Genomic DNA, 216377 nt, shown 5'->3' with positions numbered 1-216377 from the left:
GTCTGTGGAATGTAAGGTGCCCCTTCCCCTGCCCAGGGCTAAGCCCACCTCCTCCACTTCCTTGGAGACCCCATCAATCATCCCCCAGTAACTTTAGCATCTCTCTTTCAACCAGCTGTCTCCCACACATTAACATGGTTCAATCTTTCCTGTCTTCAGGGAGAAGACCTCCTGGAACCAGTGTTCTTGTTCCCTCCAGCTGCTGTGGCCATCACTCTTCTCTTCACAGTCTGGCCACTGGAAAGAGTAGCTCCCATCTCCAGGGTCTTGTTCTTCAATCTTCTGCTGTCTGGTTTCTGCCTCCCATTAAAACTGTTCTCTCAGAGGTCAGTTGTCAAATCCAATGGGCAGCTTTCAGTCTTTATCCTTCAAGGCCTTTCTTGAGCCATTTAGTACTGTAGACTGATCCTTCCTCCTGAAACATCTTCTTTCTGTGGCTCCCAGGGCACCCCTCTTTCCAGACTTTTCTCCATCATCTGAAGCTCATCCTGCTCAGCCTCCCTCACTGGACTCTCTTCCTTCACCTGCTTAAAAATAAATAAATAAATAAATAACAGACTATGATTGAAGTATACATACAGAGAAGTGAACAAATCATAAGTTCACAGGTTGATCATTTTCACAAACAGAACACTCCACGTAACTAGCACTCAGATCAAAAGATGATGTGTTTCCAGCACATTTAGCAATGCCCTTGTGCCTGTTCCAGCCCCCAGGCCCCCCGAAGAGTAACTACCATCTTGACTTCAAGCATTAGAGATGAGTTTTACCTGTGCTTGAACTTTGTAAATGTAGGCTATGAATGCTCTGTCAGGCTTCTTTTGCTCAGCATTATGTATGGGAGAATTATACTTTTGTAGATGTAGTTTATTCATGCTCACTGCGGTGAGAGATTTGCCTGAGAGAATATACCATAATTCATTTATCCATTCTTCTGTGACAGATATTTCCAAGTTTTGCTATTAGAAGGGATGTTGTGATGAACACTTGTGAACTTGCCTTTTAAACAGTCAGTTCCCTAGATTTCCATCTTAGACCTTTCTGCCTACATAGCCCCTGGAATATTTGGAATATTTGGAGGAACTCTGGAATATTTGGAGGAGCTGATGGACAAAGATTGTTTAGACGTAAAAGCAGTAAGTCTCTTCTCATTCCCAAGAAAAACTCATGAAAATGTTTAAGTGAGTATTGTTTTTGTAAATAGTACTATTTTCATAAGCTAAACTTCAATATCTACATGTTAATCCAATAGTGACAACAACCTGAAATCCAAAATTATTACAGGCAAAGTAAAATTAGTACCAGCTGGAGTGCAAGATTTTTATAGGGGAAATTCAATTAGTAAAATAAAATTGATTTCTCAGCTGATGAGCCCAGTGATTCCACAATATCACTAAGTCCTTTAGTTCTATTAGTTTGGTCATTAATATCTGCTCCACAATAATTAGTGATGAGGGGACCTCTTTTATTGTGTAAATTTTCCTAGCAATGAAAGGTAGAAAATTGGGCATGCCATTCTTGCTACAGTGACCAGCCAAATCAAAGCAATATGCAGTAGAGCCACACAGCTTACTAATAAGACCATGTCAAGTAAGAGAGCAGTCAAGATTGATTAATAAGTAAAATTGAGCTGTAGGCATTTTAGGTAAAAGAGGTAAAAATAAAGTTCTGGAATTACATTTGCATCAAGTTTGTAAAGTTTTTTTAATTATTCAATAATTCAGAAATTATTTTCATTTTGGTATAATTATCAGAAAAAAGTATGAATTTAAATTTACTGATATAGTTAGTAAGCTACAGTAATAGATATTAATTGTATTCTGTCTTGAGGAGGCAGTGGGAAATGCCTTACCCCAAATCTTATGATTTTAAGTTTTTTCTCCTCTAAAGATATTTTAAAATATGGGACTTTTGGAGACTTTTTTTCTGGAAAAACTCCTCTTCTCTGTGCCAAATGGTTTTGAAATAGCCATCACTTCTCTCTGATGGTAAACTATGTAATATTGCTTCTATTTTTGAAAACAAAGGAAAAATATTTTTACAGTTTCACTTTGAGGCACTTTAGAAAGAATTCTGGTAATGCTGAGTGAACAATAAATAAATTTTAAACAAAAGGCCGATTCAAAATTGGAAACAAATATTTCACTTGATTCATTGGCCATAAAAGGATTTGCAGAATCAGTTGATACCATTTTAATGTTTTTATAACCTATGAAAGCACTTCTGTTCCAGCTAGTAATGTGCAATGGTTGATGTATTTTGAACTTACCACACATCTTCCTACTTGGCTTGACACTGCTTAGCAAGTTTTGAAAACTTGTGAGCCTTGTTTTGGCCGGGCGCGGTGGCTCAAGCCTGTAATCCCAGCACTTTGGGAGGCCGAGGTGGGCGGATCACGAGTTCAGGAAATCGAGACCATCCTGCCTAACACGATGAAACCCCATCTCTACTAAAAATACAAAAAATAAGCCGGGCGTGGTGGCAGGCACCTGTAGTCCCAGCTACTCGGGAGGCTGAGGCAGGACAATGGCGTGAACCCGGGAGGCTGCAGTGAGCTGAGATCGCGCCACTGCACTCCAGCCTGTGGGACAGAGCAAGACTCCATCTCAAAAAAAAAAAGAAAAAGAAAAAGAAAACTTGTGAGCCTTTTTTTAATAGATGCAGGAATTGCTAATATTGGGTATTTTGGATTTCTTTTACTTTCTTAGAAGATACTCACCACAGTAATCTCTTCTCCTTTAAATTTTGCAGCAACTCCATTGGATTATGTTAGTATTTATAATATAGTATTATTGCAATCATGGACCTACCCAGGAATTTTATTCAGATACTATGGAAGCCAAATTTGAACTAATTTAGGCAAAAGGAGGTTTTATTGAAAGGATTGGAGTATCTTACTGCTAACCTGCCTGAAGAGGAGGGGAGCAGCTGTGTCCCAAGGACAGCTGGAACCAGGCACTCAGTTACAACTGGGACCCATGCTCTCTGCCTCGGCCTCTCTGTGCATTCCCTTCGCTCTCTGTTACTGCAGATCAGATTTCTCCTGGTGGTGGGGAACACAGCCTCAGGGCCTCTGCTAGCCTATGTGGCACTTTTATGCAAAATAGAAAAAGTGCTCCTCTGGGTGGATGCAGCCTCCTGGTTGTATAGTTTGGTGAGCAGAAGATGCCTTTGTGAAAGGAAAAAGGTATCTCCTTTGCTAGGATGCAGCCCTATACCTGGGTCCCAGGCTTGTTTAGCAAAACAAGTGAGATCCAGTCCCCAGTCTTTGCTTAGGCCCCTGCATACACAAACTGAACCTAGTCACCCAGCATGGCCTCTAATTTCTCATCACTTCTGTACTTCTATAATGATTAACCCACGCTTCTCACAGATCCATGCCCCAAATTTCTGTGAATAGGCCCTGATTGGCCCAGCAAAGATCATGTGACTACACATGACCAATCCCTTTGGCATTAACAAGCCTACTGTAGACTCTTCCCTTGGCATTGGAGTCACTCCTAGAAAAAAGCAAATCTTGTGAGCCAGGCGGCCAACCTGCTGGCAGCTTCCACTCAGCCTTGGAGTTTTTTCTATGTGTAACTTTCATAAACTGAGGCTGATTTATTTATTGCACTATCATCTCACGAAATATTATTGCATAAGCTGAGGAAACATATTATTCATGATGATTGGAGTTTCAAGTTTTAATTGCACAATGATTTAGTTTTGAGATTGGTAGGAATAAATTCAAATTCAAAAACTTAGATATTTTTCATCTTACATTATGATGTCCCAAAACTGCCTTTATGCTTGTGACATAGATTCAGAATGTCTTCTCATTCCACCTAAAATCACTGTTTCAAATAAATATGTGTCTAATGATATATTTTGGGACATTCTATTTTCTTCAGCTTGTTGCAAGTGAATTAATGGAGATCTTTTGGTACTGGTTTCACTATCAAATTTATTTCCACTCCAAAATTACAGTAATTTCAAAGTAATTTTGTCTATATAATTTTTCCATAGCTTTTTTTCCAAACAGAAACTTTTAAAAGTTATAAATTACTTCTCTCCACTACTGAATTTGTGTTTGCAGAATAACTGATATAAGTAGCAGAATGCCTCTTCCTAGTTCAACCCTCAGGAATAGAAGTGAGAAGATCTTTAAAACTTCGCCATTTTCCTTGACTTCTTTATACTTCTGAATGTAAATGTGAATTGATATGGTCTATCGCTTAACATCACAACTCTCAATCCATGTGCAGGGTCCTAGCTCAAAACTACTGCCAGGACCACATCAATTTCATAGCTACCTTGATCAATTTGTGTTAATGGTGGTAACTATGAGAATGAAATGTGCAGTTATCAGTGTCATTCTTGACTCACTAGGTATATTCTCAGAAACATATGAGAAAACTGAACACAGCTTTTAGTTTGACATAATTTTTAAACAACTGGAGTTACCTTGGGAGAAAAATCCTACCAAATATCTATAATATTGAAAGAGTAAAAAAGAGTTAAATGTCCTTAACCTCATTAAACATTAGGGACATGCAAATCAAAACTACAGTGAAATACCATCTCACACCCATTAGGATGGCGATGATAAGAAGAAAAACAGAGCACAGCAAGTGTTGGCCAGAATGTGGAGAAGTTGGAACCATTGTGCACTGCTGATGAGAATGTACAATGGTGCAGCTGTTAAGGGAAATAGTATGGTAGGTCTTCAAAAAATAAAGTTATACCATTTGATTCAGCAATTTCGCTCCTAGGTTTATACCCCAAAGAATTGAAAGCAGAGACTCAGATACCTATACACCTATGTTCATAGCAGCATTACTCACAATAGCCGAAAGGTGGAAACAACCCGAATGACCCTGGATGGACGAATGGATAAACAAAATGTGGTCTATACTGACAATAGGGTATTAATTGGCCTTAAAAAGGAAAGAAATTGTGGCCGAGCACGGTAGCTCACACCAGTAATCCCAGCACTTTGGGAGGCCAAGGCAGGCAGATCACCTGAAGTCGGGAGTTTGAGATCAGCCTGGCCAACATGGAGAAACCTCATATCTACTAAAAATACAAAAAAAATTATCTGGGCTTGGTGGCACGTGCCTGTAATCCCAGCTACTTGGGAGGCTGAGGCAGGAGAGTCGCTTGAACCCAGGAAGCGGAAATTGTGGTGAGCTGAGACTGTGCCATCGCACTCCAGCCTGGGCAATAAGAGCGAAACTGCATCTCAAAAAAAAAGAAAGAAAGAAAAGAAATTCTGAAACTCTGACACATCTGCTATGGTCTAAATTATGTATTCCTCTAAAATTCATAAACTGAAATCCTAACTCCAAAGGTGATGCTATTAGGAGGTGAGGCTTTGGGGAGGTGATTAGGTCATGAGGGCACAACTCTGTGAATGGGATTAGTGCCCTTATAAAAAGAAGCCCAAGAGAGACCCCTTTTCCCTTCCACTGGATGAGGTCACCCCAAGAAGGTACCATCTACATGTCAGGAAACAGGCCCTCACCAGACATCAAATCTCTTGGCACCTTGATCTTGGACTTCCCAGCCTCCAAAGCCATGAGGAATAAGTTTCTGTTGTTTATAAACCACCCAGTTTATGGCATTTTGTTATAGCAGCTCAAACAGATTAAGATGGCTTGCGACAACATAGATGAACTTTAAAGATTATGTTTTTCTATGATTCCACTTACATGAGGTACTTAGAGTAGTGAAATTCATTGAGACAGAAAATAGAATGGTTGGCAGGGGCTAGGGGAGGGAACACTGGGGAGTTAGTGTTTAATGGGTAGAGAGTTTCAGTTTTGCAAAATGAAAAAGTTCTGAAGATGGATGGTGCTGATGGCTACATAACAATATGAATATATTAACACTACTCAATTGTAAAATAAGGTTCAAATGATACATTTTATTTCATGTATGTGTCAGTCTCAACAAACAGATTTGTTCAGGTAAGAACATTGATTAGATGGGAATAATACTATTAGAGCATCATCAATTGAATATCAACAAAGTGCTCATAGTTTAACTTTCTCCTTTCTAGCTCAATGAAGAATGAACCATTTTAAAACTATGACAGAACGTTATTTATATAGCTGATGTCTTTGGGAATTGGAAGGAGACATATTCCTTCACCAGCTGTAGCTCCCCTTCAGCAACCTCATATACTCTCCAAGTTTCTCTTTCCTGGGTCACCTGTTTAATCACTCCCAGGACTTAATCTTCCACCTATATGTTGACCACTCACAAATCTGTGTCTCCATCTCACAAGCTTATTCTTGACTCCAGACCCAAGTATTCAACTGCCTGCTGAATATGTATAGTCAGATGTCATAGGAATTTCAGCTTCAGCGTATCAAATGCAAACCCCTGTTCTCCCCCACTGCGTCCTACTCCCGACGGGCTTTTCTCTGGCATTCCCTCCTCAGTTATGAGCACCACCATCTCACTAGCCAGCCAGTCAAGCCCCAAACTCCATCTAGCTAACTTCTGCCTCTTCCTCACCACCTTCTTCCAGTAACTCATCCAGCACTGCTGTGTCTCCTTCCTTCCTATCTCTCCAGTCCCTCCCCTTCTCTCCATCATGGCTGTCACTGCATGGTTCAGGCTCTCTGCCTCCCCCAAAACCACTCCCGCATTGCTGCCAAGGTGAACTGACTACCCTTGGCAGCCACTGGATTAAAATCTTTCATCACCTTCTGCATGATAAAACCCATACCCTTTAGCATGTAACAAGGTCTTAATGATTCTGCCAGACTTTGCTTGGGGGTGGCCTGCACTTGTGGGCCACTCCAGTCACTTCACAGGCGCTCAGTAAATCTCAGTTGAATCAGTCATGATCATCATCAATTTTTCAGTCTGGTTCCTGTCTCCTTTTCCAGCATCCTCCATTCATAGCCTTCACTCCAGCCATGCTTCACTTGTGGTTTTCCTGGGCAAGATAAGCTATTCCTCCCTGTCTTTGCAGAGTGTAAATGACTCACTTGTTCAAGGACCCACCGTTGTCATGTGGGACCCTGAGCAAAGTACTTAATCTCACTAAGCTTCACATTCCTCATCTGTAAAACGGCAAATATGGACCTCACAAAACTGTAGTGAGGCTAAAATGAAATAACATATGCAAAAGCAGTTTATAAATCATAAACTTACTCTAAAATGTTATTTTGTAATTCTGCAAGCTTGTCTTAAATGCCATCACCTCCAAGGAGCCTTTTTGCCTTCCTAAGCGGAAACCATCTCTCTCCTCTTGGAAGCCCCACCATGCATAGCCTGTGGGCCCTCATCACACTCCTTGAGTTATTTGAGTTCAAGTCCTGTGTTTACAACCAGACCACAAACTCCATGAAGTCAGCATCCATTCCTGTCTGTGGTTCTCTCTCCACCCCTATCCAGGTCTCAAGGGTCTAGAGTCTTTCAAAGAGAACACATTCTGAGATTTGAGGAGGCAGAGACAAAAAGTTCCATAGCAAGGTGCCAGGGACGCTTCCGTTTGGGGTGTCCCTTCGGATCACAGATCCCTCACCTGGTGATGAGTCAACCCAGCACCACCCCACTGCAGGGCTGGAATGACAGTAACGGGCCCACCTGCTGCCTCTCCTCATGCTGGCACCCCAGTCAGACATTGCAAGTCGATCACAGCTCTGTCCTGCTGAGCCTGGAGTGTTCCAGTGCCTTTTCCATCAGAGCCCCAGGCAACCACTACTAGTTGATCAATTTTAGCACAAGAGATAAACATCATTACCCTCCAGTAAGCTCAGAGACAACCCAACTAGCTATCCTGAAGTCTTTACAGAGCAAGATAAAAGACTAAAAGAGGGAGGAATCATTTCAGATCTGCCAAGTGAGTTGATTGGACTTAAAGGGCCAGTCAAACCCTGGCTGCTGGCTCATGGCAGGTTCTTGCTGAGGACAAATGCCCAGCCTATATTTATGCAAAGAGATTTTGTTCCAAACTTAAGGTCAAAGATATCTAAAGACATCCCCCTCAGGAACCCCTCTCATGGAGGAGAGTGCCTGAGGGTCTTGGTTCCCCACTGCATCCCCCACCTCAGTTTCCCTGGTGCCCTGCCACTTGTGTCTTTAGCGTTCTCTTTCTCTCACTAAAAAGGAGCCAACGCAGTGTCCAGGCTCCTCTCCCCAACAAAGGGCTTATGCGTAATTAAAAAGGATTATGCTTTGAAGGGGAAAAGTAGCCTTTAATCACCAGAAGGACACAGTGGCCGGAGCTGGAGGCGCTCTTAGTGGCATTTATGTCCTTTGCTGTCTGCGGGACCTCAACTCTGACCAATCTGGTCTTCGTGTGGTCATTAGCATGGGCTTCGTGAGACAGATACAGCTTTTGCTCTGGAAGAACTGGACCCTGCGGAAAAGGCAAAAGGTAACAGTTACTGTCCGTGGTTTAAAAATGAGGTGTGGAGCAAATAAACAGGTTGGAAGTGTGGAGTGGGGTGGTGGGGCAGGGCAGGGGTTTGTGAGCAGTCAGTGGTCTTGTTGCCGATTAGCACTGAAGCAGTGTTTAGCTGGATGGCCGCTCTGTGGGCCCCTCTGACGGTGCCCTTCCCAGGAAGATGTGTTCTCTGTCCTCAGCCATATGAAAATCTTTTGCCCACTCTGCCTGTCAATCTATTGCCTGCCCACCCCTCCCCCACCCCCGGTTTTACACCTGCCCGTCCACTCTACCTCCCTCTAGGGCATCCACACTGAGCAGTGGGAAGAACCTTAAGCCCTGAAGAGCAAGCCAAAGGCAAACAAGAACCCCCTCAAATAGCTTCCCAGCTTAGTGAGGCCTTATTTCATTGATTCTCTGAGGCACATTGTTTTTTCACATGTTAACATTTTGAAATCGGGATGCAGCTCACGATCAAGTCACAGTTTAACTGGACACATTTTTTTTTTCTTTCTTAGTAGTGCAGAAAAATAACAGTGCATCTTACAATTGACTGTGTCCTAGATTCTGTGAGACGCAATACATTATTAACCATCACGCGCATTTCCTGAACTCTTTCAATGAGCAGACACCAGGCTGGGTTAGACTGGAGCCCTAAAAGCACAACACAGATTCCACCGTGCACTGGCTTCTGTGCTGGCTGGGAAAACCCAAAGTATGTTTTGAGACCAAGAGCAACATAAAGTAGCACAGGTGGAATATTCCATGAGAAGTGCGGGCAAAGGTGCCAGAGATCAGAGAAGACCAAGACTGTACATGTAAATGACAACTGGCTTTGTGCATGTTTTCTGGGAAGGGGTAAGGCGTGACTATAGAACTATAAGGAAAGAATGCACTTTGCTACAGCCTTGCAGAGTCCTGCAAATGCCAATGACTAAAGGAGCTGAAATAGGAAGGAGGAGATAAGGGGTGGGGGCTGGGTAGGGGTGAGATTAGGACCATGGGAGCTGCAAGCCACTGGAGAGCTCAGGAGGAAAGGGAGGGAGACCTGCTTTAGATGAGAAGAGAACAGTATTTGTTCCAAATCTCGGTTCAGAATAAGTTCATGTAGGTGATGGGGCCAACTGGAACAGGTGAAGGCCTATGAATGAGTGTTTCAGTGAGGGTCTCCTTAGAGTTTAATATGAAAAGGTGTTAGCTAAGGATAGAGCTGGTACCTGAGAGAGTAAAAGAAAACTCTAAGGTATCATGGAGGTAGCAATTGCAGGACACAGCTCCCACCCCTAGGGCTGAGAGAACCAAGGGAAGAGAGAGGAATTATTAAGACTTGGAAACATAGATGAGAGGTCTGTGGAGCTGACATTAGGACTTGGGAGCAAGGCGTGCATCGAGGCTGCTGCTGGGTCTCAGGTCCGGACCCCTGAGGAGAAAGCCCTGGCAGGTTGGTGCATGTAGAGCCAAGGGACAATAGCTTAACAACCAGCACAAAAGAGAGCAGCACGGGACACGCTTCAACCATGCACGTGGATGGCTCCAAAGCCTGTGGGTGGCTAGCCCAGGATGCAGGGAGGCTGCAGGGGGAAGAGGCAAGTTAGACCTGGCTTGTCTGGGAAGCGCCATTGTCCTCAGGCCACTTTCCTCTGTCAAGACTGGTGCTGAAGTTATCTGTTGTCCCCAGGCACCAAGTGTTAAGAGTAATCAGAAAGTCAGTCCTTTCTCCTAGGAGTTTCCCTTCTTGCATGAAAATCCTGACAAAACTGGAAAAAACTCATGATTAAATTTATTCATGTATTCATTCTTTCCTTCTATCAACAAATAATCTATAGGCACTGTGCTAGGTTCATGGGTATACAATGGCAACAAGGCCTCCCAGTCCCTGCCTATGTGAGGCGTCTGTGGATTGTGGAGGAAAATCCAATATGCCATTGTTTTCTCTTTCCCATAAGAAATTACAGCTCTCAGTTCATGTTATACTCACTGTGCTCTCTGGGACCCTCAAAGGGGGTCACATGATAACTGAGGACTGTAGCTGCTGGCCTAAAATGAGCCCATTCCTGTGGCACTCCTGTCACTGTGACAGAGAATAACCCTGTTTTCAGAATGGTCTGGTGCCCTCCCTCTCAATCTGGCCTTTCCCTGGTGTGGGCGGCTCCTGCTCAGGGACTCTGCCTTCTCCGCAGTGTGCTCCCAGGGAGATACAGCCACTCAGGCTGAGGGTCTTGGCCGGGCCACCTCCCAGGGCTGGGCCTGGTCTGGGCTGGCGTTCACTGGATGCCGTCCCAATGGCCTGGAAATTGAGATTTCTGTCTGGCGTGCCTCCCAATGGCTCCCTACCTGCTACCACATTCCAGGAGCTTCCAGGATGTCTGGGTAAGACAGAGGCACCCCCCACAGTTTCAGTAACTCTGAGAGGGATCTGTGGCTCCTTCCTAAGCTTTCGGTTCTTCTGGAAACTTCTGCCTCTAGAATATGGTCCCTCTAAGAAAAGTACAACCACCCAGCCCATAATTCAGCTCCCAGGTTTTCCCTCAAACCTCCATGCCTCCTGTAGGCAGAGCAAGAGTAAAAACAGATACCAAATTTCCTCATTCCTCAGCTCCCAATCCCTAAGGGCATAAGATGAAAATCTTCAGATCTCTGCTTTCCTCCCTCCTTTTTTTTCTTCCTCTGCTAACGGTTGTCAAGTGTTACTAAGTGTCTGGCACTGTACTAAGTGCATCACCTCCCTGAACCCTCCCAACAGCTCCACGAGAGAGGCCTCTCTGTTATCCCCACGGTACTGATGAGGTCACTGAGGCTCCAGAGAAGGATTAGTAATTGGTGGTGTTGGACCTGGGATTCACACCCATGCTGCGTGACCCAGGACAGGCAGGCATGGCCGTTACACCACACTGACCCCCATAGATCAAGATCCATCCAATAGTCTGGTCACTGATATCACTAAGACACAGTGGCCACATAATTTATCATCCAATCAGGGCAGTTTTGAAAGTGAAAGGGAGTACTATTAATAATTGCACTGGGACAATAAATGTAAACTAACACTGGACCTGGCAAACTGGGATGCGTGTTTGCCCTATACCAACATGAGCTAGACACAGCCACCGCCTTCATGGAGTTCAGGGCCAGGCAGGAGCGGCTCCCGTGTATAATTACTATGCAGCACAACGTGGGAACCGTGGAGCAGAAGGAAACACAGGTGGGAGTGAGGAGTAGGTCTGGGAGCTCAGAGGAGGCACCGGGGCTGGAGAGGATGAGAGAAGCCTTCCCAAGGAGTTCATCCTGATAACGTGCATTCCCAATGACGAGAGCTCTTTCCACTGCACAAGACAAATACACATGTGCCTGTGTTGGCTATGGACCGGGCGCTGCATCAGGGAGGATTTATGAAGATCACTAGGTGGGTCTCTTGGTGTCATCCCTTCATCCCAGCTTCTGGTTGAGGACGGATATCTGGGGGAGGCCTGAGGACTCATGAATGTGGGGCGCTAGTCATTTTTTGGACACCACACCCCTGAGCACCTGGGGACAGCTGTGGCATTTGTCCGGGGCCCAACATCAGGCCCAGAATGTGGCAAGTACGGAGAGGCTGGGCACCAACTCCAGTGTACCCAGGCTCTGGGTCATGTTTGTCCAGGCTAGGAATCCTGTCCTGGTTCTTGGTGCAGAAAGAAAAATCATGGGGCTCATTTTAGGCCTCGGCTGCCTTCTGTTAAATTGAAAACAGAGCAGGAAGGAGGAAAATGTAACAGGCTCAGTTTTAAAACAACAAGCACAACTTGCCCTTGCCAGAAACCCTCCTCCCCATGTCGACTGAATGGTAAAGAGAGGAGGGGAAGTAAGAGGGAGAGAGAGAGAGAGAAGGGAAAGAAAGGAAAGAGAAAGACAGAGAGAGAAAGAAAGAAAGAAAAAAGAAAGAAAGAAAGAAAGAAAGAAAAGAAAGAAAGAAAGAAAGAAAGAAAGAAAGAAAGAAAGAAAGAAAGAAAGAAAGAAAGAAAGAAAGAAAGAAAGAAAGAAAGAAAGAAGGAAGGAAAGAAAGAAAGAAAGAAAGAAAGAAGGAAGGAAATACCAGCTTGGGAAAAAGGAATTTTCCACCAGCCCTTCTGAGCCTTGGCTGGGCTTAATTAAAGTTACAGACATGTGTAAAGGGCAGGGTGGGGGGAGTCTGAGCTGCTGAGAAAACATGTTTTTAATTATACTGTGGAATTTCTCCCTGGGGTATGCCTGTGCGCAGTTGAGCGTCAAGGACAAGGATGCCGCTCTGGGGTGGGGGTGCTGAGCATGATTTTGGAAGCGGGCAGAAGAGGCTGTTGCAAAGACCAGACCTGTCAGGCTAGGAAAAGAATGGTTGGTGGTCTTTGAGCAGGGAGTGGCATGTGAAATGCAGCACCTGCCCCCACCCCCTGCCAAAAAAAAACCAAACACACTCTCACAGAGTTAGAACAACAGTGACCTCTCAACAAATATTTTTTAAAGATTACCAACCAACCATTACCTAGACCAGTGGTTCTCAGCCTTGGCTGCACATTGGAACTACCTGAGAAGTGTTAAAAAGAAGAACCCTGATGTCCCATGCCCCAAGATTCTGATGTAGTTGATCTGGGGCATGACCTGAGATCCTGGCATGTTTTCAGCGTGCAGCCACATGAGAAGTGATGACCTAATCAACAGGGGTGATTATTTGAAGGATGGGGACTATAGGCAGAAAACAAGAGCCTAATCCAAGGATGGGACGAGGGCACAGGTGAGGTAGGATCAGTCCCAGGGCCAGACAAAGAAGGAAGGAAGAAAGGAGGTGCTGATCCTGCGCCTACTCCTTAGAGGAGGCCTTTAAGTCACCATGACTTGTGGAGACCACATTCTTCAAAAATACAAGAATGAGTGAGTGAGGGAGTGGGTGAATGCCAGGAGTGTGCGTGACAATCCTTGCAAGGGAGGATGACAATGCACTAGCTTGGTTTGGAAATTTTACCCATGGGACAGGCAGGCCAAGCTGGCTGGTCCCCTCCCTGGTGCATAGCCCTCCCTCTTTATATATGGAGCAGAGGATGGTGTGTGGCTGGTTTCTTAGGAAACCCCGTGGTTCCAAGGCAGCAACTGGGCAGTTCTGAATCCAAAAAGGAGGGAGACGAACTAAGTGGAGGGCAGGCCTACAAAGTTGCAGATAATCTTAATTCTGTCTGCTTACTCTTCTGCCGTTGCAACATCCCTGTGATCTTGTGACAACCCTGTGAGGCAATAACAAATGGCTCACGTTTATTGAGTCTTACCTCATGCCATATTGTACTTTCGTGTTTAGCGCAGGTGTCTCATTTCATCCTCATGACTGCTCTGGGAGATAGGTCCTGGTATCACATCCATTTCACAGATGAGACCGTGTGACACGGAGGAGTTGAGTGGGTTGCCCAAGGTCACATAGCTGAGATGGAACAGGCTGGATAGTAACCCCAGTCACCTGACCTCAGAGTAGCCTTCTCTTAACCCTGAGTGTACACTGTAGGAAAAATGAGTAGTCCCATATCAGAGAGGAGAAAACTGAGGCTCAGAGGTTAAGCAAGCCCCAAAGTGGTTGTTAACCCAGATCTTCCCACTAACTCCCAAATCAGCATCAGTGTTTAACAAACCAGACCACTCCCAGATAGATATTGCCGCATGGAAGACAGCCGGTCTACTTGGTAGAAAGCCAATATTGCAAGCAGTTGTCTAAAGGAGTCAAATGTGTTGGATTTGAACTGGATGTCTCATTTCTTTGGTGAAGACACCGGGAACAACTTCCAGGTTTCATCATTTGCTCCTATCACTCAATGTTGCTATCTTGCCGAACTTGTTTCCCAGCCCTACCCACTGATGGAATGATCCAGAATGGAAGGCAAGATACCAAGGTGTATGCCCCTGGGGGAGGCTGTTTCTTAAATCTACAGACTGTTGGTGATCGGAGCCCTGTGTCACCAAAGGCTTTGGTGGAGAAGCCTCCTTGACCAGTCTTGACAAAGGCTCACTCATTCCATGGATATTTATTGGGCACCTACTATGAGTCCTGCCCCATGTGGGGTCCTGGAATCACAGTAGTGAAAATGACAGATGAGGTTCCTGCCCTCAGGAAGCTTACTGCCCTTGAGGGCTTCACTTACTTGGAGGAGTGATCACCCTGAAGTGTGGTGTGTGTTAAGAAGGGGAAGTCCAGGGCCAGGCGCAGTGGCTCACGCCTGTAATCCCAGCACTTTGGAGGCCGAACCAGGCAGATCATGAGGTCAGGAGATTGAGACCATCCTGGCTAACACGGTGAAAACCCATCTCTACTTAAAACACAAAAAAATTAGCTGGACATGGTGGTGGGCGCCTGTAGTCCAAGCTACTCAGGAGGCTGAGGCAGGAGAATGGCATGAACCCAGGAGGCAGAGGTTGCAGTGAGCCAAGATCTCATCACTTCACTCCAGCCTGGGCAACAGAGCCAGACTCCGTCTCAAAAAAAAAAAAAAAAAAAAAAAGGCCAGGCCTGGTGACTCATGCCTGTAATCCCAGCACTTTGGGAGGCCGAGGCGGGTAGATCAGGAGGTCAGGAGATCGAGACTATCCTGGCTAACAAGGTGAAACCCGGTCTTTACTAAAAATACCAAAAAAAAAAAAAAAAAAAAAAAAAATCAGCCGGGCGTGGTGGCGGGCACCTGTAGTCCCAGCTACTCAGGAGGCTGAGGCTGGAGAATGGCATGAATCCGGGAGGCAGAGCTTGCAGTGAGCCAAGATCACACCACTGTACTCCAGCCTGGGTGACAGAGTGAGACTCCGTCTCAAAAAGAAAAAAGAAAAAAAAAGTGCCTCATGGATCTATACTTTTCTTCCCATATTGTGTGCGTGAGCACGCGCTTCCTCCAACACATCCTCCCTATACATATTTTGAGCAAAACATCTTGTAAAAAGTTACAGCTACATAATCACCACCTGCCCCCAAATAGTTTTTACTTTTTCTTTCTTCAATGCACGATCATTTTACCCCATCAATTTGTTTTTCAGTTTCTTATAATCTGGTTGCCAGCAGGCTGTTTTTTAAAAAGCAGAACATGGTTTCTTCTTACTAGCAGGAAAGGAGCATGTATTGAGCCTCTGCTATGGTGCCTTTTATTTTGCTGAGAGCCTATTTACATTTCTTTAAGAGGAAAACAACAAAGGGTTACATGAAAGACCATGTGAATAGCCCCTAGCTGATCTATTAAACTTGCTATTCCCGGCCAGCTGCTTCAGATCTCCTTCAGATCTTCTGTGTTTCCTTCCTAAGGTCCCTGGAGTAAGGGTTGCATAGAACTATTCTACTCTCCAATTCACCTGTCCCTCTCCCTCTTCCTCTCCTAATTCCACATCTCCAACCCCCACCCTTATGTGCAATGCCACAGGGTGTGGACTGCCACAGCCACTGGATCTGCTTTTGGAGTCAAGAGTCTTTAAGCTCCAAATGGAACCAAAATTTAAATACCAACTTTCAACCATATGTTGACATTAGCAAACCTCTTCCAACGTAAAAACCCATGGCCATGTGCCCTGCTTTGTTTCTTTAAGCAATAGAAACTGTTGAAGGAAACATGTTGGTAGGCCTGATTTTTGTTGGCTTTGCTATGGATCACAGTCATTTATTCACTCATTCATTCATTCATTCATTAAATGACCACATTTGCAAGGGCAAGGTCATGGGGAGGGCAGAAAAGGACATTGGCCCCAGAAACAGGAGGCTGGATTTTGGTTCTGATGCTGCCACTGCTGATGTGACACTGCACAGGTCACCTGCCTCCTCTGAGCCTCTTCCTTTATCTGCAGAGTGAGTGGTGACAGAGAAATCTTTACTACCTGTTAGATAAGCATTACCTGGGAGCATATTAGAAATGCAAGCTCTGGTGGGGCCATACTGAACCCAAATCTGCATTCATGTGCATAGTGACAGCGACAGCTAAAATGCACTGAAGCGGAGGATCTTGATGATCCTTTATGAAAGTCTCATGCTAATGCAGTTTTCTAAAACAGAGGCAGAGTAGAACCCAGATGGACACAAAATCTGGGTGATATAATAAAACAAGGTAGAGGTTGTATGGTGGGGAGGGGGTAAAAGGAGGAAACTGTTTGGGTAAATACACCACAACCAAAGTCCTACTTCTCACATGGGCTCTGAGGATGGGTGTGTTTGCTCTGGTCATGTTTTCTATAATCTCTTAGCACCGCTGAACTTTCTCTCTTTTTGTTTTGTTTTTCCAGATTCGCTTTGTGGTCGAACTCGTGTGGCCTTTATCTTTATTTCTGGTCTTGATCTGGTTAAGGAACGCCAACCCGCTCTATAGCCAACATGAATGTAAGCATAGCAGGGTAGCTTGGGCAAGCCCTGGACAGATATTGGTCTGGGCCTTTTGTCTAGAAAGGTCTTGGGGTGGGGGTGTGGGAATCTGATCCGCTTATCATCATTTCATGTCTATGATGCATATGACAGATGTATCAATGTTACACAAATTATAATTTTAAAAAAAATGTTGAGAGACAGGGTCTCATTCTGTTGCCTAGGCTGGAGTACAGTGTTGGGACCATGGCACACTGAAACTTCTATCTCTTGGGCTCAAGTGATCCTCCTGCCTCGGCTTCCAAAGTGCTGGGATTATAGGCATGAGCCACCGCTCCCAGCTAATCTTTTTGTTTTTTGTAGAGACAGAGTCACTACATTGCCTGGGCTGGTCTTGAACTCCTGGCCTCAAGTGATCCTCCCACCTCAGCATCCTAAAGCACTGGGATTACAGGCATGAGCCACCTTGTCCAGCCCAAATTTTCATGTTTTAATCCTACACATTCTAAGCCAATACTTGTGTGTAGTTACTAAGAGACTGTGCCCTTATTTCTGTTTGTTTCGTTTTTTTATTTTTTATACCTAAACTCTCTCGTTTTAAAGAGAAGAGATTTGTAGATGAGTTCTCTAAAGTATTTCAGAAGTCAGTATAGAGGATATGTTATACACGGTGCCAGAGAAAAATGAGGAAAAGGGATGCTATACAATTGTACTGAAGAAAAATTTTATTTCTTGGACCCCTGAGGTGTCTGCAGACCTGAAAGGAAGTTAGTGAGAGCCTCTGTTACACTCTGCACCTTTGGGAAATTCTTCACCTGGTTTCTGGCCCCCTATGCGGCTAATGTGGAAGCCTAAAGCATTATGCAAAGCTGCCCACTCCTCTATTCTTGATCTTCACCCTCTCGTTCATGAGTTTCAGGCCCCAGTTCTGAATCAGCCTCCTATCCATCAGACTCTTCCTTCTTTACCTCTCCCCAAGGAGCCCATATCCTGTAGCCCTACTGCATGCTTGGGGGTAGGTGCTCAGTTCACCGTGGCTGAAGGAATAGATGAGCCTATACTCAAGCAGCAGCAGCAGCTGCATGGAGGCTTCTTGAACTAACACTCCTATGTCCCTCTCAGCACAACATGATGTGTCCCCCCCTTGCTTCCCCTTCACATTTCCACCCATGCCTATTACAACAACTGTCTGTCTCCCCACTACACCGGGAGCTTGAGAGAAGAAGCCATGTCTCTAGCACCCAGCACAGGGCCTGGCACACATGAGATGCTCCTGCTTCTTAAATGCTGAGAATGAAGGAGGACATCAGAGGGGCCCGGGGTCCTTCCCAAAAAAGCCAACTCCTAGGTCTGCATCCTGCTTGGGCTCCATGACTAATCCCATCTTGTCCTCATTTTCTGTTTTAAAGGCCATTTTCCTAACAAGGCGATGCCCTCAGCAGGAATGCTGCCATGGCTCCAGGGGATCTTCTGCAATGTGAACAATCCCTGCTTTCAAAACCCCACCCCAGGAGAATCTCCTGGAATTGTGTCAAACTATAACAACTCCATGTAAGTCTTGAGATCTCTACCATGTGGGGGAGGAAGCTGCACACTCCTTCATGTGCTGAAATGCACACATGCGTGCACAGAGCATGAAGCACTGGAAGAGTGTTCTTGTGGCTTGCCGAGCCCCTAACCTCTTAGGAGCAGAGCAGGTTTCCTCTCTGGAACATTCTGTTAACTGTCAGGGCACTTGGGGAGAAATCTCCAAGCTAAGGCCACGTGCACACAATTTCTTGATCCTTATATCCTCAAAATGTGACCTGGAGTCTGACGGCAGCCCACTGCAGAGATATGTCCGCTGCCTTCTGGACACTGACCTGCTTGGGTGGAGTGAATCATTGTAGGAGAAAAACTCAGTTCCCTCACGCTGATCAACCTGGACAGATCTCTCTTCCTTTAGAAGCTTTCTTGGACATCTAAAGGCTAGGAAAAATGTCAAGGAGCATTAAGAAGATAAATGAAGTCAGGTTTACAAAGTGAAGTTTACTTCCTGGGAGAAAAAGACAGTTTCCAAATCTTCTGTCGTAATTGCCTTCGGCCCCCTGGAGTGGTGAGCTCTTGGAATATGGCTCCGGTGCAGTGGCTCTTCACTGTGGGCCTGCAGCCCATTCTGAAAAACTAAGGAAAACCAATGACCCCTCTCCCAAGAAAAATCGCCAGATACCAAACATTACACTGTACATCTGATTTCAGGGAATTGTGGATGCCAGGTTAATAGCCTCTGGTCTAGGGTCAAAACTGAAGTCGAATCCCACAGGAAGAAGGTCTGTCTTCAGAATTCCCTTTCAGAGCATTGGCAGACCATCATGGGAACATATCCTAGAGACAGAGGCCTAGGGTGGGGACAGGGCCATTCCTCACCCGCTGTGCTGACCTTAAGCAGCATCTTGGGCAGCCCACACCTGAAGGCCACCAGCAAGGGCCTGTTGGGGAGCAGGCTTTACCCTACCTGTATAAACACCAGGCTAGGTGAAAACTGAGATACCTGGTTACTTTAGTTTTTTCCTTGGAGGAGCTCAGTATGATTCTTCCAGGAGAAGCCCGCTTTTAGACTAAAAAGGAAAAAGAGTTTGATAGATCAACCTAATGATTGGAGGTAGCCTTTCCTACTGTGAACAAACTATGGCTGCATGTGCCCTACAATGGCAGAGTTGAGTAGTTGTGACAGAGACTGTATGATCTGTAAGTCTGTAATTTTTATGTTTGCTGACCCCCAGATTACAGGATGATGGAAAAGGAAACATCTGTCTTCCTAGCAAAGTCAAGGAAATGGCATTTAGTAGGACTCATATTGCTGCAAGCACTGCCTTGCGGTTTTAGTTTACAACTGCACTTTCAGCTTAAGAAACACCTGCCTATCCAGAGAGATCGTATGGGGTCACATGTGGGATCAGGGAGGCCTGGAGCCAGCTCAGTGGAGGCTGCATGGAGCTTTGGTGGGAATGGCCCTAGCAGTGTCTATAGATGTTATTGGTGAAAACTGAGGGATGGGAGTTGGAGAAGGGGGCTCCAGACTCTAGTTATATTTGGCATTTGAACCCAGAAAGTTGGGTTTCATGTTTCACACACACATTATGGTTGAAATATTGGCTTATTCAAGGTTCTTTTGCTTGCAAGGTACGGAAACCCATTCAAGCAATCTTAAACCCCCAAAGGAAGTGTATGATTTGGATATAGACCTTCTCACAGAGCCAATGGCAGCAAGGCAGGGCTCAGGAGGGGCAGGCCAAGACCTGGAGAGCTGTCAGGAGCTGCTTCTTCAACTCTCTTCCATCTGGGCCTGCAAGGCCAGGCCTCTGTATCTATTCCATTCACCTCTCTCCATGGACCAGTCTCCCCTGTTCCTCAATGCACTGGGCTGCCACTGTTCATGTAGTTCACAGCACCTCAGCCTGGGCAATCAGAAGGCCATCTCTGAACACCATCCAAATCCCTGGGAACAAATCGGGTTGATACAGGTTTATTCTCCCTGTACCATCAGCCTTGGCAGAGGCGTGCATGTGTATGTGTGCCTGTGTGTGTGTGCAGGGAGGTCCTTGTGGATGAAGCATGGCTGTCAGAGCCTACCCATGTCAATGGGTGGAAGGACAGGTCTCAGAGATCTGGGTAAAAACTGGAAAAAACCTCCAGTGATATCTACCAATGTCACCCTGTTTAAGGCTTCTCTGGGCAAGAGACACACAGAGCATGGGACTGAGAGGTGACCAGGCCCTGACAAAACTGGGAGACTGAACAGATAGTGAGATATCACTGTCAGTTAGCCTATATGTACAAGGAAGTAAAATTACCTCTTTCTCCTACCTTGGCAGTATTATAAGGATACTCAATGTAGTAGCTAGGTCAGGTACATGGTATCTTTAAAAATAGCATGAGATATTATTCCTATTATAAGAATAACAGCTATTTCCTTATTAATGAGGCTTTGTCCTTACAGCTTGGCAAGGGTATATCGAGATTTTCAAGAACTCCTCATGAATGCACCTGAGAGCCAGCACCTTGGCCGTATTTGGACAGAGCTCCACATCTTGTCCCAATTCATGGACACCCTCCGGACTCACCCGGAGAGAATTGCAGGTAAGCGGGACTCCAGTGCTCTCCGGCATCACTTGCCTCACCCATGGAGAGACTGAAGATATGGGAAAGAACAGGGAGATTTGGTGAAAAAGATACTAGTGGAGGCAGGAAGGGATGGGGTCTGGAGGCGGCTTGAGCATCACCTTGATGAAGATGCCTCTTCCTCCACAGAAGCCTGGACGGTAGGAAGTTGGGAAGGAAGGCAGGAAAGGTCTCATCCAGTTAAGTCTAGAAATAGAAAGAATGCTAAGACAGATGGTGCTATGGGAAGTATGAGGCTAGGTCAAGGACTAGAAGCAGGGGAAGAGGAGTTTGCAGAGTTTGGTAAAGGTATGGAGCAACTCTCACAGAGTTCTAGAGAAAGAGCTAACCGGGAACATGAGAAAGCAAGGCCAACTATCATTAAGGAGCCAGGGAGGTTGGAGATCATTTGTCATCATGATATAAATATGCATAATTGTACTATTTCTCCCAGTAATATTTACCATCCAGGCACTGAGGCAGTGCAAGTGGAGACTGGGTGATACAGGGCTGGAGGTGTGTAGGGAGGCACTATGGAAGGTCAACAGGCAGGGGGCAGAAGGCAGGCACTGGACTACATGCATCATGTCCAGGCTGCACGAGGAAGGATGAGAAGGCAGAGGTACTGAAATGGACTGGGAGAAATGAAGAGGCAAGGGAATAGAAGTTTCAATGGGTGTGATGACCCTGTTTAAGTGATTGAGAAAATGAACAAGATAAAAGAGTTGATGGCTGTGGTCAGAAAGTGAAATATGTGAATTCAGGATTTCAAAGGCAGGGTGGGTGATGACTGGCCCCCAGATGTGGCCAGGGTGAAGTGGAGCAGAGGTGCAGGTGCCTGGTGAGGGCAAGGAGGAAATGGGAGGTGAGGGTGTTGGCCCCACATGGACACCATGGTTGTGCAGGAAGATGGCAGGAGCTGGGCACCAGGGTGGGAGCCACCGGGAGTCAGGAAGAGCAAAGAGGAAGGATGAATGGGCTTCCTCTCCTGTGTCTCCCCTCCCCAGGGAAAGAACAAGAAACAGCCTGAGAGTAACAACTCCAGTGTGCCTTTACAAAGTGTGAGTGGGTGTTGTGTGCTGTCACGTGTGTAGTACGCTCCTCTGCGGATGGCTAGAGGGACTGGAAATGGCCACTGGAGCCCACTAGCGAGAGCGGAGAAAATGAGAGGTCGTGAGGAAGTAAAGCCCCCCGGAAATCCAGAGGTTACTGCAGCCTTGTGGGAGGAGCGTGCCCTCTGAGAAAAGGCTGCTAGTTGGGGGGAGATTGCTGAGGGAACGGGGCTCAGAGGCTGCGAAGGTGGCCTTTGGGGGCTTCTGGGAGATGTATGCTGCTGGGATGAGGGGGTTGACTCTAAGGATGATCTTAGAGGTTGACAGAGATGAGAAAGGGGTCACCAAGTGGTCTACCAGGGGAGTGGGAGAGGCTGTATCGATACAACAGTTTCTGCTGCAGGTTCCAAACAAGAAATGTGGGAGAATGGTTGAACTCAGCCCCGGAGGCACCTTCCTCTGCCTGCGTGCAGCTCCTTCAACACTCAGCCGACTTTTGGTGCCTCCTGTGAGTCAGGCACTGGGCTGGTCTCTGGGGGTGGAGAGATGAGTCAGGCGAATGCCAGCCCTCAGAGGGCTCACAGGGCAGAAGGTGAGAGATAAGTGAGCAGAAAATGACCACAGCGCGTGCGCGGCCCGGTGGAGGGAAGTAGGAGATTCAGGAGCACAGGAGCGTCAACAGGAGAAACTTCTCCAAGGAGAATCTGATCCTCCTCCCATCCAGCCACCTTCTGAAGCCTTCTCTCCCTATCCGAGTGAGAAAGGACAGGCGTATTACCAGATTGGTGCATCAAGATGCTCAATTACGTTCTCATTGTTTCAAACTAGTAAAGCATAGACTTTATGTAGTCACTTCTACAAACTGCATTATAAACACTCCATTCTTTGCTGCCCTGGATAGAAAAGTTTATTTTAGTGAGCCCAAGTTTGAAGAACCTTATATGGTATGAGTACAATTACCATTTTAATAGTAAGAAACCCCCCTTCCCCCATGCACCAACCAGGTGTTCTTTTTTCCTAATTTAAACAAACAGATGCAGTCATGGGCCGTCCAGCTTCTGGCGGGACGACATACCTCATGCACCCAGTGGGTTCGATGATGAGGCAGACATTTCACTTAAGTGTCTGATCATCAGATTGAGTCCTGCTGGGAGGAAGTGTGAAGGAAGTAATTTCAAACCACAGTTTCTCTGTGACTTTTACAATGTGGATATGAGAACCAAAATCACTATTTCTTAACCCCAGAGCAGGACTGATTTTGAGTTGGTATGCAGGCAGTTCCTTCTGCAGGCTTCAGGTTTGAGAAGTCCCTAACGGAGCAAATCTGGGGACAAGGGCTCAGGAAAGGCTGGCCACTGCCCCGTGGGAATGGAGGCTCTGCAACATCCCTGGCCTTAGAGGCTGTGAGAGGGGACAGGGGTCCATCCCCAAGTAAGGGACACGGTCTCTGAGGAAATCCCAGGCCAGGGCCTGAAGGGCACTGTCAGAAACAAAGACTGTTTCAGTCTGTCGAGATTCACCCGGGCGCTGCTCACTGTGAGCACGGACTCATCAGGCCAGTGCTGTGGAAGAGCCCACCTTGGAAAGCAAGCGGGTGGGGGTGGCAGGGCTGGTGCTGGGCGTGCTTCTGCACAGCCACCTGGGAAGGCATGCCACTGGTTGACCCAGGCAGAGGTTTTCTTTCATGGCAAACCTGTAGTACTGCATTCTAAGCAGGGAGGATTAATGATAAAAGACCAGGCATGGAGCCCCCTTCCCTCTCCCTCGAAGCAAGCTCTGCGGTCTCTCAATCATCTTTAAAACACCTTCTTCCCGGGAGCCTCCTACATTCTCCTGGCTTCCCTCCCACCCCCACCCTCAGCTCCTGGGGCCTCAGCAGTCCCCACCCCCCAGCCTCTAATCTTCCCAGGGAAGGGAACAAGAAGAACCACATTTTAAACGAAATTTATTTTTCTTTCCTCAGGCTCCCAGTTCACATTTCTCCCTCAGGAGTGTAGGGAAGCTTCTGTCTGGTGTCGACCTCCTCTTTGCCTGGGCCCCCACCCTCCTCAGGTGTACCAGGAGCCAGCGCGCTCCCCTTCCCCCCAGAGCCACAGCAGCCCTGTCACCTGGGTGGTCTGGCGTGCCAAGCCTGGGCAACATCGCTCCCAGCTTTTCTTGTTTTGCCCCTTCTCCCCAGCAAGATATTTGTATGTAAGGTCAGGTGAGTGAGTTAAAGAATAACAAAGAGATAAACAGTCAAATGGAGTCCTGACTCTCGGGTCAAGACAACAGTTATTTACTGAATGCCTTATGTCATTCAACAGACATTTATTGAGACTCTGATTTGATGTCAGTCTTTAATGCTGGGTGTCAGAGAGAGGTGACTTCAAGGGCCTGCATCTGTGCACTCAGCATTGCTAGGTACAGTGAGGAGTATAATAAAAGCAGGAGCCATAGCCCCCAACTCTCAAGAGATCTCCCATGTGTGTGTGTCTGCATGTGCATGCATGTGTGTGCATGCGTGTGTGTGCGTGTGTGTGCGCGTGCATGTGTGTGCGTGCGTGTGCATGCATGTGTGTGTGCATGTTGTGCGTGCATGTGTGCATGCATGTGTGTGCGTGTGTGTGTTGGGGATGGTGTTGGTGGAGTGAGAGTGTACAAGGCTGTATATGAAGGGGTAATTGGGAAAAGAAGAGTGGAGCTGGCACCCAGGGACAGGAGGAAAAGCAGGAGGGCTGGGTTTGGAAGACAGCCGGATTTATGTTTTTGAAAAGGAGGGAAGACTAGAATAAAAGGGAGCAGCTCCCCTCAGAGCCCTCCTCCTCCCTTGGGGCCGTGTGTCCAGCTTTCCCCAAAGTCCTCAAATCTTTCCTATGCAAAGGGGAGTGACAGTGGGCACAACTCTCAGGGCGCCCATTACTGTGAGAGAGGCCACTGTGCCACTGTGTGGTCAAACTTCAGGACTGGCTTCCCCTGCCCTAGCTGCATGGACAGGCCTGTGGGGTTGGCCCAAGACCCTTCCAGAGGAAAGTAGCTGCAACATGAATCCAGATATGGTGCTGTTCAGGAAAAGGCACAACCTGGGGATGAGAAGGGTGGCTGTCCAGCACACAGGGGCAGGCCTCTTGGCCACTTGGGGAGGGGAGAATTTGAAGAGGGAGAGGATGGGACGCTGTGGGGCCAGGAAAGAATGAGGACACATGATGGTTAAAGTTAGTTAGAGAAGAACTGGGAGATAAACAGTCACCCATGCCCCTGAAGAGCTCGGGGTGGAGAGATGGGCATTTTCACGCACTCTGGTGCCTTCCCTTCATGTTGAAGTCCCTTCATAGACATCCAGGCCCATAAGGCTCTTCTCTGGCCAGAGCCTCATGAGCTACAGCACTAGTGGGGTTGAGGCAGGATGTTTAGCAGCATCCCTGGCCTCTATCCACCAGCACCTCCCCAGTTGTGACACCCAGAAATGTCTTTAGATCTTGCCATATATTCCTAGGAGGATGAAATTCCCCTGTTCCAGCTACCCAGACCCACCTCAATGAGAAGCACTGTCCTAGACCAACCCCACAAAGCATCTGACACCCCCACCCAGCTCTGGCTAACTTTTTCCACCTTCTTACTAAATTGGCCCTGGAAGCCAGCCGAGGAGGAGGGTGCTTGTGTGAATCTCCCAGGAAGGGTAAGAATATTAATTCGATCATAACAAGCATTTATTGAGTGCTCTCTGTTTTGAGGCCTGGGAGCTAAGCACTTCACATTCCTTACCCCGAGTCAACAATCCTATGAGGGAGATGTGGAAAGTGCAGACACAGGGACAGGCTCAGTCACTTGCCCCAAGGTCACCTTAACTGTTAGGTGTTCTTTATGCCTCCTTATAAAGAAACCCTGCTTCCCACAGGTGTTGAGAGGAGCTGGAGGGAGCCCAGGCATGTGCCTGGCTCTCCTCTTTCCACATGGAGCTTTTCCTGCCCTTAATGGCCCCAGCTCATTTCTCTTAGTCCATGTCAGTGCCCTGAGCATCTCAGCCCCAGCTGAGATGATAGAAACACCCAGAAGCGTCCTCTACCCTGTGACAGCTGCAGTGTGGGAAAAGCACATGTCTCCTCCAATCCTAGACCAGGGCTTCTCAACCTCAGCATTACTGACACTTGGGGCCAGATAACCCTTTGTGTGGGGGAGGGAGGAGTGTCCTGGGCCTTGCAGGATGTTTAGCAGTACCCCTGGCCTCTACCCACCAGCATCTCCCCAGTTGTGACACCCAGAAATGTCTTTAGATCTTGCCAAATATTCCCAGGAGGATGAAATTCCCCTGTTCCAGCTCCCCAGACCCACCTCAATGAGAAGCACTGTCCTAGACCAACCCCACAAAGCATCTGACACCCTCACCCAGCCCTGGCTAACTTTTTCCACCTTCTTACTAAATTGGGCCCAGCTGCTTCAGCAGTCAGTGTTATGACTGTGTTGGGGGCAGCCCACTGGCAAGAGCCTCACCTCTAGGGGCTCCCAGAGATCCCAAGAACAGAGTCAGAGTCCTCTGAGAGTCGAGTTAGAAGTGTTCCCAATCAATTCTAGCTGTTTTCCCTTTTTTGACCCATTTCCCCTTCAATACCCTGTTCTTTCTCTTATTCATATGTAGGAAGAGGAATACGAATAAGGGATATCTTGAAAGACGAAGAAACACTGACACTGTTTCTCATTAAAAACATTGGCCTGTCTGACTCAGTGGTCCACCTTCTGATCAACTCTCAAGTCCGTCCAGAGCAGGTAGGTGGATGTCACTGGCTGGTGCTCCCTGGAGGGGAGGGGGGAAGCACCCAGCCTGAGAAAGGCAAGAAACATGTTGACTTTATTCTTTTTTCTTCCTTGTGTTCACATTCAGAATCCATCACTTAATGCCTTGTATTTAGAAAAAACTGGGGGATCACTTGAGATCGTGATCATTTTCATCATAGGACTCAAAGCTGCACACATCCTAGCAACTTTAAAACATCTCAAGTTTTTATAACTGGAAGGAAACTTAGAGATCATGGGGTACAACTCCTCTTTATAGATGAGGAAACAGGAGTCTATTCATTTATTACTCAAATATTTAGGGACAGTTGTAGGTATTAGAGCACAGTGTGAACCAGACAGGCAAAACCCCAGGCCGAGGAACTTCCATTCCAATGGGACCACAGGCAACGCTCAGGTAAGCAGAGACTCTGCTGTGTGACTCCTGGCTATGATGTCTGCTGCAAGGAAAATCCAGTAGAGTCGGGGGTTAGAGAGGGCCACAAGGGCAGGTTTAAGGGGGATGCTCAGGAAGGCCTTCCTAATGAGGTGGTATTTGAGCAGAGTTGTCTGTCACCCACACAGTGAGAGGAGCGTTCCGGGCTGGGAAGCTGCCAGCACAGTGCTGGCAAGTGCTGCGGTGGCGTCCCGGGGCTACAGAACCTGAGACGCTGCAGAAGAGCCCACCTCTGCTTTCCTGGACCACTTCCTTCTCAGCACCAGGCAAACTCCTTCTTCTATCCCCTGGCACATTTCTGACCTGTGTATACACCCCCAATTTATCTTACCCCTTTAAATAATCTCCTCTATTTATGTAGAGCGTTCTTACCACTAATTCATGACTTGCACATCCCTTAGTTCCTTTACTCCTCACAACAATCCTGAGATGGGTCAACAGAGAAGGAGGCTTGGGTGTCTAGGGCTGGGGTGATTTGTGCACAGTTACAGGGCAGAAATTGTCAGAGCCAGATGGAATCCAGGTCCTCTCAGTCCTAATCCAATGTTTCTTACTCCAGTCCAGGGGCTCTCAAAGCCCAGAGACCAGCAGCATCAGCAATGCCTAGGAGCTTGTTAGGAATGCAAATTCTCAGGCCCCACTCCAGGCGAACTGGGTCCAAAGCCCTGGGATAAGGCCCAGCAATCTGTGCTTCACAAGTCCTCCAGGTGATTCTGCAGGCTCAGGTGTGAGAGCTGCAGCTGTCCTCTGGGCCTTCTGGGCTCCCCGCCCAGCTTCTTCGGTGTGATGAACATAGCAAGAATGCAAGATCTGCAGCAGCTGATATACCAGACACCCTCCTGACTCCCTCCTGGCTGGGTCTGGTCTTCCTCCAGACTCCAGGAGAGAACGAGACGTAAACACAACTTCAGAGCCTGTGTCAACCCTGAGATCAAGGTCTGCACAGGGTGCTGTCTGAGTCCAGAGGAGTGAGGGACCCCACCCCACCTGGTCAGCACCGGCTCCTGGAAGCAGGTTCTTACACTGGTTCCCTGCACAGTGAAGGAGCCCATACCTGCTTTTCTGGCTTCTCAGACCCTGAGGTTTTCACCGAAACTAGACAAGGGGAACCCAGGGTCAGCCTGGAGGCAGGGTGAGCTTGGCGCCTGCAGTGCCCAGGCCCTGGGGTGGTGCGGCTCCTGCCAGGCCCTGTTTAGCTTCCTCTCCCACCCCCACAGAGGGGGTGCTGTCGGCACCGATTGCTCATTTTCCCCTTTGCTTTCTCTTCAGCTCGTAAAACTCAAGTCCTGACAATGCCTGTGATGACTTCCAGTTGGTAATAAAAGGGAGATGAAGATAAGGACAGGAATTTCGGGGAAATGGGGAAATTTCTTTCCAGTTCCTTACTAACATGACATTTGGATCTCTAGCGCTGTGCTTCTGGCATCAGTGCCGAGGCCTTTCATGTGGGAGAACAGGGGCCGGGGTCACCAGGTTGTGCCTTTATTTCGTGTTGCTGGCTCTGATGAGCTGATGCTCTGCTGATTAGCAAACCCTGAGCCATCTGCACTTCGCAGAGGCACGTTCCAGCCGACCGGGCCCTCTCTGCCCACTTCCCAGGATGCTTTGCCTCGTGGGCTCACCTGTCTTCTAGCTCCTGATCTGTATCTCCACCTCCATCCAGCTCCGGGGCTCCTTATCAGCACTGTTCCCAGAACTGTCCATCACCATGGCAACGTTCTCTCTGGGCGCTGTCCAACATGGGAGCTCACCTCTGTATTGTTGCTCATGCTCATTGAACGTCGATTTGTGTCCTTTACCACCAGGACTGGATACCCCTCCTGGTCCTTTCTACCTGGGGTCTGAGCACAGCTCACCATTCCCTCTCTCCATCTAGGGAATTAGAAGATGACAGGGGCTCAGTTCTCTGGCTCACCCCAACCCAGTAAACTGGACATGCTTCAAGGCCCAGCTCAGATGTTGCCTCCTCAGTGAAATAATTTATAAACCTACCCTTCTTTGTCCTGCCTTCTCCCTCTTCCCTACTCACTGGCGAGCTAACAGGTGATGGTTAAGCTCTGGGTTCAAATCTCACAAGGCCACACACTTAGCTATGTGACTTCAGGCAAGTTAATTAACCACTCTGTACCTCTCATTTCCTCATTTGTAAAATGGAAATAGCAAAAGTGCCTACCACCTATGGCAGTTGAAGTTAAAAGAAATAATATATGTGAACACTTGGAAGGGTGCCTGACACACAGTAAACACTCAGTAAATACTAGCTGCTTTTAGTAGCTATTCTTCACACGCCCTCTTCAGTGCTCTAGTTTCACTGTTTTATGGGTCCCTGAGATTGAAAGGGTCCACACTGACTCCTGGTCAGCTGTGACCTGTGCCTCGTGTGGGAACCAGGCTGCCATGTATAGTCTGGACAGTGTAGGAGGTAGCAGAGCTCAGGCCTGTTCTGCCCTCCAGCCCAGAGAGCCGTGTTGTTAGAAGTCATGGGAGACTGTGGTGCCCCGGGAATCTCATGAATTTGCCCATGGTACTCAGGGTCTTCCACTGCTACGGGAGTCCAGGACTCCAGGAGCCAGTTAAGGTGCTGGGTGGCCACGGGTCCCTGGCCAAGGTCCGGGCCTCTCCCCTGCCACCTGATCCTTGAGAGGCCATCATGAGGGTTGTACTTCAAGAACCACTATCCTTGAGTTCCCCAGGAGTTGCAGAATGTACGCTATGCAGGGCTTAGGGTCTTCAGACAAAATAGATGCAGAGTGTCTAGTTAAATTCGAATTTCACATAAACAAGTAATTTTTTTGAATAATTATGTTCTATTTGGACCCTATTTGGGACATATTTGTACTAAAGGTTATTCATTTTTCTGCAATTCAAATTCGACTGGGCATCTGGTACTTTTGTTTGCTAAATCCAAGAGCAAATTTGTTCTAGCTACTCCTCAACCCCACCTTCAGGGAGGAAGCCTTGATGGTACTGTCACGTCATGCTGTAAGAAGGGGATCCCTTGAATTGTAAAGGGCACTCTGATAAGGTGAGGTATCAGGATCGTATTGGTTTCCTGTTGCTGCTGTAACAAATGACCACAAACTTAGTGACTTCAAACAACACAGATGCATTATCTTACGGTTCTGGAGGTCACAAGTCTGAAAGGGGGTCAGCAGGACTGCATTCCTTACTAGGGAGTTCTAGAGAAAAATCCACTTTCCTGCCTCCTTCAGCCTCCAGAGACACTCTACAATCTTTGGCTAGTGGTCTCCTTCCATCCCAAGGCCAGTGGTGGCTCATCAAGTCTTTCTCACATCACATGACTCTGTTTCTTCTGCCTCCCTCTTCCACATTTAAGGGACCCTTGTGATTACACAGGGGCCACCTAGAAAAGCCAAAATATTCTCCTTATTTTAAAATCAGCTAATTAGTGGCTTTAATCTCATCTGCGATCTTAATTGCCATTGCCATGTAACATAAGGTATTCCCAGGTTCTGTGGGTTAGGACCTGGGTGTCTTTCCTACCACAGGGCAGTTTCTAGTGTTGCCTCTTCTCCCTGCAGTTTGCTCATGGAGTACCGGACCTGACGCTGAAGGACATCGCCTGCAGCGAGGCCCTCCTGGAGCGCTTCATCATCTTTAGCCAGCGACGCGGGGCACAGACTGTGCGCTATGCCCTGTGCTCCCTTTCCCAGGGCACCCTACAGTGGATAGAAGACACTCTGTATGCCAACGTGGACTTCTTCAAGCTCTTCCGTGTGGTAAGGGAGGGGTCTGGCTGCTCACCAATTGCAAGGTGATTCCTGGGGCAGCAGAGCCTGATGAATTGACCTTGGGGAGGGCGTGAGCCTGGTGTTCCGGACAATCCTTGCAAAAGCTCCAGGCTCCCAGGACTCAAAAAATCACAACTGATAGTATTTCTAAAACAGTGGCCCAGGGACCCAGAAGTCACTATGAGATTCACCATTAGGTATGTGGCTGTGGCATGTTTCTGTCCACTCTGTGTGGGGAGAGTCCCCTTCACCTCCTCTAGCAGAGTGGTAAAGGAAGGAGGAGGCCTGGTTTGACTCCCTGACCTGCTATTTCCTAGCCAGGTGATGGTGGTAAGATATTGAACTTTTTCTGGTCCCAGTACTCATCTATAAAACAAATAGAACACTTTATAGAGTGGTAGGAATCATATAAGAAAAAGTATATGCAAGACATTTCATAAATTTTAATAAATGAAGGCCCCATGCTTCTTCCTCTGGAACTGGTCTCAACCTCAATGGTTGGTATTTCTAGAGAGAAAAAATGACAGAGAAAGTTTCATAGTCTCAAAAATTTGGAAAGCCCTGATCTAGCTCAACCCTTTGCTCTAGAACTGCATCCCAGACAGACTGCTTGGGACCTGAAAATACCTCCTCCTTTGCTAGTAGGATAAGATGAGAAGGGATGAGATAAAGGAGGTGTAGAGCAGAGGTTTTCATACTGCAAAGTGCATAAAAACCATCAGAGAAGTTGGTAAAAGATGCAAGTTCTAAATCCCCACCCCCAATCACTCTGATTCAGAAGAACCAGGCCGGGCCCAGAATCTATCCTATTACCTTAGGCGATTCTGATGAAGACCACTGCAGAACACACTTTCAGAAACACTCAAAATTAGAATCCTTCAGAGAAGGTGGCATGTGTAATATTTCTAGCATGGAATTATGTTTTTGTTTTTGGTGTTTTTTTTTTGCCTACCTTTTAATTTCTAGAACTGTGTTTTAGGGAATGTCAGTCACTAAGAACTTGGTTGAGGAACTGTGTTTTGTCTGTTTTATGACTGCTCTCTCAAGTCCCAGGAAACCCACACTCAGCTCGTCTTAAAAAGTAAGCTGAAGGCTTTTAAAAATGAAGCAACATAAAATAAGACCCCTCAGTTTCTGGCAGAGTCCACTCTTAATCCCTTTCAATGTGTGACTTTCCGTGGAAAGTTACTCTACAATTTTCCCAGCTCGTCAGGGTGGGGCCCCAGAGTGAGTATGAAGGGTCAGAACCTAGGGATGCCACCATCAGTGAGAGCCCAGGACCCCAGAAGAGGTTTCTTGGCTCACCACACTATAGGAAGAATAAAAAGCCATGTAGTTCAAATGTCTCTATTCAAAGTTTCAAAAAGAACCTGATTTTAGACACACTCCTTGACTTGTTTTCAGAATCAGACAGAAGAGTGAGGCAACAAAGGTCCCTTATTCCAGGCAGCTGAATACCAGCACAGCCAGGAGTCCAGTGCTGGTGTTTGCAGAGCCGCCAGAGGCTCCCTCTCAGGCGTCCAGGGCCCTCATGCTCTGCAGAACGGGCAGAATGAGCAATGTCTGTGCACCTGGGCTTTGCAGGCAGGGCCCGGGCACCCAGGTTCATGCAATCCTCTTGTCACCGTGAAGGGAACAGGGTCATTCTTCTCTTCTTGAAGTACCTTGGCCATCAGTATAGGTAAATTTACCTCCCTGGACATGACCACTAACTCTGGGATGTCAATGCCAGAGATAGCAGGGTAAATGGGCACCTGGGTAAACTTTCCATCGGAGACTAGAACCAAAACTCAGGACACTGGCTTCTAAATGTTTCTTTATCAGACAAGAAAGACCAGAAAGTCTTTCCTTATGCCTTCACACACTGCCTTGGCAAATGCTAGCATTGAGAAACCCTGGGCTACCTTGACCTGTCGCCCTTGCAGACCTCAGATGGGTCCTGGGGGCTTGCTTTCTCTGTTTCTGTGTGCAGGCACTCAAACCTGCGTCGGGCACCTGTGAGGGGCTGGGCATTGTGCTGAGGCCAAGGCTCCAGAGGTGAACCTTCCATCCTCACTGAACTCACAGCCAGACCAGAGACAAGCAAACAGGACATTTCACAGCAGTGCAGCCTAGAAAGGGCCAACACCAGCAGCATTTGCTGTCCCCCCACCCCACCACCAGCAGCAGTTTCAAAAAGCTTCCCCAGTGATTCAATGTGTCCTACAAATGCCTGGACCCCACTCCCAGAGATTCTGAGTCAGCTGGCCTAGGGTGCAGCCTGACTTCACTGTGCTAAAAACCTTCCCAGATAAGTCCAATGTCCAGCCAAGACTGAGAATCACTGACTCTACTTAGGAGTTTGATTTACAACCTCAATCTCTATAGACCACGCATAATAATAGTACCCCACACACCTCTGAGGGTCCAAAGAACTTTCATTTGATCACTCATGAGACCACCGTGGTGTGGAGATGCTTTCTCTCTCCTGTTCTGTTAACAAAGCTGGTGAGCGACAGAGCCTGCAGTGGACCGGGAGACTGCCCAGAGGAGAAAGCCCTGTGGGGAGCTGGCCTCAGTTAACCTCGGAGCACCGCCTCTACCTGCTCTCCTCTCACTCCTACTTCAGTCTCCGTGGGGAAAGATCCAACCGATGCAGGACATATGTAGTCTTCTGGTGCCTTTAAAATGTGCTTTTCCATTTGACAAATGGATTACACCAAAAACAAAAATTTACAAAAAAAAAAAAAAAAAAAGGAACCTGAAAGAAATTGCAGGCATTAAAATGGGACTTTGCCTTTGTTGCTCCTGGGCCCATTCTAATTGGGTTTTTAGAAAAACAAGCCTGAGGCAGGCCCAGAAAGGCTCAGGGCAGACCCTCCAACCCTCTGGGAGGAGCATCAGGCAGGCAGGGGCTGCTCCGGGGCCGGGGAAGGGGCTCTGCCGGGACGCGGCTGTTATTGCAGCTGTTTGGCACGCAGCCATGCTTAGCTGCAGTGCAGGAATGCTGGGCCTTCTGTTCTGGGCTGTTTCTCATACGCACGTAGGCCAGTGTATAAATAAGGTTTTATTAAATGCCAAATGAGTTCTCATTAACAAAGAAGGAGAGAAAATCTCACTAAACCACTGTAACGGCACCTGCCCACTTTAAGTAAGGAGCTGGGGGTGTGGGTGCAACCTCCGAGACGTGGGAACCTGTGGAGCCCAAAGAATCGGAGGAGGGGCGCTGGGGTTAGCACCAACTGAGACCAGCTGTGTTTTCTCTGGGTTCCTTGGAGATCAGAAGTGAGTGTTATCATCTTCAAACAATCCAAAGGTAGTACCCATGGGCCTTACTACATCCCTCCCACACCATCCCACCCATCCCCACGCGGACACTCACGCACTCATTTGCACACTATCGCACACGCTCACTTGCAAGTGCGCACACGCAGATTAACCTAGGTGGTCTGGGAGAGAAATAAGAGCCAAATAACTGAATTTTCTCCAAGGAAATTTATTAATAGCCACTCTTGGTTTCACCTGAAGGAGTTTGTCTTCACCTGCGGCCTTTGCAGGCTTAACGCCCCCGGCTTGAAACCCAGAAGCTCAGACCTGGGCCCAAGGTATTATTAGTGCCAACACTACCTGAAATGTTTCGCACCTCATAAAAAATGGTGTGTCAGTTTCGGGTGAGAGGTTGGGACGCTTCCCATCTGATTTGGCCCAAGGCATGCATGCCCCTCCTCCTCCTCCTCCCCTCCTCCTCCCCCTCTTCCCCCTACCATCCTTCCTGTTTTCTCTCCAACTCTGGTGCACAGCTTTGAAATCTTGCTGAGAAGCAAATCTGTCCCTTCTGCTTTGAATGTTTATTTGTGGAAGTTCGGCAGGGGAACCGAGGCGGGTGCCAAGACCTGCCATGCTGCTGGGAAGTCTGAGTCTCCCTCTCTTCCCCCCTCCTAAATGCCTGTTGATAGAGAAAAGTCAGCCTCCTCGGCATTTGGGTTCACGGTTTTCCTTTGAAAATGCTTCCAGTGTGGCATGATTCAGCTTTCTTGTCTGTCCCCCAAGCACTGCTCTGTTGCCGTTTTTACTTTCTGATTGCATTTTATCCATGTCTCTTTGACTAAGGAGTGGCTGGACATTGAGTTCCAGGAAGAAAAGGGCCCAATCTTGGGGTCCCGACTACATGCGCCTATCAATGTCCTGTTTAGTTCTCGGCTCTGCTCCCTGAATTCCTGAGTCACTGGGCAGAGGCATGGGTGGACCGCCCCCTGCCCAGTGAGAGCCTCCAGTTGCTGCTCTCCTGGGTCATTCGTTGCAGTTTGTTAAATTTCAACTATACATTTCAATTTTCGGATGGATATGGCTGCATCAAGTGTCTGGGAAAGCCCCCACATCTACAGGATTTCACAGTGAGGTCCCACTAATGATGTGACTTCATGACTTCCACTTTCTTTCCAATTTCTGCCACTTCTCCGTGAGGGTTTTGGGAGGGGAGAAGAGAAAGGAGTGATGCCCGAGTGCCAGTACCGGGGAACAGCAGGGCTGTTGGGAGGAAACAAAACTAAGTCAGGAAGGTTTTTTTTGTTGTTGTTGTTTTGGGGTTTTATGAAAATATTCAAGTCACAGGAAGTATATTTGATTCATAGCATTAGTCTTTTTTCTGCCTGCATCTACAAAAATCTGTACCTATTATAATCAAAATATCCTCTGGGTGAACAGATTTCAACAAAGAAGAAATAAAAATGAAATAAAAGAGAGGCCCCTTCGTGCACATTGAAGCTACTGGCTCGATTGTCACTTGCTTGCCTTGATGTCTTTCAGCTCTAGGCAGGCAGTAGGCCAGGGCTTGTTTTCATGACACATCAGATGTTGCTTTTATGGATTTACAAAGAAAGAAATACTGAGAGGTCAAAACTGAAGTCACTTAGGACAACAGCAGGCCCCTGGGAAGGCTGCCATTAAGGATAATGAGTCCTGGCGTCCTGGCCTTTGTTCAGTAAATACGCACTGGGCGCCTCCAACGTGTGCCCCAATGTGTGAGGCGTCAGGTTCTCTCCAGGGTCAGTTGGTTTTAAGAAGGGTTTTGGCTTCCGATATGTTTTATCTCTACAGAACAGTAGCTCTTAACATTTCTTACGGATTAGGATTACCTTGGAGAATCTGACTACAGCTCTAGACCTGTTCCCTCAAGAAACCCCAGTTCATGCAGACACACAGGATGGGGCTCGTGGAGCAGCTGAAGCCAGACCCCAGGTTAATAGCCTTTACATAAAATGTTTTTCTACCTACCTCTAGTATGCATCCTTTACTAAGAGGTCTCAGTATACACAGATTCTTCCTTAATTTTGTTTATGATGTAATCAGCATCCTCCCTGCCCCCTTCAGCATCCTCCCTGCCCCTGAGCACAGGATCCAATGGCATGAGGACCGCAGGCCTGGGCAGCTGCTGGGGCATACAGGCATCTCTTAGTGTCTGAGAGACTGGGCCCTGACTCTATGTTGGCTCCTAACTTGCTGCCATTTAAAGGAAATCTTAGCCTCACATGTGTAAAATCGAGAAAATAAGACTTGTCCTACATAGCTCATGGAATAGTAATGAAATTCACGTTAGAGAAGAGATGGAAAAACACTTTGAACAAAAAGCATTTTGCTCTTATGAAAGCAAGAACATAGCCTCTTTTGAGAGGCCCTTTGCTCCCCATTTCTCCTTCTTCAGACCCCCCCAGACCAGGAGAAGTTCTGTCTCATGGAGTGACCTTTTGGCTGCCCCTAGATTCCAAGCTCAGTTTTGCTTTCATTAACCACAGATACTGGGACAGACAGAAAAAGACCTAGTTTCTGTTGAGCCAAAGAGAGTCCCATAACTTGTCTGTTCACATACCCGAGAGCCCACCCTCTAGTTGAGACTCTCAGTTCCTTCTCGTTCTGGGAGACTGTGTGTCTCTGTGACTCCTGGTAGAGACAGTTTGGCATGTCCCCCAACCCCCCAGTGATTGAGTCTGAATTCTCCACTGATGACGCATTTCCTAGCGCTCAGGGTGTCCCCTCCTGGTTGCCCTCTCTCCACTGAAGCCGGCTTCCTCCCTTTTCATTTGATGCTTAACAACTGTCAGGTTGCGAGAAACATGCTTCAAATCCACATTCTCCCAGTTGCCTAGCAACAACTTCCCTCCCGGATAAATGTGGGTTTCCTGTAGCTCAGCCCAGGACTGAACACAGCAGCACACACTTCTGTCCACTGCTTCAACTGCTTTTCACCTCTGGTCTGCGTGCCTTCAAGACTGCAGCTCATCCCTCCCGTCAGAACCTTCCATGGCTCCCAGAGGCCATATCTGCCCCAGAAAGACACATTTAACCTGAGGCTACTTATTTACCCTTGTGTTAGGTATATCCTCAACTTAGAAATTAATACTGTTTCCAGATTGTCTTCTTTGAATCACAGAAAGTAAAACAACAAAACAGTCAATGCCTAAGACATTTCACATGCTGGTAGAGTGACGTCTGTTTGATGAACACATTTGATCCGAAGCATCAGAAATACTATGCAAACAAGACTTTTTAGGAGATGATAAACGTGTCTGTTCTACCTTAAGGAAAAACTATTACACAGTCCCAAAGGAGAGACATGGTTTTGATCCCAGACAACCCAAGCAGAGGCCTCTTAGGGCCAGAATCTTCTTGGCTGCTGCCTAGGACCTTGTATCAATTTCTTAAGCACAGGATCAAGGCCTAAGGGCCCCTTAGACTGACCTCAGTTAATAGAGGCAGATCCCTTCACAGCCTTATCTTCCTTAAGAGGTCTAGTCTGACCTTGAACTTGGATTGGCAGTGCTTGGTCAGTTGTGATGTGTGACATGGAAGAGTTATTTTTTACTTGGAAAATTAAGAGAACTTGTTTGGCATAGGAAATGTGTGTGTGTGTGTGTCTGTGTGTGTGTGTGTGTGTGTGGTGTTTGTCATTTTGATCTGTGACCTTTTTTTCCAGAAATAGTTTCACAGTTCCATTCCAACTAAACTTACAGTCTCTTCCTGTTCTTTGACAGAAACAATTCATGTGAATTTGAATAGATAATCGGGGAGGGGGAACCCAAAGAAGAGGAGAGCCCTGGGAAAGTTATTTTATGATTTATGGCAACCTCAGTCAGGTAACTGTGAACAGGTACATATGGAGGGCTCCCTCGGGACCAGGCAATATTCAGAGATGGAAGGTGTGAGGACTGGACCCTCATCATTTACCATTCCCACTAAAAAGAGCTGGGAAGGAAATTGTAGCTGTAGCACTAGGCACATAGCTGGAGCTTAGTAACTATTTGGTGAATGAATGTTATTAAATTATTAACAAGATGGAAAAAAGAGTATTAGCCACACAAAAATGCATCTCAAGCTATTGTTTCTCTGTTCCCTTTCCCCCAAATTCCTGTCTTGCTCTTCTCTGGCTGTCTCTCTAAGCACTCTCTTGCGGACTCTCCTCACATTCCTTTCTCCACCTGGAATTCCTGGGCCCTCCCCTTTTACTCACAGACACTGTCCTCACTCAACAGCCATCAGTTTGTCTCTTTACAAACCTCAACTCAAGTGTCACTTTCCCATCCCCAGGTGAAACTGACGGCTCCCTCCCTGTAAGTCACCAGGATGCCTGCTAAATACATCCTCATGGAACCTGAAACCTCAGTAGACACGGTCTCTTTCCCACTCTGTTATAGTTTATTTACTCCTTAATTACCACAACACGTATTATTGAGCACCTACTGTGTACCATGCCTGAAGATAAAAGACACACAAAATAAAACCTATTCCTATGCTTAATGAGTTGATAGTCTAGTGGAGAGATAGATACATTAAAAAATAACAGCAAATCAAAATAAAAGTGATAAATAAATGCACTGAGAAAGACCAGAATAGCTAGGAGGGGCACCTAACCCATGGGGAAGGAAAGCTGGAAGAGCATGGTGATGGGGTAAGAAGGCTTTCTGGAGAAGGTGAGGTAGTTTGAAATGAGTTGACTCTGGCCAGTAGGGGTAGAGTGAGAATGGGGTGAGATGGGGTGGGTTGGTCATTTTGATCCATTAGTCCCCAAAGTGATAGGACTAGTGGCTAAGGACCGCAGGCTTTACAGAAGCCTACAAAACTGTTTGAGATTTGAAGTTTTTTTTTTGTTTGTTTTTGTTTATTTTTTAAATTGGCTCCAAAAGAAAATGAAGGCACTTTAGAATTATAATGAATGAATATTAAATGAATGTTTAAGGAAGGTAATGTTATTCAACTTCATTGTTAAATTCAGTTATAAAAGGCCCTTGAGTTTCATTCAGTACTGTTTTATTATACCATTGATGAGAGAAAACAAAACTGATTCCTGGCCGGGGCCACTGTCAGCGTGGGGTCTGCATATCTTTCCCATGTCTGCTTGGGTTAGCTCCAGGCACTCCTGTCCCCCCACATCCCCAAGATGTGCCCATTAGCGGAAATGGTGTTTCTGCATGATCTCAACATGAGCGAGTGTGGGTGTGGGAGTGAGTGCCCCTGCCATGGGAGGGCATCCTCTCCAGGTTAGATTCCTACCTTGTGCCCTGAGCTGCTGGGATGGAATCCAGCCACCCATGACTCTGAACTGAAATAATTGGGTAGATAATTATCTTACTTTTTAATTAATCTTTAAAAATGTATGTATAGTTCACATTTATTTAAATATTTAATATTAGAAGTATTTTAGTCTTTTTTTTGAAGTTTGGTGATTTGTTGTAACCAGAAACAAGCTATAGAAACTTAATTTTGGGCCAAGTGCAGTGGCTCACGCCTGTAATCCCAGCATTTTGGGAGTCCAAGGCAGGCGCATCACTTGAGGTCAGTGATTTGTTTTTCTAAGACCACCAGAGCGGGCACAAAAGAACCAGCGAGTAGGCAAGTGTAGGAGCAAAACTGCAAGTTTATTTTGGTCACCTAGCTTCAAGGGAAGAAGGTGGGTAGGGAGAGGTCTGTTGGCCTCCGACAAATGAGGCCAACAGTCACCCGTGGAGCCCTCGGACGGAGTTCCAACAGTCCCAACCGCAGTGGGGAAGCTGGGAAGTCCGTGCGTGGCGTTAGTCCGGAGCTGCTTTTCTAGGAGTGGGAGGGCAATAGGCGGGGCACGGGCGTGTCGGGGGGGGGGGGGGGCGTTCCGCAGGTGCGACCAGGTAAATCTTGGTCTCTTCGGATTGACATCACCTGGCGCATGCCTAGTTGGTCTGCACCTTCCCGGGTCGCCGGCTGCATTTTCGCGCGCGGGAGAAGTTGGGGGGGGGGGATGAAGAACCCGGAAGTGCACCATCTTGCCTCCGTTCATCCAAACAGTCCAACCTTTTATTGATAATAGTGATAAAGGGGCACCGTGGTCTGTCTGGCTACTTCCTGCTGTTAAGGGGCGCTGTTAAGGTCGGGGTCCATGGTTGGCATTTGGACGTACGGATGAAGAATAAAATAAGGCACAGTATTAGTATAGGAACGAGGTATGGAAGCATTTGTTGGAATATGGGCAAAACCCAGAAGGAAGGTCCCAGCAAGGTTGGGGTATTAAGGTTCTGTATCTCAGTTTTTTATTTTATTGAGGGTTTGAATGTTAGTGTCTACTAGGCCTGACTTGCTAACATAATAGCAGCACTCTTCTCCAAGGAAGAGACAAGTGCCTCCTTTTTCAGCTGTAAACAATCCTAGGGCTCGCCTGTTTTGGGCAGCTACTTGGGCTATTGAGGTAGTTCGGCGCTGCAGGGAGGCCAGGCTTTCAGCTGATTCCAATAACTAGAGGGAGAAAAAACAGCCCGTTTTTGACGGAAGTGGCGTAGTGGCATGGAAAGTTGCTGGAAAAGCTCTGCTACTTCTGCCTGGCTGTATAAAGTTAGACTGGGGACCAAGGACACGGGGACATAGAGGGATCAGTTAATGGCTGTATGGTTAAGAGTTTTAGAGAGAGAGAGACCAGTTGTACCAGAAATAGCCTCCAATGGGGGCTGTTTAGCCTCCACTGGGTGCCTGAGTATGATTACCTCAGGATGAATTTGGAGTTGAATAATGGAAAGGAAGGATTGGGCTCTTTGGATTTTGGTATAGTGGCGCCTGGAGTGTGAGTGAATTGTGGGATGTTTGACCAGTTGTGTTGAAGGCCCTGGGCAGGGGGCTGCCACTAGGCGGGGGCCTTCTAAAGCCTCACAGAGGAAGCAGTGGGAGAGATTGGTTATATTCACAGTGTAGGTTAAGTTTAGCCTTTGGCGGATAAGTGTGAGCCATGAGAAAGGGGTCTCTATTGTGCGGAGAGAAGTTTGATAGCCTTAAGGAAGACAACTGGCAGAACTATGTACTACTGAGTGTGTTCAGCTGTCTTGTGGCCAAGTTTCAGTGATGAGAAAAAATTGCCATACAGTAGGCGGACTAGCAAAGGTCTGAGTGTATGAGTGAAACAGCAATATAAGTATAAAATGAGACTTCATTTTCAGTGTAGTCACGGAGTGTCCCTTGCCACTGGACATGTTTGATGAAGGTTAGGAGACGGGAGAACCACTGCTCTGGACTATTGTCTGGAGGTAGATATGGGTCTGGGGTTATGTATTGAAAGTCTGATAGGTTTATGTAGAGGATGGTGAGAAAGCGAGCTAAGCGCCAGGGATCAGGGAGCATGAACTAGTTAAGAAAGTTTTGTAAGTTTGAGGCGAGTGGGGGAAAGTTGAACTGATGTCCACTGATTGTTCCCAGTGGGGGCCCTTTTTAGCTGGGAAATATGAATCCAATGCGTGTGTCCTAGGAGTTTTGCTGCTGTATGTGTAGATAGGAGGACAATGTATGGGCCTTTCCACCTGGGCTGTAAGTCTTTGGCTTGGATATCTTTTATGTATACTTGGTCTCCGGGACTGAGGGAGAGATGTGGGTTGTAGGCGTCTGTTGGAGGAGGGTGTGCTAACTCAGCGTGTTGTCTTAGGAGTTGTCTGAGAAGAGTGAGATATGGGAGGTAGTTCGCCAAAGGGGCTGGCAGGGAAGGTATTTGTTGGAGGGTTAGGGGCCGTCCGTAGACTAATTCGAACGGACTGAGGCCTGTTGGGCTTCGAGGTGCTGCCCGCAGCAGGGTCAGGGCTAAGGGAAGGAGAGTTACCCACGCCTGCCGGGTTTCGATTGAGAGTTTGGTGAGCTGCTGTTTGATGAGTCCGTTAGCCTTTTCTACCTTTCCAGAAGACTGAGGCCTATAAGGGATGTGGAGTTTCCAGGTGATGTGTAGGAGGGCTGCCACCTGTTGGACTACCTTAGCGATGAATGCTGGACCATTGTCGGATTGAAGAGTGACCGGGAGGCCAAACCTAGGAATAATATGTTCAGTGAGTATAGAGGCAACAATGTTAGCGGTTTCTCCTGTGGTAGGATAGGCCTTGATCCACCCTGAAAAGGTGTCCACCAGGGTTAAGAGGTATTTGAATTTTTTATGTCTTGGCATATGTGTGAAATCAATTTGCCAATCTTCACCTGGTTGGTGTCCTCTGAGTTGATGGCTGGGATGGGGATTACGCAATGCGCCTTGAGGATTTGCCTTTAGGCAGGTAGAGCACTGCTGGTTGATTGTAAGTAAGTGTTTTTTGTAGTGTTGGACAGTGGAGGAGGGGATTTAGGAAATTGTATAAGGCTTTGGGTCCTATATGTAAAGAATTATGTATGTCTGTTAGAATGGTATGGAGTTGTGTTTCAGGAATAACTAGTTTGTTATCAATATATATCCAGTCACCTGTAGTTAGTTTGGCTGTTGGATTTTGTAATAGCTTAGCCTTTTCTTCCTGAGTGTAATTAGGGGCATACTGGGGGGAGAGAAAACAGGCAGGAGGCGGCTTAGGGGTGGAAAATCCGGCGGCTGACTTGGCAGTGACGTCAGCGAAATTGTTGCCAGCTGCTACCGGGTTAGATGAAGTTTGGTGCCCTTTACAATGTATAATGGCTGCCTTGGAAGGTGCCGACAGTGCATCTAGTAGTTTGAGTATTTGGTTTTTGTTAATAATAGGGGTACCGCTGGTGGTTAAAAACCCTCTCTCTTTCCAGATGACTGAATGGGTGTGTGCGATTAGAAAAGCATATTTAGAATCTGTGTATATGTTTACTGTTTTTCCTTTTGATAGTCGGAGTGCCTTGGTTAGTGCAGTGAGTTCTGCCTGCTGTGATGTGGTCCCTTGTGGTAGGGGTTTTGCCTCTAAAACTGTGGAAGAGGTAACTACTGCATATCCTGCCTGTCTGTTTCCTTGAGGGTTGATAAAGGAGCTGCCATCCACAAATGGGGTTAGTTGTGCATTCTGAAGGGGCTGGTCATGCAAGTGTAGGTGGCTGGGGGGTTGAGCCTCCAGAACCTCAGGACAAGAATGTTTAGTATGGGGTGGTTTAAGAGAGTCTGGCAGTAAAGTGGCTGGATTTAGAGAGGAGCAAACTTCTAAAGTAACAGTGGGGTCTTCTATGAATAAGAGATGGAAAAGTTGGAGCCGGGATGGAGTTAAGTGGCTAATACTTTTATGAGAGATGAGATCCTGGCCGGGCGCAGTGGCTCAAGCCTGTAATCCCAGCACTTTGGGAGGCCGAGACGGGCGGATCATGAGGTCAGGAGATCGAGACCATCCTGGCTAATACGGTGAAACCCCGTCTCTACTAAAAAATACAAAAAACTAGCGGGGCGACGAGGCGGGTGCCTGTAGTCCCAGCTACTCGGGAGGCTGAGACAGGAGAATGGCGTGAACCCGGGAGGCGGAGCTTGCAGTGAGCTGAGAGCCGGCCACTGCACTCCAGCCTGGGCAGCAGAGCAAGACTCCGTCTCAAAAAAAAAAAAAAAAAAAAGAGAGAGATGAGATCCTGAAGACGGTGTGTGGAGAGGACTGTTAGATTACTGCCTCTAATGGGCTTTTTTGCTTCCTGGGTCAGGCAGGCTGCCGCTGCTAGCGCACGCAGACAGGGTTGCCAGCCTTGTACAGTTGGGTCTAGCTGTTTGGATAAATAGGCCACAGGACGGTGGGTGTTACCGACAGGCTGGGCTAAGAGACCAACTGCCACTTTCTGCCTTTTTAACTGGAAGTATTGGAGTCTTACAGGGGGAATGTCTGCGGACAAGAATATGTTGGCTAAGTAGTCGCGTGATAATTGGCTTTAAACCTTGTAGATGTGTCGGAGAGAGAGAGAATTGGGGGCGGTTTGGGAAATGAGTGGGATCTTCGAGCTTGACGAGAACTGGTGGGTGGTGGGCAGCTATGACCGGGGTGGAAGTGTCCCACACTTGAGGGTGTACAGAAATAGGGAAGATGGGGGGTGGGGGCGACATAGGAGGAGCGTGTGCACTTGCACAAAGCATGAGCAACAGGTCATGAGGGGGTTGAAGGGGAGTGGATGGGTTGGTGGGAATGTATATGGAGGCCTTTAAGGTGCTCAGGATGTCCCGGCCTAGTAAGGGGGTAGGGCATGAGGGTATAATGAGGAACGAGTGCGCAAAGTAGTTGTTGGCCAGGCAGCAACTGAGGAGTGGAGTTTTTCGTGGGGTGGATGGCTTTCCGTCTACTCCTACTACAGAGATATTGGATGGAAGGCTAGGTCCAGAGAAGGATGGCAAAACAGAATAGGTAGCCCCGCTATTAAAAAATTAATTGTCTTACCCGCTACCAGGAGAGTTACCTGCGGCTCGGCGAGGGTGATGGGGGTCCCCGAGCCTCGGCACCTTCAGTTGTAGTTGTCGTCCAGATGTAGGAGCTGGAAGGAGCTCCCAGGATCCTGGGAAAGGGGGTCACGTGGAGACGCAGCACCTGTTCTCAGGGTGGGGCAATCAGACTTCCAGTGTCCTCCCTGCTGGCAAGCAGGGCAGGGGGCTGCTGGTGGATGAGGGTTAGGACATTCATTGGCCCAATGTCCTGATGCCTTGCACTTATAGCAAGGCTGCGTTGGGGCTCGGGGAACTTGCGGACACCTGTTGGCATAGTGTCCTGCCTTGCCACACTTATAGCAGGCTCCTTTCATGGCCTTGGAGTCTGTGGGGTGTGTGCGCTCTGGTCTGGGGTTACAACTGGGCTGTAAAGCCGCTGCTAGGAGCTGGGCCTTCTGTTTGAGGCGTGCCTATCGCACTGCCTCAGCCGTCTCCTCTCTGGAGTTATAGACCTTAAAGGCTAATTTAACCAGGTCTTGTATTGGTGCCTGAGGACCATCCTCTACCTTTTGAAGTTTCTTACGCATGTCAGGAGCTGATTGAGAAATAAGACGCCAAAATGGTGGCCCCTGTGGGGGAGGCCGGATCTAGCCGGGTATATTGGGTTAGAACCTCAGTCAGCCTATTTAAGAATGCGGCTGGATTTTCTTCTGGATTTTGAATAATTTCTTTTAATTTGTTAAAATTTACAGTTTTGTTTGAGGCTGCTTGCATACCAGCCAACAAACACTGAACCATTATGTCTCGCCTACGGCGCCCAGGCTGGTTTGCTTGGTAGTTCCAGTCTGGGTCTGCCGAGGGGACTGCTTGCTCCCCTAGTGGGATGGCGGCATCAGTTAAATGTAGTTGGTTGGCGTGCTGCCTGGCGGCCGCTAGGATGCGCTCTTGCTCCTCAGGGTTTAGGGTGGAGGTTAGGATAACCTGGAGGTCATGCCAAGTTAAGTCATAGGCCTGACAAAGGTATCTAAATTCCTTTATGTAGATGGTGGGATTAGCTGAGAAATCCCCTAAACGCTTCTCAATTTTGGAAAGATCGGCCAATGAAAAACGGACATGTACTCTGACTATCCCCTCCGCCCCAGCCACCTCTCGCAAAGGCGCTAACACTGTAGGAGGGTGTGGGGCAGGAGTGGAGGCATCAGCAGGGCACTTAGAGCGGGTGTGTGCAGAGACAGGAGACTCAAGACAGCCAGTTGGGGGCCCCGAAGGAAGCACGGGACTGAGTGGATTACTAGTAGGTAAGGAGGAGGAAGGAGGAGTCTGGATGGGGGGAGGAGGAGGAGTATAGGGACGAGAGCTTAAGGCCCAAAAGCCTTGTACGTAATTAATTTCGGACCACTTGCCTAGCCGCTGGCAGAAATTGCTGAGGTCGATCACGCCACAGTGGAAAGGAAAATTAACCGCTTCCTCCTAAGGTCTTGTTCAAGCTGTAAGGTTTTTAATTGGCTAGGAGGCACCCCAAGGGGGTGCTCTTTGGAAATTTGGACTGGGGGTTTCCCATTTGTTTCCTCTTTACCGACACAATGGACACAATGGAAATGGAAATGGATCCCTGCCTGGCTTCAAAGCGTCCTTTGGAACCAGCAGAGACAGACTGGAGGCTCATGGAGCCAAAGTGGAGATTACCTTCAGGCGGACGTCTCCGTCCTGAACGGGTCTCCCGAGCCACTTGGTGGCTCCAAATGGACCTCGGACCTGCGCAGGATTTTGGCTGAGGGAGGTAAGGAGGAGACAAGGGCACTTACCCCAGAGAGGCCGTGAGAGTGAGGGAAGCGGGTCTCAGGTCCTGGTCCAGTCTGCGGCGTGGAACGAGGAGGAGGAGGAGGCTCCCCAGACCCTGGGGGCCCTGAGGAGGGGTCTCCTCCTGGGTTTCGGCACCAACTGATTGGTTTTTCTAAGACCACCAGAGCGGGCACAAAAGAACCAGCGAGTAGGCAAGTGTAGGAGCAAAACTGCAAGTTTATTTTGGTCACCTAGCTTCAAGGGAAGAAGGTGGGTAGGGAGAGGTCTGTTGGCCTCCGACAAATGAGGCCAACAGTCACCCGTGGAGCCCTCGGACGGAGTTCCAACAGTCCCAACCGCAGTGGGGAAGCTGGGAAGTCCGTGCGTGGCGTTAGTCCGGAGCTGCTTTTCTAGGAGTGGGAGGGCAATAGGCGGGGCACAGGCGTGTCGGGGGGCGTTCCGCAGGTGCAACCAGGTAAATCTTGGTCTCTTCAGATTGACATCACCTGGCGCATGCCTAGTTGGTCTGCACCTTCCCAGGGTCGCCGGCTGCATTTTCGCACGCACGGGAGAAGTTGGGGGATGAAGAACCCAGAAGTACACCATCTTGCCTTCGTTCATCCAAACAGTCAGGAGTTCAAGATCAACCTGGCCAACATGGTAAAACCCTGTCTGTACTAAAAAATACAAAAATTAGCCAGGTGTGGTGGGCACCTGTAGTCCCAGCTACTTGGGTGGCTGAAGCAGGAGAATCATTTGAACCCGGGAGGCGGAGCAGTGAGCAGAGATCGCGCCACTGCACTCCAGCCTAGGCAACAGAGTGAGACTCCATCTCAAAAAAAAAAAGGAAAGAAAGAAAAGAAAGAAACTTAATTCTGGTTTAGATTAACCTGTGGTAAAATTGGTTTCATTACAGCCATTTCACTTAGTTGCAGTTTCCAATAATCTATGGATGAATTAAGTGAGGATTTACTATGTTCACAAAATGTTAAATTTCAAAGCCAGTTTATGGTTCAGGTTTTTCCACTTTACAAACATTTTTAAGTATTCACAATGATTGCTTAAAACTTATACCAGATAAATCATTAAGTAAGTTATTCAAAGTCAAATAATTTCAAAAGTGAAAATTAAGAGCTTTTAGAAAAGTATACCTACATAGACATAGACCTACAGAAAGAGAGAGATATGAGTAGCTGTGGACACAGATGCTTTCCAAAGTGTTCATGCGATATGGGGTGGAGTTCCAAGATCACAGTGTGCCTGGGGCCTGCGGAAGTAAAGGAGAGGGGATGGAGAGAAGATTGTCCACATGGCCATGGGCAATCTCCTGCCCACACTCAAGTGAGAAAGACAGACAACAAATTCAGAAAGAAGAGGAAATAATCACAACTGATGGGTGCTTGTGACTGATTACTTATGCCCAGCCTCCCTGGAAACATGAGTGTGGCTGTTCCTTAGTTTGTGCCTCTGGGCTTCTAGCCCCTCTTAGATGCCTTTCTATTATCTAGGACCTGGTTGCTTTTTCTCTGCACAACCTCTTTGGATTCCAGTCTTTGATACCAGCTTCCTCCTAAAGTAGCCTTTCAGATGTCTCTGGGTTACCCTCTGCAATCTAAGGGCTCATCCTACCCCACACTCATTCCCAGCACCAATTTCTGGATTTCCAGGCTGGAGATTTAGACAATGAGATGGGAAGAACCAATGATGACTCCCAGACAGAAAATGGTGCCAGCAACAGAAAGGGCACACAGGTGCAGAAGTTGGTTTGGGGGAAGATGATATGGTCAGTTCAGGACATGTTGGATCTAGGTAGATGCCCAGCAGACAGTTGGATATGTAAGTCTGAAGCTCTTGGGAGAGGTCTGGGTTGGAGATACAGATTAGAAGTCATCAATAAAAAGGAAGGAGATTAAATGATAAAGGAAATGAGACTATCCAGAGAGTGTGCAGAGTGAGAGGAAGAAGGGAGGCCCTTGGGAACCTCAGCACTTTAGGGGAAGGTAGAGGCACAGTTGCTGGTGGGAAAGGCAGAGAAGCAGCAAAGCAAACCAGGCAAAAGCAGTGCCACAGACAACCAGGGAGGAAAAGGACATGATCAGAAATGTTGAGAAAAGCAGAGAGGTCTGAAAAGACAAGAACCAAAAATGTCCACTAGACTTAAAAACCAGGAGAAAACTGGGGAATTCTTAGTAGCATCTTAGTAGGATGGTGAGGGTAGAAGCCAGGGAAGTGTTGGTGAGGAAATGAAGTCACTGAATGTGGACTATGCTTAAAAGAATGCGGGAATGAAGGGTGGAGGAGAGAGGTTAGACCGTAGTTAGGGAGACGTAAGGGGTCAGAGGTAGATTCTTTCTCTCCTGTGGGAGAATCTTGGGTGTATACACAGCATGACAACAGTGATGGGAGGGCTGGTGAAACCTCAGGGAGACTCTTGAAGGTAAACCCCATGAAGGGAGAACTTTGTTTCATTCATTGCTGTGCCCCCAGCACCTGGCACAATAGTAGACACTCAATACGTATTTGTCAAATGTGGGATTTTATCATTCAGAAACTGCACCTGGCTGTGAGTAACAAAAGTCAGAGAAGCAGTGACTTTCATTTTTCTCCCCATGCACAGTCTGGTGCTGGGTCCTCCAAGAGGGGTTTGGAACACCACAGGTTTCCTCAAGACCCCAGGCTGCCCTGTGTTTCCCTCCTTCATCCCCAGCATCTGCTCGTCATCTGGTGACCTCAAAATGCCTGAGCTACCTCCTCCAGTCCATCCATGTTGCAGGCAGGGGCCAGGCAAAGGGCAGAGGGGCCGACTTCAAAAGACCGTCTCCAGAAACCCCAGCCTGTGACTTCTCCTGGTGTCTTTTTGGTTACCATTGTGCCATAGACTCACCCTGTATACATGGGAGACTGGGCCAGGCATGATCACTTTTAGCAAAATTGCATAGATAAGCATCAATCTGTCACTGTGACAGAGCCTAGTCACTCAGTGCCAGGCAAGGTTAATGGAATGGGTTTATGTGTGCATTATTCTTGTGGTCTTTCTTATGCTTCATGTTATTCATTTATTAGGACTCTTAGGCAACAGGGTGGTAAAAATGCAGAGGAGATGCATGCTATGATCTGAATGTTTACATCCTCCCCAAAATTCGTATGTTGAAATCCTCATCCCCAAGATGATGGCATTATGAGGTGGGGCCTTTGGGAGGTGATTATGTCATGACTGGCATTAGTGCCCTTGTAAAACCCCAGAAAGCCAGCTTGCTTCTTCCACCATATGAAGACATAGAGAGAGGGTACCATCTACGAATCAGGAAATGAGACCGCACCATGCAATAAACCTGCTGGAGCCTTGATCTTAGACGTCCCAGCTGCCAGAACTGTAGGAAATAGATACCTGTTGTTTACACAGCTTGTGGTATTTTGTTATAGCAGCCAGAGTGAACTAAGACAGTGCTGATCTTATATTCTTGGAGGGAACCCTTAGTCTTCAGGGAAAGCAAAACCACCATTTGGGACAGGGTGTTCTCCAGGCACTGCCATATATGCTGATGTGGTTAAACTGCAAACTATGGTAAAAATGTGGAGGTCTGAGGAATTATCAATCAGGAAAAATATGTAAAAAGGAGTTAAAGTCTTGGTGTTTCTGGAAGGATATGCACCAAATTGTTAACATTGATTACCCTTGGGTAGAGATGTGGGGAAGTTTGCAGAGAGAGCTTTGCCTTGTACTTTATATAAGTAAGCAGCTATTACTTTTTCTGTTTTGTTTTTGTTTTTGGTTGTTTTTTTTTTGAGACAGAGTCTTGCTCTGTCGCCCAGGCTGGTGTGCTGTGGCATGATCTCGGCTCACCACAAGCTCTGCTTCCCAGGTTCATGCCATTCTTCTGCCTCAGCCTCCCAAGTAGCTGGGACTACACACGCCCACCACCACGCCCGGCTAATTTTTTGTATTTTTAGTAGAAACGGGATTTCACCGTGTTAGCCAGGATGGTCTCGATCTCCTGACCTCATGATCCGCCCGCCTCAGCCTCCCAAAGTGCTGGGATTATAGGCATGAGCCACCGTGCCCTGCCATAAGCAGCTATTACTTTGTTGTCTTTAAAAAAAAAAAAAAAAAAAAAAACCCTATGTGCTCTTCATGTGACTTAGAACTACCTAGGCAATAAAATTAATTGAATTAGTAAAATTGAGTGATTATGAATTTTCAGGAAGTCATTAATTTACCACTTCTTTATTACATCCACATCTAACAGGACCTCAATATAGGGAAATTTGACTTCAAGATAAAAAGACCAAATTTATTAACCCTTTTTTAAAAAGATGACTTAAAAGCAGACTTGTCTTGCAGAACCTTCCTTAGTTGGACACTGATGAGTGTACAGAAAAGGCAATGGATAAAAAGCTTGGTGATACAAAGATAAAAAGGTGGGGTCCTGTCCTTAAGAAACATACCATTTCATGGAGTATCAGGTGTATAAACAATTATAATCAATCTGCTTGTTATTCTGATAAGGTGATTTACTCACACACCCACCACATGCCCAGCATACCTAGAAGTCATCCAGGTATGATTTCTATCTACAGGGGGCACAGAGTCTTACAAGGAAGACAGATGACAAGTAAACACCAGAATAATTACCAATGGTGAACAGCGCAAGGAAGGAAACAGAACTCTTAAAGAGAGCATGGCCGGGCAGGGATGAGCAAGAGGCATAGAAAAAGGGGCATCTAAATCTACCTGGGGGGCAGTTGTCTTTCACATAGGTCATCATGTTAGGAATGAGACTTGAGGGATGAGTAGAAGTTTGCCAGGCAAAGAAGGAGTGGGGGCGGGGGAAATAGAGAGCAGAGCTTGGGGGCAGGAGACAGCTGACATATGAGTGGAGATAAAAAGAAGTCCATTTGGCGGCAGAGAAGCAGGAGAGCAGGCAAGTGAGGGAGCCAGGCAGCAGCTCACAGAGGCCATGTGTGGCATAACGTAGTAATGACTTTCTCTTCTGGAGACTGTAGGGAGCCATGGAAGATGTTTGTGCAAGGCAAGTGACATGACTGGATTGGCCTGTTGGGTAGCTCAGACCACAGCGCATTGGAAGGGAGGGGGCTAGAGGCAAGGGGACTGGCAAGAAGGCCAGTCCTTTTCCTATGCCTATTTTGATAAAATATTCTAGAAGGGAAGTGAACAAAGGCAGTCCTAGAGGGGAAGAACAAAAAAGATAGGATATTTCCTTAGTATTTGCTCATTCAACAATTTGTTTTTGCATACACATTAAAATCTTTTTTTATTATTAAAACTTTGTATTATAGGGGAAAAGTATCAAAGTAGAGTGAATAATATAATGAGCGCCCATGGACCTATCACCCAGCTTCAACTATTATCAATATTTGGCTGTTCTTGTTTTAACTGTTCTCCACATTTTTTTTCCTAAAGTTTTTTTGAAGCAAATCACAGACAATATATCAATTCACCATGTATACTTCCCTATATATTTCTAACTCATAAGAACTTATTTATTTTAACAAAATCACAATGCTATGATCATACCCAACAAAATTTACCATAATGTCTTAATAATACCCAGTCCATGTCCACTTTCCCCCAATTGTTACAGCTGGTTTGCTCAGATTGGAATCAAAACCCACATGTGGCCATTTTACTGCTACGTCTCTCAGGTCTCTTTTCATCTCTAATAATCTCAGGGGAGACAGGAGGGAGGATGGGCAGGACTTAGTGATAACTTGCTTATTGACACACAGTTTTGCTGGCTTGCTTCCTCCCTTCCCACCCACTCTTCTCAGCCCCACCCTTGTATGGAAAAAACAGAAATTAAAGTGCTTTGCCCAGCACCCACTGAAGCTATTTCCAAGGAGTTTGAAGAGTACTCCCGGCAAGACCAATGCCTCGGTCCAGTGCTCCGGTCAAGGAAGGGAGACGCTTCTCAGTGGTGTAGTGTCAATAGCAGCTTAGCTGTTCTTTCCTCTGGAAAATTTTACCCATCTGCTTTGTAGCTCTCATACCTAACAAAGCCTTTCATTTCACAATTAGAAAATAAGCCTGAAATATGAATGCTGCCTGAGTGTACCTACATTTATTCTAGAGTTTCAAGGTCAAAAAGAACACAAGGACTTCTGCGTCTACAGCAGAGAGGAGAGGGGCAAAGACACACAGCTAGATATGAGAACCTGGCTGGTCAAAGCCTAACTCCACCTGTTTGTCAGCTTTGCTGCAAGTTAGATCAGCCCAATGATCATTTAGGAGAACCATGCTGGCAAATAAAAAGCTGAGGCTTTTGGTCCCCAGAAACTTGGATGAGAATTACAAGTCCAGCTCGTTAAAAGGCTCATGCCCAGTGCTCACTTCACACATACTCAGGAAGCATGCTTGAGTTTGAAAACCACTGTCTTTACACTTAGAACTCAGTCCTACACGACTCCTCTAGGATCAGTGATTCCATCAATTTTGAAACATGAAGAATGAAGTCAAACAGGACATGATCTTGGTTTCCAGAAAACCAGATGTTCACATCAGGCTCTGGGGCTTGGAGGCAGCACACTTGGGGGTTTCCACATCCCCTGCCGAGGTGGCAAATGCAGGAGCAGTGCTGAGTTCGCATGGGCTGGGGTTTCCTGAACACTGCTGGCAGTTGGAGAATCTGCAAGGGAACTTCTCTGACTCCTGCCAGCCGCTGCTTTAAAATAAAGGTGATGTAGCTGGTCAAATCCTCCATGAGAGAGCAGTGTTGAATGAAGGAAGAGACACAACCTGTCTGAAAATGGCACAAAGGAAGACAGATGTAAACACTGACGAGAAGACTGCAGTGTCTACAAAGCTCTGAGGTGAACAGATGGGCACCCCAGGCCCGCAGCACTTCCTTCACACTCTGTCAGCTGCTCTCTGTTTTCCTTCCTCTAGGAATCTTGTTTGGTGTCGCTAAAACAGCAATCAGAATCACTTTGAAATAGTGATAGTATTTAATATAACTATGAAACTATCTGTGATTGACAAGCGCAGCAGGGAGACTTGGAATGAGAACCTTTAATCTGTCAATTAAATAAAAGAGTTTTGTTTCTAAAAGTAATCTTGCAGAAAAGGTTCTGTGATCAGAAAGAAGGAGAGGGGAAGTTTTCAAGCATATAGGAGATCAGATAGTACTTATGTGTGTATATACCTAAAACGTATATGTATTTAAAAAATTGTTTTACTGTCAATTACAGCTTCCCACACTCCTAGACAGCCGTTCTCAAGGTATCAATCTGAGATCTTGGGGAGGAATATTATCTGATATGTCACCAAGAATTCAAGAGGTGAGTAGCCTGATGGTAATAATTATAATTTCATTATGTCTTTCTACCATTTACCCCTCTTATGCCAAATAATTTAATTGTTTTCAAACCTGTTCAAGGAAAAGCACATTTGATCTTTCCATCTAGCGATTTCAAAGCACCTGTTCACATTCCAAATTATCTGTGCTCTTAGGTAAGAGGCAGAAAGAAAGGAACCACCCTTCTGATTTCACATCAAAAAAGAAATGCCACTGGCAATAAGCAACTTGCCTGGTATGGCACAAATCATCAGAGGACTTACAGTTGAATCTAAGTCTTTTCAGTACTGAGGTGATTCATTATTCTGTTACAGTCTTAAAATTCAAATAATATATACTGCCAATAATAATAGCATACACCTTTATAGCTTACAGCCACTCTTCTTCTAAGTGTTTTACCTATGTTGGCTTATTTCATCATAAAGAAAACAATTGACTTTTGTGTCGTTTTGTAAAAAGATGTGCACATTTTAATTAACAATCAGGTTGCACAAGTCCCCTCCCATATGGAAATGGATTCTTCCACGCAACAAATGAGAGGTGCTGGGGATATGATGATGAACAAGCAGATTTGGTTATGGCCCTATGGGAAAGAGAGATGGGAAACAAGCAATTCTCTTCTAGGGTGATGAGTGTTACGAAAGGGAGGGAAAAGTTAAAACAGTCTTTTTTCCAAACTTTTCTCCCTTCATTATTCGCAGCTGACTTGGGCTCCACCAACCTGGAAAATTGCATGGTTGGAATCTGTCTTTATAAAACTCATCTCAACCTGGGCCGAGTATGCACACTGATGTGTGGGAAAGTTAGAGAAGAGCCCATTGTACTAATGCTTACCTGCTACAGTGAGAGTCTCTGTTAAACAGTCTTTTCTTCACAGCATTAAAAAAATTCATATCAGTACAATAAAGTTGAAATTGATAGAGAATGTAAAAACATCCCCAAGGTATATCAACACTCTTAGTTCTGAGTAGGGGTTCCAGAAGGCTTCTTGACTGTCTAGATAGCAAGTCTAATCATTTGTGAACTGGGTTGAGCAGAAGGCCAAGTTTATATTAATTGATATTACACCATTTGACCTGAGAACAGCCCCTTCATCTCTGAGTGCTTTGACTAAATGAGCAACATAATAATAGTAATAACCCCTTACAAGATTGTCATAAGACTCACTGTTGTTGAAGCAATTTGAGATTTTGACTTTATTGAAGCATAGATGGTGATTATAGGCATGACTCACTGTGTGGATTCTCCCTGGGCTCATCAGTTTCGGAGGGCAAGTGTTGGCATGTGGACAAAGAGAGGGATGACAGGTAAACATGGCTTATTGCAATGGGGAACTATTTTCAGTCTCACCTGATTGAATCCTAATGGTTTTATAAATTCCCCAGTACCACTGAAAGCAAAGCAAGTAATAAGGTATGTTTTAGGAATAAAAGCAGCATTATTTTAATTTTGTATTTTCCCCTAAAGCAAAGCCAAATGGCATTATAGAAGCCAAGCTACTGGCAACTCCACCAGCCTTCTCCTGAGTTCTCGACAATACAGATCTGCCCTCAAAGGATGAGGCCAGCAAGCCCCACGGGTGCCCACATGGGGAAGAGAAGGCCATCAGCCTCCTCTTAGCTGGCACAGAATTGAAAAAGTGTTTTTCTAGGAATGAAGACTTCGTCTGTTCTATATTTGCAGAATTTTAAAACACACACACATGCACACACACAGAGGCACACATACGAGAAAACCACAAACCACACATTTCAAGGAAATGGAGGAATTCATTGGTAAAATTAAGCTAATAAGGTTATTTTCCAAATATAAGAAACTAAAGTTTAGACTATTTAGCCAAAGAAATTTGCTCTGATATTGCCTTTCTACAACAGAGCCATTCCCCAATCATTTTATTTCCCCCCTTTTCTCCCCAGTATCCCCATCTTGGTGGGACAACAGAACCCAAGAAATGGCTTAACAGTAAAATATTTTCTGCATTTGCCCAAGGACACATTCCCAAGGAATTCAAATAAAGGAGACTGGAAGAGGAGAGGCTGTACTACAGGGCGCTAGGGGTCACTCTGTGATTGTTGTTGTTGTTGTTGTTGTTGTTGTTGTTGTTGTTGTTGCTGTTGTTGTTGTTTTGAGACGGAGTCTTGCTTTGTCGCCCAGGCTGGAGTGCAGTAGCGTGATGTCTGCTCACTACAAGCTCCACCCTCTGGGTTCACGCCATTCTTCTGCCTCAGCCTCCTGAGTAGCTGGGACTGCAGAAGTCTGCCACCACGCCCGGCTAATTTTTTTGTGTTTTTAGTAGAGATGGGGTTTCACCACATTCGCCAGGATGGTCTCCATCTCCTGACCTCGTGATCCGCCCGCTTCAGCCTCCCAAAGTGCTTTGATTACAGGCGTGAGCCACGGCGCCCGGCCACTCTGTGATTTTCTTTAAGGCTCATCCTAGTATTCTCCTAGTCCCTAAGTAGATGGCTGTAGTTTTTGTTTTTTGCTTTTCGCAGCTGGATTAAGGATTGCTGAGAGTATGGATGTTTTCTTTTAAAGGTGGAAGTCAAGGCCAGGCGCGGTGGCTCAAGCCTGTAATCTCAGCACTTTGGGAGGCCGAGACGGGCGGATCACGAGGTCGCGAGATCGAGACCATCCTGGCTAACCCGGTGAAATCCCGTCTCTACTAAAAAATACAAAAAAACTAGCCAGGCGAGGTGGCGGGCGCCTGTAGTCCCAGCTACTCGGGAGGCTGAGGCAGGAGAATGGCGTGAACCCGGGAGGCGGAGCTTGCAATGAGCTGAGATCCAGTCACTGCACTCCAGCCTGGGCGACAGAGCAAGACTCCATCTCAAAAAAAAAAAAAAAAAAAAAAAAAATGTGGAAGTCAAACCCAAACTTTGGAGCGTTGGCCTCACAGTAGATTATGACTCTGGCTGCCTTAAAATAACCTGAAGCCTTTGCCTTGCCCCAGTTTATCCGTCGGCCTAGTATGCAGGACTTGCTGTGGGTGACCAGGCCCCTCATGCAGAATGGTGGTCCAGAGACCTTTACAAAGCTGATGGGCATCCTGTCTGACCTCCTGTGTGGCTACCCCGAGGGAGGCGGCTCTCGGGTGCTCTCCTTCAACTGGTATGAAGACAATAACTATAAGGCCTTTCTAGGGATTGACTCCACAAGGAAGGATCCTATCTATTCTTATGACAGAAGAACAAGTAAGTTTTCTGAGTTCTGCTTGTAAATTGGCCCCTCTTGTTGGTTAAGTTGATGGTTTAACACTTCCAGGTGAAACCAAACCTGGGGTTGCATCTATCTTGTCTTGTTGAGTGGCCTTAGGCAAAAGAGACTTCTCCCAGAAAGTCCACTTCCCCTTGCAGAAAGGGGGCGTTGCTTATAAGCAATTCTGGACATGAACCACAGAAAGAACTGAGGCCCACTTGGAAAGGGAACAGAGGGGCCCTTTCTCACTGATATAGTTGAACTAGGGCTAAGTTCAAGAGGAAGAGAATGATCCGCAAGGAAGCAACCCAGAGTTGCAGGCAAAGCTCAGGTCAGAAGGGCCCTGGCAAGTAAACACGGCTGTGGGATGCTTTTACAAACGCATTGCAGTGAAACTCTGTGTGTAGTACTAAATTACATTCCGAATGGCAAATTCCTGGCAAATCATCTTCCCCACCTTTCACTTTTTTTTTTTTTTTTTTGTCTTCTATGGGGTAAAGGAAGGTGGGGTGGGGAAGAAATGTAACTGGGTGCCCCTGTAGTTAAAAATTGAGAAGAGGCAGCAAAGGACTTGCCAAAATAGTAGGACTCTAAGATAGCTACACACAACAAAGCAGCTAAGCAGCTAATTGAAGGGAAATTACTGAGGCTCAAGCTGAGATTCCAAGTAGGGGGCTTTGTTTGGCTTCTCAGTCCCTTTCATCTGAGAAAGACCTCAGTTCCTAGCAGTAATCAGAGGCAGGCTTCTCAGCCTCCTTCTTCTAAAGCAGAATAAACCACAGGGCAAGCCCCATCCTTTGTTTCTCTGATGAGGCCATTACTGAGAGGCACTGTGGCATTTTGCTACTAATGATGAGCTTGTTATTGGTGGGGTACAGCCTATTAATTTAGGTTATTCGTCAAATCCTCCAGCATGGGGTTGAATGAGACATGTGATGTGGATACACTAATGACTATGTTGAGTTATAAGCAATGGGGAGTTTCTGTAAAATCTGTCCCTTCTCTCCTGGCAGCATCCTTTTGTAATGCATTGATCCAGAGCCTGGAGTCAAATCCTTTAACCAAAATCGCTTGGAGGGCAGCAAAGCCTTTGCTGATGGGAAAAATCCTGTACACTCCTGATTCACCTGCAGCACGAAGGATACTGATGAATGTAAGATCCCAGCTGGGCTTGCCCTGTGTACCCTGGACCTCCCAGAAGTTTTTGTGTGTGTGTGTGTGTGTGTGTGTGTGTGTGTGTGTGTGTGTGTGTGTCTGTGATGTGCCTTCCTGCTAACACATCTCATGTTTGTTTTTTGCTAAGTGGACTCTTGCGTTTCCTCCCCCATCCACAGTCATCACTGGAATGCTTTGCTTCATTGCCCCTGCCTCCCCTCTCTACTGCAGCCTACAATGAGATTTTCTTTCCCACTGCTTGAATTATATCCCTAATGGAAGGGTTCACAATTCTCTGAATCCTGGCTACTCAGAACAGATAAAGACAGGGAGGAAGGGAGGAAGAGTATTTTCTCCCAGGGGGTCCAAATCTAGCTTTAACGAGGGAGGTTCCGAGAAAATAATATCATCAATATTACAGGGACTTCTGAGATACTAAGAAATTAGATTCTGTCAGCCCAGGAGGTTGGGAGATGGTGAATTGTTCTGGGAAATGGCAATAGACTGAGAAAATAAAAACACTTCCTTAAAAAGCCTTTCCCTAACACTAAGTGACAGGGGCAGAAAAGACACAACCAAAAGTTCTCTCTCACTTTTCTCTCTGTTCGTGTTTCTGTCTCGATCTCTGTCTGGTTTTAGGCCAACTCAACTTTTGAAGAACTGGAGCGTGTTAGGAAGTTGGTCAAAGCGTGGGAAGAAGTAGGGCCCCAGATCTGGTACTTCTTTGACAATAGCACACAGATGAACATGATCAGAGTAAGAAGGGGTTGGAGGGTGGGGAGGGGAGGGGAGAAGGAAAGGGTGGGGGCAGGAAAGTTCCACTTGTTTCCTTTTCCCAGCAAAGAGTTAATCGCTATTGGAGTTAGATCAAAATACAACAAGCAGGCCCCAAAGGCCCTCATTCCAAGCAGTCACCAAGTGGGGTCACTGACTTTGGATGAGAAAGATGTTTCTTGAATTCTGGGAGAAGTCTAAAAGCTGCCACAAGACCAGTGGTTTCCTGGAGTTTCCTGCTTTTATGAATTCACTCAAGGGCCTCAAATTCAAAGAGGCATCTCCCCAAGAGGCTGGCTCTGTAACTCCAAAGATCGTTGAGTGTTTTTGTCTGGTCTCATTTTCAACTTTGCAAAACCAAGACAAGAGTTCTATATAGCAGGGACACTCAAAAGAAAGCAAAAATATCCATAAGCAAAAGACAGCTTTTTATATACCATTTTCAATGCCCCCCATCTGGCCCCTCCTTTGCCCCTACACATCTTCCCTCTATTCCAGAGACCCACGGACTGGGGGAAATGCAATAAAGCTAGGTATGCCTCGTAGTGGAACAAGCTCACTAGCTCTTTAGGAAGCCTTAGAGTCTCCCTAGTCTCTACCCTCAATCACTAAAAATTAGAAATGGCTGAAGAACAAGACCAAAGATCCTGTGGAATTTCTAAGCAGTGACTGTATTTCTTCTTCCCAAGGATATCCTGGGGAATCCAACAGTGAAAGACTTTTTGAATAGGCAGCTTGGTGAAGAAGGTATTACGGCTGAAGCCATCCTAAACTTCCTCTACAAGGGCCCTCGGGAGAGCCAGGCTGATGACATGGCCAACTTGAACTGGAGAGACATATTTAACATCACTGATCGCACCCTCCGCCTGGTCAATAAATACCTGGAGGTAAGGGGCTGCAAGCCCCACAGTGGGCCCCTTGAAGATAGCCCCGTGAGTGGGACCAGAGCTCCCTTAGCAAGTCAAGTGGTCTTGGACTTAAGCTTTCATTTTCCCCACTGAAGAAACAAGAATCCCTACATCCCCTGTGCAGTTCTCATTCTCTAACAGCTTATCCATACTTAAAACTTATCTATGCTGAAAACTGTTTCTTCTTCACATCTCCTACCTTCTCATGCTGGGCTCCTCCTCCTGTAGCCCCCTTTAAGCATCTGCGTCTGTCCTCAACCCTCTCCTGTCTGCCATTGCTTGAGTGGCCATCTATGGCCAGTGTCCCCTTAACCCCACGGTCCCACTGTTTGCGGGATGCTCCTGCCCCCAAGTTCTACAAGCACATCAGCCTAAACACGTCCCCTCCAAAAACTGTATGTTCTCTTTGCCCATAAAACATATCCTCCTCCTGTATTTCCTATCCTAATTAACATCGTCGGTGTTTGCCCAAATTCTCAAGCGAGGGATTTCAGGGTCATCCCTAATTTTCCTTCTTCACCCTCCACACAGTAGCTGTCACTTAGTGAGTGTAACTTTATGCCAAGCACTGTGCCAAGTGCTTTTACACACATTTGCTTCATTTAATTCTCACAGCTCCATGAGGCTTGCACCATTATCATTGCCAATTTGCAGATGAGAAGCCAGTGCTTAAAGAGGTTAAATAAGATCCCATGCACGACCATTAGGAGAAGCAAACAGGATCCAGCTCTGGGGATGCCTGAGTTCAGAGCCTGCCCTTCTGATTTCTCTTACCAAGCTTTGTCTCCTCTCCCTCTTAAATATCTCTCAGCTCTGCCTCTTGCATTCCAGGCTCTCTGAGGACTAGAGGCTTTGTCATCTCCGCACCAGCCCATTCCAAGGGCTTCCTCCCTGGACTCCAGGGTCCAGCCTCTGTTGGCCCAGGCGTTTCTCTACAATGGCACCAGAGTTATGTTCCGCAATCCTGCTTACATTGCTCTCTGATTTAAAATCTTAATGATTTGACCCCCAAATAACATAGGTCCCTTCCAAATCTGTCCTTCCCCACCTTCCCAGCCCTTGCTCACTGCACACCCTCAAGTCTACTACCTGGCCCTTTCACACCCACAGGCATTCCCATTCCATGATCTCTTGGGATTCTACCCTTTGCAAATGCTGTTTTCATTGCTCGTTTATTAGAGCGCTTTTGGTCACAAGCTTTTTGCTTAAACAAAAAGAAAGCATTTGTTGGTGGACATAAATAATGAAGTTCAGGGGGATCCAAGAGTTGGAAGCCACCATGAGCACCCTGTGTCCTTCCACCTCACTTTTCTACTCGTCTCTGCTCAGCGTCAGCCCTAGCCAGGCCCTCTCCTCTGCTGGTGCCCTAGCTGCTTACAGCCCTTAGCAGTCATCTGTACACCAAAAATCCCCTTCCCGTAGCAGAAGCAATGCTCCTAGAGAGTTTCCCTGTCAGTCTGGCTCCTGTACCCACCCCTCTGTACTCTGACTGGGAGGCCTGGGTCAGCTACCCACCACAGGGCCATTACTATGAGCAGGATTACTGTGAAGTGGAGGAAGATATTTCCCCAAAAGAAGAAACGCAAGGTAGAAAAGTGTATGTCTACCAACGCCTGAAATGACTGTCCCTTTCCTCATCTGCTGAGCTTCTACTCATTCATTCTCTGAAACTCAGCATTCAGCTCTCAAATGTCACTTCTGCTTTGACGGAGGTTTAGTCATTCACTCCTCCGTGCTTCCTGGCCCTCTCTTCACGCCTCTCTCGGACCCCTCTCCCAGCTAGATTAGAGTTGGCTGTTGACATATCCAACTCTGGCTGGGCAGCTATTTAGAATCTGGGAGTTATTTAGAATCAGGGAGCATATCTCAGTCATTTTCAAATTCTTGCCCTCATACTTCCAGTGAATGACTCCATCTAAGGGCAGATCACTCTTGCCCATGGGCCAGGTCTGGATCTGTGTCATCTAGAACTGTTGGAAGGTAGGGGCTTCTGAGAGCAATAGGAGACAGAATAAACTCGAGGGCCCTCGGGAGCATGCCGTCTTGTCTCAGACTTGTCAGTCCTGAGGATAATGAACTAGTGAGGAAAAGCCTTGCTCTATCTGTCACCTGGTGCTCTTGAGGACTTGCTGTTGGCCCTGGTGCCACCACAATTTTCCAGAGTGTATGACCCTCTCTCTCCAAACTCTGGAAGTGGCAGCACAGGTTCCCGAGTGGCCTTTCAGAAGGTACCAGTCATAGCAGCAGCACCAAACTGCAGGCAACTACTAAGTGATCACCAACTTGTCTGAAGACAAGAATGACCTTGAATGCTTTTTATAAAACAGGATTTGTTTTTAATTTTTAAATTTTCTTTCTTTATTTTACCTTAAGTTCTGGGATACAAGTACAGAATGTGTAGGTTTGTTAAATAGGTATATGTGTGCCATAGTGGTTTGCTACACCTGTCAACCCATCATCTAGGTTTTAAGACCCACATGCATTAGCTATTTGTCCTAATGCTCTCCCTCCCCTAGCCCCCCAGACCATCCTAATAGGCCCTGGTGTGTGATGTTCCCCTCCCTGTGTCCATGTGTTCTCATTGTTCAGTTCCCACTTACAAGCAAGAACATGTGGTGTTTGGTTTTCTGCTCCTTTGTTAGTTTGCTGAGCATGATGGCTTCCACCTTCATCCATGTCCCTGCAAAGGACACAGTCTCATTCCTTTTTATGGCTGCATAGTATTCTATGGTGTATATGTACCACATTTTCCTTATCCAGCCTATCATTGATGGGCATTTGGGTTGGTTCCATGTCTTTGCTATTGTAAACATACATGTGCATGTATTTTTATAGTAGAACGATTTATAGTCCTTTGGTTATATACCCAGTTATGGGATTGCCGGGTCAAATGGTACTTCTGGTTCTAGATCCTTGAGGAATCACCACACTATCTTCCACAATAGTTGAACTAATTTACACTCCCACCAACAGTGTAAAAGCTTTCCTATTTCTCCACAGCTTCACCAGCATCTATTGTTTCTTGACTTTTTAATAAATCACCATTCTGACTGGCATGAGATGATATCTCAATGTGGTTTTGATTTGCATTTCTCTAATGATCAGTGATGATGAGCTTTTTTCATATGTTTGTTGGCCACATAAATGTCTTCTTTTGAGAAGTGTCTGTTCATATGCTTCACCCACTTTTTGATAGGGTTGTTTGTTTTTTTCTTGTAAATTTGTTTAAGTTCCTTATAGATTCTGAATATTAGACTTTTGTCAGATGGGTAGATTACAAAAATTTTTTCTCTCATTCTGCAGGTTGCCTTTTCATGCTAATGATAGTTTCTTTTGCTGTGCAGAAGCTCTTTAGTTTAATTAGATCCCATTTGTCAATTTTGGCTTTTGTTGCAATTGCTTTTGGTGTTTTAGTCATGAAGTCTTTGCCCATGTCTATGTCCTGAGTGGTATTGCCTAGGTTTTCTTCTAGTTTCATGATTTTGGATTTTACATTTAAATCTTTAATCCATCTTGAGTTAATTTTTATATGAGGTGTAAGGAAGGGGTCCAGTTTCAGTTTTTTGCATATGGCTAGCCAGTTTTCTCAACACCATTTATTAAATAGCGAATCCTTTCCCCATTGCTTGTGTGTGTCACGTTTGTCAAAGATCAGGTGGTTGTAGATGTGTGGTGTTATTTCTGAGGCCTCTGTTCTGTTCCATTGGTCTATTGGTCTGTTTACAAAACAGACTCTTAAGCATCAACCCAGATCAACTGGCTTGGAATTTCCAGGGAAGAGGCCTGGTTATCTGCATGTTTACAGACCTATTAGATTTGTGGGACCTTGGAGTTCCCTTGTACAGTTACTCAATTAACATCTCCCTCCTCTCATGTTGCCTCTACCTGCTAAGCCCTTATTCCCAGCCAGGCCCACCACCATCCACCCACTGCTATTATAACATAAGCAGGACCTGTGCTGGGGGTGTGGATGGAGGAGAGAGACTCTATTGCTTTATTTGTGCAGCATGGAGTTCAGTGGTTCTCACAATGTTTTTGTGAAGTACTGTGAAGAATACACCTTGTCTACTTGACATTTGTATCATGACATAAATGGCTGTTTTCCAGAAGGATTATTTTTCCCATGCAGCTTGTACCTAATGCAGCCCCAGGCACCCAATAGATACTTAAAATACATTAGTTGCTTAAATGGTTAAGAATTCAGTCTCTATGGCGTAAACCCAGGAGGCGGAGCTTGCAGTGAGCTGAGATCCGGCCACTGTACTCCAGCCTGGGTGACAGAGGGAGACTCCGTCTCAAAAAAAAAAAAAAAAAAAGAATTCAGTCTCTGGACCCACACTGCCTGGGTTCAAATTCCTATCATCTGTGCCCAGTTTCCAAATCTATAAAATAGGGATATTAATAGTACTTACCTAATAGGATTGTTAATGAGAATTAAATAAGCTAATTCATGCAAAGCACTGACATATAGTAAGCACTTAATAAATATTAGCTTTTTAACAAAATACAAGCCAAAAACCATTGCTTAGGAGAGAAAATGATGTTAGTGCCTCCTGTAAATAGGCCTCTAAGCTGGTGCTCCTCTAGGAATCACAAAGCTGCAAATCACATCCTCCCTGGCCACCAGGGCTTCACGAGGGTCTCTGAGCAGAGAGGTATGATGGGGGCAGAAGCCCAGCAGCTGTGATAAGGTTGTTTCTGATCTTCCTACCCTTGGGGTGGGGGAGGAGGAAAACAAGGGAACAATGAACAGAAAGCAAAAGACAGCAGGGAGGAAATGTGTGAGGAAGAAACACGTCACTGTGACTTGTCCTGGAATTTTCTGCTTCTGTTCTTGTGTTTTGGGAAGTCTGGAGGAGACTTGAAAATCATTCACCTCCCCACCCTGAGGATGGCTTAGTAGCAGACAGGCCATGAAAGCTCTTCGCTGATGGCTCTGAAGGTCTCTCCAGGGCAGGAAAGCAAGGATGTTGCTTCACTGGGCTGCTGAAGGCCTGCCTGGGGGCTCTGAGTAGAGAGTATAGGCCCCTCCCAGGAGGGCGGCCCAAGCACCATGCTGGCATTTCTGTGGACCATGGTCTGGTGTCTCAGACCCTCTCCACAATGACGACTGCAATCTCATTCACCCCATACATACATTCTGTCTTTCCTCTGATCCCCTCCCCTTAGCAGGAGGAAATAAATGGAAGTCAGACGGCCCGGTTAGAAGGGAGGCGGTGGAGTAGGAAAATAGATGATGGTGGTTTGGAGAGCCTCACGTCACGCATGGGGAGACATTCATTCCCATGGGCCTTGCAATCACCCTCTTCTCCAAATCTGAGGACACAGGACAAATGGGTCCCATACAGGCAAATATCTTTTTTTGTTGTTGTTTTTGTTTTGTTTTGTTTTGAGACAGCGTCTCGCTCTGTCACTCAGGCTGGAGTGCAGTGGCCTGGATCTCAGCTCACTGCAAGCCCCGCCTCCCAGGTTTAGGCCATTCTCCTGCCTCAGCCTCCCGAGTAACTAGGACTACAGGCGCCCGCCACCTCGCCCGGCTAGTTTTTTGTATTTTTTAGTAGAAACGGAGTTTCACCGTGTTAGCCAGGATGGTCTCAATCTCCTGACCTCGTGCTCCGCCCGTCTCGGCCTCCCAAAGTGCTGGGATTACAGGCTTGAGCCACCACGCCCGGCCTCAGGCAAATATCTTAAACTGGTATGTGTATTCATTTGTAGTTCTAATTTATATGTGTCTTTATTCACATATATTTTGCTTCTGGAGAAAAGCACAATTAGAAAAATTAATACATTATTCTTCTTATTGCCCTTCAGTTAAAACAAACATACACATCCCTCCCCTTTGTATTTTTTGTTTAGTAAAAGATTAGGCCTGGCACAGATGAAGTACTATTCAGAGTTCACAGTGTATTTTCATTTCATAATATATTTGATTTTCAGGTCTTGAATTTCACATCAGGAAGCTGAATTCAGCCAAATTTTAATACAAAAATACCTCTGATCAAGGCATAAAATTGTACTTTAATCAGTAACCACTGTATTTCTCTAAGCTGTGAAAAAACATGTGTTCATTAACTGCTTTTTCCTCTGCTGTCAGCACAGTCAATACACGTGCATAACTCCTTATTATCTACGTGGTGATTATCTTGCTGATGAATTCTCAAAGGCCAGAGTTTTGGACTATTTTTTCTCTGCACCTTGCATGTTCCTGGCCATGTGTCACCACCACCCAAACAGAATGGACTCAGGGAACGTATTTTTCAAGATAACCTAAGAAAAAATAGGATTAAGAAGATAAAACTGCTGATCATGTAATGTGCTTTAGAGTCAGATGTATAAATATTTGCGAATTATCTGTCCTGTTGCTTTCTTCTATTAATTTATTGACTCTAGATGTGCATTGGAAGGCTAGGTAGATATCAGGGGATTGTGAGAAAGAGCACAGAAGTCTACATCACACAAACAATCATATTTCAAGGGCCATGAACTAGATCCTAAGTAACTCATAGGCAATGACCTCATTTCATGCCTCTAGTCTCTAAGAAACATATAACTGGCCTGAAGAAGGAAAATGTGGGCAAGGGGTAGGCTGGGGTCATAGGTGGAGATCCAAATAGTAATCAGTGGAGCTCATAGGATGGACTGATATTGAACCTGCTATGAGCCAGCCACCTGCTGAGCACTTTTACATTTCATCTCATGCAATACTCCCAATTACCTGCCTAGTAAGCATAGTTGTCATTTTACAGAATTAAAAACAGAGACTCAAAGAGGTTGACAGTCTAACATAATACAACAGCTAAATGGGGGATCTGGAATTCTAATCCAGAGCTGGCTGACTCTGATGAGAAAGCTCTTTCTGCTATCATATGCAGCCCACCTTAATAGGGGCTCAGTAAGTATTGTCTGGATAAATTATATAATGAATCCAATGAAGGCAGACATTATTTTGTAATATGCAGCATAATGGGCACTATTATGATTAGATTTTTCTGCTTGAAAGTAGGAAACCAAAAAGATGTGAATTCATTCAGTCATTCATGTATTTGCATGGATTGAACTACCCACATTTGAATAAATGCTGTTAATCCTTGATTCCTTGAAAGCTCACATGGGAGAGATAAGTGTGTCGTTAAATAACGCCATAATAGCGGTATCTCAGAGGACTGGCAGAACATAATTCAATCTGATAGAGTAGAAACAGATTGTACAAATCCAATTCAAAACATTATAAATCCTCTAAGCACTGTCAATTCTTCCTCCAAATTATCTCTGAAATTCCTCCTTCTTCCCCATTTATGGCCTCTGTTTACAGAAGCCTGTACTGTCTCTCTTAGCTGGTTGCCAGGCCTCCAGTCTCTTGCTGTTCAGCTCCCAACTGCTTCCAGCAAGATCTTTCTAAAGCCCCAGGCTTGCCATGACTTAGCGCCCACAGCTCCACAGTGACTCCTCATTGCTGTTAAGGTAAAGGCCTTCCCAGTCTAGCCCTTCATACTTCTTCCATGTTCTATGGGACTGCCCCAGGCTTCCCACCTGGTACCACAGAACCTTTCCATCCTTCCCCCATTTGACTGACTGGTCAACACCCACACCCACGCTTCGGGACTCAGGTTCTATGTTTCGGGCCTTCTTCTATGCACCATTCCCTTCCCTGTAGCCCTTGATCATGATTTGTTTATACATTTCTGCACCTTCATGGCCCTGAACCCCTCAAGGGCCGAAACTGCCTTACTTTTCTTTTTGACTTCCCAACTTACCTTAGTGGAGCTGTAGTCACATAGAGTAGACACTCATAACTGATGCTCTTAGCTTCCAGCTAAGCAAGGAAGAAAGTTTCAGGCAGGAGGAAGAGCATAAGCAAAGCGCAGAGGTGTGAAGCTCAAGAGAAGTGGACGGGCTGGGCAGAGGTGTGGCTGCAGCATCAGGGGAGAAGCAGTGGTGCCTGGAGTCAGCCGGTATGGCTTGCAAAACCTTCATCCTATGGGTGAAAGGACACCATCTCTTGCACCAGTGGGCCCTGTGATTGGAGGCAACATTGCTGTTTCACTGCCTGAAAACTGAGGATGATAACCCGAACTGCAGTTCAAGTGGCACTCACTGGTGTGGCTAAAATGGGTGTTTGTGGCCAGAATGTGGTCTGATTGGTCAGTGCCCAGCTCTGTTGATGATCAAATGTTTTGAATATAGTAGCACCCATGTGCCTAAGTTGTTGGGATGGTTCAACAAGAAACTTTGAGAGCTCAAGTGCCCTGCAGTTGTCAGCCAGGTGATTCTCTTCCTTTGGACCCAGTTAGACACAGGCATTACCTAGTGGCTTTGCCCCAGTGTGAATCTTTGTGCTCCAACTCAATCTTTTTATTTGTTTCATTATTGTATTTAATTTGTTTATTTTAGAGACAGACATTTTTTAACAGCTGTGCATTTCCTGTCCCTTTGTTTTCCAGTCGTCATGTGTTTCCTTTCTCTCTGTGGGTGAATGTTTCAGATGTCTATTTGCGGTGCCCCGCATGCAAGATAAAATTTATAACAGTGCCTTCGGCCTCTAACTCGCCATTCCAACCAACACAGCCCAAGGCTATTTTATCCAGTGGCTTTTTCCATGTCGTGGGAAATAAATCTTGAATGTTACTGTTTAGATTTGCCAGGAAACTCTTTCTGGGATGTTTGCCCACATCCACTGGCATTTCTCAAAAGGAACCCCAGGTGTCTACCTTGACACCAGCAGGGCCACTTGAGCCCTCCACTGGCATTCATCGTCCACTTTGTTCTCAGCCTGAGTTTAGGAGTTACAGATGTGAGAGGAGGGATTATACAGCCAACATCTCTAAGGGGGAAGTGGCTCCCTTACCCTCGAAGACCTCACTCCTAGCACATCCTGGATGTATTAGTCAAAACATGTCCTCTTATGCCATGTCAGCACAGGGTTGCTCCCCACTTTGATCATCAAGTTTAAACAAAAAGAAAGATTTTCTTTCTTTCTGTGCCTCCACTGGACATCGTTTTCCACCTAACAGATAATTTAATGTATCTATGACCGAATGTGTTTGAATTAGAGACAGAGAGGTCGCAGTGAAAGAAGGAAGCCTGCTGCTACTGCAGCTTGTCCTCCCAAGGAGGTGTTTGATTTAGCTGTGTAAACAAATGACTGCATTCTCCAGAGGTCCTGAACACAGCTGCCTGTGCTGGAGAGGGCTCAAACCTCTTCCACCAGGGTGGACTCTGCTTCCTGGTGAGTGCCAGCAAAACAACCAACAAAGAGCTGTAGGACTTGAGTGGACTTCAAATGGTAGTGGTCCTGCCACTTGGGCTCAGCCACAGCAGTTAGGAAACTAAGGGGCAGAAGGAAAGCCCTTTTCTTGCTTTATTGCCATTGGCTGTCATAGAGCATTATCAAAGAGGTTCTCTTTGAGATTCTGAGCTCTGGCTATAACATCTGCCCAGAATCTGCCTCTGAGGCCTTAACACACTGTGTTTTTATTCAACAAAGATGCCCTTTGATTTCTTTTCCCACTAGTGGTGCTAGGTTTGAGCACCTTACACTGGCCAGTTCTTGTCTACCTACATTCTTCCCTAACATTCATGATTGCATAGTTACTCTTAGTGTAGAAGCAGATAGCTTTTACACGTAGACTCCATGGCCTTAGCCTCATAGAACCTACTATGTTCTAACTTACGAGCTAATCAGATCAAATATATCAAAATCAGAAACCTCTGCTGAGAGTTTATTCATTCATCTCTGTCTCCCAAACATACTTATGCACACATGTGCACTAATATACATGTCCATTAGCCGAGATTTTGACTTCAGGGATCAAAGCAAGTACCAACAGGGAATGAGGTCACTTGCTGCAAGGCAGGTGGCTTCCCCATGAGAATACAAGGCTACCTCATGACTCATACTTCAGAGGGTGACCCAGGAACATCTGATTCATGTCCAAAGCAGCTTCTACAATTGCTCTACCTTGACCTTGGGAAGATGTGGGGAGGATGACATTCAGGATTAGCTTTATAAGGCCTTCCTGTGGGCAGAGTTGTCTGACTTTCACCTAATGACCGACAAGCAGCTAGCGAGCATCAGTGGGTGAGGACCTACCCCCTCTCACCTCCCCTACTGCCCAGCTGGGACATGGGCTTTGGCATCTGTCCATAGCATTGTTCTAACCAGATGAGGTGTTATGGATCAGCTCAGGATGGGATATGTTCCCAGACATATTATTTAAAGAAAATAGCTCCCTTCCTCCCCTGATAAACAGCTGTCATGGCTAAAAGGTAACCTGGCTGGGGCTTAAAAGTCTGTTGACTTTCAAGATATTTTGCAAAAACAGTCATAAAAATGGTATTTATCAGGTCCTCACTATTTGTGAGACGGTTTGGTATACTATAGTGGTTAAAAACACAGAATCTCTCCAGAGGAGGTTTACTTTGCTTAGTCGTGCCTCCTAAGTGAACTTGGACCTCATAAGGTTGTTGTGAGAATGAAATGAGTGAATATGAGTAAAGTCCTTGGGCCAGTTTTGGCCACGTAGTAAGCCTTCAGTAAGCATCTGCTTTTATTCCTACAGGGAGGCACTTGTAAGCCTTCACAAACACCACCTCATGTGATGCTTAGAAGACACCTATGAGATAGGGCATAGCTCAATGTTGTAGGTAAGGAAACAGAAGCCACACAATTAGGAAATGGCAACAGGTCTGTTAGACTCTTAAACACTATGCTACACCAATTTGCAAGACAAGGAAGACAAAGCACCTTTGAAAATGGGTCAGATGTTTTAGGGTAAATGAGCATTTGAGAATCTTTTAAGTTTTTTTCCCTCTAGAGATTATCAAGGAATCAATCTAGGGGGATGCATCAGGAAACATGACTATGAATCAGCTGCCTGATAAACCAGCCAGGATGGAGCCCACGTCATCACAGGAGTCAGCAATGCCACTGAAAACATCAGCTGCTTATTCCTGTATAGATTTCCCCTTAAGACATGAAAGGGGAGTTCAAAGAGAATGGGCCAGATAGCTCTGAGAGTCATCTTACTAAAATGTATTTATTTTTACTAGTTTTTTTGTTTTAAGAGTTATACTGTCATTAGCACCGTAGCAAAAATTCACGTTTTATTAATTTCTGCTAGTTTATCATGTGATTCTAAGGTAGGATGCAGAGTTATATTCAAAACACACAAACCAGCTCAACTCAGTAAACATATATCAAGGTCCTATCGTGACAAAATGCCATTCCAGAGACCACGGTGAACAAGTCGTGGCCCCAGCCTCAAGGAATTTACTGTCTCTGGAATTGTGCTGGCCAATACAGTAACCAGCAGCCACACAGGGCTATTTAAATTTAAATTAATTAAAAGTAAAAACACAATGCCTCAGATGCATTAACCACATTTTAAGTGTTCAGTAGATATTTGTGGCTTCTGCCTGCCATATTGGACAGGGCAGATATAGAACAATTCCATCACTGCAGGAAGTTCTACTGAACAGGGCTGCTCTGGGCAGAAGATCTTCTTGTTCAGGGATGTTACACTCCACCTTGTGGCTAGGGTGTGGCTTATCCTCAGAGTAACGATAGGGAACAGTGGCACTCTGCAGGCTCAGCACTGAAGATATGGATGCAGGCTCTGCTTCTGACCTAGATTGACCCTGGGCAAGGCCCTTTGCTCCTCTGATCCCAATTCTTCACCAGCCAAGTAAGAACATCAGACCACAAGCCCTCTAGGGCTCTGTCCAAATGCCCCATGGCTGAGTGAACTGGTAGAACATTCTATGTGTGTGTCACAACATGAAGAGCAAAGACTTTCATCTCCCCAAATAATTTTGTTTTTCATTTTAGGAATTAAATTTCAGATTCACTCTAATTGCCAACACTAAACTTCTCTATATGCAGTTCTAAACTTGACAAACCAATAAAATGAGATTATTTTACTACTTATCTTTGTAGAACATTGAGGTCTCCCTAAAGCTAATTTAAATGCATATTTTTAAAACGTGTTCTAGCAGTTCAGTTCAGGAGCCCCCTGGCCCAAGCATCACACTGTCAATCCTTTGTCCTCGAGCAGTATGGTCGGGTGGGTTAAGTATTGACAAACACTGTGTGCCAGGCCCATAGTCGGGGACTGTGCTAACAGTCTACATATTAGATCCCACCTACCCTCGCCCTCAACAGACCTAAGCTATTAATCAAATAGCAAATCTTACATTATTTCTGTCCAGAAGAAACGAACACTTATTGAGAACTTTTGGGGTATGACCTGTTTAAGTCCTACATCTCATTTAAGGACTGGTCAATGTTAGGCTGGGCAATGCCTGTTTGTGAGAGAATCACTGCCTAAAGAAAATTCGCCATTTCCCTTAGCTCTATGGTGGGTGACTACACATACTGGTATTTTTTAAAGAAACACCAATTCCATTTCCTTTTAACATAATTATTAATATCTCATTAGCATGGTGTCACTTAAGCCTGGGCCCAAAGAAATACCAGTTCCATTTCCTTTTAAGATAATTATTAATATCTCATCAGCGTGGTGTCACTTAAGCCTGGGCCCTTTAGAATTTTTCATGTACCTGTGTTCCTCTGCCCATATCTGCTGGAACACTAATAGTTTTCTTTGTTTTCTTCCTTTTTATCTAGAAGACTAAGAACATTACATGGGACCCATCCCCAGGGCATGGAGGCTGAGGTGGGACAGTTTAGTTCAGGAGGCCCAAGAAGTGTGGGTGTGCAGCCCCTTGTTCAAACACAGCCTCTGAATTGCCAGAGGCTTCCAGTGCATGCTCTGAGGCGCAGGTGGGACTCGGGAGTCAGGGGTTTTGGTGAATGAGTTGGGTTTGCCTGCTTCTTCCCAGTGCAATGGAGCTTGGTTCTGTGGTCAGGTCCTTATATTCTGTCCATCTTTCTCATTTCTTTCTTTCTTGGGTAATAGTTGTGGACTCAAGTGAACTGGGGTTTGATACCTACTCTACCACCCTGGGGGACTCACTCAGCCTCCTTGAACCTAAGTTCCTGGGCTGCCAAGTGAGGATAAGTAGTAATTGCTGATCCGCCTACTTGACAAGACAGTAGTGAGGGCGCTGAGTGCCAGGCTGTGGATCCAGCCTGTCCCACAGTTCCTGGTGTAGCAGTAAGAACTCTGGGCCTGCAGGTGAAATTGGAGAGGGAGTCCCAGCTCTGCCACTGTCTCTCTGTGTGACCTCAAGGAGGTCTTCTCAACAAAATAAGATATTTTATAAAGCTCAATTTCCTCTTCAGTAAAATGAGGATTCCAGGTAACTGACAGATAGTTTGTGGCGACGAATCTGTTCCTTAAAGCCTGCAGTACGTCAATAGCCCAGTCTTCCTGCTTGCTTTCCCCCTTCTCCACTACTGGTGATCACAGTCTGATCCCATAGGTGATATCCCTGCTTAAAACCCTGCATTAGCTCCTATGGCTCTTTAAGGCTTGCCCAGAACTCCCCTGGTCTTAGCACTGAAAGCACGTGTCTGGGGAAGCCCTGCGTTCACACTACTGAGTCCCACAGAGCAAACCGTCTGGTCCCACCCTCCTTTCTAGTGCTGCTGTCACACTCACCTCCCTTGACCCTACACTCCCTTCGTGCCTTGCAATTACCTGGGGAGCTTTTTACAAGATATGGATGCCCTGGCCCTGCCCCTAGAGATTCTGATTTAATTGTTTGGGGTAGGGCCTGGCATAGGTATCTTTTAAAGCTCCCCAGTGGTTCTAAAGCACAGCCACAGATGGGAACCACTGCTCTATTCCTGTAGGTCCCCAGATACCTCATGTGCTGTTCCCTGTGCCTGAGCTGACCTTTCCCCCACTTTCCTCTCTTCAGCTAATTCCTGCTTATCCTCCTACTCAGGAGTCTCTTCCTCCAGGCAGCCTTCCCTGATACCTCCAGGAAGACTTAGCTGCGTCCCTCCACTGGGCTTCCCCAGTACACTGGGCTTGCTTTCATTAGAACCTGATCCTTCACATTATGGTTGTTGGTTTACTCCAATCCTCTCCGTCATTAGCTCTCAACTTTCTTTTAGGAAGAGATGTTTATCTTTCCTTCTTGTATTCCTAGAGTTGACCAGGCTCTGGCACATTGCAGACTCTCAGTGTGCATTCAGGGAACAACTTAATCAAGACACCACCATCTGACCTCTTGTGAGTTACACGCTAAGAAAGAAATGTCGACACCAATAGCCCTCGCAATGATAGGAAGAAGAGGTTAAAGGAAAGGAAATAGATGCAAGTAACAATATAAGTGCTTTAACAAATCTATACAAGAGGACAACCCTCATATTCAAATTTTTAAACATTCTTAGTTCTGCTCTTTTGTGGGTAACGGTTTTTTTTTCCTCTTCCAGGAGAAGAAAAGGGGCATATTGTAGAAATTCCTCCTCCCCCGGCATTACTTATCACACAATTGTAATTGGAAGTGATTTCCCTGACTAAGTCATTTTGGCTGTCTGTTATTTTCTCTCTTCCTCCTTGCTCTTCCCTCAGCTGGCCATCCTGTGTGTTTGGAGAGAGCCAGAAAGGTTCAGTGCTAGGAATGTTTCTCTCTCTTTAAAGCTCTTTAATCGTCAGTCTTTCTGATCTTCAAAGCAAGCTGTAGCCAGTGTGACCCCACTCCCTCGCCTCCCCATGCTGGGGAGTAAAAGCCTGGAGTATTTTTGTCATTTTGAGGACTTGCATATTTGGACAGCCTTGGACATCTGGAAAGTGTGGTCCTCACTAGCTCTGCAGGGATAAGAGCACGTCAGCGTTTCCAAGCTCTCTTGCACCCCTACATCTGGACACACTGAAAACTGAACACCAGACTCTGGAGTTAAGCAAACATTAAGTTAGGCCTCCTTGCATTTGACTATTTCCTGGGGCAGCAGCCCTTATCCTCTGCCTTTTTGTGTGTGCAGTTGAGTCTTTGCAGTTGGCCTCCTCAAACTCTCTCAACTTTGTGACTCTCTGCAGTGCTTGGTCCTGGATAAGTTTGAAAGCTACAATGATGAAACTCAGCTCACCCAACGTGCCCTGTCTCTACTGGAGGAAAACAGGTTCTGGGCCGGAGTGGTGTTCCCTGACATGTATCCCTGGACCAACTCTCTACCACCCCACGTGAAGTATAAGATCCGAATGGACATAGACGTGGTGGAGAAAACCAATAAGATTAAAGACAGGTGATGTTTCAGGAAGGGCTCGCTGTGTTTCTCCAAAGTCAGTGGGAAATTACATTTGGTAGCGAGAAAGGGACTGAGACTGGACTTGGCCTATAAATTAATAAAATTAAGTTAAATTAAAAAAAGGATATTTTATAAAGCTCAACAAAGAGTCCTTGAATGAAAGCAATTACAGAGTTACGTTGTGGCTAATATTCAAAACTGAGATTTAAACTGAGGACTAGGCGACTAGGCAGTAGAATTAGATCCTTTGGAAACATTTAAGAGAAAGGTTTGGCCGGGCGCGGTGGCTCAAGCCTGTAATCCCAGCACTTTGGGAGGCCGAGACAGGCGGATCACGAGGTCAGGAGATCGAGACCATCCTGGCTAACACGGTGAAACCCCGTCTCTACTAAAAAATACAAAAAACTAGCCGGGCGAGGTGGCGGGCGCCTGTAGTCCCAGCTACTCAGGAGGCTGAGGCAGGAGAATGGCATAAACCCGGGAGGCGGAGCTTGCAGTGAGCTGAGATCCAGCCACTGCACTCCAGTCCGGGCAACAGAGCGAGACTCCGTCTCAAAAAAAAAAAAAAAAAAAAAAAAAGGAGAAAGGTTTTAAGAGAATGAGTTCCAAGTCACCCTGTGGTCGGGAGGTGTGAGTGAGCTGTCCAAGCCCATTCCCATCCTTTGTCCCTCTGTGTCTTCTCAGGTACTGGGATTCTGGTCCCAGAGCTGATCCTGTGGAAGATTTCCGGTACATCTGGGGTGGGTTTGCCTATCTGCAGGACATGGTTGAACAGGGGATCACAAGGAGCCAGGTGCAGGCAGAGGCTCCAGTTGGAATCTACCTCCAGCAGATGCCCTACCCCTGCTTCGTGGACGATTCGTGAGTCAGATGTTCGCGACCCTCCTCCATGACATGCTAATAGGGGTGCTGGGGTGGGCTGGGGTGGGCTGGTGTGCTCTCAAGCATTCAGTGTCTTTGGAGAGAGCCCCAGGGACCAGAGCCAAATTGGAGAGCATGGAGCACTGACTGAGGAACCTGCTTCTCCCAAGCTCCAGGCAGGCACAGATGAGTCAGTGCAGTGGTGGGAAAGGGAAAAGAGTTGGTGTTGTGGCTGGAAAAGGGAAGGGGAAAATTAAAGCAAGGGAAGTGAGGCTCGGGGAGGGGACAAATTCCCCCCTATGTAGTATGTTTGGTATGTGGAAGGGTTCTGGTCAGAATGTTTGCCCAATGATTGCCACATCAGCGTTCATTTTGGACTCTGCATGGCCAGTAGGTCTGGTTCCTGGGAGCCCTGGAATAATGCAGCCCCTTCCCTAACTAACTTTTCCATGATGTATGCTCAATGACAAGGCAGAGGAATGTGTTGGATGAGCTCAGGCCCCGCCTCCCTGGACACCCCCATCCCAGGCCTGTGTATCTGTTGACCAGCAGCAAGCCAAGCAAGCAGCCTACTGTTTCGCTGAACATGGATCTGGGGGGTGGTAGAGAAAGGGCCGGGGTGGAGGGTTGGGAGGGCTCATTTGTCATTACAGATGGGGTCAGACACACTACCAAAACAGCAGTAGAGACCTACAATTGAGTTCACCTAAAACTCAGTGTGGACACAGGAAACCCTCTTTTAATAACTGTCCAATGCGTTTGCTAGCCTCAGCTCTACAGAAAACTTGAGATAACAGTGGCCAGTCTGCAGTTAGTTTAGGTTTGGATAATAGGCAGAGCTAGGAAATGGAGCCAGGGGCAAAAGCCCAGGTCCACTTTAGGATCAGAATGGGAGTGGCTCGTGGGGAAGTGAGGTGGGTGTGGGGAGGCAATAGAGAGCTAGGTCATTTGGTGTGGGAGAGTCCTCTGGTGGCCAGTCCCAGAAATGCAGGCTTTACGAATGTATGCTTCCCTTCCTGAAACCCTCCCATGCTGGAACTGGGCCCTTCCAGTGACAATACACAACAGTTTTCAATAGATAATAATCCCAAGGGCTTTACTAGCACATGAAACACAGGGAAAACATGTGTAAAGCTCACAACAAAGTCATTCCAGTATATCAAATCTACCCTGTTTGTCGGGTGGATATACCAGGGTCTAGTCCACCTGTGCATGGCTGCTGATGGAGCCAGTGTCTGTTGGATAACTAATTTATTGATGGATCATTTGCCTTCTGAAAGTGCCAAACTGATTAGTTATTTTGAGTGTCTTTTTGTGTAATTAGAGTTTGACCTACCCGGGCAGACTGTGCTGGGGTGGCTGACCCCTTGGAGAGCCAAGTTATTGATCTTACCACCACCACTTGCCCTTGTCAGTGCTCCACACTCTTGGGTTTCGGTGTCAGCATGTAGCTATCTACTCAGATCCCATCCTCAGCATCAGTCTGCAGTCTTGTCCTTGCAAGGCCTTAAACAGGGAAGATCTTTCACATAGAGGATATAATTTTGTTGACACATTTCACTTGTAGAGCATTCACCTGGGCTAACCAGAAAGCCAGCTCTCTGCTATAAACAAAAAATAATGCTTCAGGGCTAACGTGGAATGTATTAAAAGATTCCAGTGCATTGAATGTCCAGGGGAGGTTTTCCTGTTTTCATTTCCCTCCATCTGGGCTTTGTTCTCAACACATTCATTCAACAAACATTTATTCTGCATCTACCAGGTACACAACACTCTACTATTCTGCTTCTCTCCTCTTGCTTTAGTTTCATGATCATCCTGAACCGCTGTTTCCCTATCTTCATGGTGCTGGCATGGATCTATTCTGTCTCCATGACTGTGAAGAGCATCGTCTTGGAGAAGGAGTTGAGACTGAAGGAGACCTTGAAAAATCAGGGTGTCTCCAATGCAGTGATTTGGTGTACCTGGTTCCTGGACAGCTTCTCCATCATGTCAATGAGCATCTTCCTCCTGACGATATTCATCATGGTAAGCCAAATGGAGAAGGCCCAGAAAATCTTGAATACTTTGGTTCCTCTCCCCTTTCATCCTGTTCATGTGCCTGTATTAGACATCTGGCCACCAAAGAGAGTGTGACATCTAGCTTCCCAGCCCTTCCTTTTAGCCAAGGTGGGAGACACTCAGAGAGACAAAATCTTCTCAAGGAGCCACTGTATCACAGCATCCTCCCATCTCCCACTTCCTGCCCAGGGGTCCATGGTCCACACAGACTTTCCAGTCCCATTCCATGACCATCTGGAGAACCTGCTATTAGCAGAGCCCTGCACAGTGTAATAGTGTAATTAAACTAGTCTTCTCTTTCCAAACACAGAAGAAATTGGTTCAGGGAGTGTTTTCCTAGGCTTACAATTGTAACTACTGGCTAGAGTTGAAATGGGGAAAGGCTTTTGCCTTTCCAGTAGCAGTAGGGGAGGAGATTTGGATTATTTACTAATCACCATCATGGTCACCTCCTACATGGCTTCACCAAAAAACATTCTGCTACCTGAAAAATCTCCAAGACCTCTCTCTCTTTAAAGGATGGAATTTGGAGTCCATCCTTCCTCAGTGATAAGGAGTTTTTATAGCCACAGGCAGCTTCTGTTGGTCTGTCCTCTGCAAACTTGCAACTCCTCTGAGAGCTAGACTTGGAAATGAAACATTATTTTGCAATATGTTGCTATCCTTCATTTTTAGCTCCTCCACCGTAGATGATTGTTTGTACTTGTTAAATGATAAGGATATAAATTTAGGTCATTTTTTATATTTTATTGGATGGAATTTGGTATAATTTTTAGACTTCAGGCTTTGCAGGCTCTGGAGATGGACGGATTGAGCCTGTTCTACTTCTTTCCCATCATGATATGAAGTGCTGCACCACACTAGGCAGTGTGTGTAGTGACCACAGACTGGCTGAGTGTCTCCCATCCCATGCTGGCCCATATCAGGTACCCATCTGATCCACAAATATTCCATCAGATCCTGTTCAAACAAAACATCTCCAGTTAAGCCAAATCTTGCCTTTTCTCCTTACAGTAAAATGTACTAAATCTGAAGGTTTTGTCTTTTTAGTGTGGCTCTGTGATCCAGTGATCTGTGGCCTTGGTTATGCCCTGTGCTAGAGTCCTAGGATGACAAATGCTAAGGTAGAGGTCATTCTGCTCAAACAACGTGACCCCACCTGGATGTGGCTTTACATTTGCAAAGGGTACCAAAGTTCTAAGAGATGAGGGGAGGAGCTGAGCCCCTTGTCCTCATCTAGGGTTCCCTTGTTCTTTCCCATCCCTCAGTCTGCTCCTTTTCCTGGTACCAACACGTTTGTGTCCTCAGAATTAAAGGAGTAAAAATGTGTAAACATCTGACTAGCAACAGCCATGAGACTTTGCCTGCCTTGTTGATAAGCAGCATTGAGATCTGCCCTCCTAAGAATGGGCCATTAGGTCTTCAAAGCTTTCATGATGTGAGGTAAAAAACGTCCACCAGGAGTTTCATGCACAAAAGGGTTTCTCTTTGTGGGAACTGGAACATTGTTCCAGTGATGACGGAAACAGAGCTTTCCACACCAAAACAGGGTTTTCCTTTGAATGACTCTCCCACCTTTCCCTTGTCTCTTCCTCCCCACCTCAGCAACACAGGAAAGAAGCTGGAAGCAGGGACAATGGGAAGGTCCCTTTGTTATTCAAGCTATTAGAAACAAAAAGAAAAGTGGCCATCAGAGGAAGCCACAGCTGGTGAAACTGTAGGGTCACAGAGTGAGTTACACCTCTGGCTTAAGTCAGTGAAAAGTCCTAGAAGTTTGTGGTCCTAGAAGTCCTAGAAGTTTATGGGACTTTGTTTTGAGCAAGGATAAGAAATTGATTTCAAGGCCGGGCACAGTGGCTCATGCCTGTAATCCCAGCACTTTGGGAGGCCGAGGTAGGTGGATCACCTGAGGTCAGGAGTTCGAGACCAGCCTGACCAACATGGAGAAACCCCGTCTCTACTAAAAATACAAAATTAGCTGGGCCTGGTGGCACATGCCTATAATCCCAGCTACTAGGGAGGCTGAGGCAGGAGAATTGCTTGAACCTGGGAGGTGGAGGTTACTGTGAGCCGAGATCGTGCCATTGCACTCCAGCCTGGGCAACGAGAGTGAAACTCCGCCTCAAAAAAAAAAAAAAAAAAAAAAAATTGATTTCAGGCCTGGCGCAGTGGCTCACGCCTGTAATCCCAACACTTTAGGAGATGGAGGCGGGCAGATCACTTCAGGTCAGGAGTTCCAGACCAGTCTAGCCAACATGGTGAAACCACGCCTCTCCTAAAAATACAAAAATTAGCCAGGTGTGGTGGCACATGCCTGTAGTCCCAGCTACTCAGCAGGCTGAGGCAGGAGAATCTCTTGAACCCAGGAGGTGGAGGTCGCAGTGAACCAATATCGTATCACTGCACTCTAGCCTGGGCAACAGAGCAAAGCTCTGTCTAAAAAAAATAAACATAAAAAAGAAATTGATTTCATTCTTCTGAGAATTGCAACAACTACCTTAAAGTGATTCCATCCAAAAGCCACATGTTCAGCCATGGACTTATTTTTATGGAGCTGCGTGTGGGTGACCCACAAAATCAGGAGCTCTGAGTCCTAATCTAGACTTTCATTTAGATTTCCTCAGATTTGGGTTCTAGTTAAGCATGGGTCTCTTCTGTGCCCCGCCCCCCCTTGCCATTTGTTTTGTCTGTTTTCAGTCTGTTCTGTCAGTACCCACAGGCAGGAGAGCAGAAAGGAGAAATGGCAGCCACAGCAGACAAAAGGCACGTTCTTTCCACTCAGCTCTCGCATACCCATCACACATACTACTTCATCGGTCTCTCTTTTCTATGAGAGGAACCCAAAACTCCAGGGAACTACTGCCAATTGATCAGAACTCATTTAGGACATGGACCTGTTTGTTCCTTTATGTTCCTGGGAAGAGCACAGGATGAGTTCTATGTACTCATGTGCGTGTTCAGAGAGTAAAGTGCCTCATAGGATGCCTCTAGCAAAGGATAACCAAGAAGGTCTAATACATTTGACAATCTCAGTTTATCCTCTAGTGCAATGGGATAGCAGTTCCCCTAGCGAAAGTTGTTAGTTTGGTCCTATTTTCTACATAGCCAAAGTGGTTGATTCATTGGTTAATGTGAAAGTTACTGAGTACTGCCAGCAGGTGCTAGGAAATGTATTTGTGTGATATTCATGGATGGGGAGGATCAATCCATTTCCAAGTGATTTGGATTAATTACTGACGTTTTCACCTGTGTGGGTAGCAAATCTCAGAAAATCAAGTACAGATGATGGCATCGGGCAGGCCAGGCCCCAGGCAAAACGCTGAAGCTCCTCTGGAGTCCCCTCCCATCTCCCTCTTTTGTTTCCCATATACCTGGTTTATCCAGGGCCCTGGAGATGCTCCAAGATGCCCTACCCAGGTCTTCCTCCCTTGTCCCAGCCATATTTCTCCACATTACCACTCTTCTCACCAAGGATTTGCTTACTTAACACTTAATAAATACTATTAAAAGAGAAACTTAGGCACATTAAAATGTTAAAGAGTTGATTCCAGCAAACTGATTCACAGGAGGCTCCAGATCACAAGTGGTTCAGGGCACCTCTGGGAGGGGTAGGGAAGCAAGACAAAGAAAAACAAAGCAAGTATTTGATTGGTTCACAGGGAAAGTCCCTGATTAGAGGTAGTGGGCAGTCTGTGGTTAGTTAACTTTCTCTGAGCTGGGTTTTGGTTTGCTGATGTAGGAACACAGAATGCTGGGCCCGTTTCAGCCTAATGGTCTCCCAATTAATTTTTTTTTAACATTACTGATGACTGATAGGAGTCTAATGTGTTACTCTTCCCAGGGAAAACGGCATTCCTAGGATTAAAGGAACTCGTCGCATGGAGTGTGCATTGTAGAAATTTAGACACTAACAACAGGCTCGTTTGAGAGAGCCCTTTAGGGCAGAGTGAGAAGGCGTCCGGACAAGGGCAGGCATTACTGACGCATGGCCTCTTGGTTTCAGCATGGAAGAATCCTACATTACAGCGACCCATTCATCCTCTTCCTGTTCTTGTTGGCTTTCTCCACTGCCACCATCATGCTGTGCCTCCTGCTCAGCACCTTCTTCTCCAAGGCCAGTGTGGCAGCAGCCTGTAGTGGCATCATCTATTTCACCCTCTACCTGCCACACATCCTGTGCTTCGCCTGGCAGGACCGCATGACCGCTGAGCTGAAGAAGGCTGTGGTGAGGCCCTTGGGCTGGCCCCTGTCCTATGACACGTTTCCTCGGAAGGGTCTGTAGCAGTCCTGAAGACCCAGCCTGCCCTCTAAGGGGGTCCACTTTGCCTTTGACCTAAGGTTAAAAGGTTCATGTGAGGCTAAAAGGTACAGGGGCAAAAGTGGGAGGAGTTCTCACCCTGAGCGATGCAACAGTGACTCCTCACCACACCTGCTTGATTCATGTGCCCTGGAAAGTCATTAAAAAACCAGTTCAACTCATGGGTCCCTTGGTTTACTCACAAGAGAGAGCCAGCAGCCCATTTCACTAGTTTTCCTTTCCCATTCTTTGAGAAGAATCAGAAGGGAGGGAGCTCGCCACTTTACTCTCGGTCTAAAGAGATGTTTCCATTAATTACAAGTTTTTGTTTTGCTTCAGAACAAACTTGGAGTATTTCCACAAGTATCTTTAACATGCTCTACCAGTGCTTGCAGAAAGAAGTGCAGAATGAGACTGTCCACAGAGTCAGGCTTGCCAGCCAGGAGAGGACTCCGGAAACTGACTTCTGATGGCCTGAGAAACTTCCTAGTTCACAATTCCCAGACCCAGACAAAGAGCACTGTCTTTTCTCTAATTGTTTTCAAATGGGCCATTTCCACCCTCTAATCAGCCTCTGGCCCTGGAGGGTGCAGTTCCCCTTGTCCTCCGGAGTCTCCCTGTCTCTGTGCTGTAGAGTCAAGAAGGGATGACCACCTGCCCTCACTGGGAAAAGACAGAAAGTCTGACTTATTCTCACGACTCACACTTATTGGGCTCCAGAGGTGTCAGGGCATCTGCCTTTCATTTCTTAGGTTAAATAAGAAATCAATCGCTGCCATTTATTGCACCCAAGTTTCTAAAACGATCACAATGGATTAGTGGCAAGAAATCCTTATGACTCATCTGTGGGCAGAGCTGGGCTATTTTGATAATCCTTGAGTAGGCAGATGGAACTTTGAGGCCACCTTCTTGGGTACGTAGATCACTAGGAAGCTATAGGTCTCGTAACTGTGGATTAGAGCTGGGCTGAGAATTGTTTCATGGTTTTTTGTGACTGTATGGCTAGAGACTCTCTTGTTTGCAGAGAGACACTCTGAACTCCCCCTAGCTGTCTAGAGAAAGACGGCCTTCACCCCTCCTGAGGTGACCTTACACTGGGAGGCAATGGGGACCCTCTTTTGGTCCTCCCCTCTACCTTGAGGGCATCTGGGTGCTGTTGCATTAGATAAAAGGCACTGCTCATTTTCTGTGCCCTCTCTGCCTCACTGCAGAGCCTGCTGTCTCCGGTGGCATTTGGATTTGGCACTGAGTACCTGGTTCGCTTTGAAGAGCAAGGCCTGGGGCTGCAGTGGAGCAACATCGGAAACAGTCCCACGGAAGGGGACGAATTCAGCTTCCTGATGTCCATGCAGATGATGCTCCTTGATGCTGCTGTCTATGGCTTACTCGCTTGGTACCTTGACCAGGTGTTTCCAGGTAAGCATCCCCCTCTATAGGGTAAAGGTAATTGAGTTCTTCAGATCCCCAGCCCTCGCCATTCATCTAGTTTAAATTTCATTGCTTCTAAGCTCTTTGTCAGAGCCAGCATTTGAAGTTTAAATCTAGAAGTCAAAAATCCACCAGCAAATCCTACTGGCTTTACTTGAGAAACAAATCCAGAATCTGATCTCTTGTCACCACCTAACCTTCCCAGTCCCAGCCTCTTCCTTCCACTACCACCTCGCATCAGTCCATTTTCCACACTGTATTCAGGGAGATCCTTTCAGAATCAAGGTCATATGGTGTCAGCCCTCTCTGTCAAATGCCTCCACTGGCTTTTCCTCTCGTTCAGAGTAAAACCCGGTGTCTTAACCCTGGCCTCCAAGATGCTTCATTATCTGGCCTCCAACTTTCTTCCTCATCTCATGATTTTCCCTTCTCCTCCATGTTCCTCTGCTCCAGCCACGTCAGCCTCCTTACTGACTGTTTAATACACCAAGTGCATTTCCTCTTCAGGGCCTTTCCACCTGCTGTTCTCATGCCAGAAGCACGTTTCTCTCCCCCGACCCCCCAACCCACCCCTCATATCTGCAGGCTTGCTTCCTTACTTTGTTAAGGTCTTTGTTCAAATGTCACATTATCACAGGGATCTTTCCAGACTGAAGAGATCTACATATCTATGGCTCTATAAACAACATTCCTTCAGGGTTCCCATCCCCTTACCCTACTTTATTTTGGGGAACATTCTTCAACATCTGATATGATGATGTATCTTGTGCACGTATTTACTGACTCTCTGCCCTTAGTAGAAATGAGCCCAGAGGGCAGGCACGTGGTCTATTTTGTTAACTGTGACAGTCCCAGTGCCCAGAATAGTGCCTGACCTTTGGTGGCACTGAATAAATATCTAATTAATCTGTAGCATGGAAAATCAGCTTTTGTAAATTGGCTGTTTGCACAGTCGTGTATTTACTTGGTAGAAAATCAAATTTTCCTTCAAATTAGCATTTTCTGGTCATTAGAGCTGCCCCACCTTCATCTGAGTGGTCTCCAAGTCAGCCGACAGCCTTCTTGTGCTATAACAGCCATGCCTGGCTCTTGATGCTATAGCCAAGAACAGGCAGGAAACGGTGAGGCTGGTCCAGTCCATGAGGAGGGACAAACTCACATCTCTCAGATCATCTCAGGGCAGCCTTTGTTGGCAGAAATAGGTAAGCAGCCACCCTCAATAGGAGGAAGGCCTCTAGACTGGGTCAGGAGGCCTGGGTTTGCATCCTAGTGGCATGGGTGCATTCGTTTACTAGAGCTGCCATAACAAAATACCACTAACTGGGCGGCTTAGACAACAGCCATTTATATCTCACAGCTCTGAAGACTAGAAGTCCAAAATCAAGGTGTTGGCAGGGCCATGCTCCCTCTGAAACCTATAGGTGCTTAGCCACTCCTTGACTTGTAGATGCACCCTTCTGATCCTTCATCTGCACATGGCATTCTCCCTGTCTTACATGGCCATCTGCACATGGCATTCTCCCTGTCTTACATGGCCATCTTATAAGTGCACCAGCTGGATTGGATTAGGGGCCTACCTTGCTCCCAGGTGACCTCATCTCAACTAATCACGTCTGCAATGACCCTGTTCCTAAACAAGGCCACATTATGAGGTACCTGGGGTTAGCACTCTGGTGTCTTTTTTCTTGACACCACTTCTGACACCAAATGTGTGTTTTGGTTTTTGTTGTTGTTGTTGTTGTTTTGGCACCAACCAATTCTCCTATATTAATGGGTTGTCCAAGAATTCAATTGAATTCTGACACTATCCAGAATTCACACAGACTCCACGGGTTCAGTCCCACAAGACTGCCCCCTCTTCAGATGCCAGCTGGAAATGTGGTGCCCAGGCTACCCACACTTTTGCCAAAGTCCTGTACTTACAATCACAGCTTTAAAATGAAGGATACAGCTCAGGAACCGCCACATGGAAGAGAAGCACGGTATGGGATTGGGGGCAGAGCTTCTATGCTTTCTCTAGACACACCACCCTCCCAGCACCTCAAAGTGTTCAGCAACCCAGAAGCTCTCCAAATCTTGTTGTTCAAGAGTTTTTATAACCCTATCTCCAGCTCACTACTCCCCTACTGGAGGTTGGGGGTTGGGACTGAAAGTTCCATTCTTCACATGTCTGGAGGTTGAGGATTGGGACTGAAAGTTCCATTCTTCACATGTCTGGAGGTTGAAGGTTGGGACTGAAAGTTCCATTCTTCACATGGGTGGTCTTTCTGGCGACCAGTCCCAAGAAACTGCAGCTATCTTGGGGCTCTACCCTGAGTCACATCATTAGCATAAACTCAGATGTGGTGGAGGAAAGGGCTCATTATGAATAAAAAAAGACACTCCTTTCTGCCAGGAAATTCCAAGGGTTTTAGGAGATCTGTGCCCTGCACAGGAGCTGGGAACAAAGACCAAGTATATTTTGTATTATGTTACAGACCCCAACATATCTTTTTGGAGGGAGACCAAATTCAACCCATGACGGTGACTTTGAACAAGACACTTGAACTTAGTCTGCTTTTTCTATCCTACTAGACTGTTGGAAAGAGATATAATAGATGAAAATTAGCTGATTAAAATGAAAATTTGTGCATAATTCAAAAGTTTTATTTTAGCCAAGCTAAAGCTTTCATTTATTCACCAGCTATTTACTGAACAGCACCTGTGTGTGAGGCTCAGCAGGGCCAGGTTCCGGGAATAGAGTGGTGGAGATAAAGATCCAGATCTGCCCCGAGGAATAGACAGTTCAGTGGCAGCAAAGGCCATGAAACATATGGCAACTCTTAAAAAAAGCTGAGACCATGATTCTACAAAATCAACATTTTGTAGGGAGCAGAACTTTCAAAGAGAACTGGACTAGAAATTTGGGAGTCTTTTTCTTGGAACCCTGGTGGATCCAGCAGAATGAGGGGTGGGGGTGTAGAATTAAAAACAGTGACATTAGAACTGGATTACCTGTGTTGGAATTCCTACATTTCTGTTTAACTCTCTGTGACCAGGGCAACTATCTGTGACCAGGGGTAGACGGCTCAAGCTCAGTGTGCCTCAGTCCTTTTTCACACGAATAATATTACTACCTATCTCCTGGGATTGTTTTGAGGTTTAAATTATTTAACACATGGAAAGCACTCACAGCAATGCCTGCCACAGAAAGAATATCCAGTACATGTTAGTGATGATCACCATTGTTATTATCTGACTCCTGGAAAAGGACTTGATTTAATAATCTCATGAAATATTTTCTTGGAAAACTAATGTCAACCAAGATTATTGGTCTTACTGTTGCTTATAACACCCCAAAAACATGACCATGTGGATAAAAATATGTTGGAAGGAGTAGTCTTTCTAGGAGCCTGAGAGTAGCCATGTAATGATAACTACAAATACCTGTAGTTACAATTTGAGGTAGATAAACCCTGGATCTGATAGAACTGCGGTAAGGTAGGATAGGGAGACTCCTTCGACCTTCTCTGTTTCTTTGTTTCTATTTTTAGGAGACTATGGAACCCCGCTTCCTTGGTACTTTCTTATGCAAGAGTCGTATTGGCTTGGCGGTGAAGGTGAGTCCTTTAAAACACAAATCTTAATGTTTGAAATCAGCTCCTTGGGCTCTGTGCAGGATGCGTATGGGTCACAGAGGTGGCCTTCTATGTAAATGGTGTGATTCCTGATGAGTCAGCTGCCTCCTGGGACTCTGCCCCTTAATAGGCATTGCAGCGTCTGGGAGCCTACCTTTCACGAGTCACTGGGCCCTGTGTGATCATGAATGGCTGATCATGGATGAAGCCCTGTGTCCTGTACACTTTGTCCAGTAGACTAAATTGCCCTATTTAAAAAAGGCCAAGCCACTGCAGGGTTCAAAGAACTTTTGCAACTTTTCAGTATAAAGCAGAAATCCAGGGAATCATGAAGGAACCTTTGCATTCGTCTCCCACGGCCTTCCTCGTGCTGTTTTATTCTTCTCTGCCTTTTCAAAATATAAGTTAGTTTATTCTCCCAAGATGCAGACTCCTCCTGGGGCTGAGGCAGAGCTGTTTATCTTCACGGTAATGCCTCAGATTCTCCTGGTGTTGATCTTTCTTAGGGGTGGGGAAGAAGGCTGAAAGGGCATTTGCCCACAACACATCTTAGGTAAAAGGCACCTTTACTACTGAACCAAACAGGAGGCCTAACTAGAGAAAGTTCTAGAAGCAGGGAGAAACAGACTCTTTTGTGAGGTCTGAGAAAGCAAAGAAATTCCAGAGTGTGAGCGGAGGGCTCCCCTAGAGCTGGGAGGCTCTGCAAGCGAAGGAAGCACTCTCCGGTCTGTTTGTTGCCCACCTACCTGTTCTTTACTTTGTATTGTTGGGCCTGGGCCAGGACTTATCCTGTAAGCACTGAGATCGATGTTTGTTTTCTCTAGGGGATTAGTCTAGGGCCTTTAAAAGGTTTGGTCAGGTTTTTTTTTTTTTTTTTTTTTCTTTTTCTTTTTGCTTTTGTTTTCACTGGGTCAAACAAACAGCACGTTGACAGCTCAGGATTTTTTCATTGTATTGACTTATTCATCTTGTCTACCTGTAAACTTGTTAATTGTTTACTATAATAAAATTATCATATAATAAATGAAAAATTTCAACACAGGGGTGTATTCCTAGAATGTTTTTAATGTCAATGAATATCAGGGCTTGTGGGCATTTTTTTTCCTCTACAATCCCAACAGATACTCTGCCTCTTAAGAAAAAAAGAAATCATAAGAAAAATATGCTCCTTCAAAAGTGAATCACAAATATGTTTGCCAACGGAAGGCAAATATTTTTCACCTGTCTCATAGGCTGGACTGAAATGGATTTCTAAAACTCTCTAAAACCAGAAAAGAGCTGAGTGTCTATCCAACCTCCCTCCTTTCACAGATTAAAAAATAAAAAATGAAGCCCAGGAGACATCCAGTATCTTCCCCTATTGGTCACTTGGGACAAAATCTGGAACTTGCACATATATTGCCTGGCAGGAAACTCATTCCAGTGATTAAACTCTTTAAGAGGATGTTTCCTCTTGCTAGTTCATTACCTATTTGTGCAGTTTGGTAGCTAGTAAAGTGATCAAAGGAACCGTGGGGCATAGATTCAAAAGTCCTGCAGGAAGCAGAAATAGAAGAACAGTACTAGAGGCGGCAGGTCCCTGACCACCAGGCCCACTACCTGCCGCTCCAGCACATATCCCGCACGTTTTCAGAGGGCAGGGGACAGAGGGGCCCTGGGTGGCTGTTGCCTTGAGAAATCTCGCCCTGCTCTTGTGTGTGCACTTGAGGCCGAGAGCCCTTGGATGCTTGGTGACAGTGCTTTCCTCCTGTCCCTGCCTTCCTGTCTGGCAGACTGACTGGTCCTTCTGCTTCTCTTCCCCTTCCAGGATGTCCTGATGTCTTTTTAAACCAAATGCCAAGTTTGCCAAAAAGTGTCTGTGTGTGTGTGTGTGTGTGTGTGTGTGTGTGTGCGATGTGTGTGTTTATACCACACTTCACAGTTTGTCCAGGCTTGTATTAATACCATCACCAGGCTCAACCCTGGTGTTAATTCCAAGATACTTAAATGCCCATCTAGGTGAATTTCTCAGGTAAACCATTTCTCAAGCTGCAGTTTAAGCTGGCTGCCCATCATAGCACTTTGAATAGACTTTATGTTTTTGTTTTTTGAGACAGAGTCTCACTCTGTCGCCCAGGCTGGACTGCAGTGGTGCTATCTTGGCTCACTGCAGCCTCCGCCTCCTGGGTTCAAGTGATTCTCCTGCCTCAGCCTCCTGAGTAGCTGGGATTACAGGTGAACGCCACCACACCTGGCTAATTTTTTTATTTTTAGTAGATACGGGATTTCACCATGTTGGTCAGACTGGTCTCAAACTCCTGACCTTGTGATCTGCCGGCCTTGGCCTCCCAAAGTGTTGGGATTACAGGGGTGAGCCACCGCATCTGGCTCCTGAATAGGCTTTTACTCAAGGTTCGCCATGACTTTCACATGTTTTGGATTGGAGTAAAATGGACCAGTGGTGGGCTAAAGAAAATTAACTCATTTCAAATTCAAAACTGGTTTTCTTAATTTTTTTAAAATCACAATTTCTGAAACTGTGGGCTCCTCCTGGCACATTGAGAGGAGGAGGTGAAACTCTCCAAGTCTAAGCGCCTGTTACAAATCTTCCTCTGGGACTGGCAAAGATTGTGCAATCATGCTTGAGTACTGCACAGCCGTAAAGCAGGTCAGAGGCTGGCTAGGAAACTCATTTGCTCCCCGTACCTCTCCCCTCCTTTCCTGCCTTTGCTGGTTCTCAGCTCCCGGAGGTAGAGTAACACTGGCTTCTGATTGGTGCAGGGTGTTCAACCAGAGAAGAAAGAGCCCTGGAAAAGACCGAGCCCCTAACAGAAGAAACAGAGGATCCGGAACACCCAGAAGGAATACATGGTAAAACCCCAATAAAGAATGCACAGCAGAGGCGAGGAAAAGGCTGTAAGCACTGCAGAGGGCCAGAGCAAAACATCTCATGGCAAGGGTGGAAATAAGCCCAGGAAACTGACTCTGTTGACAAGTGTTAAACCAGATCCCTTCTCAGAGGTCCATCTGCATGTGTGTGGAATGAATGGTTCAGCCCAGACATTAGCGCATATTTCCTGGAGAAAGCAAATACCAACTATGTAGTGTGCCTGTGCCCTTGTTAGGCAAATCCCAAGTGAGCTGCACAAATGTGCTGACTTCCGAGGATTTAGCAAGAACAATAACTTTGGTCACTGGGACTTAAAGCGGATATGAGCTATAAGGAAAGACAAAAATAAATGCTTCTGTGTCCAGGGGGAAAGAGACTCCAGGGGAGCTGACTACACTTCACTTACGGCTTACAAATCTAGAAGGCCATTCATTGAAACCATCAGAAGCCTTTCCTGACAGTGGAAGTTACCTAATAATCCCTAAACTGATGACCCAGGTTTACAAGTTGTGTTTTTCCTGGCTTTTGCTGCCCTCATCTTCTCTCTTAAACTAGTTCTGTATTTTTCCCAAGGCTTTTCATTCCCTAAGCATATGCATTTCTCTGTGGCCAAAATGCTCTGGGTTTAGACAGGCAGCACAGGCCCCGGGCTCTGCCTGACAGGGCAGGAGAGGGTCTGGCTATTATCCCTCCAGCCCACCACAGGGGTGTACTGCCCACTGCAGTACACCATGCCTCTGGGAAGATCCTCCTCCCACAATGGAAAGTCAAGGCTGAAATCAGGAGGCTGGGGACTGATTCCACCTCAGTTGCAGGCAAGGCCAGGAGGCACACACAGAAGAAACAGTGGAATTTCTACCCCTAGGGAAACAAATGCTTAAAGCTACAGTATTAAGATGACAAATTAAGCTGTGCCATATAGGGTGAAATGAAGCAGGGAGAGATGGGAGGTCAGGGAGAAGTGAGAGCACTAGGTGAGGGTCTGCAGTGGAGGGGGCATGGGAGGAGGATGGAGGGGAGTGGGATTTGAGGGATGGTGATGGGGAAGCGTGGACTGCCCTACCCATTGGACAACTCTGGGAGTTCTGAGGAGCAAGAAGCCTTAGTCAAAGTCAACTCAAAGATTCAAGCCAAGGTGACTAGGAGAATGGCGGTCCAGAAAAGGTCATGGGAGAGTCTGAAAGCAGATGTTGTTTTGGGAAGATGAAGAGCCTAAGCCGCTTCCAGAAATTCATGAGGAAATGCTCCATGGACTGTTGGCAATGAGGGCCTAGGACCAAGGTTGAGCTTGGGGCCAACTCTCCCTATAGACAGTGAGTGCACTCTGATGAGCATGGGCTCTGGGTTCAAATCCCAACTCTGCCACTCATGCCTATGTGTCCTTAATAGGAGAGTTGATGTCTCTGTGTCTGAGGTTTCCTCGGCTATGGAAATGTGCCTAATAAATGTTTACACCTTAGGACCGTTATAAAAGTACATTGAGGTAATTTGTGTAAAGCAGTTGAAGCAGTGCCTGGCATATAGGAGGTGCTATATAAATGTTTGATGCTATTATTACTATTATGATTCTGCAGTCTACGGGGCAGGTGATGTTACAGGCAGAAGACAAGGACTGGAGAAAAAGCCCTGGGGCCGTGTAATTAGGCATTATGTTTACATCATGTTCATTATTTTCCTCCAAGACTCCTTCTTTGAACGTGAGCATCCAGGGTGGGTTCCTGGGGTATGTGTGAAGAATCTGGTGAAGATTTTTGAGCCCTATGGCCGGCCAGCTGTGGACCGTCTGAACATCACCTTCTATGAGAACCAGATCACCGCATTCCTCGGCCACAATGGAGCAGGGAAAACCACCACCTTGTGAGTCTTCCAGCAGAGAAGCTGGCTGCCATGCTAGCCTGGCATTTCCTGGCTTAGTCTTTCCCTGTCAGCGGCTGTCTACTCTTTCCCACAAATTTTAGTGACAAATATTTGTGGCCCCAAGAATGTGTAAAAGCTTGCTGCAATATTCAAAGCTCACTCATATGTATTTTCTTGAGGGGGAGGTAGAATAAGTTTATTGCCCCTTTTGTGTGCTGGGGAAGTGGACATTCATTCAGAGAGCTGAAGTGACTTTCCTGAGGCCACTGAGTGGTCATGGCTCAGTGGGGGCAAAAGCCAGGCTCCGCAGTTGCCTCTTGTTTCTCACACCTTGAGTCTTTCCCCCATCCCAACAGTCCATGGTGGTGATCAAATCATGGCCACTGTCATCACGTGCATGGAAGCTATAGAGTCCTGCTATTTCCCTATTTCCTTTCTCTTTGCTTTGCTTTCTTTTTCTTTTTTTTTTTTTTTTTTTTTTTTGAGACAGTGTCTCACTCCATTACCCATGCTGGAGTGCAGTGGTGAGTGCAGTGGTGCGATCTTGGCTCACTGCAACCTCCACCTCCCAGGATCAAGCGATTCTCCCACCTCAGCCTCCCAAGTTGGTGGGACTACAGGTGCATACCACCACGCCCAGCTAATTTTTGTATTTTTTTTTTTAAGTAGAGACAGGGTTTCACCATGTTGGCCAGGCTGGTCTCAAACTCCTGACCTCAGGTGATCTGCCCACTTCAGCTTCCCAAAGTGCTGGGATTACAGGCATGAACCACCACACCAGGCAGAGTCCTGCTATTTTCAAGGAAAATTCCTTTTCCTACCAATCATTAGGCAGGCTTCAACATCAGCTGATGAGGGTTAGTGGTAGTTCTGGAGAAAGTAAAAAAAAAAAAAGCCAAAAAGCAATCAGTCTCTAGAGGGGCCTGTGGAGTAACCGACGGGCAACAGAAGGTCAGGGCACGGAAGGCGAAGGGCTCTGCGTGGCCCTGTCAGCTCTGCAGGCGTCCCGCTCTCCTCCAAGGGACCCGAGCGCCATCTGCTGAGAGGAGAACAGGGCCCGCCATGGTTTCCCAAGGAGCAGCAGACACGGACCTCACAGGGGACAGCGAACCCACGTGACACAATCTTCACGTCCTTTGGAGAGCCCCAGGAAGGAACAGCAGTGTGTACACCCTGTGATGGAATGTTCTCTAGGGCGGTTCAGTGTGAATGGAATGTGGGGCCGGTGCCATTCTATTTGGTTCTGTTTCCCTCTAGTGGTGGATCCGCGGAGATTTCAGCTTCTCCATCAGGACGAGTTCAGATAGCCTGAGCTGGTATCAGAACTCAGGGACAGAGCTGGGTGTGGCGGTCCTGCATCCATCTGATTTCTCTCCACGCTAACTGATATGGTCAGAGAGCTGGAAGTCAAGTCCAGCACCCCAGGGTTCCGCAAAGGCAAACACATTACTTCATCAGCTGCTGACATGCAACTTCCCCCAGGGGTTAAAACAATGTTTAATACTAACAGTAATAATATTTTTGAGTTTTACTTTATGCTGGCTCTGTTCTAATGTTGTAAGTGTATTAACTCATTTAAGCCTTACAACAGCCTAGGGACATGGGAGTCATAGTTCCCATTTCACACACACACAAAAAAAATGCCCACCGTTGCTCTTGGGCTTTTTATATTTTGGATCCAAAGCTAATACTGATGGTGGTAATTCCCATGCTTGGCTTCCATCAGTTAATCAACAAATGCCTAGGACTGCTTAGAGTTATCGCCTTCATCAAGACCTTACCCGGCTTTATGATGATGACACCTGGCTTTTCAATAGCCATGACTGCTCACCCAGGAGGCAAAGCCTTGAGTCATGCACCAAACACCTTTTATTGATCCTCTCCAACACCAGGCTCTGTGATGGCTGAGCTGGGGATACCTGTGACTGCATATGAACATTCTGAGGCTGGGAATCCCAGAGGCCCTCAGCGTTGGCCTGGGAGCCCCAGGAAATAATTAGCAGAGAAGGATGGCCGAGGTGGCCCTCTGCATTAGGGCCTGAATGCACACGCTGGTGCTAAGGGGGCCCCACAGCTAACAGCGGTTTGGGTTTGATTGACAGCTCAGGCAGGAATCCAGTGAGAGTTCTCACCGAACGTAGTGTGGGGCAGCCCTCCTAAGGCATGTTGCTAAAGGCCATCTCTTCTGCCACTGACTCCTGTGTTCTGCAGGTCCATCCTGACGGGTCTGTTGCCCCCAACCTCTGGGACTGTGCTCGTTGGAGGAAGGGACATTGAAACCAGCCTGGATGCAATCCGACAGAGCCTTGGCATGTGTCCACAGCACAACATCCTGTTCCACCAGTAAGCAACACAGGAACTGAGACCTCCCCATCCCCTCTCCTCACCTCTGCCCCCAGCACACTTTTCTAGAGCCCAGCTCAGGGGTGCTGGGCCGGGGCACAGGCAGAGATACAGACTCTTATTTTGTTTCCCCCATGTTTAAGGTCCTTTGTCCTACTTCCAGTGAGAATTGTCCCTCAGAATATGGGACTCTGGCTCTGCTGCTCAGAGCTGAGGGCTTCCCCATCAGAAGGATGAAGCTGCCTTCACTCTGACAGAGCAGCTGATTGATCCCCTAGCCCCTTGTGCAGCCCTGAAGTATTTCCTTTCAGGGACCAAAGACAGGAGGACCATTGTTCCTTTTTCCTGTGTAAGCCATGGCATGAAAGGCAAACTTTTCAGGGGGCTTTTCAGTTACTTTTTTTCCCCAATAAGGTATCTTTTACTTCTTATCTAAGAAGGTATGCGTAGTCATTGTGAAAGAAAAAAAAGGAAGGGAGGAAGGAAGGGAGGAAGAAAAGGAAGGAAGGAAGGAAGGAAGGAAGGAAGGAAGGAAGGAAGGAAGGAAGGAAGGAAGGAAGGAAGGAAGGAGGAAGAAAGGAAAGAAGGAAGAAAGGAAGGAAGGAAGGAAGGGAGGAAGGAAGGGAGGAAGGAAGGAAGGGAGGAAGGAAGGAGGGAAAAAAGAAAGTGAGAGAGGGAGGGGATGAAGGGAGGGGAGAAAAGGGAAGGGGAAGGAGGAAGGAAAGGGAAGGAGGGAGGAAGGAAATATCGGTAAACAAAAAATCGAAAATAAAAGTCACCTGTAATTTCACTACTCAGAGATAACCACTGTTAACATATTGGTATATAATTTTTTTAGAACTTTCTCCTATACATATATAGATAGATAAACACATATACTTTAAAATCATAAAGAATAGTAAAACTATGCATACAATTTTATAACCTGACATTTTTTTCAAAAAAAGGATTGCTTTTTTAAACATAAGATATCATGAACATCTTTCTTGTCATTACATATTCTTCTATAAAATAATATTTAATGTTTACAGACTATTCCATTGTATGAATGAACTATGTAAGCCATCCTCTTATTAGCTATTTAAGCAGGGTCTGCTATTTTTGTTTTGTATCATAAACACCACCGCAGTGAGCATCTTGATTGCTCAATCAAGAATACTTGTCCTCAATTATTTCTGTAAGATCGGCTGCTAGAAGTGGAAGTGCTGAGCCATTGCTTTTCTCGTTGTCCCGTCCTCCTAGCCTCACGGTGGCTGAGCACATACTGTTCTATGCCCAGCTGAAAGGAAAGTCCTGGGAGGAGGCCCAGCTGGAGATGGAGGCCATGTTGGAGGACACAGGCCTCCACCACAAGCGGAATGAAGAGGCTCAGGATCTATCAGGTGCTGGGAGTTGGATGGAGACAGGGCCACAGATGGCAAATTCATGGCTTCCCAGTGCACCCAGGAGGCAAGGGAGGCTTGGAACAGGAAAGCTTCTAAGGGTGGGAACACCTCTGTGAAGTTACCCCAAAAATCTAACAGCAGCCCCCAGAGCATTATCCCTGCAGAGCACTGTCTCACAACAGCCTGGGTTTTATTTGTCCTGAGGTTGATGTGTTTGAACAGTCTTCAAAGGGTCTGATCCAAGGAGGCAATGGTTGCCCTTTCTGCATTTACAAAGCCTGAACAGTATTAGGACTTTGAACGCTATGAACATCTAAGAGGCAGCATCAAACTGCTGCTGGATTAGGGTGCCCCCACAATGCCACTGGCCCTGGGCCTTTCTCGTCCCCATCCTCCACAGTCCCTTAACTCTCCCATCCTTCTTGTGCCTCCAGGTGGCATGCAGAGAAAGCTGTCAGTCGCCATTGCCTTTGTGGGAGATGCCAAGGTGGTGGTTCTGGACGAACCCACCTCTGGGGTGGACCCTTACTCGAGACGCTCGATCTGGGACCTGCTCCTGAAGTATCGCTCAGGTAACAGCCACTGCTCAGTCTCCTGGGCTCTCACTGCGGCTCTACCTGTGGTCCCCACTCTCTCACCTGGCATAGCTGAGTACAGGAACCACCATGGCTACACTTAGAAGGGGGTTTGTCAGTGACTTGGTGAATCTAAGTTCCAGCAAAAGCCTCCTGAGGTTTTTAAAAATATAAACAGGGAATCATTGATGAGGCAACCTACTTCCCAAAATAGTTTAGAAAATTCTCTCGACCTGCAGCCCTTCTGTCTGGAATGATGGATGCTACTCTAGGTGAAAGTCCTCTCTGACCATGGGGAACCAGGTCACCTGCAAACATACCTAGAAGTTCCATAGCTGTCAGATGACCACTCAGGACCAGTGCGAAGGTGACCTGCTGGGCATTCAGTGCTCCAGAGGATGGCCGCAGATGGAAGTGGCTCCTCTGTCATGGCACCTCTCAGACAAGGGGCTCAGATTGGAAGACACAGCAGGCAGAGCTGAGTGCCCATAGAGGTTAACAGCACGGTTCAACCCCATGATTGAGCCAGAGCTTTCCCCCTCACTCTACTCACACAGCATTGCCCTGTGCCTTTCTCTGAGAGTTTGTCATCCTGGAATCCTCATTGCTGTTTTCTTCTTCTAATTTTTTTTTTTTTTTTTTTTTTTGGTGAGACAGAGTCTCGCTCTGTTGCCCAGGCTGGAGTGCAGTGGTGTGATCTCCACTCACTGCAAGCTCCGCCTCCCAGGTTCACACCATTCTCCTGCCTCAGCCTCCCGAGTAGCTGGGACTACAGGCACCTGCCACCACTCCCGGCTAATGGTTTTTGTATTTTTAGTAGAGATGGGGTTTCACCATGTTAGCCAGGATGGTCTTGATCTCCTGACCTCAGATGATCTGCCCACCTCGGCCTCCCAAAGTGCTGGGATTACAGGCGTGAGCCACCGCATCTGGCCTGCTGTTTCCTTTTAATGACATCTCCAGTTAGGGAGAGTATGCACGTGTGTGTTCTTTATGACGATTATAAATGCAAAGCTTAATGATCCAGAAAATGCACGTATGAAACTCACTAGATGCTGACCATAATACACAAGCCCCTAATATGGAGATTTATTTGAATCACATCCTGTGCTGGATGCAGAGACACTGTGTGTGGCAATGCCTTACAGTATGTAGGATGCTATGAAATGTTAGTTATTATTGTCCTAATATCCTGGAATTTGCTGCTGAACTAGTTCCCTTGGATGTTTTTTAGTTAATTCCTGATTTTTGCAACTATGTAGCCAGGAAATTGCTGTACACCCTTTACCAACCACACCTAACCCAGGGCAGGGTTGGTGATTGCCCTGGCCCCTACCTTGCAGGCAGAACCATCATCATGTCAACTCACCATATGGACGAGGCCGACCTCCTTGGGGATCGCATTGCCATCATTGCCCAGGGAAGGCTCTACTGCTCAGGCACCCCGCTTTTCCTGAAGAACTGCTTTGGCACAGGCTTGTACTTAACCTTGGTGCGCAAGATGAAAAACATCCAGAGCCAAAGGAAAGGCAGTGAGGTAGGTGTCTGCCCAGGGAAGGACCCTGGCCTGGGTGAGAAGGAGCACACAGCACGGGGCTGTCACTCCAGACATGGCTACTCACACAGGCTCTTGTCATCAGAATCAGTGTCTTTGTTCTGGGACCATTTGCAGAAGATTTCAATGAACATATTCTGAAGCCTCCTCCTACAGAGATGCTTTAGCCAAAATGAAACAACTGGCTTTAATTGGTCTGCAATTATTACATGCCAGATTACACACCAGGATCTCAAGCTTCAGATGTGGTTTGGTGCAACATAGAAGTGAGTGTCTTATTTTGTAAGGTTAGGCTGTTTTAAGAGCAATTGGTTAAGCTTCATTCTTTTTTCATTTCAACATTCATATTCCCTAATTAAACCTGAATTTCAGTGGTAAGTGAAGGGTAAGAGGAGGCCTCCTTGGGTGCTATAACATAAAAATGATGAAGCCAAAACATACCAACCAACGGAGACCACTTCAGCACATCTGGAGACCCAGTTTTATGTCTGTGCTGCCAAGTGGACAAAACTGTGTCATCCTAGGCAAATTATTTAATTCCTCCATATTTTTTTTCCAGTCCAGAGGTCTTTTTTTTTTTTTTTTAACACCTATTATGCCATGAATTCATAGAGAATAGGTTCCAGCAGCTCAGGCTCCTTCCCACTGGTTCTCACAAAGTGTGCTTCTCTAGGTGGAGCAGGCTGGCGCTTCAGTTGAACCCAGGTACCTTTCTCTTTGGCTTCTTTCTTTTTCTGATCATTTTCCTTCACGCGTTTCAGGAAGCCATCTCAGCTCTTAGAGTGCTTAATGTGCTCAATACGCACATTAATTCTCTTGGCAAGAATCTTGCCCTTAACTTGTTTGTTTACAACAATGCCAACAGCATGCTGGGTAACATTGTAGACTCTTCCAGTTTTGCCATGGTAACACTTGTGGGGCATTCCTTTTTGAACAGTACCCATTCCCTTGATGTCTACGATATCACCTTTCTTATAGATTCGCATATACGTGGACAAAGGAACAACTCCATGTTTTCTAAAAGGCCTAGAGAACATTTATTGGGTGCCTCTCCTCTTTCGCTTTGTGTTCGTCATTTTGGCGAATTACTGGAAGATGGCGGTTCTGGCTGAAAGACCCTCCTTATTTTTTTTTATTTTTATTTTTTCTTCTTCACATGGAAAATGAAGCTGATGACCTCTGCTTCTGCTTATTAGGGATGTGAAGATAAATGAGATAAAGTATTATAAATGTGCCCTGAGCTTCTTAAGAACAGGCATCGCTCACATTCAAATGGTCACGATTATGATATGGCAGCATTATTTATGCCTCTGGTTTAAGTGTCTGGCTGCTGCTAGGGTTTCCTGTTTCCATCCACAGGGAGGGAGGCGCAGAATGTCTCCCACAGGCAGAACCTACAGCTGCCACATAATTGAAGACAAGCCAAAGGGACCCTTGGAGGTTCTGCTGCTCTCTGTGCGTGACTCACACACTCTAGGATAAAATCAAGTGACTACACCCTCAGAATGCTCAGATGAATTAACAGATTAAACAGTGAAGAAAAAAATGTGTTGACTACACTTGGCAGTGAGAAATAAATAAAGCAGGCAGTGACAGCAGCCGGCATCAGGGAGAGGCTGTCACTGAAGGGATGTGCATCTTGTCAGTCATCCCGTCCATCTGTCTGTTGCAGGGGACCTGCAGCTGCGCGTCTAAGAGTTTCTCCACCACTTGTCCAGCCCACGTCAATGACCTAACTCCAGAACAAGTCCTGGATGGTAAGGACTGGACGGGCCATACTTGGGTTCCTGTCTGGCAGCCATCTCCCACTGTTGCTGGGTGTGTCCTGTTGTGATGCATTTTAATGGGAGCAAAGAGAACACTGTGTACTTCTCAAGGTCACGCAGTTGTTCTTTCGCTTTGAGCTTCTTTCTCCTCGTCCACCTTCCTTCATTCCCAAAGGGATTTTAAAAGTCATGCACCTAAGGGCCCTCTCCCTTTAATTAGGAATACACTCTGCTCTTACCCTTAGTAAGCCTTCATTCCTGGGGTCTCCCTGCCCTGGCTCCAGGCCACATTCCTTAGTCTGGGGAGAGCTTCTTCTACATGTGTGCCATGGCGCCCTCTAGTGGAAGCACGGTGATGCACGGCTCTTCCAGTGAACTTGTGGAGTCAGATTGCATGTGTGGATGGCAAGTCTGGAAATAGCATACACTCCTGTTACACTCCTGATTCTCCCCTCAGCTTCCCAACTTCCCAGTGATTCTCCCTTTAATTAGAATGCACTGAAGCTCTCAGGGGTGCCCCCATCTCCAGGGAGCTGCAGTAAAGAGGCTATCCCCTCTCTATGTGAGAGAACATGTGAGAAGCAGATTCCCACACAGGAGCAAAACTAAACTTATGTACTGATACAAGTTAATGAATGGGGAAAGTATCTGCTTATCAAAGAAAAAGCAAATTTTTCTATTTAGCACAAACTTTTTCTAAATGTTAAGAATTTACTAACTGAAGTCTGGTGAAGCAAGAGAACCTGACAATATTTGTGTCGTCCGATCATTACAACTGGAGGGAACATGCCCAGAGAGCCATCGTCATGGTTCATGCAACTGCCTTCTCTTTACACTGAGAGACCCTGTGATGAAGAGCAAACATCTTTTTAGGATGACACTTCTGGGTCTTCCTCCTAGCCTGCCTTCCTGTGGGTATCTATCTCCCCACTCTCTGAATCTTGGTCAAGAAGTTTGTATTTGTTTTAAATTAATACTAATATGTTAAGTTACTGTGATTTGCCAAAATTGGGTTGGAAACAAGGCCTGAGTGGCTGAATGATTCCTTTTTTTTTTTTTTTTCAATTACTTTATTTCTAAACAAAGATTTTCTTTGTATAGAATCGAGATGCTGTGAATGGTGGGAAATGCAGTCCATAGTTATGCCTCAAGTAAGACAGGGAAAATCATTTAATCCCCAGTTAGCTCCTTGAAAGTCTTTTCACTCAAACACACCCACACACCACACACACACTCATGGACCTCCCTCCCAGATGCCCAAAGCCCTGCTGACCTATAGAGCTACTTCTGGAAAGGCTGACACATGCCTAAGACACAATTCCTGGGAATCCAGCGGCTTTGGGTTCAATTTCCTTCCTAAGAGAACAATGAATATGACCCCTGGAGAGCGGTTAGGGCAGAGCTGCTTCCTTAACATAAAGGACTCTCCAGCCTCCGTATGAAGTCATCCCAGAGTTAAAGACAATCAAGTCCAACTTGCAGATTTGACATAAAGCAAGACTTCCAATCCAGCTAGGCAGAAGGATTTTGGTTGAAAGCTATGAAATCCCTTCATATGGATCGTTTTTTAAACAGCAATAAAAGAAAAGAACCTACTGGGTGTCCTCAACTCTGAGAGCTGCTTTCTGAGAGTTGTGTTTTGAGTGCTGGAATCCCTCTCCCTTTGACCTGCCTCTCAAGACAATGTGTGAGAGAACTCTCTCTCCAAGTGTATGCAAGTGAGGTTTTTACAGTTAGATTTTTAATTTTAAAGTAATACACACTTGTACACAAAATTCAATTCTGAATGTATACATGTGTCAGATAAACAGTTGATACCTGACACTTGTTCACAGTCCACGATACACACCCCATATCCTACCCCCTCCCCCAGCTTCTCTCCATGGCTTCTCAACCCCCCTCTGCATTTCCTGTGAGCTGAGGATTCAGTTTTGTTTGTGGAGGCAGGTGCAATCCCAAGAGAAACTGTGCAGTCTTCTGAGAAGTTAGAGCAGGCACGGGTGTGTGATTTAGGGAAGGCACTTCTCACTCAGCTTGGTCACCGGTTCCAGGTTTGTGTCTTGGGCAAGTCCCCCATAGCTGGGGACAGACCAGAAAAATGAAAACGACTTTGACTTAGCCCTCAAGTTTTCAGTGAATGAGAATGAAAAACAACCATGACTAAGAGATTTCTTACCGAGATGATGTAAATGATAACAATAGCAGCCAGCACTCACCTATGTGCCAGGTATTTCTCTAACTGCTTTGTGTAGTTTAACTCATCCGGTCCTCAAAAACAACAATGAAGTGGATACCATTATTTTCCCCTTTTCACAGATGAGGAAACTTGAGTGTGACCCACCCAATGTAACATAGCTTGAGGGGACAGAACATTTGGTTGAACAGAGGAGGAACGGGCACAGGAAAGTTGCATGACCCCACCCCCCCGCCTCGCCCTCAGGTTGCACAGCTAGCTAGTGGGGAGGACTTTGCTTCCATTTCCCTCTGCCTCTCAATGGTGATCTCGGGGCCAACTAAGCTAAAAACAGACTTGATGGAGCATCAGTCCTCTGAAAGAGTCACTGCCGAGATACAAAATGCCTCTTCCTCAAAGGGGAGGTGGAGAGAAGTAGGAAACCTGGGTAACCTCACCATCTTCCAGGTTCTGGAAAACAGAGCTGGCATCAGTCTTTTTTCTTGTCCTAGGGGATGTAAATGAGCTGATGGATGTAGTTCTCCACCATGTTCCAGAGGCAAAGCTGGTGGAGTGCATTGGTCAAGAACTTATCTTCCTTCTTCCAAATAAGAATTTCAAGCACAGAGCATATGCTAGCCTTTTCAGAGAGCTGGAGGAAACGCTGGCTGACCTTGGTCTCAGCAGTTTTGGAATTTCTGACACTCCCCTGGAAGAGGTAAAGTAGAGATTCCAGCTGGTTTCTGTCAAGTGCCAGAAGTGGCGGTTCTTTGAAAAAAGTCTAACGTTAGAGCAAAGTTGTGTAAAAGCAAAAAGTCATCATTCCCCACCCAAGCATAGCAACTATCTTTATTTTTGGCATACTTCCCCCTTCTTTGTATGCATACATATTTTATGTAGTTGTGGTTACTGTGTGCTTACGTTTTTGTATTTATAGAAGACAATGTTCTTAGATAGAGTCATAATGGATTTTCTTCCCATTATGAAGCAATACCCAACAAAACAGAGCTTGGGTTAGATTTTTCTCAGAGTAGGAATGACTAAATAAAATTCTCTCTTTTTTTCTTCTTGACAGATTTTTCTGAAGGTCACGGAGGATTCTGATTCAGGACCTCTGTTTGCGGGTATGGTGCTGGAGACTGTGGCTTGTCCCTTCCTCGCCCCCCTCCCAAGTTCTGTCTTGAAAATCTAAGGGGCTGGGTGCGGTGGCTCGTGCCTGTAATCTCAGCAATTTGAGAGGCTGATGCAGATGGATCACCTGAGTTCGAGACCAGCCTGGCCAACATGGTGAAACCCCATCTCTACTAAAAATACAAAAGTTAGCCAGGCATGGTGGCACGCACCTGTAATTCCAGCTACTCAGGAGGCTGAGACAGGAGAATCGCTTGAACCTGGGAGGCAGAGGTTGCAGTGAGCAGAGATTGTGCCACTGCACTGCAGCCTGGGTGACAAGAGCAAAATCCGTCTCAAAAAAATGTCTAAGGAAAAAGTCATGAAACAACAAAGAAGGCAAATACTCCTCCATAGTATCTGACTCCCCAGTAGTAGGCACTTTGCATCCTAGATGGCTTTGAGTGACAAAGGAATAACAGACTGAGTTAGGTCTGGGTGGGGGCACTTTGGATGAATGAGGATTCTTATGGAGGTCAGCTTGGTAGCTCCATCCCTCAGCTTCTCATGCCGGATCCCCAGTCCCTTGTTCCTGCCACATCATCGTCCTCATCTCCTCCTGTCATTTCCAGCAGGCCTCTGATCCATCCCTGTCTGCATGAGTGACAGCTGGCAGAGTCCTTAGCGTTTATTAAACACAACTCAGATGCCAGTCTCTTGGCCCCTTTGAGATCAACATAAAATCATTTTGAACCCTTATTTAGTGGTCTATGGGCTTTGAAAACAATGGGGACCAAAATTCCTGTGGATTCTAGAAGTCTCCCTTCTACATGTGTCAGCCTGGGCACCAACTAGCTCCTTCCATAAACTTTTACCAAACTCACAGCCACACAAAGCATCTGTGAGTGTAGCAGAGTTTACGGGAGAGGGTGGAAGGTGGGGAGATAGACATGTGACAGGGTTACCTGCCACACAAACAGAAACTACTTCTGATAGAACACTAGGCATCCATCCACACTGTAAAATCCTCCCCTGGTACAGGCAAAGCTTTGCAGCGATTTTCCTTTGCTGCCCCTAGGTTCCTAACACCTCCTAAACCACGAGTTACCTCCTTCTTCTCAGTGTGGCATATTTCAATGTTTTCCTGTTGGAGTGTTTCCTCTTTATGGGGATTCTGGAATCAGCTCTTAAGATAACTTGGTTTTCATCTTTCTTCATAAGTGAGCCCAAACATCTATCTACTATGCCTAGAACTACCAATGGACACATATACCAGCCCAGATAGGCTTCAGCCCATCCCAGTACGTCACGTGGTGGCCAAAAGTGTAGTCATCCTGGCAGAGTGGGGGTGGAGCAGGAAGCAGTTCTTTCCAGGGGGCAGGAGCAGTTTACCACGTAGCCCAAGTTTCTTTCAAGCTCTGCTGACACAGAAGTTGAATAATCTCAGCTCACCCAAAGTCAAAGACTTATATTAACCAAGACCAGAATGAAAATATGCTAATTTATAGCAGAAGCTTTGCTGGATTCAAGAGTTAGGGCCTTTTACCTGTACCGAATATTCCTTCTTGATAAACAGGCCCTCTCAGAATAAATTACACATCAGAGGACTGTTTAGTCAGCATAAGCGTAGAACAGGATATTCCAAAGATACAGTCAAGGGGAGTGGGTAAGAGTGTAGCTTCTGGAGTGAGGCCGACCAAACATCAAACCTGAGCTTCATAATTTGCAAACTTACTGGCTTTGGGTAAGTACTCAGCCTCTTTGTACTTGTTTCCCCATCTGCAAAATGGAGATAATAATAGCATCTACTTATAGCATTGTTGAGAGGATTAAATGAGTTGATGCTTGCCAAGTTATAAAACAGTATATGATCTCTGATTAAAAATTAGCAACTCTAGACTCAAGGTTTACAAACCATCTTTTACCTCAAAACACTTAACATCCATTGTCTTGTTTGATTATCACTGTAATCTCATGAAGCAGGTCGGGCAGGGCTCTGCCACATCTGGGGGAACTGAGCTCACAGAGTTTGGAGGGTTTGACTAAAGTCACCCAGGCCACTGGGTCTCACTCTCTGGTCTTGGCTCTCAAATCTGGTATGCTCAATGCCACACTCTCAGCCACTTTTCAGATGGCTAAGTACATTTATTTTGAATTAACTCAGTCTTAGAGGATGTCATTTTCTGACCTTGTCTCCAGAGCTTAAAGGAACCTGTAGCTGTGCATTGGGGTCACACATTGCGTGGCATGGAGAGGGTCTGTGGCTGACTGCCACGGTTACTACTTGAGACCATCATTACAGCAGTTACTACTGTTACTGCCTGAGAACATCATTACAAGACTAAATGAAGGGATGAACATAGAAATGATAACAAAAAACCAAAGTAACTATTTTAAGGAAAGGCTAGCATTGGGAAGAAGAGAAGAAGAAAAGGGCTTCCTGCTTCTAGTGCGTAAAGGCAGCCCCCTAAGCTTCTGCAGCCCTTCGTTATTTATTGGGTAACAAGAGCAAGGAGCAAGAGGTAACGATTGGTCAGCTACTTAATTGATCACAGGTTCATATTGTTACTGACAGGTTTCAATTATGCCTAATCATAAGAAACATTTGTGCAGCCTCCAACAAAGGTCAATGCCTCTTCTGAAGGGGTGGCTCACAGTCAGTAACTAGAAAGCAGCAGATAACCAGGGACAAACTGGTGATTCTGAATAGGCCTGGAACCCTTAGCTCTGGCCATGTCAGTGGGCTCCAGTCAGGATGGAGCCTTCAGGGAGAGATCAAAGCTCAGAGGTGTGAGATGATATCAGCCAGCAAAAAGGAGGGGCAGCAGGGATCCTCCCAGAGGGAGGGCCAGCCATAGCAGACATCAAATCTGAGCCCAGATCAGGAGAAGGAGCCGGCAGAACTGGGGCTCTGGCACCGAGAACCTGCAGAACTTCGCCCCTCTGAGTGCAGGTGCCAGGGCTGGGGCTGCCACCCGGCCTTCGCATTCCCAGGCCTGGCACATCATAGGTAAATGTAGTTAAAAGGATGACTGAGCTGACCCAATTCCCTTTACAACTGTCCTTGTCCTGGGGGGGTTGAGGAGGGTTAAGAAAGCAGCTAGGGACCAACGAACAGTCCTCTAGGCTCTCCGTGTCCAGCAATAGTTGTTTGGCAAATGAGCATTAATCAGTGACTATAAACTATAGCTTCAACATAACCGACAGTTTGCAATGGTTCCTAGAGCATGTGCCCATGTGTTATCTCCTTTAATTTTCAAAACAGTCCTGTGAAATGTTCCTTTTTTTATTTTTGAGATAGGGTTTCGCTCTGTCACCCAGGCTGGAGTACAGCAGCCCGATCATAGCTCCCTGCAGCCTTGACCTCCTGGGCCAAGGGGTCCTCCCACCTCCACCTCCCAAGTAGCTGGGACAACAGGCCCACACCACCGTGCCTGGCTAATTCCTTTTTTAATTGTTTGTAGAGACAGGGTCTCCCTATGTTGTACAGGCTGATCTGAAACTCCTGGGCTCAAGCAATCCTCCCGGCTTGGCCTCCCAAAGTGCTGGGACTACAGGCATGAGCCACCATGCCTAACCTCACTTTCATTTTACAGATGAGGAGTCTGAGAAAACTCAGATTTAGGCAGACTGAGTCACTTCCCCGAATTTATGTATCTTGTAAGAATCCACATTCAAACCTCAGTCCCCTAACTCTTAGTTCATTAATTTTTCTACCACTTCTCAGTATTCTCTAAGAATTCGGAAAGAACCACATTGACTCTGATTTTTCATTTGTTTAAGTGCACAGGTAATAGGTGAATGTATTTTGTTGTTTAAAACTTCATATAATACACAAAAGGCTAAAGTCTCGCTTCTCACTTCCTCCTCCCTTTCTAGCCAACTCTGCCTCCCCAGGGAGAGCTTCTGCTGACAGTTGGCGGGCATTCTTTCAGAGTTTTACAGTTATGTGTGTGTGTGTACATAAGATGTCAGTTTTTCTTTGTGCACGATACATGAATTTTAAACATAAATGTGAATGTATTACACATATTGACCTGCACCTTAGTTTTTGTGTGTGTTTGTTTTGTTTTGTGCTGTGCTGTTTGAGAGGGAGTCTTGCTCTGTTACCCAGGCTGGAGTGCAGTGGTGCAATCTGGGCTCATGTAACCTCTGCCTCCTGGGTTCAAGTGATTCTCCTGCCTCAGCCTCCTGAGTAGCTGGGATTACAGGTGCCTGCCACCATGCCTGGCTAATTTTTGTATTTTTGTAGAGAGGGGGTTTCACTATGTAGGTCAAGTTGGTCTCGAACTCCTGACCTCAAATGATGCACCCGCCTCAGCCTCCCGAACTGCTGGGATTACAGGTATGAGCCACCATGCCCAGCCAGTTTTGTTTTTTTTATTAACCAAGTTACATATTTTAAACCTCTCCATGTCAATGCTTTTAGAGTTATTTTGTTCTCTTTAATGTTAATAGAGAATTTTAAGGCAATTTCAGGTGAATGTATACAATTTCTCTGTATAAGTAATTTACACTGGAAAGTAGACTTTTATAAAGATGATTAAGCTACCAGCCTGGTATTTCATTGCTGACTTAAATGAAGAGAAAAACCAATGCTGTAAGGAAAAAAAATGGCATTAGAGATCCAGACCTTATAGGCATCTTCCAAATTATTAATTCAACCTCCCAAAACAGGTGGCGCTCAGCAGAAAAGAGAAAACGTCAACCCCCGACACCCCTGCTTGGGTCCCAGAGAGAAGGCCGGGCAGACACCCCAGGACTCCAATGTCTGCTCCCCTGGGGCTCCAGCTGCTCACCCAGAGGGCCAGCCTCCCCCAGAGCCAGAGTGCCCAGGCCCGCAGCTCAACACAGGGGCACAGCTGGTCCTCCAGCACGTGCAGGCGCTGCTGGTCAAGCGATTCCAACACACCATCCGCAGTCACAAGGACTTCCTGGCACAGGTACTGTTGTCAGTTGGTGTTTAGCTGAGCTCAGTGGCTCCCCTCGCAGCCTTCCCCTCCTCTCCTGAGTGTTCTGCACACATGGGTTCTAATTCAGTGAGGAGCACCCTCTTTAGATTCTGCCGGCTTTGTTTCCCACTTTCCAAACCCTTATTTTGATTCTTGGTAACATGAATCTTCTTTGTAAATTGGACCTCCCTTAGCAAAGAAAATAGAATAATAGTGAAAATGTTAATATTGTTTTTATTTTTACGATGAGGGGTAAAGTCACGTTTTCATTCATTGTTGCAGTGACCCTACATATCAAAGTCATTGTCCTCTTTTTTCCTTTAATGTTTTTTTAATTTAGAAAAAGAAGCTCTGGTTCAAAGAACAGCGAGTCATATGACTCGCTCTTTGAACTGCCCTTCGACGTCTGGCTGAACACTGGGCTGCATTCAGATTCTTCAGTGGCCACCAGAACATTCCGTTTTCTTCTGCACATCGTAGCTTTGCACACCCTGCCTATTATGTTCTCCCAGAAGCCCAACCCTCTCCACCAGAGGCTGATTAGGAGGCTGCAGGATAAATGTTTAAAAGAATGCACAAGCGCGTGACATCTCCATGCCACAGTCATGTTTATTCCACGTCTATTCTCCCACAGATCGTGCTCCCAGCCACTTTTGTGTTTTTGGCTCTGATGCTTTCTATCATTATCCCTCCTTTTGGCGAATACCCTGGCTTGACCCTTCACCCCTGGATGTATGGGCAGCAGTACACCTTCTTCAGGTGCGGAGACTTGGAGTCACCATTCTCCTCCGTGGGTTTGGGGCGCCTGGGTCACACACTGCTTGAAAGGGCCCTGACCTTCCCACTTCACTGGGACTTTCACCAATGAGGGAGGGGTCTTGGGGCTCCCTGCAAAAAGGAACTTAATGTATCTGCCTCTGCTTGGAAAGGTGATCCCAGTGGACAGGCAGGCAGGACTGCTTGGGAAGGACGAGCGGGGAAAGGAATGCAAAGCTTGGGTGAGCGGGTTGAAGCGCCATCTTTTTGAGGCATAGGTGACATGCCATCAGACCACTGTGAGTGTTTGGGCAGCGTACCACACTCCCAGGAGAGCTAGCGCCATCCCAAGGCAGCATTCAGTGCCTCCAATACATACCTGGCACACAGCAGCTATCCAGTAAAGGCTCTGAGTTGCATGTTGTTGGCACATGTCTGCTCTGTCCCAGTCACATGTCTCACTCTATCTAGCATGGATGAGCCGGGCAGTGAGCAGCTCACGGTACTTGCAGACGTCCTCCTGAATAAGCCAGGCTTTGGCAACCGCTGCCTGAAGGAAGGGTGGCTTCCGTAAGTCCCTACGCGCCCCTGTCCTAACAAGACTGGCTCCCCTGGGAGGACCCGACAGTGGGGTTCAGGATGGCAGGTGTTGGGGAGACCCCACTCAATCCTGCTCCTCTGGTCACTTCCATATCTCTGACCAGCACCCCCCCGCCCGACCTCTCCTTCCATATTTGTGTGCGGGGGCATTCACGGCCTCCTAGGAAGCCCCCGCATCACTGGACAGCTCTATATTTCTCAGCGGAGAAGTTCTATGTTGAGTTGACAGATGATTCCCCGTAACTTATTTGAAAGGCTTCTGAGCAGGGAGGGAGGGAAATGGGGTTATGCTATTGTGTAATTGGACCTTGAATGGCATGAGTGACATAGTGGCCAGTACCCCATGATTGTTATGAGTCTGGAGAAGGGAGTTAGCGAGGGCCATTGACATCCACCAGGAATCCTAAAAGTTCAATATAATTTTAACTTTTCTCACTCAGTCTTTTTCAAAACTGTCAATAAGGACAAAAATAGACTAATTTCAAATTCCTCTTTTGGTTACTCTGTCTCTCAACAGCTAGAGCTGCTAGGAGAAAAAAGGGAGATGAAGAGTCCACAAGCTAGAGATGTTTATTCCCCAGCCCCACCTAGTCAGTCAACAAAACCCTAGTTTTGATATTGCTTGAATAGAAACCAGCCTCCAAGAGGATAAGAAAGGACCTGGGTCTAAAGAGGAGGAGGAAAGGGTTGGGTACTATTTCTTATGCCTAGGGATTTGTCATCAACTTTGGGGCTGATTGTGGAATATTTTCTTGTCTTCCATGAGGGAGTACCCTTGTGGCAATTCAACACCCTGGAAGACTCCTTCTGTGTCCCCAAACATCACCCAGCTGTTCCAGAAGCAGAAATGGACAGAGGCCAACCCTTCGCCGTCCTGCAGGTGCAGCACCAGGGAGAAGCTCACCATGCTGCCAGAGTGCCCCGAGGGCGCTGGGGGCCTCCCGCCCCCCCAGGTACCTGACCCCCAAACAACAGGGCCCGGAGTTTGCCTGCCACATGGGGACTAGGAGGAGTCCCTGGTATCTCCTGAGTCTCTCGCAAACTAACATTTCAAACTGGCAGTTGAGTAGGGGACTAAACCAAACTCCCTACACCTTCTGGGAGGGGCTCCCCACAGGGCACTGTGGCTGCCAACTGGAGGAAGCCACTCACCAAAAGCTTTATTTTCCACCAGATACTTCCTATGCAATCTAGGAGAAAAATGTGTTTAAGCACTAAAAAATTATACAAGTCATATGTGCTCATTATATGAAAATTAGAAAACACAGGTAAGTCAGAAGGAAAAAATCATCACTTGGATATAATCACCAATAATGTTTGGTTTGCAACCACCCAAACATATTATATTCAAAATATTGTCTTGAAATCTGATTTACTGCATAACTTACGATGAACATGCATCCATGTCAATAAATAGAATCTACATCATTTTTAATATCTGTATATTATCCCATTGTTCAAATTTCCTTTTTTTTTTTGGAAACAGGGTCTCTCTCTGTCACCCAGGTTGGAGTGCAGTGGTGCAATCTCGGCTCACTGCAACCTCTGCCTCCCAGGTTCAATTCTTGTGCCTCAGCCCCCCGAGTAGCTGGGATTACAGCCATGCACCATCATGCCTGGCTAATTTTTTTGGTAGTTTTAGTAGAGACAGGGTTTTACCATGTTGGCCAGGCTGGTCTTGAACTCCTGGCTTCAAGTGATCTGCCCGCCTCTGCCTCCCAGAGTGCTAGGATTACAAGCGTGAGCCACTGCACCTGGCCTAAATTTACTTTAAATTAACTGATCTCCCATTATTGGCCACTTAGGTTTTTTAGTTTTCACCATTATAAGCAATGCTATAATGTACATTCAAATGCAAATGTATTTACACACTTATTAACAGTCTTAATTAAGAACCTCTCCATATGCTGTGTCTCTAACATCTGCAGGTATGTACACAAATACATGTACAACCAGCATCCGTCTTTTGCAGGGACATTAGTGATCTTGGCTCTGAGCAGCACCCTGTCCTGGGAGTTCTAAAGTCCAGAACAGATCACAGTGAGCATCTCCTGGGGGATTTAGAGACATTGAAGAAGGCTGTGTCCCTGGTTGATAATGGGCTTCCCAGTTGACTTGCCAGGGCTGGGCCTTAGACGGCCCTGTCCAATGATTTGTCAATGAATAAACAGTTCCCAAAGAGGCTGTGAGTATGGTGGGACAGCACAGGTACGGGACATGGAGCGCCCCGGGTGGGCTACTTGACCTCTCTGAACCTTAATTTTATCACCTGTGAATTGGGAATAACTGATTATTTCATAATATTACTATGAGGATTTAATGAAATCATGTGGGCAAGGAATTATTTAGAATTAGATTCAACTCAAGTGATGACAACCCCAAACTAACAGTGGATAAAACAAGGCACAACTTGTTCCTCACTCATCTAAAAGTCTACATGGGTGGTGCATGATGTTCTGTTCTGTTTCTCCTCCACACTAAACGGCCTCAGCCCCATCAGCCAATGTGGCAGGAGCTGTCTTCCAGGCAGCGGAATGGAAGAAGGATGAAGCAAAACAGAGGGCAGCGTGTGCACATGTGCTATGTTTAGGGAAGGTTTTCTGAAGCTCCCACATAGCACTTCCACTTACAGACCCAAGAAAAAAGCCTGTGGCTAAGGCAGCAGGGAGGAGCAAATAATGGGAGCAACTAGATTTTGCCACCGGACCTATCACAATCTGGCTTATAAATGGTGTTATACCAAGAACACCCGATCCCTGCTCTTTTTATATTCTAAAGCATGTATCTTTATATTTCTTAAGCAATATATTCTCTCTTTGAATCACAGCTCATTCGCTGCATCATAGGGATTCCTAAAGAAGGACCCGAGGAGCTTGTCTCAGTCCTCTGTGCCCCAAGAGGAAGCTTTGCTTGTTTGCTTTGCTGTCAGTGCTCAGGGCCCCTGTGGCTGCCTCCACTCAAAACCCTGCAGCCTCAGGACGTCAAGGCTGTGGTATTGTACCCTGAGCTCTTGGCCAGGGCGAGGGAGGGGAGGCCAAGCCTACCTACACGGTGTTTCATTTCCTAAACGAATCCTTACTTCCACGCTGTCTGTCCAGCTTAGAAACTCATTTTCAGTAGTGTTGGTCCTTGGTCCCTGGACAAAATGTAACAGCCAAAGTTCTGGAAAAAGGCAAGCCAAAGTTCCTGCTGCAATTTTCTTTCACTTTTGCATTCTCTCACTATTATACATGCCTTCCTTTGGAGCAAAACTGAATGCCACGCATATGCACAGAAGCAGCACACGCTCTCTCTCTCTCTCTTTCTCTCTCTGTCACTCTTTCTTTCTCTGTCTCTCTCACTCTCTCTCTCTTACTCTTTCTCTCTCAATCTCTCTCTCACTGTATCTCTCATTCTCTCTCAATCTTTCTCTCTCTCTCTTTCTCACACACACACTCACAAACTCACACACTTTTTCACATCTGCTTACCCTAGCCACTCAAACACAGTCCTTATTCAGCCTGGAAGAAGTCCAGAGGGTGTGGGCCTGATTCAGAGGCAATCAGTTGTTCTCATCTGGGAAGTGGGGCAATGTGGTTGTCTCTGGGGACCCTCCCTGCTCTAACATTCTTTGAATGTGGTGGGTCCAGAGGTGGAAGCACTCTGTCCCTGACTTCTAGAATATGTGGAAATAGGGTTACACAAATATTTTATTGGGCAGAATTTTTATAAAACAATTTATCGTAAGCTATCCCAGCCAGCAGCAATTGTTCCAACCTGGATTCCACCAGGGGAACTTGGCAGGTCTTCTAAGTGCCATTTTCAACTTGAGAAGCAGGTAACTGAGTGAAAAGAGCAGCGAGGAGACAGAGGCAGATTCAGTTCCTAGGCCCTGGGCCACCCACCTGCAAGTTTGCAGCCCAGTCAGTGCAAGTCAGCTAACTGTTCTGAACCTCAGTTTCTCTGTCTGTAAATTAAGTTAAAAATTCTTCTCTCAAAGGGTGTCAGGATGAAGCGAGATCATGTATATAGGGCATTTAACATAGTGGCCAACACACAGGGAGCATTCGGTATGCCAGCTCTCCTCCTGGCAGGAGAGAAAGAAACAAGGTGAAAAGAGTGAATTAAAGAAGAAGCAAGCTGGCCGGGCGCGGTGGCTCAAGCCTGTAATCCCAGCACTTTGGGAGGCCGAGACGGGCGGATCACGAGGTCAGGAGATCGAGACCATCCTGGCTAACACGGTGAAACCCTGTCTCTACTAAAAAATACAAAAAACTAGCTGGGCGAGGTGGCGGGCATCTGTAGTCCCAGCTACTCGGGAGGCTGAGGCAGGAGAATGGCGTAAACCCGGGAGGCGGAGCTTGCAGTGAGCCAAAATCATGCCACTGCACTGCACTCCAGCCTGGGCGACAGAGCGAGACTCCGTCTCAAAAAAAAAAAAAAAAAAGAAGAGGCAAGTCAAATGGGAAAACAGGGGAGGAGACAGAAAGTGTATAAAAAGGAAGGAATGGTGCACAATAACGGCCGTGTAATGCCACCAAAATCCCCTCAACTACTTCTGGGCAGCACCCTTGACAGAGTGAATGCTTTTACCCAGGGTCATGACTGACCTGTGAAGTTGGCTAATTAGAGAAACTAAGTGCAATGTGTTCCCAGATGTGTAGTAATATTGCCATCTGGTGGACAAACCCATGCACCTTTGAATTTTCCAAAATCTTTCGGTGTACTAGCTTCCAGTCCTAGATGTATTTTGAAAGTGATTTGTAAATTGTAAGGCACTATTCAAATTCTTTCATTAATGTCACAAATCGACTGTGTCAATGTATGCCACGCACTATTCTGGGTGCTGGGGACACAACAGCTCACAAATCAGGCAAAGTCCCTGCTCTCACCAAAATGATATCGTACGGGTGATGACAGATACAAATACATAAACAGATCCATCAGGAGGAAATTCTCAGATGGAGATGAGAGCTATAAAGATAACACAACAGTCTGTGACAATATAGAGTGACTGGAAACAGGAACATTTCTCCGAGGAATAGAATTTGGACTGAGAGCAAGCCATGAGAGGGTCAGGTAGAGTTCCCAGGCAGAATGAACAGCCAAGCACAAAGCTGCGCCAGGAGAGAGAGGTGCTCGCTGAGAGACAGGAAGGGGAGTGTGGCAGGTGAGCTCAGAGAGGGGCAGGGCCACACACATCGGCCACATGGGACTTGGTAGTGAGTCGAGATTTGATCCCAGGGTTTATTGGAGTGGATAAGTAAGCAAGGTGACTGAGGTGCTCGAGTTTATATTTTTATAGCTCAAGCTGGCTGCTGGGTGGAAAACGGAAGTTGGCAGACAAAGGACAGAATCAGGCAGACCAGTGTGAAAGTTTCTCTAGTGGTCTAGGTGGTGGCTTGGGTAGGGTGGCAGTATTGGAGCTGGAGAAACGCAGATGGATTGGAGATTTATTTTGGAGTGATGCCATCCTATCTTGTCAATGGATTGGAGAAAAAAAGAGGCATCAAAGATGAGTTACACATCGTTGACGTGAGAACTAGGGAGATGCCAGTACTTTATTTAGTATTTTCACAGCAGCTGAATCCATAAACAATTTTTGGAGGAGAACAAGCAGTTTCACAAACTGCTTGTAAGTCCTCAGATTCCAAGGTAATTAATGTGGGTGTCTCATTACCTCAGAGAACACAGCGCAGCACGGAAATTCTACAAGACCTGACGGACAGGAACGTCTCTGACTTCTTGGTAAAAACGTATCCTGCTCTTATAAGAAGCAGGTAAGAAGAAATCCTTTTATGCTTTTTATCCTGGCTCCCTGTATAAGATATTGACTAGGGACAGAAGATAATTTTCTCTCACAATTTATCTATGATCAGGGCAGTGGATTTTTTTCTTTTTTATCTAATTTGAGCACCTCATTCAACATAAAAAAGCAATTGAGGTACATACAAGTAAAATGTAACTGAAGATTAATTCTTTTTGTTTGTTTGTTTGTTTTTACGTTTAGGGCAAGCAGTCTTAAATTTTAACCCACGTATTATTAAAAGTTGTATCAGAAGACCATAGAAGTTATTCAAAAATGTAGCCACATATTTTAACTAGTTAAAAGAGAGAGTAAAAATTTGGAGGGAGGTGGAGGACTATAGGGGAAAAGGTAGAGGAAAAAGAGAAAAAAAGTAAGAGGCAAAAAAGAGAAAGGAAAAAGATAGGGTGGAAAATAGGCAGCGGGATAGTATCTGAATCCAGCACAGGCCAGGGCGAGCCAGGTCAGCTGCAGGTGTCATATTCTAACTGTGAATTATCTGTTATCACTGCCCTTTGAGATGCCAATGAACTTGTCAACAAGTATCTAGCTCTCTCGGCTCTCCAGCTGTCCTTATCAGCCCCACCCGGAATGGAACAGCTTTGGGAGCCCCTATCAGAACAAGCAGCTTGACAGGGGCATGCCATGCCAGGAGAGAGGATCCTAAGGAAGTGTGGTCCAGTCCGCACAGACTCTGGAACTTTAAGATAAAACCTCCTGTCTAACTTTAATAGGACTTTCTGTTGCTTCACCTGCCAGAGCCCTGAACGAGGGATAAATTGACTTAATTAGAACACACTGCAGATGGTGAAAGCACTTAGCAAAATAAAGAACGCCATCCAAGCCCCAAAATAAAAGCAGAGTAAAGAGAATGCAATAAACAGTAACCATCCCAAACTTAGTTCTCAGCAGCAAATCTGCAGTATGAAATTTTGGGTTTTGTGCGTGTATACTGAAAGGTTGATGACAATGACAGTTCATGGGATTGAGCTCTGGGGTCCAGAGTTAGCATCTGTTCATTTCCCATTTTGTCATTTTACCCTTGATTCACTGAATGTCAGTGCCTTCACTTTGGGCTGTGGAGTGAGTCAGAACTCCCCCCAGGTGTGCAGGTGGTTGTTAGAGTCTCATTTGTGCAGGGTGGAAGACAGAAGGCTGCAGCCTTCATTCCACACTGACATGGTCGTTGCCATGAGTTCTGGGTCCAGATCAGGCATACTGACATGACGTATGACCTGACCACAGGACCACTCAGAAAGTCCAGCATGTGTGATGTGGTTTGGAGAGCCAGTGGTGGAAATCACAGGTCCTTTCTCTGCATGTGTATTCAGGCAATGTCCCAGGGCTGGACGGCTTCCACATTGCTTGGATATCAGAAAATGCAATTGTCCCCTGAAGACTGAGACTTCAGTCTTCAAAACGAATGTTTGGGAAGGAACAGTTAACAGCACTGCTGTACTTGTGGTATTCATTATATTATTTTATTTTGGCTTTCAGCTTAAAGAGCAAATTCTGGGTCAATGAACAGAGGTAAGAAACTACTTTTATTGGAATTAAAATCTCAGCTTGATTCATTGTTGAAATAATTGCACACTTTTAAAAGGCACACCTCACAGCCATGTTGAGGGGCTGTTCAGTATGTGCTCAGGAAGTCACAAGACACGTCCTGAAGAATATGTGTCTAAGGACATCCCAGACTCAGAAGACACTCAGTGCTGTCTCTTCTTGGAGGATATAAGTGGGGGTGGCATTCCCTGATGAGGCATTTCAGAGCATTCTCACCCCAGAAAAGCTTCTAAAACCTCCAAGTATGTAACAGTTTATAACACTCCAACAAGAGAGCCTTGTAGCCTAAACCCAGGACACTCCTTGGCCTATTCCTTTTAAGCTTCAGGGAGTGTGGGCCAGCCCCAGACCCACCCCATTCCTGAGGCATCCTGGAGGTTGAAATGGTTCCAGAGGTTTGGAGCCTCATCAAGGGGGACTCTAGGAGCCTGCTGCCTCCCAGCCTCCCTCAGGAACTGCACCTCCAGAACAGGTGCGGGGCTGACGTGGATGTGCTTTCCTCGGCAGACTCTAGACTGTACACATGAAATCTGGCTTTCAGGATTGCTCTCCAGACGGACCTGTGGGGCCTCAGCTGAGACAGAAAGTAGGAGTGAGGCAGTGATTCAAGGCCCTGAGAAAGAGCTCCTCCTCTGCTTTGTGTGACCAGCTAATTCATTCTGTTCTGTTGAGTTTAGCTTTTGCCCTGCATTTGAAGGGTTTCAGGCCAGGGAGTGATGCACTCAGATTGGTGTTTCTGCACAGTCACTTCAAACTTGCAGGGCAGTATGGGAGATGGATCCCAGGGCCAGTGAAGAAGCAGAGCACAAGTCCAGGCAGGAGAGGCTAAGGGCCTCCCTGAACAGGGGTGAGGCACAGAAGCCCCGAGAGATAGGAATGACAGGATGAAGATGGATGCTGTGCTGCTAGAAGTAGCTGCAAAGCGCAGAGGTGGCACAGAAAAGGAGTGCTTGGCTGGAGTGGGAGGAGATGACATGTGAAAGAGGACCTGGAGTTGGCTGAATGCTCCCAAAAGAGAAAGGTGCCGAGGGGAGCTAGCAGCCCTGCAAAGGCAGAGACACACAGGCAGTCTGGGCCACGAGGAACTCTGGAAGTGACTCGATACGTCCAGAATAGGCCACTCCAGGGAAGGGCTGAGGAAGGATGAAGTTGGAGAGGGGCACAGACAAGACGCAGAATGGCCTCAGAGGCCAGGATGAGGGTCTGGACTCCTTCCTGGAGGCAGCAGCGGCGGGAAAAGAGTTAAAAGTTGGTTTGTAAAATGGAGCCATGTTGCTTGCTGGTTCAGGCAATTCCCCTGAAAGTCCACGTTTCCCTACAAAACCCAAGAGAGCTACTACTAGTAGGCATGAAGTTCGTGGCGCTGGTCTGAGGATTTCTCGTTCCCTCGCCAGGTATGGAGGCATTTCCATTGGAGGAAAGCTCCCAGTCGTGCCTGTCACCGGTGAAGCACTCGTTGGGTTTTTAAGTGACCTTGGCCGGATCATGAATGTGAGCGGGGTATGTAAACAGACTGGAGATTTGAGTAGGATTTTTGACTTGCTTAATTACCATGAACTACAAACTCTCATGAGTGATAACAGGATAAAAAAACAAAAACCCTCTTGTTTGTTTGTTTACATGGTTTTTAGGGCCCTATCACTAGAGAGGCCTCTAAAGAAATACCTGATTTCCTTCAACATCTAGAAACTGAAGACAACATTAAGGTACTTGACCTGTGTGTAATCAGCTCTGGAGCTGAAAATTCACCTGAGCTGGTTATTTTATTTGTACTTTCCCACATTCATTGAATTCCATCCCTCCTCCTGCTGAAATCTAGCAAGGAATGTCTTCCAGCTACCAAACCCTTCCAGCTTCTCAAATTTCCTTTCCTTCACTGATTTCTTCTTTAACTAGCTGTTAGTGAAATGTCTCAGATGTCCTCTCCACCCTCTAGGTGTGGTTTAATAACAAAGGCTGGCATGCCCTGGTCAGCTTTCTCAACGTGGCCCACAATGCCATCTTACGGGCCAGCCTGCCCAAGGACAGGAACCCCGAGGAGTATGGAATCACCATCATTAGCCAACCCCTGAACCTGACCAAGGAGCAGCTCTCAGAGATTACAGTGTAAGCCACCACGGCCCCATCCTCACCACTTTCTTGTCACCTTCTCCACTCTTTCAGCATCCCAAGAGAATTCTCACCACTGTGAAGTGCTGGTTTGGATGGTCATGCTGTTCAGTGAGGCACATATGAACATATGACTTTCAAATAAGTGCCTCACGCCTCACGCACCACACCTCTTGGTCATTCTTTCTCCCCCACATTTGTGTGGAAAGTAAGTTTACATTTGGTTCCATTCCCTTTTGGCTCTTGATAGCAAGTTTCTGCTGGAGCTTATACAATTATTATCTTTGCTATGTGCAAAGCAGCTGCCAGGAACTGGCAAAGTTCAGTAAACCTTTCAGCTCCTTCAGAGTAATTATCTTAGATTCCAGGAATTTCCTCAGAAGAGCATACTTTGGAGATGTCGACAGAGTTTTGCTACTCTCATGCTGAGGCTCTTCTTGCAGTTTCAGCCAGTGGAGACAGTGATCTTGTGCGTTTTGTACTATGTTCACTCTATTTGAGGCCTACATGGAGGAGGGGTTGGTAGGAGCACCTTTGTTGGTGCAAACTTCTGCAAGGTTGTGAAGTCCTGATTTTACTAGCCTAGCACATGCTGAGTGCCAGTGAACATGCCCAGGGTCATCCACTAAAACTTGGGCCTTGGCTCCTTGGTGTCTTCCTCTGGACACCCTAGGGCCCTAGACTGTCCTCTGTTAATTCTCACTCAGCCACACTTTTGTGTGTCTCCTTCCAGTCATTTGTTCTAAGCTTACTACGTGTATGGATGATATGATCTGTAGTTTTATCAGAGCAGTGGCTACCACATAGGATACCTTTGTGGAAATTAGTAAAAGTGCTCTTTTCTGTAGGTGGACACTGTCCCACGCCAGGGGTTATGGCTTGTACATAAAGTTCAGGCTGGCTTTAGCCCCAACTTATCACTTAGCCAGATGCCTTCTATTCAGTTGAGGAAAGGATAAATAGAACCAAGCCCCTGTACAACTTACCTGCCCTCTTTTCACTTAAATTTACATTATGAACATTTCCTTGTGTTATGATGTACTTCTTGAAAATGTGATTTAACAAGATGATTATTAACAAAAGATAAATCTCACAGACCATATGTCTGTCAACATAGAAAATTCAAGAGACTCTATAGACAGATTACTAGAGCTAATAAGAGCATTGCCGTACATAAGATTAATATAAACATATATTTCTATACACCATAAAAATAATTAGAGAATATAATAAAAAGAAAGGTTGTCTAGAAATATTCACATGAAACAGAAAGGTGACCCACAAATACCCACTGAACCTCGGTCCATATGGACAGTTTAGAGGAGTGGCAGCTTCAGGGTAGAGAAGGGGAACCTGGAGGCCACCCCTGGGTGGGCATAAGGCCTTCCCAAAGCCTGACTTTGTATCTTCTCCTCCTTCTGCTCCTTCCTCTTCATCGCCTTCTCCCTGTGTCTCTGGACCTGCTGCAGGCTGACCACTTCAGTGGATGCTGTGGTTGCCATCTGCGTGATTTTCTCCATGTCCTTCGTCCCAGCCAGCTTTGTCCTTTATTTGATCCAGGAGCGGGTGAACAAATCCAAGCACCTCCAGTTTATCAGTGGAGTGAGCCCCACCACCTACTGGGTGACCAACTTCCTCTGGGACATTGTAAGTGTCAGTTTATAGCGCCTCCCTCCCCTCCGTGGGCCCAAGGTGGAGCTTGTGTGTGCTCTGAAGGACCAGACCGAGTGGGGAGGGGTTCTCACGGTGCCAGGGCTGCTGAAAAGCACTGGGCCAAGGGCCTTGTGTATCTGCTGTCCCTTGACATCTTCTTAGAAAGGCATGGAACTAGGAGCCCAAAGCTAGGAAAGGCTGTGGGGTGCAGCTTAACAACTGGTGGATGGGGGCTCTCTGTGTCCTGCACCAAGGGGCCTCTGGCCCGTCAAATAATCGCTGCACTGCAGGCATGAGCCTGGCCTTCCTGGAATCAGTCTGGCTCTGAGAAGGTAATACGAAGGGGTCTTTCACCCCAAATCCCCTTCTCAAATCCTGCCCCACCTTCAAAAGGGTAATGGTAAAACTTCCCCTGTGGTAGGGTTACCAGGTAAATACAGGACACCCAGTAAAATTTATTTTCAGATGATGAATAATTTGTAGTATAAGCATACCCTACTTCAAATATTGCACAGGACATATTTACACTAAAAACAAAACAAAACAAAGCAAAACAAAAAAAAATGGTTGTTTATCTGAAACTCAAATTTCACTAGGCATCCTAGATTTTAATTTGCCAAATCTGGCAACCCCAGCCAGTGGTCAAAGTAATCAGACCTTCGCTATATCAGGTTAACCACCACTACAGTGAAAAATGAAGAAACAGTATTTATCAAATCAATAGCACACTATCGCCTTTCTTACAACCAAGGTTGGTGGGGGTAGGGAGGGGTCAGGATAGGGTACCTTATTACAGGTTGCAGGGTCAAAGGAATTGGTAGTAAAGACCTAGTTATAATGTAGCAGGGATCATTATGACATCAACCCCAGTCTATTCTAGGTGTCTTGAGTAGTGAAATCTTAACATTTTAAGACCAACATGAGCCTCCACTTCATGTGATGATAAGATATACCAACTGATGGAGACCAATACCAATGACCTTCTCTTCCATGGCTTTTAAAAATGATGGTGAATATTAGAATTCCTGAAGATATGATTTCTGTCTTACTCAGCTTAGTAAGCAGCTATCACTTAACAATACAAAACCAGAAATTATCAGTAGCAACTAAATTATTTCCTATCTCTTCTGCCTACACAAGGAAACACTCATAAATGCATGGGGAGGAGGTCAGAACCTGAAAGCCTCTGTTTGGATAAGAGCATCAATTGCAGGTGCCACACTGGCCCTGTGTTTCTAATATAAAAGGAGCTAGGCCCATCAGCACTGAAAAGATGCTTAGAAAAGTGCTGGGGCTTTTAATTTTACTTTTTTTTTTAAAAGATGAGAAATAGAATTTACACACTTGGGGCTGGCCCACGTGTGTGTTGTGTGTGCATGCACGTGTGCTTACAGGGATCTCTGAGCCTTTGGGGAGAGATGTAGCTAGGATAGGGTGGACATCTGAGGTGCGAGGTGATACTAGCTGGCAGGGCAATGAAGGGTAGAAGATGGCAGGTACCATGTTAGCAGGCTTTCTGGTGCTCCAGAATTTTAAAGCTGGCCTGGAATCTGACCTCTGTGATCTATCATTTTGGAACTTAGTACCACCATTAGCCAGTGGCAAAAAAGTTGAATGAAGGAACAAACAATTATTGCTTATGTCATTCACTTAGCACATATATGATGTTTTAAATTCTTGTATGTGTCGTCTATTTTTCTTTACCTTAAAATTTTGAAACAGTTACAGACTTACGGAAAAGTCACGAGTACAGTTCAAACCTTTTTTTTCTGAGTCATTTGAAAGTAACTTCTCAAGAAGATGCCCCTTCTCCTTTGTTTCTCTCTTCCTGTCTCTCTCTCGCGCACCCCTCAGCACCTCCGATGTGTACTTCCTAGAAATGAGGACACACCCCATACAACCACAACACAAACTGTCAACATGAGGAAACCAGCTCTGATGTGTCACCACCACCTAATCCTCACACCCCACTCCTTTTTCGCCCATTGTCCCAGTGATGTCTTTCAGAGAAAAGGATCTAGCTCAGAATCATGCGTGGCATTTGATTGTGCTGTTTCTTTAGTCTTGTTCAGCCTGGAAGAGTTCCACAGTCTTGCATTAACACGCATGGTCTTGACGCTGTTGAGGATTGCAGGCTGGTTATTTTGCAGAATGTCCCTTGGTCTGAGCTTGTCTGAGGTTTCCTCTTGCCCGGGTTGAGGGTGTGCTTCTTGGCAGCAGTACCACTGAGCAGATGCTATGTTCTCACTGCATCCTATCAGGTAGCTTCTGATTTCCATTTGTTCTGTTACTGATGATGTGCAATTCACTCACTTTAAGAAGGTGTCTGCTGAGCTTCTTCACTGTAAAACTACTCTTTTCCCCTCTATAATAAATACAAATTTCCGGTAGAGGCACTTCAAAGATATATAAATATCCTATTCATTATACAACTTTCCATTTATTCATCCATGTATTTATCTCTGTATGCAGTCATGGTTCCTGTGTTAATCAATGGACTATGATCTGAGACTATCATTATTTATTTTGATATTCACATTATCCCCAGTGTGGTCATTGGGGGCCCCTTGAAGCTGGCTTCTGTATCATCTTGACTCAGGTCCTCATTCCCCTAGAGCTCCTCCGTGCTCAATGGCACAGCAAGATATTCCAGGCTCATCCTTCCATTATCCCCACCCCTACCCTCTCCCCGAGAAGCCCTGGTTCCTGCCAGTGGGAAGTGGCCCTCAGAAACCAAGATCTGTGTGCTAGATATATTCATTGCCTCTGGAGCACCATTGGTCCCAGGTCTTCTCAGTGATAGAACTAGGGAAGGTATGGATGTACACACACAGGTATGCACACACCTCCCAGGCCTTCTCAGTGATAGAACTAGGGAAGGTATGGATGTACACACACAGGTATGCACACACCTCCCAGGCCTTCTCAGTGATAGAACTAGGGAAGATATGGATGTACACACACAGGTATGCACACACCTCCCAGGCCTTCTCAGTGATAGAACTAGGGAAGATATGGATGTACACACACAGGTATGCACACACCTCCCAGGCCTTCTCAGTGATAGAACTAGGGAAGGTATGGATGTACACACACAGGTATGCATACACCTCTATCTGTAGTTCTCTACCTACCTACACATTGAACACTATGAGCTCACCAAAACCAACTCCACAGGGCTTGTTCTAGTTTTTTATCTTTCCACATCTGTAACTCCCTTCAACAGTGAGACACTGGCTTCTCTTACTCCCAACTCATTTATCTACTGGAGCTATACACCTGAACATCAACAGTGCTCAACTCTGCCACCATCCCTTCCCAATGTGGATGCCATCCTCTCCCTGCTCCAGCTGCCTCTGCTGTGTGCAGGTCCTCCTCATTCTGCTCTGGCTCTGATACCCTGCACCAGATCAGCCTCCTATAAGAATATCTTTCTCATCCCATTGAGGCCCCCACACCCTACACCAGGTTGCCTTCTGAGGAAGCCCTTTTCTGGTTCTTGCCCTGCTCCTGACCACTGTGGCTCCTCCCCTAACCCCACTGTTGCTGTCCCCTTTCTGTGCCCAGTGTAATGGCTGTAGGACTAAATTGTTTTAAAAGGGTATCATTATTTATTTGAGTTTTGTGAAGCCAAGAACTAGGCTTTAAGTTTTTCTGAATTCTGAAGACATGCTTAGAAGAATCAATAAAACTTTGTGACCAATTAGGGAGCGAGAGACCAGGCAGAATTTTGTAATTGATCCTTTCAAAAGATACACACTGAAGGTTCCCTTGGCAGGGAGGTAGGGCGCAGGCTGGGAGAGGAGGACTAGTGACAGCTTAACATATGTTTGCCAACCAAGAACTGTTTAACAAGCAAGTCGAATGAGAATCCCAGACCCTACGAACTGGAGAAGCCTGGCCCCACCCCTCATTTTGCAGAGCTGGAAGCAGGTCTGAGAGGTTAAGTGACTTGCTCTCCTCTTCTCTTTCTGAGATGAATTATTCCGTGAGTGCTGGGCTGGTCGTGGGCATCTTCATCGGGTTTCAGAAGAAAGCCTACACTTCTCCAGAAAACCTTCCTGCCCTTGTGGCACTGCTCCTGTTGTATGGGTAAGCCGTTTGGGCCATTAGCTAATGCCTCTGAAGAGAAACCCGGTGGTGGGGGTGGGGGATCATCTCCTAACAGAAAACCTGGGCTGTCCTGTGGTGGTAGCACCCGCAAGTTTAGCTTCCAGCCCCAGGTAGGGTCTGAGGCTGATAACCAGGGATCTGTCTAGCTTCTGTTTCTGACTCCACCGACAGAGGTATCCCTGAGGCCTGGTCCGGTCAGCAACAATGAGAGAAGTCCCACATGGTCTGAATCTTCTACTCAAACTGAGGCCTTGACCAAAACCTGGGGGTCAGCCATTCCCCAGCTCCTCACCCAGCTCTGACTCTCACTCATCTGTGGCCAGTCTGTCCAGCTCAGCATCTCCATGTGAACTGGCCAAGAGTTACCGCACACAGTAGAAGACTCCGACCAAAAAGCTCCTCCTGAGTCAGGGACAGAGGATGACACAGGGGTTACATCAGCAGAGTTACAGGGCCCAGCATGCAACTTTCTTTCCCACATGTGTAACTTTGAATGAGTAATGCATCCATCTGGGCCTCAGTTTCCTCATCTGTAAAATGAAAATAGTGATCCTGGTCCTTCCTCTGTGGGCCAGTAGAGCCTTGCCAGAGCACTGGTCTCCACATATCTCTCTTGGAAATAAAGAATTTGGGAACCAACCTGACTGTAAGCTGTGAAGATGAGCTTGCTGGGACCCTCGGCTGGGCTTTGCTGACCCAGGCTAGAGTGGGAGGTATTGCAGGGTGGAGGACCCGCCTATGAGTTGTACAGGGCTTTGTAGTTTACAGAGTACATACACAGCTAGCAGCCCATTTGCTCCTCACAAAACCCCATGAAGTGGTCAGGGCAGGCATTATTATCTCCATTTAAAGTTGAGGCACAGAGACCAACAAATGGAGTATCTCTCTGGTCCCCTGGGACTCTGGCCAGTGCACACACATCACCTCAGGTGTAAGGGTAGTGCATTATATTTAGATGTATTGCAGATGGAATGGAAAGTAGAACTCCATTGCTCTGAGTTGTCTCATTTCACACAGATGGGCGGTCATTCCCATGATGTACCCAGCATCCTTCCTGTTTGATGTCCCTAGCACAGCCTATGTGGCTTTGTCTTGTGCTAATCTGTTCATCGGCATCAACAGCAGTGCTATTACCTTCATCCTGGAATTATTTGAGAATAACCGGGTGAGCATAACTTTGGCTTTTGTGTTTGATCAGTAGGATAGCAGAGTATGTGTTGGTCAAGCAGAGCCAGGGGCAAGCATCGTACATGTAGCAGCTGAATGCAGATGAATGCCACTTTCTTCCTCCCCACCCTTGACCCCCCTTCCTTCCTTCCTCCCTCCCTCCCTCCCTCCCTCCCATCCTTCCTTCCTCTTTCCTTCTTCTCCTCCCTCCTCCCTCCTTCCCCGCTCCTTCCTTCACTCTTCAGTTCTTCCTTCCTTCCTCCTTCCCTTCCTCTTTCCTTCTGCCCTCCTATTTTCCTTTCTTCCTCCCTCCATCCCTCCCTCCTTCCTTCCTTCCTTCCTTCTTCCTTCTTTCTTCCTATAAACTCCTTTTTCATTTCTGTACTCTGAGTGAAATTGTTTTCTGTGTTTATTCTGCAAGCAAAACTTTATTCTTGCAATAAACTTTAAGCTTTGCTTACTCTTTCAGAAAGGTTTCCTTAGGGACTTTGGGTGTTGGGTTTTACACACACACACAATACATTTGGGTGATTTCAAAATCTAAAAAGAATAAAAAGGCAAACAATAAAAAAAAATCTCCTTCCTACCCCTGTTTCCCACTCACCCAGTTCCCTTCTCCAGAGGCAGACTCTTATTTGAGTTTCCTGTGTGCTCTGGAGACATATCAGCAAATCCCCATACGTTCTTTCTCCCACTTTCTTATGGAATTGTAACACTCTGACATATACTATTCCTTGGGCAAGTTAATCTTGAGGAAGAGATTGGGGGTTCTCCATGCTGAATGCCTCACTTGTATGAGCTGCCAAGCCTAGTTGTCCCTTCCATCTGACCTCCCCCTGTCCAGAGACAGATGGCCAAACTGAACCATAAAAAGAGGCAGGAAAAAAGCAGGCAGTCGCTGCAGGGCTGTCTTTACACTCCACACTCCCAATCCCCACTGCTGTGTCTGAGTCCTGGCTGTGGCTGTCCTTGGAACATTTACCTCCCCACGTGTCTGTGTCCCCAGGCGCCTCAACCTTTCCTCTCCTCATTAGCTCTTCCCAGTTCAGAGGGTGGGACCAGCCAGCACATCTGCACTGCTGCCCTGCAGCGCCCACCTCCACCCACCTCTGGGCCCCGCTGGGGAACACAGGACAAATCTGTGCGGAGTCTCCACCGTAAACCCCCCAGACCCATGGCCCCTGAGACTGACTCTTTCCAGATCTTGTTAGGGTTTCTGTGGCCGCTAGGCAAGTAATGAAGCCTCATCTGTCCTATGAATGATAAGAAATTCAGCATGTCGGAGTCAGACTCCGGAAAGCCGGGGGATAAGAACACAACCCCAGCAGATGGCCAGAGCCCCCAGGTGATTGAAAACGCTGCTTTGCGGAGCCGTGTTTGTCACAGCCCACTAAGTCTTAAGAGAGTGTTCCTTCAGAATAATTAAATAGCAGCTTAAAGCAACTTAGAACATTTTCCCCTCTGCGGCTGCACCCATTTAGCCAACATTTGCTAAGCACCCGCCTCCAAAAAGCTGGTATTTTCATGTAAATTATCAGATACAAAGCTGCTGCGGAAACCCCCAGTATCCCACAGGAGGCTCCCCAGCTCCCAGCAGCTGCCGCCCCTGCACAGTCAGGAGGTCCTTACTAGCTGAACACCATGTGCTGGGTGTGCTGATATAAACAAGCATGGCCCACTCGTCCTGCCCTCCAGAGGCTCCCGTTCCAGTCCGGAAAGGACCTGCCCACCAAGTTTGCAGCTGATATAAGCCACAGTAATGATCCTCCATAATACAGTGTGTGACAGAGCATCAGAGGAGCGAGGCGGATAACACGCTGCAGGCCAGAGGCAGTGGGAAGAGCCAGGCTGCAGGGGCTGGGGGAGCCACGGTGGAGGAAGTCCAATTTCAGCCTGTAGATTTCCATTAGCCCATTTAATAAATAATGAAGTGCCTACTCAGAGCTAATCATTGTGCAGGTATTTAGGAAGAACACAAAAATAATTAGGACTCAATGCCCACCCTCCAGGGGCCCACTGACTAGTAGAGAAAGTAGGCAGATTTTTAAAAAATTAATCATGGGAATGTGATAAGTGGTGGGAGAGAGGAATGGATACTTTCTCATGGGAATCTGGGAAGGCTTATAGGAGAAGGCAGTCTCTGAGCCAGCTATCTAAAGAACAGGAATCTTTCAGAAAGCAGAAGAAAAAAGAACATTCTTTCCTGCTTGGAGCAATAGGTAACAGCCTGCACATGCCCTGGCCTAGAGGCCAAAGAGCAGTGATTCCAGAAAGAGTGGGCAGACAGGGCGTAGGCAGGGAAGGATGAGGTAATGTGGGCACAGGTGTGGAAGCTGGAGAGAGAGGAGGTTGTGGGACAGGGATGAGCCAGATGGAATGGACAGCAGTGGCCCAGCCAGGAGCTATGCTGTCCTTGTACCCCTCAGTGTCCCTTCTATTTTCTTAGGGGAGGCTCTGCCCAACGTGCCAAGTCTGACCACTTGAAAACAGACCCCAGAGAGAGAGTCTCCAGCCCTCCTCTCCCTAGACAATGGTAGTTGCCCCATGAGGGGCTGAAAAGCAGAACTGGAGATGGCTCAGGGCCTGCTGTCCCCCTGCAGCTGTTGTTAACAAACGCCTTGGAGGGCTCCTGTTGTTTCAAAGTGAGTCTGCAGGGAGAGCTCCCTAAGTGGACAGCAGGAGGGCTGCAGCTTCTCTGCACATTCCTGCTGTCACCCCCAGAGTCATCTAGGGGAGGGGTAAGGACAGTAATGCAGGTTCCTCACAGTTAGCTTCGGTGCCCACATGGTACTGAGCATAGTAAATGTTTAGAAGATGCTGCCTGGCTAGACGAAGGGGCAGCTCCTGCCCACTAGAAACTTGCAGGGAGCCTTAGTCCTTGACTGGTCATTTAATTGATTAGTTCCTTGGCCTGGCCTGAGGCACTGCTTATAAGTACTTCATGACCTCCACAGCAAACCCATTATGCTCTGCTGGACAAATCCCTCCAGTGGCCAGTCTGGCTGCAAGGACTCTCCATCTGCAGGCCTTCCCCTGTGCTGTCCTGTGAGAGCATCTGGGCCCCACCTGCTGAAGAGAGGGGTGGGTGGGCTTTGCCCCATTTCCAACAGTCCTAATTCTCTGTTTCAGACGCTGCTCAGGTTCAACGCCGTGCTGAGGAAGCTGCTCATTATCTTCCCCCACTTCTGCCTGGGCCGGGGCCTCATTGACCTTGCACTGAGCCAGGCTGTGACAGATGTCTATGCCCGGTTTGGTGGGTGGTAGCCAAGGCCTGTGGAGCATGGGCCCTGGGTCCAAAGCTGGGTGGGCTACCGGCGGGGGGGAGGCTTCTATATCAGACTGTGGGAGGGGCTGGTGCTAGGAGGGGACCTTGTTGGGCTGGAAGAGTCCTGCCAGCTAGAGGGGATTAGGGTGCCTCTGTTTCCATGGCTAGGGAGCCACAGGAGGGATGGAGGGCAGCCCAGATGAGGCAGGTGTTTGGCTCTTGCTCAGTTCCCACACAAGGCCTGGTCTAGTGGGCTGTGTGCAGTGGCCAGGTCTGTGGGGTGAGCCAGGGCGGCTGAAGCAGACTCAATTCCTGTCGATGCCCAGGTGAGGAGCACTCTGCAAATCCATTCCATTGGGACCTGATTGGGAAGAACCTGTTTGCCATGGTGGTGGAAGGAGTGGTGTACTTCCTCCTGACTCTCCTGGTCCAGCGCCACTTCTTCCTTTCCCAATGGTATGTCCATGCCACACCCTGGGGTCAGTGGGCAGCTCAGGCCATCCGGGACTGGACCTTACACCCACACGGTTATCTCTTTCCTTAGGAGCCCCACTCCACGATGTATTTTTTATATTCTGAAAGCCTGGCTTTTCTCCAATAATACAAGTAGGGAATCGGGTTAAAATGGCACATTCAAATATGTGAAGAGCATCCTCTTTAAAATATTTAAAATGCAGTGCTATTAATTTCAATTGCTGATATTTAATCCTTCTCATTTAATTACCAAATGTGTATTTTGATTAGATGATAGTATTGCAAATAACAATGGTTACGGGATATCCAAAGTACTAGGAAATAGACTAATGTATTTATGAGAGAACGGACATAGCAGGCCCCTTTGCTAATTAGAGATTTGGGAGCATGGGAGTAACATGGGAACCATGTGGAGGGGTGCAGGCAGTGATCATGCCCTCCCACCCCTGGAGGAAGGTGGGTAGCCGCCAACCCTGACTCTTGACCAGGGCTTCTCAAATGCCAGGTTAGCTGGCAATTGCCATTCTTCCACAGGCTCTTCCTGAAGCTGGTGGGCCCCTGCCTCACTCCCCTCTGCAATCCTGGCCTACCTTTATTGTCCTCACCCAGGGGCCTGAATTGCCAAGCAGCAGCCCTTCCTAGCAAGCTTTCCCCGATAGTGTTTTGTTTCTTAACTTTTCCTCCTCTCGGGCTAAGTGTGGTCACCTGTAAATAGATTCCAAGGACTTGGTTTTATGTTTTGATCCACAGGGAATTGGCTTATTGGAAATGAATCTGCCTCCCTACTCACAGGACTGTGAGAGGTGAATGAGATCACAGGTGTCAACACATTCTGATGAAACAGGATACACAAGCAGTTCTAGTTATGGGAGACAGTGTCAGGAATTGTTGTCCTTGGCACCCTCAGCCCTTGCAGACCCTCTCTGCAGCCTTGGCCACACCTTTTAGAGGCCTTTGTGTGGGAGAGAGCGGGTCAGGAGGTTGACTACCCAAATTGACTCATTAGCTTCAAACTCTGATGTCAACATATTTGAATGAGTCCTGCCTGCTTTAGGACCTAAAGAGGACCAGAGAAGTACACCATAGTCCCTGGCTTCCAGAAGGTCAGGGAGAGTTTCAAAGAAGAGGCTATGTCTTTAAGGATGGGGAAGATTCCATTTGGTGGGGCAGGAGGAGGAGGACATTGAGGGACTGGAAACACATGCGGAGGCTGGGAGACGGGAATGACCAATAGGACTGGGACAAGGGGGAGATGCCAATTGCAGACAGAGGACTTAGTGCAAGAGGTAAGTGAGAAGGGTAGGTGGGGCTGGATTGCAGGGCTGTAACTACAGCTGCAGAGGGAGGGCTTTAATCTCCAGCTGATGGAGAACCACAGAAGGTTTTGAGGCATGAGGTGGCCTGATGACAACTCTGTTTTGGAGAGGTGGAGTTGGCAGGGCAGACTGGAGGAAGTGGAAGGCTTAGAGGTTAGTAACTACCCCTTACTGAGTGCTTGCTGTAGAGGAAGGGTTTTAGTCCTGACGGTGCTCCCAGACCCTGAGTCTTTACTCTGTGCCAGGTACTATGCTGAGTTCATCTTCAGCACAATCCTGTGAGACAGGTATTGTTAACCCCCTCCTCATCACATGGTTGAAGGAGGCAAGGTTCAGAGGTCCAATGCCCAAGATCACACATGAGGGGGACAGGACTGGAACCCAAGGCTGACTCTGGACATGAGCACTTGACCTCTCTACCTAATGCCTAATGTCTCTCCTGCTGGGAGCCCTTTTTAGAATTTAGCAAAAGCAAGGAAATGAAAGAGAGGTCCAATGGAAAGGACAGTGCCAAGGATACTGTACAGCCAGCCCAATCCTGACCCCTTTTCCTCATCTAGGATTGCTGAGCCCACTAAGGGGCCCATTGTTGATGAAGATGATGATGTGGCTGAAGAAAGACAAAGAATTATTACCAGTGGAAATAAAACTGACATCTTAAGGCTACATGAACTAACCAAGGTAAGGGAATGGGTATGAGTTTGGAGGTGCTGGTTAGATCCACAGTTGGCATGATGTTGCTGTTTTCCTTCTATAGATCAATTAATATGCTTATGCAAGCAATTTGGTTTCCTAATTTTTATGTGGGGTCATCATCTCTGTGTTATAACTTGTCTTCCAAGAACATCTAATTCCAATGTGTGTTCCCTGCTATTCATCTCAGGCACTGACACAGGGCCTCAGCGAGAATCACTCCAGCTGAGCATCACTCGTTTTTCTGTGTTCCGTTTCTACAGAGCATGGGTCAGCTTCGAGATGTCTCAGTACTCACCGCACCTCTGTGCCTGCCCATGTCAATATGTAACCTCTTAGTGCTGGTAGTTTTCTCCTAAACCATCTTTGCTCTTTGTTCCCTCTTCCCCTCCTTGCTCTAAACCTGTCTCAGTTCTAAGTCTGGTTTCTTCGTATCTTGCAGATTTATCCAGGCACCTCCAGCCCGGCAGTGGACAGGCTGTGTGTCGGAGTTCGCCCTGGAGAGGTGGGTACTCTGCAGACCACGAGTGAAAGGCTTCCCAACATCAGCTCTTGTGCCTGCCTCTCCTCCCCATAAGGCAGAGATATTCAATAGGAACATAATGCCATAATGCAAGTCACATATATAATTTTAAATCTTCCACTAGCCACATGAGAAAAGTAAAAGGAAGATAGGTAAAATTAATTTTACCAGTATTTTTTATTTTACTCAATATATCCAAAATATTATCATTTCAACATGTAATTAATAGAAAACCTTATTAATGAGATATTTGACAAGTTTTTGTTGTTTTTAAGTCTTTGAATCTTTACACTCAGGGCCCATGTCAATTGGGACTTAGATGTGTTTCAAGTGCTCAGTAGCACGTGGCTCATGGCCTCTGATGCAGCCCAGATCTAAAATGCCTCCCCCAGCTCACACACTTACCCTAGGGTCTGACATTTTAGACCTTCTTGGTCTCTAGGGCCAGGCTAGCTCTGTGTTTTCTCCTAGTGCTTTGGCCTCCTGGGAGTGAATGGTGCTGGCAAAACAACCACATTCAAGATGATTACTGGGGACACCACAGTGACCTCAGGGGATGCCACTGTAGCAGGCAAAAGGTGAGTGTCCTGCTCCTCCTGTCTCAGGGAGTCTCTCACAGGTCCTGGGCATTGTCCCTCTCCCAGAATAGGAAGGGTGATCATCAGACCCTATACTAGGGTGGCTCTGAGGCCCTGAAAGATGTGTACAGAGCAGGAGGCCTCCCAGAGAGCATGGCCCAAAAAGCCCAACAAATTGACCCACTGGAAAATTGAACTGAATTGTGATGGTTAAGAGATTCCTCTGTTGGGATGGATTCTTGGAAAGACCAAGGAAGCACTAAGTGTGTGGTTCTTAATCCCTTAGAGGTCATGGAACCTTTTAAGCATCCAATGAACATTTGTAGCCTATTCCTATAAAAATGCACCATTGCTTCCCATTACCTCCCTCCACACATTTTTGCAAAAAGTTTCAGGGAATTTACTGAGTCCCAGGTCACATTTATGATCCTGCAGGAGCTCTTGGATCCCAGGTTAAGAACCCCTGTGATAGGCCGGGCGCGGTGGCTCAAGCCTGTAATCCCAGCACTTTGGGAGGCCGAGACGGGCGGATCACGAGGTCAGGAGATCGAGACCATCCTGGCTAATACGCTGAAACCCCGTCTCTACTAAAAAATACAAAAAAACTAGCCGGGCGACGAGGCGGGCGCCTGTAGTCCCAGCTACTCGGGAGGCTGAGACAGGAGAATGGCGTGAACCCGGGAGGCGGAGCTTGCAGTGAGCTGAGAGCCGGCCACAGCACTCCAGCCTGGGCGGCAGAGCAAGACTCCGTCTCAAAAAAAAAAAAAAAAAAAAAAAAAAAAAAAAAAAAAAGAACCCCTGTGATGAAGCATCCTTCCTCTGGGTTGAGTTTCTAGATAGAGGCTCATTCATGCACCCTTGCGGTAGCTTAACCTGCATTGGCTATTTGTAGGCTGATACTTGGCTTTGCCAGACCAAGGAGCATACAGGGAAAACTGGCATGTGTCCTTGGATTCTGGAGGGTGACTGCTGGTCTCTGTAATAAAATGTGTTTAAAGAGACTGGCCCCCTATGGGCAGGACAGAGAGGGTGAGCTCTCTCTTGTTTGCCTCTTTCCTGGCTGCAGGAAAAGCTTGAACAGTAAAACTTCAGCACACACGGTAGAGGTGCCCAGAGGAAGCCTCTGCCCTGGTTTATAAGTGGAGTTATGTGCTGCTGACATCTGTCCAGCATCTGCTTGACTGGGGCCTCTTTCTCTCCCCTGAAAGCTATCCTTAGCATGGCCCAATGCCCAGTGGGCAGGAGGAGTCCTGAGCATGCTTCACTGGCTCAGATAGGATGAATCTGGTTCTTTGGCCTCTACAGCCAGCCCTACTGGGTTTACAGAAAAGGGACAGGCAGGGGTGAAGCCAGGTCATGGCTGAGTCTATCTCAACAGATCCAGCTTCACCTGCAAGTGACCATGCAGGTGACTTCCTGATGGTGACAAAAGGAGTCATGGCAGGGTGGAGGAGGGGAAAGATATCATAGAATTTTCCATGGGCACATTTATGAGACATAAAGTTGCAACTGTGTCCAAGTAAGGCACAGTCTGACTTCCAGAAGGTAAAACTGAGCTGGACGCTAGAAAGAAACTATAGGTTTAAGACACAGAATTGGGATTATCTGGTAGGGTAGCGCCTGCTAATTTGGAGACGTACCCTACTTGTTTCCCTAAGTAGTTTTATTTGGCTCAACCCATACCTTTGGAGGCTTTTGTCATTGTAGGGGAACTGCAGTAGTCTCTCTCTGTACTAGCCTGTATCATCCATCCTTTATTCATAGACCCTAAGCTTTAAGAAGAAAAGGATGAGATTAGACTAAAAGTCTATGTATAGCTTATTTTCCATCATGAGGCAATATATTTTTTTGGTGAGGGTGAATATTTTAGCCAAAGGGAGTTGGTGGAACCCAACTCACTCTACCCCTTCTCCCTGCAGGCCTCTGGCTGAGGGTAGTTATCTGACTGGCTCCTCTTGCATTGCTATCTTTGCCAATAAATACAGATAGAGAAGTTTACTTCCAACGGGACGGATCCATCTTTTCTAGTTACTTCCCAAATGTCTGAAAAGTATTGAAAAATCATGAATCATTTTCTTAAACCTGATCTTCCCTCTGTTTTGTTTTGTTTTTTGTTTGTTTGTTTGTTTGTTTTTGAGACGGAGTCTTGCTCTGTCGCCCAGGCTGGAGTGCAGTGGCCGGATCTCAGCTCACTGCAAGCTCCGCCTCCCAGGTTTACGCCATTCTCCTGCCTCAGCCTCCGAGTAGCTGGGACTACAGGCGCCGCCACCTCGCCCGGCTAGTTTTTGCATTTTTAGTAGAGATGGGGTTTCACCGTGGTAGCCAGGATGGTCTCGATCCGCTGACCTTGTGATCCGCCCGTCTCGGCCTCCCAAAGTGCTGGGATTACAGGCTTGAGCCACCGCGCCCGGCCTTCCCTCTGTTTTTAAACTCACATGTGAGGTGATCTGATCCAAAATGAAAGCTGACTTATGGCATAACCGGGATTCAATTAATCCTAGACATGCAAACACGGAAGAATCTGACAGGATTCAGTTTCTGACCGAAGGGCCCCTGTTTTGATTCCCAAATATCGCATGCAGTTCTGAAACCAAAGAGAAGAGAAGCAGCAGCTTCCTTTTCCCATTGGCAGAAGCTTCTCCAGCCATAGCTCTATGGTCATCCTTCCACCTCCTTGAAGGACACTCACTAATTGCTTTTTTTCTTGCAGTATTTTAACGAATATTTCCGAAGTCCATCAAAATATGGGCTACTGTCCTCAGTTTGATGCAATTGATGAGCTGCTCACAGGACGAGAACATCTTTACCTTTATGCCCGGCTTCGAGGTGTACCAGCAGAGGAAATCGAAAAGGTAAAAAATGGTTTGTTATGGCCACATAGGAATCTGGTTAATTACAAGCCTGTTTCATGAGAGTGCATTCTCTTGGAGATAAGAAACTGAAGCATGCTATTCATTAACAAATGTTTACTATGTGTCTACTGTGTGCCAAGTACTATTCTAGAAACCAGGGGTATAGCAGTGAACAAGACAGACAAAAAAAATCCCCACTCTCATATCTAACACAATGATGTATGCATGTATCCTTTGACTCAGCAATCACACTTCTAAGAGTTTATCCTGAAGATATATCTCCCATAGTACAAAATGAATATGTACAAGGTGATCTGTTGCATTTGTAATTGCAAAATGCTGGAAGTTACCTAAATATTTAGTCATTGTAGATTGGCTGAATAATTTATGGTACAGGCACACAATAAAGTCTTATGCAACTATAAAAAAGAAAAAGAAAAATCTCAATGAACTGATATGGAGATATTTCCAGTAAATACTGTTAAATGAACAAAAGCAAAGTGGAAAACGGAACATAGAGCATGCTACTTTTTATGTAAGAAAGAAGGAAAAACAAGAAAGCAAACGTATGTCTGCTTACCTTTGCAGATAGAACGTAGAAAGGATAAACCAGAAAACAATGAATTTGGTGATCAACAAGAGGAAAATGGGAAGAAAGAAAAATGGGAAGGAATAGTACTTCTGGGGATATATTTTTGTATAGTTTTAACTTTTGGAAGCATGTCAATGTTCCACATATGTTTTTAAAAATTAGTAAGAATGCGAAGTAGGCAAAAATGAAAACAAAAAGAAAACCTAACACTGACAGCAAACTAAATAAAGTAACCCAATTTTATTTCAAATAAATATCATAATCCTGCAAAAGGGAGATAGAGCTAATACAAACAACTGATGAACACAGTGTTTGACTCTATATCCTCATTCTTGGGCAGGGTGGAGTTGGGGAGAAGAACTACAAATAATTTCTGAGTTCTTTTTAGTTTGTATTTTATAGTGGTATAGGCAAAGTGATTCTGAAAATGTGAGATGTGTTACAGGATTAAGTAAATTAATAAATGTTTTGATGTTATTGGAACCCAGAATTCTCACTGTGGAAGAAGGGACTTACAAATATGGAAAAGGGAAAAGCAAGAAAGAACTGTGAGGTCATGGATTGGAACTGGAAATAGCACTGGGAATTCTGGAATATTTATATGCTTGTGTTTGTGGGTGCATGCAGGTGTGTTCATGTTTCATGCACACAGGTGTGTATATATACACATATCTTTGCCTGTGTATATCTGTCTTCTGAAAGGGTCAAGAAGCAAAAACACCCCAGCAGCCATGAGCACACTGAGTGCTCAGACTTTTGTCTTCATAACATTCCCCACTAAAAGTAAACCTGATTCCTTCAATAAATGATACATTCCAGGGCTGGAATGGCATAGGTATAAACTGAACCTGGAATATCTTATGCCAGAAAGTAAGGAAGTGCTTTAAAAAAATAAATAACAGGTTGGGCACGGTCGCTAACACCTGTAATCACAGCACTTTGGGAGGCCAAGGTGGGAAGATTACTTGAGCCCAGGAGTTCCAGATTAGCCTGTGCAATATAGGGAAACCCTGTCTCTACAAAAAATTAGCAAACAAATTAGCTGGGCCTGATGGTGCACACCTATAGTCCCAGCTACTCAGGTGGCTGTGGTGGGAGGAATGCTTGAGTCCTGGAAGTTGAGGTTGCAGTGAGCTGTGATCAAGCTGCTGCTCTCCAGCCTGGCAAACAGAGCAAGACTCTGTCTCTTAAAAAAATAATGATACTGTAATTTTAAAGAAATAAACGTATCTCTGTACAGATTGCTTATTGGTTACAAGGGAGAAACATAGTAATTTTGCAATGGAGAAATTAGATAGCACCTTAACTGGGTGATCAAAATTAACTTCTACAATGGAGAAATTAGACAACACCTTAACTGGGTGATCAAAATTAGCCTCTACAATGGAGAAATTAGACAGCACCTTAACTGGGTGATGAAAAATTAACCTCTACAATGGAGAAATTAGACAGCACCTTAACTGGGTGATCAAAATTAACCATGAGGGGCAGATGGACATCTCATGCCCAGAGATGTGATATCCTGTGAAGGACACAGTTTCACTTATGTAGAATCCACATTGGAGATATGTAACCTGAATCTTAACATAAGGAAACATCTGACAAGCTCCAAAGAAGGAATATTCCTTTTCTTTAAAAATAAAAAAGGAGACTGTATTCTTCAAAAATATGAGAGTCATAAAAGACAAGGAAAGAGCTATGGAAATATCTCTGATCGCAGGAGGCTAAATAGACACAATGACTGAATAACAGACAATAGGCTACATCTTGTGCAGAAGAGAAAAAAATGATAGAAAGATGTTATTGGACCAACTGACAAAACTGAACTCTGAACAGTAGATTAGGTAAATGTATCATAACATTAAGTTTATTGACATTGATAATGTACTGTGATTATGTAAAAGAAGATCCCTATTCTTAAGAAATATGCCCTGAAGTATTTAGGAATGAAGGGCTGCGATGAGTAACTTTCCCTCAAATGGGTCACAAAAAATTGTGTGTGTGAGAGAGAGAAGGGTTTATTAGTTAATAATTCTATGAACTATTTTTATTCTTACATGTTCGTGTGAGTTTGAAACTATTTCCAAATAAAAAGTTAAAAATGGAGCTTACATTCTAATGGGAGGGATAGACAATCTATAGATAAATAGGTAAAATATCCAGTGCATTAGAGAGTGAAAAGTCCTCAGAGAACAGTAATGCAGGGAGGAAGTGTTGGGGTAGGGTTTGCACTTTGAGGTAGGGTGACCCAGGGAGAGCCTGCAGAGGAGAGGACCTGAGTGAGGAACTAGAGGTGAGAGAGGCAGCCATGTGCACACCTAGGGAGGAACATTCCAGGCACAGGGGACTAATACAGAAGGCAGAAGCATGGTGAGCTTGTCGCCAGTGGCTTCCCTAGATCCCTTCCTGTGCATGTGCACACACACCTGGTGTCTCTGTCATCGTTCCCTCGCAGCACTGTCACGATCTGCCAGTATTCTGTTTATTTTGACTGTCACCTCCCTGCAGTCTGAGGACAGCGGCAATGGCTGTGTTCACATTGTTCTCCAGTGCCTGGTTCAGTACCCAGCGTATGGTCAGTGCTCCATATGTATGTGTCAGATGTACAAGGCTTTGGGTGTGACCCTCTTGAGGGGTGGGATCAACAGGTCTGGGACTCACCATCTTCTCAAACAGACCCTTCCTCCTCCACTCCTAGCCATGGTCCAGGACGCTGGGCGAGACCCACTGTCTTGCTGTTTGTAAGGCTGAAGGCCATTTCCCAGGGGGCTATACCCAACAGGTGCTGAGCTGACCGGGCCACCCTCGGATCCAAGACACAGAGTGAAGGAGCCCCTGTCTGGTGCCTGAAGCACATGCCAGAGGACAGGAGCCGACAGGAGCCAGCAGGAGCCTGTTTCAGCCTAGCTGGGGCTTTCATTCTAGAGGCATGAGATCTGCGAGCCCAAGGCTTTGAACTGGGGAGGTTTGGGGTGTTTGCTTGTATTCTCCAAATGGCATTTCTTTCTCTCCCCTAGGTTGCAAACTGGAGTATTAAGAGCCTGGGCCTGACTGTCTACGCCGACTGCCTGGCTGGCACGTACAGTGGGGGCAACAAGCGGAAACTCTCCACAGCCATCGCACTCATTGGCTGCCCGCCCCTGTTGCTGCTGGTAACTGCGGGCTTGGGCCGCCCCAAGGACTTAAACCAAGTGCTGCGTCTCTCGGGTTGGGGAAATAGGTTCTGGATCGACAGATTTAGAAACTGCAGCAATTCGGCTTTAGTCTGGACTGTTTCCTGTGTTGCTCATTTTGAGCACTCAGCCCGGTGTTTGGTTCACACAGTTCTGGAGAAAAACAAGTCATGGCACAGCCTTGACTTGGGACTGTGCACATCCTGCGTTCCCAGGATGTCTCCCGTGGGCCATGGGCTCACAGCCGGGAAGTTTAGCCGGTTCGGTGGTGTGTCGGTGTCTGGTCCCCAAACAGGAGCACTGAGCTGGGTCAAAGGCTCTTGAGCCCGGCCAGGCCTGAGGCCATGCCCACGCAGTCCAAGGATCATGAGGGCACAGGGCACAGGACATAGCAGGAACTAGGAAAGTGACCTGAGTGATCTCCCTGCCACCCGACAAATGTATTTGCAGGATTTTCTTTTTTTGAGGAGAATTCTGTCATTGCCTTAATCCACTTTAATCCCCTCGCGGGCTGAAATGGGCCCAGGGTGGACACTACGCTTCTTTATTCTTTGATACACCTCCTGCCCTCTGTACCCTACACGAGGGTACCCCTGTCTTGCTCAAGTGAGGGGAGTGACTGTGTGCGCCATCTGTCAGCTCATTCTCCTCAGGGGAGCCAGCCCAGGGGGAAGCAGTAATTGGAAGGGCCAGCTCCCAGCCTGTGCTCCCTAACATTCTCTCCACCCCCCAGGACGAGCCCACCACAGGGATGGACCCCCAGGCACGCCGCATGCTGTGGAATGTCATCATGAGCATCATCAGAGAAGGGAGGGCTGTGGTCCTCACATCCCACAGGCAAGAGATTCCCAGGGCTGGGGAAGGTGGGTGGGAGTCCTCTCCTGCTCACCTCCTCTCTCCTGTTCACCTCCTCTCTCCTGCCCCACAGCATGGAAGAATGTGAGGCGCTGTGTACCCGGCTGGCCATCATGGTAAAGGGCGCCTTTCGATGTATGGGCACCATTCAGCATCTCAAGTCCAAGTAAGCAGATGGCAGGGCGTGCCCCTTGTTGCCTCTGTGGATCCAACTGGATCCTGTGTTCTCCATTGACACTTGGAAGAGTCCTGCTGCCCCGTCATCCCCTGGGGCAGAGGCAGGTGGTGGCTGGGCCTCATTCTCCAGCAGCAGATGGAGAAGTCCATTATGCTGATAAGAAACTCCTCTATATTGGCCTAATTTCCTGTGGTCGAAGACTCGCCCAAGTCTCTGGATGGGGTGTCTGATCAGGACACATGCAGAGCCTGGCTGGGGTGAGGGAGGGCCACTACCACTGCCTCAGTATTCCACCACTTATCCCAACAGATCCAGGACCTGTGGCTTATTTAGTAAGAGTCCACTCCAATGTAGGAATGGTTAGGAGACCAACTGGCTTGAGGACCCATTTTTGTTTTTGTTTTTAGAATATTGTATGCTTTTGAGTTTGAAAAAAGACCATATGTTATACGACAAACCAACAATGCCAGTAATCTTGAGTAGGATTATCCTTACCCTGTACCCACACATTGTAAACTATTGTAGATAATTCCTTATTATTAAGAGTTTGCATGCCAAAGCTAACAGTTTAAGATTATCAGCACATTGCCATGCTCATTCACATTGATAAGCTTTATGATCTAGAAAAGAACAGAGTTACAATTACTCACTTATTTAACAAACACTTATTAAGAGCTCAGAATATAAGTCACTAAGCTGGTTGGTGGAGGAACAGCACATAACCCATCTTATCTATGCTGAGGTGCATAATCCTGATGCACCCACAGGAGGGTGTTGCACAGAAAATGTCATCCTTTCATATGTGTCAGAGCAGATAAATGACTGAGAGAAAGGTCTAATAGATTAGCTGCTTGTGGCAAGTGGACATTTGACCCATGATTTATTGAGCAACTACAGCTTGGACACTGCATAGATATCTATAGAAATAGCAGCATGTCAGGTCACCAGACCTGTGTCAGCAACTTCCTGTGTCCAGCTGCTGGAGAAAGGGAAGTTCTCCTATTCCTTTCCCTCTAACTCCTCAATATCTGCATGATAGAGGAGGTGAGAGAGGAGTGTTGCCTGCGTGGAGGGATGGCGAGTTTTCTGGAGCTGAAAGGTGAACAGCATATTACTGCAGAGGAGAACAGCCCTAGACCATGGAGGGAGCTTTGGAGTCAGTTATGACTGACACAGGATACCAAGGCATAGGGTACTGACACCCACTAGCCGTGCACACACTCTCTGGTGGACCATCCCTCATCCAAGTGAGGGTAACCAGCCATCTTGCTGAGGGAGGAAGAAAGTACCAATGGCCCAGGCCCTAGCAGCTCCATTTGCTTCGGGAAGCTTCCTCAGGGAAGTGCTGCCTTCCCAAGCCTTTGCTCCCACCTGGCCCATCAGCCCTCACCACCACTCAGTATACACTGGTCCATGTGTCTTTATGGGCGGTCTTGGGATCCCCATACTGGGCTAAAACTACCTTTGATGGCTGGGTGCAGTGGCTCACACCTGTAATCCCATCACTTTGGGAAGCTGAGGCCGGCGGATCACTTGAGGTCAGGAGTTCGAGACCAACCTGGCCAACATGCTGAAACCCTGTCTACTAAAAATACGAAAATTAGCTGGGCATGGCAGTGTGCACCTGTAATCCCACCTACTCGAGAAACTGAGGCACAAGAATTGCTTGAACCCAGGAGTTGGAGGTTGCAGTAAATCGAGATCACACCACTGCACTCCAGCCTGGGTGACAGGGCAAGACTCTGTCTCAAAAAATAAAATAGGCTGGGTGCGGTGGCTCATGCCTGTAATCCCAGCACTTTGGGAAGCCAAGGCAGGCGGATCACTTGAGGTCAGGAGTTTAAGACCAGCCTGGACAACATGGTGAAACTCTGTCTCTACTAAAAATACAAAAAAAAAAAAAAAAAAAAGCCGAGTGTCGTGGCGGGCGCCTGTAATCCCAGCTACTCAGGAGGCTGAGGCAGGAGAATCACTTGAACCCAGGAGGCGGAGGTTGCAGTGAGCCAAGATCACGCCGCTGTACTCCAACCTGGGCAACAGTGAGACTCTGTCTCAAATTAATTAATTAATTAATTAAAAAATAAAATAAAACTACCTTTGACTTCAGCAAGTACGATTGTCCCACATTACCATGCAGACATTTGACCTCTAAAAACTGGTATCAAATGATTTCTCCAGGGACTATCATGGTTTTTCTCTCCTAGTTTTCCTATGTACCCAGGTCTATGGTATGGGCCTTTAATCCCCAGTATTTCTTTTTTTGTTGTTCTTGTTTGGGTTTGTTTCTCGTTTTTCAGTTTTTGTTGAGACAGCATCTCACTCTGTCACCCAGGCTGAGCGCAGTGTCATGATCGTGGCTCACTGTAGCCTTGACCTCCTGTGCTCAAGTGATCCTCGTGCCTCAGCCTCCCAAGTAGCTGGGACCACAGGCATGTGCCACCATGCCCTGCTCATTTTTGTAGAGACAGGGTCTTACTTGTTGCCCAGGCTTATCTTACACTCCTGAGCTAAGTGATCCTCCTGCCTCTACCTCCCAAATTGCTGGAATTACAGGTGTGAGCCACCAAGCCGGGCTTAATCCCCAAAATTTCTGATGAGTCTACTCCTTATTTTGGGATTACCTTAGGCCCAACCACTAACAGAGGCCTGTCCTGCACTGTGTGCATCCCCTAGATTTGGAGATGGCTATATCGTCACAATGAAGATCAAATCCCCAAAGGACGACTTGCTTCCTGACCTGAACCCTGTGGAGCAGTTCTTCCAGGGGAACTTCCCAGGCAGTGTGCAGAGGGAGAGGCACTATAACATGCTCCAGTTCCAGGTCTCCTCCTCCTCCCTAGCGAGGATCTTCCAGCTCCTCCTCTCCCACAAGGACAGCCTGCTCATCGAGGAGTACTCAGTCACACAGACCACCCTGGACCAGGCAAGTTGGCCCCGGGGCACCAAGAGCTGAGCAAAGACTGGCCCAGAACATCCAATGTGGGTTGGAATTGCCATAAGAGGGAGGCATAATATTCCCGATTTTTAACAAACTCTTGCCCTCTCTTTATTGGGGTAAAAGGTGGTATATCAGAAATTGTTTTCTAACAATATTTTTTAGTCATCAGGAAACTTCATTGATTTTTTTTTTTTTTTTTTTTTTTTTTTTTTTTTTTTTTTTTGCTGGTTTCTGGTGGTGGTTTTTCTTTCAACTCAGCTTTATTGATATGTAATTAACATACGATGGAACACAGGCTCTTGCGAGGCCAAGGCAGGAGGATCACTTGAGCCCAGGAGTTTAAGACAGGCCCATGCAACAAAGTGAGATCTCATCTCTACAAAAAAAATCAGAAAATTAGCCAGGCATGGTGTTGCATGCCTGTGGTCCCAGCGACATGGGAGGTTGAGGCAGAAAGATTGCTGGAGCCCAGGAGGTCAAGGCTGCCATGAACTGTGTTCATACCATTGCACTCTAGTCTGGGTGACAGAGCAAGCTCCTATCTCTAAAAAGCAAAACAAAACAAAAACACCAATTTTAAATGTACAGTTTAGTGAGTTTTGATAAACGTGCATTCCGTGTGTAGTTTTTTAAGATGTAATCACATTTTTTATTGCGGTAAAATATAATAACATAAAATTGACCATGTCAACCATGTTTAAGTGCACAGTGCAGTGGTATTAAGTACATTTACATTGTTGTGCAACAATTACCACCATCCCCGATAGAACTCTTTCATCTTGCTTCAGTGAAAATCTGTGCCCATTAAACACTAACTCACCACTTACTGCCCCCCTCGCCCTTGGCAACTACTGTTCTACTTTCTGTCTCTAAGGCTCTGACTACTATAGATACCTCATATAAGTGGAATCATACAGTGTTTGTCCTTTTGTGTCTGGTTTACTATGTGAGGACTTAGCATAATATCCTCAAGGTTCATCCGTGTTATATCATATGCCAGAATTTCCTTCCTTTTCCAGGCTGAATAATATTCCTTTGTATGTATATGTGCTACATTTTGTTCATCCATCTATTCATTCATTGATGGATATTTGGGTTGTTTCTGGGTTTTGTGTTTTTATATATGTTTGTTTTAAAATAAACATCTTTAAAGAAAGTTAAGTAAAGCAAGGAAAATGGAAACAGGGAAGTCTCCATTTAACCCCTGAGGAGCTGGCTCATCCACATCTTCTCATCAGCATTAAGCAGGGGAAGGCACGAGCAGGAGTCTGGGCCACGTGCACACTCAACGAGGAGCCAAATAGGGATCAATGACTTTTTTTTTTCTTTTTTTAGTTAGAGGATTAGGATGCTGCTAGCTGAGAATCTGCCTTGCCTTGATTACCCCAATGTCTGGTGCCCAAGTCCCTTGAGTCCTCCAGTGGGAACTCCTGTGGCATCACTCGGGAGTCTAGTCTAAGAAGATAGCGCTGACCAGGGCACTGGTGGCCAGGCTTCCGTGGGTGGGCCAGCCTCCCCTGGGAAGGACACAAGCCATACCAGCTGGGCTGTATGTGAATTGTGGAAAATAGAGAGCAAAGTGGGTAGGTGGGTGTAGGGTGCTGTTTTCCTGGAAATATCGACCTAATCTTGCTCTTCTCTTACCTCCAGGTATTTGTAAATTTTGCTAAACAGCAGAATGAAATTCATGACCTCCCTTTGCACCCTCGAGCTGCTGGAGCCAGCCGACAAGCCCAGGTACCCCTGCTGCTTACGCAGTCCACAGCTTGAGGCAGCTCCTCGGCTCAGAGCCCAGCTGGTTCATTGGGCTTGGGTGGCTTCAAGGCCTCAGATATGCCTCCTACAGAGAGTCCCACCCACGCCATGGTCCCTACCAAGTCCCCACCACATCCTCATCACATCCTTGCTAAGTCCCTGCCACTGTCCCCCTGTTCTGTGCTGAAGAACTTTTCATTCAGTAGCTGTAGGGGTTCCTGTTGTAATCAGGAAACCATTTGGATAGTATGGGAGAGCATTTTTGAAAAGAACTTTCCCATGTTTTTGCTTACAGCAGAAAAGCTTGGATTTGGGGAATAAGGAGCAGAGAAGGTAATAGAGAATATTAGAATGTTTTGGCTGCTTGACATCTATGTCTGGACATGTGTTTGAGTTTCAGAGGAAGAGACTTAATTGGCATATCATTTCAGTGGCAGACACATTTGGTTAGATCAAGGAATAGCACCTGTTGTAGGAAGGGGGCTCTTAGTTCTTTACAAAAAATCAAGAAGATGGAGAAAGAAGCAATAGGAGGTATGTCTCCTGGCTTGTGACAACTCTTGGAATAGGTGCTTGCAGGTTCCTGCCCTGATACAGTGCCCATGTAAAGAGCACACCACCCAAGAAGGAGAGAGCTAGAGCAAGTACTAGAGGAGGCACAAGCATCCCAATGCTTTGGCTTAAGCCTGGGACTGTAGAGGGATGAATTAGCCGCTCTCTTCTGACTTACCTGGAGAGTAAATCAAATCAAATCAAATCAAGAAGCAAGGATGTGCAAAAGCCTTATTTCCCCATAAAGTTTTTATTCTGCCCAGTTTCCTGACTGCAAGAAAAACCAAATACAGCTAATTATTGAAACACTGCTGTCCAAAGCAGTGCTTGTGATGAATTTTTTCGCTTCCTCTTGACCAGCAGAGACCTAATGGCTACTTGGCAAAATTGACTCTGTCTTCCCACCCCTTACCTGCCAGAGGGTCCAGAAATGCCTAAGTAAAGGCTCCTTTAGATAGGGAAAGGTTGTTTTTACTGAGATCTTCCAGCCACTGATTCCCATTTATAGATCTGGTGATTGCTGTTGACATCAGTTGAAAATTATTTTTGAAAACCACTTGCAGTCATGAATCCTTTTTATAACTCTGTAATTCAGAATATATAATTGGGTAGCAAAATTGCTTCCCAGAATTACCCAGTGGTCTCCCCACCCCTTCCTGCATGTTCCCTCTTAAAGGACTAATCCCACATCACCTCTGGGCCAGGCAGAACATCAGGGGTGTTGATGATCTATGATCTACAACAGTTAATTCCAAACTTTTACCCCTTATTGGGTGAGATCATTTTTCTATTGTGTTTTTTACATTTTTGTTCACAAAGATTAGAAAACCTGCAACACACTTATTGGGATATTTTTATGATAATTTTCATCCAAAACCTAATTCTGACTTTACAACATACTATCTTTACAAAGGTTTGCGAAAATTCTTTCATATAGCATTGTATATGTCTGTCATGAAATAAATAGTAATTACATTATTGTTTACATTATACCACCTCAAAATAATTTCCTTTAAAGTACCCTTCAAACAAGAAAAAGGTAATTTCTCTCAAGAAGTTCTAGAGAGAATTTACAACTTGTTCCTAAGCAAATGCAAGAACTTCAGGAAGTTCATCCGGCTGTTGGCTTGACAACTCCAAATTGTGAGCCAGGACCACACGGATATTTATCTAGAAATCAGCATATTAGATTATCAAGAACACTTTTACTCTACAAAGGACTCCATCTTGGAAAACATGTTTTGGGATAAGGTCTTATGCAATCTTACACTCTGTTGTTAAAACTGGTGAGGGTCAAGATTTTAATAAATTAAGTAGGTGACAGATGATCGGACAACTTAGAAACATCCTAAATAGGTTAATAATTGTGTGACCATAGCATGTGCATTCCCAAATTAGGAACAACTCAGATCAATTTCTAATCCTTATTCTTACACTGTTCCAGTTCCCCCGTATAATTGGTATCTTTCTATTAGTTTCAGAAGTTTCTGAAGTACCCTCAGCCTTGATGGGGATCCTCGCACCACCTCAAATCCTGTTCTCAGCCCTAAGTACTGTATTAGTCATCCTCTTAAGGGGATATGTGATTTTAAATCAGATAACGGGATAAACCACATTTCGTCTAGACTGGTCAGGCCTTTGTCCAATCCCCTCCTCACCCACACTACCCCAACCCCACAGCGGGCATTGGTTCAGGAATTCAACCCACACTGTGTAGCTGGAGACAGTGTGTCTCCAGTTAAAAAGGTCACCTTGGTGTCCACTTCTCAAGGAACATGGACACCTTTGTTAATCAAAGCGCAAGCTTTGATCTGGAGCCTAATATCCTGCACTCCAGCTCTCATCTCTCCCCTCCCCCAGTCACATTTTCATGCTTCCCAGAGCCACCCCTACAGGAAGTGTTCAAGGGAATTCTGTACCTCAGGGCTGACCTAAATCAAGATTTCTTGGCTTTTAAGATAATGGTAACTTTCTTAAGCTAAAAAAAAGCCCCCAAAGACCCCATAAGAGCCCTTGGAAACAGCACCATGGATGTAGCTTCCCTCTAGGATGTAAGCATGTATGCACACATCTCATATGTGTGAGTCTTTGTAACAAATGCCTGGATCTTAGAACCAGGGTGACCTGATTCATAGATTTCATAGAGAAGGAGAGAAAGATGGCCCATAACCCAGGTGATCTGACGGAATCACAGTGCCCTCAGCTGAGTGCCCTTCAGAGACTGATTGACAACTGTTTAGTTTTGAAATCTAAAAGTAGTCACACCATCTCAGAAAACCAAGATGACGCGAGTCCATGTGATCTCATTCCACAGGACTGATCTTTCACACCGCTCGTTCCTGCAGCCAGAGGTGAACTCTGGGCAGCTGGAGGCGCAGGAGCCTGTGCCCATAGGGTCATTCAAATGGACTGGCCGCATAAATGACCCCACTGCAGCAGAAAACAAACACACGAGGAGTGTGCAGCGAATTCAGAAAGTGGCTCTTTCAGAAGGAAACCGAAACTGACTTGCTCACCCGGAACACTTGATGGTGAAACCAAACAAATACAAAATCCTTCTTCTCCAGACCACAGAGTTAGAAACCCCGCGCCATCCCACTAGCAGCTTTGGCCTTCATACTGCTCTCATTTCAAGCAGATCTGCTTTTCTCTGTGTTTGTCTGTGTGTCTGCGTGTGTGATTTTCATGGAAAAATAAAATGCAAATGCAGTCATCACAAACTGTCCTAATCCACAGTCTCCCTGGTGTACACCACCCAGTATAGTTTTAGACATTCTTTAGGTGGGTGCATAGCTCTTTGTCAGTCCCATGCACTTCTGTGAGTGTTACTGGCAAGATTCTGCAACACTAGGTTAGAAGTGAATGGACTAGTCTTAATGTTCCATGTCAAGTCTTTGTAGAGTTTGAAGAAAACACCCAACTAGTAATGCCTATAAACGTTATCCATTGTCAGCTGGGTATTACCGACTTTAAGTTTCATGTCTGTTTGCCCAACTTATTTGAGTGTTTACCTCACAGGTGTAATCAGAACAGCAGACAAAGAGGCATGGACAGGCGAGAGTTGGTCCTTGGTTGGACCTGAGATCTGACAGGACTTTGTAACCATTTGAAGATGTCAGGACCTCATTCACATGCTGCTGTGCCATTTCCGCATTGCTACCATGTGCATCTTCTGCAGTGGTGTTAGAAGGGAATGAAGGCCAGGCGTGATGGCTCACACCTGTAATCCCAGCACACTGGGAGGCTGAGGCGGGCAGATCATGAGGTCAGAAGATCGAGACCATCCTGACTAACACAGTGAGACCCCATGTCTACTAAAAATACAAAAAATTAGCCGAGCATGGTGACACATGCCTGTAGTCCCAGCTACTCAGGAGGCTGAGGCAGGAGAATCGCTTGAACCAGGAGGCGGAGGTTGCAGTGAGCTGAGATGGTGCCACTGCACTCTAGCCTGGGCGACAGAGCCAGACTCCATCTGGAAAAAGACAAAAGAAAGGAATGAGTATGGACATCTAGTTCACATAAATGCTCACCAAGATTCAGAAAATAATCATTTTGAACCAAACGTTTCCAAAGTCTTGTGGATGAGGAGAACAAGTGGGTTTCCTTGCCAGGGCAGTCTCCCTCCATGACCTAGAGATGGGCTTCTTCGTAAATATGCTTTCATTATATTGAAGATAGACTCCAGAGTCGGGGTGAGGGAAGAGGGAAAGGGGAGAGATGCTGCGGCCCAGGAACTGTGGCTGAGAAGAGGATGAGGAAGAAAGTGAGCACAAGGTGCTAAAATTTTTGTTTCAGCAAGAAGGGTCCTGTGCTCATTTAAAGGCAGACAGAGGGCAAGGGCTACACAACTTTAAGTCCTGCACACCTCCTGACTTGCCACTTTGCACCTACTAGATGCTAGGCAAGTAACTGCCCATAGAGACTATACAACTACTTTGGTAGCCCCACAGCTTCATCTGGTTTTGACTTTTTCCTTTAACTTACCAATGACCAAAACTGCAAGACCATTTTAGCTAGGGCTAGGATAGAGGTTGGGAAAGCCCAGCACACTGCTTGCATCACACTGCCGCACCCTGGCTGGTCTCAGAATTTAAATTAGCAACTACAGTATCACAGGAAAGAAGACTACACTCTTTGGGGCTGCTTAGGAAAAGAGAAGAAAAAAAAAAAAAGACTATGTAGAGTAGGGGAGGTGGTTTAGCAGCCATTCTGTTTGGCTGTGAGAGTTTCAGAAAGGCATCATGAACTGAATAGAGTTGGATGCAGGTAAAATCTGCACAACCCCTTAAGGAAAAAAATCTCAGTTTACCTTTTGTCTTCACTACACCTGAGGTCTGTGTCTTTTCATCCTGTTTTTTCCAGCTCCTGGCACACAGAATATGTTCAACTAATACCCACCAAACCGAAAACCTAGCAAACTATGAAAACCCAGCAAGAAAAATAGACAGAAAATAAGTGGGTCCAAGAAAATGATACCTCCAAAAAGCAGCAAAGAGCAAGTGGAGCAGGAGGATGCCGTGCTTTAAAAATACCCACAGGCTGGACACAGTGGCTCATGTCTAATCCTAGCACTTTGGGAAGCTGAGGCAGGCGAACTGCCTGAGCTCTGGAGTTTGAGACCAGCTAGTCAACATGGTGAAAACCCATCTCTACTAAAATACAAAAAAAAAAAAAAAAAATTAACCAGGTGTCGTGGTGGGTGCCTGTAATCCCAGCTACTCAGGAGACTGAAGCAGGAAAATTGCTTGAACCCGGGAGGCAGAGGTTGTAGTGAGCTGAGATCGTGCCACTGCACTCCAGCCTGGCAACAGAGCGAGATTCCGTTCAGAAAACAACAACAACAACAACAACAAAAAACAGCCACAAAGCAAAGAAGAGGCAGCAAAGCCACAGCTTGCTTGGGTTTGAAGAGGGTTAAAGCTGGAAGCTTGGCCCAGATCTCCTGAGAATGTGTGACTCTACTGAAAGATGCCCCAGTCTGTTAATAAGGGAAATTTATGAGGAAAAGGAGGAGGAAATGGAGAGGGTCAGTTCAGAAAACATGGCCAGTCAAGAGATGCTCCAGGCATATGATGTGCTGCCAGAATTTCTAAGTTTCCAGTTCTTCTTTGGGAAGCTCAAGATTTTGGAATAGCTGGGATAAAAAGAGAAATCTCTTTCACCCTGAGTGAAAAGCCCACTCTAGCTCTCCTGAAGAGATGGGAAAAGAAACAAGTGGGGCAGAGAACCCCTTGGCAAAGCTCTGGGCTTGGGGCGCAGGGTCTCTGTGACAGCCTGGGTGCCTTCACTGTGGCCAGTGAGGAGGAAGTTCTGCACCAGCAGGCCTGTGGGGATTATGGGGCAAGGGAGGAGCTTTTCCTCTAGAAATAAAGCAGCCTCACCCTTGTGGGGTGGCTGTTTCAGGCACCAGAAGGACTCAGCCCGTGGGGCCCAGCAACCTGGGGCTTCGTTTCCTCAATGCAGCATTTCAATGCCTAAGCAGGTGCCCTGAGCTTAACAGTTCATGACTCCTGATGATAACAGGGGAGGATTGCTCCACATTTTGTCCAAGGTGATCGTCAAGTTGGGGAAAGCATAAGCACTGGAATTTTCAGATTCATAAAGCCCTAGGCTTGTAGAGTTGGAAAATACCTCAATATTCACAAATTAAGCCTTTGTGGGATTGTTTTGTTTCCACTGGTTTAATAGAAAAGGAAAAGCACGTTCCAGAAAAATTCAATGGCTTGGTAGGCCATCCAGCCTTCCCTGCAGCCCCACTCCACTGCCGTCCTCCTTAAGTGGCTTCATTCTCCCAGGGCTAAGCATCCACAGGTCCCAGGGGACATGCCCACTGGACCCAGAACTCTGCAATTCCCTGTCCAAATGAGCTAAAGCCCACTTCTAGGGCCTGTGTGAGCTGAGTCCAGGCTGGTCCCGGATCGTGCTGGCTAATGTCCACCCATGGCATACGAGGCCACTTGGGAAAACAGCGGAAGGAAGAAAAGGGGAGCGAGCCATGGGAAAGTGGGCTATGCACCACCACAGGCCAGTGTGGAACTCCAAGGAGGCCAAGAAGATGACATTTGAACCCAGGGCATTATGGAGGTGGTTATTTAGCAGTTTGTTAGCTTCGTTTGTAACTTCAAGCACTGAGACACAAATGGCATGAGGACCCCCAAGGCACTCTACTCAGGGCCCTTCCTGCAGCTTACCATGACACACACTCAGCTTCCTGAGCAGCTGCCTAATGTCCAGGCTCAGATGTGCACATCCCATGAGACATGCTTTGCCCAGACCCAAGCCTTCTTCTTGGTTTTATACTTTAGTACATTTCATAAGAGACCACAGATTATTGTAGCTAAATCCCACAGTCTTGAGTCATGGTGAGTTTCAGGGGACACATTTCATTCATAAGACACTGCATAGCACCTGGTCAGACAGCATTCCAGGCACACAGCCTAGCCCTGGTGCAATTCTTGTTTTCCACCAGAGCTAGGCAGCCTCTTTGGTCTTGAACAATACTGATTTCCATGTTCATCCTCTCACAGCTGCCAAAGAAGCAAAGGAGTAAGGGGGAAAGGAGGGGAGAGAGGAAACAGTGCAGAAGAAGGTGTAAAAGTATCCACTACTCCATATTCTGGGGACAAAGCAGAGAACAAGACACAGGCTCTGCTTTCATGGTGTTAACATTCTAATGCAGCAGTCAGCACATTTTTTTTTTTCTGTAAAGGGCTGGAGAGTGACTATTTCAGACTTTGCAAGTCATACAGACTCTGGTTGCAACTACTTAGCTTGGCTGTGGTTCACGGAAGCAGCTATAGACAACATGTAAGGAATGGGCAAGGCTGGGTTTGGCTCATAAGCCATACTGTGCCCACCCCTGTTCTAGGAAGTAAACAGATTAATGTAAAGGGAACAGCTTCAGGTGCCTTTTAGGGACCCCTCCCCCATTACCACTTGTTACATTTTCTGTTTTATAGTAGGAACTGCAAGTAACTCTAGTTTAGCTGGGACAGCAGATGTTGAAAGATAAATTGAAGGTCAGAGAATGGGGACAATTTTAAGCTCAGAAACTATAATTTTAGATCTTCATTGAACTAAATCAACAGCTGACAGCAGCCAGCCTGCAGGAAGGTGTAACGAGCCTGGATTTTTACCCTCTTCTCCCATCAGCTGCACTTCACGTAACAAGATGTTTTATAGGTACAGCGTCAAGTCCCACCTAAACTAACAGGAGCCTGAGGGCTCAGCTCCAAACATTCATGATCGTTCCCTCAGCTAAATGTCTACGGAGCTCTATAGAAACAAAACAGCAAGGTCAGTAGGTTGATCACTTTTAAAATGTGGGCTCTTGGGCAAAAACATCAGGGAAGAGCCAGGAAGTCCCAATGTATTCGTAGTCCCCGCTTTGGAGAGGATTCCCTATTTTGGAGTGTTCAGTGGTATTTATCGCTATAAAGGTGTAGATGATGAACTTTGAAAACTACAGGATGGTAAGCAATGATAAGGTAATGTTATACTTTTTGTTATTTTAATTGTCCTCACTTTCTGAGATCCTGAACTGATTAATTTTCCTGTTTCAGTTGTAGGCATGACTCTTCTCCTGTCCTGAGAGGCTTAAAAAAAACCTCAGACTCCTTCTCTTCCACATTCTTCACCCCCTGTATTCTACTACTTGCCGAAATACAGCTTCCAACACCACAAGGTCATTCCCGAATACCCCTTTTGCCTTACTTTTACCACTGCCCTTTCTCTGATAGAGGCCTTTATTACTACTTCCTGTCTGGGCAATGTTCCAGCTCCAAGCCTGGCCTGGCCTCTCCCACATCCACTGATACCAGTCTGCTTCTTAAAATTCATCTCCTGAGGTCTGTTTGGTAACCACGATTGAACCCTTACTATTAGCCAGGCACTGTGCTAACTGCCACATACAATAAAAGTCCCCAACACCACTCTGGTTGGGAAGCTGTCTCAGAAATAGATGAGGTCAATGCAGTAGGGAAAGGGAGGGAGAGGGGATGGGAGAAGGAGAAGGAAAGAGGAGGAGAGAGAGATTGAGAAAATATGAAAGAATGCATTATAGGAGTCCAAAAGAAGCACACTCAACTAGCAGGAAGTGGGAGGGAGTAGGGAAGACTTCCCAAAAGGATCATTCACTGAAGTTCTCAATGGTTCCCATAAACTGCAGAGTTAAGTGCAAAATCCTCACTTTGACATTAAAGGCCTTTTATGATTTGGCCCCAACTTACCCTTCCAGCTTGACTCCTTACCAGTCCACATGTGAGTTATAGTCTAGCCAAACAAAACCCCTAAATTCAACCCTCATTTTCCTGTCCCTGTCTTTAATTATTCTCTCCCCTCTCCCTAGAATATCACTTTTCAAATTTGTATTCAGTGTTAACAACTAGTTATTTACATGAAAGTATTTAAAAAATTAAGTTAGTTCTATCTCACAACATACACAAAGATAAGCTCCAAGTGGATTAAAGTATTCTTTTTAAAAAATAAGAAGTCATTTTATGTAATAATTTTTAAATTGTGAAACAATCACAAATTTACAAGAAAGTTACAAGTATAATATAATTTTTCAATCATTTGACAAAAAACTGCCAACCTGAAGCCTCATAGTTTGTATAGTTTGTATATTTCCTACAAACAAGTGCATTCTCCTACATGATCACAATACAGCCATCAACAGCAGTAAATTAACATCACTACCATCTAATCCTCAGACCCCATTCAAGTCTCAACAATCATCCCAATAATGTCCTCCTTTATAGCAAAAGGATCCAGTTCAGAATCACACGTTGCATTGAGTTGGCTTGTCTTTTTGATCTCCTTTAGTTTGGAACAGCTTCTCAGTCTTTTAACGATGACAGGTCAGTTATTTTGTAGTGTTCTTCAATGTGGGCCTGTCTGATGTTTCTTCATAATGAGATTTATGTTATGTATCTTTGGCAGGAATATCTCAGAAGCAATACTGTGTTCTTTCCATTGCATCCTATTAGATGGTGTGCAATTTCAACTTGACCCATTACTAATGATGTTCACTTTAATCACTTGATTATGGAGGTGTGTGCAGGCTTCTTGTCCACAAGATGATTCTCTTTCCCTTTGTAATTTACAAGTATTTTATTTACATGTATCTATTTATGAATTCATGGCTTCCTATTATATTCAATGGGTTTAATTCTTTACTATTTAGCTTAATGTCCAATTTGTCCCTTATTTAGCTAGTAGAAATCCATCAGATGGCTCTTGTGTCCTTTTGATGTGTTTCACATCATTCTTTGAGCACTTACCCGCTTTCTGGCACAACAAGATATTCCAGGTTTATCTCACCCATTTCCCCAAGGGCCCTGGTTCTTTTTAGGGAACATACTATTCAGAAGCCAACATCTAGGCTCTCTTAGTGGACAATTAGAGAATATGTATGTATGTACATATGCATAGATATAGATATATATGCAGTCATATCTATATTTATTTCTCTATATATTAATGTATACATCAACAATCACGAGGTTATGCTGATACCTCCGATTCCAATACAACATCACAGCATTTACTTTCATTTTTTCCTTCCACATTTTCAGCTCCCTTCCCTGAAAAATTGGCTCCCAATATCTTTAATATATTTATACACACATTTACTTATATGATAGATCCCTCTGGATATAACACATCTCCCATCTCCACCACTGTGATCCTGCCTACCTTCCCCAACAAGAATCTCACCTGACACTACCAGGGTTCTGATACCCACACTTTCCTCCCCCTGCTCAGGCTCTGACTCCCCACCCTGGGCCACTCCAGCACACAGATACCCTCCTCACCCTGCCTGGGGTCTGGTTTCCACCTTCCTACATGGATGCCCTCCTTGCCTTGCCTGGGCTCTTACACCTGCTCACAGCCCCTGAGGCTGCCCTGAGCCCTACCTGGGTACCTACCCAGCTCCCTAACACCTAAGAGCCTTAAGAATGATCTACTCAGAAAGAAAGGAAACAGAAGAGGGAAAGGAAGAATACCCAAGACCACTTTTGAAAACCAAAGTGGAAAATCATTAGAAGAAAACATAAGATACTGTTTTCATCATGTTGAGATAAGAAAAGTTTTCTTAATAATGTTGGTTGCTAACACCTAATGAGTGCCAGGGACTCATGGCACTCGTGAGTCAACTATGTGCCAGGGACTGTTTTAAGCACTTTATATATTTAATTACATAATCCTTACAGCTATCTAATAGGCAGGAACTATGATTATCTCCATTTAACAGATGAATGAACGGAAACCCAAAGAGGTAAACTTGACCGAAACTGCACAGTAAGCCATGGGGCTGGGATTTAAACCCACATGGTCTGGCTCCAGAGCTTATATTCTTACTCACTACTCCATACAGCCTCTCCAAAGACACATAACAAAACGTGCACGTGTGCGCACACACATACACACACACACACACACACACACCCTGTAGGGGAAAAGATTCATTAATTTGAGTACATTAAAATGAAAAACCTCCACAAAACAAACCACACTCTAAAAAATAAACACAGACTGCAGACAGGAAGAAATTATTTTCAGTGTACATAATGAAAAAAGAATTAGTATTCTGATAGATGTAAAAAAGACAAATAACCCAAAGACAAATGAGCAAAGAATACAAATAGACACTTCACAGAAGGGGAAACTCAAATAGTCACTAAGCATGTGAAAAGATGCACAGCCTCACTAGTAATCAAGGAAATAAAAATCCAAATAACAATGGGATACTATTTTACACCTATCAGGTTGGCAAAAATCAGAAAGATGAATGCTACCAAATCTGTCATCATCATGGAGAACTGGGAACTCTCACTACTAGTGGGCATGTGTGAAGAGGGTCCCCAAGACCACCCTTATGTTCAGAGATGCATATACTAGAGGGACTCACAAGACATGTTCAGAGATATGCTAGAGGGACTTAGAAGATTCAGCATATAAGTGTACTCATGGCTAAGATGTATTACAACAATGGAGTAAGAATACACAGCCAGATCATAAGGGAAGAAAACATGGAAAAGATCTGGTGGGATCCATGCACAGGCTCCTGTATGCTTTCCCCTCCCATGAGGGATCACATAGAGTACATTCATTTTCCAGTGGTGAAAATGCAGCAACGGGTGTGTGATGCTTCTGCCCAGGGAAGCCCATTAGAGACTTGGCACCCAAGGTTTTTATTGTGTCACATAAGCACACTTTAACTAGCATGTTTCAAAATTCCAGACTCCCAGAAGGAAAGGAAGGGCTCAGCATGAACCACATTGTTTCCACAGTTTAGGCACAGTAAGCCATGCTTATCCATTAAAGAACAATAGGAACACTCCAGAAACCCAAGTTCCCAGATGCCAGCTAAGGGTTAGCCTTGCAAGCAGGCCCTTCTGAAAACAGCAGCTTTGGGTCTGCTATGATAACTATTTACTGCAGAGTGTCCATGGTAGGACCAGTTTGGACAGGGTTTGACAACATCTAGTAAAGTTAAAGATGTACATGTCCACCGGCCCAAACCTTTCTCCTAGGTCTACTCTGTCTTAGAGAAACTGGACATGTGCAGAGGAGGATATGCTCAGGTGTGTTTCTTGCAGCCTTGTTTATAAAAGCAAAATATTAAAAACAATCTGAATGCTAATCAAGAGAAAATGAGTAAATAAAGTATGACCTGTTCATGCAATGGATGCTATGTAGTAACACAAATGAACCACAGATGGGTAAGTCTCAAAATATAATGTTACTAAAAATATATAATGGCAACAAGATCTTCCATGGTCACTCTGAGGAAAATTTTGATTTCCTCTACTGCCATCCTCATGTTACATTCCCTTCTCTGCTTTTTCTTACATTGTTAGTAGTTGTCATTTTGTCACATACCACATGTTTTTACTTATTTATCTTGCTTATTGTCTCTCTGCCCCTCTGGAATACAGAGAAGAAATTTTCCTTTATTTTTTTATGGCTGTATCTCCAATGCCTAAAACAATATTTGGCCATAGCAATTACTCAATAAATAACTTCCTACCTGGGAATAACTAAATAACTTCCTACCTGGGAAACACCATTCTGGACTTTGGCCTTGGGAAATAACTTATAACTAAGTCCTCAAAAGCAATTGCAACAAAAACAAAAATTGGCAAGTGAGGTCTCATTAAATTAAAGAACATCTATACAGCAAACGAAACTGTCAACAGAGTAAACAGACAACCTACAGAATGGGAGAAAAAATTCACAAACTATGCATCGGACAAAAGTCTAATACACAGAACTTACAAGGAATTTAATTCAGCAAGCAAAAAACAATCCCATTAAAAAGTGAGCAAAAGACATGAACAGATTTCTGAAGACATACAAGCAGCCAACAAACATGTGAAGAATGTTCAATATCCCTAATCATCAGAGAAATGCAAATCAAAATCACAAGTAGATGCCTTCTTGCACCAGTCAGAATGGCTATCATTACAAAGTCAAAAAATAATAAATGCTGTCGAGACAGGAAAAAAGGGAATGCTTGTACACCACTGGTGGGAGTGTAAGTTAGTTCAGCAACTGTGGATTTCTCAAAGAACTTGGAACTACCATTTGACCCAGCAATCCCAATAAATCATCCAGAATGATTTATTTCTCAAAAGAAAATGAGTCATTGTACCAAAAAGACGCATGCACACATACGTTCACTGCAGTACTATTTATAATAGCAAAGACATGGAATCAACCTAGATGCCCATCTACAGTGGACTGGATAAAGAAAATGTGATATATATATACACCATGGAATACTACGAAGCCATAAAAAAGAACAAAATCATGTCCTCTGCAGCAACATGAATGCAGCTGAAGGCCAATATCCTAAGAAAATTTAAAAGGAACAGAAAACCAAATACCACATGTTCTCACTTATAAGTGGGAGCTAAACATTGGGTACCCACGGACATAAAGATGGCAATAATAATAATAGACACTGAGCTAGAGGGGGCAGGGAGGGAAGGGAGAAAGGGTTGAAAAACTAACTATTGGATACTATGCTCACCACGTGGGTGATGTGATCAATCATACCCTAAGCCTCAGCATCACACAATATACCCATGTAATAAACCTGCACATAAACTTTTTAAATGTAAAATAGAGGTTGAAATTATTTTTAAAATAAGGTATTTTCTGAATTAGTAAGTGAAGTATGGTGCAATTTTTATAAAATTTAAAACATGTAAAATACTAAATATTATAGATACATGTGTATATAGTAAACAAAAAAATATTGTGACATGCATGAGGATTATAAACTCCAAATTCAGGAAGTGATGGTCTATTCCTAGGTGGGGAAAGAAGGGGATAAGATCAGAGAGAGTTACAAAGGAGGCTCAACTGTATCTGTAATATTTAAATTTCTTAAAAATATGTGACACAAACATGGCAATACATTAAGAATTGACAAAAAAAGTAGTGGGCACACAGGTATTTTTAAGATTATTCTCTATATTTTTATATGCCTGAAATGGTTCCTTTAAAAATATTATATCCCTGCTGGGCATTGTGGCTCATGCCTGTAATCCCAGCACTTTGAGAGAGTCACCTGAGCCCAGAAGTTTGAGACCAGCCTGGGCAACAAGGCAAGATACCATCTCTACAAATATTTTACAATATATTAAATAAATGTAAATAAAAATTAAAATATTCTACCCAGAGCAAATATCTTACACCACCAGCCACCACCCCTGCCGATATCACCATCAAGCAGAAGCTGCCTTCGTTTCCGTGACTATTCACAACCATATGTGCACAACTCTTCTAAATGACAACTTACTTCACTTCTCCCATCTCCCTAATGGACTGCAAAACTCTGATATTGAATTTTACTCATCTTTGCATCTCTCACATGATCTTTCATGGTATCTTGCTACAAAATGTATTTTCATTAAATGCTGAATTGGGTAGAATGAAAATGTTAATTTGGGAAAGAGCAGACAGAACAGGCTACATAATTCGTGGGGCCCAGTGCAAAATGAAAATGTGGTCACCTTGTTAGAAAAATTAGACTTTCAAGAAGGCAGTAACAGAGCATTAAATCAAATGCAGAGCCCTATGAGTGTAGACTCCTGTGCAACTAAACAGGCCACACACCCATGAAGCTGGCTGACAACAGGCTTTGAATTCACAATTCACAAAGTATCTCAATGATTTAAAAGGATGGAATGTAGGGAGACTGCTAGCTATGCATCCAAATTCATTATTTTCTTCTTCCACAGTAACAGAGTAATAACTCTGTGGGTGGTGTCGCCCAGGTAAGAGCTACATTTCTCAAGCTCATAGTAAGGTGTGGCCTTGTCACTAAGTTTTCTCCGGCAGAACAAAGTAGAAAGGACGTGTGCAAAGTCCAAGAAGGAGTGCCCCTCCACGCTCTCTTCCCCAACTCTGCCACCTGAAATGTGGATTTATGGTAACCCAGTTTTGACCATGAAAACAGCCTCAAGGACTCAGGATGGCAGAGCCACAAGATGGAAGGACTCTGGGTCCCTGAGCCTTTGTGGGGAGCAGGACTGCAGCACACTCCCCTCTGACCACTAGGTGGCCCAAGTTAGTGAGGGTCTCTGGCTACAGCAGCTGAGCTTGGGTAACTTAAGTGATAGGATGAAAATATTATTTTTTATTCAACCAACAGCCAGATATATGACCTTCCAGACTAAGCCAATGCTGTAACAGGCCTGCAGGCCCCTGTCCCTGGCGGCAGCAATGGGCCCTGGGCCAGCTCTGAGGAAGGAGCTTAGCTTAGACAGGGAAGTGAACTCAGCTCAGGTGGGGCACACAGCTCTCTCCAGAGAAACTCAAGCAGCTGCAGAGGATGTTAAATTTCCTTGACAGAGCAAGCTTGGAAGTCCCACACTGAAAATATCTTACGGTACAGGACGTGAAAGATGTCCCCAGGGTGCCCAGAATCCTTCCTGCCAGCCTAGGACGGGCTCCTCACCGACCTTTCAGATCTCTGTCTCTGGGAGACTCAGTAAGCAGGATCACTGGAGCTGAAAAGCAGCTGGGCTGTGGCAGATGAATCAGGAGAAGAGACTATTTACACAGCAGGATTGAGACAACACAGAGTCATCTAGTTCCCACCAAGGCTCCAAACAGCTCCCAAGCCATGTTAAGCCCCAAATCCAACCAGCTACTCACTGGATAACATCCAGGGATCAAGGATCAGAAGTTATATAACAAGCACATATCCCACAATGCACGCACGCATGCGTGCACACACACACACGCGCGCGCGCACACACACGTACATCTTTCTTTGGCAACAGGCCTTGGCTTTCATAACCACATTCTACTTGGATTTGCTTGGGAATTTTTAACAGCTACCGTTAATGAATGTCCATGCCTCATATTCCTATTTCCATGAAAAGGTGGGCCAGCTAACTGAAGAGGCTTAGGCAGAGGGAAACTAGGATATCTGACCTTGGACCTTGCAAAACCAAAGAAGGATAGAAAGGAATCTGGAATTTGCCAAAGGATGCAGCTGAGAAAGTATTTTCAATATTTAGCATTTTCAACACATTTAACATGTTTTCCAAGAAACAGCCAGGCTACTCATTAAAGCCAGTAAAAAAGCCAAGGTTTAGGGAACTTGCCTGAGGTCAGCGGGAAACTCAATGCCAGAGCCAGGACCAGGCTCAAGTCTTAACGGCCCCAGTCCTGCTCCAGCTCGTATACATACCTCTCTCCTTTTAATTAAAAAGAACAGCAGGGGGCCGGGCGCGGTGGCTCAAGCCTGTAATCCCAGCACTTTGGGAGGCCGAGACGGGTGGATCACGAGGTCAGGAGATTGAGACCATCCTGGCTAACACCGTGAAACCCCGTCTCTACTAAAAAATACAAAAAACTAGCCGGGCGAGGTGGCGGGCGCCTGTAGTCCCAGCTACTCGGGAGGCTGAGGCAGGAGAATGGCGTAAACCCGGGAGGCGGAGCTTGCAGTGAGCTGAGATCCGGCCACCGCACTCCAGCCTGGGCGGCAGAGCAAGACTCCGTCTCAAAAAAAAAAAAAAAAGAACAGCAGGGAAGCAGACATGTATCAAGCAAAGGCCAAATGGCATGTACTGCGTATACATGTCAGACTCTCTTCTCAAAAACACAGTGCAGTTGCAGGCCTAAAACACTAGTGAGAAACAAATCTTGGAACTGTAACAGCAAGGTAGGATGGAGAAGGGGGTTGAAACAATGCTGAAGCCATATGCGGAAAGCCGGAGAGTGGCCATTCCCACCTGGAGGCAGGCACCCATGGGGTTGTGCATACACAGTGAAGCAGAGAGCAGCAGGGCCAGGATGGAGGTGGGGAGCCAGGACAACTTGCCTTCATGATACTCCCTATTGGCATGGTTCCATGGAAATCTGATGAATAGACATTCTTTCATTCGACCGTTTGATTAAGTGGAAAAAAATGGCAAATACGGGCCAAGCTGGAAATAATAAAACAAAAGGATGGAAGAAAGCTAAAGAAACATGCACGGTGAGCCATTTGGAACACACACTCTGCTGCTGACACACCCTGGGATTCTGGAAAAAGACTCAGTTAATGCAGGGAGGCGGACACAAGCTTCTTGTCAGGCTAAGGTTGAAAGGTCTGCCAAAGTAACAGGAGCTGGCTGTTTAGAGAAATTGCATCTTCTATCAGAGGCCTCTGCAAAAAGAAAGAACTTCAGGGGTGTTAATAAAGTTTCAAACATGCGAACTTATGGGTGCACCATTTCATGATCTGAGTTCATTTTGGGAGAGCAAGAGATTAAAAGGGGGCTACATATGGTTGACCAGGGCAGAGGGAGGGGTGCTGGCCTGTTTTTAAGCCACAAAAGCCTTGGTTAATAGCAGAGAGAGGAGGCTGGGAAGAATCTTATCAAGGACTTCCTGCCTACCATGCCCACGTGCCACCCTTCCATAGGTATCTATTGCCATGAACACTCACCGGCACCCACAACTTCCCTCTGGTTGACAGCCCAAAACAAGGCCTTCATTATAAAGCCTCATGGCAGAGCCTGCCAAGCCTCCCAAGAGCTGATGGGAGCATACCAGCTATACCTTTCCCAAACTCTTCCCCATTCTTGGCCCAGATTTTGTCTGACCCCTGACCCTCACTGATGGTGTTGTTTGTGGCCTCTACTCTAATTCCTACCTTTAAGACTTGGTATGGTTGTTACTTGATCTTAGGAGCACTGATCCTTAGTACACCGACAAATGCCCACTCAGACCTCTCTCCTTTCTCCTTGAAAGTCCTGGGATGAGATACATGTTTTAGTTTCAGGTCCTGGGTTCCCCCACTCCCAGTGGTAGCCCACCCATCTGCCACTCTCACCAGTCCAACCCCAGCCTCAGGTGGGTGGTTCTGCAGAGTTAAAACAGGGCCACACTGTGGTGGTACCTCTATTTGTAATTTGTTCCGTATGTTATACCTAACTTAATCTTTAGTTAAATGTACACAGTTAATCTCATATCTTGGGTTTATTTCTTCTTTATTAATCTTATTGTCCTTTAGAGACCAGAATTTAAAAACCATCAATATTCAGGTTTTGTTAAGAAGACGTGCTCAACCCAAAAAGACTCAAAGCTCTGGTATCTCTAACTGAAGATCTTTGTTAGCTCTCAACTGTTTCTGAGCCCCTACTATGGGTCGAGAAGCATAGTAAGCACGGAGAAACCAAGGACAAGATACAGTTCCCAGTCTTGCAGGGCTCAGTGTCCAATAGGGAGAAAGACAGATACTCAGTGTTATGATTAAGTGGAGGCATGCCTGATCCAAAGGAGATGATCACTAAACTCATTGTTAAGAAGACTAAAAGAATAACAATGGGGAAGAGTAAGGGTGGGGGGAAATGGTAGAGAGAGTACACTAAGAATGGGAGTAGCATGGGAGTGATAGAGAGACCCTGGCAAGTTCTCCGAGATGTATCAGTATGGCTAGAAGTGGGGAGATGTGGGTTTGGTAGGTGCTTCCAGGGAAGATAGAAACAGGTTAAGCTATGTGCTGGTGCGTCCTTGTACACCATGCTAAGCCATTTGGACTTTATCCTGTGGTGTACCTTGACTCTTACACTTTCATGAACATAAAATCACAAGGGGAGCTTGTTTTAGCTGTAGGCTCCTGAACCCTACATGCAGAAATTCAGATTCAATGGCCAGAGAGTGGACCCAGGAGTCTGCATGTTAATAATCCCTCCCTTCCCAGGGTGAGTTTGGTGCAGGGGATGGTTGGGTGACACTTTTCAAACACAGCTGTAGGAGACATGGAGTTATAGAGGGGTGGCACGATCAGGACTGTTTCAGAAAAATCACTCTGGCAGAAACACCCCATACATGCTCACTCAGCAGAGCCCCCTAATCCTTTGATAATCCTCCTGTAACCTTCTGTTGCCCAGGGGCTGCAAAGCTCAGAGTGGGCTCTGAGAGTGACAATTTCCTGAGAAGAGAGGCCACTGGGAAGGCCATGTCTGAGTGGTCCTGGACTGTTTTGTTTTGGCTCTTTTGTAGCCCAAAACCCAAGGCAAAGAGGGGTGCTGGTTGTGAAAGCATGAAAGCGCTGGGGCCCCAGGTCCACTGACGGGCTTATGGATTCTGGAGGACACAGCCAGGGGCTAGAGCCTGGAACGGATCCCTGTCTGGTCTAGCCAAGCCTGCAGAAGCTCCTAACAGGACAGAACCTGTGCTCATTTGGTTAACAAAGGCCCCAGGGGAATTTGGGTTCGGGCCATGTCAGCTATTTATCCCTGAAATGTCAATGAAAGCATCTCCTAGAGCTGAATTCACCCTGATTAATGTAGTCTAGTTTCCTGCAGCCAATACTGATAAATACATTGATAAATATTTTGTACATGGGTTTTTGTAGCGACTGCCTTCTTATAACCTGGGGATAGTGGGAATGGTCAGAAACCCAGGCTGGCTGACGCTGGCTGACAGCACAGAAGGCTAGGTGATGTTATCCCTTCTTGTTACTCAAAACCTGCCCACACCAAATTCCAGGCCCTATCAGCACCCACCATCTTTCTCATCTTCCCATGCTTCCTCCATAGCAAGAGTCTCATCTCTCCCAAAGTTAGACAATGCTACAGAAAGTATCATTTTGCTTCATAATTTTAGAACATGATGTCAGAGATCAAGAGGGCAAGAAACAAGTCTTGGGCTTTTTTTTTCTGGCTCTTGGTAGCAAGCAGTTATTCCAATGAGCAGGTCTGAAATGAGCAAGAGATCTCTGTATGGGTGGGGTGAACTGGGACTCACTTTCAGTCCCCCAGCCAATGTGCTAAAAACTCAGTTCCAAGGCCACCCAGTCACCAGCTATTAAACTGGGACCACTTGTTGATTAAACACTTCCCAGATCACTTTGTGGCCTAAGCTTAACATAACTGCCCTTTCACCAGCTGAATCCTGACTGGAACTTGCTGGTATTATGCCCCCATTGACTATCTGGTGGGACAGCACTAAATATCTGGAGAAGAAAACAGAATAAATAATCATATTCAGGTGCTTTAAACAGCCGTAAGGAGATGGCTCAATTTAAGGTAGAGACAGGGACCTAAATTAAACATTTTGGCTTTTCCATGTCAAACTGCCTGTCAATTTATAGGCCATAAACATTTAAACATCATATTTGTGCGTGTGTGGTCTAATGATACTTGTGTGTAGTTGATACCTAAAATATTTAAGAAACATCAACCTTATGTCACTAATTGAAGGATAAGTTTCACCCAGGTATCAAACGTATTTATAATTAATAAGGAGCGTCTAGAGAGTTGATCATTTGGAATCTACTTTCAATACCATGATCAGGCCAGGCACGGTGGCTCATACATGTAATCCTATCACTTTGGGAGGCCAAGCCAGATGGATCATTTGAGGTCAGGAGTTGGAGACCAGCCTGGCCAACGTGGCGAAAACCCATCTCTACTAAAAATACAAAAATTAGTCGGGTGTGGTGGCACGTGCTTATAATCCCACTACTCAGGAGCCTGAGGCAGGAGAGTCACTTGAACCCGGGAGGTGGAGGTTGCAGTGAGCCAAGATGGAGATTGAGCCACTGCACTCCAGCCTGGGTGACAGAGCTGAGACTTTGTCTCAAAACAAAAACAAACGAAGATCAAAGCTTGAGATGGCTATCAAGGATACTATTCTACTCTAAAGCACTAAAGCAATAAAATCATTACAACTTGTTAACATGAGGAATTGAGTGGCTGGGTTTAGTAAGACCCAACCAAAGTACCCGAGCATCTTGGTGCAGAGACCAAGAGGCAGGTGGGTCAGGACAATTCAGTGATGATCATCCTAAATGAGTGTTGCTCATGACACCCATGACACCTAGAGACAGGGATTTAAAACTGGCCCAACTACAGGGTGCAGTCACCATCCATTCGGGTCTGGAATAAAGATACCTGAAGTCCCAAGATAACTTTAAGATCTAGGAATTGGTTTAAATAAGAATAAGCCTTCAAGTAGTCTCCAAAATGATACATTTATACATTTTATAGCTATTTTGTCAAAAGTGGGACATATAAGTCAGACATGTCTACATACAGGAAACTCATTCATGTCAATTAATTCTAGACATTATTACCTCAGCATTAACTATGAGGATTAAACTGAGGCTCAGAGAGATTCAAGATCATGTAACTGGTAAGTGGTAGAGTTGGAATTCACCCAGAATGGTCTGTCCCCACCCCCATCTTGTTTCTACTACACTTTCTTTCCAGCACACCATACCTATGACACCTGGGTTTACTGTCTTGTTCAAGAGACATGGCTGTTTCTCAGTCTTACAGTCAAGAATTTCCATCTGGGGTAAACAAAAATTACAACAAAAAACTCAAATTATTGGTCATGTCTGGCCTGCCAGTGTAGGAGTGCCCCCAATACCATCAGGGCCAAAATCAAAGATCAGGGGGCCCCCACTGCCATCCCTTCACCCTTCCCAAGTATTCTCAGCTTGGGGACCCAACTCAGAACCACAGAATAAATTTTCAGACACCAAATGGCAAAGGTGAGTGATATGCTTTGGATCTGCGTTCCCGTGCAAATCCCATGTTGAATCGTAATCCCCAGTGTTGGAAGTGAGGTCTGGTGGGAGATGATTGGTTCATGGGTGCAGTTTCTCCTAAATGCTTTAGCACCATCCCTCTTGGTATTTTCCTCATGGTAGTGATTTCGTTTTTGCAAGGTATGTTTTTTTGTTTGTTTGTTTTTGTTTTTGTTTTTTGAGATGGAGTCTCACTCTGTCACCCAGGCTGGAGTGCAGTGGCATGATATCAGCTCACTGCAACCTCCAACTCCTGGGTTCAAGCGATTCTCCTGCTTTAGCCTCCCAAGTAGCTGGGACTACAGGCATGCGCCGCCATCCCTGGCTAATTTTTATATTTTTAATAGAGACGGGGTTTCACCATGTTGGCCAGACTGGTTTCAAACTCCTGACCTCAAGTGATCCACCCACTTCGGCATCCCAAAGTGCTAGGATTACAGGCATAAGCCACCACGCCTGGTCAAGATCTGGTCATGTAAAAGTGTGTGGCACCTCCCCTCCCCCCGGCTTTCTCCTGCTCTGGCCATGTGACGTGTGTGCTCCCCCTCTCCCTTTTTCCGTGATTGGAAGCTTCCTAAGGCCTCCCCAGAAGCTGATGCCACCATGCTTCCTGCTCAGGCTGCAAAACTGTGAGTCAATTAAACCTCTTTTCTTTGTAAATTACCCAGTCCGAAGTATTTCTTTATAGCAATTCAAGAATGGACTGCTACAGTGAGTTTCAGGAGATCAATATTTTCACACACACAGAGGCACACAGACAGCTGGGTTGCTCTTCATCTTAGGGACACCAAGTATTTTCTATGTATTTGGTTGGTTCCTCTCAGATATTATATTTCAGGTGGGTCAGTTGAGTCCTTCCTAGTCTCAATTTGTCATCTCAATTTATAAATTATGACTGCCCCAAGCTGTAACAATTAGGTTGCAAAGCTGTGGCTGTGTAACTTACTCATGGCAAAACAGAAAAGGCTTAAAAGACATAACAGAAATGGGAGGAACACTAACATTTGTCAGGTTTCTATTATGAACCAGAAGCTTTCAAAATAATCCCATGAAGTAGTTATTCTTACCCTCATTTTTTAGCTGAGGCCACTTAAGCTTTGGGAGGTTGAGTGATCTGCCAAACTCATCCAGGTAATGAGAGGTAGAGCTGGGCTTTGAATCCAGGTTTGTCTCTTTCTCTCTCTTTTTTTTTTAGGAGACAGTGTCTCACTATGTTGCCCAGGCTGGAGTGCAGTGGTGTGAGTATAGCTCACTGTAGCCTTGAACTCCTCGTCTCAAGCAATCCTCCTGTCTCAGACTCCTGAGTAGCTAAGACTGCAGGTGTGCACCACCATGCCCAGCTAGATTTGTCTCTCTTAACATCAATATATTATCTCATTTAATTTAATTTAATTTACTATTCTTAATATTATGATGACGGTATTATTACCCCTCCTTTACAGGCAAAGAAACTGAGGTTGCTTATGAAAAGGGTTTGCCCTCTGGGACACTCAACTTAAGCACTTTTCACAGTCTTACAAAACCATTATTAAAACACAAATCAAGACTCCTAACAGAATACAACACAGCATAAGGTCTTGAGGACAAACCCCTCACAATAAGCACTCGATCGTTTCACAGTTCCAGGGAACTATGTATAGCCCTCATGTTTTAATGGTACAACCTTTACCTAGGTAGTGATGTAATAAGCCACCCCAAATGAACCAAGACCTCCAAATCAAGATCTGAAATAAAACTCAGGTCTGAAGAGAGGATTCTCGGAAGATAGCAGAGTAGGAAGCACCAGGAATCTATCTCCCCACCTACACAACAATTACAGTGGCAGGATCTGTCTGATGTGACTATTTTGGAACTCTAGAGTCTATTAAAAGGCTTCCAATTTCCAGGGGAAGGCTTGCATGGTAAAATGTGGTTAATTTTAGTCAACTTCAGCTCATAGCAGCTATCTATCACCTGTCCCCAGGGCAGGCAGCTGTGCATGTGTTCCTGGAGCAGCTTGCTGGCAACTAGTGGGAGGCAGGATAGACAATAAGGACTCTGTGCTCCAAAAATTGGGGATCTGTGTTCTGATTATTGATTGTTGCTTCTGATCTTGAAGATGCAGGCACAGGCAGGCAGCCATTATTGCTCCCTTTCCCCTATTATCGCAAGTCCTTCCTCCTCAAGTAGAAGCAACTTCTGGGAGATTTAAAGTGCTGTGTCCTTTTTCTCCCTGCTCTACCCCTTCATTTTTCTCTTTTTCCCCTTTTGGGAGCCAAACATGTAAAGTCTGGTACATTCAAGAGCAACCACACATGCAGGGGAGTTTAGAAAATGATTGTGGGCCGGGCACGGTGGCTCACGCCTGTAATCCCAGCACTTTGGGAGGCCGAGGCAGGTGGATCATGAAGTCAGGAGATCGAGACCATCCTGGCTAACACGGTGAAACCCCGTCTCTACTAAAAATATAAAAAATTAGCCGGGCATGGTGGCGGGTGCCTGTAGTCCCAGCTACTCGGGAGGCTGAGGCAGGAGAATGGCGGGAACCTGGGAGGAAGAGCTTGCAGTGGGCAGAGATCGTGCCACTGCACTCCAGCCTGGGTGACAGAGCGAGACTCCGTCTCAAAAAATAAAAAAACAAAAATAAAAAAACAAAAAACAAAACAAAAAAAAAAAAAAGAAAGAAAATGATTGTGCATTCCCAGGGCAAGGCGCCGGCTTAAAAAAGACCTGAAAAGACCTTCTTAGGTTTGCACTTCAGGCTGATCCTTGGCATAGAGACAGCCCACAACAATCAAAAACCAAAAATGAAAATCAGTAAACCTTGGGGAAGAGTTAGAATCTGATTTCCAGCGTTACTGTGATGTTAGATTCAAATGTTCAGTTTCAATAACAACAACAGAAAAATCACAAGGCATACAAAGAAACAGGAAAGTATGACTTCTTCAAAGGAAAAAATAAACCAACAAAAGCTGTCCCTGAGAAAGACCAAATCATAGACTTGTCAGACAAAGACCTTAAAACAACCGTCTTAAACATGCTCAAAGAACTAAAAGAAGACATGGAGTCCGGGCGCGGTGGTTCACACCTGTAATCCCAGCACTTTGGGAGGCCAAGGCAGGCGGATCATCTGAGGTCAGGAATTCAAGACCAGCCTGACCAACATGGTGAAACCTCATCTCTACTAAAAATATAAAAATTAGCTGGGCGTTGTGGCGTGCACCTGTAATCCCAGCTATTTAGGAGACTGAGGCAGGAGAATCGCTTGAACCCGGGAGACAGAAGTTGCAGTGAGCCAAGATCATGCCACTGCACTGCAGCCTGGGCGACAGAGTAAGACTCAGTCTCAAAAAAAAAAAAGGTTAATATGTAAGTGTCATGTGTGTTTTACCACAATTTTTAAAATGCATTATTTTTAAAAACTCAGATCTGGAAGCAACAGATGTGTGCCTTATCATTGGCTTCTTTGGTTTCTGTTTAAGACTTTCTTGAATGCAAATAACAGAAACCAATCTGAGTTAGCATCAATAAAACAAGGGTTTTATTGGAAGAATGAAATCCAAGAAACAGGACAAGACAGCTTGTAAGACCTCAGTAAAGAAATTTGAAGACCTTCCTTCTACAGCTTTGAAAGCTTACATGACTCCATTCCCAGTTCCTGGACTCAGTCCAAAATCTCAGAATGAGAATCTAATGGGTCCAACTAAACCAATCAGTTATAGTGGGAGTAGGGTGCCAGGACCTATCTAAGAAGTACAGTTCTCAGCAAGGAGAAAATAATCAGTCACCCCTAAATATCCATTCACAAAAATATATGGTAATTCCAAATTCTAAGCATAAGATTATAGTATGAGCAGCACAGCATGGTGGGTAAAACGCCATGTAAGAAGTCAGAAGATCTGATTCTCGTGAATCCTCTGTACTGACCTTGGGCAATTCCTTCATCTGTAAAAGAAGGAGTTGAAGTAAATGATCAAATGTCTTCTAAAGTCACCCTCAGTTCTAAGGCCTTCTAGATGCTATTGTACTATTCACTTCAAGATGATTTTAGCACAGCTATCTGAAGAATGTACATGTTTTGATGAGCTCAAGGATCTGTTTGAAGCTTTTTTCTCAGAGATAAATGAGTGCAGTATCTCAAAAAGGTAAACATCCAGCTCTATGAAAGGAGGAAGAAAAACTAAATGTCTTCAGGGCTAGCCTCACTGATCCCATTTCTAATGGGATTTCTTCTATGCCTATTACTGTGTAGACTGAATGTTTGTGTCCCCTCCCCCAACCCCAAAATTCACATGTTGAAATTCCATCCCCAGTATGATACTATTAAGAGGTAGGACCTTTGGTGGGTGACTAGGTCATTAGGGCTAATCTGGGACTAGTGCCCTTATAAAAAAGAAACTGGAGAGTTCCCTCACTCCTTTCACCATGTAAGGACTCAGTGGTAAGATGGCTGTTCATGAACCAGAAAGCAAGCCCTCACCAGACATCAAATCTGTTAGCACCTTGATCTTGAACTTCCCAGCCTCTAGAACTGTGTGTAATAAATGTATGTTGTATATAAGTCACTCAGTCTATGGAATTCTGTTATAGTAGCCCAAACAACACCTATCTAAAGTTCTGTTTGTCCTCAGCTCACCTAGCACATGAAATGACCACAACATCATACGGCTATTCTGGATTTGGAGTCAGTTCTTTATTTTTATCCTGTCTCAAGATAACTCTGAACCTTATTCAGAGGTACTGCTGGTATTTTCCTCATGGCAATCAACCAAAATAGAGCCCAACTCATTATTAGAATAGGAATAATGAATCAAAGCAATTTGTTTCAACCATACACTTAATTTCTTCTCATACCCTTTATATATTTCATATTAATGATTCTATTCTGCACCAAGCACAGTACAATCATGCATTACTTAACGATGGGGATATATTCTGCAAAACGCATTGTTAGGCGATTTTGTTGTCATAAGAACATCATAGAGTGCACTTACCCAAACCTAAATGGAATAGCCTACTACACTCCTAGGTTGTGTGGTATAGCCTATTAATCCTAGGCTATAAACCTGTACAGCACGTTACTGTACTGAATACTGCATAGAAAATTGTAACACAGTGGTAAAGACTTACATATCTAAACAGCAAAAATACATTTTAAAATGATATGTTTGTACAGGGCACTTAGCATGAATGGAGCTTACAGGACTGGAAGTTGCTCTGGGTGAGTTAGTGAGTGAGTGGTGAGTGAATGTGAAGGCCCAGGACATTACTAAATACTACTATAGACTTTATAAGCACTGTACACTTAGGTGACACTAAATTTATTCAGAAACTATTTTTCTTTCTTTAATAACAAATTAACTTTTTTACTTTATAAACTTAACATTTTTAAAACTTTTTGGCTCTCTTGTAATAATACTTAGCTTCAAACACAAACAAATTGTACAGCAATAACAAAATTATTCTCTTTCTTTATATCCTTATTCTACAAGCTTTTTACTACTTTTTGAATTCTTTATTTTTTTTCTCTCTTTAAATTTTTTGGTTAAAAACGAAGACACAAACACACATATTAGCCTAGGCAAACACAGGGTCAGGGTCATAAATGTCACCTTCTTCCACTTCCACATCTTGTCCTACTGGAAAGTCTCCAGGGGCAATCACACTCATGGAGCTGTCATTTCTTATCACAACAATGCCTTCTCCTGGAATTCCTCCTGAAGGACCTGCCTAAGGCTGTTGATGGAAACGTAGTTATGTGGCACACAACTATACTTGAGGTTTTGCCTAAAACTAAATTAGCTCTCACCTGAAACACATTTACAATTGCTACACATTTGCCACTCCTGCCCACCTATCCCCCAGCCCCTTTACTCTGCTCCACTTTTTCCCCATAGCACTTGTCACCTTCCAATATGTCAAAGAACTCATGTCTATTTTTTATTGGGAGCTTTCTCCCAACAGACTGTAGGCTCCACAAGGACAGATATCTTATTGTGGTATAATAAAAAATACATATTTGGTATTTCTCCCTGCATCCTGGCACAGAGTTCCTAAAATCCTTGGAATTTTCTGAGTGATGGAAGTGTCTTTTTGTTATTCCTAATAGACCTCTTTTGAACAAACCTGACTTTTTGTTAATGAGGTGACTCATGGTGGACCCCCAAATAGCTTGAGGATGGGGGCTGGTTGCCAAAGGAACCAACCATGTTATTAGAGGGCTGGAACTTTCAGCCCTTCTCCCAACCTCTGAGATGGAAGAAGAGCTGGAAATTGAGTTCAATCACCAATAGCCAGTGATTTAATTAATAATGCTTATGTAATGAAATGCCATCTAAAAACCCTAAACAATGGGGCTTGGGGAGCTTCCAGATTGAACACTTTCATATGATGAGACTGCATCCCAGTTTCACCAGGACAGAGGCCCCTGCACTCCAGACCCTTCCAGACCTCAGTCTATGTACCTCTTCATCTGGTTGTTCATTTATATTATATCCTTTATTGTAAACTAGGATCCTATGTTCCTGAGTCCTGTAAGTTGTTCTAACCAATTATTGAACCTGGTGCTGGGGAGGTTGTGGGAACTCTAGATTTTGTAGTCTTCCAGGCAGAAGTGTGGGTAGCCTGTAGGCACCATTTGCAGCTGGCATCTAAAGTGGGGGGTGGGGGTGCATTCTTGTAGGACTGAGCCTTAACCTGTGTGGTCTGCACTAACTCCAGGTAGTTAGTGTCAAAATTGAGTAGAATTGCAGGACACCTGGTTGGTGTCAGAGAATCAAATTAGTTGTTGCTGGAAAAACAACAGATCCTCCTAGAAAAGTGCCTAGTACACAGTAGGCACTCAACTAATATTTGCTGGATGAATGGATGGATGTCACCTCCCCTACAGACTGCCATTAAAGTTCTCATTCTGATCATCATCTTCCTAGACACCCCACTTCTTTCCTAATGGTTTCCTAGCAACTCAACAAATAAGTATTTTTGATGCCCACGCAGGCATCAAATATGCATTTTTGATGCCAGGCACTGAGGTACCATCACTAAGGAAGGTAGCCAGGAGGCATTGAGGACGCCACCTGATGCCATGGAGCTTAGTGCAGCTCAGAACTCCAGGGTTCCTTGCCTACCCCACCAGTGCCGGACAGGGCCTTGCAGACAGGAGAGTCCTGGCCCTCTTTGAAACTCAATCTTCATGGTTCACAGACATCCTTCAGCCTCTCCCTGCATGCAGCAATAATGTAACCCCCAACACATACCTCTGAACTTCTGAAGCCTGAACTACATTGCAAGGGAAAGACCAGCCCCGACAACACAAGGTACAAGAGTTATTTTCAGCAGGAAGCAGAGCTGGCCAAGAGCACAGTCATCTGTGTTTTCAGCAAAGGAGCCCTCCCTCCCCCACCTGCTGCCAGGGTATCCACAGCTAAAAGCCAGCTCAGTCCATCTGTGGCTTTGAGCTTTTACATCTAACACTATAGGGAATTTTAAAGAAATTTCACTTAGTCACACAACATCCACAAGAACAAATCCCAAATGGATGAAAGAGATTAACGTAAATGTGAAGCTCCTATATTACTAGAAGATAATATTATTGTAATCTGGAATAGAAGAGGCCATTCTAAACAGAACACAAAACACAGAGGTTATAAAGGGAAATTTAGGCCTATTTGACTAACTAAAATTTTGAAAATGTTTAAGAACAAAAGTTGCCACTAACAATGTCAAAGACAAACGGATACAAGTGTCTTCAATATAGCTAAATAGAAGGTTAATCATCATAATACATAAAAGGCTTCTACAGATTAAAGTCTTTGAAGATGAAGGACAGGAGAGAAGAGAATTTTATTTGAAAGAGTGGACAGAGGCAAAGAAAGGGGAAAAGAACAATGAGAGCCTCTTCCCTTCCACTTGATCCCCAGGCTGATTTTGAGGCCACCTACAAGAGGCATTAGCAGCAGAAGCTGATGGGGGCTACTCAGTCGAGAACTCATGAGATGCAGGATCTAAGCAGAGCAGACTGGGGATCCAGATGACAAAGGGCACTGGCACACATTGAGCAGATGGTCCTTTCCCACCTCTGCCTGGACTCCACCATCCCATCTATGCCAACCAAGGACTGGAGACTCAGGAGGCACCTGGAGACAGCACCTATGACATGGACTTTGGTGTCTGGCTCCCATGAACTTCTCCAAGGTTCTGTGAGCAGCAGACACACAAGGGTGGGAGCAAACGTGGGAGAAGAGAAACAGAGAGGTTGTCATATGGACTACAAGCACCAGATGGGCTTATGGACACATGTAAGGCACCCTTTGGGGGACTTCTGAAAAGAACTGGGGGACATTTTGAGGGTCCTGAGGGCTTGTTTTTGCTTGGGTGAAGGATACTGCAGCAACAGGAAATGTCTGGACATACATATGTATGCATTTCTTTTAAAGTTTGGAAGGATAATGGTTGGGAGGGATGGGATTACCAGGGGAGGCAGGAAATTCCCTTTCTATTGTATGCAATTCTGGAATGTTTCTTTTTTATAAGGAATATATATGTATATAAAACTTTAGTAAAAACAACTTACAATAAGATAGTCCCACTTAGAAAAAAATACACAGGATACAGCATTGGCTTTCAAGGATTGAGCCCTTCTCCTCAGTGTTGCTTGTGACATTAGTCCACAATGACATCATCTAGTGCATGCCAATACCTGTGACAGGGAATAAAGCGCAGAGCCGCAGGAGGCAAGGGAGCTTCCCTGGGCCCAGTTTCCAGAACAGAATCATGACCAAGGTCAAAAGCTGGCTGGGTGGCCAGCATGGAGTGCCAGGGTTACCTATTACCTCTGGCATAGAGCCCCTGAACTTGTTCTGCCTCCAGAGTTCTTAGAAAAACACCTTCTTTTGTGGGCCAACACCATGGGATAAAAAGGGTTTCTCTCTCATAAATGCTTAGTTTACAGGAGAGAGATGGAACTGAAGTCTCACTGCTCCCATGAAAATGTCCTATGTCTCCACTGAGACCTATGTGACCTGGCCCTGCTTTCCTCTCCAGCCTCATGTCCCACCCCTTGTGATTCTTTATAGAGGGCAATAATACAACTGGGAACAGAAGAATGAGCCAAGGGGCTGATGTGGTGGGAGGGGATCCAGATTAGAGAGGTGACAGTTTGGGGAATAGCGTGTGCCTGATGCAAGTGTCCTCCCTGAACACCCGTGGGTTAGACACCATCAGCTCTGCTCCTGAACCACCCAGGATCATCTGAGGAAACATTACCACTTTGTGGAATGTTGACCCATTATGTGTCTATAGCCCCTACCAGACTGTGCGCATTTTTGCCAGCATGGGCGGTAGCATTTGTCACAGTTGCCTCTGGTTCTGGGCAAAAGGTTCAGCAAACATTTGCTGAATGAGAAAGTTGCTGGTCTGGCCTATCCTTTCAGGCACTCTCACGTCAGGCACAGAGCATTCTGGGCTGGGCTCTCACTTGCTCACCTGTAAGCTCCACATAGTTCTAGGGGACAGATGGTGGCAAAACTCCAACAAATAGCTGCACTTGCCCAAATATCTCTTCCTGGAAGAGAAACCTCAACACACAAAGAGAATAAAATGCTGCCAGAGGTCACTGAGGCCACAGACCCCTCATCCAGAGTTCTCAATGTGTTGATTCACCAGGAGCAAACATGAGCCCTAAGGCCTGGCAGAGGAGAGGAGATGCACCAGAAATGGGAGTTCTAGCTCTGATTCCATCCCAAACCACTGTGACTGGGCAAATCTTGCTACTTCTCAGGTCCCCAGAGCCTGTAAAGGTCTGGGTTTGGTGCTGGCTATGATCCTGGGAGTAGGAAGGTAAGAGAGAACCTGGCCAATGTGAAAAGCACAAAGGCTGGGCTACACCCAACCTTGACCTCAGCTCTGGAGACAGCCCAACCTAAATCCTCCCACCAAAAACAAACTCGCCTCGCATTGTACATTAGTATTGTGAGTCACAGGGCAAAAATCCCCCGAAGCCCCTTGTGGTTGGTGCTTTTTACAAACAAGCAAATCTATATTGGGCAGCTAGCTACCTTTCTTTGACAGGAAAGAGACATGCCTCCCCACACCTCATTTCCCACAGTACAGATCTTGTCTGGACCTTATTTTTGCCAAGACCAGGCAATAACCAGCCCCGTGGTGCTGTGCTGTGTCACCAGCCTCAGCCTCCCTCCCCAACACTTGAACTTGGAGGCAAACCCATGCCCCTTTCCTAAGATGCTGGAGTTGAGAGGCTGCCAACTATGTTATAAGGAAGATGGAAGCAATCTATTCCCACTGAGCTAACTGAGGTAGTGGGAAAGGTGAGAGTTTGTTGATATTTTTCCTCTATTCTATTAAATGCATAGGCTTTGGCATCAGTCAGACCTAGGTTCAAGTCCCAGCTCTGCCACTTTCTAATTATTTGACTTTGGGCCAGTCACCAACCTCTCTGCATCTCAGTTTTGAATCTACAGAGTGGAGATATGACTAACAGCTGCCTTGAAGGGTTGCTATGAGGACTAAATGAAGCAATGCCTGTCGTACACGCAGCATGGCACCTGCCTAGTGCACAGTAAGAGCTTAGCAAACTGTCTACAGCCGGGAAATTCTGGGCCCAGAACAATAGGGCTTATGTTTTTTATTTTTAATTTCCCCCATGAACCATTGTAATTGAGCTTATATCAAGACCAAATCCTAATCCCACACACAGAATTCATGTCTTTTCGTGTCATCCCACCTACTACCCCATAGTTCCAGCTACTTTGGATTAAACAACTGAGAGCTCAGAAGTGTACAAATGAAAATCCACAAGCAAAGACTGGCCTGTCTCAGACCGCAGTGGCAAACACAAAGCCCAAGAATCCCCACAGCTCAGATCTGCTATTTCTTTCTGCCCTGGCAGTAAGCTCAGAAATCTGGCAGCTGAAATTCAAGTTACTCACTTTGAGCCTGCAACACCTCTGCCTCAGTGTTTTTGCTTATTTACAGTGAGAAGGGTTACTTAATCTTGCTAAAAAAAAAAAAAAAAAAAGAAAAGAAAGAAAACTCCCTGCAGCCAGCAGTGGGAGGAGTGAGTACCAGGAAGCTGAGAGCACCTTCAGGATGCGTGATAATAGATGTCACCTGCTGGAGAGGGGGTCCCGGGTCCCCCTGCCAGTTTGGGGCCAATAAACCCTACTGTTCTGTTTGGGTTGGCTTTGGTTTCTGGCATTTTACAAAACTAAAGGATTCAAATGAGGTGGGCAATAGGGAGAGTAAAGACTACCACCCCAAATGTAAGCTAGGGTCCTTAGCCAAAGCTTCCCTGACTTGGTTAACAAATAAGCCAGTAATTAAGCACATTCTATTCTATAGCCCAGAGAGGTTCCTCCCCATTACCCAGGCACATAAACACTACATTACTAATCTCAGCACCAGTCCAACATCACTTTGTTTGGGTCTACTGCATGTGGTGGGTGGCAAGCCCACCTCCAACTCCAAAGCCACTGCTGGGACACCATCAGGATCCAGAGCAAAGGGAGGTGGGGCCCTGTTCTGTGGGACTGGCCCACAGGGCTTGGTGTATGCTTGGCACTGTGCATACCACTTTACCTGCATTTCTTCGGTTAATCCTCACAACAACCCCATGCCGCAGAAACTGTTATTCATGTCCCCTTTACCTATGGGAAATGGGTAGCTCAAAGAGGTTAAGTGGCATTGCCCAAGAAATTGTCAGAAGCAGATCTTAAGCTCCACAACCTGATATCAGATAACACCGCCTTCACCATTTTAGTACAAGTTAGGAAGACTGTGGCATTTCCAAAAATTGGGAGATTAGTGAGCAGTGGAGTTACTTGGGAAGGCTCAATGGGAGAGGGAGAAGGATTTGGAGGGACCCAGGGAAAGGGGAAGGGGAAGAGGCAAGAAACCCATGTGCAGTTAAGGAGTCTGGCATGTTCAGGAAACAGCAAAAGACCAAGCACAGACTTGGTTAGAGCAAAATGTGCTGACATCCCTGCTGTAATGTATCTATTCTCTAAACTAAAGCCTATGAACATGTAAGAATGAGTGCTGTTAAAGACACCTGTGAATTGTAGCAGCTCTCATCAATGCCTCATGACCAGCACTCAGGCTGCCATCCTCAGGGAGGCATGGTGTCCTCCCTGTGGCTCTCTCAGCCAACCTCTGCTGACATACTATTCCCTTCCAGACCAGGGGCATTGCAAATGTGGGAGGCTCCTGATGGCTTCCTCTCGACAAGCTCTTTAGACTTAAAATCCTTTTAAAAAAGAAGTTGCTTTTTATTTGTGCTTTGGGAATTCCATTGCTCAGATGGCAAGTTTAACTTCTCTATCTGGCACTGACAAAAAAAGATTGTTTTTGTTTCTAATAGGCTTCTACAAATCAAATATTTAATATTTCTCTTAAAATTGAGGTTATCTGGGTGACTAGTTCAAGAGACATTCCAGGTTGTCCTGACACAACCAGAGAGGCTGGCTACTGTCCAGCTGAAACACCAGCTCCTTCTTGGGGAAAGTTAAGCACACTGGAGTCAGCCCCCAATTCCCAGGCAGCATGGGTCTCTCCCTCCTCCCAGGTGCTCAGACTTCCTGAAATCTCTGCCTTTGACCTCATATCATAACTTTCTGTGACCAAACCACCATTTCATTCCTGGAGGTGAGGGTCATGCTTCATCTACTCTTCCAACAAGTATACATTAATGCCTTCTAAGTGCCAAGCAAATTGTTAGGCCTGGAAAACACTGCCAGCAAGGCTGTTCTGGTACTAGAAATACCAGGATGCCAAGAGTATGTGAACATCTATGAGCATGCGTTCTGGAGCTAGACTCCCCTGCTCTAACACTGGCTAGCTAAGTGATCCTAAGCAAGTCGCTTAACTTCTGTGTATCTTTGTTTCCACTCTGTCTAATGGTGATAATAACAGGGCCTACCTTATCGTGATGAGAGGATTAAATGAATCCAAATAGGTAAAGTACATCTATGGTTAGTATTCAGTAAGTTCTATGTACAAGGGTAAGTACAAGATGTTTTAGGAGACCACAAGAGGGGTGCATAACTCAGACTTGGGAGGGCTTCCCAAAGGATTCGCACTCTAAACAGGGACTTTAGAAATCAGTTAACCATCCGAAGGGGATGCAAGGACAGGAAGAAGAATGTTCCAGATTGAAAGAACAGCACTTGCAAAACCATGAAGGCAAGAGTCCATGCTTTCTTTGATGAGTTTGCTTCATAAAAAAAAAAAAAACAGCAATTCAGTCACTAATAACAGTTATTACAAAGTTTTTAATGTGCCTTCTATCCTTGAACTATTAGTATACAAACTGCAAAGAATGCAGATTCAGGTCACAGAGAACAAGTCTGAACTAAATCCATCTTTTAAGGTTCTACCAGCAAGATCAAAATGACTCACAGTTCTCTTTTTATTTTCAATAGGAAACAAACATTTATGAACCTCTAAATGTTAGGTTAATTTAATGGCTTCTTAGAAGATGTTTGGTCTGAGGACTCTGGACGAGAAAACACAGTGTAGTCTTTGTTTTTTACTCCTTACCATAGCACATTGCTTGTGGGAGGCACCCAATAAATTCTTTTTCCTTTTATACTCAAATGCACTGCATTTTAGTTTGCATACCAGTTTTTTAACACATGCTTTTGAAATGGTGTATGTTTAAATGAATCCTGCCAATGCCCAGCACCTCTCTTCCCACTCACCTCACAAAAGGCAAGCCTGGGCCTGCCTCCAACCTCTTAGAGTAGCAGCTTATCTCCAAGATGACATCCCCACAGAGCTGACTTTTATGATCAGCTATCAAATCACAGCATAAACTGAGAGCAAAGGTTGGAAAGACAATAAAAATAGAAATGAGGCCAAGCATGGTGGCTCACACCTGCAATGCCAGTGCTTGGGGAGACTGAGGCGGGAGTGCCTCTTGAGCCCAGAAATTCAAGGCTGTGGAGAGTTAGTATCACACCATGGCACTCCAGCCTGGGTGACAGAGCAAGACCCTGTCTCCAAAAACAAACAAGCAAGTCAGGTTTTACGTGACAAGTCAGTTCAGAGAAGCAGTGGGACCTACGATTAAATTTCGATTTTAAGAAAACTAAAGGGGGAGAAATTTTCCCAGCAAGCAATAATCCTTTTCAGAAGACTAGCAAAGCCTGTTCTTTATTAATGAATGAGGAACTGTGGTTCCTGAGATAATAGGAGGAAAGGGATTTTATAATTCATCAAAGTCAGGGATTTTCAAACACCTTTTGAAAGTTTTGTTCAAACTAAATATTACCAAGATATGTAAATAAAACACACCATGACAAAACTATTCTTGTTGAAGGCAGGGACTAGGCCCCAATATTGTTGCCTCCTAACCTCCAGAACATATCTAAAACTACGAATTTTAGTCTAATAACCTCTTTTCCCTTTTACAGATGGAAAACCTGAAGCTGAGAAAAAAATAGATGACTTCTCCAAGGTCACACAACTAATTGCTAATAGAGCCAGGATAAGTTCCTAGGTCTACTTACCCCAAATTCAATGACATGCAGATGGTATGAGAAATATACTTACTGATGTGGAAGGGGTGGATGATAGAAAGTGGATGGGACATGAGAGGAAGAGGGTCACCCTGTTGAATACACAGAGAGACAGGGCAGGACAAAGTCATGCAGTGGCTATTACAGGTTGAGTATCCCTTCTTCTAAATGCTTGGGACCATTAATGTCCCAGCGGACTTTTTAAGATTTTGGAATGTGTGCATTATGCTTACCAGTTGAGCATCCCTAATCCAAAAATGCAGAATTCTAAGTGCTCCAATGAGCATTTCCTTTGAGAGTCATGTCAGCACTCAAAAAATTTCAGATTTTGAAGCATTTGGGATTTCAGGTTTTCAGATTAGGGATACTCAATCTGTGGCTGTCTGGGGGGCTCTAAGATGCCTACTTAGAAGACAGCATATCCCATCTTCCTCTGGATTACTAGGATGCAATGATTTGTTTGCATATTCAAGTCAACAGGTATTAACTGAGTTTCTACTATTAGCTGCTAGGCAGTGTGCTGGACAGAGTTAGCAAACGCCAACCTACTACCACCACTATCCCAGCACTCACCACCCAGTACAGAAGACAGATGGGAAGCCCTTAACTAGAGCAAACGTGATATGAGACAGCAGTCTGGACCTTCAGCGTAGCTATGCAACCAAATGGAGGAGGGAGAGAGATTGAGTCACTGGGAGAATCAAACAGTCCAGAAGAAAAGACATCTATGTAGGGTTTCCAAGGATGAGCTTGTCACCAAGAAGACAGGGGAAGTGGGGCATCTTGTTCATAGAAAACAGAAACAGGTTTCAAACAGAGGCAAAGGATATTCATTTGCAGTTTAGAGAGATCACCAAGGTGGCACTCTAGAAATCCACATCATGATGAGGCTTCTGCAATGGTTGAAAATGGTGGTTTTCAGAAGGAAAATCAGCATGGGGAGCAGGAGGGATAAAGCCTTCCCTGGCTCCCATGGCTCCCAGAAACTGCCAGAAGGTGGTATCACCAACCAAAATTAAAAAAAAAAAAAAAAAAAAACAGTTTGGGAGGGAAAATAAGGAATGCTTCTTAGCTGTTAAGAGTTCAAGGTGCTAGTGGGAGCTCCAGGTGGAGATGTCCAGCAGCACAGGGCTAGGTTTGTGTTACAGCTTTAACTTCCCAAGGAAAAGTCTCAGCCTGATTCCCCTGTTGTGTACAGAGCTTGTTTCAGGCTTCTATTCTGAGGGCTTTGCTAAGTAGAATGTACTGAAATTGTGTGTTTGTTGTTTTCTTTTTCTCCATTCTATCTAGTAGAATCCAAACCCTATCAGCTTTTACCACAAGTTAGCTGGGGATTGCAGCAACACCCGAGAAACTGGCTTCCCCTATTGCATCTAAGCTAGGAAGCAAATTTATTTTAAGCAACAATAAAAATATACAACACTGAAAAAATATAGAGCATCTGTCCAATTTAGTTCCATGCCATTCTTTTACAGAATAAAATTAGCACAATTTTGCAAGCAAAAAAAGTAAGATATGAAGAAGGTAAATGTACAGCTGCCTAAGTCAGGATATCCTGTGATTACTCACAATTGAATTCAATCAACACATCTTCGCCAAGTAATCTATGGCACTGAAACATAACACTCAAAACCAGATGTTAAAAATATAAGTCTAAGAAATAGCACATCAACTCCAGGAGCAGATTACTAATTGATTAGGTAAGCAAAATACAAAAATAATGACAATTTACAGAAATATGTGACAAATGTCAACAGAAGCTAAACATCACAAAAGTACAGAGGTGGGATATATAATGTTTAACCAGGATAATAAAGAAACATTTCACGAAGGAGTGCTGCCATCTAAATTTAGCGTAAACGGGAGAGCTAGGTTTCTATAAGCAAATAAAGGAGAGGCCAGCAAAGAGGAAGACAGAGAATAGACTCAAGATATGGTCATGGAAACCACTGGGAGTTTCACAACACAAAGAAGAGAAGCCTTTGGATGGAACACAGAGTTTATACATGGGATGACCTGAGACCAGACTGGAGGGGTCTGAGGGCCTTCCCCCTGTTGGACTTTATCTGAGGTCATGGGGGCAATCCCAGAAGGGATTCTGAGCAGGAAAAGACATGGAGCATAGGAAGGGTGGGAGTCAAGACAAACTGCTAGACAGGACTGCCAACCAATCATAAGCCAGGGCAGAAAAGAATCAGGTCATGAGAGGGGCAGAGCAGAACAGAGGCAAGGGTGGCTTCATGAGGAAGAGAGCATGTTAGACAGGCCTTGAAGTTTGGGCTGCTTTGGATGCTGAGATAGGAGAGCAAAGTCATAGAGGCTAGAAAATGTGGCACAGAAGGGGCAAAGGCACAAGGTCCAATTGCCTTAAATGTAGGGCATGAGTCAGGAGTCAGAGGAGGTGAGGAAGAAAGGTAGGCTGGGGCCATGAGTGCGGGGCTACCAAGAATTCGGACTTTACCCAACAGGTAGTGAGACTCCTTAAAAGTGACTTGCTAGATTAGAAGCTGTTTTTAGAAACATTTGATGATAGCTCTACTACTAAACATTTGCAATATTCACAGCATTTAAATTTGGTAGTAAGCATGGTCAAGACAGGTCAGAAAAAGCTTCTTGGGCTGGGCAGAAGGGATGGCAAGATTCAAGCACAAGGCAGTGCTTACCTAAATTGGAATGTGGGCATTAGAAAGAGCAGGAAGGAAGTATGGAAGGGACATTGTGAGGGCCTGACCTGAAAGACTGAATGTGTTGTGGTGGTGTGATGTTTCCTTGTTTTCTTCATGTTTCCTGTGTCCCCATGTTGATATTTGCCCATCTGGTGTAACAGAGGAGGGGAAGTTGCAAGCTATGGCTTCAAGATTTTGAACAAACACCCTCATAGACCTTCTGCTTCTGTGAACTGTGAATGTTCAGCACAGCATAACATTTATATTGATGGCACTGAACCTTTCCAAGTTTAGGGATCCATACCTTTGGCTTTTAAAGAAATTTTCCCTGTATACATACTTAAAGGGTACTCATAGGACAGTAAGAACTTCTAAAAACATTCTTAAATTATTAAACATATAATCTTTCCAGAAAGAGTATGGCCAGCATCAACCTGATACCAAAACCGGACAAAGACACAACCAAAAAAGAAAACTATAGGCCAATATCCCTGATGAACATTGATCAAAATTCTTCAAAAACATACTAGCAAATTGTACATCAAACAGATATTATACCCCATAGTCAAGTGGGATTTATCCCAGGGATGCAAGAATAGTACAATACATGCAAACCAATAAATGTAATTACATCATATCAACAGAATGAAGGACAAAAACTGTATGATTCTCTCAACAGATGCAAAAAGAAGAGAGCACTTGATAAAATCCAACATCCCTTCATGATAAAAACTCTCAACAACCTAGGCATAGAAGGAATATACTTCAACATTAATGATATGGTTTGGCCTTATGTCCCCACTCAAATCTCATCTCAAATTGTAATCCCCATGTATCAAAGGAGGTACCTGGTAGGAGGTGATTGGATCATGGGGGCAATTTCCCCCATGCTGTTCTCTGGATAATGAATGAGTTATCATGAGATCTGATGGTTTAAAAGTGTTTGGTATTTCCCCCCTTGCTCTCTCTCTCTCTCTCCTGCCACCACATAAGATGTGCCTTGCTTCCCCTTCACTTTCCCCCATGATTGTAAGTTTCCTGAGGCCTCCCCAGCCATGCAGAACTGTGAGCCAATTAAACTTCTTTTCTTTAGAAATTACCCAGTCTCAGCTATTCTTTATAGCAGTATGAAAATGAACTAATACAGAAAATTGGTACTGAGAGTTGGGTACAGAAATAAAGAGAACTGAAAATGTGGAAATGACTTTGGAACTGGGTAATGGGCAGAGGTTGGAGCAGTTTGGAGGGCCCAGAAGAAGACAGGAAGATGTGGGAAAGTTTGGGACTTCCTAGGGACTTGTTGAATGGTTTTGACCAAAATGCTGATGGTGATATGGACAATGAAGTCCAGGCTAAGGTGGTCTCAGATGGAGATGAGGAAACTTATTGGGAATGGGAGTAAAGGTCACCTTGCTATGCTTTAGCAAAGAGACTGGTGGCATTTTGCACCTGCTCTAGAGATCTATAGAACTTTGAACTTGAGAGAGATGATTTAGGGTATCTGGCAGAAGAAATTTCTAACAAGCAAAGCATTCAAGAGGTGACCTGGCTGATTCTGAAAGTGTTCAGTCATATGTGTTTATGAAGATATTATCTGAAACTGGAACTTTTACTTAAAAGGGACACAAAGCATAAAAGTTTGGAAAATTTGCAGCCTGACCATGAGGTAGAAAAGAAAAACGCATTTTCTAGGAAGGAATTCAAGGTAGCTAAAGAAATTTGCATAATTAATGAGGAGCTGAATGTTAATAGCTAAGACAACGGGGAAAATGTCTCCAGGGAATGTCAGCGATCTTCATGGCAGCCCTTCCCACCATAGGCCTGGAGACCTAGGAGGGAAAAATGGTTTTGTGGTCTGGGCCCAGGGCCCAACTGCTCTGTGAAGACTTGGGACTTAGTGCCCTGATTGCTAGCCACTTCAGGTCCAGCCATGGCTAAAAGGGGCCAAGGTACAACTCAGGCCGTGGCTTCTGAGGGTACAATCCCCAAGCCTTGATGGCTTCCATATGGTGTTGTTCCTGCAGGTGCACAGAAGACAAGAGTTAAGGCATGCCAGCCTCCACCTAGATTTCAAAGAATGTACGGAAACGCCTGGATGTCCAGGCAGAAGTCTGCTGCTGGGGCAGAGCCCTCATGAAGAACATCTAATAGGGCAATGCACAGGAGAAATGTGTGGTTGGAGCCCCCACACAGAGTCCCCACTGGGGTACTGCCTAGTGGAACTGTGAGGAGAGGGCCACCATCCTCCAGACCCCAGAATGGTAGACCTGACAGCTCACCCATGTACCTGGAAAAACCTCAGGCACTCAATACCAGCCCCTGAAAGTATCCATGGGGGCTGTATCCTGCAGAACCACAAGGGTGGGGTTGCCCAAGGCCTTAGGAACCCACCCATTGGATCAGTGTGCCCTGGGTGTAAGACATGGAGTGAAAGGAGATTATAGCTTTAAGATTTAACGAGCACCCCGTCAGGTTTTGGACTTGCATGGCATACAGCCCCTTTGTTTTGGCCAATTTCTCTCATTTAGAACAGGAACATTTACCCAATGCCTGTACCCCTATTGTATCTTGGAAGGAAAAACTTGTTTTTTATTTTACAGGCTCATAGGCAGAAGGGAATTGCCTTGTCTCAGATGAGACTTTGGACTCGGACTTTTGGGTTAATGCTGGAATCAGTTAAGACTTTGGGAGACTGTTGGGAAGGACTGATTATGTTTTGAAATGTGAAAAGGACATGATATTTGGGAGAGGTCTGGGGCAGAATGATATGGTTTGGCTTTGTGCCCCCACTCAAATCTCATCTCAAATTGTAATCCCCATGTATCATGGGAGGGACTTGGTGAGAAGGGATTGGATCACGGGTGTAGTTTCCCCCATGCAGTTCTCATGATAGTGAGTGAGTTATCATGAGATCTGTTGGTTTAAAAGTGTTTGGCAATTCACCCCTTGCTCTCTCCCTCCTCTGTCACCATGTAAGACATGCCTTGCTTTCCCTTCAGCTTTCACCATGATTATAAGCCTCCTGTGACATCCCTGGCCATGCAGAACTGTGAGTCAATTAAACTTCTTTTTTTTATAAATTACCCAGTCTCAGGTATTCTTTATAGCAGTGTGAAAATGGACTAATACAATAATAAATGAGAAATTCACAGCTAATATAACAGTAAATGAGGACAAGTTGAGAGACCGTCCTCTAAGAACTGAAACATGACAAGGATGCCCACTTTCACTGTTCCTATTTAAAGTAGTATTAGAAGTGCTAGCCAGGGCAGCTGGGCAAGAGAAAGAAATAAGTGGCATCCAAATCAGAAAAGAAGAAGTCAAATTGCCCCTCTTTACAAATAACGTAATCTTATGTCTAAAAAACCCTAAGGACTCCACCAAAAAACTCTTGGATCTGATAAACAAATTCAGTAAAGTTATAGAAAAGATACAAAATCAACAGACAAAAATCAGTATTGTTCCTATACACCAATAATGAAATAGCTGAAAAAGAAAGCAAGAAAACAATCCCATTTACAGTAGCTACAAAAAAAAATAGCTAGGCATACATTTAACCAAAGAAGTGAAAAAACTCTACAAAACACCGATGAAATAAATTGACAATGACACAGACAAATGGAAAGACATCCCATGATCATGGATCAGAAGAGTTAATATGGTTAAAATAACCATACTACCCAAGGCAATCTACAGATTTAATGCAATCTCTATCAAAATACCAAAGTCATTTTTCACAGAAATAGAAAAAAACAATTCCAAAATTTGTATGGAACCAAAAAAAGAGCCTGAATAGCCAAAGCAATCCTGAGCAAAAATAACAAAGTTGAAGGCATCACACTACCTGAGTTCAAAATATATTACAATGCTATAGTAAACAAAAAGCATGGTATTGGTATAAAAATAGACACATAGACCAGTGGAACAGAATAGAGAACCAGATGTAAATCCACATATTTATAGCCAACAGATTTTTCAGAAAGTACCAAGACTACACATTAAGGAATGGACACCCTCTTCAATAAATTGTGCTGGGAAAATGGAGCATTTATTTGCAGAAGAATTAAACTAGACCTCTACCTCTCACCATATGCAAAAATCAACTCAAAGTGAATTAAAGACCTAAATGTAAGACCCAAAATAATGAAACTACCATAAGAAAACATAAGGGAAACCCTACAGAACACGGGTCTAGGCAAAGATTTTATGGCTAAGTCCTCAAAAGGCATGCAACAAAACTAAAAACAGATAAATGGGGGTATAGTAAGGTAAAAAGCTTCTTACAGCAAAGGAAACAATCAACAGAGTAAAGACACCCAAAATGGGAGAAAATACTTGCAAACTACTGGAACTAATATTTGATAAGGAACTGATATCAAAAATAAACAATGAACACAAATGACTCAACAGCAAAACAACAACAAAAACCCCTAATAACACCATTAAAAAGCAGGCAAAGTACATGAACAGAAATCTTTGAAAAGAAGAATACAAATGGCTAGGAAGTATATGAAAATGCACAATTCCACTAATCATCAAGGAAATGCAAATCAAAACCATACTGAGATATTATCTCACCCCAGTTAGAATGGCTATTATTTTAAAAACAAAAAATAACAGATGCTGGCAAGAATGTGGGGAAAAGGAACTACTGTACAGTGTTAGTGGGAATGTAAATTAGTACAGCCATTATGGAAAACAGTATGGAGATTTCTCAAAAAAACAGAAACAGAACTACCATACAATACAATTCAGCAATCCCACTACTGAGTATTTATCCAAAGGAAAGGAAATCAGTATACCAAAGGGTTATCTGCACCCCCATGTTTACTGCAGAAGTTAAAAAAGAATGAAATCTTGTCATTGGCAGTAACAACACGGATGGGACTAAAGGTCATTATGATAAGTGAAATAAGCCAGACACAGAAAAACAAATATTGCATGTTCTCACTCATGTGGGAGCTAAAAGAGTTGATCTCATGGAAGTAGAGAGTAGAATAATAGTTACCAGAGTATTGAATAATAGTTACCAGAGGCCAGGCGCAGTGGCTTACATCTGTAATCCCAACACTTTGGGAGGCTAAAGTGGGCAAATCACAAGGTCAGGAGTTCAAGACCAGTCTGGCCAATATGGTGAAACCCCGTCTCCACTAACACACACGCACACACACACACACACACACATTAGCTGGCGTGGTGGCAGGTGCCTGTCATCCCAGCTACTCGGGAGGTTGAGGCAGAGGAATTGCCTGAACCTGGGAGGCGGAGATTGCAGTGAACCGAGATGGTGCCACTGCACTCCAGCCTGGGCAACAGAGTGAGACTCCATCTCAAAAAAAAAAAAAAAAAAAGAGAGAGAAAAGAAAGTTACCAGAGGCAGAGAAGGGTGTGGCGGGGGGGAGTGGAATGAAGAGAGGTTGGTTAATGGGTACAAACACTCAGTTAGATAGAAGGAGTAAGTTCCTATCTCATAGCAGTGTAGGGTGACTATAGTTAACAACATGTGTCGGATATTTCAAAATAACTGAAATGGAAGACTTGAAATGCTCCCAACACATAGAAATGATAAATTTCTATGGATGATGCATACCCTAAATACCCTAACTTGATCATTACACATTTTATACATATAACAAAATACTACATGTACCCCATAAAAATGGACAAATATTATATTATATATTAAGAATTTTTTTGGCCGGGCGCGGTGGCTCAAGCCTGTAATCCCAGCACTTTGGGAGGCCGAGACGGGCGGATCATGAGGTCAGGAGATCGAGACCATCCTGGCTAATACGGTGAAACCCCGTCTCTACTAAAAAATACAAAAAAAAAACTAGCCGGGCGACGAGGCGGGCGCCTGTAGTCCCAGCTACTCGGGAGGCTGAGACAGGAGAATGGCGTGAACCCGGGAGGCGGAGCTTGCAGTGAGCTGAGAGCCGGCCACTGCACTCCAGCCTGGGCGGCAGAGCAAGACTCCGTCTCAAAAAAAAAAAAAAAAAAAAGAATTTTTTTAGAAAAACATGTGGAGTGTAAAAAGCTATTTTAAGGTGAGCCTCTGAGTAAACTCCCCCAGGTCAAGGAATAAAACATTAGTAGCACCCCAGTAGCAAGCCATGGCACCTCCTAATTTACAACCTCACCATCACGCTAAGAAGTGACTACTGTTCACCAGGTGCGGTGGCTCACGCCTGTAATCCCAGCATTTTGGGAAGCTGAGGCGGGCAGATCACAGGGTCAGGAGATCAAGACCATCCTGGCTAACATGGTGAAACCCCATCTCTACTAAAAATACACACACACAAAAAATTAGCCGGGTGTGGTGGCAGGCGCCTGTGGTCCCAGCTACTGGGGAGGCTGAGGCAGGAGAATGGCGCGAACCCGTGAGGTGGAGCTTGCAGTGATACGAGATCATGCCACTGCACTCCAACCTGGGCGACAAAGTGAGACTCCGTCTCAAAAAAAAACCCCGTCTCTACTAAAAAATACAAAAAACTAGCCGGGCGAGGTGGCGGGCGCCTGTAGTCCCAGCCACTCGGGAGGCTGAGGCAGGAAAATGGCGGGAACCCGGGAGGCGGAGCTTGCAGTGAGCTGAGATCCGGCCACTGCACTCCAGCCCGGGCGACAGAGCAAGACTCCGTCTCAAAAACAAACAAACAAACAATACAAATTTTGTATTGTATATTACAAAATAGCCAGAAGACAGGCTTTTGAATGTTCTCACCACAAAGAAATGATGCCTGAGGTGATGGATACATTAAATACCCTGATTTGATTGCTATACAACATATACATTTATGAAAACATCAAATTTTGCCCCTTAAATATGTACAATTACAATGTGTTAATTAAACATAATACATTTTAAAAGAAATTTTTAAAATACTAGAGGAAAACGGGGAAATATTTGTGTTATATTATTGTATATTTCTAACTTACATAAAATGTCCAACATATGCAATCTATAGAAACAGAAAGGTTTGTTTTTGCTTAAGACTAGGGAGTTGGGGAAAAATGTGAATGACAACTAATGGGTAAGGGGTTTCTTTTGAAGGGGTCTCCCTCTGTCACCCAAGCTAGAGTGCAGTGGTGCCATCTCAGCTCTGCAGCCTCGACCTCCTGGGTTCAAATGATCCTCCTGCCTCAGCCTCCTGAATAGCTGGGATTACAGGTGCACGCCACCATAACTGGCTAATTTTTGTATTTTTAATAGAGTAGGAGTTTTGCCGTGTTGGCCAGGCTGATCTTACACTCTTGAGCTCAGGTGGTTTACCCACCTCGGCCTCCCAAAGTGCTGGAATTACAGGCACGAGCCATTGCACCCAGCCAAAGTGTCTAAATTTAAAAAAAAAAAAAAAAAAAAAAAAAAAAAAAAAAAAACTGTTTAAAAAGTAAACTTCTGGTCCTCAGGCCCCAAAGCCAAGATAATCCACCTAGCCATACAGAGTTGCCAGTCTTTGATTCTTACTACACAAAAACTGTATTTGACAATGCAATATCTGAATATAGGCAAATATGAATATCTCAACTTAATATCTTCTAATACAGACAATTTTCTCATTGTGTTTCTTTTGTTCTTTTTTTTCTTTTTTCTTTTTTTTGAGACAGGGTCTTTCTCTGCTGCACAGGCTAGAGTGCAGTGACGCAATCACAGCTCACTGCAGCCTCGACCTTCTGGGCTGAAGCGATCCTCCCACCTCAGTCTATAACGTGCATATAGCTGGGACTATAGGCATGCACCACCATGCCTGGCTAATTTTTTAATTCTTTGTAGAGACAGAGTCTTGCTATGTTGCCCAGGTTGGTTTCAAACCCCTGGGCTCAAGGGATCTGCCCACCTTGACTTCCCAAAGTGCTGGGATTACAGGTATGAGCCACTCTATCTGGCCTGTATTTCTATTATAACACTGTCATATCTGTTATTAAAACTGAGTAGTATTCCATCATATATATTATATATATATATAATATATATATAATATATATATAATATATAATATTATATATTATATATATAATATATATAATATATAATATAATATATATTATATATATGATATATAATATATATATAATATATATTATATATATGATATATAATATATATAATATATATAATGTATAATATATATATAATATATATTATATATCACAGTTTATATATATCACAGTTTCTTTATCCACTCATTATTGATTGGTGGGCATTTGGGTTGGTTCCACGATTTTGCAATTGCAAACTGTGCTGCTATAAACGTGTGTGCTAGCATCTTTTTCGTATAATGACTTCTTTTCCTTTGGGTATATACCCAGTAGTGGGATTGCTGGATCAAATGCTAGTTCTACTTTTAGTTCTTTAGGGAATCTCCACACCATTTTCCATAGTGGCTGTACAAGTTTACATTCCCACCAACAGTGTATAAGTGTCCCCTGATTACTGCATCCATACCAACATCTGCTGTTTTTTTTTATTTTTTGATTATGGCTATTCTTGCATGAGTAAGGTAGTACCGCATTGTAGTTTTGATTTGCATTTCCCACATCACTGGTGATGCTGAGCAACTTTTCATATGTTTGTTGGCCATTTGCATATCTTCTTTTGAGAATTTTCTATTCGGGTCATTAGCCCACTTTTTGATGGGTTTTTTTTTCTTGCCGATTTGTTTGAGTTTGTTGTAGATTTTGGATATTAGTCCTTTGTCAGATGCATAGATTGTGAAGATTTTTCTCCCATTCTGTGGGTTGTCTGTTTATTCTGCTGACTGTTTCTTTTGCTGTGCAAAAGCTCTTCAGTTTAATTAAGTCCCAGCTATTTATCTTTGTTTTTATTGCATTTGCTTTTGGGTTCTTGGTCATGAAATCATTGCCTAAGCCAATGTCTACAAGGGTTTTTCCAAGGTTATCTTCTATTTTTTTTAGTTTCATGTCTTCGATTTAAGTCCTTAATCCATCTTGAGTTGATTTTTGTATAAGGTGAGGGATAAGGATCCAGTTTCATTCTCCTACATATGACTAGCCAATTATCCCAGTACCATTTGTTGAAAAGAGAGTCCTTTCCCCACCTTATGTTTTTGTTTGCTTTGTCAAAGATTAGTTGGCTGTAATTATTTGGGTGTATTTCCAGATTCTCTATTCTGTTCCATTGGTCTATGTGCCTATTTTTTATACCAGTACTATTCTGTTTTAGTGACTATGGCCTTATAGTATAGTTTGAAATCAGGTAGTATGATGCCTCCAGATTTGTTCTTCTTGCTTAGTCTTGCTTTGGTTATGCAGGCTCCTTTTTGGTTCCATATGAGTTTTAGAATTGTTTTTTCTAATTATGTCAAGAATGATGGTAGTATTTTGATGGGGATTGCATTGAGTTTGTAGATTGCTTTTGGGAGTATGATCATTTTTACAATATTGAGTCTACTCATTTACAAGCATGGGATGTGTTTCCATTTGTTTGTGTCATCTACGATTTTTTTCAGCAATGTTTTGTAGTCTTCCTTGTAGAAGTCTTTCACTTCCTTGGTTAGGTATATTCGTAAGTATTTTATTGTATTTTTTGCAGTTATTGTAAAAAGGTTTGAGTTCTTGATTTGATTCTCTGCTTGGTTACTGTCAGTGTATAGAAGAGCTACTGATTTGTGTACATTAATCTTGTATCCAGAAACTTTGCTGAATTCTTTTATCAGTTCTAGGAGCTTTCTGGAGGAGTCTTTATGGTTTTTGAGGTAAATGATCATATCGTCAGGAAACAGTGATATTTTGACTTTCTCTTTACCCATCTGGATGCCCTTTATTTCTTGCTCTTGTCTGATTGCTCTGGCTAGGACTTCCATTACTATGTTGAAGAGGAGTGGTGAGACTGGGCATCCTTACCTTGTTCCAGTTCTCAGAGGGAATGCTTTTTAATTTTTCCCCATTCAGTATTCTGTTAGCTGTTGGTTTCTCATGAGGTATGTCCCTGGTATGCCGATTTTGCTGAGAGTTTTAATCATTAAGGGATGCTGGATTTTGTCAGATGCTTTTTCTGTATCTATTGAGATGATCATGTGATTTTTTGTTTTTAATTCTGTTTATGTGGTGTTTCACATTTATTGACTTGTGTATGTTAAACCATCCCTGCATCCCTGGTATGAAACTCACTTGATCATGGTGGATTAGCTTTTTGATATGTTGTTGGATTCAGTTAGCTAGTATTTTGTTAAAGATTTTAGCATCGCAGGGCGCAGTGGCTCAAGCCTGTAATCCCAGCACTTTGGGAGGCCAAGACGGGCGGATCATGGGGTCAGGAGATCGAGACCATCCTGGCTAACACGGTGAAACCCCGTCTCTACTAAAAAAATACAAAAAACTAGCCGGGTGTGGTGGCGGGCGCCTGTAGTCCCAGCTACTAGGGAGGCTGAGGCAGGAGAATGGCGTAAACCCGGGAGGCGGAGCTTGCAGTGAGCTGAGATCCGGCCACTGCACTCCAGCCTGGGCGACAGAGCGAGACTCCGTCTAAAAAAAAAAAAAAAAAAAAAAAAAAGATTTTCGCATCTATGTTCATTTTAGCATCTATGTTCATTTTAGCATCTATGTTCATATTGGTCTGTAGCTTTCTTTTTTGGTATGTACTTTCCTGGTTTTGGTATTAGGGTAATGCTGGCTTCATAGAATGAATTAAGAAAGGTTCCCTCTTTCTCTATCTTGTGGAGTACTGTCAATAGGATTGGTACCAATTCTTCTTTGAATGTCTGGTAGAATTCTGCTGTGAATCCATCTAGCCTTGGACTTTTTTTTTTTTTTGGTTGTTTTTTAATTACCATTTCAATCTCGCTGCTTATTATTGGTCTGTTCAGGGTATCTAAATCTTCCCGACTTAACCTAGGAGGGCTCTATTTTTCCAGGAATTTATCAATCTCTTCTAGGTTTTCTAGTTTATGCACTTAAAGGTGCTCGTAGTAGAATTGAATGATCTTTTGTATTTCTGTGGTATTAGGTGAAATATCTCCTGTTTCATTTCTTACTGTGGTTATTTGTATTTTCTCTCCTCTTTTTTTGGTTAATCTTGCTAATGGTCTATCAATTTTATTTTTCTTTTCAAAGAACCAGTTTTTGTTTCATTTATCTTTTGTATTTTTTTGTTGTGGTTTCAATTTCATTCAGTTCTGCTCTGATCTTGGTTATTTCCTTTATTCTGCTGGGTTTGGGTTTGGTTTGTTCTTGTTTCTCTAGTTCCTTGAAGTGTGACCTTAGAATATCAGTTTGTGCTCTTTCAATCTTTTTGATGTACGCATTTAGGGCTATGAACTTTGCTCTTAGCACTGCCTTGCTGTATCCCAGAGGTTATGATTGGTTGTGTCACTATCGTCATTCAGTTCAAAGAATGTTTTAATTTCTATCTTGATTTTGCTTTTGACCCAGTGATCATTCAGGAGCAGGTTATTAATTTCCATGTATTTGCATGGTTTTGATGGTTCCTTTTGGAGTTGATTTCCAGTTTTATTCCACTGTGGTCTGACAGAGTGCTTGATGTAATTTCAATTTTCTTAAATTTATTGAGGCTCATTTTGTGACCTATCATATAGTCTATCTTGGAGAATGTTCCATGCACTGTTGAATAGATTGCGTATTCTGCAGTTGTTGGGTGGAATGTTCTATATATATCCTTTAAGTCCATTTGTTCCAAGGTATAGTTTAAATCCATTGTTTCTTTGTTGACTTTCTGAATTGATGACCTGTCTAGTGCTGTCAGTGGAGCACTAAAGTCCCCCACTATTATTGTGTTGCTGTCTATCTCATTTCTTAGATCTATTAGTAATTGTTTCATAAATTTGGGAGCTCCAGTGTTAGGTGCATATATGTTTAGGACTGTGATATTTTCCTGTTGGTCAAGGCCTTTTACCATTATATAATGTCCCTCTTTATCTTTTTTAACTGCTGTTGCTTTAAAGTTTGCTTTGTCTGATGTAAGAATAGCTACTCCTGCTTGCTTTTGGTGTCCATTTGCATGAAATGCCTTTTTCCACCCCTTACCTTTAAGTTTATGTGAGTCCTTATGTGTTAGGTGAGTCTCTTGAAGGAAGCAGATAGTTGGTTGGTGAATTCTTATCCATTCTGCAGTTCTGTCCCTTTTAAGTGCAGCATTTAGGCTGTTTACATTGAATATTAGTACTGAGATGTGAGGTACCATTTCATCCATTGTGCTATCTGTTGCCTGCGTACCTTGGTTTTCTGTTTTTGTTGCTGCTTTTTAAATTGTATTTTTCTTTTAGCTCCTGTGACATTTATGATTTAAAGAAGTTCGTTTTGATGTGTTTCCAGGATTTCTTTCAAGATTTGGAGTTCCTTTTAGCAGTTCTCGTAGTGGTGGCTTGGCAGTGGTGAATTCCCTCAGTATTTGTTTGTCTGAAAAAGACCATGTCTTTCCTTATAGATGATGCTTAGCTTCACTGGATACAAAATTCTTAGCTGATAATTGTTTTGTTTGAAAAGGCCGAAGATAGGGCCCCAATCTCGTCTAGATTGTAGGGTTTCTGCTGAGAAATCTGCTGTTAATCTGATAGGATTTCCTTTATAGGTTACTCGGTGCTTTCATCTCACAGTTCTTAAGATTCTTTCCTTCATCTTAACTTTAGCTATCCTGATGACAATGTGCCTAGGCAATGATCTTTTTGTGATGAATTTCCCAGGTGTTCTTTGTGCTTCTTGTATTTGAATGTCTCTAGCAAGGACAGGCAAGTTTTCCTTGATTATTCCCCCAAATATGTTTTCCAAACTTTTAGATTTCTCTTCTTCCTCAGGAATGCTGATTATCCTTAGGTTTGGTCATTTAACATAATCCCAGACTTCTTGGAGACTTTGTTCACATTTTCTTATTCTTTTTTCTTGTAGTTCCTCAGGCTGTACAAGAAGCATAGCAGCTTATGCTCAGCTTCTGGGGAGGCCTCAGGAACCTTACAATCATGATGGAAGGCAAAGGGAAAGCAGGCACGTCCTCATACAGCCAGAGCGGGAGGAAGAGAGGGTAAGTGGGAGGTGCTGCACACTTTTAACCAACCAGATCTCATAAGAACTCTATCACAAGAATAGCATCAAAGGGATGGTGCTAAACCATTCACGAAGGATCCACTCCCATAATCCAATCACCTCCCACTAGACCCATTCTAACACTGGGGATTACAATTCAACATGAGATTTGGGTAGGGACACAAATCCAAACCATATCACTATTTCCACAGGAGTTAAAGTATCTAGTTGACTAGCAACACTACATGGAGGTAATATTAAATAATCCCCAGCTGTATTTTGAGCCTTAGGCTGTATTTCTCTATTTACAGTTGAGGGCCTAATAAGAATTGTACTAGCTAACTCATCACTAGACATCGCTCTTTGCAGCACATATTATGTTGTACTACATTTCTACTATGTTCTATCAACAGGAGAAGTTTTCATGATGACAGTAGGGTTTGTTCTCTGATTCTCACAATTTTTAGGTTACACACTCAACCTGAGACAAAATTCATTTTACAATTATATTTGTGGGCATAAACCTGACTTTCTGCAACATTTCCTTGGTTTATCAGGCATACCATAACAATACTGTAATTATCCTGATGCATATACAACATGAAAAATCATCTTATCAATAGGCTCCTCTATTTCACTAACAAAATATTAATAATTCTCATAATTTGAGAAGACTTTACTTCAAAACGAGAAGCCTCAGTAGTGGTGCTTTCATTACAGACTTTGAATGACCTTATGGCTGCCCACCCCCATATCATGCATTTGAAGAGCCTGCTTATGTAAAAGCTTGAGATAAGAAAGGAAGGAAACAAAATCACATAAACAATTTCAAGCCAGTCCCATAACCAATAGGCCTTTCTCAACAAGTGAGATGTTAGTAAAAATATTAAATAACTTAGTTGAAGCTAACTTATAGGTTAAAATCCTTTATATCCTTATGGCATACCCATTCCAGTTAGGCTTCAAGATGCAGCATTACCTATTACAGAAGAAGTTTTGCATTTCCATGATCATGCTTTAATAATTATATTTTTAGTTATCCCTTTAGTTCTTTACATTATTTTATTAACAGTTAAACTATCCCACACAAGTACTATGGATGTTTAAGAAGTAGACATGATATGAACTATTCTTTCTTCCTTTTTTTTTTTTTTTTTTTGAGACAGAGTTTCACTCTTAGTTGCCCAGGCTGGAGTGCAGTCTCAGCTCACTGCAACCTCCACCTCCAGGTTCAAGTGATTCTCCTGTCTCAGCCTCCTAAGTAGCTGAGATTTCAGGCACCTGCTAATTTTTGTATTTTTAGTAGAGATGGGGTTTTGCCATGTTGACCAGGCTGGTCTTGAACTCCTGACCTCAGGTGATCCACCCACCTCAGCCTCTCAAAGTGCTGGGATTACAAGCATGAGCCACTGTGCTCAGCTGATATGGCCTATTTTACCCACTATTATTTTAATCCTAATTGCTTTATCATCTTTACAAATCCTATTACTATACATAATGGATGTAATTAGTAACTCCTCCCTAACTGTAAAAACTATAGGCCATCAATGATACTGAAGTTATGAATACACACATTACAAAGACCTAATTTTGATTCCTACATAATCCCTCTAACAAATCTAAACCAGGACAAGTAACACTACTCAATGTTGATAATTGAGTAGTCCTGCCTATAGAAATATCAACTCACATACTAATCTTCTCTAAAAATATCCTACACTTGTGAGCTGTTCCATCATTAGGACTAAAAACAGATACAATTTCAGGATGTTTAAATCAAGCAACCCTAACACCCACAAAACCAGACCTGTATTATGGACAATGCTCAGAAATTTGTGGATCAAATCACAGCTTTATACCTATTGTACTTGAATTAGTTCCACTAAAACACTTTGAAAACTGATCATCTGTTATAATGCCATTGTGTGAAGCTAAATAACCTTAATCTTTTAAGTTCAAGACTGAAAGTATTAATGTCTTCAAAATGAAACGCTATGACTAGACACATCAACATGGTTTATCAGTTATTTTCTTTTCTTTTTTAGACGGGATCTTTCTCTGTTGCCCAGGCTGGAGAGCAGTGGCACAATCAGGACTTACTGCAGCCTCAACGTCCTGGGCTCAAGAGATTCTCCCATTTCAGCCAGCTGAGTGACTGGGACTATAGGCGTGTGCCACCATGCCTGGCTAGTTTTTAAATTTTTTGTAGAGATGGGCATCTCACTATGTTGCCCAGGCTGATCTCAAACTCCTAAGCTGAAGTGGTCCTCCTGCCTCAGTCTCCCAAAGTGCTAGGATTACAGGCATGAGCTACTGTGCCCTGCCAATTTATCACTATTGTTTCAATATTTCTAGTACTATATATTCTACCTCAATTAAAAATTTTGAACTATATTAATTCTTTAAATCCATCACCAAAGAACATCAAAGCATCAAAACACCAGATACCCTGAGAAAAAAAGTGAACAAAAATTTATTCACTTCTTTCATTACCCCTACAACAATAGGACTATCTGTTGTTATCATAATCATTTCATTTCTAAATATCATGTTTCCTGCCCCCAATCACCTAATCAATAATCTATTAGTCTCTGTTCAACAATGATTCATGCAACTCATACTAAAACAAATAACAATACATAATATTAAAGAGCACATTTGATCTCTAACATTAATTTCACTTATTTATCAGTTAAACAAATTTACTAGGATTATTACCCCACTCACTCCCACCAGCCACTCAATTATCAGAAAATCTAGGTATAACTATCCCACTATCAGTAGGAGCAGTAATTACCTGCTTTTACCACAAAACAGAGCATTAGTAATGGCTCACTTCCTACCACAAGGAACACCTGTTCCACTTATCCCCATGCTAGTAATTATTGAAACTATAATATTAGCCTTTTTATTCAACCCATGGCTCTAGCAGTACGATTAACAGTCAACATTACAGTGGTCATCTACCATATGCTTAATCGATGGAGCCACCTTAATCCTAATACCCATTTGCCCGGCAACAGCCTTAATTACATTTCTCATTACTTATCACTCCTGAATTTACGGTTGCCCTAATTCAGGCTAACATCTTCACACTTCTAGTTAGGCTTTACCTAGATGATAATGCTTAGTCACCCACCAGACCCACATCTACCATACCGTTGCCCCTAGCTCTTGATCACTTACCAGTTCTGCTCATAGCATTTGGTAAAATGATTTCACTTTAATTCAATTACTTTACTATCCTTAGTTGTACTAACTGATACAGTAAACGTATATCAATGATAACAAAATGCAGTCAAAGAAAACACATTTCAAGGCCACTACACATTAATTGTTCAAAAAGGCATATAATGCAAAATGATTCTCTTTATTGTATCAATGTAATTATTGGTGTCACCATTTTTATCCTTTGCTTCTTATGTCAATCGCAATTCCTTTTCTTTTTTTTTTAAGATAGAGTCTCACTCTGTCTTCCAGGTTGGAGTGCAGTGGCGTGATCTTGGCTCACTGCAGCCTTGACCTCCAGGGCTCAAGTGATCCTCCCACATGAGCCCCCCATGGACCACCATGGCCAGCTAATTCTTGTATTTTTTGTAGAGACGAGGTCTCCCTATATTGCCCAGCTAATTGCAATTTCACTTCATATCTAATCACCCTTTCAGATGTGATGCTGCTGCCTGACAGTGACATTTTGTAAATGTAGTCTGACTATTTGTATACATCTCTATTTATTGATGAGGATCCTATTTTAGTATTAATCAGCACAAGTGACTTCCAATCAATTAGCTTTGGTATCAACCTGAAAAAGAATAATCAATCTTACATTAACCTTATTAACTAATACATTACTAGCATTACTGCTTATCATCATTGCATTCTGATTACCACAATTAAATATCCATACAGAAAAATCAAGGGTATACAAATGCAGATTTGATCCAACAGCATCTTCCCAGCTATGATTTGCCATAAAATTTTTCTTAGTAGCTATAGTGTTCTGATGATTCAATCTAGAAATCACCTTCCAATTACCATTACCATGAGTATCTCAAATAAACAACTCGAAACTCATACTCGTTATGGCACTAATTTTTAACCCTATCCTATCCCTAGGCCTAGTTTATGAATGGATCCAAAAAGGACTATAATTAATTAGATATGGTTTTTAGTTTAAATTAAAACAAACAATTTCAACCCATTAAATTATATTTCATAATTACCAACATACCTTCATTTTTATTAACATTATTCTAGCTTATATTGCATACTTAATACAGCTCTCACTATACCAATCACATGTATTTTCATTATTATGTTTAGACGGCATAATGTTATGATTATTTATTGTAAAATTATAATTTTTTGTTTTTTGTTTCATTATAAATTTTGTTTGTTTTTTGTTTTGTTTTGTTTCAGACGGAGCCTCACTATATTGCCCAGGCTGGACTCAAACCTATCCTCTCAGCTCAGCCCCCTGCGTGGCTGGAATTTACAGATACATGCCACTGCATCTGGCCATAATTTTAAATATTTACCTTATCCCACTCCATCCAAGTCCAACTTAACTACTTTCCCTAATAAGTATAACAAATCAACACCATCTCCCAAAAAAAAAATCAGATACATGAAAAAGCTATATTTCTCAGTATTAATTTTTTTTTTTTTTTGAGACAGGGTCTCACTGTCACCCAGGCTAGAGTGCAGTGATGTGATCACAGCTCACAGCAGCCTTTGCCGCCCGAGCGATCCTTCCACCTCAGCCACCTGAACAGCTGAGACCACAGGTGTGCACCAAGACAGCTGGCTACTTTTTTGCATTTTTTGTAGATACAGGGTTTTGCCATGTTGCCGAGGTTGGTCTCTAACTCCTCAAGCGATTCTCCAGCTTCAGGCATCCCAAGGTGCTGGGTTTACAGGCTTGAGCCGCCACGCCTGGCCAATATTAATTTTTCTACAAATATTCTTAATCATGACATTTACTGCTACAGAACTAATTCTATTCTATATTATCTTTGCAGCAGCTCTAATCCCAACTCTAATCACTGTCACTTGATGAGGAAGCTGAAGAGAACAATTCAATGCAAGACTTTATTTCCTGTCCTACACACTGATTGGCTGTTCAACCCTACTCATAGCATTAATCTATATCCAAAATTCCTCAGACTCATTAAATTTTTAAAGAACCGCTATTGAATTCAAACATGACCGAGCTCCTGATCTAATGTCTCCCATGATTAGCATACATAATAGCATTCCTAGTAAAAATACCCCTTTACCGCCTCCACCTCTGACTACCAAAAGCGCATGTAGAAGCCCCAATTGCAGCCAATTACTAAAACTAGGAGGCTGTAGTATAAAATGAAATTTTACAATTTTAAATCCACTAACAGAATACATAACCTATTCATTTCTTATATTATCCCTAGGAGGAACTATTGTAACAGCTCTATTTGTTTACACCAAACAAGACTTAAAATCACTCATTGCCTATTCATCCATAAGTCTTGTAGCACTAGTAAAACTAGTCATTTTTATTCTAATGCCATGAAGTGTTACAGGAGCCACAGCCCTAATAATTGTCCATGGCCTCATGTCATCAATGTTGCTGTGCCTCAAAAACTCAATCTATGAACGAATCCACAGTTGAACTATACTATTAGCTCTCAAACTACAGATATTACCTCCTTTAATACAACATGAGTACTGGCTAGCTAACTTATCTAGCCCTACCACCACTATGAACCTAATTGGAAAATTACTTGTGGTTATAGCATTATTTTTGTGATCTAGTTTTACCACTATCCTAATAGGACTTAATATACTAATTACAGCCCTATATTCACTCTACATATTAAACATAATATGATAAGGAAAATATACACACCACATTAATAACATTAAGCCAGCCGGGCACGGTGGCTCATGCCTGTAATCCCATACTTTGGGAGGCCAAGGCAAGTGGATCACCTGAGGTCAGGAGTTCCAGACCAGCCTGGCCAACATGGTGAAACACTGTGTCTACTAAAAATACAAAAATCAGCCAGGTGTGGTGGCAAACGCCTGTAATCCCAGCTATTCAGGAGGCTGAGGCAGGAGAATCGCCTGAGCCCGGGAGGCGGAGGTTGCAGTGAGTCGAGATTGCACCATTGCACTCCAGCCTGGGCGTCACAGAGAGACTCCTCAAAAAAACAAACAAAACAAAACAAAAAACATTAAACCATCATTGACATGAGAAAAATATTCTAATACTTAGGCATTTCTTCTCCTATCACTCCTATCACAACCCCCAAATTATTCTAGTACCCATATATTATAAATATCGTTAAACAAAACATTATACTGTGACCAAAATAACAGAAGCCTAAAACTCCTTATTTACTGAGAAAGTATGCAAAAATTACTAACTCATGCCTCCATGTAGAATAATATTGTTTTTCAATTTTTAAAGCATAGAAGTAATACATGGGTGTTAGGAGCTAAAAAAAATGAGTGTAACTCCAAATAAAAGCAATAAATTTGTTCTCTTCTTCTATCATAATTTCACTTACCATCTTAATTATTAACACTTCCTAAGATACCTCTTATCCTCACTTCAAGAAAACTATTTTGTATGCTTTTGCTACGAGCCTAATTCCAATCCTAATATTTATCTATTCAGGTCAAGAAATAACTATTTCAAACTGACATTGGATGACTATTCAAATCTTAAAACTGACAGTCAGACAGAGGTCCACACTTTTAGAGGTGAAGTTACCACACACCTACAATGCTTGCAGAAACCAAAGCACCTTCCTCATGGTTGCCTGGGCCAGCTGGGTGTCTCCAGCAGGTACTGCCGATGAGAAGTGCACCCAGGCCAGCACTAGCAGCAGCCCCACCATCTGTAGTTGGCTCACCTGTTGCTGTACCCCACCGCCAGGTCTGATGATCCAAATGACAACTGCTGCAGCTGGCATGGCTGTCAGGCACACACTGGGTCAGGTCATCACTGGGAGCTTCAGAAGAGTAAGTAATGCTGAGCCGTCAAAGCCTAATGTCTCTAAGTAGGGTCAGAAACCCAGCTGGCATAGCAGCAGCAAGAGCAGCAGCAGTTTGGCCCTTGCTTCTATGAGATAAACGTTTTTTGGAGTGTGCCTGGCACCAGAGTGACATAAAGCTCTGTGACGGTTTCAGTAAGGTGTTGAAACTGTGCAGACTTGCAGATGAATTAACCTAGTCAAAAAATTCAGATTGAAGAAATGAAAAATCGGCTCACCTGACCAAGTTAATTTAGCATAAAAAATATAGTTGACAATAAAGTATAAAGTGTAAAACCATCAGTTAAACTTCTCTTTCATTAATAGCTTCCTTGCTTCAGAATTGCAATGGAAAAGAGTGTTCTCACTGTATACAAGTTCACTGAGATGGTATAGAATCTCGGGCTGGGCAAATGTTTGTGTGGCCTCCTTAAACCTGCCATTGTGGTGTTATTGTTTGTGAGTTAGTTGAAATAACGTGATTTTCTTCAAAAAAAATTTTTTTTTTTTTTTTGTAGAGAGGAGGTCTCACTATGTTGGCCAGGCTAGTAGTCTCCAACTCCTGGGCTCAAGTGATCCTCCTGCCTCAGCCTTCCAAACTGCTCACTTACAGGTATGAGTCACTGCACCTGGTTGTGATTTTCTTAAAAAAAAAAAAAAAAAAAGGCCGGGCGCGGTGGCTCAAGCCTGTAATCCCAGCACTTTGGGAGGCCGAGACGGGCGGATCACAAGGTCAGGAGATCGAGATCATCCTGGCTAACCCGGTGAAACCCCGTCTCTACTAAAAAATACAAAAAACTAGCCGGGCGAGGTGGTGGGCGCCTGTAGTCCCAGCTACTCGGGAGGCTGAGGCAGGAGAATGGCGTGAACCCGGGAGGCGGAGCTTGCAGTGAGCGGAGATCCAGCCACTGCACTCCAGCCTGGGTGACAGAGCAAGACTCCGTCTCAAAAAAAAAAAAAAAAAAAAAAGACACTCATCCCCAAGTTACATTACTTCTGAATGATATCTGTACTAGTAGCACCCTTCATCACTTGGTCAATCATAGTATTTTTTTTTTTTTTTTTTTTTTTTTTTTTTTTTTTTTTTGAGATGGAGTCTCGCTCTGTCGCCCAGGCTGGAGTGCAGTGGTGTGATCCCGGCTCACTGCAAGCTCCGCCTCCCGGGTTTACGCCATTCTCCTGCCTCAGCCTCCCGAGTAGCTGGGACTACAGGCGCCTGCCACCTCGCCTGGCTAGTTTTTCATATTTTTTAGTAGACGGGGTTTCACCGTATTAGCCAGGATGGTCTCGATCTCCTGACCTTGTGATCTGCCTGTCTCGGCCTCCCAAAGTGCTGGGATTACAGGCTTGAGCCACTGTGCCCGGCCAATCATAGAATTTTCAATGTGGGCTGGGCGCGGTGGCTCACGCCTGTAATCCCAGCACTTTGGGTGGCCAAGGTGGGCAGATCACCTGAGGTCAGGAGTTCAAAACCAGCCTGGTCAACATGGTGAAACCCCATCTCTACTAAAGATACAAAAATCAGCCAGGCATGGTGGTGCATGCCTGTAGTCCCAGCTACTTGGGAGGCTGAGGCAAGAGAATCTCTCAAACTCAGGAGGTGGAGGTTGCAGTGAGCCAAGATCCAGCCACTGCACTCCAGCCCAAGCAACAGAGTGAGATTCTGTCTCAAACAAAAAGAATTTTCAATGTGATATATACATTTAGATCCAAATATTAATTGATTCTTTAAATATCTACTTGTATTTTTCATCACTATACAAATTTTAGTTACTGCCAAAAACCTCTTCCATCAGCAGATGAGAAGGAGTAGGAATTACATCATTTTTACTTAGCAGATGATGATGATGACACAGTCAAACAGATGCAGATACAGCAGCCATCCAGGCACTCTTACATAACAGTATTGGATATTTGGGATTCATATTATCAATGGAATGATTTCTATTGTACTTGAACATATGAGAATTTTAACAAATTTTATTGCTCAACCCCAACCCTGATATTCCCACTGGGACATTCTCCCATGGCTCCCTATTGAGAAAATAAACTATTTTGCTTTGTCTAAGTAAATCTTCCCACTTTGTGATTCCATCATGGTAACCTGATTCCCTCCTTCCCACTAACTAGGGCAAAACAAAGGCACCTGGGCTCTGTCCTGATTCATATTCACAGCCTGCATTCAGTGTGAGTCATGTTCTCACTAACCTATGTCTAGGTGACTACTAGAGTCTTCTCACTGGTCTCAGCATTGAGTCATTCTTCACTGCAATTTTACATACTACTTGCTGATTTATTATATTTGTACTCCTTCTTCATAACCACCACAGTGTAATTTTACATTTACTGTAATTATATGATTAAAATCTTCCTCTACCACTAGACTGTAAATTACATAAGAACAGGAACAATGTGTTTGCTCACTACGAATTTGCAGTGCCTAGCTCAGTACCTTAAGTATTAGACACTGGAGAAATATCTATTGAGTAAATGAATAGCAATTTAAAATATAGGGGTGTGCAGTTTTTTGCCAATTGATTACTTTGAGTCAAGACTCTACCTTACTCAAGCTTAAGAGGTTTCCCAGTGCCTCTCAGACCAAACCCAAAAAAGTCTTCTTGATAATGGTCCTCTGTTGCCACACACACGTTCCCTTCACCTTTAAGGTGTGCCACTGCTCCAGGAAGGTGCCGCTCTATCCAGTCTTCAGAACAAACTGTGGCAATTTCCAGTCCTTTGCACTTGTTCATGTTCTATTCCAAATCATGGCTCTGTTCCTCCAAATCCTTAAGATGGTAACAGGTCATGACAGCTGTATTATTTTCAAGGAATTTAGGTTTCAGAAAAATCCTAGGAAGTCCTTTTAAAAAAAAGAACCTTCAGCTGGGCGTGGTGGCTCATGCCTATAATCCTAGCACTTTGGGAGGCTTAGGTGGGCAGATCACTTGAGGTCAGGAGTTCAAAACCAGCTTGGCCAACATGGTGAAACTCCGTCTCTACTAAAAAATACAAAAAACTAGCCGGGCGAGGTGGCGGGCGCCTGTAGTCCCAGCTACTCGGGAGGCTGAGGCAGGAGAATGGCGTGAACCTGGGAGGCAGAGCTTGCAGTGAGCTGAGATCCGGCCACTGCACTCCAGCCCTGGGCGACAGAGCGAGACTCCGTCTCAAAAAAAAAAAAAAAAAAAATTAGCCAGGTGTGGTGGTGCACGCCTGTAGTCCCAGCTACTTGGGAGGCTGAGGCTGGAGAATTGCTTGAACCTGGGACACGCAGGTTGCAGTGAGCCGAGATTGCGCCACTGCATTCCAGCCTGAGCAACACAGTGAGACTCCGTCTCAAAAAAAAAAAAAAAAAAAAAAAACCTTCACCTCTAGAGGGGCCAGGATCCATTTAGTGGCTTCTAAATATGGCAACATAAATGTAGCGGTTACACTAATTCCAGGAATTAAAACTTGAGATTTTAAATCCATTTTACCTTATTAAGAATAAAATGCACCAGGTGGTCTCTTAATAAAGTAAAATTAATTTTAATTCATTTTGTTTGTCTTGATAAAGCAAAAAAAACTATGAATAAAAATGTGATCACTTCCTACAGCAATTAATTCATCTGTGAGACTTTTTTTTTTTTTTTTTTTTTTTTTTTTGCTGTATGCTTTGTTATAAGCACTTAAAGCTTGTGAGCTCCTGTTGGGCTTCCAGCAATACATTATAATTTCAAAAGGGTTCTGTGATCAAATACATCAGGGAAACTGATGTAGGGTATTACGGGACACACAAGGACACTGGCTGTTTTGTTTTTATTTGTTTTTATTTTATTTATTTTTTTTGAGACGGAGTCTTGCTCTGTCGCCCAGGCTGGAGTGCAGTGGCCGGATCTCAGCTCACTGCAAGCTCCGCCTCCCAGGTTTACGCCATTCTCCTGCCTCAGCCTCCCAAGTAGCTGGGACTACAGGCGCCTGCCACCTCGCCCGGCTAGTTTTTTGTATTTTTTAGTAGAGACGGGGTTTCACTGTGTTAGCCAGTTTTTATTTTTTTGAGACAGGGTCTCACTCTGTCCCCCAGGATGGAGTGCAGTAGCACAATCACAGCCCACTGCAACCTCTGTCTCACAGGCTCAAGTGATCCTCCCACCTCAGCCTCCCGAATAACTGGGAAGACAGACACGTGCCACACATTTGGCTAATGTTTAAATTTTTTGTAGAGATGGGGTCTCCCTTATTGCCCAAGCTGGTCTTGAACTCCTGGACTCAAGCGATCCTCACACCTCAGCCTCCCCAAAATGCTGAGGTTACAGGTGTGAGCCATGGTGCCTGGCCTGGAAGAGTGGTTTTTTAAAGGAAAACAAACAGTTGAATATCAGATCTGTAAATGTCAAGAATGAAAAAAAAAAAAAAAAAAAGCAGTCAATGCTAGTGACACTGCATTTATACAGCACTTGTAGAAGCACTTTAAAGCACCTAAAAACAAAAATGTATTCCCAAAGATAGAAAGGTTATCAAATTATTTCTCTTTTCTAGACAGGAGAAAAATAACTTACTAAAAGTGATTATATAATCAATTTCGGATTTACATTCCCTGGTTTTTCCCCCAAAGTAAGTTTAGAAGATTAAATTTCCCTCCCTGAGAACTGTGGTGTTATGGCAAGGGTATCAGTAAGTACTATATGTAGTAAATTAAAGTTGTACAGGCATTAAAAACATATAAATCATGTATAAGCACATTCAAGAATTTAAATTATCTATAGTATGGAAGAGTAAAGAATTTGAAGTTGAAGGATCTAGGTTTTGATCATGGCCACAATACTAATTGCTGAGATTTTCAACAAGTTACTTAACTGAGTTGTTGCAAAGAGCAAATGAGTTTACATATGCAAATCTTAGAAACATAACAGGATGTCTGCTGTGAATTCATGTTCTAAATTTACCAATGTTGTGAGAACTGGATTGTAATGGGGAAACAGTAGGGGCATTAATAATAGGAGCTGTCACTTACTGGACATTTACTAAGGGCTTTTCATTCCTCTTCATTAACTCCTCACACCTGCCCAATGTGGTAAGTATTCTATTTGGTGGAACCATGGGGACTTTCCATTTCTGTCGGTTAAAAATGGTCAGTTATCGCTGGGCGCGGTGACTCACGCCTGTAATCCCAGCACTTTGGGAGGCCAAGGTGGGTGGATCACGAGGTCAGGAGATGAAGACCATCCTGGCTAACATGGTGAAAACCCATCTCTACTAAAAATACAAAAAAAAATTAGCCAGGCATGGTGGCAGGCGTCTGTAGTCCCAGCTACTCTGGAGACTGAGGCAGGAGAACGGCGTGAACCCAGGAGGTGGAGCTGGCAGTGAGCCAAGATCGCACCACTGTACTCCAGCCTAGGCGACAGAGCAAGACTCCGTCTCAAAAAAACAAAACAAACAAAAAAACGTCAATTATGAGCAGTTTCATATGGTTCAAACTATCCTCTTGCTGGTTTAGAGAAACTGAAAGACAGAGAGACTTGGGTAAGATAAAAGAGCCAGTGCCTGGTAAAACTGAGGTTGGTAAGCCAATACCAGTTGATGTCAGTACCAACACTCTTGGCCAATATGTTATATAAATTCCCAGCAAAGAGGCAAGTCTAATAGTTTAGCAGATGTAAACTCTAAGCTTTAATCAAGTATTGATTGCATGCTATCAGATAACATACAAACAATCAAGAAATGATACCACAGCAAATTCAAAATATGAATCAAATGTACACATTAATTAAAGCAGCGCAAGCGAAGATGGCTGAATAGGAACAGCTCCGGTCTGCAGCTCACAGTGTGATCAACACAGAGGACGGGTGATTTCTGCATTTCCAACTGAGGTACCTGGTTCATCTCACTGGGACTGGTTCCCAAGGAGGGCAAGCCGAAGCAGGGTGGGGCATCACCTCACCCTGGAAGCACAAGGGGTCAGTGGATTTCCCTTTCCTAGCCAAGGGAAGCCATGACAGACTGTACCGGGAAAATCGGGACACTCCCACCTTAATACTGTGCTTTTCCAATGGTCTTAGCAAACAGCATACCAGGAGATTATATCCTGTGCCTGGCTTAGCAGGTCCCAAGCCCACCCACAGAGCCTTGCTCAACGCTAGCTCAGCAGTCCGAGATCTAACTGAGATGAGGCAGCCTGGCTGCCAGTGGGGGGTTGTCTGCCATTGCTGAGGCGTGAGTAGGTAAACAAAGCGGCCTGGAAGTTCCAACTGGGTGAAGCCCACCACAGCTCAACGAGGCCTGCCCTGCCCTGCCCTGCCCGCCTCTGTAGACTCCACCTCTGGGGGCAGGGCATAGCTGAACAAAAGGCAGCAGAAACTTCTGCAGACTTAAATGTTCCTGTCTGATAGCTCTGAAAAGAACAGTGGTTCTCCCGGCACAGTGTTTGAGCTCTGAGAATGGATAGACTGTCTCCTCAAGTGGGTCCCTGACCCCCATGTAGCCTAAATGGGAGACACCTCCCAGGAGGGACTGACTGACACCTCACAGCTGGGTGCGCCTCTGAGACGAAGCTTCCAGAGGAAGGATCAGGCAGCAATATTTGCTGTTCTGCAATATTTGCTGTTCTGCAGCCTCCGCTGGTGATACCCAGGCAAACAGGATCTATAGTGGACCTCCAGCAAATTCCAACAGACCTGCAGCTGAGGGACCTGACTCTTAGAAGGAAAACAAACAAACAGAAAGGAATAGCATCAACATCAACATAAAGGACATCCATACCAAAACCACATCTGTAGGTCACCAGCATCAAAGACCAAAGTTAGATAAAACTACAAAGATGGGGAGAAACCAGAGCAGACAAGCTGAAAATTCTAAAAACCAGAGCGCCACTTTGCCTCCAAAGGATCGCAGCTCCTCACCAGCAACGGAACAAAGCTGGATGGAGAATGACTTTGATGAGTTGACAGAAGTAGGCTTCAGAAGGTCAGTAATAAACTTCTCTGAGCTAAAGGAGGATGTTTGAATCCCATTGCAAGGAAGCTAAAAACCTTGAAAAAAGATTAGATGAATGGCTAACTAGAATAAACAGTGTAGAGAAGACTTTCCTAAATGACCTGATGGAGCTGAAAACCATGGCACGAGAATGATGTGACACATGCACAAGCTACAATAGTCGATTCGATCAACTGGAAGAAAGGGTATCAGTGATTGAAGATCAAATGAATGAAATGAAGGGAGAAGAGAAGTTAAGAGAAAAAAGAGTAAAAAGAAATGAACAAAGCCTCCAAGAAATATCGGACTATGTGAAAAGACCAAATCTACATTTGATTGGTATACCTGAAAGTGACGGGGAGAATGGAACCAAGCTGGAAAACACTCTTCAGGATATTATCCAGGAGAATTTCCCCAACCGAACAAGGCAGGCCAACATTCAAATTCAGGAAATACACAGAACACTGCAAAGATACTCCTCGAGAAGATCAACCCCAAGACACCTAATTGTCAGATTCACCAAGGTTGAAATGAAGGAAAAAATGTTTAGGGCAGCCAGAGAGAAAGTTTGTGTTACCCACAATGGGAAGCCCATCAGACTAATGATGGACATCTCGGCAGAAAATCGACAAGCCAGAAGAGAGTGAGGGCCAATATTCAACATTCTCAAAAAAAGAATTTTCAACCCAGAATTTCATATCCAGTCAAACTAAGCTTCATAAGTGAAGGAGAAATAAAATCCTTTACAGACAAGCAAATGCTGAGAGATTCTGTCACCACCAGGCCTGCCTTACAAGAGCTCCTGAAGGAAGCACTAAACAGGAAAAGGAACAACCAGTACCAGCCACTGCAAAAACATGCCAAATTGTAAAGACCATCGATGCTAGGAAGAAACTGCATCAAGTAACAGGCAAAATAACCAGCTAACATCATAATGACAGGATCAAATTCACACATAACACTACTAATCTTAAATGTAAATGGGCTAAATATCCCAATTAAAAGACACATACTGGCAAATTGGATAAAGAGCCAAGACCCATCAGTGTGCTGTATTCAGGAGACCCATCTCACGTGCAAAGACACATATAGGCTCAAAATAAAGGGATGGAGGAAGATCTACCAAGCAAATGGAAAGCAAAAAAAAAAGCAGGGGTTACAATCCTGGTCTCTGATAAAACAGACTTTAAACCAACAAAGATCGAAAGAGACAAAGAAGGCCATTACATAATGGCAAAGGGATCAACTCAACAAGAAGAGCTAACTATCCTAAATATATATGCACCCAATACAGGAGCACCCAGATTCGTAAAGCAAATACTCAGAGACCTACAAAGATGCTTAGACTCCCACACAATAATAGGAGACTTTCTCTCGGCTTTCAGCTCAGAGGAGGCCAAGGTACAACTTTCTTCGGTCATTCCGAATCCGGGTTCATCCGACACCAGCCTCCTCCACCATGCCGCTGAAGTTCGACCCCAGCGAGATCAAACTCATAAACCTGAGGGGCACTGGAGGTGAAGTCGGTGCCACTTCTGCGCTGGTCCCACGATCGGCCCCCTGGGTCTGTCTCCAAAAAATGTTGGTGATGACATTGCCAAGGCAACGAGTGACTGGAAGGGCCTGAGGATTACAGTGAAACTGACCATTCAGAACAGACAGGCCAAGATTGAGGTGGTGCTTTCTGCCTCTGCCCTGATCATCAAAGCCCTCAAGGAATCCCCAAGAGACAGAAAGAAACAGAAAAACATTAAACACAGTGGGAATATCACTTTTGTTGAGATCGTCAACATTGCTTGACAGATGTGGCACCGATCCTTAGCCAGAGAACTCTCTGGAACCATTAAAGAGATCCTGGGGACTGCCTAGTCTGTGGGCTGTAATGTTGATGGCCGCCACCCTCATGACATCATAGATGACATCAACAGTGGTGCTGTGGAATGCCCAGCCAGTTAAGCACAAAGGAAAATATTTCAGTAAAGGATCATTTGACAACTGGTGGAAAAAAAATAATAATGGGAGACTTTAACACCCCACTGTCAACATTAGACAGATCAATGAGACAGAAAGTTAACAAGGGTATCCAGGAATTGAACTCAGCTCTGCACCAAGCAGACCTAATAGACATCTACAGAACTCTCCACCCCAAATCAACAGAATATACGTTCTTCTCAGCACCACATCGCACTTATTCCAAAATTGACCACATAGTTGGAAGTAAAGCACTCCTCAGCAAATGTAAAAGAACAGAAATCACAACAAGCTCTCTCTCAGACCACAGTGCAATCAAATTAGAACTCAGCATTCAGAAACTCACTCAAAACCCCACAACTACATGGAAACTGAACAATCTGCTCCTGAATGACTACTGGGTAAATAATGAAATGAAGGCAGAAATAAAGATGTTCTTTGAAACCATTGAGAACAAAGACACAACGTACCAGAATCTCTGGGACACATTTAAAGCAGTGTGTAGAGGGAAATTTATAGCGCTAAATGCCCACAAGAGAAAGCAGGAAAGATCTAAAATCAACACCCTAACATCACAATTAAAGAACTAGAGAAGCAAGAGCAAATTCAAAAGCTAGCAGAAGGCAAGAAATAACTAAGGTCAGAGCAGAACTGAAGGAGATAGAGACACAAAAAACCCTTCAAAAAAATCAATGAATCCAGGAGCTGTTTTTTTGAAAAGATCAACAAAATAGGTAGACCACTAGCAAGACTAATAAAGAAGAAAAGAGAGAAGAATCAAATAGATGCAATAAAAAATGATAAAGGGGATATCACCACGGACCCCACAGAAATACAAACTATCATCAGAGAATACTATAAACACCTCTACACAAATAAACTAGAAAATCTAGAAGAAATGGATAAATTCCTGGACACATACACCCTCCCAAGACTAAACCAGGAAGAAACTGAATCCCTGAATAGACCAATAACAGGCTCTGAAATTGAGGCAATAATTAATAGCCTACCAACCAAAAAAAGTCCAAGACCAGACAGATTCACAGCCAAATTCTACCAGAGGTACAAGGAGGAGCTGGTACCATTCCTTCTGAAACTATTCCAATCAACAAAAAAAGAGGAAATCCTCCCTAACTCATTTTATGAGGCCAGCATCATCCTGATACCAAAGCCTGACACAGACACAACAAAAAAAGAGAATTTTAGACCAATATCCCTGATGAACATAGATGCAAAAATCCTCAGTAAAATACTGGCAAACCCAATCCAGCAGCACATCAAAAAGCTTATCCACCACAATCAAGTGGGCTTCATCCCTGGGATGCAAGGCTGGTTCAACATACGCAAATCAATAAATGTAATCCATCACATAAACAGAACCAAAGACAAAAACCACATGATTATCTCAATAGATGCAGAAAAGGCCTTCAGCAAAATTCAACAGCCCTTCATGCTAAAAACTCAACAAACTCGGTATTCCTGGAATGTATCTCAAAATAATAAGAGCTATTTGTCATACTGAATGGGCAAAAACTGGAAGCATTCCCTTTGAAAACTGGCGTAAGACAGGGATGCTCTCTCTCACCACTCCTATTCCACACAGTGTTGGAAGTTCTGGCCAGGGAAATCAGGCAAGAGAAAGAAATAAAGGGTATTCGGTTAGAAAAAGCGGAAGCCAAATTGTCCCTGTTTGCAGATGACGTGATTGTATATTTAGAAAACCCCACTGTCTTAGCCCAAAATCTCCTTAAGCTGATAAGCAACTTCAGCAAAGTCTCAGGATACAAATTCAATGTGCAAAAATCACAAGCATTCCTGTACACCAATAACAGACAATCAGACAGCCAAATCATGAGAGAACTCCCATTCACAATTGCTACAAAGAGAATAAAATACTTGGGAATCCAACTTACAAGGGATGTGAAGGACCTCTTCAAGGAGAACTACAAACCACTGCTCAACGAAATAAAAGAGGACACAAACAAATGGAAGAACATTCCATGCTCATGGACAGGAAGAATCAATAGTGTGAAAATGGCCATACTGCTCAAGGTTATTTATAGATTTAATGCCATCCCCATCAAGCTACCAATGACTTTCTTTACAGAATTGGAAAAAACTACTTTAAAGTTCATATGGAACCAAAAAGAGCCTGCATTGCCAAGACAATCCTAAGCAAAAAGAACAAAGCTGGAGGCATCATGCTACCTGACTTCAAACTATACTACAAGGCTATAGTAGCCAAAACAGCATGGTACTGGTACCAAAACAGAGATATAGACCAACAGAACAGAACAGAGGCCTCAGAAATAACACCACACATCTACAACCATCTGATCTTTGACAAACCTGACAAAAACAAGAAATGGGGAAAGACTCTCTATTTAATAAATGTTTCTGAGAAAACTGGCTAGCCATATGTAGAAAGCTGAAACTGGATCCCTTCCTTACACCTTATACAAAAATTAATTTGAGATGGATTAAAGACTTAAATGTTAGACCTAAAACCATAAAAACCCCAGAAGAAAACCTAGGCAATACCATTCAAGACATAGGCATGGGCAACGACTTCATGACTAAAATACTAAAAGCAATGGCAACAAAAGCCACAATAGACAAATGGGATCTAATTAAACTAAAGAGCTTCTGCACAGCAAAAGAAACCGCCATCAGAGTGAGCAGGCAACCTACAGAATGGGAGAAATTTTTTGCAATCTACCCATCTGACCTAGGGCTAATATCCAGAATCTACAAAGAACTGAAATTTACAAGAAAAAATCAAACAACCCCATCAAAAAGTGGGCAAAGGATATGAACAGACACTTTTCAAAAGAAGACATTTATGCAGCCAACAGACACATGAAAAAATGCTCATCATCACTGGTCATCAGAGAAATGCAAATCAAAACCACAACGAGATACCATCTCACACCAATTAGAATGGCGATCATTAAAAAGTCAGGGAACAACAGATGCTGGAAAGGATGTGGAGAAATAGGAACACTTTTACACTGTTGGTGGTAGTGTAATCTAGTTCAACTATTGTGGAAGACAGTAGCGATTCCTCAAGGATTTAGAACTAGAAATACCATTAGACCCAGCCATCCCATTACTGGGTATATACCTAAAGGATTATAAATCACGCTACTATAAAGATACATGCACACGTATGTTTATTGTGGCACTATTCACAATAGCAAAGACTTGGAAGCAACCCAAACATCCATCAATGATAGACTGGATTAAGAAAATGTGGCACATATACACCATGGAATACTAAGCAGCCATAAAAAGGATGAATTCATGTCCTTTGTAGGTACATGGATGAAGCTGGAAACCATCATTCTGAGCAAACTATCGCAAGAACAAAAAACCAAACACCACACGTTGTCACTCATAGGTGAGAAATGAACCATGAGAACATTTGGACACAGGGTGGGGAACATCACACACTGGGGCCTGTTGTGAGTAGGGGGAGGGGGGAGGGATAGCATTAGGAGAAATACCTAATGTAAATGATGAATTAATGGGTGCAGCACACCAACATGGCACATGTATACATATGTAACAAACCTGCATTTTGTGCACATGCACCTTAAAACTTAAAGTATAATAAAAAAAAGTATAGACAAATCTTATTCAATCTTGAGTTCAGACGCTAGTTATATCGGGTGTCATTATAATATTCTGCTTTTGTTTATGTTTGAATTATTTATAATAATAAATGTTAATTGTATGTTACAGTGCATCAAAATGTATTTGAGTAGTGGTGGTGATTGTGGGGAGCTCTTTCACTATAAAAAAATCGATATCCAAAAAAAAGCAGCGCAAGCTCGTTCAATGAACTCTTACCATCATTCATTCAGCCAACAAATACTTACTCAACATGAGGCTCAATATCTAACTTTGTAGAGGGATCTTTTTTTTCCATCCCTCTCCTAATTCTTACCATTTTACCAACTGGCTCAGCTCTCTTTTCAACAGCTATATTGTCCCCGCTTATAATGAGAATCTCATTTTGCCTTTAATAATCTGATTCACTTCAACGAAAGTGAAAGATTGTTGAGGAAAGCTCAATAAATGTTCAATTTGATGTTCATACCGAGTCCACCACCACACGTGAAACCTAATAGGGGTAAATAATCTCGACCACC

General features: G+C 44.9%; 1 protein-coding gene and 2 pseudogenes across 3 annotated transcripts; 2 read left to right on the top strand and 1 right to left on the bottom strand.

Annotated features, from left to right (window-relative positions):
• Window positions 1-8214: 8214 nt before the first annotated feature.
• ABCA4 (ATP binding cassette subfamily A member 4) lies at window positions 8215-147784 on the top strand. 2 transcript variants are annotated; one of them, XM_030936738.1, is made up of 51 exons: window positions 8312-8377; window positions 16625-16718; window positions 18110-18251; window positions 20680-20819; window positions 26508-26635; window positions 30641-30838; window positions 53415-53504; window positions 56475-56715; window positions 57733-57872; window positions 58514-58630; window positions 59338-59535; window positions 74505-74710; window positions 75398-75574; window positions 77380-77602; window positions 81639-81860; window positions 83144-83348; window positions 86894-86959; window positions 89738-89827; window positions 91529-91703; window positions 93915-94046; window positions 95289-95428; window positions 95866-96003; window positions 97350-97543; window positions 99234-99318; window positions 102013-102218; window positions 102576-102624; window positions 107288-107553; window positions 108197-108321; window positions 108790-108888; window positions 109685-109871; window positions 114583-114677; window positions 116201-116233; window positions 117664-117769; window positions 117901-117975; window positions 118206-118375; window positions 119848-120025; window positions 124008-124123; window positions 125162-125309; window positions 128441-128564; window positions 128903-129032; window positions 130927-131047; window positions 131502-131564; window positions 132054-132160; window positions 134871-135012; window positions 138622-138756; window positions 139511-139614; window positions 139706-139798; window positions 142484-142733; window positions 144399-144485; window positions 146531-146605; window positions 147370-147784. In XM_030936738.1, exons 1-50 carry the CDS (start codon window positions 8312-8314, stop codon window positions 146561-146563), a joined length of 6849 nt encoding a protein of 2282 aa, XP_030792598.1. In that variant the 3' UTR covers window positions 146564-146605; window positions 147370-147784. The 2 variants fall into 2 exon arrangements, with proteins under 2 accessions (XP_010383430.2, XP_030792598.1); XM_010385128.2 differs by lacking the exon at window positions 146531-146605 and having other exon boundaries at window positions 8215-8377; window positions 147370-147777.
• Window positions 98155-98656, bottom strand: LOC115899227 (annotated as a pseudogene). The gene has a single exon (XR_004058935.1). The product of XR_004058935.1 is annotated as a 60S ribosomal protein L21 pseudogene (transcript).
• Window positions 147785-211696: 63912 nt separating the features above from the next.
• Window positions 211697-212250, top strand: LOC115899183 (annotated as a pseudogene).
• Window positions 212251-216377: the final 4127 nt, after the last annotated feature.

Source organism: Rhinopithecus roxellana, chromosome 8, assembly GCF_007565055.1.
Source record: "Rhinopithecus roxellana isolate Shanxi Qingling chromosome 8, ASM756505v1, whole genome shotgun sequence".
NCBI lineage: Eukaryota > Metazoa > Chordata > Mammalia > Primates > Cercopithecidae > Rhinopithecus > Rhinopithecus roxellana.
Note: the sequence above shows the minus strand (reverse complement) of the source record. Positions and strands in the feature narration are given on the sequence as shown.

Bases quoted from the DNA above. Each gene is read 5' to 3' on its own strand.
- ABCA4 (XM_030936738.1), top strand. From the start codon at position 8,312: ATGGGCTTCGTGAGACAGATACAGCTTTTGCTCTGGAAGAACTGGACC. The intron at 102,219-102,575 runs GTAAAGTAGAGA...TCTTCTTGACAG, and splicing joins CTGACACTCCCCTGGAAGAG to ATTTTTCTGAAGGTCACGGA. The intron at 107,554-108,196 runs GTACTGTTGTCA...ATTCTCCCACAG, and splicing joins ACAAGGACTTCCTGGCACAG to ATCGTGCTCCCAGCCACTTT.